Source organism: Mustelus asterias, chromosome 19 (assembly GCF_964213995.1).
Source record: "Mustelus asterias chromosome 19, sMusAst1.hap1.1, whole genome shotgun sequence".
Taxonomy (NCBI): domain Eukaryota; kingdom Metazoa; phylum Chordata; class Chondrichthyes; order Carcharhiniformes; family Triakidae; genus Mustelus; species Mustelus asterias.
Window position 1 is genome coordinate 43,351,596 of NC_135819.1, and position 288,358 is coordinate 43,639,953.

The following is a 288,358-nucleotide window of genomic DNA, read 5'->3' on the forward strand; positions in this document are numbered from 1 at the left end:
GAAGAACTGATCTGAATGGTAACCACTACATTTGTGGAAGGGATTGATTAATTTTGTAGTTTGCATATGGATATTTTCCTTTTTCCGTACCAAGGTGTAACCATTTGCCACTTGAGGCTTTGACTAACATCATGATGCGAAGATGAATAAAAAATCTTGGGAAACAATTGCAGCAGTAATGAATAAATATTCTGTACAAATTCCGCTTTTGTTTAGGGCCGACACCATTCACAGGAACTGGAAGACCTACAACTTCAGAGACTACCGTCAGTGGTGAGTATTGTTTTTAGCATCCTTGTCACCTGAAATTAATTTATTTGATTGTAAGATTAATATTGTTTCAAATTTGCTTGACTACATAGGGCCAACAGCAATGACTCCATCAGGTGTACCAACTGTTCCCGTGACAGCAATTACTGGTGAGTAGATCTCCTTACACATGAAACCTGATATTAATTTCAAGCAATTTGTAATTTAATACTCTGCAGCATTTTTCCTGATACCTTAGATCAGCACCAACTAGGACGATTGTAACTCCAATTGTTTCTGAAACGAGGAATAATGATGGGTGCCTTCATTCACATTGTCACAATAATATTTCAGAACCTTGAATAATTAGCTTTCACAAGCAAACAATATTTGAAACTTGTGAAATTTAACATTGTGTTGCTGACAGCAGGTCAATGATATTGTTATTCTTTCCAGCAACATGGCTGGGGAACTGTTCTGTAGGGAAACCTCAGAATTTGATAGGGAATTATTGCTGATCTGCGAGATAGTTTATGGGTCATGTTTGATCCTTACTGAGGTGCAAGCAATTCCTGGTTAAGAATTTGACTGAGATAATGATGCTCCTAACTTAACATTTCATTGGAAATGAATTACAGTAGTTGTGAATGAATACTCTGTCCAAATTTCTGTGCTGTTCAGGGCCAACAATAACTGCAGGAACTGGAGGACCAACAACTTCAGAGACCACCGTCCGTGGTGAGTTTTGGTATTATTGTACTCGCCATATCAAATTAATTTGTGTGCTTTGTGGGCTAATGTTGTTTCATATTATCTCTGCTCCCTAGGGCCAATGGCAATGACTGTGACAGGTACACGTCCTGTTTCTGAGAGCAGAATTACTGGTAAGCAGAGCTTCTTTCATGTTATAAGTTGGTGTTCCTTTGGTGCTATTTGTGATTTTTAACTCTCCCGTCGGGCTGCAGACACGTTGGACCTGTAGTCAGGAGCAGGGCAGTCACTCAGATAGCTTCCGAAATTGTGATTAACAATGATTGAATGTATTCTCAGTGTCATACGATGTTTGCGATGCCAAGGTGTCCCAGGCAAGGGACATGTTGTTGGTGCGTCATTGCAGTTCACTGTATTTTCAGTCCATTCAGATGGAAGGGTTTGAATGTGTACCAGTTGAGTTGTTCCATATTGCTTTTGGTAAGCATCGTCTTGTTTGAATGTGCTTGTTTTTGCTTTGTCCTGATGGTAAAATGACCAGCAGATAGGCATGAATGATTTCTTTATTTCTGTTTTTGTACACATTTGCTTCTCAGTGCAGAAACTGTAAACACATGCATGTTGGTGTTTTACTTGCCTCACTGCTAATTGATGCATATTCATATTGAGACTGAAAGAGCTTTTCATTGAACAGAAATTGGAATAGTAAATGCAACCTGATAGAGTAGATGTCTTGCATTATCAATTATAACGTTTGGAAGAGGACAATGTTATTGAATATGACTATTAATCATAATGCAGGCTGTGCGCCGTGTCCCTGAAGTCAGCTTGAGACTCATGAATGGCAGCATTTGTGAATTTAAAAAGATAGTAACAAGGAAGAGTGTCCAAACTTGAATGACCACTGGATGATCCTGGTTTTGACATTCTCCATTGCTGTTTTGGATGTGTAAATAGAAAGTTAAAATTTCATAAATTTACATTTGCATTTTGCAGAGCTAGGATTTTGGTGCTATTGATTTTAGATCGCTAAATGCATTTATTCGCACGAATGATGATAGGGAAAGCAACAGGAGATTTGAGATGTACAATAATGCATGGTTTGTCTGTGACCGAAAGGCCTACTGGAAAGCACCTCATTTGTAGACTTGTAGAATGACAGATTTTACCATTTCCATTCCAAGTGCTAAGTGTGGGCGCAATTCAGATCCGACTTGGAAATTTGCTTTCTGGCGCCCCCATTAGCACTTAGCCTGAAAAAAAAATTGCGTGTCTGAATTGCGCTGTGGGCGGTGCTGAGCGCGTCCGAAACGATCGGAGCTCTGAACTGCGCATGCGCAGTGAGGAAACAGATTTGAAAATCGTGCCGCTGTCACATCGCTCCCGGGCCCCAAAAGTGGAGATAGCATCTCAAAGCGATGGTCCTCACAGACATCATCCCCATCCCTACAACATAAATTTCCCATTATCCACCCAACCCCCCCGCTACCCAGACCAATCGCGACCCATTGCCCCTTTGCACCCCGCACCGATCGCCCGCAGAGTGACAGCAGACCCCCCTGCCCCACCTCCACCAGAGATCTATTTGGCCGCCCTTCCAGTATATTTCACATACTCAGAGCCGAGTACTTTGACAGTTTCACTAAGTGAGTGCACGTGCACTGTTATAGCTGTGGAATCCCTTCTCTCTGCTGCCTGAATGATCGGCCCTCACCCAGCCCCCCCCCAACCCCCCCCCGAAAATGATTGGGCCTCCCCCTCCTCCCCCTCAACCAGACAGCAATCTGGCCTCACCCCCTCCCCCCCACCAGACAACGATGTGGCCTCCCTCCAACCTTCCCTACCCCACCAGAAATATATCGGACCCGTCTCTCCCCCCCGCCCCCCCCCCCCCCCCGAGATTGATCGGGCCTCCCCCTCTTCCCCCCAAACAGACAACAACCTGGCCTCCCTCCCCTCCCACCCAACCCCCCCCCCCCCCCCCCCCCAGCCCTGCCCCCCCGCCCTCCACCCACAACCGATCTGAGTCAGAGAGCTGTTGGAAGCGCTGAACTTACCTCTTCAGCAGCTGGAGCGCCTGAAGCACACCTTTGCCGAGCAGGTCTGTTTCACACCCAATCTGGACGTGCGAACGCGATGGTAAATGGGGAAATGCTGATAAAGTTGGGAGGGCAGTTCATTCATTCAATTCAAATGCATGCAAATGCATTTAAATCGCCATTGCGCCCGTTTCGGGTGCGAATTGGATCACGGCCATTTTCGGGCCTTGATAAAGTGGTCATCTGCAGAGACGCGGGTGCGGATTGCGTTAATGGCCTCACGCCTGATTTCCCCTCATTTTGGTAAATCAGTAAAATTGGGCTGAGGGCCTTTTATTTTGGTTGGGCAGTGTGATAGACTTTGCCGGTGAAATTTATATGCGGACAGACAGACATCATTATTCCTTCCAACAGAATAAATTCAAAGCAGTAAATTTCAATGTCATAATGAATTCCTGATTGGGAATGCCACTTTTTCAGTGGGATTTTTGAATGACCCACTTTATTCTTTGGAAAACAAACGATTTAGTCACCGTTAAAATTTAACTTTTACTGGCAAATAACATCCAAATCATTTTGAGAAAATTTAATGCTACATTTGCTGACCCCCATGTTGAATTTTTGTAATTGCCTGAAAAGTAGCTGGATTTTGAAGGCAACTTGGTCGAGGACCTGTTCTGAATGGAAAGTGCTGCATTTGTGGAAGGGAATGATTAATTTTGTAGTTTGCGTATCGATATTTTTGTTTTCCTTCCCAATGTGGAACCATTTGCCACTTGAGGCTTTGACTGACATCATGATGCTGAGATGAATAAAAAATCTTGGGAAACAATTGCAGCAGTAATGAAGAAATATTCTGTACAAATCCGCTTTTCTTTAGGGCCGACACCACTCACAGGAACTGGAAGACCTACAACTTCAGAGACGACTGTCAGTGGTGAGTGTTGCTTTCAGTATCCTCGTCACCTGCAATGAATTGGTTTGATTGGTGGATTAATATTATTTCAAATTTGCTCGACTACATAGGGCCAACAGCAATGACTCCATCAGGTGTACCAACTGTTCCCGAGACAGCAATTACTGGTGAGTAGACCTCCTTACACATTATAACCTGAGATTCATGTTGAGCAATTTGTAATTTAATACTCTGCAGCATTTTTTTTGTTACCAATACCAAATCGGATGATCGTAACTCCCATTGTTTCTGAAACAAAGAGTAATGATGGGTGTATTCATTCGCATTGCCACAATAATATTTCAGAACCTCTAATAATTAGCTTTCACAAGCAAACAACATTTGAAACTTGTGAAAGTTAACGTTGTGTTGCTGAGAGCAGGTCAATTATATTGTTATTCCTTCAGGCAACATGGCTGAGGAATTGTTCTGAGGGGAAGCCTCAGAATTTGACTGAGGCAAATTATTGCTGATATTCTAGATTGTTTATGGATCTTGTTTGTTCCTCTGAGGTGCAAGCAATTCCTAGTTCAGAATTTGTCTGAGTTAATGATGCTTATAATTAAACATTTCCTTGGGAATGAATTGAAGTAGTAGTGAATGAATACTCTGTTCAAATTTCCATGCTGTTTAGGGCCACCAACAACTACGGGAACTGGAGGACCAACAACTTCAGTGACCACCGTCAGTGGTGAGTTTCGGTTTTATCGTACTAAACACGTCAAATTAATTTGTGTGCTTCGTGGACTAATCTTGTTTCATATTATCTCTGCTCCCTAGGGAAAATGGCAATGACTGTGACAGGTACACTTCCTGTTTCTGAGAGCAGAACTACTGGTGAGCAGAGCTTCTTCATGCTAGAAGATGCTTTTAATCTACTGCTATTTGTGATTTGTAACTCTTCCAGATGTCTGCGGTTACATTGGACCTACACCAGCTGCAGGATAGTCACTCAGATTGTTTCTGACACTTGGATTCACAATGAGTGAATGTATTCTCAGCATCATACAATGTTTGCGCTGCCAAGGTGGCCCAGCTATGGGCCATGTTTTTGGTGCATCATTTCAGTTCACTATATTTTCAGTCCATTCAGATGCAATGGTATAAATGTGTCCCAGTTGGGTTGTTCCATATTGCTTTAGGTAAACATCTTCTTGGTTGAATGTGTTTGTTTCTGCTTTGTACTGATAATAGTTTCTGATGGGAAAATGATCAAGAGATAGCAATTAGTGATTGCTTTATTTCAGTTTTTGTACACAATTACGTCTCCGTGCAGAAACTGTAAACACATGCATGTTGGTGTTTTACTTGCCTCACTGCTAATTGATACATATTCATGTTGAGACTGAAAGAGGTTTTCATTGAACAGGAATTGGAATCGTAAATGCTTCCTGATAAAGTAGACATCTTGAATGATCAATTATAACGTTTAGAAGAGGACATTTCTTTGAATATGTTGATTGATCATAATGCCGGCTGACGCGATCTTGTGAATATGAATGGCAATATATTTGTATTCAAATGGATAGTAATGAGCAAAACTGTCCAACCTGTAATGAGCAATGGAAAATCCTGGTGTTGACATTCTGAATTTGTGTTTTGGAAGCGTATATTGAAATTTAGAGTCTGTCCATTTGAATCATGCATTTGAATTTTGAAGACCTAGGAAATTGCTGCCATTCAGTTTGGAAGCTATACCCATTTATTTGCATGGATGATGATGGGTAAGGGAACTGGTACGTTGAGGAGCACAATAATGCTTGTTCATTCTGAGAGTGAAGAGTCAGGCTCAGAAGTATCCAATTTGTAGAATGCAGCAATCAATGTCGTCTTTTGTTTTGACACTGGAATATTATCATCCTTAAAAATAAAATTTCTTTACGGAAATACAGACCAAATAATTCCTTCCACACAAGTGAAAGCAAAGTGCAGGTATTCGGGAGATTTATATGTTATTGTTCTGAAATGCGATTTTTTGGGTGAGAATTTAAAACCACATTTGATTGTTTCAAAGATGAATCTTTTCTTTTACCATTAAAAATGAGCTATCATCAGCAAACAACATCTCAAACTTGTGGAGAAACCTAACGTTTTTGCTGAAAGCAGGTCAATTATATTGTTATTCCTGCAGGCAACATGTTTGAGGAACTGCTCTGAAGGGACTCCTCAGAATTTTATGTGAGGGAATTGTTGCTGATATTCTGGATTGGTTATGGATCTTGATTGTTTCTTCCTCAGGTGCAAGGAATTCCTTATCAAGAATTTGACTAACATGATGATGCTTATAACTAAACATTTCCTTGGAAATGAATTGCAGTAGTATTGAATAAATACTGTGTCCAAATTTCTGTGCTGTTTAGGGCCAACAACAACGGCAGGAACTGGAGGACCAACAACTTCAGAGACCACCGTCAGTGGTGAGTTTTGGTTTGATCATACTTGCCACATCAAATTAATCTGTGTGCTTCGTGAACTAATCTTGTTTCATATTATTTCTGCTCTCTAGGGCCAATGGCAATGACTGTGACAGGTATACTTCCTGTTTCTGAGAGCAGAATTACTGGTGAGCACAGCTTCGTCATGCTATCAGCTGCTGATAATCTTCTGCTATTTGTGATTTTTAACTCTTCGTATGTCTGTGGTTACATTGGACCTACACCAGCTGCAGGACATCACTCAGGTGGTTTCCGAAACTGGGATTAACAATGAGTGAATGTATTCTTCGTGCCATACGATGTTGGCGCTGCCAAGTTGACCTAGCTAAGGGACATGTTGTTGGTGCATCATTGCAGTTCACTGTATTTTCAGTCCATTGAGATGGAAGGTTTCAATGTGTACCAGTTGAGTTGTTCCATTTTGCTTTTGGTTAGCATCTTCTTGTTTGAATGTGCTTGTTTTTGCTCTGTCCTGATGGTAAAATGGTCAACAGATAGGAATGAGGGATTGCTTTATTTCTGTTGTTGGACACATTTACGTCTCAGTTCAGAAACTGTAAACACATGCATGTTGGTGTTTACTTGCCTCACTGCTAATTGATGCATATTCATGTTGACACTGACAGAGCTTTTCATTGAACGGGAATTGGAATATTGTGTGCTACCTGATGGAGTAGATGTCTTGCATGTTCAATTATAATGTTTGGAAGAGGACAGTGTTATTGAATATACCATAGAACCGCTGCAGTGCAGAAAGAGGCCATTCGGCCCATCGAGTCTGCACCAGCAACAATCCCACCCAGGCCCTATCCCCATATCCCTACATATTTACCTGCTAATACCCTCGAACCCTCATATTTACCTGCTAATCCCTCTAATCTACGCATCCCGGGACACTAAGGGGCAATTTAGCTTGGCCAATCACCCCAACCTGCACATCTTTGGACTGTGGGAGGAAACTGGAGCACCCGGAGGAAACCCACGCAGACACGGGGAGAATGTACAAACACCGCACAGACAGTGACCCGAGCCGGGAATCGAACCCAGGTCCCTGGAACTGTGAAGCAGCAGTGGTAACCACTATACTCCCATGCCGCCCTAATAATATGATTATTGATTATAATATAATATGCAATATATATATAAATATATATATATACAGCAATATATATATACAGCAATATATATATATATATATTGCTATATATATATATGTATATATTGCTATATATGTATATATATAATATATATTGGTATATATATAGCAATAATATGATTATTGATTATCATGTAGTTTGTGTCCGTGAAGTCCACTTGAGACCATGAATGGCAGCATTTATGAATTTATAAAGACAGTAATAAGGCAGACTGTCCAAACTTTAATAAGCACTGGAAGATCCTGGTTTTGACATTCTGCATTGCTGTTTTGGAAGAGAATATTGAAATTTAAAATTTGACATATTTGCATTTGCATTTTGAAGAGCTTGGATTTTGGTGCGATTGATTTTAGATAATTAAATGCATTTATTCGCATGAATGATGATAGATAAGGCATCAGGAGATTTGAGATGTACAATAACGCATGGTTTGTCTGTGACCGAAAGGCTTCCTGGAAAGCACTTCATTTGTTGACTTCCAGAATGACAGAGTCTTTTATTTTGATTCAGCAGTATGATAGATCTTGCTGGTGAAATTTATTTCGGAGCGGCGCTCCGAAAGCCAGTGGCTTTTGCTTCCAAATAAACCTGTTGGACTTTAACCTGGTGTTGTGAGACTTCTCATTGAAATTTATATGAAGACAAACAGACATAATTATTCTTCCACAGAATAAATTCAAAGCAGAAAATTTCAATATCATAACGAATTCCTGATCGGAATTGCCACTTGCTCAGTGAGATCTTTGAATGACACACCTAATTCATTGGGAAATCAACGATTTAGTCAGCTGTAAAATTCAACTTTTACCAGGAAATAACATCCAACTCATTTTGAGAAAACATAATGCCACATTTACTGACTCCATGTTGAATTTTTTGTAATTGCCTGAAAAGTTGCTGGTTTTTGACGGCAGCTTTGTCGAGGAACTGTTCTGAATGGTTAGCATGGCATTTGTGGACAAGAATGATTAATTTTATAGTTGTTGAAGGGTATTTTCCTTTTCCTTCGCAATGTGGAACCATTTGCCCCTTGAGACTTTGAGTGACATAATGATGCGAAGATGAACAAAAATCTTGGGAAAGAATTGCAGCAGTAATGAATAAATATTCTGTACAAATTCCGCTTTTCTTTAGGGCCGGCACCATTCACAGGAACCGGAAGACCAACAACTTCAGAGACTACCGTCAGTGGTGAGTATTGCTTTTGCATCCTCGTTCCCTGCAACTAATTTATTTGATTGATAGATGAATATTGTTTCAAATTTGCTTGACTACATAGGGCCAACAGCAATGACTCCATCAGGTGTACCAACTGTTCCCGTGACTGCAATTACTGGTGAGTAGATCTCCTTACACATGAAACCTGATATTAATTTCAAGCAATTTGGAATTTAATACTCTGCAGCATTCTTCCTGTTAACTTAGGCCAGCAACAACGAGGACGATAGTAACTCCAATTGTTTTTGAAACGAGGAATAATGTTGGGTGCATTCATTCACATTGTCACAATAATATTTCAGAACCTTGAATAATTACCTTTCACAAACAAACAACATTTGAAACTTGTGAAATTTAACATGTGTTGCTGAGAGCAGGTCAATGATATTGTTATTCCTTCAGGCAACATGGCTGGGGAACTGTTCTGAAGGGAAACCTCAGAATTTGAGTGAGGGAATTATTGCTGATCTGCAAGATAGTTTATGGGTCATGTTTGATCCTTACTGAGGTGCAAGCAATTCCTGGTTAAGAATTTGACTAAGATAATGATGCTCCTAATGATACATTTCCTTGGAAATGAATTACGGACGAGGTGAATAAATACTCTGTCCAAAATTCTGTGCTGTTTAGGGCCAACAATAACTGCAGGAACTGGAGGACCAACAACTTCAGAGACTACCGTCAGTGGTGAGTGTTGGTTTGATTGTACTCACCACATCAAATTAATTTGTGTGCTTTGTGGGCTAATGTTGTTTCATATTATTTCTGCTCTCTAGGGCCAATGGCAATGACTGTGACAGGTACACTTCCTGTTTCTGAGAGCAGAATTACTGGTGAGCAGAGCTTCTTTCATGTTATAAGTTTCTGTTACTTTGGTGCTATTTGTGATTTTTAACTCTACCATAGGGCTGCAGACACGTTGGACCTGCACCAGGTAGCAGGGCAGTCACTCAGATAGTTTCCGAATCGGTGATTAACAATGATTGAATGAATGCTCAGTGCCATATGATGTTTGCGATGCCAAAGTGTCCCAGGCAAGGGACATGTTGTTGGTGCGTCTTTGCAGTTCACTGTATTATTAGTCCATTCAGATGGAAGGGTTTGAATGTGTACCAGTTGAGTTGTTCCATATTGCTTTTGGTCAGCATCTTCTTGTTTGAATGTGCTTGTTTTTGCTTTGCGCTGATGGTAAAATGATCAACATATTGGAATGAGTGACTGCTTTATTTCGGTTTTTGTACACATTTGCTTCTGAGTGCAGAAACTGTAAACACATGCATGTTGGTGTTTTACTTGCCTCACTGCTAATTGATGTATATTCATGTTGAGACTGAAAGCGCTTTTCATTGAACAGAAATTGGTATCGTAAATGCAACCTGATAGAGTAGATGTCTTGCATTATCAATTATAACGTTTGGAAGAGGACAGTGTTATTGAATATGACTATTAATCATAATGCAGGCTGTGCGCCGTGTCCCAAAAGGCAGCTTGAGACTTATGAATGGCAGCATTTGTCAATTTAAAAAGGTAGTAATAAGGAAAAGTGTCCAAACTTTAATGACCACTGGATGATCCTGGTTTTGACATTCTACATTGCTGTTTTGGATGCGAAAATAGAAATTTAAAATTTGATAATTTTACATTTGCATTTTGAAGAGCTAGGATTTTGGTGCAATTGATTATTAGATTGCTAACTGCATTTATTCGCATGAATGATGATAGGGAAGGCAACAGGAGATTTGAGATGTACAATAATGCATGGTTTGTCTGTGACCGAAATGCCTACTGGAAAGCACTTTATTTGTGGACTTGCAGAACGACAGAGTCTTTTATTTTGGTTCGGCAGTGTGATAGACCTTGCTGGTGAAATTTGTATGCGGACAGACAGACATAATTATTCCTTCCAACAGAATCAAATCAAAGCAGTAAATTTCAATATCATAATGAATTCCTGATCGGGAATGCCACTTGTTCAGTGGGATGTTTGAAAGACACACTATATTCTTTTGAAAATAAATGATTTAGTCACTGTTAAAATTTCACTTTTACTGGCAAATAACATCCAAATAATTTTGAGAAGATTTAGTGCCACATTTGCTGACCCCATGTTGAACTTTTTGTAATTGCCTGAAAAGTAGCTAGTTTTTGAAGGCAACTTGGCGAGGAACTGTTCTGAATGGTAACTACTACATTTGTGGAAGGGAATGATAAATTTTGTAGTTTGCATATGGATATTTTCGTTTTTCCTACCAAGGTGGAACCATTTGCCACTTGAGGCTTTGACTAACATCATGATGCGAAGATGAATAAAAAATCTTGGGAAACAATTGCAGCAGTAATGAATAAATATTCTGTACAAATTCCGCTTTTGTTTAGGGCCGACACCATTCACAGGAACTGGAAGACCTACAACTTCAGAGACTACCGTCAGTGGTGAGTATTGTTTTTAGCATCCTCGTCACCTGAAATTAATTTATTTGATTGTTAGATGAATATTGTTTCAAATTTGCTTGACTATATAGGGCCAACAGCAATGACTCCATCAGGTGTACCAACTGTTCCCGTGACAGCAATTACTGGTGAGTAGATCTCCTTACGCATGAAACCTGATGTTAATTTCAAGCAATTTGTAATTTAATACTCTGCAGCATTTTTCCTGATACCTTAGACCAGCACCAACTAGGACGATAGTAACTCCAATTGTTTCTGAAACGAGGAATAATGATGGGTGCATTCATTCACATTGTCACAATAATATTTCAGAACCTTGGATAATTAGCTTTCACAAACAAACAACATTTGAAACTTGTGAAATTTAACAAGTGTTGCTGAGAGCAGGTCAATTATATTGTTATTCCTTCAGGCAACATGGCTGGGGAACTGTTCTGAAGGGAAACGTCAGAATTTGAGTGAGGAATTATTGCTGATCTGCAAGATAGTTTATGGGTCATGTTTGATCCTTATTGAGGTGCAAGAAATTCCTGGTTAAGAATTTGACTAAGATAATGATGCTCCTAACGAAACATTTCCTTGGAAATAAATTATCGTAGTTGTGAATGAATACTGTGTCCAAATTTCTGTGCTTCTATAGGGCCAAAAATAACTGCAGGAACTGGAGGACCAACAACTTCAGAGACCACCATCAGTGGTGAGTTTTGGTTTTATTGTTTTCGCCACATCAAATTAATTTGTGTGCTTCGTGGGCTAATGTTGTTTCATATTATTTCTGCTCTCTAGGGCCAATGGCAATGACTGTGACAGGTACACTTCCTGTTTCTGAGAGCAGAATTACTGGTGAGCAGAGCTTCGTCATGCTATAAGCTGCTGTTAATCTTCTGGTATTTGTGATTTTTAACTCTTCCATATGTCTGTGGTTACATTGGACCTACACCAGCTATCAGGATAGTTACTCAGGTGGTTTCCGAACCTGGGATTAACAATGAGTGAATGTATTCTTCATGTCATACGATGTTGGCGCTGCCAAGTTGACCCAGCTCAGGGACATGTGGTCTGGTGCATCATTGCAGTTCACTGTACTTTCAGTCCATTCAGATGGAAGGTTTGAACGCGTACCTGTTTAGTTGTTCCATTTTGCTTTTGGTAAGCATCTTCTTGTTTGAATGTGCTTGTTTTTGCTCTGTCCTGATGGTAAAATGGTCAACAGATAGGAATGAGTGATTGCTTTATTGCAGTTGTTGTACACATTTACGTCTCAGTTCAGAAACTGTAAACACATGCATGTTGGTGTTTGCTTGCCTCACTGCTAATTGATGCATATTCATGTTGACACTGACAGAGCTTTTCATTGAACGGAAATTGGAATATTAAGTGCTACCTGATGGAGTAGATGTCTTCCATGTTCAATTATAATGTTTGGAAGAGGACAATGTTATTGAATATGATTATTGATTATAATGTAGGTTGTGTCCGTGAAGTCCACTTGAGACCATGAATGGCAGCATTTATGAATTTATAAAGACACTAATAAGGCAGACTGTCCAAACTTTAATGAGCACTGGGAGATCCTGGTTTTGACATTCTGCATTGCTGTTTTGGAAGCGTATATTGAAATTTAAAATTTGACATATTTGCATTTTGAAGAGCTAGGATTTTGGTGCTATTGATTTTAGATCGTTAAATGGGTGGCACGGTAGCACAGTGGTTAGCACTGCTGCTTCACAGCTCCAGGGTCCCGGGTTCGATTCCCGGCTCAGATCACTGTCTGTGTGGAGTTTGCACATTCTCCTCGTGTCTGCGTGGGTTTCCTCCGGGTGCTCCGGTTTCCTCCCACAGTCCAAAGATGTGCGGGTTAGGTTGATTGGCCAGGTTAAAAATTGCCCCTTAGAGTTCTGAGATGCGTAGGTTAGCGGGATTAGCGGGTAAAATATGTGGGGGTAGGGCCTGGGTGGGATTGTGGTCGGTGCAGACTCGATGGGCCGAATGGCCTCCTTCTGCACTGTAGGGTTCCTATGATTTCTATGATTTCTAAATGCATTTATTCGCATGAATGATGATAGATAAGGCATCAGGAGATTTGAGATGTACAATAACGCATGGTTTGTCTGTGACCGAAAGGCCTCCTGGAAAGCACATCATTTGTTGACTTGCAGAATGACAGAGTCTTTTATTTTGATTCAGCAGTATGATAGATCTTGCTGGTGAAATTTATTTCGGAGCAGAGCTCCGAAAGCCAGTGGCTTTTGCTACCAAATGAACCTGTTGGACTTTAACCTGGTGTTGTGAGACTTCTTATTGAAATTTATATGTAGACAAACAGACATAATTATTCTTCCACAGAATAAATTCAAAGCGGTAAATTTCAAAATGATAATGAATTCCTGATTGGAATTGCCACTTGTTCAGTGAGATCTTTGAATGACACACTTAATTCATTGGGAAATAAACGATTTAGTCAGCTGTAAAATTCAACTTTTACAAGGAAATAGCATCCAACTCATTTTGAGAAAACCGAATGCCGCATTTGCTGACTCCATGTTGAAGTTTTTGTAATTGCCTGAAAAGTAGCTGGTTTTTGACGGCAACTTTGTCGAGCACCTGTTCTGAATGGTAAGCGCTGCATTTGTGGACGGGAATGATTAATTTTATAGTTGTTGAAGGGTATTTTCCTTTTTCCTTCGCAATGTGGAACCATTTTCCCCTTGAGACTTTGACTGACATAATGATGCTAAGATGAACAAACATATGGGAAAGAATTGCAGCAGTAATGAATAAATATTCTGTACAATTTCCACTTTTCTTTAGGGCCGACACCATTCACAGGAACCGGAAGACCAACAACTTCAGAGACTACCGTCAGTGGTGAGTATTGCTTTTGCATCCTCGTTCCCTGCAACTAATTTATTTGATTGATAGATGAATATTGTTTCAAATTTGCTTGACTACATAGGGCCAACAGCAATGACTCCATCAGGTGTACCAACTGTTCCCGTGACTGCAATTACTGGTGAGTAGATCTCCTTACACATGAAACCTGATATTAATTTCAAGCAATTTGGAATTTAATACTCTGCAGCATTCTTCCTGTTAACTTAGGCCAGCAACAACGAGGACGATAGTAACTCCAATTGTTTTTGAAACGAGGAATAATGTTGGGTGCATTCATTCACATTGTCACAATAATATTTCAGAACCTTGAATAATTACCTTTCACAAACAAACAACATTTGAAACTTGTGAAATTTAACATGTGTTGCTGAGAGCAGGTCAATGATATTGTTATTCCTTCAGGCAACATGGCTGGGGAACTGTTCTGAAGGGAAACCTCAGAATTTGAGTGAGGAATTATTGCTGATCTGCAAGATAGTTTATGGGTCATGTTTGATCCTTATTGAGGTGCAAGAAATTCCTGGTTAAGAATTTGACTAAGATAATGATGCTCCTAACGAAACATTTCCTTGGAAATAAATTATCGTAGTTGTGAATGAATACTGTGTCCAAATTTCTGTGCTTCTATAGGGCCAAAAATAACTGCAGGAACTGGAGGACCAACAACTTCAGAGACCACCATCAGTGGTGAGTTTTGGTTTTATTGTTTTCGCCACATCAAATTAATTTGTGTGCTTCGTGGGCTAATGTTGTTTCATATTATTTCTGCTCTCCAGGGCCAATGGCAATGACTGTGACAGGTACACTTCCTGTTTCTGAGAGCAGAATTACTGGTGAGCAGAGCTTCGTCATGCTATAGCTGCTGTTAATCTTCTGGTATTTGTGATTTTTAACTCTTCCATATGTCTGTGGTTACATTGGACCTACACCAGCTATCAGGATAGTTACTCAGGTGGTTTCCGAACCTGGGATTAACAATGAGTGAATGTATTCTTCATGTCATACGATGTTGGCGCTGCCAAGTTGACCCAGCTCAGGGACATGTGGTCTGGTGCATCATTGCAGTTCACTGTACTTTCAGTCCATTCAGATGGAAGGTTTGAACGCGTACCTGTTTAGTTGTTCCATTTTGCTTTTGGTAAGCATCATCTTGTTTGAATGTGCTTGTTTTTGCTCTGTCCTGATGGTAAAATGGTCAACAGATAGGAATGAGTGATTGCTTTATTGCAGTTGTTGTACACATTTACGTCTCAGTTCAGAAACTGTAAACACATGCATGTTGGTGTTTGCTTGCCTCACTGCTAATTGATGCATATTCATGTTGACACTGACAGAGCTTTTCATTGAACGGAAATTGGAATATTAAGTGCTACCTGATGGAGTAGATGTCTTCCATGTTCAATTATAATGTTTGGAAGAGGACAATGTTATTGAATATGATTATTGATTATAATGTAGGTTGCGTCCGTGAAGTCCACTTGAGACCATGAATGGCAGCATTTATGAATTTATAAAGACACTAATAAGGCAGACTGTCCAAACTTTAATGAGCACTGGGAGATCCTGGTTTTGACATTCTGCATTGCTGTTTTGGAAGCGTATATTGAAATTTAAAATTTGACATATTTGCATTTTGAAGAGCTAGGATTTTGGTGCTATTGATTTTAGATCGTTAAATGCATTTATTCACATGAGTGATGATAGATAAGGCATCAGGAGATTTGAGATGTACAATAACGCATGGTTTGTCTGTGACCGAAAGGCCTCCTGGAAAGCACATCATTTGTTGACTTGCAGAATGACAGAGTCGTTTATTTTGATTCAGCAGTATGATAGATCTTGCTGGTGAAATTTATTTTGGAGCAGAGCTCCAAAAGCCAGTGGCTTTTGCTACCAAATGAACCTGTTGGACTTTAACCTGGTGTTGTGAGACTTCTTATTGAAATTTATATGTAGACAAACAGACATAATTATTCTTCCACAGAATAAATTCAAAGCGGTAAATTTCAAAATGATAATGAATTCCTGATTGGAATTGCCACTTGTTCAGTGAGATCTTTGAATGACACACTTAATTCATTGGGAAATAAACGATTTAGTCAGCTGTAAAATTCAACTTTTACAAGGAAATAGCATCCAACTCATTTTGAGAAAACCGAATGCCGCATTTGCTGACTCCATGTTGAAGTTTTTGTAATTGCCTGAAAAGTAGCTGGTTTTTGACGGCAACTTTGTCGAGCACCTGTTCTGAATGGTAAGCGCTGCATTTGTGGACGGGAATGATTAATTTTATAGTTGTTGAAGGGTATTTTCCTTTTTCCTTCGCAATGTGGAACCATTTGCCCCTTGAGACTTTGACTGACATAATGATGCTAAGATGAACAAACATATGGGAAAGAATTGCAGCAGTAATGAATAAATATTCTGTACAATTTCCACTTTTCTTTAGGGCCGACACCATTCACAGGAACCGGAAGACCAACAACTTCAGAGACTACCGTCAGTGGTGAGTATTGCTTTTGCATCCTCGTTCCCTGCAACTAATTTATTTGATTGATAGATGAATATTGTTTCAAATTTGCTTGACTACATAGGGCCAACAGCAATGACTCCATCAGGTGTACCAACTGTTCCCGTGACTGCAATTACTGGTGAGTAGATCTCCTTACACATGAAACCTGATATTAATTTCAAGCAATTTGGAATTTAATACTCTGCAGCATTCTTCCTGTTAACTTAGGCCAGCAACAACGAGGACGATAGTAACTCCAATTGTTTTTGAAACGAGGAATAATGTTGGGTGCATTCATTCACATTGTCACAATAATATTTCAGAACCTTGAATAATTACCTTTCACAAACAAACAACATTTGAAACTTGTGAAATTTAACATGTGTTGCTGAGAGCAGGTCAATGATATTGTTATTCCTTCAGGCAACATGGCTGGGGAACTGTTCTGAAGGGAAACGTCAGAATTTGAGTGAGGAATTATTGCTGATCTGCAAGATAGTTTAGGGGTCATGTTTGATCCTTATTGAGGTGCAAGAAATTCCTGGTTAAGAATTTGACTAAGATAATGATGCTCCTAACGAAACATTTCCTTGGAAATAAATTATCGTAGTTGTGAATGAATACTGTGTCCAAATTTCTGTGCTGTTTAGGGCCAAAAATAACTGCAGGAACTGGAGGACCAACAACTTCAGAGACCACCATCAGTGGTGAGTTTTGGTTTTATTGTTTTCGCCACATCAAATTAATTTGTGTGCTTCGTGGGCTAATGTTGTTTCATATTATTTCTGCTCTCTAGGGCCAATGGCAATGACTGTGACAGGTACACTTCCTGTTTCTGAGAGCAGAATTACTGGTGAGCAGAGCTTCGTCATGCTATAGCTGCTGTTAATCTTCTGGTATTTGTGATTTTTAACTCTTCCATATGTCTGTGGTTACATTGGACCTACACCAGCTATCAGGATAGTTACTCAGGTGGTTTTCGAACCTGGGATTAACAATGAGTGAATGTATTCTTCATGTCATACGATGTTGGCGCTGCCAAGTTGACCCAGCTCAGGGACATGTGGTCTGGTGCATCATTGCAGTTCACTGTACTTTCAGTCCATTCAGATGGAAGGTTTGAACGCGTACCTGTTTAGTTGTTCCATTTTGCTTTTGGTAAGCATCTTCTTGTTTGAATGTGCTTGTTTTTGCTCTGTCCTGATGGTAAAATGGTCAACAGATAGGAATGAGTGATTGCTTTATTGCAGTTGTTGTACACATTTACGTCTCAGTTCAGAAACTGTAAACACATGCATGTTGGTGTTTGCTTGCCTCACTGCTAATTGATGCATATTCATGTTGACACTGACAGAGCTTTTCATTGAACGGAAATTGGAATATTAAGTGCTACCTGATGGAGTAGATGTCTTCCATGTTCAATTATAATGTTTGGAAGAGGACAATGTTATTGAATATGATTATTGATTATAATGTAGGTTGCGTCCGTGAAGTCCACTTGAGACCATGAATGGCAGCATTTATGAATTTATAAAGACACTAATAAGGCAGACTGTCCAAACTTTAATGAGCACTGGGAGATCCTGGTTTTGACATTCTGCATTGCTGTTTTGGAAGCGTATATTGAAATTTAAAATTTGACATATTTGCATTTTGAAGAGCTAGGATTTTGGTGCTATTGATTTTAGATCGTTAAATGCATTTATTCACATGAATGATGATAGATAAGGCATCAGGAGATTTGAGATGTACAATAACGCATGGTTTGTCTGTGACCGAAAGGCCTCCTGGAAAGCACATCATTTGTTGACTTGCAGAATGACAGAGTCGTTTATTTTGATTCAGCAGTATGATAGATCTTGCTGGTGAAATTTATTTTGGAGCAGAGCTCCAAAAGCCAGTGGCTTTTGCTACCAAATGAACCTGTTGGACTTTAACCTGGTGTTGTGAGACTTCTTATTGAAATTTATATGTAGACAAACAGACATAATTATTCTTCCACAGAATAAATTCAAAGCGGTAAATTTCAAAATGATAATGAATTCCTGATTGGAATTGCCACTTGTTCAGTGAGATCTTTGAATGACACACTTAATTCATTGGGAAATAAACGATTTAGTCAGCTGTAAAATTCAACTTTTACAAGGAAATAGCATCCAACTCATTTTGAGAAAACCGAATGCCGCATTTGCTGACTCCATGTTGAAGTTTTTGTAATTGCCTGAAAAGTAGCTGGTTTTTGACGGCAACTTTGTCGAGCACCTGTTCTGAATGGTAAGCGCTGCATTTGTGGACGGGAATGATTAATTGTATAGTTGTTGAAGGGTATTTTCCTTTTTCCTTCGCAATGTGGAACCATTTGCCCCTTGAGACTTTGACTGACATAATGATGCTAAGATGAACAAACATATGGGAAAGAATTGCAGCAGTAATGAATAAATATTCTGTACAATTTCCACTTTTCTTTAGGGCCGACACCATTCACAGGAACCGGAAGACCAACAACTTCAGAGACTACCGTCAGTGGTGAGTATTGCTTTTGCATCCTCGTTCCCTGCAACTAATTTATTTGATTGATAGATGAATATTGTTTCAAATTTGCTTGACTACATAGGGCCAACAGCAATGACTCCATCAGGTGTACCAACTGTTCCCGTGACTGCAATTACTGGTGAGTAGATCTCCTTACACATGAAACCTGATATTAATTTCAAGCAATTTGGAATTTAATACTCTGCAGCATTCTTCCTGTTAACTTAGGCCAGCAACAACGAGGACGATAGTAACTCCAATTGTTTTTGAAACGAGGAATAATGTTGGGTGCATTCATTCACATTGTCACAATAATATTTCAGAACCTTGAATAATTACCTTTCACAAACAAACAACATTTGAAACTTGTGAAATTTAACATGTGTTGCTGAGAGCAGGTCAATGATATTGTTATTCCTTCAGGCAACATGGCTGGGGAACTGTTCTGAAGGGAAACCTCAGAATTTGAGTGAGGGAATTATTGCTGATCTGCGAGATACTTTACGGGTCATGTTTGATCCTTACTGAGGTGCAAGCAATTCCTGGTTAAGAATTTGACTAAGATAATGATGCTCCTAATGATACATTTCCTTGGAAATGAATTACGGTCGTGGTGAATAAATACTCTGTCCAAAATTCTGTGCTGTTTAGGGCCAACAATAACTGCAGGAACTGGAGGACCAACAACTTCAGAGACTACCGTCAGTGGTGAGTTTTGGTTTTATTGTACTCGCCACATCAAATTAATTTGTGTGCTTTGTGGGCTAATGTTGTTTCATATTATTTCTGCTCTCTAGGGCCAATGGCAATGACTGTGACAGGTACACTTCCTGTTTCTGAGAGCAGAATTACTGGTGAGCAGAGCTTCTTTCATGTTATAAGTTTCTGTTACTTTGGTGCTATTTGTGATTTTTAACTCTACCATAGGGCTGCAGACACGTTGGACCTGCACCAGGTAGCAGCGCAGTCACTCAGATAGTTTCCGAATCGGTGATTAACAATGATTGAATGAATGCTCAGTGCCATATGATGTTTGCGATGCCAAAGTGTCCCAGGCAAGGGACTTGTTGTTGGTGCGTCTTTGCAGTTCACTGTATTTTCAGTCCATTCAGATGGAAGGGTTTGAATGTGTACCAGTTGAGTTGTTCCATATTGCTTTTGGTCAGCATCTTCTTGTTTGAATGTGCTTGTTTTTGCTTTGCGCTGATGGTAAAATGATCAACATATTGGAATGAGTGACTGCTTTATTTCGGTTTTTGTACACATTTGCTTCTGAGTGCAGAAACTGTAAACACATGCATGTTGGTGTTTTACTTGCCTCACTGCTAATTGATGTATATTCATGTTGAGACTGAAAGCGCTTTTCATTGAACAGAAATTGGTATCGTAAATGCAACCTGATAGAGTAGATGTCTTGCATTATCAATTATAACGTTTGGAAGAGGACAGTGTTATTGAATATGACTATTAATCATAATGCAGGCTGTGCGCCGTGTCCCAAAAGGCAGCTTGAGACTTATGAATGGCAGCATTTGTCAATTTAAAAAGGTAGTAATAAGGAAAAGTGTCCAAACTTTAATGATCACTGGATGATCCTGGTTTTGACATTCTACATTGCTGTTTTGGATGCGAAAATAGAAATTTAAAATTTGATAATTTTACATTTGCATTTTGAAGAGCTAGGATTTTGGTGCTATTGATTATTAGATTGCTAACTGCATTTATTCGCATGAATGATGATAGGGAAGGCAACAGGAGATTTGAGATGTACAATATGCATGGTTTGTCTGTGACCGAAATGCCTACTGGAAAGCACTTTATTTGTGGACTTGCAGAACGACAGAGTCTTTTATTTTGGTTCGGCAGTGTGATAGACCTTGCTGGTGAAATTTGTATGCGGACAGACAGACATAATTATTCCTTCCAACAGAATCAAATCAAAGCAGTAAATTTCAATATCATAATGAATTCCTGATCGGAAATGCCACTTGTTCAGTGGGATGTTTGAAAGACACACTATATTCTTTTGAAAATAAATGATTTAGTCACTGTTAAAATTTCACTTTTACTGGCAAATAACATCCAAATAATTTTGAGAAGATTTAGTGCCACATTTGCTGACCCCATGTTGAACTTTTTGTAATTGCCTGAAAAGTAGCTAGTTTTTGAAGGCAACTTGGCGAGGAACTGTTCTGAATGGTAACTACTACATTTGTGGAAGGGAATGATAAATTTTGTAGTTTGCATATGGATATTTTCGTTTTTCCTACCAAGGTGGAACCATTTGCCACTTGAGGCTTTGACTAACATCATGATGCGAAGATGAATAAAAAATCTTGGGAAACAATTGCAGCAGTAATGAATAAATATTCTGTACAAATTCCGCTTTTGTTTAGGGCCGACACCATTCACAGGAACTGGAAGACCTACAACTTCAGAGACTACCGTCAGTGGTGAGTATTGTTTTTAGCATCCTCGTCACCTGAAATTAATTTATTTGATTGTTAGATGAATATTGTTTCAAATTTGCTTGACTATATAGGGCCAACAGCAATGACTCCATCAGGTGTACCAACTGTTCCCGTGACAGCAATTACTGGTGAGTAGATCTCCTTACGCATGAAACCTGATATTAATTTCAAGCAATTTGTAATTTAATACTCTGCAGCATTTTTCCTGATACCTTAGACCAGCACCAACTAGGACGATAGTAACTCCAATTGTTTCTGAAACGAGGAATAATGATGGGTGCATTCATTCACATTGTCACAATAATATTTCAGAACCTTGGATAATTAGCTTTCACAAGCAAACAACATTTGAAACTTGTGAAATTTAACAAGTGTTGCTGAGAGCAGGTCAATTATATTGTTATTCCTTCCGACAACATGGCTGGGGAACTGTTCTGAAGGGAAACGTCAGAATTTGAGTGAGGAATTATTGCTGATCTGCAAGATAGTTTATGGGTCATGTTTGATCCTTATTGAGGTGCAAGAAATTCCTGGTTAAGAATTTGACTAAGATAATGATGCTCCTAACGAAACATTTCCTTGGAAATAAATTATCGTAGTTGTGAATGAATACTGTGTCCAAATTTCTGTGCTGTTTAGGGCCAAAAATAACTGCAGGAACTGGAGGACCAACAACTTCAGAGACCACCATCAGTGGTGAGTTTTGGTTTTATTGTTTTCGCCACATCAAATTAATTTGTGTGCTTCGTGGGCTAATGTTGTTTCATATTATTTCTGCTCTCTAGGGCCAATGGCAATGACTGTGACAGGTACACTTCCTGTTTCTGAGAGCAGAATTACTGGTGAGCAGAGCTTCGTCATGCTATAAGCTGCTGTTAATCTTCTGGTATTTGTGATTTTTAACTCTTCCATATGTCTGTGGTTACATTGGACCTACACCAGCTATCAGGATAGTTACTCAGGTGGTTTCCGAACCTGGGATTAACAATGAGTGAATGTATTCTTCATGTCATACGATGTTGGCGCTGCCAAGTTGACCCAGCTCAGGGACATGTGGTCTGGTGCATCATTGCAGTTCACTGTACTTTCAGTCCATTCAGATGGAAGGTTTGAACGCGTACCTGTTTAGTTGTTCCATTTTGCTTTTGGTAAGCATCTTCTTGTTTGAATGTGCTTGTTTTTGCTCTGTCCTGATGGTAAAATGGTCAACAGATAGGAATGAGTGATTGCTTTATTGCAGTTGTTGTACACATTTATGTCTCAGTTCAGAAACTGTAAACACATGCATGTTGGTGTTTGCTTGCCTCACTGCTAATTGATGCATATTCATGTTGACACTGACAGAGCTTTTCATTGAACGGAAATTGGAATATTAAGTGCTACCTGATGGAGTAGATGTCTTCCATGTTCAATTATAATGTTTGGAAGAGGACAATGTTATTGAATATGATTATTGATTATAATGTAGGTTGTGTCCGTGAAGTCCACTTGAGACCATGAATGGCAGCATTTATGAATTTATAAAGACACTAATAAGGCAGACTGTCCAAACTTTAATGAGCACTGGGAGATCCTGGTTTTGACATTCTGCATTGCTGTTTTGGAAGCGTATATTGAAATTTAAAATTTGACATATTTGCATTTTGAAGAGCTAGGATTTTGGTGCTATTGATTTTAGATCGTTAAATGGGTGGCACGGTAGCACAGTGGTTAGCACTGCTGCTTCACAGCTCCAGGGTCCCGGGTTCGATTCCCGGCTCAGATCACTGTCTGTGTGGAGTTTGCACATTCTCCTCGTGTCTGCGTGGGTTTCCTCCGGGTGCTCCGGTTTCCTCCCACAGTCCAAAGATGTGCGGGTTAGGTTGATTGGCCAGGTTAAAAATTGCCCCTTAGAGTTCTGAGATGCGTAGGTTAGCGGGATTAGCGGGTAAAATATGTGGGGGTAGGGCCTGGGTGGGATTGTGGTCGGTGCAGACTCGATGGGCCGAATGGCCTCCTTCTGCACTGTAGGGTTCCTATGATTTCTATGATTTCTAAATGCATTTATTCGCATGAATGATGATAGATAAGGCATCAGGAGATTTGAGATGTACAATAACGCATGGTTTGTCTGTGACCGAAAGGCCTCCTGGAAAGCACATCATTTGTTGACTTGCAGAATGACAGAGTCTTTTATTTTGATTCAGCAGTATGATAGATCTTGCTGGTGAAATTTATTTCGGAGCAGAGCTCCGAAAGCCAGTGGCTTTTGCTACCAAATGAACCTGTTGGACTTTAACCTGGTGTTGTGAGACTTCTTATTGAAATTTATATGTAGACAAACAGACATAATTATTCTTCCACAGAATAAATTCAAAGCGGTAAATTTCAAAATGATAATGAATTCCTGATTGGAATTGCCACTTGTTCAGTGAGATCTTTGAATGACACACTTAATTCATTGGGAAATAAACGATTTAGTCAGCTGTAAAATTCAACTTTTACAAGGAAATAGCATCCAACTCATTTTGAGAAAACCGAATGCCGCATTTGCTGACTCCATGTTGAAGTTTTTGTAATTGCCTGAAAAGTAGCTGGTTTTTGACGGCAACTTTGTCGAGCACCTGTTCTGAATGGTAAGCGCTGCATTTGTGGACGGGAATGATTAATTTTATAGTTGTTGAAGGGTATTTTCCTTTTTCCTTCGCAATGTGGAACCATTTTCCCCTTGAGACTTTGACTGACATAATGATGCTAAGATGAACAAACATATGGGAAAGAATTGCAGCAGTAATGAATAAATATTCTGTACAATTTCCACTTTTCTTTAGGGCCGACACCATTCACAGGAACCGGAAGACCAACAACTTCAGAGACTACCGTCAGTGGTGAGTATTGCTTTTGCATCCTCGTTCCCTGCAACTAATTTATTTGATTGATAGATGAATATTGTTTCAAATTTGCTTGACTACATAGGGCCAACAGCAATGACTCCATCAGGTGTACCAACTGTTCCCGTGACTGCAATTACTGGTGAGTAGATCTCCTTACACATGAAACCTGATATTAATTTCAAGCAATTTGGAATTTAATACTCTGCAGCATTCTTCCTGTTAACTTAGGCCAGCAACAACGAGGACGATAGTAACTCCAATTGTTTTTGAAACGAGGAATAATGTTGGGTGCATTCATTCACATTGTCACAATAATATTTCAGAACCTTGAATAATTACCTTTCACAAACAAACAACATTTGAAACTTGTGAAATTTAACATGTGTTGCTGAGAGCAGGTCAATGATATTGTTATTCCTTCAGGCAACATGGCTGGGGAACTGTTCTGAAGGGAAACGTCAGAATTTGAGTGAGGAATTATTGCTGATCTGCAAGATAGTTTATGGGTCATGTTTGATCCTTATTGAGGTGCAAGAAATTCCTGGTTAAGAATTTGACTAAGATAATGATGCTCCTAACGAAACATTTCCTTGGAAATAAATTATCGTAGTTGTGAATGAATACTGTGTCCAAATTTCTGTGCTTCTATAGGGCCAAAAATAACTGCAGGAACTGGAGGACCAACAACTTCAGAGACCACCATCAGTGGTGAGTTTTGGTTTTATTGTTTTCGCCACATCAAATTAATTTGTGTGCTTCGTGGGCTAATGTTGTTTCATATTATTTCTGCTCTCTAGGGCCAATGGCAATGACTGTGACAGGTACACTTCCTGTTTCTGAGAGCAGAATTACTGGTGAGCAGAGCTTCGTCATGCTATAAGCTGCTGTTAATCTTCTGGTATTTGTGATTTTTAACTCTTCCATATGTCTGTGGTTACATTGGACCTACACCAGCTATCAGGATAGTTACTCAGGTGGTTTCCGAACCTGGGATTAACAATGAGTGAATGTATTCTTCATGTCATACGATGTTGGCGCTGCCAAGTTGACCCAGCTCAGGGACATGTGGTCTGGTGCATCATTGCAGTTCACTGTACTTTCAGTCCATTCAGATGGAAGGTTTGAACGCGTACCTGTTTAGTTGTTCCATTTTGCTTTTGGTAAGCATCTTCTTGTTTGAATGTGCTTGTTTTTGCTCTGTCCTGATGGTAAAATGGTCAACAGATAGGAATGAGTGATTGCTTTATTGCAGTTGTTGTACACATTTACGTCTCAGTTCAGAAACTGTAAACACATGCATGTTGGTGTTTGCTTGCCTCACTGCTAATTGATGCATATTCATGTTGACACTGACAGAGCTTTTCATTGAACGGAAATTGGAATATTAAGTGCTACCTGATGGAGTAGATGTCTTCCATGTTCAATTATAATGTTTGGAAGAGGACAATGTTATTGAATATGATTATTGATTATAATGTAGGTTGCGTCCGTGAAGTCCACTTGAGACCATGAATGGCAGCATTTATGAATTTATAAAGACACTAATAAGGCAGACTGTCCAAACTTTAATGAGCACTGGGAGATCCTGGTTTTGACATTCTGCATTGCTGTTTTGGAAGCGTATATTGAAATTTAAAATTTGACATATTTGCATTTTGAAGAGCTAGGATTTTGGTGCTATTGATTTTAGATCGTTAAATGCATTTATTCACATGAGTGATGATAGATAAGGCATCAGGAGATTTGAGATGTACAATAACGCATGGTTTGTCTGTGACCGAAAGGCCTCCTGGAAAGCACATCATTTGTTGACTTGCAGAATGACAGCGTCGTTTATTTTGATTCAGCAGTATGATAGATCTTGCTGGTGAAATTTATTTTGGAGCAGAGCTCCAAAAGCCAGTGGCTTTTGCTACCAAATGAACCTGTTGGACTTTAACCTGGTGTTGTGAGACTTCTTATTGAAATTTATATGTAGACAAACAGACATAATTATTCTTCCACAGAATAAATTCAAAGCGGTAAATTTCAAAATGATAATGAATTCCTGATTGGAATTGCCACTTGTTCAGTGAGATCTTTGAATGACACACTTAATTCATTGGGAAATAAACGATTTAGTCAGCTGTAAAATTCAACTTTTACAAGGAAATAGCATCCAACTCATTTTGAGAAAACCTAATGCCGCATTTGCTGACTCCATGTTGAAGTTTTTGTAATTGCCTGAAAAGTAGCTGGTTTTTGACGGCAACTTTGTCGAGCACCTGTTCTGAATGGTAAGCGCTGCATTTGTGGACGGGAATGATTAATTTTATAGTTGTTGAAGGGTATTTTCCTTTTTCCTTTGCAATGTGGAACCATTTGCCCCTTGAGACTTTGACTGACATAATGATGCTAAGATGAACAAACATATGGGAAAGAATTGCAGCAGTAATGAATAAATATTCTGTACAATTTCCACTTTTCTTTAGGGCCGACACCATTCACAGGAACCGGAAGACCAACAACTTCAGAGACTACCGTCAGTGGTGAGTATTGCTTTTGCATCCTCGTTCCCTGCAACTAATTTATTTGATTGATAGATGAATATTGTTTCAAATTTGCTTGACTACATAGGGCCAACAGCAATGACTCCATCAGGTGTACCAACTGTTCCCGTGACTGCAATTACTGGTGAGTAGATCTCCTTACACATGAAACCTGATATTAATTTCAAGCAATTTGGAATTTAATACTCTGCAGCATTCTTCCTGTTAACTTAGGCCAGCAACAACGAGGACGATAGTAACTCCAATTGTTTTTGAAACGAGGAATAATGTTGGGTGCATTCATTCACATTGTCACAATAATATTTCAGAACCTTGAATAATTACCTTTCACAAACAAACAACATTTGAAACTTGTGAAATTTAACATGTGTTGCTGAGAGCAGGTCAATGATATTGTTATTCCTTCAGGCAACATGGCTGGGGAACTGTTCTGAAGGGAAACCTCAGAATTTGAGTGAGGGAATTATTGCTGATCTGCGAGATACTTTACGGGTCATGTTTGATCCTTACTGAGGTGCAAGCAATTCCTGGTTAAGAATTTGACTAAGATAATGATGCTCCTAATGATACATTTCCTTGGAAATGAATTACGGTCGTGGTGAATAAATACTCTGTCCAAAATTCTGTGCTGTTTAGGGCCAACAATAACTGCAGGAACTGGAGGACCAACAACTTCAGAGACTACCGTCAGTGGTGAGTTTTGGTTTTATTGTACTCGCCACATCAAATTAATTTGTGTGCTTTGTGGGCTAATGTTGTTTCATATTATTTCTGCTCTCTAGGGCCAATGGCAATGACTGTGACAGGTACACTTCCTGTTTCTGAGAGCAGAATTACTGGTGAGCAGAGCTTCTTTCATGTTATAAGTTTCTGTTACTTTGGTGCTATTTGTGATTTTTAACTCTACCATAGGGCTGCAGACACGTTGGACCTGCACCAGGTAGCAGCGCAGTCACTCAGATAGTTTCCGAATCGGTGATTAACAATGATTGAATGAATGCTCAGTGCCATATGATGTTTGCGATGCCAAAGTGTCCCAGGCAAGGGACTTGTTGTTGGTGCGTCTTTGCAGTTCACTGTATTTTCAGTCCATTCAGATGGAAGGGTTTGAATGTGTACCAGTTGAGTTGTTCCATATTGCTTTTGGTCAGCATCTTCTTGTTTGAATGTGCTTGTTTTTGCTTTGCGCTGATGGTAAAATGATCAACATATTGGAATGAGTGACTGCTTTATTTCGGTTTTTGTACACATTTGCTTCTGAGTGCAGAAACTGTAAACACATGCATGTTGGTGTTTTACTTGCCTCACTGCTAATTGATGTATATTCATGTTGAGACTGAAAGCGCTTTTCATTGAACAGAAATTGGTATCGTAAATGCAACCTGATAGAGTAGATGTCTTGCATTATCAATTATAACGTTTGGAAGAGGACAGTGTTATTGAATATGACTATTAATCATAATGCAGGCTGTGCGCCGTGTCCCAAAAGGCAGCTTGAGACTTATGAATGGCAGCATTTGTCAATTTAAAAAGGTAGTAATAAGGAAAAGTGTCCAAACTTTAATGATCACTGGATGATCCTGGTTTTGACATTCTACATTGCTGTTTTGGATGCGAAAATAGAAATTTAAAATTTGATAATTTTACATTTGCATTTTGAAGAGCTAGGATTTTGGTGCTATTGATTATTAGATTGCTAACTGCATTTATTCGCATGAATGATGATAGGGAAGGCAACAGGAGATTTGAGATGTACAATATGCATGGTTTGTCTGTGACCGAAATGCCTACTGGAAAGCACTTTATTTGTGGACTTGCAGAACGACAGAGTCTTTTATTTTGGTTCGGCAGTGTGATAGACCTTGCTGGTGAAATTTGTATGCGGACAGACAGACATAATTATTCCTTCCAACAGAATCAAATCAAAGCAGTAAATTTCAATATCATAATGAATTCCTGATCGGAAATGCCACTTGTTCATTGGGATGTTTGAAACACACACTATATTCTTTTGAAAATAAATGATTTAGTCACTGTTAAAATTTCACTTTTACTGGCAAATAACATCCAAATAATTTTGAGAAGATTTAGTGCCACATTTGCTGACCCCATGTTGAACTTTTTGTAATTGCCTGAAAAGTAGCTAGTTTTTGAAGGCAACTTGGCGAGGAACTGTTCTGAATGGTAACTACTACATTTGTGGAAGGGAATGATAAATTTTGTAGTTTGCATATGGATATTTTCGTTTTTCCTACCAAGGTGGAACCATTTGCCACTTGAGGCTTTGACTAACATCATGATGCGAAGATGAATAAAAAATCTTGGGAAACAATTGCAGCAGTAATGAATAAATATTCTGTACAAATTCCGCTTTTGTTTAGGGCCGACACCATTCACAGGAACTGGAAGACCTACAACTTCAGAGACTACCGTCAGTGGTGAGTATTGTTTTTAGCATCCTCGTCACCTGAAATTAATTTATTTGATTGTTAGATGAATATTGTTTCAAATTTGCTTGACTATATAGGGCCAACAGCAATGACTCCATCAGGTGTACCAACTGTTCCCGTGACAGCAATTACTGGTGAGTAGATCTCCTTACGCATGAAACCTGATATTAATTTCAAGCAATTTGTAATTTAATACTCTGCAGCATTTTTCCTGATACCTTAGACCAGCACCAACTAGGACGATAGTAACTCCAATTGTTTCTGAAACGAGGAATAATGATGGGTGCATTCATTCACATTGTCACAATAATATTTCAGAACCTTGGATAATTAGCTTTCACAAGCAAACAACATTTGAAACTTGTGAAATTTAACAAGTGTTGCTGAGAGCAGGTCAATTATATTGTTATTCCTTCCGACAACATGGCTGGGGAACTGTTCTGAAGGGAAACGTCAGAATTTGAGTGAGGAATTATTGCTGATCTGCAAGATAGTTTATGGGTCATGTTTGATCCTTATTGAGGTGCAAGAAATTCCTGGTTAAGAATTTGACTAAGATAATGATGCTCCTAACGAAACATTTCCTTGGAAATAAATTATCGTAGTTGTGAATGAATACTGTGTCCAAATTTCTGTGCTGTTTAGGGCCAAAAATAACTGCAGGAACTGGAGGACCAACAACTTCAGAGACCACCATCAGTGGTGAGTTTTGGTTTTATTGTTTTCGCCACATCAAATTAATTTGTGTGCTTCGTGGGCTAATGTTGTTTCATATTATTTCTGCTCTCTAGGGCCAATGGCAATGACTGTGACAGGTACACTTCCTGTTTCTGAGAGCAGAATTACTGGTGAGCAGAGCTTCGTCATGCTATAAGCTGCTGTTAATCTTCTGGTATTTGTGATTTTTAACTCTTCCATATGTCAGTGGTTACATTGGACCTACACCAGCTATCAGGATAGTTACTCAGGTGGTTTCCGAACCTGGGATTAACAATGAGTGAATGTATTCTTCATGTCATACGATGTTGGCGCTGCCAAGTTGACCCAGCTCAGGGACATGTGGTCTGGTGCATCATTGCAGTTCACTGTACTTTCAGTCCATTCAGATGGAAGGTTTGAACGCGTACCTGTTTAGTTGTTCCATTTTGCTTTTGGTAAGCATCTTCTTGTTTGAATGTGCTTGTTTTTGCTCTGTCCTGATGGTAAAATGGTCAACAGATAGGAATGAGTGATTGCTTTATTGCAGTTGTTGTACACATTTACGTCTCAGTTCAGAAACTGTAAACACATGCATGTTGGTGTTTGCTTGCCTCACTGCTAATTGATGCATATTCATGTTGACACTGACAGAGCTTTTCATTGAACGGAAATTGGAATATTAAGTGCTACCTGATGGAGTAGATGTCTTCCATGTTCAATTATAATGTTTGGAAGAGGACAATGTTATTGAATATGATTATTGATTATAATGTAGGTTGTGTCCGTGAAGTCCACTTGAGACCATGAATGGCAGCATTTATGAATTTATAAAGACACTAATAAGGCAGACTGTCCAAACTTTAATGAGCACTGGGAGATCCTGGTTTTGACATTCTGCATTGCTGTTTTGGAAGCGTATATTGAAATTTAAAATTTGACATATTTGCATTTTGAAGAGCTAGGATTTTGGTGCTATTGATTTTAGATCGTTAAATGGGTGGCACGGTAGCACAGTGGTTAGCACTGCTGCTTCACAGCTCCAGGGTCCCGGGTTCGATTCCCGGCTCAGATCACTGTCTGTGTGGAGTTTGCACATTCTCCTCGTGTCTGCGTGGGTTTCCTCCGGGTGCTCCGGTTTCCTCCCACAGTCCAAAGATGTGCGGGTTAGGTTGATTGGCCAGGTTAAAAATTGCCCCTTAGAGTTCTGAGATGCGTAGGTTAGCGGGATTAGCGGGTAAAATATGTGGGGGTAGGGCCTGGGTGGGATTGTGGTCGGTGCAGACTCGATGGGCCGAATGGCCTCCTTCTGCACTGTAGGGTTCCTATGATTTCTATGATTTCTAAATGCATTTATTCGCATGAATGATGATAGATAAGGCATCAGGAGATTTGAGATGTACAATAACGCATGGTTTGTCTGTGACCGAAAGGCCTCCTGGAAAGCACATCATTTGTTGACTTGCAGAATGACAGAGTCTTTTATTTTGATTCAGCAGTATGATAGATCTTGCTGGTGAAATTTATTTCGGAGCAGAGCTCCGAAAGCCAGTGGCTTTTGCTACCAAATGAACCTGTTGGACTTTAACCTGGTGTTGTGAGACTTCTTATTGAAATTTATATGTAGACAAACAGACATAATTATTCTTCCACAGAATAAATTCAAAGCGGTAAATTTCAAAATGATAATGAATTCCTGATTGGAATTGCCACTTGTTCAGTGAGATCTTTGAATGACACACTTAATTCATTGGGAAATAAACGATTTAGTCAGCTGTAAAATTCAACTTTTACAAGGAAATAGCATCCAACTCATTTTGAGAAAACCGAATGCCGCATTTGCTGACTCCATGTTGAAGTTTTTGTAATTGCCTGAAAAGTAGCTGGTTTTTGACGGCAACTTTGTCGAGCACCTGTTCTGAATGGTAAGCGCTGCATTTGTGGACGGGAATGATTAATTTTATAGTTGTTGAAGGGTATTTTCCTTTTTCCTTCGCAATGTGGAACCATTTGCCCCTTGAGACTTTGACTGACATAATGATGCTAAGATGAACAAACATATGGGAAAGAATTGCAGCAGTAATGAATAAATATTCTGTACAATTTCCACTTTTCTTTAGGGCCGACACCATTCACAGGAACCGGAAGACCAACAACTTCAGAGACTACCGTCAGTGGTGAGTATTGCTTTTGCATCCTCGTTCCCTGCAACTAATTTATTTGATTGATAGATGAATATTGTTTCAAATTTGCTTGACTACATAGGGCCAACAGCAATGACTCCATCAGGTGTACCAACTGTTCCCGTGACTGCAATTACTGGTGAGTAGATCTCCTTACACATGAAACCTGATATTAATTTCAAGCAATTTGGAATTTAATACTCTGCAGCATTCTTCCTGTTAACTTAGGCCAGCAACAACGAGGACGATAGTAACTCCAATTGTTTTTGAAACGAGGAATAATGTTGGGTGCATTCATTCACATTGTCACAATAATATTTCAGAACCTTGAATAATTACCTTTCACAAACAAACAACATTTGAAACTTGTGAAATTTAACATGTGTTGCTGAGAGCAGGTCAATGATATTGTTATTCCTTCAGGCAACATGGCTGGGGAACTGTTCTGAAGGGAAACCTCAGAATTTGAGTGAGGAATTATTGCTGATCTGCAAGATAGTTTATGGGTCATGTTTGATCCTTATTGAGGTGCAAGAAATTCCTGGTTAAGAATTTGACTAAGATAATGATGCTCCTAACGAAACATTTCCTTGGAAATAAATTATCGTAGTTGTGAATGAATACTGTGTCCAAATTTCTGTGCTTCTATAGGGCCAAAAATAACTGCAGGAACTGGAGGACCAACAACTTCAGAGACCACTATCAGTGGTGAGTTTTGGTTTTATTGTTTTCGCCACATCAAATTAATTTGTGTGCTTCGTGGGCTAATGTTGTTTCATATTATTTCTGCTCTCTAGGGCCAATGGCAATGACTGTGACAGGTACACTTCCTGTTTCTGAGAGCAGAATTACTGGTGAGCAGAGCTTCGTCATGCTATAGCTGCTGTTAATCTTCTGGTATTTGTGATTTTTAACTCTTCCATATGTCTGTGGTTACATTGGACCTACACCAGCTATCAGGATAGTTACTCAGGTGGTTTTCGAACCTGGGATTAACAATGAGTGAATGTATTCTTCATGTCATACGATGTTGGCGCTGCCAAGTTGACCCAGCTCAGGGACATGTGGTCTGGTGCATCATTGCAGTTCACTGTACTTTCAGTCCATTCAGATGGAAGGTTTGAACGCGTACCTGTTTAGTTGTTCCATTTTGCTTTTGGTAAGCATCTTCTTGTTTGAATGTGCTTGTTTTTGCTCTGTCCTGATGGTAAAATGGTCAACAGATAGGAATGAGTGATTGCTTTATTGCAGTTGTTGTACACATTTACGTCTCAGTTCAGAAACTGTAAACACATGCATGTTGGTGTTTGCTTGCCTCACTGCTAATTGATGCATATTCATGTTGACACTGACAGAGCTTTTCATTGAACGGAAATTGGAATATTAAGTGCTACCTGATGGAGTAGATGTCTTCCATGTTCAATTATAATGTTTGGAAGAGGACAATGTTATTGAATATGATTATTGATTATAATGTAGGTTGCGTCCGTGAAGTCCACTTGAGACCATGAATGGCAGCATTTATGAATTTATAAAGACACTAATAAGGCAGACTGTCCAAACTTTAATGAGCACTGGGAGATCCTGGTTTTGACATTCTGCATTGCTGTTTTGGAAGCGTATATTGAAATTTAAAATTTGACATATTTGCATTTTGAAGAGCTAGGATTTTGGTGCTATTGATTTTAGATCGTTAAATGCATTTATTCACATGAGTGATGATAGATAAGGCATCAGGAGATTTGAGATGTACAATAACGCATGGTTTGTCTGTGACCGAAAGGCCTCCTGGAAAGCACATCATTTGTTGACTTGCAGAATGACAGAGTCGTTTATTTTGATTCAGCAGTATGATAGATCTTGCTGGTGAAATTTATTTTGGAGCAGAGCTCCAAAAGCCAGTGGCTTTTGCTACCAAATGAACCTGTTGGACTTTAACCTGGTGTTGTGAGACTTCTTATTGAAATTTATATGTAGACAAACAGACATAATTATTCTTCCACAGAATAAATTCAAAGCGGTAAATTTCAAAATGATAATGAATTCCTGATTGGAATTGCCACTTGTTCAGTGAGATCTTTGAATGACACACTTAATTCATTGGGAAATAAACGATTTAGTCAGCTGTAAAATTCAACTTTTACAAGGAAATAGCATCCAACTCATTTTGAGAAAACCGAATGCCGCATTTGCTGACTCCATGTTGAAGTTTTTGTAATTGCCTGAAAAGTAGCTGGTTTTTGACGGCAACTTTGTCGAGCACCTGTTCTGAATGGTAAGCGCTGCATTTGTGGACGGGAATGATTAATTTTATAGTTGTTGAAGGGTATTTTCCTTTTTCCTTTGCAATGTGGAACCATTTGCCCCTTGAGACTTTGACTGACATAATGATGCTAAGATGAACAAACATATGGGAAAGAATTGCAGCAGTAATGAATAAATATTCTGTACAATTTCCACTTTTCTTTAGGGCCGACACCATTCACAGGAACCGGAAGACCAACAACTTCAGAGACTACCGTCAGTGGTGAGTATTGCTTTTGCATCCTCGTTCCCTGCAACTAATTTATTTGATTGATAGATGAATATTGTTTCAAATTTGCTTGACTACATAGGGCCAACAGCAATGACTCCATCAGGTGTACCAACTGTTCCCGTGACTGCAATTACTGGTGAGTAGATCTCCTTACACATGAAACCTGATATTAATTTCAAGCAATTTGGAATTTAATACTCTGCAGCATTCTTCCTGTTAACTTAGGCCAGCAACAACGAGGACGATAGTAACTCCAATTGTTTTTGAAACGAGGAATAATGTTGGGTGCATTCATTCACATTGTCACAATAATATTTCAGAACCTTGAATAATTACCTTTCACAAACAAACAACATTTGAAACTTGTGAAATTTAACATGTGTTGCTGAGAGCAGGTCAATGATATTGTTATTCCTTCAGGCAACATGGCTGGGGAACTGTTCTGAAGGGAAACCTCAGAATTTGAGTGAGGGAATTATTGCTGATCTGCGAGATACTTTACGGGTCATGTTTGATCCTTACTGAGGTGCAAGCAATTCCTGGTTAAGAATTTGACTAAGATAATGATGCTCCTAATGATACATTTCCTTGGAAATGAATTACGGTCGTGGTGAATAAATACTCTGTCCAAAATTCTGTGCTGTTTAGGGCCAACAATAACTGCAGGAACTGGAGGACCAACAACTTCAGAGACTACCGTCAGTGGTGAGTTTTGGTTTTATTGTACTCGCCACATCAAATTAATTTGTGTGCTTTGTGGGCTAATGTTGTTTCATATTATTTCTGCTCTCTAGGGCCAATGGCAATGACTGTGACAGGTACACTTCCTGTTTCTGAGAGCAGAATTACTGGTGAGCAGAGCTTCGTCATGCTATAAGCTGCTGTTAATCTTCTGGTATTTGTGATTTTTAACTCTTCCATATGTCAGTGGTTACATTGGACCTACACCAGCTATCAGGATAGTTACTCAGGTGGTTTCCGAACCTGGGATTAACAATGAGTGAATGTATTCTTCATGTCATACGATGTTGGCGCTGCCAAGTTGACCCAGCTCAGGGACATGTGGTCTGGTGCATCATTGCAGTTCACTGTACTTTCAGTCCATTCAGATGGAAGGTTTGAACGCGTACCTGTTTAGTTGTTCCATTTTGCTTTTGGTAAGCATCTTCTTGTTTGAATGTGCTTGTTTTTGCTCTGTCCTGATGGTAAAATGGTCAACAGATAGGAATGAGTGATTGCTTTATTGCAGTTGTTGTACACATTTACGTCTCAGTTCAGAAACTGTAAACACATGCATGTTGGTGTTTGCTTGCCTCACTGCTAATTGATGCATATTCATGTTGACACTGACAGAGCTTTTCATTGAACGGAAATTGGAATATTAAGTGCTACCTGATGGAGTAGATGTCTTCCATGTTCAATTATAATGTTTGGAAGAGGACAATGTTATTGAATATGATTATTGATTATAATGTAGGTTGTGTCCGTGAAGTCCACTTGAGACCATGAATGGCAGCATTTATGAATTTATAAAGACACTAATAAGGCAGACTGTCCAAACTTTAATGAGCACTGGGAGATCCTGGTTTTGACATTCTGCATTGCTGTTTTGGAAGCGTATATTGAAATTTAAAATTTGACATATTTGCATTTTGAAGAGCTAGGATTTTGGTGCTATTGATTTTAGATCGTTAAATGGGTGGCACGGTAGCACAGTGGTTAGCACTGCTGCTTCACAGCTCCAGGGTCCCGGGTTCGATTCCCGGCTCAGATCACTGTCTGTGTGGAGTTTGCACATTCTCCTCGTGTCTGCGTGGGTTTCCTCCGGGTGCTCCGGTTTCCTCCCACAGTCCAAAGATGTGCGGGTTAGGTTGATTGGCCAGGTTAAAAATTGCCCCTTAGAGTTCTGAGATGCGTAGGTTAGCGGGATTAGCGGGTAAAATATGTGGGGGTAGGGCCTGGGTGGGATTGTGGTCGGTGCAGACTCGATGGGCCGAATGGCCTCCTTCTGCACTGTAGGGTTCCTATGATTTCTATGATTTCTAAATGCATTTATTCGCATGAATGATGATAGATAAGGCATCAGGAGATTTGAGATGTACAATAACGCATGGTTTGTCTGTGACCGAAAGGCCTCCTGGAAAGCACATCATTTGTTGACTTGCAGAATGACAGAGTCTTTTATTTTGATTCAGCAGTATGATAGATCTTGCTGGTGAAATTTATTTCGGAGCAGAGCTCCGAAAGCCAGTGGCTTTTGCTACCAAATGAACCTGTTGGACTTTAACCTGGTGTTGTGAGACTTCTTATTGAAATTTATATGTAGACAAACAGACATAATTATTCTTCCACAGAATAAATTCAAAGCGGTAAATTTCAAAATGATAATGAATTCCTGATTGGAATTGCCACTTGTTCAGTGAGATCTTTGAATGACACACTTAATTCATTGGGAAATAAACGATTTAGTCAGCTGTAAAATTCAACTTTTACAAGGAAATAGCATCCAACTCATTTTGAGAAAACCGAATGCCGCATTTGCTGACTCCATGTTGAAGTTTTTGTAATTGCCTGAAAAGTAGCTGGTTTTTGACGGCAACTTTGTCGAGCACCTGTTCTGAATGGTAAGCGCTGCATTTGTGGACGGGAATGATTAATTTTATAGTTGTTGAAGGGTATTTTCCTTTTTCCTTCGCAATGTGGAACCATTTGCCCCTTGAGACTTTGACTGACATAATGATGCTAAGATGAACAAACATATGGGAAAGAATTGCAGCAGTAATGAATAAATATTCTGTACAATTTCCACTTTTCTTTAGGGCCGACACCATTCACAGGAACCGGAAGACCAACAACTTCAGAGACTACCGTCAGTGGTGAGTATTGCTTTTGCATCCTCGTTCCCTGCAACTAATTTATTTGATTGATAGATGAATATTGTTTCAAATTTGCTTGACTACATAGGGCCAACAGCAATGACTCCATCAGGTGTACCAACTGTTCCCGTGACTGCAATTACTGGTGAGTAGATCTCCTTACACATGAAACCTGATATTAATTTCAAGCAATTTGGAATTTAATACTCTGCAGCATTCTTCCTGTTAACTTAGGCCAGCAACAACGAGGACGATAGTAACTCCAATTGTTTTTGAAACGAGGAATAATGTTGGGTGCATTCATTCACATTGTCACAATAATATTTCAGAACCTTGAATAATTACCTTTCACAAACAAACAACATTTGAAACTTGTGAAATTTAACATGTGTTGCTGAGAGCAGGTCAATGATATTGTTATTCCTTCAGGCAACATGGCTGGGGAACTGTTCTGAAGGGAAACCTCAGAATTTGAGTGAGGAATTATTGCTGATCTGCAAGATAGTTTATGGGTCATGTTTGATCCTTATTGAGGTGCAAGAAATTCCTGGTTAAGAATTTGACTAAGATAATGATGCTCCTAACGAAACATTTCCTTGGAAATAAATTATCGTAGTTGTGAATGAATACTGTGTCCAAATTTCTGTGCTTCTATAGGGCCAAAAATAACTGCAGGAACTGGAGGACCAACAACTTCAGAGACCACTATCAGTGGTGAGTTTTGGTTTTATTGTTTTCGCCACATCAAATTAATTTGTGTGCTTCGTGGGCTAATGTTGTTTCATATTATTTCTGCTCTCTAGGGCCAATGGCAATGACTGTGACAGGTACACTTCCTGTTTCTGAGAGCAGAATTACTGGTGAGCAGAGCTTCGTCATGCTATAGCTGCTGTTAATCTTCTGGTATTTGTGATTTTTAACTCTTCCATATGTCTGTGGTTACATTGGACCTACACCAGCTATCAGGATAGTTACTCAGGTGGTTTTCGAACCTGGGATTAACAATGAGTGAATGTATTCTTCATGTCATACGATGTTGGCGCTGCCAAGTTGACCCAGCTCAGGGACATGTGGTCTGGTGCATCATTGCAGTTCACTGTACTTTCAGTCCATTCAGATGGAAGGTTTGAACGCGTACCTGTTTAGTTGTTCCATTTTGCTTTTGGTAAGCATCTTCTTGTTTGAATGTGCTTGTTTTTGCTCTGTCCTGATGGTAAAATGGTCAACAGATAGGAATGAGTGATTGCTTTATTGCAGTTGTTGTACACATTTACGTCTCAGTTCAGAAACTGTAAACACATGCATGTTGGTGTTTGCTTGCCTCACTGCTAATTGATGCATATTCATGTTGACACTGACAGAGCTTTTCATTGAACGGAAATTGGAATATTAAGTGCTACCTGATGGAGTAGATGTCTTCCATGTTCAATTATAATGTTTGGAAGAGGACAATGTTATTGAATATGATTATTGATTATAATGTAGGTTGCGTCCGTGAAGTCCACTTGAGACCATGAATGGCAGCATTTATGAATTTATAAAGACACTAATAAGGCAGACTGTCCAAACTTTAATGAGCACTGGGAGATCCTGGTTTTGACATTCTGCATTGCTGTTTTGGAAGCGTATATTGAAATTTAAAATTTGACATATTTGCATTTTGAAGAGCTAGGATTTTGGTGCTATTGATTTTAGATCGTTAAATGCATTTATTCACATGAGTGATGATAGATAAGGCATCAGGAGATTTGAGATGTACAATAACGCATGGTTTGTCTGTGACCGAAAGGCCTCCTGGAAAGCACATCATTTGTTGACTTGCAGAATGACAGAGTCGTTTATTTTGATTCAGCAGTATGATAGATCTTGCTGGTGAAATTTATTTTGGAGCAGAGCTCCAAAAGCCAGTGGCTTTTGCTACCAAATGAACCTGTTGGACTTTAACCTGGTGTTGTGAGACTTCTTATTGAAATTTATATGTAGACAAACAGACATAATTATTCTTCCACAGAATAAATTCAAAGCGGTAAATTTCAAAATGATAATGAATTCCTGATTGGAATTGCCACTTGTTCAGTGAGATCTTTGAATGACACACTTAATTCATTGGGAAATAAACGATTTAGTCAGCTGTAAAATTCAACTTTTACAAGGAAATAGCATCCAACTCATTTTGAGAAAACCGAATGCCGCATTTGCTGACTCCATGTTGAAGTTTTTGTAATTGCCTGAAAAGTAGCTGGTTTTTGACGGCAACTTTGTCGAGCACCTGTTCTGAATGGTAAGCGCTGCATTTGTGGACGGGAATGATTAATTTTATAGTTGTTGAAGGGTATTTTCCTTTTTCCTTTGCAATGTGGAACCATTTGCCCCTTGAGACTTTGACTGACATAATGATGCTAAGATGAACAAACATATGGGAAAGAATTGCAGCAGTAATGAATAAATATTCTGTACAATTTCCACTTTTCTTTAGGGCCGACACCATTCACAGGAACCGGAAGACCAACAACTTCAGAGACTACCGTCAGTGGTGAGTATTGCTTTTGCATCCTCGTTCCCTGCAACTAATTTATTTGATTGATAGATGAATATTGTTTCAAATTTGCTTGACTACATAGGGCCAACAGCAATGACTCCATCAGGTGTACCAACTGTTCCCGTGACTGCAATTACTGGTGAGTAGATCTCCTTACACATGAAACCTGATATTAATTTCAAGCAATTTGGAATTTAATACTCTGCAGCATTCTTCCTGTTAACTTAGGCCAGCAACAACGAGGACGATAGTAACTCCAATTGTTTTTGAAACGAGGAATAATGTTGGGTGCATTCATTCACATTGTCACAATAATATTTCAGAACCTTGAATAATTACCTTTCACAAACAAACAACATTTGAAACTTGTGAAATTTAACATGTGTTGCTGAGAGCAGGTCAATGATATTGTTATTCCTTCAGGCAACATGGCTGGGGAACTGTTCTGAAGGGAAACCTCAGAATTTGAGTGAGGGAATTATTGCTGATCTGCGAGATACTTTACGGGTCATGTTTGATCCTTACTGAGGTGCAAGCAATTCCTGGTTAAGAATTTGACTAAGATAATGATGCTCCTAATGATACATTTCCTTGGAAATGAATTACGGTCGTGGTGAATAAATACTCTGTCCAAAATTCTGTGCTGTTTAGGGCCAACAATAACTGCAGGAACTGGAGGACCAACAACTTCAGAGACTACCGTCAGTGGTGAGTTTTGGTTTTATTGTACTCGCCACATCAAATTAATTTGTGTGCTTTGTGGGCTAATGTTGTTTCATATTATTTCTGCTCTCTAGGGCCAATGGCAATGACTGTGACAGGTACACTTCCTGTTTCTGAGAGCAGAATTACTGGTGAGCAGAGCTTCTTTCATGTTATAAGTTTCTGTTACTTTGGTGCTATTTGTGATTTTTAACTCTACCATAGGGCTGCAGACACGTTGGACCTGCACCAGGTAGCAGGGCAGTCACTCAGATAGTTTCCGAATCGGTGATTAACAATGATTGAATGAATGCTCAGTGCCATATGATGTTTGCGATGCCAAAGTGTCCCAGGCAAGGGACTTGTTGTTGGTGCGTCTTTGCAGTTCACTGTATTTTCAGTCCATTCAGATGGAAGGGTTTGAATGTGTACCAGTTGAGTTGTTCCATATTGCTTTTGGTCAGCATCTTCTTGTTTGAATGTGCTTGTTTTTGCTTTGCGCTGATGGTAAAATGATCAACATATTGGAATGAGTGACTGCTTTATTTCGGTTTTTGTACACATTTGCTTCTGAGTGCAGAAACTGTAAACACATGCATGTTGGTGTTTTACTTGCCTCACTGCTAATTGATGTATATTCATGTTGAGACTGAAAGCGCTTTTCATTGAACAGAAATTGGTATCGTAAATGCAACCTGATAGAGTAGATGTCTTGCATTATCAATTATAACGTTTGGAAGAGGACAGTGTTATTGAATATGACTATTAATCATAATGCAGGCTGTGCGCCGTGTCCCAAAAGGCAGCTTGAGACTTATGAATGGCAGCATTTGTCAATTTAAAAAGGTAGTAATAAGGAAAAGTGTCCAAACTTTAATGATCACTGGATGATCCTGGTTTTGACATTCTACATTGCTGTTTTGGATGCGAAAATAGAAATTTAAAATTTGATAATTTTACATTTGCATTTTGAAGAGCTAGGATTTTGGTGTTATTGATTATTAGATTGCTAACTGCATTTATTCGCATGAATGATGATAGGGAAGGCAACAGGAGATTTGAGATGTACAATATGCATGGTTTGTCTGTGACCGAAATGCCTACTGGAAAGCACTTTATTTGTGGACTTGCAGAACGACAGAGTCTTTTATTTTGGTTCGGCAGTGTGATAGACCTTGCTGGTGAAATTTGTATGCGGACAGACAGACATAATTATTCCTTCCAACAGAATCAAATCAAAGCAGTAAATTTCAATATCATAATGAATTCCTGATCGGAAATGCCACTTGTTCAGTGGGATGTTTGAAAGACACACTATATTCTTTTGAAAATAAATGATTTAGTCACTGTTAAAATTTCACTTTTACTGGCAAATAACATCCAAATAATTTTGAGAAGATTTAGTGCCACATTTGCTGACCCCATGTTGAACTTTTTGTAATTGCCTGAAAAGTAGCTAGTTTTTGAAGGCAACTTGGCGAGGAACTGTTCTGAATGGTAACTACTACATTTGTGGAAGGGAATGATAAATTTTGTAGTTTGCATATGGATATTTTCGTTTTTCCTACCAAGGTGGAACCATTTGCCACTTGAGGCTTTGACTAACATCATGATGCGAAGATGAATAAAAAATCTTGGGAAACAATTGCAGCAGTAATGAATAAATATTCTGTACAAATTCCGCTTTTGTTTAGGGCCGACACCATTCACAGGAACTGGAAGACCTACAACTTCAGAGACTACCGTCAGTGGTGAGTATTGTTTTTAGCATCCTCGTCACCTGAAATTAATTTATTTGATTGTTAGATGAATATTGTTTCAAATTTGCTTGACTATATAGGGCCAACAGCAATGACTCCATCAGGTGTACCAACTGTTCCCGTGACAGCAATTACTGGTGAGTAGATCTCCTTACGCATGAAACCTGATATTAATTTCAAGCAATTTGTAATTTAATACTCTGCAGCATTTTTCCTGATACCTTAGACCAGCACCAACTAGGACGATAGTAACTCCAATTGTTTCTGAAACGAGGAATAATGATGGGTGCATTCATTCACATTGTCACAATAATATTTCAGAACCTTGGATAATTAGCTTTCACAAGCAAACAACATTTGAAACTTGTGAAATTTAACAAGTGTTGCTGAGAGCAGGTCAATTATATTGTTATTCCTTCCGACAACATGGCTGGGGAACTGTTCTGAAGGGAAACGTCAGAATTTGAGTGAGGAATTATTGCTGATCTGCAAGATAGTTTATGGGTCATGTTTGATCCTTATTGAGGTGCAAGAAATTCCTGGTTAAGAATTTGACTAAGATAATGATGCTCCTAACGAAACATTTCCTTGGAAATAAATTATCGTAGTTGTGAATGAATACTGTGTCCAAATTTCTGTGCTTCTATAGGGCCAAAAATAACTGCAGGAACTGGAGGACCAACAACTTCAGAGACCACCATCAGTGGTGAGTTTTGGTTTTATTGTTTTCGCCACATCAAATTAATTTGTGTGCTTCGTGGGCTAATGTTGTTTCATATTATTTCTGCTCTCTAGGGCCAATGGCAATGACTGTGACAGGTACACTTCCTGTTTCTGAGAGCAGAATTACTGGTGAGCAGAGCTTCGTCATGCTATAAGCTGCTGTTAATCTTCTGGTATTTGTGATTTTTAACTCTTCCATATGTCTGTGGTTACATTGGACCTACACCAGCTATCAGGATAGTTACTCAGGTGGTTTCCGAACCTGGGATTAACAATGAGTGAATGTATTCTTCATGTCATACGATGTTGGCGCTGCCAAGTTGACCCAGCTCAGGGACATGTGGTCTGGTGCATCATTGCAGTTCACTGTACTTTCAGTCCATTCAGATGGAAGGTTTGAACGCGTACCTGTTTAGTTGTTCCATTTTGCTTTTGGTAAGCATCTTCTTGTTTGAATGTGCTTGTTTTTGCTCTGTCCTGATGGTAAAATGGTCAACAGATAGGAATGAGTGATTGCTTTATTGCAGTTGTTGTACACATTTACGTCTCAGTTCAGAAACTGTAAACACATGCATGTTGGTGTTTGCTTGCCTCACTGCTAATTGATGCATATTCATGTTGACACTGACAGAGCTTTTCATTGAACGGAAATTGGAATATTAAGTGCTACCTGATGGAGTAGATGTCTTCCATGTTCAATTATAATGTTTGGAAGAGGACAATGTTATTGAATATGATTATTGATTATAATGTAGGTTGTGTCCGTGAAGTCCACTTGAGACCATGAATGGCAGCATTTATGAATTTATAAAGACACTAATAAGGCAGACTGTCCAAACTTTAATGAGCACTGGGAGATCCTGGTTTTGACATTCTGCATTGCTGTTTTGGAAGCGTATATTGAAATTTAAAATTTGACATATTTGCATTTTGAAGAGCTAGGATTTTGGTGCTATTGATTTTAGATCGTTAAATGGGTGGCACGGTAGCACAGTGGTTAGCACTGCTGCTTCACAGCTCCAGGGTCCCGGGTTCGATTCCCGGCTCAGATCACTGTCTGTGTGGAGTTTGCACATTCTCCTCGTGTCTGCGTGGGTTTCCTCCGGGTGCTCCGGTTACCTCCCACAGTCCAAAGATGTGCGGGTTAGGTTGATTGGCCAGGTTAAAAATTGCCCCTTAGAGTTCTGAGATGCGTAGGTTAGCGGGATTAGCGGGTAAAATATGTGGGGGTAGGGCCTGGGTGGGATTGTGGTCGGTGCAGACTCGATGGGCCGAATGGCCTCCTTCTGCACTGTAGGGTTCCTATGATTTCTATGATTTCTAAATGCATTTATTCGCATGAATGATGATAGATAAGGCATCAGGAGATTTGAGATGTACAATAACGCATGGTTTGTCTGTGACCGAAAGGCCTCCTGGAAAGCACATCATTTGTTGACTTGCAGAATGACAGAGTCTTGTATTTTGATTCAGCAGTATGATAGATCTTGCTGGTGAAATTTATTTCGGAGCAGAGCTCCGAAAGCCAGTGGCTTTTGCTACCAAATGAACCTGTTGGACTTTAACCTGGTGTTGTGAGACTTCTTATTGAAATTTATATGTAGACAAACAGACATAATTATTCTTCCACAGAATAAATTCAAAGCGGTAAATTTCAAAATGATAATGAATTCCTGATTGGAATTGCCACTTGTTCAGTGAGATCTTTGAATGACACACTTAATTCATTGGGAAATAAACGATTTAGTCAGCTGTAAAATTCAACTTTTATAAGGAAATAGCATCCAACTCATTTTGAGAAAACCGAATGCCGCATTTGCTGACTCCATGTTGAAGTTTTTGTAATTGCCTGAAAAGTAGCTGGTTTTTGACGGCAACTTTGTCGAGCACCTGTTCTGAATGGTAAGCGCTGCATTTGTGGACGGGAATGATTAATTTTATAGTTGTTGAAGGGTATTTTCCTTTTTCCTTCGCAATGTGGAACCATTTGCCCCTTGAGACTTTGACTGACATAATGATGCTAAGATGAACAAACATATGGGAAAGAATTGCAGCAGTAATGAATAAATATTCTGTACAATTTCCACTTTTCTTTAGGGCCGACACCATTCACAGGAACCGGAAGACCAACAACTTCAGAGACTACTGTCAGTGGTGAGTATTGCTTTTGCATCCTCGTTCCCTGCAACTAATTTATTTGATTGATAGATGAATATTGTTTCAAATTTGCTTGACTACATAGGGCCAACAGCAATGACTCCATCAGGTGTACCAACTGTTCCCGTGACTGCAATTACTGGTGAGTAGATCTCCTTACACATGAAACCTGATATTAATTTCAAGCAATTTGGAATTTAATACTCTGCAGCATTCTTCCTGTTAACTTAGGCCAGCAACAACGAGGACGATAGTAACTCCAATTGTTTTTGAAACGAGGAATAATGTTGGGTGCATTCATTCACATTGTCACAATAATATTTCAGAACCTTGAATAATTACCTTTCACAAACAAACAACATTTGAAACTTGTGAAATTTAACATGTGTTGCTGAGAGCAGGTCAATGATATTGTTATTCCTTCAGGCAACATGGCTGGGGAACTGTTCTGAAGGGAAACCTCAGAATTTGAGTGAGGGAATTATTGCTGATCTGCGAGATACTTTACGGGTCATGTTTGATCCTTACTGAGGTGCAAGCAATTCCTGGTTAAGAATTTGACTAAGATAATGATGCTCCTAATGATACATTTCCTTGGAAATGAATTACGGACGAGGTGAATAAATACTCTGTCCAAAATTCTGTGCTGTTTAGGGCCAACAATAACTGCAGGAACTGGAGGACCAACAACTTCAGAGACCACCGTCAGTGGTGAGTTTTGGTTTTATTGTACTCGCCACATCAAATTAATTTGTGTGCTTTGTGGGCTAATGTTGTTTCATATTATTTCTGCTCTCTAGGGCCAATGGCAATGACTGTGACAGGTACACTTCCTGTTTCTGAGAGCAGAATTACTGGTGAGCAGAGCTTCTTTCATGTTATAAGTTTCTGTTACTTTGGTGCTATTTGTGATTTTTAACTCTACCATAGGGCTGCAGACACGTTGGACCTGCACCAGGTAGCAGGGCAGTCACTCAGATAGTTTCCGAATCGGTGATTAACAATGATTGAATGAATGCTCAGTGCCATATGATGTTTGCGATGCCAAAGTGTCCCAGGCAAGGGACTTGTTGTTGGTGCGTCTTTGCAGTTCACTGTATTTTCAGTCCATTCAGATGGAAGGGTTTGAATGTGTACCAGTTGAGTTGTTCCATATTGCTTTTGGTCAGCATCTTCTTGTTTGAATGTGCTTGTTTTTGCTTTGCGCTGATGGTAAAATGATCAACATATTGGAATGAGTGACTGCTTTATTTCGGTTTTTGTACACATTTGCTTCTGAGTGCAGAAACTGTAAACACATGCATGTTGGTGTTTTACTTGCCTCACTGCTAATTGATGTATATTCATGTTGAGACTGAAAGCGCTTTTCATTGAACAGAAATTGGTATCGTAAATGCAACCTGATAGAGTAGATGTCTTGCATTATCAATTATAACGTTTGGAAGAGGACAGTGTTATTGAATATGACTATTAATCATAATGCAGGCTGTGCGCCGTGTCCCAAAAGGCAGCTTGAGACTTATGAATGGCAGCATTTGTCAATTTAAAAAGGTAGTAATAAGGAAAAGTGTCCAAACTTTAATGACCACTGGATGATCCTGGTTTTGACATCCTACATTGCTGTTTTGGATGCGAAAATAGAAATTTAAAATTTGATAATTTTACATTTGCATTTTGAAGAGCTAGGATTTTGGTGCTATTGATTATTAGATTGCTAACTGCATTTATTCGCATGAATGATGATAGGGAAGGCAACAGGAGATTTGAGATGTACAATAATGCATGGTTTGTCTGTGACCGAAATGCCTACTGGAAAGCATCTGATTTGTTGACTTGCAGAATGTCAGATTTTACCATTTTCATTCTAATTGCTAAGTCTTGGGCGCAATTCAGATCCGAGTTGGAAATCTGTTTTCTGGCGCCCCCATTAGCACTTAGCCTGAAAAAAAATTTGCGTGTTTGAATTGCACTGTGGGTGGTGCTGAGCGCGTCCAAAATGATCAGAGCTCTGAACTGCGCATGCGCATTGAGGAAACAAATTTGAAAATCGTGCTGCTGTCACATTGCTCCCGGGCCCCAAAAGCGGATATAGCGGCTCAAAGCGATGGTCCTCACAGACATCACCCCCACCCCTACAACATAACTTTCCCCCTTATCCACCCACCCCCCCGCTACCCAGACCAATCGCGACCCCATGCCCATTTCCCCCCCCACACCGATCGCCCGCAGAGTGACAGCAGACCCCCCTGCCTACCTCCACCAGAGACCCATTTGGCCTCCCTCCCAGTATATTTCACATACTCACAGCCAAGTTCTTTGACAGTTTCACTAAGTGAGTGCACGTACACTGTTGTAGCTGTGGAATCCCTTCTCTCTGCTGCCTGAATGATCGGCCCTCCCCCAAACCGCCCCCCCACCCCCCCGAGAATGATCGGGCATCCTCCCCCCCCAACCAGACAGCAATCTGGCCTCCCTCCACCCTTCCCTCCCCCACCAGAGATATACCTGACACGCCTCCCCCTCCCCCCCCAACCCAACGAGAATGATCGGGCCTCCCCCTCCTCCCCGCAAACAGACAACAATCTGGCCTCCCTCCCCTCCCACCCCAACCCCCCACCCCACCAGACAACGATCTGGCCTCCCTCCAACCTTCCTTTCCCCCATCAGAGATATATAGCTGTCCCGCACCCTCCCCCCTCCCCCCCACCAGAGAATGATCAGGCCTGCCTCCCCCCCATCCACCAGAGATACATCAGACACGTCTCCTCCTCGCGCCCCCCCACACCAGAAAGTGATTGGGCCTCCCTTCTCCCGCACCCCCCCACCAGAGAATGATCTGACCCGCCTCCCTCCTCTCCTCCCCCCCCCCCCCCCCCCCCCGCCCCACCATCCACCCACAACTGATCTGAGTCAAAGAGCCGTTGTTAGCGCTGAACTTACCTCTTCAGCAGCTGGAGCGCCCGAAACAGACCTTTGCCGAGCAGGTCTGTTTCACACCCAATCAAGACATGCGAATGCAATGGTTGATGGGGAAATGCTGATAAAGTTGGGAGGGCAGTTCATTAATTCAATTTAAATGCATGCAAATGCATTTAAATTGCCGTTGCGCCCGTTTTGGGTGCAAATTGGATCACTGTCATTTTCGGGCCTTGATAAAGTGGGCATCTGCATAGACGTGGGCGCGGATCGCGTTAATGGCCTCATGCCCGATTTTACCACGTTTTGGTAAATCGGTAAAATCGGGCTGAGAGCCTTTTCTTTTGGTCTGCATTTATATGCAGACAGACAGACATAATTATTTCTTCAAATAGAATAAATTCAAAGCAGTAAATTTCAATATCATAATGAATTCCTGATTGGGAATGCCACTTTTTCAGTGGGATTTTTGAATGACACACTTTATTCTTTGGAAAACAAACGATTTAGTCACCGTTAAAATTTAACTTTTACTGGCAAATAACATCCAAATCATTTTGAGAAAGTTTAATGGTACATTTGCTGACCCCCTAGTTTAATTTGTGTAATTGCCTGAAAAGTAGCTGGTTTTTGCAGGCAACTTGGTTGAGGACCTGTTCTGAATGGAAAGTGCTGCATTTGTGGAAGGGAATGATTAATTTTGTAGTTTGCGTACCAATATTTTTGTTTTTCCTTCCCAATGTGGAACCATTTGCCCCTTGAGGCTTTGACTGACATCATGATGCTGAGATGAATAAAAAATCTTGGGAAGCAATTGCAGCAGTAATGACTAAATATTCTGTACAAATTCCGCTTTTCTTTAGGACCGACACCATTCACAGGAACTGGAAGACCTACAACTTCAGAGACTACCGTCAGTGGTGAGTATTGTTTTTAGCATCCTCGTCACCTGAAATTAATTTATTTGATTGTTAGATGAATATTGTTTCAAATTTGCTTGACTACATAGGGCCAACAGCAATGACTCCATCAGGTGTACCAACTGTTCCCGAGACAGCAATTACTGGTGAGTAGATCTCCTTACACATTATAACCTGATATTCATGTTGAGCAATTTGTAATTTAATACTCTGCAGCATTTTTTTTGTTACCAATACCAAATCGGATGATAGTAACTCCTATTGTTTCTGAAATGGAGAGTAATGATGGGTGTATTCATTCACATTGTCGCAATAATATTTCAGAACCTTGAATAATTAGCTTTCACAAGTAAACAACATTTGAAACTTGTGAAATTTAACGTTGTGTTGCTGAGAGCAGGTCAATGATATTGTTGTTCCTTCAGGCAACGTGGCTGAGGAACTGTTCTGAAGGGAAACCTCAGAATTGGAGTCAGGGAATTATTGCTGATCTGCGAGATAGTTTATGGATCATGTTTGATCCTTACTGAGGTGCAAGCAATTCCTGGTTAAGAATTTGACTAAGATAATGATACTTATAACTAAACATTTTCTTTGAAATGAATTGCAGTAGTAGTGAATAAATACTCTGTCCAAATTTCTGTGCTGTTTAGGGCCAACAATAACTGCAGGAACTGGAGGACCAACAACTTCAGAGACCACTGTCCGTGGTGAGTTTCGGTTTTATCGTACTCGCCACATCAAACTAATGTGTGTACTTCGTGGACTAATATTGGTTGACATTGTCTCTGCTCCCTTGGGCCATTGGCAATGACTGTGACAGGTACACTTCCTGTTTCTGAGAGTAGAATTACTGGTGAGCAGAGCTTCTTTCATGGTATAAGCTGCTGTTAGTTTTGTGCTATTTATGATTTTTAACTCGACCACAGGTCGTTGGACCTGCATCAGGTAGCAGGGCAGTCACTCAGATAGTTTCCGAAATTGTGATTAACAATGATTGAATGTATTCTCATTGTCATTAACTCCCATTGTTTCTGAAACGAGGAATAATGATGGGTGTATTCATTCACATTGTCACAATAATATTTCAGAACCTTTAATTATTGGCTTTCACAAGCAAACAACATTTGAAACTTGTGAAATTTAACGTTGTGTTGCTGAGACCAGGTCAATGATATTGTTATTCCTTCCGGCAACATGGCTGAGGAACTTTTCTGAAGGGGAACCTCAGAATTTGAGTGAGGGAATTATTGCTGATCTGCGAGATAGTTTATGGGTCATGTTTGATCCTTACTGAGATGCAAGCAATTCCTGGTTAAGAATTTGATTAAGATAATGATACTTATAACTAAACGTTTCCTTTGAAATGAGTTGCAGCAGTAGTGAATAAATACTCTGTCCAAATTTCTGTGCTGTTTAGGGCCAACAACAACTGCAGGAACTGGAGGAACAACAACTGCAGGAACTCGAGGACCAACAACTTCAGAGACCACCGTCAGTGGTGAGTTTTGGTTTTATCGTACTCGCCACAACAAATTAACATGTGTGCTTCGTGTACGAATATTGTTTCATATTTTTTCTGCTCTCTAGGGCCAATGGCAATGACTGTGACAGCTACACTTCCTGTTTCTGAGAGCAGAACTACTGGTGAGCAGAGCTTCTTCATGCTAGAAGATGCTGTTAATCTCCTGATATTTATGATTTCTAGCTCTTCCATATGCCTGCGGTTAGATTGGACCAACTCCAGCTGCAGGACAGTCACTCAGATTGTTTCCGACACTTGGATTCACAATGAGTGAATGTATTCTCAGTGTCATACGATGTTTGCGCTGCCAAGGTGGCCCAGCGATGGGCCATGTTTGTGGTGCATCATTGTAGTTCACTATATTTTCAGTCCATTCAGATGCAATGGTATAAATGTGTCCCAGTTGAGTTGTTCCATATTGCTTTAGGTAAGCATCTGCTTGGTTGAATGTGCTTGTTTCTGCTTTGTACTGATAATAGTTTCTGATGGGAAAATGATCAAGAGATAGGAATTAGTGATTGCTTTATTTCAGTTTTTGTACACAATTACCTCTCAGTGCAGAAACTGTATACACATGCATGTTGGTGTTTCACTTGTCTCATTGCTAATTGATGCATCTTCATGTTGAGACTGAAAGAGCTTTTCATTGAACAGAACTTGGAATCGTAAATGCTACCTCATAAAGTAGACATCTTGAATTATCAATTATAATGTTTAGAAGAGGACATTGCTTTGAATGTGTTGATTGATCATAATGCCGGCTGACGTGATCTTGTGAATATGAATGGCAAAATATTTGTATTCAAATGGATAGTAATGAGCAAAACTGTCCAACCTGTAGGAGCAATGGAAAATCCTGGTGTTGACATTCTGAATTTGTGTTTTGGAAGTGTATATTGAAATTTAGAGTCTGTCCATTTGAATCATGCATTTGAATTTTGAAGACCTAGGAAATTGCTGCCATTCAGTTTGGAAGCTATACTCATTTATTTGCATGGACGATGATGGGTAAGGCAACTGGTACTTTGAGGAGCACAATAATGCTTGTTCATTCTGAGAGTGAAGAGTCAGGCTCAGAAGTATCCAATTTGTAGAATGCAGCAATGAATGTCGTCTTTTGTTTCGACACTGAAATATTATCATCCTTAAAAATAACATTTCTTTACGGAAATACAGACCAAATAATTCCTTCCACACAAGTGAAAGCAAAGTGCAGGTATTCGGGAGATTTATATGTTATTGTTCTGAAATGCGATTTTTTTTGGTGAGAATTTAAAAACACATTTGATTGTTTCGAAGACGAATCTTTTCTTTCACCATTAAAACTGAGCTATCATCAGCAAACAACATCTCAAACTTGTGGAGAAACCTAATGTTTTTGCTGACAGCAGGTCAATTATATTGTTATTCCTGCAGGCAACATGTCTGAGGAGCTGCTCTGAAGGGACTCCTCAGAATTTTATGTGAGGGAATTGTTGCTGATATTCTGGATTGGTTATGGATCTTGATTGTTTCTTACTCAGGTGCAAGGAATTCCTTATCAAGAATTTGACTAACATCATGATGCTTATGACTAAACATTTACTTGGAGATGAATTGCCATAGTAGTGAATAAATACTCTGTCCAAATTTCTGTGCTGTTTAGGGCCAACAACAACTGCAGGAACTGGAGGACCAACAACTTCAGAGACCACCGTCAGTGGTGAGTTTTGGTTTTATCGTACTTGCCACATCAAATTAATCTGTGTGCTTCATGAACTAATCTTGTTTCATATTATTTCTGCTCTCTAGGGCCAATGGCAATGACTGTGACAGGGACACTTCCTGTTTCTGAGAGCAGAATTACTGGTGAGCAGAGCTTCGTCATGCTATAAGCTGCTGTTAATCTTCTGGTATTTGTGATTTTTAACTCTTCCATATGTCTGTGGTTACATTGGACCTACACCAGCTATCAGGACAGTCACTCAGATGGTTTCCGAAACTGGGATTAACAATGAGTGAATGTATTCTTCATGTCATACGATGTTGGCGTTGCCAAGTTGACCCAGCTAAGGGACATGTTGTATGGTGCGTCATTGCAGTGCACTGTATTTTCAGTCCATTCAGATGGAAGGTTTGAATGCGTACCTGTTTAGTTGTTCCATTTTGCTTTTGGTAAGCATCTTCTTGTTTGAATGTGCTTGTTTTTGCTTTGTCCTGATGGTAAAATGGTCAACAGATAGGAATGAGTGATTGCTTTATTGCAGTTGTTGTACACATTTAAGTCTCAGTTCAGAAACTGTAAACACATGCATGTTGGTGTTTCACTTGCCTCACTGCTAATTGATGCATATTCATGTTGACACTGACAGAGCTTTTCATTGAACGGAAATTGGAATATTAAGTGCTACCTGATGGAGTAGATGTCTTGCATGTTCAATTATAATGTTTGGAAGAGGACAGTGTTATTGAATATGATTATTGATTATAATGTAGGTTGTGTCCGTGAAGTCCACTTGAGACCATGAATGGCAGCATTTATGAATTTAAAAAGATAGCAATAAGGCAGACTGACCAAACTTTAATGAGGACTGGAAGATCCTGGTTTTGACATTCTGCATTGCTGTTTTGGAAGCGTATGTTGAAATTTAAAATTTGACATATTTGCATTTGCATTTTGAAGAGCTAGGATTTTGGTGCTATTGATTTTAGATCGTTGAATGCATTTATTCGCATGAATGATGATAGATAAGGCATCAGGAGATTTGAGATGTACAATAACGCATGGTTTGTCTGTGACCGAAAGGCCTCCTGGAAAGCACATCATTTGTTGACTTGCAGAATGACAGAGTCTTGTATTTTGATTCAGCAGTATGATAGATCTTGCTGGTGAAATTTATTTCGGAGCAGCGCTCCGAAAGCCAGTGGCTTTTGCTACCAAATAAACCTGCTGGACTTTAACCTGGTGTTGTGAGACTTCTTTTGAAATTTATATGTAGACAAACAGACATAATTATTCTTCCACAGAATAAATTCAAAGCAGTAAATTTCAATATCATAATGAATTCCTGATCGGAAATACCACTTGTTCAGTGAGATCTTTGAATGACACACTTAATTCATTGGGAAATAAACGATTTAGTCAGCTGTAAAATTCAACTTTTACGAGGAAATAACATCCAACTCATTTTGAGAAAACCTAATGCCGCATTTGCTGACTCCATGTTGAATGTTTTGTAATTGCCTGAAAAGTAGCTGGTTTTTGACGGCAACTTTGTCGAGGAACTGTTCTGAATGGTAAGCGCTGCATTTGTGGACGGGAATGATTAATTTTATAGTTGTTGAAGGGTATTTTCCTTTTTCCTTCGCAATGTGGAACCATTTGCCCCTTGAGACTTTGAGTGACATAATGATGCTAAGATGAACAAAAATTTTGGGAAAGAATTGCAGCAGTAATGAATAAATATTCTGTACAATTTCCACTTTTCTTTAGCGCCTTCCCCCCCCCCCCCCCCCCCCCCCGCCCTGCTCTCCACCCACAACCGATCTGAGTCAAAGAGCCGTTGTTAGCGCTGAACTTACCTCTTCAGTAGCTGCAGCGCCCGAAACAGACCTTTGCCGAGCTGGTCTGTTTCACACCCAATCTGGACGTGCGAACGTGATGGTTGATGGGTAAATGCTGATAAAGTTGGGAGGGCAGTTCATTAATTCAATTTAAATGCATGCAAATGCATTTAAATTGCCGTTGCGCCCATTTTGGGTGCGAATCGGATCACTGCCATTTTCGGGCCTTGGTAAAGTGGGCATCTGCATAGACGTGGGCGCGGATCGCGTTAATGGCCTCATGCCCGATTTTACCACGTTTTGGTAAATCGGTAAAATTGGGCTGAGAGCCTTTTCTTTTGGTTCAGACCTTGCCGGTGAAATTTATATGCAGACAGACAGACATAATTATTCCTTCCAACAGAATAAATTCAAAGCAGTAAATTTCAATATCATAATGAATTCCTGATCGGAAATGCCACTTTTTCAGTGGGATTTTTGAATGACACACTTTATTCTTTGGAAAACAAATGATTTAGTCACCATTAAAATTTAACTTTTACTGGCAAATAACATCCAAATCATTTTGAGAAAATTTAATGGTACATTTGCTGACCCCCTTGTTTAACTTTTGTAATTGCCTGAAAAGTAGCTGGTTTTTGCAGGCAACTTGGTTGAGGACCTGTTCTGAATGGAAAGTGCTGCATTTGTGGAAGGGAATGATTAATTTTGTAGTTTACGTACCGATATTTTTGTTTTTCCTTCCCAATGTGGAACCATTTGTCCCTTGAGGCTTTGACTGACATCATGATGCTGAGATTAATAAAAAATCTTGGGAAGCAATTGCAGCAGTAATGACTAAATAAATATTCTGTACAAATTCCGCTTTTCTTTAGGACCGACACCATTCACAGGAACTGGAAGACCTACAACTTCAGAGACTACCGTCAGTGGTGAGTATTGTTTTTAGCATCCTCGTCACCTGCAATAAATTGGTTTGATTGGTGGATTAATATTATTTCAAATTTGCTCGACTACATAGGGCCAACAGCAATGACTCCATCAGGTGTACCAACTGTTCCCGAGACAGCAATTACTGGTGAGTAAATCTCCTTACACATTATAACCTGATATTAATTTCGAGCAATTTGTAATTTAATACTCTGCAACATTTTTTTTGTTGCCAATACCAAAATCGGACGATAGTAACACCAATTGTTTCTGAAACGAGGAATAATGATGGGTGTATTCATTCACATTGTCACAATAATATTTCAGAACCTTTAATAATTAGCTTTCACAAACAAACAACATTTGAAATTTGTGAAATTTAACATTGTGTTGCTGAGAGCAGGTCAATGATATTGTTATTCCTTCAGGCAACATGGCTGAGGAACTGTTCCGAAGGGAAACCTCAGAATTAGAGTGACGGAATTATTGCTGATCTGTGAGATAGTTTATGGGTCATGTTTGATCCTTACTGAGATGCAAGCAATTCCTGGTTCAGAATTTGATTAAGATAATGATACTTATAACTAAACATTTCCTTTGAAATGAGTTGCAGTAGTAGTGAATAAATACTCTGTCCACATTTCTGTGCTGTTTAGGGCCAACAACAACTGCAGGAACTGGAGGACCAACAACTGCAGGAACTGGAGGACCAACAACTTCAGAGACCACCGTCAGTGGTGAGTATTGGTTTTATCGCACTAACTGCATAAAATCAATTTGTGTGCTTCGTGTACTAATGTTGTTCCACCTTATCTCTGCTCCCTAGGGCCAATGGCAATGACTGTGACAGGTACACTTCCTGTTTCTGAGAGCAGAATTACTGGTGAGCAGAGCTTCTTTCATGTTATAAGCTGCTTTTAGTTTTGTGCTATTTATGATTACGTTGGACCTGCATCAGGTAGCAGGGCAGTCACTCAGGTAGTTTCCGAAACTGTGATTAACAATGATTGAATGTATTCTCAGTGTCATTAAATCCCATTGTTTCTGAAACGAGGAATAATGATGGGTGTATTCAGTCACATTGTCACAATAATATTTCAGAACCTTTAATAATTAGCTTTCACAAGCAAACAACATTTGCAACTTGTGAAATTTAATATTGTGTTTGCTGAGAACAGTTCAATTATACTGTTATTCCTTCAGCAACATGGCTGAGGAATTGTTCAGAAGGGAAGCCTCAGAATTTGAGTGAGGGAATTATTGCTGATAGTCTAGATTGGTTACGGATCTTGTTTGTTCCTCCTGCGGTGCAAGCAATCCCCAGTGAAGAATTTGTCTGAGATAATGATGCTTATATTTAAACATTTCCTTGGAAATGAATTACAGTAGTGGTGAATAAATACTCTGTCCAAATTTCCATGCTGTTTAGGGCCAACAACAACTGCAGGAACTGGAGGACCAGCAACTTCCGAAACCACCGTCAGTGGTGAGTTTCGGTTTTATCGTACTTGCCACATCAAATTAATTTGTGTGCTTCGTGGACTAATCTTATTTCATATTATTTCTGCTCTCTCGGGCCAATGGCATTGACTGTGACAGGTACACTTCCTATTTCTGAGAGCAGAATTACTGGTGAGCAGATCTTCTTCATGCTATAAGCTGCTGTTAATGTACTGCTCTTTGTGAATTTTAATTCTTCCATATGTCTGCGGTTACATTGGACCAACTCCAGCTTCAGGACAGTCACTCAGATTGTTTCCGACACTGGGATTCACAATGAGTGAATGTATTCTCAGTGTCATACGATGTTTGGATGCCAAGTTGTCCCAGTGAAGGGACATGTTGTTGGTGCATCATTGCAGTTCGTTGTATTTTCAGTCCATTCAGATGGAAGGGTTTGAATGTGTACCAGTTGAATTGTTCCAAATTGCTTTAGGTAAGCATCTTCTCGGTTGAATGTGCTTGTTTCTGCTTTGTTCTGATTATGGTTTCTGATGGGAAAATGGACAGAAGACAGGAATTAGTGATTGCTTTATTTCAGTTCTTGTACACATTACCTTCTCAGTGCAGAAACTGTAAACACATGCATGTTGGTGTTTTACTTGCCTCACTGCTAATTGATCCATATTCATGTAGACATTGAAAGAGCTTTTCATTGAAGGAAAATTGGAATATTAAGTGCTACCTGATAGAGTCGATGTCTTGCATTTTCAATGATAATGTTTGGAAGAGGGCAGTGTTATTGAATATGATTATTGATTATAAAGTAGGTTGTGTCCTTGAAGCCCGCATGAGACCATGAATGGCAGTATTTATGAATTTAAAAGGATAGTAATTAGGCAGAATGTCCAAACTTTAATGAGCACTGGAAGATCCTGGTTTTGACATTCTGCATTGCTGTTTTGGAAGCGTATATTGAAATTTAACATTTGACATATTTGCATTTGCATTTTGAGGAGCTAGGGTTTTGGTGCTATTGATTTTAGATTGCTAAAAGCATTTATTCGCATGAATGATGATAGGGAAGGCAACAGGAGATTTGAGATGTACAATAATGCATGGTTTGTCTGTGGCCGAAAGGCCGAATGCAAAGCACCTTATTTGTAGACTTGCAGAATGACAGTGTTTTATTTTGGTTCGGCAGTATGATAGATCTTGCTGGTGAAATTTATATGCAGACAGATAGACATAATTATTCCTTCCAACAGAATAAATTCAAAACAGTAAATTTCAATATCATAATGAATTCCGGATCGGAAATGCCACTTGTTCAGTGGGATTTAGTCAGCTGTAAAATTTAGGTTTTACTGGCAAATAACATCCAAATCATTTTTGAGAAAATTTAATGCCTCAAAAATTTCTGACCCCGTGTAGAATTTTTTGTAATTGCCTGAAAAGTAGCTGGTTTTTGAAGGCAACTTGGTCGAGGAACTGTTTTGAATGGTAAGTGCTGCATTTGTGGAAGGGAATGATTAATTTTGTAGTTTGCGTACCAATATTTTCCTTTTTCTTTCGCAATGCGGAACCATTTGCCACTTGAGTTTTTGACAGACATAATGATGCTGAGATTTTTAAAAATCTTGGGAAACAATTGCAGCAGGAATGAAAAAATATTCTGTACAAATTCCGCTTTTCTTTAGGGATGACACCAATCACAGGAACTGGAAGACCTACAACTTCAGAGACTACCGTCAGTGGTGAGTGTTGTTTTTGGCATCCTCGTCACCTGAAATTAATTTATTTGAAGGGTAGATTAATATTGTTTCAAATTTGCTCCACTACTTAGGACCCACAACAATGACTCCATCAGGTGTACCAACTCTTCCCGAGACAGCAATTACTGGTGAGTAGATCTCCTTACATATTTTAATCTGATATTAATTTTGAGCAATTTGTAATTTAATACTCTGCAGCATTTTCTCTGTTACCTTGGATGAGCACTAACTCGGATGATAGTAACTCCCATTGTTTCTGAAACTGGGAGCAATGATGGGTGTATTCGTTCACATTGTCACAATAATGTTTCAGAACCTTGAATAGTTAACTTTCATAAGCAAGGAACATTTGAAATTTGTGGAATTTAACGTTGTGTTGCTGACAGCAGGTCAATGATATTGTTATTCCTTCCGGCAACATGGCTGAGGAATTGTTCTGAAGGGAAACCTCGGAACTTGAGTGAGGGAGTTATTGCTGATCCGCGAAATAGTTTATGGGTCATGTTTGATCCTTACTGAGGTGGAAGCAATTCCTGACTAAGATAATGATGCTTATAACTAAACATTTCCTTGGAAATGAATTGCAGTAGTAGTGAATAAATACTCTGTCCAAATTTCGATGCTGTTTAGGGCCAACACCAACTGCAGGAACTGGAGGACCAACCACTTCAGAGACCACCGTCAGTGGTGAGTTTCAGTTTTATCGTACTCGGCACACGAAATTAATTTGCATGCTTTGTCAGCTAATATTGTTTGATATTATCTCTGCTCCCTCGGGCCAGAGGTAATGACTGTGACAGGTACACTTCCTGTTTCAGAGAGCAGAATTACTGGTGAGCAGAGCTTCTTTCATATTATAACCTGCTGTTAGTTTTGTGCTAATTGTGATTTTTAACTCTGCCACAGGTCTGCAGATTTGTTGGACCTGCACCAGGTAGCAGGGCAGTCACTCAGATTATTTCCGAGACTGGGATTCACAATGAGTGAATGTATTCTCAGTGTCATACGATGTTTGCGCTGCCAAGGTAACCCAGCTAAAGGACATGTTGTTGGTGCATCATTGCAGTTCTCTGTATTTTCAGTCCATTCAAATGCAATGGTATAAATGTGCACCAGCTGAATTGTTCCACATTGCTTTAGGTAAACATCGTCTTGGTTGAATGTACTTGTTTCTGCTTTGTACTGATAATAGTTTCTGATGGGAAAATGGTCAATGGATAGGAATTGGTAATTGCTTTATTTCAGTTTTTATACACATTTGCGTCTCAGTGCAGAAACTGTAAACACATGCATGTTGGTGTTTTACTTGCCTCACTGCTAATTGATGCATCTTCATGTTGAGACTGAAAGAGCTCTTCATTGAACAGGAATTGGAATAGTAAATGCTTCCTGATAAAGTAGATGTCTTGAATTTTCAATTATAAATGTTTAGAAGAGGACAGTGTCATTGAATATGATTATTGATCATCATGCAGGCTGACGCGATCTCATGAATATGAATGGCAGCATATTTGTATTCAGATGGATAGTAATGAGCAGAACTGTCCAACCTGTAATGAACAATGGAAAATCCTGGTGTTGACACTCTGAATCTGTGTTTTGGAAGCGTATATTGAAATTTAAAGTTTGTCTATTTGAATCATGCATTTGAATTTTGAAGACCTAGGAAATTGCTGCCATTCAGTTTGGAAGCTATATCCATTTATTTGCATGGATGATGATGGCTAAGGCAACTGGTACTTTGAGGAGTACAGTAATGCTTGTTCATTCTGAGAGTGAAGAGTCAGGCTCAAATGTATCCAATCTGTAGAATGCAGCGGTCAATGTAGCCTTTGTTTTGATACTGGAGTATTGTCTTCCTTAAACATGAAATTTCTGTTCAGAAAGTCAGGCCAAATAATTCCTTCCACACAAATGAAAGTAAAGTGCAGATTATTGGGAGATTTAAATGTTACTGTTCTGAAATGCGATTTGTTTAGTGAGAATTTAAAAAAAACATTTAATTGTTTCGAAGATGAATCATTTTTCATAAGCTTTAAAAATGAGCTATCATTAGCAAACAACATCTCAAACTTGTGGGGTAACTTAACATGTTTGTTGACAGCAGGTCAATTATATTGTTATTCCTGCAGGCAACATGTCTGAGGAACTGCTCTGAAGGGAAACCTCCGAATTTTATGTGAGAGAATTATTGCTGATATTCTAGATTGGTTATGGACATTGTTTGGTTCTTTCTAAGATGCAAGCAATTCCTGATCAAGAATTTGACTAACATGTTGATGCTTATAACGAAAGATTTCCTTGGAAATGAATTGCAGTAGTAGTGAATAAATACTCTCTACCAATTTCTGTGCTGTTTAGGGCCAACAACAACTGCAGGAACTGGAGGACCAACAACTTCAGAGACCACCGTCAGTGGTGAGTTTTGGTTTTATTGTACTCACCACATCAAATTAATTTGTGTGCTTCGTGGGCTAATCTTGTTCCATCTTATCTCTGCTCCCTAGGGCCAATGGCAATGACTGTGACAGGTACACTTCCTGTTTCTGAGAGCAGAATTACTGGTAAGCAGAGCTTCTTCATGCTATAAGCTGCTGTTAATCTACTGCTATTTGTGAATTTTAACTCTTCCATATGTCTGCGGTTACATTGGACCAACACCAGCTGCAGGACAGTCACTCAGATTGTTATTGGTATTCACAATGAGTGAATGTATTCTCAGTGCCATACGATGTTTGCGATGCCAAGTTGTCCCAGCGAAGGGACATGTTGTTGGTGCATCATTGCAGTTCACTGTATTTTCAGTCCATTCAGATGGAAGGGTTTGAATGTGTACCAGTTGACTTGTTCCAAATTGCTTTAGGTAAGCATCTTCTTGGTTGAACGTGCTTGTTTCTGCTTTGTTCTGATTGTAGTTTCTGATGGGAAAATGGACAGCAGATAGGAATTAGCGATTGCTTTATTTCAGTTTTTGTACACATTACCTTCTCAGTGCATAAACTGTAAACACATGCCTGTTGGTGTTTCACTTCCCTCACTGCTAATTGATGCATATTCACGTTGAGACTGACAGAGCTTTTTATTGAACGGAAATTGGAATATTAAGTGCTTCCTGATAGAGTCGATGTCTTGCATTTTCAATGATAATGTTTGGAAGAGGACAGTGTTATTGAATATAATTATTGATTATAATGTAGGTTGTGTCCTTGAAGTCCACTTGAGACCATGAATGGCAGTATTTATGAATTTAAAAAGATAATAATAAGGCAGACTGTCCAAACTTTAATGAGCACTGGTAGATCCTGGTTTTGACATTCTGTTTTGGAAGCGTATATTGAAATTTAAAATTTGACATATTTGCATTTGCATTTTGAAGAGCTAGGATTTTCGTGCTGTTGATTTTAGATCGCTAAATGCATTTATTCGCATGAATGATGATAGGTAGGGCAACAGGAGATTTGAGATGTACAATAATCCATGGTTTGTCTGCGACCGAAAGGCTGAATGGAAAATATCTCATTTGTAGACTTGCAGAATGACAGTCTTTTATTTTGGTTCGGCAGTGTGATAGATCTTGCTGGTGAAATTTATATGCAGATGGACAGACATAATTATTCCCTCCAACAAAATAAATTCAAAGCAGTAAATTTCAATATCAAAATGAATTCCTGATCGGAAATGCCACTTGTTCAGTGGGATTTTTGAATGACACACTTTATTCTTTGGGAAATAAACAATTTTGTCAGCTGTAAAATTTAAGTTTTACTGGCAAATAACATCCAAATCATTTTGTGAAAATTTAATGCCACAAAAATTTCTGACTCCGTGTTGAATTTTTTTGTCGTTGCCTGAAAAGTAGCTGGTTTTTGAAGGCAACTTGGTCGAGGAACTGTTTTGAATGGCAGGCGCTGCATTTGTGGAAGGGAATGATTAATTTTGTAGCTGGCGAATGGATATTTTCCTTTTTCTTTCGCAATGCGGAACCATTTGCCACTTGAGGCCTTGACAGACATAATGATGCTAGGATTTTAAAAAATCTTGGGAAACAATTGCAGCAGTAATGAAAAAATGCACTGTACAAATTCTGCATTTCTTTAGGGATGACACCAATCACAGGACCTGGAAGACCTACAACTTCAGAGACGACTGTCAGTGGTGAGTGTTGTTTTTGGCATCCTCGTCACCTGAAATTAATTTATTTGAAAGGTAGATTAATATTGTTTCAAATTTGCTCTACTACTTAGGGCCAACAGCAATGACTCCATCAGGTCTACCAACTGTTCCCGAGACAGCAATTACTGGTGAGTATATCTCCTTACATATTATAAACTGATATGAATATTGAGCAATTTGTAATTTAATACTCTGCAGCATTTTCTCTGTTACCTTGGACGAGCACCAACTCGGATGATAGTAACTCCCATTGTTTCTGAAACTGGGAGCAATGATGGGTGTATTCGTTCACATTGTCACACTAATGTTTCAGAACCTTGAATACTTAACTTTCATAAGCAAGCAACATTTGAAATTTGTGAAATTTAATGTTGTGTTGCTGAGAGCAGGTCAATGATACTGTTGTTCCTTCAGGCAACATGGCTGAGGAATTGTTCTGAAGGGAAACCTCAGAACTTGAGTGAGGGAGTTATTGCTGATCCGCGAGATAGTTTATGGGTCATGTTTGATACTTACTGAGGTGCAAGCAATCCCTGGTTAAGAATTTGACTGAGATAATGATGCTTATAACTGAACATTTCCTTGGCAATGAATTGCAGTAGTAGTGAATAAATACTCTGTCCAAATTTCTGTGCTGTTTAGGGATAACAGCAACTGCAGCAACTGGAGGACCAACAACTTCAGAGACCACCATCAGTGGTGAGTTTCTGTTTTATCGTACTCGCCACAGGAAATTAATATGCATGCTTTGTGAACTAATATTGTTTGATATTATCTCTGCTCCCTAGGGCCAATGGCAATGACTGTGACAGGTACAGTTCCTGTTTCAGAGAGCAGAATTACTGGTGAGCAGAGCTTCTTTCATATTATAACCTGCTGTTAGTTTTGTGCTAATTGTGATCTTTAATTCTGCCTGAGGTCTGCAGATTTGTTGGACCTGCACCAGGTAGCAGGGCAGTCACTCAGATTATTTCCGAGACTGGGGTTCACAATTTGTGAATGTATTCTCAGTGTCATATGATGTTTGCACTTCCAAGATGACCCAGCTGAGGGACATGTTGTTGGTGCATCATTGCAGTTCACTGTATTTTCAGTCCATTCAAATGCAATGGTATAAATGTGCACCAGTTGAGTTGTTCCATATTGCTTTAGGTAAACATCGTCTTGGTTGAATGTGCTTGTTTCTGCTTTGTACTGATAATAGTTTCTGATGGGAAAATGGTCAACAGATAGGAATTAGTGATTGCTTTATTTCAGTTTTTGTACACATTTACGTCTCAGTGCAAAAACTGTAACCACATGCATGTTGGTGTTTCACTCGCCTCACTGCTAATTGATGCATATTCATGTTGAGACTGAAACTGGTTTTCATTGAACAGAAGTTGAAATAGTAAATGCTACCTGATAAAGTAGATGTCTTGAATTTTCAATTATAATGTTTAGAAGAGGACAGTGTTATTGAATGTGATTATTGATCAAAATGTAGGCTGACGCAATCTTGTGAATATGGATGGCAGCATATTTGTATTCAAATGGATAGTAATGAGCAAAACTATCCAACCTGTAATGAGCACTGGAAAATCCTGGTGTTGACAATCTGAATTTGTGTTTTGGAAGCGTATATTGAAATTTAGTGTCTGTCCATTTGAATCATGCATTTGAATTTTGAAGACCTAGGTAATTTCTGCCATTCAGTTTGGAAGCTATATCCATTTATTTGCACGGATGATGATGGCTAAGACAACTGATACTTTGAGGAGCACAATAATGCTTGTTCATTCTGAGAGTGAAGCGTCAGGCTCAAAAGTATCCAATTTGTAGAATGCAGCGGTCAATGTCGTCTTTTGTTTTGACACTGGAATATTATCATCCTTGAATATAAAATTTCTTTACGGAAATACAGACCAAATAATTCCTTCCACACAAATGAAAGCAAAGTGCAGATTATCGGGAAAGTTACATGTCTCATTCTGAAATGCGATTTTTTTTTAGTGAGAATTTAAAAAGACATTTAATTGTTTCGAAGATGAATTTTTTTTAACCTTTAAAACTGAGCTATCATCAGCAAACAACATCTCAAACTTGTGGAGAAACGTAACTGACAGCAGGTCAATTATATTGTTATTCCTGCAGGCAACATGTCTGAGGAACTGCTCTGAAGGAACTCTTCAGAATTTTATGTGAGGGAATTGTTGCTGATATTCTAGATTGGTTGTTTCTTGCTCAGATGCAAGCAACTCCTTGTTGAGAATTTGACTAACATCGGGCCTGATTTTACCATTTTGATTCTAAGTGCTGAATCTGAGAATGTTCCAAATTCGACCTGTAAACCTGTTCTCAGGCATCCCCAGAGAGCGATCTGACCCACCTCCCTCCTCCCCCACCCCCCAGCACCCCCAGCACCCCCCCACTCCCCCCGCCCCCACACCAGAGAGTGATCTGGCCCGCCTTCCTCCTCCCACGCCCTCTGCCTGAAAAAAAAGCCGTGATTCTGAATCATGCTGCAGAAGCCTGTGGGTGGGGCTTATCGTGCCCGAAACACTGCAGCTCCGATCGGAGCCTTCAACTGTGTAAAGATTTTGATAAATGTTCCCCTGCCACATCACTCAATAATGGCTCCCCCCCGGGCCCCACAGACATTGTCTGACCCCCACAACATAACTGACCCCCTTATCCTCCCACCCCTCCTGCCACCCAGACCAATCACAGCCCCCTGCCCCCCTACCCCCCCCACCGATTGCCTGCAGAGTGGCAGTAGACCCCGCCTTCCACCCCCCCTCACCAGAGAGTGATCTGATCCGCATCCCTCTTCCCCCCCACCAGAGAGCGATCAGACCCACCTCCCTCCTTCCCCACCACCAGTGAATGATCTGACCTGCCTACCTCCTCCCCCCACCAGAGATCCATCTGACCCGTCTCCCCCCACCAGAGATCCATCTGACCCACCTCCCTCCTTCCCCTCCACCGGAGAGCATTCTGACCTGCCTCCCTCCTCCCCCACCAGAGATCATCTGACCCACCTCCCTCCCCCCCCCCTCCCCTCCCCCTTCCCAACTGCCGATCTCAGTTAGAGGGCCGCTGGAAGGTCTGAACTTATCTCTTCAGAAGCTGGGGCGCCCGAAACAGATCTTTGCGGTCAATGTCTGTTTCACGCTGATTCTGGATGGGCGAACGCGATGGTAAAGGGGGAAATGCCAGTAAGTTTGGGCATCCAGCCCATTAATTCAATTTAAATGCATGCAAATGCATTTCAATTGACGTCGCACCTGTTTTGGGCACGGTGCCGATCGCGGCCATTTTAGGCCGGAATGGGCACGGAGGCGGTACTCACCTCATGCCTGACTTTACCAAGTTTTCATACCCCAAAACGGGTGCAACTTGTTTGTAAAATCAGGCCGATAATGATGCTGATACTAAACATTTCCTTTGAAATGAATTGCAGTATTAGTGAATAAATACTCTGTACCAATTTCTGTGCTGTTTAGGGCCAACAACAACTGCAGGAACTGGAGGACCAACAACTTCAGAGACCACCGTCCGTGGTGAGTTTCGGTTCATCGTGCTCACCACATTAAATTAATTTGTGTGCTTCGTGGACTAATGTTGTTTCATATTATCTCTGCTCCCTAGGGCCAATGGCAATGACTGTGACAGGTACACTTCCTGTTTCTGAGAGCAGAATCACTGGTGAGCAGAGCTTCTTTCATGTTATCAGCTGCTGTTAGTTTTGTGCTATTTGTGATTTTTATCTCGACCATAGGTCTACAGTTACGTTGGACCTGCACCAGGTAGCAGGGCAGTCACTCAGATAGATTCCGAAACAGTGATTAAAAATGATTGAATTATGCTCAGCATCATACGATGCTTGTGCTGCCGAGGTGTCCCAGGCAAGGGACATGTTGTTGGTGTGTCATTGCCGTTCACTGTATTTTCAGTCCATTGAGATGGAAGGGTTTGAATGTGTCCCAGTTGAGTTGTTCTATATTGCTTTTGGTCAGCATCTTCGAGCTTGAATGTGCCTTTTCTGCTTTGTAATGATGATAATATGGTCAACAGATAGGAATTTGTGAATGCTTTATTTCTGTTATTTTGTGGTCTTTTACTTCTCAGTTCAAAAACTGTGAGCACAATCATGTTGGTGTATTACTTATATAACTGCTAAATGCTGCATATTTATGTTGAGATTGAAAGAGATTTTCATCGAACAGAAACAGGAAGATTAAATGCTTGCTGATAAAATAAATGTCTGACATTATCAATTGAAGCTTTTTAGAAGAGGACAGTGTTATTGAATAAGATTATTGATTATAACGCCATGTCCCTGTTGCCACCTTGTGAATATGAATGGCAGCATATTTGTATTCAAATGAATAGTAATAAGCAAAACTCTCCAACCTGTAATGAGCAATGGAAAATCCTGGTGTTGACATTCTGAATTTGTGTTTTGGAAGCGTATATTGAAATTTAAAGTCTGTCTGTTTGAATCATGCATTTTAATTTTGAAGACCAAGGAAACCGCTACCATTCAGTTTGGAAGCTATATCCATTTATTTGCATGGATGATGATGGGAAAGGCAACTGGTGCTTTGAGGAGCACAATAATGCTTGTTCATTCTGAGAGTGAAGAGTCAGGCTCAAAAGTATCCAATTTGTGGAATGCAGCAATCAATGTAGTCTTTTGTTTTGATGCTGGAGTATTATCGTCCTTAAACATGAAATTTCTTTAAAGAAACACAGACCAAATAATTCCTTCCACACAAATTAAAGGAAAGTGCAGATTATTGGGAGATTTATATGCTATTGTTCTGAAATTCGATTTGTTTAGTGAGAATTTAAAAGAACATTTAATTGCTTCGAAGTTTAATCATTTTTCTTAAGCTTTAAAAATGAGCTATCATCAGCAAACAACATCTCAAACTTGTGAGAAACCTAACGTGTTTGCTGACAGCAAGTCAATTATATTGTTATTCCTGCAGGCAATATGTCTGAGGAACTGCACATGAGAAGGGACTCCTCAGAATTTTATGTGAGAGAATTATTGCTGATATTCTAGATTTGTCATGGACCTTGTTTGTTTCTTTCTGAGGTGCAAGCAATTCCTTGTTAAGAATTTGACTGACACGCTGATGCTTATAATGAAGCATTTCCTTGGAAATGAATCACAGTAGCAATGAATAAATACTCTGTCCAAATTTCTGTGCTGTTTAGGGCCAACAACAACTGCAGGAACTGGAGGACCAACAACTTCAGAGACCACCGTCAGTGGTGAGTTTCGGTTTTATCGTAATTGCCACCTTAAATTAATTTGTGTGCTTCGTGGACTAATGTTGTTTCATATTATCTCTGCTCCCCAGGGCCAATGGCAATGACTGTAACAGGTACACTTCCTGTTTCTGAGAGCAGAATTACTGGTGAGCAGAGCTTCTTTCATGTTATAAACTGCGATTAGTGTTGTGCTATTTGTGATTTTTAACTCTACCATAGGTCTGCAGTTACATTGGACCTGCACCAGGTAGCAGGGCAGCCACTCAGATAGTTTCTGAAACTTTGATTAACGATGATTGAATGTATTCTCAGTGTCATACGATGTTTGCGATGCCAAGGTGTCCCAGGCAAGGGACATGTTGTTGGTGCGTCATTGCAGTTCATTGTATTTTCAGTCCATTCAGATGGAAGGGTTTCAATATGTACCAGTTGAGTTGTTCCATATTGCTTTTGGTAAGCATCTTCTTGTTTGAATGTGCTTGTTTTTGCTTTGGCCTGATGGGAAAATGGTCAACAGATAGGAATTAGTGATTGCTTTATTTCAGTTTTTGTATACATTTGATTCTCATGCAGAAACTGTAAACACATGCATGTTGGTGTTTTACTTGCCTTACTGCTAATTGATGTATATTCATTTTGAGACTGAAAGCGCTTTACATTGAACAGAAATTTGAATCGGAAATGCAACCTGATACAGTAGATGTCTTTCATTATCAATTATAATGTTTGGAAGAGGACAACGTTATTGAATATGATTATTGATCATAATGTAGGTTGTGTCCGTGAAGTCCGCTTGAGACCATGAATGGCAGCATTTATGAATTTAATAAGATAGTAATAAGGCAGACTGTCCCAACTTTAATGAGCACTGGTAGATCCTGGTTTTGACATTCTGCATTGCTGTTTTGGAAGCGGAGATTGCAATTTAAAATTTAATGTATTTACATTTGCATTTTGACGAGCTAGGATTTGGTGCTATTGATTTTAGATCGCTAAATCCATTTATTTGCATGAATGATGATAGGGAAGGCAACAGGATATTTGAGATGTACAGTAATGCATGGTTTGTCTGTGGCCGAAAGGCCGAAATGAAAGTATCTCATTTGTTGACTTGCAGAACGACAGAGTCTTTTATTTTGATTCGGCAGTGTGATAGACCTTGCTGGTGACATTTATATGCAGACCGACAGACATAATTATTCCTTCCAACAGAATAAATTCAAAGCAGTAAATTTCAATATCATAATGAATTCCTGATCGGAAATGCCTTGTTCAGTGGGATTTTTGAATGACACACTTTATTCTTTGGAAAACAAATGATGTAGTCAGCTTTAAAATTTAAGTTTTACTGGCAAATAACATCCAAATCATTTTGGGAAAATTTAATGCTACATTTGCTGACCCCATGTTGAATTTTTTGTAATTGCCTGAAAAGTAGCTGGTTATTGAAGGCAACTTGGTCGAGGACCTGTTCTAAATGGTAAGCGCTGCATTTGTGGAAGGGAATGATTAATTTCATAGTTTGCAAATGGATATCTTCCTTTTTCCTCCCCAATGTGGAACCATTTTCCCCTTGAGGCTTTGACTAACATAATGATGTTCATATGTACAAAAACTCTTGGGAAGCAATTGCAGTAGTAATGAATAAATATTCTATACAAATTCCGCTTTTCTTTAGGGCCGACACCAATCACAGGAACTGGAAGACCTACAACTTCAGAGACTACCGTCAGTGGTGAGTGTTGTTTTTGGCATCCTCGTCACCTGAAATTAATTTATTTGAAGGGTAGATTGATATTGTTTAAAATTTGCTCCACTACTTAGGGCCAACTGCAATGACTCCATCAGGTGTACCAACTGTTCCCAAGACAGCAATTACTGGTGAGTAGATTTCCTTACACATTATAACCTGATATTAATTTCGAGCAATTTGTCATTTAATATTCTGCAGCACTTTTTCTGTTACCTTGGACCAGCAACAACTCGGATGATAGTAACTCCCATTGTTTCTGACACTGGCAGTAATGATGGGCGTATTCATTCACTTTATCACAATAATAATTCAGAATCTTGAATAATTAACATTTCCAAGCAAGCACATTTCAAACTTGCGAAATTTTATGTTATGTTTGCTGAGAGCAGGTCAATGATATTGTTGTTCCTTCAGGCAACATGGTTGAGGAACATTGAAGGGAAACCTCAGAATTTGAGTGAGGGAATTATTGCTGATCTGCGAAATAGTTTATGGGTCATGTTTGATCCTTACTGCGGTGCAAGGAATTCCTGATTAAGAATTTGACTAAGATAATGATGCTTATAATTAAACATTTCCTTGGAAATGAATTGCAGTAGTAGTGAATAAATACTCTGTCCAAATTTCTGTGCTGTTTAGGGCCAACAAGAACTGCAGGAACTGGAGGACCAACAACTTCAGAGACCACCGTCAGTGGTGAGTTTCGGTTTTATCATACCTGCCACGTTAAATTCATCTTTGTGCTTCGTGGACTAATGTTGTTTCATCTTATCTCTGCTCCCTAGGGCCAATGGCAATGACTATGACAGGTACACTTCCTGTTCCTGAGAGCAGAATTACTGGTGAGCAGAGCTTCTTTCATGTTATAAGCTGCTGTTAGTATTGTGCTATTTGTGGTTTTTAACTCTTCCATAGGTCTGCAGTTACGTTGGTCCTGCACCAGGCAGCAGGGCAGTCACTCAGATAGTTTGCGAAACTGTGATTAACAATGATTGAATGTATTCTCAGTGTCATACGATGTTTGCGATGCCAAGGTATCCCAGGCAAGGGACATGTTGTTGGTGCGTCAGTGCAGTTCACTGTATTTTCAGTCCATTCAGATGGAAGGGTTTGAATGTGTATCAGTTGAGTTGTTCCATATTGCTTTTGGTCAGCATCTTCTTGTTTGAATGTGCTTGTTTTTGCTTTGTCCTGATGATAAAATGGTCAACAGATAGGAATGAGTGATTGCTTTATTTCAGTTTTTGTACACATTTGGTTCTCAGTGCAGAAACTGTAAACAGATGCATGTTGGTGATTTACTTGTCTCACTGCTAATTGATGCATATTCATGTTGATAGTGACAGAAGTTTTCACTGAACGGAAGTTGGAACATTAAGTGCTACCTCATAGAGTAGATGTCTTGCATTATCAATTGTAACGTTTGGAAGAGGGCAGTGTTATTGAATATGATTATTGATCATCATGTAGGTTGTGCGACGTGTCTCTGAAGTCAGCTTGAGACTGAATGGCAGCATTTGTGAATATAAAAGGATAGTAATAAGGAAGAGTGTCCAAACTTTAATGAGCACTGCAAGATCCTGGTTTTGGCATTCTGCATTGCTGTTTTGGAAGTGTATATTGAAATTTAAAATTTGATATATTTACATTTGCATTTTGAAGAGCAAGGATTTTGGTGCTATTGATTTTAGATCGCTAAATGCATTTATTCGCATGAATAATGATAGGGAAGGCAACAGGAGATTTGAGATGTGCAATAATGCATGATTTGTCTGTGACCGAAAGGCTGAATGGAAAGCACCTCATTTGTAGACTTGCAGAATGAAAGAGTGTTATATTTTGGTTTGGCAGTGTGATAGACCTTGCTGGTGAAATTTATATGCAGACAGACAGACATAATTAATCCTTCTAACAGAATAAATTCAAAGCAGTAAATTTCAATATCATAATGAATTCCTGATCGGAAATGCCACTTGTACAGTGGGAATTTTGAAAGACACACTTTATTCTTTTGAAAACAAATGATTTAGTCAGCTTTAAAATTTCACTTTTATCGGCAAATAACATCCGAATAATTTTGAGAATATTTAGTGCCACATTTGCTGACTCTATGTTGAATTTTTTGTAATTTCCTGAAAAGTAACTGGTTTTTGAAAGCAACTTGATCGAGGATCTGTTCTGAATGACAAGCGCCGCATTTGTGGAATTGAATGATCAATTGTAGTTTTCGTACCAATATTTTCCTTTTTCCTTCCCAATGTGGAAACATTTGCCACTTGAGGCTTTGACTAACATCATGATGCTCAGATGAATAAAAAATCTTGGGAAACAGTTGCAGCAGTAATGAATAAATATTCTATACAAATTCCGCTTTTCTTTAGGGCCAACACCAATCACAGGAACTGGAAGACCGACAACATCAGAGACTACCGTCAGTGGTGAGTATTGCTTTTAGCATCCTCGTCACCTGTAATCAATTTATTTGATTGGCATTTTAATATTGTTTCAAATTTTCTCGACTCCATAGGGACAACAGCAATGTCTCCATCAGGTGTACCAACTGTTCCCGTGACAGCAATTACTGGTGAGTAGATCTCTTTACACATTATAACCTGATATTAATGTTGAGCAATTTGTAATTTAATACTCTGCAGCATTTTTTCTGTTACCTTGGACCAGCAACAAATCGGATGATAGTAACTCCCATTGTTTCTGAAACGAGGAGTAATGATGGGTGTATTCATTCACATTGTTTCAATAATATTTCAGACCCTTTAATAATTAGCTTTCACAAGTTAGCAACATTTGAAACTTGTGAAATTTAACGTTGTGTTGCTGAGAGCAGGTCAATGATATTGTTGTTCCTTCAGGCAACATGGCTGAGGAACTGTTCTGAAGGGAAACCTCAGAATTTGAGTGAGGGAATTATTGCTGATCTGCGAGATAGTTTATGGGTCATGTTTGATCCTTACTGAAGTGCAAGGAATTCCTGGTTATGAATTTGACTGACATGTTGGTGCTTATAACTAAACATTTCCTTGGAAATGAATTGCAGTAGTAGTGAATACTCTGTCCAAATTTCTGTGCTGTTTAGGGCCAACAACAACTGCACGAACTGGAAGACCAACAACTTCAAAGACCACTGTCAGTGGTGAGTTTTGGTTTTATCGCACTGACTGCATGAAATTAATTTGTGTGCTTCGTGGACTAATGTTGTTCCATCTTATCTCTGCTCCCTAGGGCCAATGGCAATGACTGTGACAGGTACACCTCCTGTTTCTGAGAGCAGAATTACTGGTGAGCAGAGCTTCTTTCATGTTATCAGCTGCTGTTAGTTTTGTGCTATTTGTGATTTTTAACTCTTCCATCGGTCGACAGTTACGTTGGAACTGCATCAGGTAGCAGGGCAGTCACTCAGATAGTTTTCGAAACTGTGATTAACAATGATTGAATGTATGCTCAGTGTCAAATGATGTTTGCGATGCCAGTGTGTCCCAGGCAAGGGACATGTTGTTGGTGCGTCATTACAGTACAAAGAACAAAGACCAGTACAGCACAGGAAACAGGCCCTTCGGCCCTCCAAGCCTGTGCCGCTCCTTGGTCCAACTAGACCAATCGTTTGTATCCCTCCATTCCCAGGCTGCTCATGTGACTATCCAGGTAAGTCTTAAACAATGTCAGCGTGTCTGCCTCCACCACCCTACTTGGCAGCGCACTCCAGGCCCCCACCACCCTCTGTGTAAAAATCATCCCTCTAATAACTGAGTCATACTTCGCCCCTCTCACCTTGAGCCCGTGACCCCTCATGATCGTCACTTCTGATCTGGGAAAAAGCTTCCCACCGTTCACCCTATCTATCCCCTTCATAATGTTGTACATCTCTATTAGATCTCCCCCCATTCTCCGTCTTTCCAGGGAGAAGAACCCCAGTTTACCCAATCTCTCCTCATAGCTAAGACACTCCATACCAGGCAACATCCTGGTAAACCTTCTCTGCACTCTCTCTAATGCCTCCACGTCCTTCTGGTAGTGCGGCGACCAGAACTGGACGCAGTACTCCAAATGTGGCCTAATCAGCGTTTTATACAGCTGCATCATCAGACTCCAGCTTTTATACTCTATACCCCGTCCTGTAAAGGCAAGCATACCATATGCCTTCTTCACCACCTTCTCCACCTGTGTTGCCACCTTCAAGGATTTGTGGACTTGCACACCGAGGTCCCTCTGTGTTTCTATACTCTTGATGGCTCTGCCATTTATTGTATAACTCCTCCCTACATTATTTCTTCCAAAATGCATCACTTCGCATTTTTCTGGATAAAATTCCATCTGCCACCTCTCCGCCCAATTTTCCAGCCTATCTAAATCCTGCTGTATTGCCCGACAATGCTCATCGCTATCCGCAAGTTCAGCCATCTTTGTGTCATCCGCAAACTTGCTGATAACATCAGTTACACCTTCTTTCAAATCATTTATGTATATCACAAATAGCAGAGGTCCAGTACAGAGCCCTGCGGAACACCACTGGTCACAGACCTCCAGCCGGAAAAAGACCCTTCGATCGCTACCCTCTGTCTCCTATGGCCAAGCCAGTTCTCCACCCATCTAGCCACTTCTCCTTGTATCCCATGAGCCTTAACCTTCTTAACCAACCTGCCATGTGGGACTTTGTCAGATGCCTTACTGAAATCGATATAGATGACATCCACGGCCCTTCCTTCGTCAACCGTTTTTGTCACTTCCTCAAAAAACTCCACCAAATTTGTAAGGCACGACCTCCCTCTTACAAAACCATGCTGTCTGTCACTAATGAGATTGTTCCGTTCCAAATGCACATTCATCCTGTCTCTAAGAATCCTCTCCAACAACTTCCCTACCACGGACGTCAAGATCACTGGCCTATAATTTCCCGGGTTATCCCTGCTACCCTTCTTAAACAACGGGACCACATTCGCTATCCTCCAATCCTCAGGGACCTCACCTGTGTCCAAAAAAGCGACAAAGATTTCCGTCAGGGGCCCAGCAATTTCATCTCTCGTCTCGCTGAGCAGTCTAGGATAGATGCCATCAGGCCCTGGGGCTTTGTCAGTTTTAATGTTCCCTAAAAAACCTAACACTTCCTCCCTTGTAATGGAGATTTTCTCTAACGGGTCAACACCTCCCTCCGAGATACTCCCGGTTAACACGTCCCTCTCCTTTGTGAATACTGATGCAAAGTATTCATTTCGGATCTCCCCTATTCCCTTGGGTTCTAAGCATAATTCCCCTCCTTTGTCCCTGAGAGGTCCAATTTTCTCCCTGACAACTCTTTTGTTCCTAACGTATGAATAGAATGCCTTAGGATTCTCCTTAATCCTGCCTGCCAAGAACATCTCGTGACCTCTTTTTGCCCTTCTAACTCCCTGTTTGAGTTCTTTCCTACTCTCTCTGTATTCCTCCAGAGCTCCATCTGTTTTCAGTTGCCTGGACTTAACGTACGCCTCCCTTATCATTTTAATCAGATCCTCAATTTCCCTGGTTATCCACAGCTCTCGAATCCTATCTTTCCTATCTTTCCTTTTTACAGGCACATGCCTATCCTGCAGCCTTATCAATTATTCCTTAAAAGACTCCCACATGCCAGATGTGGACTTACCCTCGAACATCCTCTGTATCATTCACTGTATTTTCAGTCCATTCAGATGGAAGGTTTGAATGTGTACCAGTTGAGTTGTTCCAGATTGCTTTTGGTAAGCATCTTGTTTGAATGTGCTTGTTTTTGCTTTGTCTTGATGGGAAAATGGTCCACAGAAAGGAATGAATGATTGCTTTATTTCAGTTTTAGTTCACATTTGCTTCTCAGTGCACAAGCTGTAAAGGCATGCATGTTGGTGTTTTTACTTTCCTCACTGCTAATTGGTGCATATTCATGTTGACACTGACAGCATTTTTCATTGAAAAGAAATTGTAATAGTAAATACTACCTGATAGAGTAGATGTCTTGCATTATCAATTATAATGTTTGAAAGAGGACAGTGTTATTGAATGTGATTATTGATCATGATGGAGGTTGTGTGACGTGTCCGTGAAGTCCGCTTGAGATCATGAATGGCAGCATTTATGATTTTAAAAAGATAGTAATAAGGCAGACTGTCCAAACTTTAATGGGCACTGGAAGATCCTGGTTTTGGCATTCTGCATTGCTGTTTTGGAAGCGTCGATTGAAATTTAAAATTTGACATATTTACATTTGCAATTTGAAGAGCTAGGATTTTGGTGCTATTGATTTTAGATCGCTAAATCCATTTATTCATATGAATGATTATTGGTAAGACATCAGCAGATCTGAGATGTACAGTAATGCATGGTTTGTCTGTGACCAAAAGGCTTACTGGAAAGCACCTCGTATGTTGACTTGCAGAATGACAAGAGTCTTTTATTTTGATTCAGCAGTATGATAGACCTTGCCAGTGAAATTTATATGCAGTCAGACGTAATTATTCCTTCCAACAGAATAAATTCAAAGCAGTAAATTTCAATATCATAATGAGTTCCTGATCGGAAATGGCACTTGTTCAGTAGGATTTTAGAATAACACACTTTATCCTTTGGAAAACAAATGATTTAGTCTGTTTTAAAATTTCACTTTTACAGGCAAATAACATCCAAATCTTTTTGAGAAAATTTGGTGCCACATTTGCTGACCCTGTGTTGAATTTTTTGTAATTGCCTGAAAAGTAGCTGGTTTTTGCAGGCAACCTGGTCGGGAACTGTAAGCGCTGCATTTGTGGAAGGGAATGATAAATTTTGTAGTTTGCATATGAATATTTTCCTTTTTCCTTCGCAATGTGGAACCATTTGCCCCTTGAGGCTTTGACTGACATAATGATGCCAAGATGAACAAAAAATCTTGTGAAACACTTGCAGCAGTAATGAATAAATATTCTGTACAAATTCCGCTTTTCTTTAGGTCCGACACCATTCACAGGAACTGGAAGACCTACAACTTCAGAGACTACCGTCAGTGGTGAGTATTGTTTTTAGCATCTTCGTCACCAGAAATTAATTTATTTCATTGGTAGATTAATAGTGTTAAATTTTTGCTCCACTACATAGGGCCAACAGCAATGACTCCATCAGGTGTACCAACTGTTCCCATGACAGCAATTACTGGTGAGTAGATCTCCTTACACATTATAACCTGATATTAATGTTGAACAATTTGTAATTTAATACTCTGCAGCATTTTTTCTGTTACGTTGGACCAGCACCAACTCGGATGATCGTAACTCCCATTGTTTCTGAAACGAGGAATAATGATGGGTGTATTCATTCACATTGTCACAATAATATTTCAGATCCTTGAATAATTAACTTTCACTAACAAACAACATTTGAAACTTGTGAAATTTAACATTGTGTTGCTGAGAGCAGGTCAATGATATTGTTGTTCCTTCAGGCAACATGGCTGAGGAACTGTTCTGAAGGGAAACCTCAGAATTTGGTGAGGGAATTATTGCTGATTGTCTAGATTGTTTACAGATCTTGTTTGTTCCTCCTGAGTTGCAAGCAATTCCTAGTTCAGAATTTGTCTGAGTTAATGATGCTTGTAATTAAAGATTTCCTTGGAAATGAATTGCAGTAGTAGTGAATAAATACTCTGTTCAAATTTCTGTGTTGTTTAGGGCCAACAACAACTGCGGGAACTGGAGGACCAACCACTTCAGAGACCACCGTCAGTGGTGAGTTTCGGTTTTATCGTACTCACCACATCAAATTATTTTGTGTGCTTCGTGGACTAATGTTGTTTCATATTATCTCTGCTACCTAGGGCCAATGGCAATGACTGTGACAGGTACACTTCCTGTTTCTGAGAGCAGAATTACTGGTGAGCAGAGCTTCTTCATGCTAGAAGATGCTGTTAATCTACTGCTATTTGTGATTTTTAACTCTTCCATATGTCTGCAGTTACATTGGACCTACACTAGCTGCAGGACAGTCACTCAGATTGTTTCCGACACTTGGGGCCCGATTTTACCATTTTCATTCTAAGTGCTGAATCTGGGCATAATGCAGATCCGACATAGAAATCTGCTTTCAGGCGCCCCCATACGCACTCAGCCTGAAAAAAGCATCTCCAGTCCGATTCACATTGTGGGCGGGGCTTTGAGCGGCCGAAACGATTGGATCTCTGAACTGCGCATGCGCAGTGAGAAAAAAATTTGAAAAGGCGCGCCTGTGTCAGACCACTCCTGGGCCGCAGAAAGTGGAGAAAGCGGCCCGGGAGCGACCAGCAGGAGTGATGGCCCCCACACACATCACTGTCCCCCTTATCCAAACCCCCCACTACCTACACACATCGCTGTCCCCCTTATCTACCCCTCCCCACTACCCACACACATCACTGTCCCCCTTATCCAAACCCCCCACTACCCACACACATCGCTGTCCCCCTTATCCACCCCTCCCCACTACCCACACACATCACTGTCCCCCTTATCCACCTCCCCACTACCCACATACATCACTGTCCCCCTTATCCACCCCCCCACTACCCACACACATCACTGTCCCCCTTATCCACTCCCCCACTACCCAGACTGATCGCCACCACTACCCCCTCCCCCCCCTATCGATTGCCCGCAGAGTGGCAGCGGACCCCCCAGCCGCACCCCACCCCCCCACCAGAGATATATCTGCCCCCCTAGCAGAGATCCATCTGCCCCCCCCGCCAGAGATCCATCTGCCCCCCCCCAACTGAGATACATCTTACCTGTCTCCCTCCTCCCCCCTCCCCCGACAATGATCTGGCCCCACTCATCCCCCCCCTCCACAGAGAATGGTCTGGCCTCACTCACCCCACCCCACCGCAGACAACGATCTGGTCTCACTAATCCCCGCCCCAGAGAATGGTCTGGTCTCACTCACCACCCTCCTTCCCAGAGGAACATCTGACCCACCTCCTCCTCCCTCCCCACCAGACAACGATCAGCCCTCCCCCTCCCCCCCCACCAGAGATACATCTGACCCGCCTCCGCCTCCTCCTCCTCCACCCCCCCCCCCAACCAGACAACGATCTGGCCTCACTTCCCTCCCCCCTGCAACCAGAGAATGATCTGACACCCACCCCCCCACCCCCCTGCCCCACTGTTCTGAGTCAGAGAGCCGTTGGAAGCTCAGAACGTGCTCTTCAGCAGTTGGAGCGCCCGATTCAGACTTTTATTTAGCAGGCCCATTACGGCGCGGTTCCGCATTGGCAAACGCGGTGGTAAAGGGGAAATGCTGATAGAGTTGGGCGGGCAGTTCATTAATTCAATTTAAATGCATGCAAATACATTTAAATCGCCGTTGCGCCCGTTTTGGGCACGAATCAAATCGCTGCCATTCCCGGGTTTCGGTAAAGTGGCAATTTGCGTGGACACGAGTGCAGATCGCTTTAATGGCCTCACACCTGAATTTACCATGTTTTCGCGCCCGAAAACAGGCGCGACTCAATGGTAAAATCGGGCCCTTGGATTCACAATGAGTGAATGTATTCTCAGTGTCATATGATGTTTGTGCTGCCAAGGTGGCCCAGCCATGTGCCATGTTTGTGGTGCGTCATTGCAGTTCACTATATTTTCAGTCCATTCAGATGCAATGGTATAAATGTGTCCCAGTTGAGTTGTTCCATATTGCTTTAGGTAAACATCTTATTGGTTGAATGTGTTTGTTTCTGCTTTGTACTGATAATAGTTTCTGATGGGAAAATGATCAACAGATAGGAATTAGTGATTGCTTTATTTCAGTTTTTGTCCACATTTGCTTCTCAGTGCAGAAACTGTAAACGCATGCATGTTTGCTGTTTAACTTGCCTCACTGCTAATTGATGCATATTCATGTTGAGACTGACAGAGCTTTTCATTGAACAGAAATTGGAATCGTAAATGCTACCTGATAAAGTAGACATCTTGAATTATCAATTATAAAGTTTAGAAGAGGGCATTTCTTTGAATGTGTTTATTGATCATAATGCCGGCTGACACGATCTTGTGAATATGAATGGCAATATATTTGTATTCAAATGGATAGTAATGAGCAAAACTGTCCAACCTGTAATGAGCAATGGAAAATCCTGGTGTTGACATTCTGAATTTGTGTTTTGGAAGCGTATATTGAAATTTAGAGTCTGTCCATTTGAATCATGCATTTGAATTTTGAAGACGTAGGAAATAGCTGCCATTCAATTTGGAAGCTATACCCATTTATTTGCATGGATGATGATGGGTAAGGCAACTGGTACTTTGAGGAGCACAATAATGTTTGTTCATTCTGAGAGTGAAGAGTCAGGCTCGAAAGTATCCAATTTGTAGAATGCAGCGGTCATTGTAGTCTTTTGTTTTGACATTGGAATATTATCATCCTTAAAAATAAAATTTCTTTACGGAAATACAGACCAAGTAATTCCTTCCACACAAGTGAAATCAAAGTGCAGGTATTCGGGAGATTTATATGTTATTGTTCTGAAATGCAATTTTTTTTTGGTGAGAATTTAAAAACACATTTGATTGTTTCAAAGACAAATCTTTTCTTTTACCATTAAAAATGAGCTATCATCAGCAAACAACATCTCAAACTTGTGGAGAAACCTAACGTTTTTGCTGATAGCAGGTCAATTATATTGTTATTCCTGCAGGCAACATGTCTGAGGAACTGCTCTGAAGGGACTCCTCAGAATTTTATGTGAGGGAATTATTGCTGATATTCTGGATTGGTTATGGATCTTGATTGTTTCTTACTGAGGTGCAAGGAATTCCTGATCAAGAATTTGATTAACATGATGATGCTTATGACTAAACATTTACTTGGAGATGAATTGCCATAGTAGTGAATAAATACTCTGTCCAAATTTCTGTGCTGTTTAGGGCCAACGATCACTGCAGGAACTGGAGGACCAACAACTTCAGAGACCACCGTCAGTGGTGAGTTTTGGTTTTATCGTACTTGCCACATCAAATTAATCTGTGTGCTTCGTGAACTAATCTTGTTTCATATTATCTCTGCTCTCTAGGGCCAATGGCAATGACTGTAACAGGGACACTTCCTGTTTCTGAGAGCAGAATTACTGGTGAGCAGAGCTTCGTCATGCTATAAGCTGCTGTTAATCTTCTGCTATTTGTGATTTTTAACTCTTCCATATGTCTGTGGTTACATGGGAGCTACACCAGCTAGCAGGACAGTCACTCAAATGGTTTCTGAAACTGGGATTAACAATGAGTGAATGTGTTCTTCGTGTCATACGATGTTGGCACTGCCAAGTTGACCCAGCTAAGGGACATGTTGTTGGTGCATCACTGCAGTTCACTATATTTTCATTCCATTCAGATGGAAGGATTTGAATGTGTACCAGTTGAATTGTTCCACATTGCGTTTTGTAAGCATCTTCTTGGTTGAATGTGTTTGTTTCTGCTTTGTTCTGATTATAGTTTCTGATGGGAAAATGGACAACAGATAGGAATTAGAGATTGCTTTATTTCAGTTTTTGTCCACATTTCCTTCTCAGCACAGAAACTGTAAACACATGCATGTTGGTGTTTTACTTACCTCACTGCGAATTGATGCATATTCATGTTGACACAGACAGAGCTTTTCATTGAACGGAAATTGGAATATTGAGTGCTCCCTGATAGAGTAGATGTCTTGCATGTTCAATTATAACTTTTGGAAGAGGACAGTGTTATTGAATATCATTATTGATTATAATGAGGTTTGTGTCTGTGAAGTCCGCTTGAGACCATGAATGGCAGCATTTATGAATTTAAAAGATAGTAATAAGGCAGACTGTCCAAACTTTAATGAGCACTGGAAGATCCTGGTTTTGACATTCTGCATTGCTGTTTTGGAAGCTTATGTTGAAATTTAAAATTTGACATATTTGCATTTGCATTTTGAAGAGCTAGGATTTTGCTGCTATTGATTTTAGATCGTTAAATGCATTTATTCGCCTGAATAATCATAGGTCAGGCATCAGGAGATTTGAGATGTTCAATAATGCATGGTTTGTCTGTGACCAAAAGGCCTACGGGAAAGCACCTCATTTGTTGACTTGCAGAATGACAGAGTCTTTTATTTTGATTCAGCAGTATGATAGATCTTGCTGGTGAAATTTATATGCAGACACGTAATTATTCTTCCACAGATTAAATTCAAAGCAGTAAATTTCAATTTCATAATGAATTCCTGATCAGAAATGCCACTTGTTCAGTGGGATTTATGAATGACACACTTTATTCTTTGGGAAATAAACGATTTAGTCAGCTGTAAAATTTCACTTTTACTGGCAAATAACATCCAAATAATTTTGAGAAAACCTAATGCCACATTTGCTGACTCCATGTCGAATTTTTTGTAATTGCCTGAAAAATAGCTGGATTCTGACGGGCACCTTTGTTGAGGAATTGTTCTGAATGGTAACCACTACATTTGTGGAAGGGAATGATTAATTTTGGAGTTTGCATATGGATATTTTCCTTTTTCCTTATCAAGGTGGAACCATTTTCCACTTGAGGCTTTGACTAACATCATGATGCGAAGATGAATAAAAAATCTTGGGAAACAATTGCAGCAGTAATGAATAAATATTCTGTACAAATTCCGCTTTTCTTTAGGACCGACATCATTCACAGGAACTGGAAGACCTACAACTTCAGAAACTACCGTCAGTGGTGAGTATTGTTTTTGCATCCTCGTCCCCTGCAATTAATTTATTTGATTAATAGATTAATATTGTTTCAAATTTGTTTGACTTCATAGGGCCAACAGCAATGACTCCATCAGGTGTACCAACTGTTCCCGTGACAGCAATTACTGGTGAGTAGATCTCCTTACACATTATAACCTGATATTAATTTCAAGCAATTTGTAATTTAATACTCTGCAGCATTTTTCCTGTTACCTTAGACCAGCAACAACTAGAACGATAGTAACTCCACTTGTATCTGAAACGAGGAATAATGATGGGTGCATTCATTCACATTGTCACAATAATATTTCAGAACCTTGAATAATTAGCTTTCACAAACAAACAACATTTGAAACTTGTGAAATTTAACATGTGTTGCTGAGAGCAGGTCAATGATATTGTTGTTCCTTCCGGCAACATGGCTGGGGAACTGTTCTGAAGGGAAACCTCGGAATTTGAGTGTGGGATTTATCGCTGATCTGCGAGATAGTTTATGGATCATGTTTGATCCTTACTGAGGTGCAAGCAATTCCTGCTTAAGGAATTTGACTAAGATAATGATGCTTCTAACTACACGTTTTCTTGGAAATGAATTGCAGTAGTAGTCAATAAATAATCTGTACCAATTTCTGTGCTGTTTAGGGCCAACAAGAACTGCAGGAACTGGAGGACCAACAACTTCAGAGACCACCGTCAGTGGTGAGATTTTGTTTTATCGCACTCACCACATGAAATTAATTTGTATGCTTTCTGAACTTATGTTATTTCATATTATCTCTGCTCCCTAGGGCCAATGGCAATGACTGTGACAGGTACACTTCCTGTTTCTAAGAGCAGAATTACTGGTGAGCAGAGCTTCTTTCATGTCATAAGCTGCTGTTCGTTTTGTGGGATTTGTGATTTTTAACTTGACCATAGGTCTGCAGTTACGTTGGACCTGCACCAGGTAGCAGGGCAGTCACTCATATAGTTTCCGAAACTGTGATTAACAATGACTGAATATATTCTCAGTGTCATACGATGTTTGTGCTGCCAAGGTGTCCCAGGCGAGGGACATGTTGTTGGTGTGTCAATGCAGTTCATTGTATTTTCAGTCCATTCAGATGGAAGGGTTTGAATGTGTACCAGTTGAGTTGTTTCGTATTGCTTTTGGTAAGCATCTTCTTGTTTGAATGTGCTTGTTTTTGCTTTGTCCTGATGGTAAAATGGTCAACAGATAGGAATTAGAGATTGCTTTATTTCAGTTTTTGTACACATTTGCTTCTCAGTGCAGAAACTGTAAACACATGCATGTTGGTGTTTCACTTGCCTCACTGCTAATTGATGCATATTCATGTTGAGACTGACAGAGCATTTCATTGAACGGAAATTGGAATATTAAGTGCTACCTGGTAGAGTAGATGTCTTGCATTATCAATTATAATGTTTGGAAGGGGACAGTGTTATTGAATATCATTATTGATTATAATGAGGTTTGTGTCTGTGAAGTCCGCTTGAGACCATGAATGGCAGCATTTATGAATTAAAAAGATAGTAATAAGGCAGACTGTCCAAACTTTAATGAGCACTGGAAGATCCTGGTTTTGACATTCTGCATTGCTGTTTTGGATGTTTATGTTGAAATTTAAAATTTGACATATTGCATTGTCATTTTGAAGAGCTTGGATTTTGGTGCTGTTGATTTTAGATCGCTAAATGCATTTATTCGCATGAATGATGATAGGTAAGACAACAGGAGATTTGAGATGTACAATAATGCATGGTTTGTCTGTGACCGAAAGGCCGACTGGAAAGCACCTCATTTGTAGACTTGCAGAATGACAGTCTTTTATTTTGGTTCGGCAGTGTGATAGACCTTGCCGGTGAAATTTATATGCAGACGGACAGACATAATTATTCCTTCCAACAGAATAAATTCAAAGCAGTAAATTTCAATATCATCAAGAATTCCTGATCGGAAATGCCACTTGTTCAGTTGGATTTTTGAATGACACACTTTATTCTTCGGAAAACAAATGATTTAATCACCGTTAAAATTTCACTTTTACTGGCAAATAACATCCAAATCATTTTGAGAAAATGTAATGCTATATTTGCTGACTCCATGTTGAATTTTTTGTAATTGCCTGAAAAGTACCTGGTTTTTGAAGGCAACTTGGTCGAGGAACTGTTCTGAATGGTAAGCGCTGCATTTGTGGAAGGGAATGATTAATTTTATAGTTAGCAAATGGATATTTTCCTTTTTCCTTTCCAATGTGGAACCATTTGCCACTTGAGGCTTTGACTGACATAATGATGCTAAGATGAACAAAAAATCTTGGGAAACAATTGCAGCAGTAATGAATAAATATTCTGTGCAAATTCTACTTTTCTTTAGGGATGACACCAATCACAGGAACCGGAAGACCTACAACTTCAGAGACTACCGTCAGTGGTGAGTATTGTTTTTGGCATCCTCGTCAGCTGAAATTAATTTATTTGAATAGTAGATTAATATTGTTTCAACTTTGCTCGACTACTTAGGGCCAACAGCAATGACTCCATCAGGTGTACCAACTGTTCCCGAGACAGCAATTACTGGTGAGTAGATCTCCTTACACATTATAACCTGATATTATTATTGAGGAATTTGTCATTTAATACTCTGCACCAACTCGGATGATAGTAACTCCCATTGTTTCTGACACTGGGAGTAATGATGGGTGCATTCATTCACATTGTCACAATAATATTTCAGAACCTTGAATAATTAGCTTTCACAAGCAAGCAACATTTGAAACTTGTGAAATTTAACGTTGTGTTGCTGAGAGCAGGTTAGTGATATTATTATTCCTTCAGGCAACATGGCTGAGGAATTGTTCTGAAGGGAAACCTCAGAATTTGAGTGAGGGAATTATTGCTGATCTGCGAGATACTTTATGGGTCATGTTTGATCCTTACTGAGGTGTAAGCAATTCCTGGTTAAGAATTTGACTAAGATAATGATGCTTATAACTAAACATTTCCTTGGAAATGAATTGCAGTAGTAGTGAATAAATACTCTGTCCAAATTTCTGTGCTGTTCAGGGATAACAACAACTGCAGGAACTGGAGGACCAACCACTTCAGAGACCACTGTCCGTGGTGAGTTTCGGTTTTATCGTACACGCCAGAGGATATTAATTTGTGTGCTTTGTGAACTAATATTGTTTGATATTATCTCTGCTCCCTAGGGCCAATGGTAATGACTGTGACAGGTACACTTCCTGTTTCTGAGAGCAGAATCACTGGTGAGCAGAGCTTCTTTCATGTTATAAGCTGCTGTTAGTTTTGTGCTAATTGTGACTTTTAACTCTACCATAGGTCTGCAGATTTGTTGGACCTGCTCCAGGTAGCAGGGCAGTAACTCAGATTGTTTCCGACACTGGTATTCACAGTGAGTGAATGTATTCTCAGTGTCATACGATGTTTGCGATGCCAAGGTGACCCAGCTAAGGGACATGTTGTTGGTGCATCATTGCAGTTCACTGTATTTTCAGTCCATTCGAATGCAATGGTATAAATGTGCTCCAGTTGAGTTGTTCCATATTGCTTTAGGTAAGCATCTTATTGGTTGAATGTGCTTGTTTCTGCTTTGTACTGAACTGATAATAGTTTCTGATGGGAAAATGATCAACAGATAGGAATTAGTGATTGCTTTATTTCAGTTTTTGTACACAGTTGCTTCTCAGTGCAGAAACTGTAAACACATGCATGTTGTTGTTTTACTTGCCTCACTGCTAATTGATGCATATTTATGTTGAAACTGAAAGAGCTTTTCATTGAACAGAAATTAGAATAGTAAATGCTACCTGATACAGTGGATGTCTTGAATTTTCAATTTTAATGTTTAGAAGAGGACAGTGTTATTGAATATGATTATTGATCATAATGCAGGCTGACACGATCTTGTGGATATGGGTGGCAGCATATCTGTGTTCAAATGGATAGTAATGAGCAGAACTGTCCAACCTGTAATGAGCAATGGAAAATCCTGGTGTTAACATTCTGAATGTGTGTTTTGGAAGCATATTTTCAAATTTAAAGTCTGTCTATTTGAATCATGCATTTGAATTTTGAAGACCTAGGAAATTGCTGCCATTCAGTTTGGAAGTTACATCCATTTATTTGCATGGATGATGATGGGTCAGGCAACAGGTACTTTGAGGAGCACAATAATGCTTGTTCATTCTGAGAGTGAAGAGTCAGGTTCAAAAGTATCCAAGTTGTAGAATGCAGCAATCAATGTTGTCTTTTGTTTTGATACTGGAATATTATCATCCGTAAATATAAATTTCTTTACGGGAATACAGACCAAATAATTCCTTCCACACAAATGAAACCAAAGTGCAGATTATCGGGAGAGTTGTATGTCTTATTATGAAACGCGATTTTTTTTTGGTGAGAATTTAAAAAGACATTTAATTGTTTCAAAGATGAATTTTTTTTTAACCTTTAAAACTGAGCTATCATCAGCAAACAACATCTCAAACGTGTGGAGAAACTGAACGTGTTTGCTGACAGCAGGTCAATTATATTGTTATTCCTGCAGGCAACATGTCTGAGGAGCTGCTCTGAAGGAACTCTTCAGAATTTTACGTGAGGGAATTGTTGCTGATATTCTAGATTGATAATGGATCTTGTTTGTTTCTTACTCAGGTGCAAGCAATTCCTTGTTGAGAATTTGACTAACATAGGGCCCGATTTTACTATTTTGATTCTGAGTGCTGAATCTGGGAGTGTTCCAGATTCGACTTGTAAACCTGTTCTCAGGCATCCCCAGAGAGCGATCTGACACACCTCCCCCCACCCCAGAGAGCGATCTGACACACCTCCCCCCACCGCCACCCCCCCCCCCCCCACCCCAGAGAGCAATCTGACACACCTCCCCCCACCGCCCCCCCCCCCCCCTGCCCTCCTCCCCCCCCCCCCCCCCCCCCGACCCCAGAGAGCGATCTGACACACCTCCCCCCACCGCCCCCCCCCCCCCCCCCAGAGAGTAGACCCCCCTTCCACCCCCCCCCACCTTACCAGAGAGCGATCTGACCCACCTCCCTTCTCCCCCACCACCAGAGAGTGATCTGACCCGCCTTCCTCATCCCCCCATCAGAGATCCATCTGACCCACCTCCCTCCCCCCCACCAGAGATCCATCTGACCTGCCTACCTCCTTCCCCTCCACCAGAGATCCATCTGACCCACCTCCCTCCTTCCCCTCCACCAGAGAGCATTCTGACCCACCTCCCTCCTCCCCCACCAGAGATCCATCTGACCTGCCTACCTCCTTCCCCTCCACCAGAGATCCATCTGACCCACCTCCCTCCTTCCCCTCCACCAGAGAGCATTCTGACCCACCTCCCTCCTCCCCCACCAGAGATCCATCTGACCTACCTCCCTCCTCCCCCACCAGAGATCCATCTGACCCGCCTCCCTCCCTCCCTCCCCTCCCCCTCCCCAACCGCCTATCTCATTTAGGGAGCCGCTGGAAGCTCTGAGCTTACCTCTTCAGTAGCTGGAGCGCCCGAAACCGATCTTTGCAGTCAATGCCTGTTTCATGCTGAATCTGGATGGGTGAACACAGTGGTAAAGGGGGAAATGCCAGTAAGTTTGGACATCCAGCCCATTAAGTCAATTTAAATGCATGCAAATGCATTTCATTTGACGTCACGCCTATTTCGGGCACGGTGCCGATCGCGGCCATTTTAGGCACTTGGTAAAACGGTTATGGGCACAGAGGCGGTCGCGGATCATGCTACTCACCTCACATCCGACTTTACCGAGTTTTCACTCCCGACAACGGATGCAGCTTGCTGGTAAAATCGGGCCCATAATGATGCTTCTAACTAAACATTTCCTTGGAAATGAATCGCAGTAATAGTGAATAAATACTCTGTCCAAATTTCTGTGCTGTTTAGGGCCAACAACAACTGCAGGAACTGGAGGACCAACAACTTCAGAGACCACCGTCAGTGGTGAGGTTTGGTTTTATCGTACTCACCACATCAAGTGAATTTGTGTGATTCGTGGACTAATCTTATTTCATATTATCTCTGCTCCCTAGGGCCAATGGCAATGACTGTGACAGGTAAAATTCCTGTTTCTGAGAGCAGAATTACTGGTGAGCAGAGCTTCTTTCATGTCCTAAGTTGCTGTTAGTTTTGTGCTATTTGTGATTTTTAACTCTACCATAGGTCTGCAGTTACGTTGGACCTGCACCAGTAGCAGGACAGTCACTCAGATAATTTCCGAAACTGTGATTAACAATGATTGAATGTATTCTCAGTGTCATACGATGCTTGTGCTGCCAAGGTGTCCCAGGCAAGGGACATGTTGTTGGTGCGTCATTGCAGTTCACTGTGTTTTCAGTCCATTCAGATGGAAGGGTTTGAATGTGTTCCAGTTGAGTTGTTCCATATTGCTTTTGGTAAGCATCTTCTTGCTTGAATGTGCCTTTTTTGCTTTGTACTGATGATAATATGGTCAACAGATAGGAATTGGTGAATGCTTTATGTCTGTTATTTTGTGGACTTTTACTTCTCAGTTCAAAAACTGTGAGCACAATCATGTTGGTGTTTTACTTACAAAACTGCTAAATGCTGCACATTTATGATGAGATTGAAAGAGCTGTTCATCGAACAGAAACAGGAAGATTAAATGCTTGCTGATAAAATAAATGTCTGACATTATCAATTACAACTTTTTAGAAGAGGACAATGTTACTGAATAAGATTATTGATTATAATGCCGGCTGCCCGACGTGTCCCTGTTGCCAACTTGTGAATATGAATGGCAACATATTTGTATTCAAATGGATGGTAATGAGCAAAACTGTCCAACCTGTAATGAGCAATGGAAAATCCTGGTGTTGACGTTCTGAATTTGTGTTTTGGAAGTGTATATTGAAATTTAAAGTCTGTCTATTTGATGCGTGCATTTGAATTTTGAAGACCTTGGAAATAGCTGCCATTCAGTTTGGAAGCTACAACCATAAATTTGCATGGATGATGATGGGTAAGACACACAGAGGGACCAAGGTGAACAAGTCCACAGATCTTTAAAGGTGGCAGCACAGGTGGAGAGGGTGGTGAAGAAGGCATATGGCATTCTTGCCTTTATTGGACGGGGCATAGAATATAAAAGTTGGCATATGATGTTGCAGCTGTGTAGAACGATGGTTAGGCCACATTTGGAATACTACATCCAGTTCTGGTTGCCACACTACCAGAAGGACGTGGAGGCTTTGGAGAGAGTACAGAGAAGGTTTACCAGGATGTTGCCTGGTATGGAGGGTCTTAGCTATGAGGAGAGATTGGGTAAACTGGGGTTGTTCTCCCTGGAAAGACGGAGGATAAGAGGCAACCTAATAGAGGTGTATAAAATTATGAAGGGCATAGATAGAGTGAACAGTGGGAAGCTTTTTCCCAGGTCGGAGGTGACGAACACAAGGGGTCACGGGTTCAAGGTGAGGGGGGCAAGGTGCAACACAGATGTCAGGGGGACGTGTTTTACACAGAGGGTGGTGGGGGCCTGGAATGCACTGCCAAGCAAGGTGATTGAGGCGGACACGCTGGGATCGTTTAAGACTTATCTAGATAGCCACATGAACAGACTGGGAATAGAGGGATACAAAAGAATGGTCTAGTGCGCACATGAGTGGCGCAGGCTTGGAGGGCCGGTGGGCCTGTTCCTGTGCTGTATTGTTCTTTGTTCTTTGTAAGGCAACTAGTGCTTTGAGGAGCACAATAATGCTTGTTCATTCTTAGAGTGAAGAGTCAGGCTCAAAAGTATCCAATTTGTAGAATGCAGCAATTAATGTAGTCTTTTGTTTTGATGCTGGAGTATTATCGTCCTTAAATATGAAATTTCTTTACAGAAACACAGACCAAATAATTCCATCCACACAAATAAAAACAAACTGCAGATTATTGCGGGACTTATATGTTATTGTTCTGAAATGTGATTTGTTTAGTGAGAATTTAAAAAAACATTTAATTGTTTCGAAGATCATACTTTTTTCTTAAGCTTTAAAAATGAGCTATCATGAGCAAACAACATCTCAAACTTGTGGGGAAACTTAACGTGTTTGCTGACAGCAGGTCAATTATATTGTTATTCCTGCAGGCAACATGTCTGAGGAACTGCTCTGAAGGAACTCCTCAGAATTTTATGTGAGAGAATTATTGCTGATATTCTAGATTGGTTATGGACCTTGTTTGTTTCTTTCTGAGGTGCAAGCAATTCCTTGTTAAGAATTTGATTAACATGTTGATGCTTATAACGAAACATTATCTTGGAAATGAATTGCAGTCGTAGTGAATAAATAGTCTGTCCAAATTTCTGTGCTGTTTAGGGCCATCATCACCTGCAGGAACTGGAGGACCAACAACTTCAGAGACCACCGTCAGTGGTGAGTTTCGGTTTTATCGTACTCACCACATCAAATTAATTTGCGTGGTTCGTGGACTAATGTTGTTTCATATTATCTCTGCTCACTAGGGCCAATGGCAATGACTGTGACAGGCACACTTCCTGTTTCTGAGAGCAGAATTACTGGTGAGCAGAGCTTCTTTCATGTCTATAAAATAATGAGGGGCATAGACAAGGTAGATAGTCATTATCTTTTCCCAAAGGTAGGGGAGTCTGAAACTAGAGGGCATAGGTTTAAGGTGAGATGGGAGAGATACAAAAGTGTCCAGAAGGGCAATGTTTTCACACAGAGGGTACTGAGTGTCTGGAACAAGATGCCAGAGGTAGTAGTAAAGGCGGGTACAATTTTGTCTTTTAAAAAGCATTTCGATAGTTACATGGGTACGATGAGTATAGAGGGATATGGGCCAAATGCGGGCAATTGGGATTAGCTTAGGGGTTTAAAAAAAAAGGGCGGCATGGACAAGTTGGGCCGAAGGGCCTGTTTACATGCTGTAAACCTCTATGACTCTATGTTATAAGCTGCTGTTAGTTTTGGGCTCTTTGTGATTTTTAACTCTGCCATACGTCTGCAGTTACATTGGACCTGCACCAGGTCGCAGGGCAGTCACTCAGATAGTTTCCGAAACTTTGATTAACAATGATTGAATGTATGCTCAGTGTCATACGATGTTTGCAATGCCAAGGTGTCCCAGGCAAGGGACATGTTGTTGGTGCATCATTGCAGTTCACTGTATTTTCAGTCCATTCAGATGGAAGGGTTTGAATGTGTACCAGTTGAGTTGTTCCATATTGCTTTTGGTAAGCATCTTCTTGTTTGAATGTGCTTGTTTTTGCTTTGTCCTGATGGTAAAATGGTCAACAGATAGGAATTAGTGACTGCTTTATTTTAGTTTTTGTACATTTGCTTCTCAGTGCAGAAACTCTAAACACATGCATGTTTTACTTGTCTCACTGCTAATTGATGCATATTCATGTTGAGACTGAAAAAGCTTTTAATTGAACAGAAATTTGAATAGTAAATGCAACCTGATAGAGTAGATGTCTTGCATTATCAATTATAACGTTTGGAAGAGGACAGTGTGATTGAATATGATTATTAATCATAATGCAGGTTGTGCGACGGTCTCTCTGAAGTCAGCTTGAGACCATGAATGGCAGTATTTATGAATTTAAACAGACAGTAATAAGGCAGACTGTCCAAACTTTAATGAACACTGGAAGATCCTGGTTTTGACATTCTGCATTGCTGTTTTGGAAGCGTATATTGAAATTTAAAATGTAATGTATTTGCATTTGCAATTTGAAGAGCTAGGGTTTTGGTGCTATTGATTTTAGATCGTTAAATCCATTTATTCGCATGAATGATGATAGGGAAGGCAACAGGAGATTTGAGATGTACAATAATGCATGGTTTTCTGTGACCGAAAGGCCGAATGGAAAGCACCTCATTTGTAGACTTGCAGAATGACGGAGTCTTTTATTTTGGTTCGGCAGTGTGATAGACCTTGCTGGTGAAATTTATATGCAGACAGACAGACATAATTATTCCTTCCAACAGAATAAATTCAAAGCAGTAAATTTCAATATCATAATGAATTCCTGATCGGAAATGTCACTTGTTCAGTGGGATTTTTGAAAAACACACCTTATTCTTTGGAAAATAAATGATTTAGTCACCGTTAAACTTTCACTTTTACTGGCAAATAACATCCAAATCATTTTGAGAAAATTTAGTGCCACATTTGCTGACCCCCATGTTGCATTTTTTGTAATTGCCTGAAAAGTACCTGGGTTTTGAAGGCAACTTGGTCGAGAACCTGTTTTGAATGGTAAGCGCTGCATGTGTGGAAGGGAATGATTAATTTTGTAGTTTGTGTGCAGATATTTTCCTTTTTCCTTTCCAATGTGGAAACATTTGCCACTTGAGGCTTTGACTGACATAGTGATGCTAAGATGAATAAAAAATCTTGGGAAAGAATTGCAGCAATAATGAATAAATATTCTGTACAAATTCCGGGCTTTTAGAACATGGAACATAGAACATTACAGTGCAGTACAGGTCCTTCAGCCCTCGATGATGCGCCGACCTGTGAAACCAATCTAAAGCCCATCTAACCTACACTATTCCAATATCATCCATATGTTTATCCAATGACCATTTAAATGCCCTTAATGTTGGCGAGTCCACGACTGTTGCAGGCAGGGCATTCCACGCCCTTACTACTCTCTGAGTAAAGAACCTACCTCTGACATCTGTCCTATATCTATCACCCCTCAATTTAAAGCTATGTGCCCTTGTGCTAGCCATCACCATCTGAGGGAAAAGGCTCTCACTGTCCACCCTATCTAATCCTCTGATCATCTTGTATGCCTCTATTAAGTCACCTCTTAACCTTCTTCTCTCTGACGAAAACAGCCTCAAGTCGCTCAGCCTTTCCTCATAAGACCTTCCCACCATACCAGGCAACATCCTGGTAAATCTCCTCTGCACCCTTTCCAATGCATCCACTTCCTTCCTATAATGCGGCGACCAGAACTGTACGCAATACTCCAAGTGCGGCCGCACCAGAGTTTTGTACAGCTGCAACATGACCTCATGGCTCCGAAACTCAATCCCTCTACCAATAAAAGCTAACACACCGTACGCCTTCTTAACAACCCTATCAACCTGGGTGCCAACTTTCAGGGATCTATGCACATGGACACCGAGATCTCTCTGTTCATCCACACTACCAAGTTTCTTACCATTAGCCCAGTACTGTGTAATCCTGTTATTCCTTCCAAAGTGAATCACCTCACACTTTTCCGCATTAAACTCCATTTGCCACCTCTCAGCCCAGCTCTACAGCTTATCTATGTCCCTCTGTAACCTGCAACATCCTTCCGCACTGTCCACAATTCCACCGACTTTAGTGTCATCCGCAATTTACTAACCCATCTGTCTACGCCCTCATCCAGGTCATTTATAAAAATGACAAACAGCAGTGGCCCCAAAACAGATCCTTGCGGTACGCCACTAGTAACTGAACTCCAGGATGAACATTTCCCATCAACCACCACCCTCTGTTTTCTTACAGCTCGCTAATTTCTGATTGAAACCGCTAAATCACCCTCAATCCCATGCGTCCGTATTTTCTGCAATAGCTTACCGTGGGGAACCTTATCAAATACTTTACTGAAATCCATATACACCACATCAACTGCTTTACCCTTATCCACCTCTTTGGTCACCTTCTCAAAGAACTCAATAAGGTTTGTGAGGCATGACCTACCCTTCACAAAACCATGTTGACTATCCCTAATCAAATTATTCCTTTCTAGATGATTATAAATCCTCTCTCTTATAATCCTTTCCAAAACTTTGCCCACAACAGAAGTAAGGTTCACTGGTCCCTTTTCTTTAGGGCCGACACCATTCACAGGAACTGGAACACCTACAACTTCAGAGACTACCGTCAGTCGTGAATATTGTTTTTGCATCCTCGTCCCCTGCAATTAATTTATTTGATTGATAGTTAATATTGTTTCAAATTTGCTTGACTACATAGGGCCAACAGCAATGACTCCATCAGGTGTACCAGCTGTTCCCAAGACAGCAATTACTGGTGAGTAGATCTCCTTCCACATTATAACCTGATATTAATGTTGAGGAATTTGTAATTTAATACTCTGCAACATTTTTTCTGATATCTTGGACCAGCACCAAATCAGATGGTAGTAACTCCCGTTGTTTCTGAAACGAGGAGTAATGATGGGTGTATTTTCACGTTGTCACAATAATATTTCCGAACCTTGAATATTTAGCTTTCACAAGCTAATTAGAGAGAAGAAGGTTAAGAGGTGACTTAATAGAGGCATACAAGATGATCAGAGGATTAGATAGGGTGGACAGTGAGAGCCTTTTTCCTCGGATGGTGATGGCTAGCACAAGGGCACATAGCTTTAAATTGAGGGGTGATAGATATAGGACAGATGTCAGAGGTAGGTTCTTTACTCGGACAGTAGTAAGGGCGTGGAATGCCCTGCCTGCCACAGTAGTGGACTCGCCGCATTATAGGAAGGAAGTGGATGCATTGGAAAGGGTGCAGAGGAGATTTACCAGGATGTTGCCTGGTATGGTGGGAAGGTCTTATGAGGAAAGGCTGAGCGACTTGAGGCTGTTTTCGTTAGAGAGAAGAAGGTTAAGAGGTGACTTAATAGAGGCATACAAGATGATCAGAGGATTAGATAGGGTGGACAGTGAGAGCCTTTTTCCTCAGATGGTGATGGCTAGCACAAGGGCACATAGCTTTAAATTGAGGGGTGATAGATATAGGACAGATGTCAGAGGTAGGTTCTTTACTCAGAGAGTAGTAAGGGCATGGAATGCCCTGCCTGCAACAGTAGTGGACTCGCTAACATTAAGGGCATTTAAATGGTCATTGAAGCTTGTGCAATTTAACATTGTCTCACTGAGAGCAGGTCAATGATATTGTTATTCCTTCAGGCAACATGGCTGAGGAACTGTTCTGAAGGGAAACCTCAGAATTGGAGTGAGGGAATTATTGCTGAACTGTAAGATAGTTTATGGGTCATGTTTGATCCTTACTGAGGTGCAAGCAATTCCTGGTTAAGAATTTGACTAAGATAATGATGCTTATAACGAAACATTTCCTTGGAAATGAATTGCAGTAATAGTGAATAAATACTCTGTACCAATTTCTGTGCTGTTTAGGGCCAACAACAACTGCAAGAACTGGAGGACCAACAACTTCAGAGACCACCATCAGTGGTGAGTTTCGGTTTATTGTACTCACCACATGAAATTAATTTGTGTGCTTCGTGGGCTAATGTTGTTTCATCTTATTTCTGCTCCCTAGGGCCAATGGCAATGACTGTGACAGGTACACTTCCTGTTTCTGAGAGCAGAATTACTGGTGAGCAGAGCTTGTTTTGCTTTATAAGCTGCTGTTAGTTTTGTGCTATTTGTGATTTTTAACTCGACCATAGGTCTGCAGTTACGTTGGACCTGCACCAGGTAGCAGGGCAGTCAGTCAGATAGTTTGCGAAACTGTGATTAACAATGATTGAATGTATTCTCAGTGTCATACGCTGTTTGCGATGCCAAGGTGTCCCAGGCAAGGGACATGTTGTTGGTGCGTCATTGCAGTTCACTGTATTTTCAGTCCATTCAGATGGAAGGGTTTGAATGTGTACCAGTTGAGTTGTTCCATATTGCTTTTGGTAAGCATCTTCTTGTTTGAATGTGCTTGTTGGTTAACAGATAGGAATGAGGGATTTCTTTATTTCAGTTTTTGTACACATTTCCTTCTCAGTGCAGAAACTGTAAGCACATACATGTTGGTGTTTACTTGCCTCACTGCTAATTGATGCATATTCATGTTGAGACTGAAAGAGCTTTTCATTGAACGGAAATTGGAACAGTAAATGCTGCCTGATACAGTAGATGTCTTGCATTATTAATTATAACATTCAGAAAAGGACAATGGTATTGAATATGATTATTAATGATAATGCAGATTGTGCGGCATGCCCCTGAAGTCAACTTGAGATCATGAATTGCAGCATTTGTGAATTTAAAAAACCAGTAATACGGCAGACTGTCCTAACTTTAATGAGCAGTCGTAGATCCTGGTTTTGACATTCTGCATTGCTGTTTTGGAAGCGTATATTGAAATTTAAAATTTGATATATTTACATTTGCATTTTGAAGAGCTCGGATTTTGGTGCTATTGATTTTAGATCGCTAAATCCATTTATTCGCATGAATGATGATTGATAAGGCATCAGGAGATTTGAAATGTACAATAATGCATGGTTTATCTGTGACTGAAAGGCCGAATGGAAAGCACCTCATTTGTAGACTTGCAGAATGACAGTCTGATAGACCTTGCTGGTGAAATTTATATGCAGTCTGACTGTCAAAATTATTCCCTCCAACAGAATAAATTCAAAGCAGTAAATTTCAATATCATAATGAATTCCTGATCGGAAATGCCACTTGTTCAGTGGGATTTTTGAAAGACACACCTTATTCTTTGGAAAATAAATGACTTAGTCACTGTTAAGATTTCACTTTCACTGGCAAATAATATCCCAATAATTTTGAGAACACTTAGTGCCTACATTTGCTGACCCCATGTTAAATTTTTTGTAATTGCCTGAAAAGTAGCTGGTTTTTGAAGGCAACTTGGTCAAGGAACTGTTCTGAATGGTAAGCGCTGCATTCGTGGAAGGGAATGATTAATTTTGTCGTTTGCGTACCGATGTTTCCTTTTTCCTTCACAATTTGGAACCATTTGCCACTCGAGGCTTTGACTGACATCATGATGCTAAGATGAATAAAAAGTCTTGGGAAACAATTGCAGCAGTAATGAATTAATATCCTGTACAAATTCCGCTTTTCTTTAGGGCTGACACCATTCACAGGAACTGGAAGACCTACAACTTCAGAAACTACCGTCAGTGGTGAGTATATTGTTTTTAGCATCCTCGACACCTAAAATGAATTTATTTGATTGGTAGATTAATATTGTTTCAAATTTGCTCAACTACATAGGGCCAACAGCAATGACTGCATCAGGTGTACCAACTGTTCCCAAGACAGCAATTACTGGTGAGTAGATCTCCTTACACACTATAACCTGATATTCATGTTGAAGAATTTGTAATTTAATACTCTGCAGCATTTTTTCTGATATCTTGGACCAGCACCAACTCGGATGTTAGTAACTTCCATTGCTTCGGAAACGAAGAGTTATCATGGGTGTATTTTCTCATTGTCACAATAATATTTCAGAGCCTTGAATAATTAGCTTTCACAAGCAAACAACATTTGAAACTTGTGAAATTTAACGTTATGTTGCTGAGAGCAGGTCAATGATATTGTTATTCCTTCAGGCAACATGGCTGAGGAACTGTTCTGAAGGGAAACCTCAGAATTGGAGTGAGGGAATTATTGCTGATCTGTGAGATAGTTTATGGGTCATGTTTGACCCATACTGAGGTGCAAGGAATTCCTGGTTCAGAATTTGACTAAGATAATGATGCTTATAATTAATGATTTCCTTGTAAATGAATTGCAGTAGTAGTGAAAATATACTCTGTCCAAATTTCTGTGCTGTTTAGGGTCAACAACAACGGCAGGAACTGGAGGACCAACAACTTTTCCCGGCTCGGGTCACTGTCTGTGTGGAGTTTGCACATTCTCCTCGTGTCTGCGTGGGTTTCCTCCGGGTGCTCCGGTTTCCTCCCACAGTCCAAAGATGTGTGGGTTAGGTTGATTGGCCAGGTTTAAAAAATTGCCCCTTAGAGTCCTGGGATGCGTAGGTTAGAGGGCTTAGTGGGTAAAATATGTGGGGGTAGGGCCTGGGTGGGATTGTGGTCGGTGCAGACTCGATGGGCCGAATGGCCTCCTTCTGCACTGTAGGGTTTCTATGATTTCTATGATGAACTTCGAAGACCACCGTCAGTGGTGAGATTTGGTTTTATCGTACTTGCCACATGTAATTACTTTGTGTGCTTCATGGACTAATGTTGTTTCATATTATCTCTGCTCCCTAGGGCCAATGGCAATGACTGTGACTGGTACACTTCCTGTTTCTGAGAGCAGAATTACTGGTGAGCAGAGCTTCTTTCATGTTATAAGCTGCTGTTAGTTTTGTGGTATTTGTGATTTTTAACTATACCATAGGTCTGCAGAGACGTTGGACCTACACCAGGGCAGTCACTCAGATAGTTTTCGAAACTGTGATTAACAATGATTGAATGTATTCTCAGTGCCATACGATGTTTGTGCTGCTGAGGTGTCCCAGGCAAGGGACATGTTGTTGGTGTGTCATTGCAGTTCACTGTATTTTCAGTCCATTCAGATGGAAGGGTTTGAATGTGTACCAGTTGAGTTGTTCCATATTACTTTTGGTAAGCATCTTCATGTTTGAATGTGCTTGTTTTGCTTTGTCCTGATGGTAAAATGGTCAACAGATAGGAATTAGCGATTGCTTTATTTCAGTTTTTGTACGTATTTGCTTCTCATTGCAGAAACTGTAAAGACATGCATGTTGGTGTTTTACTTGCCTCACTGCTAATTGATGCATATTCATGTTGAGACTGAAAGAGCTTTTCATTGAACAGAAATTTGAATAGTAAATGCTACCAGTAGATGTCTTGCATTATCAATTATAATATTTAGAAGAGGACATTGTTATTGAATATGATTATTGATCATAATGCAGGCTGACGCGATCTTGTGAATATGAATGGCAGCATATTTGTGTTCGAATGGATAGTAATGAGAAAAACTGTCCAACCTGTAATGAGCAATGGAAAATCCTGATGTTGACGTTCTGAATTTGTGTTTTGGAAGCGTATATTGAAATTTAAAGTCAGTCTATTTGAATCATGCATTTGAATTTTGAAGACCTAGGAAATTGCTGCCATTCAGTTTGGAAGCTATATCCATTTATTTGCATGGATGATGATGGCTAAGGCAACTGGTACTTTGAGGAGCACAATAATGCTTGTTCATTCTGAGAGTGAAGAGTTAGGCTCAAATGTATCCAATTTGTAGAATGCAGCGGTCAATGTAGTCTTTTGTTTTGACACTGGAATATTATCATCCTTAAATATAAAATTTCTTTACGGAAATACAGACCAAATAATTCCTTCCACACAAATGAAAGCAAAGTGCAGATTATAGGGAGAGTTATGTGTCTTATTCTGAAATGCGATTTTTTTTAGTGAGAATTTAAAAAGACATTTAATTGCTTCAAAGATGAATCTTTTTTTTAACCATTAAAACTGAGCTATCATCAGCAAACAACATCTCAAACTTGTGGAGAAACTTAACCTGTTTGCTGACAGCAGGTCAATTATATTGCTATTCCTGCAGGCAACATGTCTGATGAGCTGCTATGAAGGAACTCCTCAGAATTTTATGTGAGGGAATTGTTGCTGATATTCTAGATTGATAATGGATCTTGTTTGTTTCTTACTCAGGTGCAAGCAATTCCTTGTTGAGAACTTGACTAACAATGGACCTGATTTTACCATTTTGATTCTAAGTGCTGAATCTGGAAGTGTTCCAGATCTGACTTGTAAACCTGTTCTCAGGCGTCCCCACACATCCTTGCCTGAAAAAAAAAGCAGTGATTCTGAATTGCGCTGTGGAAGCCTGTGGGCGAGGCTTGTCACGCCCAAAACATTGCAGCCCCAAATGGAGCCTTCAACTGCGCATGCGCAGTAAAAGCAATTTTGAAAATCGCTCCCCTTCCTCATCGCTCCCAGGTCCAATAATGGCTCCCCCCGGCCCCCATAGACATTGCCCGACCCCCACAACATAACTGACCCCTTATCCCCACCCCCGCTATACAGAATCATCGTGGCCCCCTACCCCCCCACTGATCGCACGCACAGTGGCAGCAGACCTCCCCTTTCACCCCCCCCCCACCAGAGATCCATCTGACCCGCCTCCCTCCTCCCCCCTCACCAGATATCCATCTGCCCCGCCTCCCTCCTTACCCGCCCCCCCCCCCCCCCCCCCCCCCGCCCCAACCGCTAATCTCAGTTAGAGAGCCTCTGGAAGCTCTGAACTTACCTCTTGCCGACAATGTCTGTTTCGCGTCGAATCTGGATGGGCGAACGCGATGGTAAAGGGGGAAATGCCAGTAAGTTTGGGCATCCTCCCATTTAATCAATTTAAACGGGTGCAACTTGTTAGTAAAAGGGGGGCCATAATGATGCTTCTAACTAAACATTTCCTTGGAAATGAATTGCAGTCGTAGTGAATAAATACTGTGTCCAAATTTCTGTGCTGTTTAGGGCCAACAACAACTGCAGGAACTGGAGGACCAACCACTTCAGAGACCACCGTCAGTGGTGAGTTTTAGTTTTATTGTACTTGCCACATCAAATTAATTTGTGTGCTTCGTGGACTAATCTTGTTTCATCTTATCTCTGCTCTCTAGGGCCAATGGCAATGACTGTGACAGGCACACTTCCCATTTCTGAGAGCAGAATTACTGGTGAGCAGAACTTCTTCATGCTAGAAGATGCTGTTAATCTTCTGGTATTTGTGATTTTTAACTCTTCCATATATCTGCGGTTACATTGGACCTGCACCAGGAAGCAGGACAGTCACTCAGATTGTTTCTGAAACTGGGATTAACAATGAGTGAATGTATTCTCAGTGTCGTACGATGTTTGCGATGCCAAGTTGACCCAGCTGAGGGACATGTTGTTGGTGCGTCATTGCAGTTCACTGTATTTTCAGTCCATTCAGATGGAAGGATTTGACTGTGTACCAGTTGAGTTGTTCCACATTGCGTTCGGTAAGCATATTCTTGATTGAATGTGCTTGTTTCTGCTTTGTTCTGATTCTAGTTTCTGATGGGAAAATGGACAGCAGGTAGGAATTAGAGATTGCTTTATTTCAGTTTTTGTACACATTTGCTTCTCAGTGCATAAACTGTAAACACATGCATGCTGGTGTTTACTTGCCTCACTGCTGATTGATGCAGATTCATGTTGACATTGACAAGACTTTTCATTGAACGGAAATTGGAATAATTTATAGAGTACTGATAGAGTAGATGTCTTGCATTTTCAATTATAACATTTGGAAGAGGACAGTGTTATTGAATATGATTATTGTTCATAATGTAGGTTGTGTCTGTGAAGTCCGCTTGAGACCATGAATGGCAGCATTTATGAATTTATAAAAACAGTAATAAGGCAGACTGTCCAAACTTTAATGAACACTGGAAGATCCTGGTTTTGACATTCTGCATTTCTGTTTTGGAAGCGTATATTGAAATTTAAAATTTGACATATTTGCATTTGTATTTTGAAGAGCTAGGATTTTGGTGCTATTGACTTCAGATCGCTAAATCCATTTATTCGCATGAATGATGTTTGGTAAGGCATCAGGAGAGTTGAGGTGTGCAATAATTCATGGTTTGTCTGTGACCAAAAGGCCTCCTGGAAAGCACCTCATTTGTTGACTTGCAGAATGACAGTCTTTTATTTTGGTTCGGCAGTATGATAGACCTTGTTGGTGAAATTTATATGCGGACAGACAGACATAATTATTCCTTCCAACAGAATAAATTCAAAGCAGTAAATTTCAATATCAAAATGGATTCCTGATCGGAAATGTCACTAGTTCAGTGGGATTTTTGAATGACACACCTTATTCTTTGAAAATAAATGATTTAGTCACTGTTAAAATTTCACTTTTACTGGGAAATAACATCCAAATCATTTTGAGAAAATTTAGTGCCACATTTACTGACCCCATATTGAGTATTTTGTAATTACCTGAAAAATAGCTGGTTTTTGAAGGCAACTTGGTCGAGGAACTGTTCTGAATGGTAAGCGCTGCATGTGTGGAAAGGAATGATTAATTTTATAGTTTGCATGTGGATATTTTCCTTTTTCCTTCGCAATGTGGAACCATTTGCCACTTGAGGCTTTGACTGATATAATGATGCTAAGATGAACAAAAAATCTTGGGAAACAATTGCAGCAGTAATGAATAAATATTCTGTACAAATTCCGCTTTTCTTTAGGGCCGACACCATTCACAGGAACTGGAAGACCTACAACTTCAGAAACTACTGTCAGTGGTGAGTATTGTTTTTAGCATCCTCGTCAACTGAAATTAATTTATTTGATGGGTAGATTAATATTGTTTCAAATTTGCTCCACTACTTAGGACCAACAGCAATGATTCCATCAGGTGTACCAACTACTCCCGAGACAGCAATTACTGGTGAGTAGATCTCCTTACACATTATGACCCGATATTAATTTTGAGCAATTTGTAATTTAATACTTTGCACGATTTTTTCTGTTACCTTGGACTAGCACCAACTCAGATGACAGTAACTCCGATTGTTTCTGAAACTGGGAGTAATGATGGGTGAAGAAAGAACAAAGAACAATACAGCACAGGAACAGGCCCTCCGGCCCTCCAAGCCTGCGCCGCTCATGTGCCCACTAGACCATTCTTTTGTATCCCTCTATTCCCAGTCTGTTCATGTGGCTATCTAGATAAGTCTTAAACGATCCCAGCGTGTCCGCCTCAATCACCTTGCTTGGCAGTGCATTCCAGGCCCCCACCACCCTCTGTGTAAAATATGTCCCCCTGACATCTGTGTTGAACCTTGCCCCCCTCACCTTGAACCCGTGACCCCTTGTGTTCGTCACCTCCGACCTGGGAAAAAGCTTCCCACTGTTCACCCTATCTGTGCCCTTCATAATTTTATACACCTCTATTAGGTCACCCCTCATCCTCCGTCTTTTCAGGGAGAACATCCCCAGTTTACCCAATCTCTCCTCATAGCTAAGACCCTCCATACCAGTCAACATCCTGGTAAACCTTCTCTGTACTCTCTTCAAAGCCTCCACGTCCTTCTGGTAGTGTGGCGACCAGAACTGGACGCAGTATTCCAAATGTGGCCTAACCATCGTTCTATACAGCTGCAACATCATATGCCAACTTTTATATTCTATGCCCCGTCCAATAAAGGCAAGCATGCCATTTGCCTTCTTCATCACCCTCTCCACCTGCGCTGCCACCTTTAAGGATCTGTGGACTTGTACACCTAGGTCCCGCTGTGTGTCTATACTCCTGATGGTTCTGCCATTTATTCATTCACTTTCATTCATTCACGTTGTCACAATAATATTTCAGAACATTGAATAATTAGCTTTCACAAGCAAAGAACATTTGAAACTTGTGAAAGTTAACGTTGTGTTTGCTGAGAGCAGGTCAATGATATTATTATCCCTTCAGGCAACATGGCTGAGGAACTGTTCTGAAGGGAAACCTCAGAATTTGAGTGAGGGAATTATTGTTGATCTGCAAGATAGTTTATGGGTCATGTTTGATCCTTACTGAGGTGCAAGGAATTCCTGGTTATGAATTTGACTGACATGTTGGTGCTTATAACGAAGCATTTCCTTGGAAATGAATTGCAGTAGTAGTGAATAAATACTCTGTCCAAATTTCTGTGCTGTTTAGGGCCAACAACAACTGCAGGAACTGGAGGACCAACAACTTCAGAGACCACCGTCAGTGGTGAGTTTTGGTTTTATCGTACTCGCCACATCAAATTAATTTTGTGCTTTGTGGACTAAACTTGTTTCATCTTATCTCTGCTCCCCAGGGCCAATGGCAATGACTGTGACAGGTACACTTCCTGTTTCTGAGAGCAGAATTACTGGTGAGCAGAGCTTCTTTCATGTTATAAGCTGCTGTTAGTATTGTGCTATTTGTGAATTTTAAGGCGACCCTAGGTCTAGTTACGTTGGACCTGCACCAGGTAGCAGCGCAGTCACTCAGATAGTTTCCAAAACTGTGATTAACAATGATTGAATGTATTCTCAGTGTCATACGATGTTTGCGATGCAAGGGACATGTTGTTGGTGCACCATTGCAGTTCACTGTATTTTCAGTCCATTCAGATGGAAGGGTTTGAATGTGTACCAGTTGAGTTGTTCATATTGCTTTTGGTCAGCATCTTCTTGTTTGAATGTGCTTGTTTTTGCTTTGTCTTGATAGTAAAATGGACAACCGATAGGAATTAGTGATTTCTTTATTTCAGTTTTTGTACACATTTGCTTCTCAGTGCAGAAACTGTAAACACATGCATGTTGGTGTTTTACTTGCCTCACTGCTAATTGATGCATATTCATGTTGAGACTGAACGCGCTTTTCATTGAACGGAAATTGGAATATTAAGTGCTACCTGGTAGAGTCGATGTCTTGCATTTTCAACGATAACGTTTGGAAGAGGACAGTGTTATTGAATATGATTATTAATCATAATGCAGGTTGTGCGACGTGTCTCTGAAGTCAGCTTGAGATTATGAATGGCAGCATTTATGAATTTAAAAAGGTAGTAATAAGGAAGAGTGTCCAAACTTTATTGAGTACTGGAAGATCCTGATTTTGACATTCTGCATGCTGTTTTGGAAGCGTCTATTGAAATTAAAAATTTGACATATTTGCATTTGCATTTTGAAGAGCTTGGATTTTGGTGCTATTGATTTTAGATCATTAAATCCATTTATTTGCATGAATGATGATAGGGAAGGCAACAGGAGATTTGAGATATACAATAATGCATGGTCTGTCTGTGACCAAAAAGCCTACTGGAAAGCACCTCATTTGTAGCCTTGCAGAACGACAGAACCTTTTATTTTGGTTCGGCAGTATGATCGACCTTGCTGGTGAATTTTATATGCAGACAGACAGACATAATTATTCCTTCCAACAGAATAAATTCAAAGCAGTAAATTTCAATATCATAATGAATTCCTGATCGGAAATGCCACTTGTTCAATGGGATTTTTGAAAGACACACTATATTCTTTGGGAAACAAATGATTTAGTCAGCTTTAAAATTTCACTTTTACTGGCAAATAACACCAAATCATTTTGGGAAAATGTAATGCCACATTTGCTGACTTCACATTGAATTTTTTGTAATTACTTGAAAAGTAGCTGGTTTTTGAAGGCAACTTGGCCGAGGAACTGTTCTGAATGGTAAGCGCTGCATTTGTGGAAGGGAATGATTAATTTTATAGTTTGCATTTGGTATTTTCCTTTTTCCTTCGCAACGCGGAACTATTTGCCCCTTGAGGATTTGACTGACATAATGATGCTAAGATGAACAAAAAATCTTGGGAAACAATTGCAGCAGTAATGAATAAATATTCTGTACCAATTCCACTTTCCTTTAGGCCCGACACCATTCACAGGAACTGGAAGACCTACAACTTCAGAGACTACCGTCAGTGGTGAGTGTTGTTTTTGGCATCTTCGTCACCTGAAATTAATTTATTTGAAGGGTAGATTAATATTGTTTCAAATTTGCTCCACTACTTAGGGCCAACAGGAATGACTCCATCAGGTGTACCAACTGTTCCCGAGACAGCAATTACTGGTGAGTAGATCTCCTTACACATTATAACCTGATATTAATATTGAGCAATTTGTAATTTAATACTCTGCAGCATTTTTTATGTTACCTTGGACCGCAACAACTTGGATGATAGTAACTCCTATTGTTTCTGTCACTGGGAGTAATGCTGGCAATATTCATTCACAAATGTCCAAATTTCTGTGCTGTTTAGGGCCAACACCAACTGCAGGAACTGGAGGACCAACCACTTCAGAGACCACCGTCAGTGGTGAGTTTCGGTTTTATCGGACTTGCCACATCAAATTAATTTGCGTGCTTCGTGGAGTAATGTTGTTTCATATTATCTCTGCTCCCTAGGGCCAATGGCAATGACTGTGACGGGTACACTTCCTGTTTCTGAGAGCAGAATTACTGGTGAGCAGAGCTTCTTTCGTGTTATAAGTTTCTGTTAGTTTTTTGCTATTTGTGATTTTTAACTCGACCGTAGGTCTACAGTTACATTGGACCTGCACCAGGTAGCAGGGCAGTCACTCAGATAGTTTCCAAAACTGTGACTGACAATGATTGAATGTATTCTCAGTGCCATACGATGTTTGTGCTGCCAAGGTGTCCCAGACGAGGGACATGTTGTTGGTGCGTCATTGCAGTTCACTGTATTTTCAGTCCATTGAGATGGAAGGGTTTGAATGTGTACCAGTTGAGTTGTTCCATATTGCTTTTGGTAAGCATCTTCTTGTTTGAATGTGCTTGTTTTTGCTTTGTGCTGATGGGAAACTGGTCAACAGATAGGAATTAGTGATTGCTTTATTTCACTTTTTGTAAACATTTGCTTCTCAGCCCAGAAACTGTAAATGTTTCCAACTGGGCATGCGCAAAAGAAAATGATAGAATGCAGCTCTCTTATCACATCGCTCCCAGGCCGGATAACTCCTCTCCCTTGCCCCCACAGTCATTGCCCCAACCCCACAACATTACTGACCCCTTTATCCCCCCATCCACCCGCCACCCAAAATGATCAAGGCCCCTCGCCCCCTTTCCCCCACCGATCTCAGGCAGAGTGGCAGTGGACCTCCATTCCTCCCAATGATCTCAGGCAGAATGGCAGTGGACTCCCCTTCCCCCTCACTGATCTCAGGCAGAGAGATCCACCCTCCCCCCTCCACCCTACAGATATCAGGCAGGGTGATTCCCCCTCACACCCAACCCGGACCCTCCCGCACAAGGACCCCATCTCCTGCAGACTCTGAAGGCTGTGTGACACACTCCTCTCTCTCTTCTGTCCCCAATCATTGAGGCACTGATTCACCACCTGATACTCCCCCCACCTGCAAGTGATCACTTGCCTTCCCCTCAATGCTAACAAGCAAACTCCATGGAACTTGCTGGAATGCTCGGCCAAACTGCCTGCAGCTGATCTGCTCTAACGAGGGGCAGCTCCATTAAAAACTCAAGAATGGACAGGCAGGCAGGCAGGCATTCCTGCACAAAATGTGCACACGACCAGCACCCCGATTTTCTGAGGGTGACCTGGGGAGGCTGCTGGATGCAGCAGAGGTGAGGCGGGACACCCTCTTTCCCCCCAGGAGGACGCAGTCTCGGGGGCTGATGGAAATGTGGCCTGGGAGGAAGTCACCGCCTTGGTCAGTGCCAGGGCACTGGCCCCCCGAACCATGAAGCAGTGCCAGAAAAAAGCCAATGACCTCATCCGTGCAGCAAGGGTGAGTGCTAAACCCCGTCTTGCATTTTCACCCAAATTTCCCCTGATCCTCGCATCCCCAGAATCCTGCAGGCTTCCAGCTCCTGACCCCCAAGCACCTCCTTCCAATCCTCCCAAGAGCCTCACTGCGCTTGCCCTCTAAGGGCCACCACCTGATATTCTGCAGGAGTCACGCCCTCATTTCTTTCATGGCTCCGTCTGTCTCTACAGAAGACTGACCATAACACCCGTGAGAGGGCGAAGACAGGGGATGGTGAGCTAGACTTCTGGGTCCTCACCCGCTTTGAGGAACAGGTGCTGGAGCTGTCAAGGGAAGGGGGGATGTGGGCTGTCAGCGACAGCATGGTCGGGCTGCCATCAAGACATGAGCACCTGGCATTCCTGCACTCACTTTAAGGCAACTTCTCGGGGGCACAGGTTTCAGGTGCGAGGGGCAAGGTTTAAAGGAGATGTACGAGACATGTTTATTTTGCACAGAGAGGGTGGTGGGAGCCTAGAACTCGCTGCCAGAGGGAGTTCACGGATGCAGATATGATAGTGACCTTTAAGGGCCATCTTCACAGCCATGTGAATGGGATGGGAATAGAGGCATATGGTCCCTGGAAGGGTAGGGGACAACAGATCAGATGGGCAGTCTGGTTGCTACAGGCTTGGAGGGCTGAAGGGCCTGTTCCTGTAATATAAATTTTTTGGTGCTTTGTTCTATGTTCAGTGGAGAAATGTGAATCATGTGTTTGGCATCCCGCATTCCCCTCCCTCCCTTGCACTTAACCTTGTGTCCTGTGTTCTGTAAAGGTCCTTTTACTCTCCACACAGACTGGTCTCGGATGCCACTGATAACTGTGGGTATCTCTCTCCTGCCGGCGTTCAACGCACAACCCGGAAGTGTCACGCTAGTTCAATTTCGCAAGAGAGAGGGAGAAAGACTCACTGTTTATTCCTGACCAGTGAGCTCACCCTTATGCCGCACATGTTACCCTGGCTGCCACCTACGACCGTGTGTCTCTCTCTCTTGTAGAAAGTAAAATACAACTGAGAAGTGCCACACTGGGACAGCTTCACAAGAGAAAGAGAGAGAGAGACCAGTGTTTATTTCTGACCAGTAGACCCCTTGAATGAGCAGTTTCGAAGTGCTCGGACCCTTTACTGTTCTGTAGCCCGGAATTATGTTCTGGCTTATTAGTGACTCACATAGGTGAACGATGAGAGAGAGAGACTAGTCAAAGTTAATTTAAAAATAAGTTATTCAAGAATAACCCCGACCAAACTCAGTCAATAAAACACAGACACTACAATACTATGCTATGGAACAGCACACAGTAAACTCTTAGCATTACACGATTTGCACAATTTTCACAAAAACAAGAAGAATCGTAGATCCCTCCTCAATCTCTACCTAATTGGGGGATTTCTGAAGGTTGAGAGGATATACTCACCACTCCTCGCATCATTTTAAAAGCAAAAGTCCTTGCTGCTGGGTCTTCCTTGTTCTTTCCTCTGCCACAAAGTCGCCGTCTGGCTGGACACCTGAATTCACTCCTTCACAACTTCACAACCCTCCTGCCCCGAACTTCACAGAGCTCCTTTCTGAGTTAACTGCTGAAAGGCCAATCGCCTGTCCTCCTTGTGTGTGTCTTGGCCAGAGTTCGATATTATTTTAAAAGGCAGTTCCTTAATCAAATTGGCTGACTCCTCCCATCGGTCAGTTTCAGAACAATGGGGTGCAAAGTGCTTACAGGGTGAAACTGATTTGACCAGTTTCAATAACAAAGAGCCCAAGCTGTTTTAGGAGGTAGCCGATGGGCTACTAAGTGTCCCAAAGTGGTTTCCTAGAACTGCTAAATGTTTTCCCATTAGTGGAGGCATTATTCTATATAGCTGGGGTAAAACTCGTTACCATTTCCATTGTCTCTCCTGTAGTTGGTCAGGGCTATTGACATCCCTCTGAATAATCTTGTCAGATAGCTTCACCATGACTCATGCCCCCATTTGTTCACTTCTTGGATGGTCTGGTGATGTTGTATATTCTGATGCCTGGTTTGCAGCCATTTTGCTTGAATGTAACCTTTTAAAATAATACTGTCTTTAAAATGTCCGTTGTTCCATTTTAAATTGGTCATGTTGTATCAGGTTTAATATAATGTCCGTGTATCCTACGGATTTGCTGCCTCTTACAGTTGCAGGGACAGATCCGGATGCCCCGGGGCCATTTGGACTTCAGGCCCCTGTTGCAGCCCCTGGTCCAGACAGCTCGGATGAGTCCTCAGAGGATATGGGTGAAGGGACCTCCGAGGGTGGCACAGTTTTGGCCTCAGCTTCCACCTCACGACTCACCATCCCAGATACTGACACGTCGGTGGGTCCAGTTAGTGGTGAGGCTTCTGGGTCACTCTCTGGTGAGCACGACACATCTGATAATGTACATCGGGTGGAGGAGGGAACGTCCGAGGCCTCTGGCATGCGGGGGCCTGCCGGAGGCGAGGATTCAGCTGGCCCCAGGCTACATGCTGGGCCTCTGAGATCACTTCTCCCTCAGCTGCTGAAGATGCAGCAACAGAGCACGGGAATGCAGGAGGGGCTGTCGGTCATACTGGACCAACTGCGAGGCTGTTGGTAGGAGTCTCAAAACTTTCAGGTGGTGCAGCTATTGCCTTTCTAGTGTGCTTCCCAGGCCAATACTGCAAAGGTGGCGTCTCCAGTGGAAAGCCTGGGGCAGGGGACTCTTACCATGAGTGGCAGGCTCCAAGTGATGGCCGAGTCACAGCAGGCCACAGCAGATTCCCAGAGGGCTGCGGCTGAGTCCCGGTGAGCCACAGCTGAGGGACTGAAAAGGCTTCTTGAGATTCTGTGGCTTATGGCTGAGAGGCTTGAGAGCTTGCAGGAGACCCAGCGGTACAGTGCCTGAGACACAGCAAGCTATGGCAGCAGCCCTTCAGAATGTGGCTTAGTCACAGAGTATCATGGCTGAGGGCTTGCAGAGCGCGGCCCAGTCTCAGAGGGCACTTGCTGCGACCATTGAGAAGTGGCCCCCGACTCAAGTGACCTTCGCAGAGGGCTCGACCACCATGGATAGGACGCAGGTGGCCCTCCAGGACTGGCAGGGCCAGGTGACGCCGAAGCTTCTGGACCTCACTACAGAAGCACCGTCGTCCCATTGAGTGACCCAGGGGCCCACAGAATCCCCAAGGGAGGAGGAAGGGCTCGAGCCTATGCCAGGGCCTTCCAGCCAGGAGACTGTGACTACACCTGACACCGGGGTATCTCAGGGGCAGCAGAATGAAGAGGATGTCATGGAAACATCCCAGACACCTGGAAGCAGACCAGGGCACTCAAGATCCAGGGTCTCTAGAGGACGTCCGCCACGCTCATCGTAGGCCACGAGGCATGATAGGCAGCTGGCCCCCTCCACCTCCGATGTACACTCTGGGGATCACTGAGACATAGTGGTAGGCCACGTAAGGTTAGGAAGTTGTAGTTGCACTGAGATGGCACGGGTGAAGGACTGCACTAGTGAGAAAGATATTTAAGCACCTTAATGTTTTCTGTTCACAAGTTTTTATGTTAGAACGTCTTATTTAAACACCTTTATTGCAATTAAATGTTTTTTCACCCACCTGTGACTAATTTGTCTCAGACTTGTCTCGAATAGGAATCCTCTTCCATTGATGATCGCCGGAGGGATGCTTCATGCTGATGTCAGTTAGAGAGGCCCCTCAATGCTGTGTCACTGAGAAAAGGAAGCCACTGGTTCCCTAGACCCCACAAGCGATTTCCTCCCGTCCCAGACCTCACCTGCCCCAGGGCCCTGTATGGGTGTTTCAGATCCCTTACTCAGTTCACAGACGTGGGCCCAGGTGCCAGCGTACATGCGGAACTCAGGTAGGAGTCAGATTAGTTTGCAGCAGGGCATCATCATAATGGCGCTTAGTGAGTCATCATCACCCTTCTGCCTGCCAAAAAACTCACTAACACAGAATACCCAGGGCCACCACTCTGGTGTGACAATGTTGCAGGATGTAGAAGGAATTTTGGGGGGCGGAGGAGAAGGGTGGGGGGATGGAACCCACAGACACAAACCCCGAGCGTGTGAATCACCTGGTGATCAGGGCCTCCCTTGCCAACCTCGCATGCCTCATTTGGGCTGCCAGTCCTCAAGCACCTGGCTGATGTTCCTCGGCGTGCTCTTCCTCTTCTTCTGCCTCCTCCACTTCCTCCTCCTCCTGCTGGTCATCCTCCCCAGTGATGCCCGGCTGGTCAGCCTCCATGTCCTCCTCCTCCAATAGACCACCTCTCTGTAAAGCCAGATTGTGCAAGGCACAGCACATAACCACCATGCGGGAAGAGATCACTGGGCTGTATTGGAGGGCCCCGCAGATCAGTCCAGGCACCGGAATCGTATTTTGAGGAGCCCAATGCACCTCTCCACTATCGCGCGGGTGGCTACATGGGCCTCAGTATAACGGGTCTGTGCCTCAGCCACAGGCCTCCGCACAGGCGCATCAGCCATGTCCGAAGCGGGAAACCCATATTACCCACAAGCCACCCCCACAGCCTGGGCTCCTTCTCAAATGCCTCCGAGATGTCTGAGCTCCTGACAATGAAACTGTCGTGCACGCTGCCTGGGTGTCTTGCGCAGACTCGCATAATGTTCATATTATGGTCACATACGAGTTGAACATTCAGGGAGTGGAACCCTTTTCTGTTGATGAATCTCCATGGATTCTGTAGGGGAGCCTTGAGGGCGACGTGTTTGCAGTCGATGGCCCCCTGTACATTAGGCATCCCCGCAATGGCTGTGAATCCTGCAGCCCGGGCTTCCTGATGGACCTGGTCCAGGTTAAATTTGATGTACTGGCCAGCCCGGGCATACAGGGCTTCTGTGACCTGCTTGGCACAGGTGTGCAAGGCTGATTGGGAGATGCCACAGACATCTCCGCTAGGGGTCTGGAAGGAGCCTGTTGCATAAAAGTTCAAGAGCGGCCGTCAATTTGACAGCCACCGAGAGTGGGTGCCCCCCCGGCCTCTAGGTGTCAGGTCCTGCAACAGGTGTTGCACTGTCTCCTTTTAGAGGCGGAGACGTCGGCAGCACACGGTGTCCGACATCTGTTCAAATGACACTCGTGCACAGAACTGCCGGGGTCTCTGTTCCTTCCTTCTCCTGCGCCCCCCCCTCTGGGTGAATGGCGGTCACCTCCTGCCTCTGGTGGTCGTCTCCCTCTACTCCTGTAAGTGGTAAGACCCAGGCCTCCTGCGCCCTCAATTCTTCCTCCAGCTTCTCCTTACTAAGATGCAAGCAATTCCTTGTTAAAAATTTCACTAACATAATGATGCTTAAAACTACACATTTCCTTGGAAATGAATTGCCATAGTAGTGAATAAATACTCTGTACCAATTTCTGTGCTGTTTAGGGCCAACAACAACTGCAGGAACTGGAGGACCAACAACTTCAGAGACCACCGTCAGTGGTGAGTTTCAGTTTTATCGTACTCACCACATGAAATCAATTTGTGTGTTTCGTGAACTAATCTTGTTTCATCTTATCTCTGCTCCCTAGGGCCAATGGCAATGACTGTGACAGGTACACTTCCTGTTTCTGAGAGCAGAATTACTGGTGAGCAGAGCTTCTTTCATGTTATAACCTGCTGTTAGTTTTGTGCTATTTGTGATTTTTAACTCGACCGTAGGTCTGCAGTTACGTTGGACCTGCACCAGGTAACAGGGCAGTCACTCAGATAGTTTCCGAAACAGTGATTCACAATGATTGAATGTATTCTCAGTGCCATACGATGTTTGTGCTGCCAAGGTGTCCCAGGCAAGGGACATGTTGTTGGTGCGTCATTGCAGTTCACTGTATTTTCAGTCCCTTCAGATGGAAGGGTTTGAATGTGTACCAGCTGACTTGTTCCATATTGCTTTTGCTAAACATCTTCTTGTGCCTCTTTCTGTTTTGTACTGATAATGTTTTCTGATGAGAAAAGAGTCAACAGATAGGATTGACACTCAATACATAATTTAAGCTTTTGCACACTTTTAAATCTCAGTTCAGAAACTGTGAGCACCAGCATGTTGTTGATTTACTATAACTGCCATTTGATGCATGTTTATGTTGAGACTGAAAGAGCTTTTCAGAGAACAGGAGCTGGAATATTAACTGCTGCGTGATTTAGTTTAAATTAATTAAAACGTTTAAAATAGGACAATGTTATTGAATAAGATTATTGATTATAATGCCGGCTGCCCAACGTGTCCCTGTTGGCAGCTTGAAAGTATGAATGGCAGCATACTTGTATTTAAAAAGATAGTAACAAGCAAAACTGTCCAACCAGTAATGAGCAATGGAAAACACTGGTTGTGAAATTCCGCATTTGCTTTTTGTAGCGTATATTGACATTTGAAGTCCGTTTATTTGATCCTTGCATTTGAATTTTGAAATTGCTGCCATTCAGTTTGGAAGCTGTGTCCATTTATTTGCATGGATGATGATGGCTGAGGCAACTGGTGCTTTGAGGAGCACAAGAACGTCTGTTAATTCTGAGAGTGAAGGGTCAGTCTTGAAAGTATCTAATTTAGAGTGTAGAAATCAATGTAGTCCTTTGTTTTGATTCTGATATATATGATAAAATATATGATATATGACAAAAACAGACAAAATATTTCCTTCAAAGGAGATGAATGCCAAATGCAGATTATCAAGAAATTGATACGTTATTGTTCTGAAATGTGACTTTTGCAGGGAGAAATTTGACAACACATTTTATTGTTTCGAAAATTAATCACTTTTAGGAAATTTTAAAAATGAGCTTTCACAAGCAAACAAGATCTCAAACTTGTTGAGAAATTTATCGTTCAGTTTGCTGACAGCAGGTCCATTCTATTGAGAATTTGTCTAAGATAATGATGCTTATAATGAAGCATTTCCTTGGAAATGAATTGCAGTAGTAGTGAATAAATACTCTGTACCAATTTCTGTGCTGTTTAGGGCCAACAACAACTGCAGGAACTGGAGGACCAACAACTTCAGAGACCACCGTCAGTGGTGAGTTTCGGTTTTATCGTACTCAACACATCAAATTAATGCGTGTACTTCGTGGACTAATCTTGTTTCATCTTATCTCTGCTCCCTAGGGCCAACAGCAATGACTGTGACAGGTAGATTTGCTGTTTCTGAGATCAGAATTACTGGTGAGCAGAGCTTCTTTCATGTTATAAGCTGCTGTTAGTTTTGTGCTATTTGTGATTTTTAACTCTACCATAGGTCTGCAGAGCCGTTGGACCTGTACCAAGAAGCAGGGCAGTCACTCAGATTGTTAATCTCAGTTTCGGAAACTATGAGTGAATGTATTCTCAGTGTCATACGATGTTTGTGCTGCCAAGGTGTCCCAGGCGAGGGACATGTTGTTGGTGTGTCATTGCAGTTCACTGTATTTTCAGTCCATTCAGATGGAAGGGTTTGAATGTGTACCAGCTGAGTTGTTCCATATTGCTTTTGGTAAGCATCTTCTTGTTTGAATGTGCTTGTTTCTGCTTTGTTCTGATTATAGTTTCTGATGGGAAAATGGACAACAGATAGGAATATTAAGTGCTACCTGATAGAGTAGATGTCTTGCATTTTCAATTATAATGTTTGGAAGAGGACAGTGTTATTGAATATGATTATTGATCATAATGTAGGCTGTGTCTGTGAATTTCGCTTGAGACCATGAATGGTCTCATTTATAGCAGCATTTATGAATTAAAAAAGACAGTAATAAGACAGACTGTCCAAACTTTAACGAGCACTGGAAGATCCTGTTTTTGACATTCTGCATTGCTGTTTTGGAAGCGTATATTGAAATTTAAAATTTAACATATTTGCATTTGCATTTTGAAGAGCTAAGATTTTGGTGCTATTGATTATTAGATCGCTAAATGCATTTATTCGCATGAATGATGATAGGGAAGGCAACAGGAGATTTGAGATGTTCAATAATGCATGGTTTGTCTGTGACCGAAAGACCTACTGAAAAGCACCTCATTGCAGAATGACAGAGTGTTTTATTTTGGTTCGGCAGTGTGATAGACCTTGCTGGTGAAATTTATATGCAGACAGACAGACATAATTATTCCTGCCAACAGAATAAATTCAAAGCAGTAAATTTCAATATCATAATGAATTCCTGATCGGAAATGCCACTTGTTCAGTGGGATTTCTGAAAGACACACTTTATGGGAAATAAATGATGTAATCACCATTAAAATTTAACTTTTACTGACAAATAACATCCAAATAATTTTGAGAAAATCTAATGCCACATTTGCTGAGACCATGTTGAACTTTTTGCAATTGCCTGAAAAGTAGCTGGATTTTGCAGGCAACTTTGTCAAGCAACTGTTCTGAATGGTAAGCACTGCATTTGTGGAAAGGAATGATTAATTTTGTAGTTTGCATATGAATATTTTCCTTTTTCCTTCCCAATGTGGAATCATTTGCCACTTGAGGCTTCGACTGACAGAATGATAATGTCTAAAAAACATCTTGGGAAACAATTGCAGCAGTGACTAATAAATATTCTGTACAAATTCCTCTCCTCTTTAGGGCCGACACTAATGGCAGGAGTTGGAAGACCTACAACTTCAGAGACTACCGTCAGTGGTGAGTATTGTTTCTAGCCGCCTGAAATTAATTTATTTGCTTAGTTGATTAATATTGTTTCAAATTTGCTCCGCTACATAGGACCAACAGCAATGACTCCATCAGGTGTACCAACTGTTCCTGAGACAGCAATTACTGGTGAGTAGAGCTGCTTACACATTATAACCTGATATTCATGTCGAGCAATTTGCGATTTAATACTCTGCAGCATTTTTTCTGTTACCTTGGACCAGCACCAACTCGGATGATAGTCACTCCCATTGTTTCTGAAACTGGGAGTAATGATGGGTGTATTTATTTGCATTGTTTAATGTAATTTGTTCTGCGATGGTGTCCCAGTCAGTGGTCTTATTGTTGGCCTGATTGAAGTTGACAATGTTTTCAGTCCATTGACATGAAAGTGTCCAAATGAGTCTCACTTGTGTTGTATGACTTTGCTTTTGCAAGTGCTTTCTTGGTTGAATGTGATTCTTTGTCTTTTTGTGTTGATAATGCTTTTTGATAGGAACTTGCTCAACTGATAGCAATTAGTGAATGCTTGTTGTCTCTTGTTTACAATATAATTGCCTATGTAGAAAACATTGAGCACAACCTTGTTGGTGTTTAAAATATTTCACTGTGCGTTGATGAAACTTTATGTTGAGATTGATAGAGGTTTTAATTGAAGAAGTATTTGGAAAGTGAACATTAGCTGAAATAGAACAAGCCTGGCATTATCAATTGAACATGCAGGTGAAGATGGTGCTGTTGAATAAATTTGTTGATTATAATGGAAACCGCTTCATGTGCCACTGTTTCCTGTTTTGACAGAATTGTTGGCAAAATCTTAAAATTAAAGGAAGATGCTGATAGGAAAGGCAGTCCTAAACGTATTGAACAATCGAGAATCGGGGATTTGAATGTCTGTATATCTGTTTTGGAAGGACATATTGAAATTGAAAGTCTGTTTATTTGAATCGTGCGTTTGCATTTTGGAGACCTTGGAAATTGCTGCCATTCATTTTAGAATTTATATCCATTTATTTGCATGAATGATGATAGGTAAGGCAACCGGCGCTTTGAGGAGTACGATAATGCTTCTTCCTACTGAAGGGTCAGGATCAAACGTATCTAAGTTATAGAATGCCGAAATTAATATAGGGCCCGATTTTACCATTGCATTGCATCCATTTTCGGGCATGAATACTTGGTAAAGTCGGGTGTGAGGCAAGTAGCGCAATCCGCACCCACCTCCATGACAGTTCCCCCTTCACCAAGGCCCGAACATGGTTGTGATCAGGACCGCGCCCAAAAGGGACGCGATTGCCATTTAAATGCATTTGCATGCATTTAAATTGACTTAATGGGCTGCATGCCCAACTTTACCGGCAGTTCCCCCTTTACCACCACGTTCGCCCATCCGGAACTTGCGCGAAACAGACATGCTCCATTTAAGTCCGATTCGGGCGCCTCAGCATTGAGGGTTGGTGAGGAGGTAAGTGCCTAGCGTCCAACGGTTCTCGGCTTGAGATCAGTGGAGGGGGAAGGCGGTCCACTGCCACTATGCCTGCGATCAGTGGGGGTAACATGGGGTCTGCTGCCACTCTGCCCGAGTTCAGTGGGGGGGGAAGGAGAGTCCGCTGTCACTCTGCTTGAGATCGGTGATGGGGCAGGGGAGAAGGGGGGGGGGGCGTTGATGGGGAGAGGCCCGTGATCGGTCTGGATGGTGAAGGGGGTGGGGGGGTTAAGGGGGTCAGTAATGTTGTGGGGGCAGGGCAGTGTCTGTGGGGGATGGGGGAGGCATTATCCGGCCCAGGAGGGATGTGGCAGTGGAGCAGCATTCTTTTTTTTCTAAGCATGCGCAGTTGGAGGCACTGAACAGAGCTGCAGGATTTTAATCACATTAAGCACTGCCCACAGGCTTCTGCAGCACGATTCGGACTCACTGATATTTTTGCAGGAAGTGTGCGTATGGGGGTGCCTCAGAACGGGTCTAAAAGTTGGATCTGAAATACTTCCAGTTTCAAGTCCCTTCTTCAAGTCTCTTCTAAGTACCCGGCACTTGGAATCAAAATGATAAAATAGGGCCCATAGCCTTTTGTCTTGATTCTGGAATATTATGGTTCTTAAATATGAAGTTCTTTACGGAAAGACCGACAACATAATTGCTTCAAAGGGAATGAAAGCAAAGTGCAGATTATCGAGTAATTGAGGCATTATTGTTCTGAAATGCGACTTTTTGAGTGAGAATTTGAAAAAACATTTTACTGTTTCAATGATGGATCATTTTTTGGAACCTTTAAAAATTAGCTTTCATCAGCAAACAACATCTCAAACTTGTTGAAATTTAACGTTGTGTTGCTGACAGCAGGTCAATGATATTGTTATTCCTTCCGGCGACATGGCTGAGGAACTGTTCTGATGGGAAACCTCAGAATTTAAGAGAGGGAATTATTGCTGATATTCTAGATTGGTTTGGGATCCTTTTTGTTCTTTCTATTGTGCAAGCAATTCCTTGTTCAGAATTTGACTAAAATTATGGTGCTTATAAATAAACATTTCCTTGGAAATGAATTGCAGTATTAGTGAATAAATACTCTGTTCAAATTTCTGTGCTGTTTAGGGTCAACAACAACTGCAGGAACTAGAGGACCAACAACTTCAGAGACCACCGTCAGTGGTGAGTTTCGGTTTTATTGTACTCACCAGATCAAATTAATTTGTGTGCTTCGTGGAGTAATCTTGTTTCATCTTATCTCTGCTCCCTAGGGCCAACGGCAATGACTGTGACAGGTACACTTCCTGTTTCTGAGAGCAGAATTACTGGTGAGCAGAGCTTCTTCATGCTATAAAATGCTGTTAGTGTTGTGCTATTTATGGCTTTTAACTCTTCCATGTGTCTGCAGTTAAACCGGATCCACACCAGATAGCAGGGCAGTCACTCAGTTTCTGAAACTGTGATTAACAACGATTGAATGTATTCTCAGTGTCATAGGATGATTGCACTGCCAAGGTGTCCCAGGCAAGGGGCATGTTGTTGTTGCATCATTGCAGTTCACTGTATGTTCAGTGCATTCGAATGGAAGGGTATAAATGTGTAGCAGTTGATTGTTCCATATTGCTTTTGGTAAGCATCTTCTTGTGCTTCTTTCTACTTTGTACGGGTAGTGTTTCAACAGAAAGTTTCAACAGATAGGATTGACACTCAATACGTAATTTAAGCTTTTGTACAGTCTTACATCTCAGTTCAGAAACTGTGAGCACCAGCATGTTGTTGATTTACTTGTATAACTGCTATTTGATGCATGTTTATGTTGAGACTGAAAGAACTTTTCAGAGAACAGGAGCTGGAATATTAACTGTTGCTTGATTTAGTAGATGTCTGACATTATCAATTAAAACATTTAAAAGAGGACGGTGTTATTGAATAAGATTATTGATTATAATGCCGGCTGCCTGAGGTGTCCCTGTTGGCAGCTTGAAAGTATGAATGGCAGCATATTTGTACTTAAAAAGATAGTAACAAGCAAAACTGTCCAACCTGTAACGAGCAATGGAAAATCCTGATTGTGAAATTCCGCATTTGTTTTTTGTAGCGTATATTGACACTTGAAGTTTGTTTATTTGTATCTTGCGTTTGAATTCTGAGACCTAGGAAATTGCTGCCATTCATTTTAGAAGCTATATCCATTTATTTGCATGAATGATGATGGGTGAGACAACTGGCTTTTGATGAGTATAAGAATGTCTGTTAATTCTGAGAGTGAAACGTCAGTCTTGAAAGTACCTAATTTGTATAGTGCAGAAATCAATGTAGTCTTTTGTTTTGATTCTGGTATATTATGGTCCTGAAATCTGAAATTTCTTCATGGAAAAACACACAAAATATTTCCTTCAAAAGAGATGAATGCAAAGTGCAGGTTATCAAGAAATTAATACATTATTGTTCTGAAATGTGACTTTTTCAGGGAGAAATTTGAGAACACATTTTATTGTTTCGAACATTAATCATTTTGAGGAAACTTTAAAATGAGCTTTCACAAGCAAACAACATCTCAAACTGGCTGAGAAATTTATCGTTCTGTTTGCTGACAGCAGTTCAATTCTATTGCGAATTTGACGAACATAATGATGCTTAAAACTAAACATTTGCTTGGAAATGAGTTGCAGTAGTAGTGAATAAATACTCTGTCCAAATTTCTGTGCTGTTTAGGGCCAACAACAACTGGAGGACCAACAACTTCAGAGACCACCATCAGTGGTGAGTATTGGTTTTATCGTACTCGCCACATCAAACTAATGTGTGTACTTCGTGGACTAATATTGGTTGATATTATCTCTGCTCCCTAGGGCCAACAGCAATGACTGTGACAGGTACACTTCCTGTTTCTGAGAGCAGAATTACTGGTGAGCAGAGCTTCTTTCACGTTAAAAGCTGCTGTTAATTTTGTGCTCTTCGTGATTTTTAACTCTACCATTTGTCTGCGGTTACCTTGTGTTTTGGAGTAGAAAGGCGTAGGACGGGGGTGGGCATAGTAAGAGGTCTCACAACACGCTTTTGGAGCACTGCTCCTTCACCTCAAAATAAAGGTGTCTTTTATATTGATTCGGCAGTATGATAGACCTTGCTGGTGAAATTTATATGCAGACAGACGTACATAATTATTCCTTCCAGCAGAATAAGTTCAAAACTGTAACTTTCAATATCATAATGAATTCCTGATTGGAAATGCCACTTATTCAGTGGAATTTTTGAATGGCACACTGTATTCTTCGGAAATAAATGATTTAGTCACCTTTAAAATTTAACTTTTACTGGCAAGTAACATCAAAATCATTTTGAGAAAAGTTAATGCCACATTTGCTGACAGCATGGGCCCGATTTTGCCATCAAGTTGGGCCCATTTTCAGGTGCAAAAACTTGGTAAAGTCGGACATAACGCGATCCACGACCGCCTCCGCACCCATCCCCCCTTTAGCAAGGCCTAAAATGGCCACCGTTGGCAACACGCCCGAAACGGGTGCGACATCAATTTAAATGCATTTGCATTTATTTAAATTGACTTAATGGACTGGACGCCAAACTTACTGGCATTTCCCCCTTTACCACCGCATTCACCCACTCAGATTTGGCACAAAACAGACATGGTCCGCAAAGGTCCGATTCGGGCACTCCAGCTTCTGAGGAGGTTAGTTCAGGGCTTCCGGCAGATCTCTAACTTAGATCGGTGGTGGGGGGCCGGGGGGGGGGGGGGGTAGGTAGGTAGGTCAGATTGCTCCCTGGTTGGGGGGGGGGGGGATGGAGGCAGGTCAGATTGCTCTCTGGTGGGGGGGAGGAGGGAGGCGGGTCAGATGGCTCTCTGGTGATAGGTGAGGGCACTGGGTGTCCACTTGCACTCTGCGTATGCTCGGTGGGGGAGAAGGGGGTCTGCTGCCACTCTGCGTGCAATCAGTGGGGAGGTGAAGGAGGGTCTGCTGCCACACTGCGTGTGCTCGATTGGGGGGGGGGGAAGGAGGGCAGGGGGCCACAATCATTCTGGGTAGCGGGAGGAGGGTTGGGGGATAAGGGGGTGGGGAAAAGTCTGTGGGGGCTGGGTGAAGCATTATTGGGCTTGAAAGCAATGTGGCAGGGGAGCGTTTTTCTATTTTCTTTACTGCGCATGTGCAGTTGAAGGCTCCGATCGGAGCAGCAGTGTTTCAGGCGCGTTAAGCCCTGCCCACAGGCTTCTGCAGCGCAATTCAGAATCGCTGCTTTTTTTTTCAGGCAGAGTGCATATGGGGGCGCCGGAGAATGGTCTAAAAGTCGGATCTGAAACACTCCAGATTCAGCACTTAGAATCAAAATGATAAAATCGGGCCCCATGTTGAATTTTTTGTAATTGCCTGAAAAGTAGCTGGTTTTTGAAGGCAACTTGGTCGAGGAACTGTTCTAAATGGTAAGCGCTGCATTTGTGGAAGGGAATGATTCATTTTGTAGTTTGCGGATAAATATTTTCCTTTATCCTTCCCAATGTGGAACCATTTGCCACTTGAGGCTTTGACTGACATAATGATGCTAAGATGAACAAAAAATCTTGGGAAAGAATTGCAGCAGTAATGAATAAATATTCTGTACAAATTCCACTTTTCTTTAGGGTCGACACCATTCACAGGAACCGGAAGACCAACAACTTCAGAGACTACCGTCAGTGGTGAGTATTACTTTTAGCATCCTCGTCACCTGAAATTAATTAATTTGATTGGTAGATTAATATTATTTCAAATTTGCTCCACTACATAGGGCCAACGGCAATGACTCCATCAGGTGTACCAACTGTTCCCGAGACAGCAATTACTGGTGAGTAGATCTCCTTACACATGAAACCTGATATTCATGTCGAGCAATTTGTGATTTAATACTTTACAGCATTTTTTCTGTGCCTTGGACCAGCACCAACTCGGATGATAGTAATTCCCACTGTTTCTGATACTTGGATTTTTTTGGATGTATTTATTCACATTTTATCATGTAATTTGTTCTGCCATGGTGTCCCAGGCAATTGTTTTATTCTTCACATGATTGAGGTTGATTATATTTTCAGTCCACTGACATGGAAGTGTCCAAAAGAGTCCCACTTATGTTGTATGAGTTTGCTTTAGCAAGTGCTTTCTTGGTTGAAAATGGTTCTTTCTCCTTTTGTGCTGATAATGCTTTCTAATAGGAGATTGTTCAACTGATAGCAATTATTGAATGCTTGTTGCCTCTTGTTTACAATTTTAGTTGCCTAGATTGAAAACTTTGAGTACAACCCTGTTGGTGTTTGAAATGTCTCTCTGCTCATCGATAAATCTTCATTTTGAGATTGATAGAGCTTTTCATTGAAGTATTTGAAAAGTGAACATTAGCTGCGATAGAAGAAGTCTGGTGTTATCAATTGAACTTTCAGGTGAAGATGGTGCTGTTGAAGAAATTTATTGATTATAATGGACACTGTCTCATGCGCCACTGTTTCCTGCTTTGACATAATTGTTGGCAAAATCTTAAAATTAAAGGAAGGTGCTGATAGGAAAGGCAGTCCTAAACATATTGAACAATCGAGAATCGGGGATTTGAATGTCTGTATATCTGTTTTGGAAGCAGATATTGAAATTGAAAGTCTGTTTATTTGAATCGTGATTTTGCATTTTGAAGACCTAGGAAATTGCTGCCTTTCATTTTAGAATTTATATCCATTTATTTGCATGAATGATGATAGGTAAGGCAACCAGCGCTTTGAGGAGTACAATAATGCTTCTTACTTCTGAAAGTGAAGGGTGAGGATCGAACGCATCTAATTTGTAGAATGCAGAAATGAGTGTAGTCTTTTGTTTTGATTCTGAAATATTATGGTCCTGAAATATGGAAGACCTTTACGGGAATAAAGACAACATCATTCCTTCAAAAGGAATGAAAGCAAAGTACAGATTATTGAGCAATTGAAACATTATTGTTCTGAAATGCGACTTTTTGAGTGAGAATTTGAATACACATTTTATAGTTTCGAAGATTTTTAGGAACCTTTAAAAATTAGCTTTCAACAGCAAACAACATCTCAAACTTGGTGAAATTTAACATTGTGTTTGCTGACGGCATTTCAATTATATTGTTATTCCTTCAGACAACATGACTGAGGAACTTTTCTGAAGGGAAACCTCAGAATTTGAATAAGGGAATTATTGCTGATATTCCAGATGGATTAGGGATGCATTTTGTTCTTACTAATGTGCAAGCAATATCCTGTTCAGAATTTGACTAACATTATGATGCTTATAAATAAATATTTCCTTGGAAATGAAGTGCAGTAGTACTGAATAAATACTCTGTCCAAATTTCTGCGCTGTTTAGGGCCTGCAACAACTGCGGGAACTGGAGGACCGACAACTTCAGAGACCACCGTCACTGGTGAGTTTCGGTTTTATCGCACTCACCACATCAAATTAATCTGTGTGCTTTGTGGACTAATCTTGTTTCATATTATCTCTGCTTCCTAGGGCCAACAGCAATGACTGTGATAGGTACACTTCCTGTTTCTGAGATCAGAATTACTGGTGAGCAGAGCTTCTTTATGTTAGCTGTTTGTGTTGTGCTATTTGTGACTTTTAACTATTCCATGTGTCTGCACTTAAACTGAATCTGCAGCGGATAGCAGAACAGTCAGTCAGTCTGAAACTGAGTTTAACAATGATTGAATGAATTCTCGCTCTCATACGATGTTTGTGCTGCCATGGCGTCCCAACTAAGGGACATGTTGTTGATGCATCATTGCAGTTCACTGTATTTTCACTCCATTCAGATGGAAGGGTATAAATGTTACATAGAACATAGAACAGTACAGCACAGAACAGGCCCTTCGGCCCACGATGTTGTGCCGAGCTTTATCTGAAACCAAGATCAAGCTATCCCACTCCCTATCATCCTGGTTTGCTCCATGTGCCTATCCAATAACCGCTTAAATGTTCCTAAAGTGTCTGACTCCACTATCACTGCAGGCAGTCCATTCCACCCCAACCACTCTCTGCGTAAAGAACCTACCTCTGATATCCTTCCTATATCTCCCACCACGAACCCTATAGTTATGCCTCCTTGTAATAACTCCATCCACCCGAGGAAATAGTCTTTGAACGTTCACTCTATCTATCCCCTTCATCATTTTATAAACCTCTATTAAGTCTCCCCTCAGCCTCCTCCGCTCCAGAGAGAACAGCCCTAGCTCCCTCAACCTTTCCTCATAAGACCTACCCTCCAAACCAGGCAGCATCCTGGTAAATCTCCTCTGCACTCTTTCCAGCGCTTCCACATCCTTCTTATAGTGAGGTGACCAGAACTGCACACAATATTCCAAATATGGTCTCACCAAGGTCCTGTACAGTTGCAGCATAACCCCACAGCTCTTAAACTCCAACCCCCTGTTAATAAAAGCTAACACACGATAGGCCTTCTTCACAGCTCTATCCACTTGAGTGGCAACCTTTCGAGATCTGTGGATATGGACCCCAAGATCTCTCTGTTCCTCCACAGTCTTCAGAACCCTACCTTTGACCCTGTAATCCACATTTAAATTAGTCCTACCAAAATGAATCACCTCACATTTATCAGGGTTAAACTCCATTTGCCATTTTTCAGCCCAGCTTTGCATCCTATCTATGTCTCTTTGCAGCCTACAACAGCCCTCCACCTCACCCACTCCTCCACCAATCTTGGTGTCATCAGCAAATTTACTGATCCACCCTTCAGCCCCCCTCCTCTAAGTCATTAATAAAAATCACAAAGAGCAGAGGACCAAGCACTGATCCCTGTGGCACTCCGCTGGCAACCTGCCTCCAATCCGAAAATTTTCCATCCACCACCACCCTCTGTCTTCGATCAGACAGCCAGTTACCTATCCAATCGGCCAACTTTCCCTCTATCCCACACCTCCTCACTTTCATCATAAGTTCCATTTTGCTTTTGGGAAGCATCTTCTTGTGCTTCTTTCTGCTTTGAACTGATAATGTTTTCTGATGGGAAAAGGGTCTACAGAAAGGTTTCAGTCAATACTTAATTTAAGCTTTTGTGCACTTTTACATCTCAGTTCAGAAACTATGAGTACCAGCATGTTGTTGATTTACTATAACTGCTATTTGATGCATGTTTATGTTGAGACTGAAAGAGCTTTTCAGCGAACAGGAGCTAGAATATTAACTGCTGCGTGATTTAGTAGGTGTCTGACGTTATCAATTCTAACTTTTTAGAAGAGGACAATATTATTGGATAAGATTATTGATTATAATGCCAGCTGCCCGACATGTCCCAGTTGCCAGCTTGAAAGTATGAATGGGAATATATTTGAATTTTAAAAGATATGAATAAACAAAACTATCCAACCTGTAATGAGCAATGGAAAACCCTGGTTTAGAAATTCCACATTTGTAGCCTATATTGACATTTGAAGTCTATTCATTTGAATCATGCGTTTGCATTTTGAGACCTAAGAAATTGCTGCCAATGATTTTAGAAGCTATATCCATTTATTTGCATGAATGATGATGGGTGAGACAACTGGTGCTTTGAGGAGTCCAAGAATGTCTGTTAATTCTGAGAGTGAAGAGTCAATCTTTAAAGTACCTAATTTGTAGAATGCAGAAATCAATGTACTCCTTTGTTTTGATTCTGGTGTATTGTGATCCTTAAATTTGAAATTTCTTCATGGAAAAACAAACAAAATATTCCCTTCAAAAGAGATGAATGCAAAGTGCAGGTTATCAAGAAATTAATGCATTATTGTTCTGAAATCCGACTTTTGTAGAGAGAAATTTGAGATCACATTTTATTGTTTCGCAGATTAATCCATTTTAGGAAACTTTAAAAATGAGATTTCACAAGCAAACAACATCTCAAATTTGTTGAGAAATTTATCATTCAGTTTGCTGACAGCAGGTCAATTCTATTGAGAATTTGTCTAAGATAATGATGCTCACATATAAATATTTCCTTGGATTTGAATTGCAGTGGTAGTGAATAAATACTCTGTCCAAATTTCTGTGCTGTTTAGGGCCAACAAAAACTGCAGGAACTGGAGGACCAACCACTTCAGAGACCACCGTCAGTGGTGAGTTTTGGTTTTATCGTACTTGCCACATCAAATTAATTTGTGTCCTTCGTGACCTAATCTTGTTTCATATTATCTCTGCTCCATAGGGCCATTGGCAATGACTGTGACAGGTACACTTCCTGTTTCTGAGAGCAGAATTACTGGTGAGCAGAGCTTCCACCACGTGAATGGCTGCTGTTAATTTTGTGCTATTTGTGATTTTTAACTCTTCGATTTGTCTGCGGTTACATTGTATTTTAGAAGACTTGGTTGAAACTTAAAATTTGACGTATTTGCATTTTCAAGAGCTCGGATTTTGATGCTATTGATTTTAGATCACTAGATCCATTTATTCGCATGAATGATGATAGTCAGAGCATCAGGAAATTTGAATGTACAAGAATGCATGGTTTGTCTGTGACTGAAAGGCCTCCTGGAAAGCACCTCATTTGTAGACTTGCAGAATGACAGAGTCTTTTATTTTGAGTCGGCAGTGTGATAGACCTTGCTGGTGAAATTTATATGCAGTCAGACTGTCAAAATTATTCCTTCCAACAGAATAAATTCAAAGCAGTAAATTTCAATATCATAATGAATTCCTGATCGGAAATGGCACTTGTTCAGTGGGATTTTTGAAATGCACACCTTAGCCTTTGGAAAATAAATGATTTAGTCAGCTTTAAAATTTGACTTTCACTGGCAGATAACATCCAAATCACTTTGAGAAAGGTTAATGCCACATTTGCTGGCCCCATGTTGAATTTTTTGTAATTGCCTGAAAAATAGCTGGTTTTTGCAGGCAACTTGGTTGAGGAACTGTTTTGAATGATAAGGGAATGATTAACTTTGTAGTTCGCGAATGGATATTTTCCTTTTTCCTTACCAATGTGGAACCATTTGCCACTTGAGGCTTTGACTGACATCATGATGCTAAGATGAACAAAACATCTTGGAAATTGCAGCAGTAATGAATAAATATTCTGTACAAATTCTTTAGGGCCGACACCATTCACAGGAACTGGAAGACCTACAACTTCAGAGACTACCGTCAGTGGTGAGTATTGTTTTTAGCATCCTCGTCACCTAAAATTAATTTATTTGATTGGTAGATTAATATTGTTTCAAATTTGTTTTACTGCATAGGGCCAACAGCAATGACTCCATCAGGTCTACCAACTGTTCCTCAGACAGCAATTACTGGTGAGTAGAGCTTCTTGCACATTATAACCTGATATTCATGTCGAGCAATTTGTAAATTTAACACTCTGCAACATTTTTTCTGTTGCCTTGGACCAGCACCAACTCGGATGATGGTGGCAAAATCTTAAAATTAAAGGAAGATGCAGATATTGGAATATTGGAAGCAGATATTGGAATTTAAGTCTGTTTATTTGAATCATGCATTTGCATTTTGAAGACCTAGGAAATTGCTGCCATTCATTTTAGAATTTATATCCATTTATTTGCATGAATGATGATCGGTAAGGCAATCGGAGCTTTAGTAGTATGACAATGCTTCTTAATTCTGAAAGTGAAGGGTCAGGATCGAACGTATTTAATTTGTAGAATGCAGCAATGAGTGTAGTCTTTTGTCTTGATTCTGGAATATTATGGTCCTTAAATATAAAGTTGTTTACGGGAAGACAGATAACATAATTCCTTCAAAAAGAATGAAAGCAAAGTGCAGATTATCAAGTAATTGATACACTGTTCTCAAATGTGACTTTTGCAGGGAGAAATTCAAGAACACATTTTATTGTTTCGAAGATTAATCATTTTTAGGAAACTTTAAAAATGAGATTTCACAAGCAAACAATGGGCCCTATTTTAGCATTTTGATTCCAAGTGCTGAGTGGACCTGAAACTGGGCGTGTTTCAGATTTGACTTTTAGACCCTTTCAGAGGTGCCCCCATACGCACTCAGCCTGCAGAAATATCAGCAATTCCGAATTGCGCTGCACAAGCCTGTGGGCGGGACTTAACGCGCCCGAAATCCTGCAGCTCCGATCGGTGCCTCCAACTGCGCATACACAAAAAAGAATGATAGAATGTGGCTGGCTCCCTTGCCACAAGGCTCCTGGGCCGGATAATGCCTCTCCCTGGTTCCCACAGACATTGCCCCACCTCTCCAACATTACTGACCCCCTTATCACACCACACCCCACCACCAAGACCTATCACAGGCCCCTCCCCCCTTCCCCTACACCAATTTCAGGCAGAGTGGCAGCAGAACCCCCCTTCCTCCTCACTGATCACGGGCAGAGTGGCGGCGGACCCCCTTTCCTCCTCACTGATCTCAGGCAGAGTGGCGGCGGACCCCCTTTCCTCCTCACTGATCACAGGCAGAGTGGCGGCGGACCCCCTTTCCTCCTCACTGATCTCAGGCAGAGTGGCAGCAGACACCCCCCCCCCCCCCCCCCCCCCGCCTCACTGATCTCAGGCAGAGTGGCAGCGGACCCCCCTTCCCTTCACTAATCTCAGGGAGAGCGGCAGCGGACCCCTCCTTCGCCCTCACTGATCACAGGCAGAGTGGCAGCGGACCTACCTCCCGCCCCGCCACCGATCTCAAGCAGAGAGCCATCGGACACTCGGCACTTACCTCCTCACTAACTGGAGCACACGAGTCAGACATTTGTGGAACATGTCTGTTTCGCGCCGATTCTGGATGGGCGAACACGGTGGCAAAGGGGGAAGTGCCGGTAAGGTTGGACGTGCAGCCCATTAAGTCAATTTAAATGCATGCAAACGCCCATTGTTTTTGAAACTGGGAGTAATGATGGGTGTGTTTATTCACATTGTTGCATATAATTTGTTCTGCCACGGTGTCTCAGTCAGTGGTCTTATTGTTGGCATGATTGAAGTTGATTATATTTTCAATCCATTGACACGAAAGTGTCCAAATGAGTGCCACTTGTGTTGTACGATTTTGTTTTTGCAAGTGCTTTCTTGACTGAATGTGATTCTTTCTCCTTTTGTGTTGATAATGCTTTCTGATGGGAACTTGTTTAACTGATAGCAATTAGTGAAAGTTGCTGTCTCTTGTTTACAATTTTAGTTGCCTACATAGAAAACTTTGAGCACAACCCTGTTGGTGTTTGAAATGTCTCTCTGCACATTGATGAATCTTTATGTTGAGATTGAGATTGATAGAGCTTTTCATTGAAGAAGTATTTGAAAAGTGAACATTAGCTGCGATAGAAGAAGTCTGGTGTTATCAATTAAACATGCAGGTGAAGATGGTGCTGTTGAATAAATTTGTTGATTCGAATGGAAACCGCCTCATGTGCCACTGTTTCCTGTTTTGACAGAATTGTTGGCAAAATCTTAAAATTAAAGGAAGATACTGATAGGAAAGGCAGTCCTAAACGTATTGAACAATCGAGAATCGGTTATTTGAATCTTGTCTTTGCTTTTTGAAGTCCAAGGAAATTGCTGCCATTCATTTTAAAAGCTATATCCCTTTATTTGCATGGGTGATGATGGGTAAGGCAACTGGTGCTTTGAGGAGCACAATAATGCTTGTTGATTCTGAGAGTGAAGGGTCAGGCTGGGAAGTATCTAATTTGTAGAATGTAGAAATCAGTGTAAGGGCTGATTCTCCTCGCCTGATGCGCTGCTCAAGTAGCGCACTGGGCCTGGAGACATTAGCGGCGGCCATTTCGCGGACTTCCTCTCGAGCCTATGCCTCCGCAACTGAATTCCTCCCCCTCCCCCCTCTAGCGTTTCCCCCCTCTCCGGCTTGACGTCACGCTGGCAGCATTTATAACTGCTCTATTAATTCGGGACCTGGTGTGGCAGCACTGAAGAGGAGCATGATGGTAAATGTTATGGAGCTGCAGCAGCCAGTGTGCAGAGACGACTGGAGGCAGTGGCTGGAAACATTCTGGGTGTGGTGGGGGAGATTTTTGAGTGCTGGAGTTGATGTCCCCAGCCCCAGGGATATTCCGTTGTTCTCTCTGCGGGGTGGGGTGGTCTGGGGGACTTTACTGAGTGCTGATGGGGTTGCTGTTTCCAGACCCAGGGATGCTCCATTGTTCTGGTTATGGGGTGTGGTGAGGGACTTTACTGAGTACTGTGGTTTTAGCCAGGCGGGGGAAGGGCACCATGTGCTGCTTCCAGGCTTATCACGTCAAGCAACTGGTGCTCCACTCAGGGGCACTCATGTTAACACAGACACTCAAACTGCATGTACTCTGCAGTGAATGGGAATCCATATTGTGATAATCAGGAGGCTGTCCCTGCCCCACGTGCCTTACCTGCAACACATGCCTGGAAAAGAGTGCTGTAGTGGCACCCATGGCAATGGCTCAAGGGTGTGCAATGGCCTCGCCCTCACACCTACCTGTATGCTCTCCCTGCCTGTCGTGGCCATGATGCCTATGGCAGGCAACCTAATCAGGTGATGTGTGGCACTCCAGATTGTGTTGTGTTGCCAGTGTCCACAAGTGGTACACTGGTCCAAGTGAGGGAGTGGGGAGTGCCGGGATAGTAAAAACCAAAGACATGTATCTATCTGTCTCTCTCTTTCTCTCTCTCTCTTTGTAACTCCCACCGTGCAGATTGGTTTTGGACTGATAGGTTTGGAACTGGCTAACATGGTGGCAGCTCTTGAGGAGGAGCTCAGGAGGTGGAGGGAGTCGTCTGGCCACTGCAAAACCAGCCAGTGGCAGAACCTGCTGAAGGAGGACAGGGGGCTGCCAGTGAGGTCCAAGAAATGGCAGCGCAGCCTCCCGCAGGGGTGGGGGCAGGGGAAGGAAGATGTGGAGACAGAGGCTGCACAGCACAGGAGACAGTGCAACACCTGTGTCAGACCCTCGCAGACCTGGCACCTCAGGGGAGGGCACTCGCTCCCAGTGAAGGTGATGGGGCCCTAAATTTCTGTGCCACTGGATATTTCCAGACACCCAGTGGGGACATCTGGCATATCTGTGCACAGATGTGTGCACCAGGTTATGAATGCGTTGTAACATAGAAACAGAAACATAGAAATAAAGAAGTTAGGAGCAGGAGGAGGCCATTTGGCCCTTCGAGCCTGCTCCGCCATTCATTACGATCATGGCTGATCATCCAACTCAATAGCCTAATCCTGCTTTCTCCCCATCACCTTTGATCCCATTCACCCCAAGTGCTATATCCAGCTGCCTCTTGAATACATTCAATGTTTTGGCATCAACTACTTCCTGTGGTAATGAATTCCATAGGCTCATCACTCTTTGGGTGAAGAAATGTCTCCTCACCTCTGTCCTAAATGGTCTACCCTGAACCCTCAGACTGTGACCCCTCATTCTGGACTCCCCCCTCCAACGGGAATATCCTCTCTGAATCAACCCTGTCTAGTCCTGTTAGAATTTTATAAGTCTCTATGAGATCCCCCCTTATTTGTCTGAGCTCCAGCGAAAACAATCCTAACCTAGTCAATCTCTCCTCATTCAGTCCCGTCATCCCCGGAAGCAGCCTGGTAGACTTTTGCTGCACCCCCTCGAGAGCAAGAACATCCTTCCTCAGAAAAGGAGACTAAAACTGCACACAATACTCTAGGTGTGGCCACACCAAGGCCCTGTATAATTGCAACAACACATCCATGCTCTTGTACTCGAAACTCGTCCTCCTTGTATGCCCTGCCAGGCCAGTAAATCAACTTTGATTTTGGCCAGGCTCAGCAGGAGACCCAGGCTGCTGGATTAGCCACCATTGCTGGCATGTCCATGTGCAAGGGGCAGAGGATGGGATACACACCATCCTGCGGTCCCCGCGATGTGAGGGACAAATGTTTATAAACAAGAAGGGCTTCCACTCACTGAACGTGCAGACAGTCTGTGACCACAGACTGATCATTATGCAGGTGTGTGCATGGCAACCAGCGAGTGTCCATGACAGCTATGCCCTGAGTTGTTTGGACATCCATGGGCTATTTGAAGACCAGTCCAGGCTGCCAGATGGCTACTGGGACACAATGTTTACCCACTAAGGTCATGGCTGATGATGCCGATGCGGAGCACTGAGACCGAGGCGGAGACCCATTATAATGAGGCCCACGCTGCCTTCCGGTCCATAGTGGAGTGGTGCATAGGCTTGCTGAAAATGCGGTTCCAGTGCCTGGACCACTCTGGACCGCTCTCCAATACAGCCCTGTGTGGACATCCCTCATCATCATTGTGTGGACATCCCACATCATCATTGTGTGCTACATGCTCCACAAGATAGCATAGCAGTGGAGAGACCACCTAGAGGAGGAGGAGGAGATCACCAAACTGCAGGATGTGGAGGAGGTGCCCTATGAGGAGCTGGAGGATGAAGGCAGGCGGTGATGGTAAGGGCATGGAGGCAAGGAATGCTTTAATTGAAGCCAGGTTTTCCTCGTTGCTGCCGTGCGGTGTGGCGGACCACCATCCTCCCACCACGCCCCAGGACTGCAGCTCACCTCCCACCCCAAGCTGCCCCCTCAACCTCCCCGACCTTTCCCCTCCCCTACTCTTTCACCCCCCCTCCCCACTCCCAGTTCTCAGTCACATTACAACAGGGTAATGGGCCTGGGCTGGCAGTGCTAGCAAGTCTTTGGTCAAGGCTGGAGGGTGATGACGACTCGCTATATGGCACACTGGGAGCATGCCCTGGCGCCACACAAGTCTGAATCCTACCTGTTCTCCGATTGCACACTGGCACCTGGGCTCACTTAAGAGTAAGGATTTAGACCACAACCGTGTGGACCAATGGGCCGTGGAGTTAGGGTGGGGTGGAGGGGTGGTGCAGAAGCCAGGAGGTGGTGTTTGACACTGGATCTGGTGGATGCTGGGGAAAGCAGGACAGCACTCTGTAACTTTTGGCCGAGGGGCCGGTATCGTGCAACACAGCGATCTGCGCCTCGATGCGTGGGATTGGGGTACACTCAGCCCTGTGGGGGTAGAATCAGATTAGTCTCAGCTGTGAGATGCAAAAAACATTTAACGGCGATCTTTTATAAAAACCTTAACCCTGATTATTGCTGACTTTCACCCGTGCCCTCTTAGTGACCCTACAACTTTCTAATCTTAAGTGTCCTACAGCTTCATCAAGGTGCTCCCCCAGGATGCGCATCGGAGGTGGAGGTGTCCAGCTGTGATCCCATGCCTGTGATGCCCTTGGCGGGTGTCCCCTGAGGGGCCGAGGCCTGGAGGGACCTGACCAACATCCGGATGACACTGATGTTTCTGTGCCGCCCTGTTCATCCAGCTGGCCCTGAGATGCACCGGTGTGAGGCAAGGGGGATTCGGAATGTCTGGCGACATTTTCCTGGGTGGAAGGGCTTGGGCCTTTCCTCCTCCCTTTGGGTGACCATAGACCCCGGGGACATCCCATGCGACACCAGGGCAGCTAGATGGAACTCCATAAGCCTTGGCGTCACCTGTCTCTGCCAATCCCAGAAGCCCAGATGTGTCTGCCCCGTGGTCTGTGATCCCTCAGCACTGGCCCTCCGACACTGAGCCAAGTGCTGGAGCCCCTCAGCATTAGTCTTGTGAGACTGGGCTAAGTTGTCGAGGCCCACAGCCAGGGCCAGCTCTGTCTCCAGAATCCCTCTGAGAGCCCCAGCCATGGCCAGCTGTGTCTCCAACATGCCTCCAACGCCCGTGGTCATGTCCTCCAGAACGCCAACGGCATCCTCGGCCATGGCCCGCTGTGTCTTCAGGATGGCCTGCACCCTGTCACCCATGAGGTCAAATCCCTGACCCAGACTTGACTGCGGATGCCATCCTTGCAGTGTTGGCGTGGTTACCACGCTGTGCCGGAACCACCTACTGCGACAGCACTCTGTTTGACTCCTCAAAACACCCCTGCAGTCACAGCATGGATGCTGACAGCCCATCCCCAATTACCCGGGTTTGCTGATGCATCTCTACCAGCTTTGGGATGACTGACCCCTGAGGCCTGGCACCAGGCTCGGGGCCAGCTGAATCCTCACCTCCAGCAGATTTCGGCGTGCCCGAGCCCTCGGATGTTCCCGCCTCCACCCGATGTGTGTCAGCAGCTGTGAAGTGCTCACCAGCAAGTGACCCAGAAGGCTCACCACTAACATGCCCCACCGCCATGATAGTTTCTGTGTTGTTGGTTTGTGTTGTTGATGCATGTGCCGTTTCACTGGTGCAGTACTGGGAGAATTCCTCTGGCCTCCCACCGAGTTGTTGTCTGAGGTGTCCTGGGGAAGCTAAGCAAGAGTAGCGGGGGGGAGGTGGTGGTGACACCAGAAAGGCCTGGAGCACCAGCATCATTGCCTGTTAGAAAGGACACATTGTTAGTGGAAGGAAGGGAAAACAGTCTGGCAGAAGGGCACTTACTTCAAAGAAGAACTTGGGAATCGGATTCAGCTGATGTTCACTTGCATGCTGGATGCCGACCTGGCTGTTGGTGACCATTCTCAGCTCCCCTTCCCCTGCCAGCTCCAGGGTGCACTGCTCAAACCCTGTGAGCAGGCGCAGCTCAGGTACCCCACCGCCAGATTTCTCTCTGCGCGGTGATGTGTGGTTTTCTCCTGGCTGGGCATAAAAGCATGATGTGTGGAAGTGCATGGGGTCTAATGTGTATCGGGGGTGGGGGCGGTTGGGTGGGCCATTTCAGGGCAATGCCTCCCCATTGTGAGGTGCTGATTGGGTGGGTGTCACAGGTGTTGGAGGCAGTGCTGGGCGGCGGGCGGTTGGTGGATGCCCTTGGGGTGTCTGGGGATGGTTTCACATTGTAAGTGCAGCAATGAGAGGCCAACAACTTCAATGCAGGGAGAAAATAATTCCTTCAAACAGATGAAAGCAAAGTGCAGATTATCGAGAAATTGATATAATATTGTTCTGAAATGCAACTTTTTCAGGGAGAAATTTGAAAACACAGTTTATTGTTTTGACGATGAATTATTTTTAGGAACCTTTAATAATTAGCTTTCGCAAGCAAACAACATTTCAAACTTGTTGAAATTTATCGTTCTGTTTACTGAGAGCAGGTCAATGATATTGATATTCCTTCAGGCAACATGGCTGAGGAACTGTTCTGAAGGGAAACCTCAGAATTTGAGTGAGGGAATTATTGCTGATCTGCAAGATAGTTTATGGGTCATGTTTGATCCTTACTGAGGTGCAAGCAATTCCTGGTTAAGAATTTGACTAAGATAATGATGCTTACAATTAAACATTTCCTTGGAAATGAATTGCAGTAGTGGTGGATAAATGCTCTGTCCAAATTTCTGTGCTGTTTAGGGCCAACAATAACTGCAGGAACTGGAGGACCAACAACTTCAGAGACCACCATCAGTGGTGAGTTTCGGTTTAATCATACCTGCCACATTAAATTAATTTGTGTGCTTCGTGGACTAATGTTATTTCATATTATCTCTGCTCCCTAGGGCCAATGGCAATGACTGTGACAGGTACACTTCCTGTTTCTGAGAGCATAATTACTGGTGAGCAGAGCTTCTTTCATGTTATGAGCTGCTGTTAGTTTTGTGCTATTTGTGATTTTTAACTCTGCCATAGGTCTTTAGATTTGTTGGACCTGCACCAGGTAACAGGGCAGTCACTCAGACTATTTCCGACACTGGTATTCACAATGAGTGAATGTATTCTCAGTGTCATACGATGTTTGCGCTGCCGAGGCGACCCAGGCAAGGGACATGTTGTTGGTGCATGATTGCAGTTCACTGTATTTTCAGTCCATTCAGATGGAAGGATTTGAATGTGCACCAGTTGAGTTGTTCCATATTGTTTTAGGTAAGCATCTTATTGGGTGAATGTGCTTCTTTCTCCTTTGTATTGATAATATTTTCAGATGGGAAAATAGTCAAGGGATAGGAATTAGTAATTGCTTTATTTAAGCATTTGTCCACATTTCCTTCTCAGTTCAGGAACTGTAAAGAACAAAGAAAATTTCAGGACAGGAACAGGTCCTTCGGCCCTCCAAGTCTGCACCGACCATGCTGCCTGACTTAACTAAAACCCCCTACCCTTCCGGGGACCATAGCCCTCTATTCCCATCCTATTCATGTATTTGTCAAGACGCCCCTTAAAAGTCACTACCATATCCGCTTCCACTACCTCCCCCGCCAACGGGTTCCAGGCACCCACCACCTTCTGTGTAAAGAATCTGCCTCGTACATCTCCTTTAAACCTTGCCCCTCACACCTTAAACCTGTGTCCCCTAGTAATTGACTCTTCCACCCTGGGACAAAGCTTCTGACTATCCACTCATAATCCGTGCCTCTCATAATCTTGTAGACATCCATCAGCTCGCCCCTCAACCTCCATCGTTGCATGCATGTTGGTGTTTTACTTGCCTCAGTATTAATTGATACAAATTTTGGTTGAGACTGAAGAGCTTTTCATTGAATAGAAATTGGAATAGTAAATGTTACCTGAAATAGCAGAGGTCTGACATCATCAATTATAAATTTTAGAAGAGTTTGGTGTAATTGAATAAGATTATTGATTATAATGCCAGCTGCCCACCTTGTCCCTATTGCCAGCTTGAGAGTATGAATGGCAACATATTTGAATTTAGAAAGAAGGTATTAAGGAAGACTGTCTAACCTGTAATGAGCAATGGAAAATCCTGGTTTTGACAATCTGCATTTCTGTTTTGGAAGCGTGTATTGAAATTTAAAATTTGATATATGTGTATTTGCATTTCTGATGGGAAATTGGTCCACTGATAGTCAAAGAGAAAAAGAAAGCATTTGTCAAAGCTTGGAGGCTGGGAACACACGAAGCAAGCATGGAATACAAGGAAAGTAGAAATAAACCTAAGCAAGCAGTAAGGAGGGCTAAAAAGGATCACGAAAAAGCATTGGCCAGCAAGATTAAGGAAAATCCCAAGGCTTTTTATACATATGTAAAGAGCAAGAGGGTAGCCAGGGAGAGGGTTGGCCCACTCAAGGATAAGGGAGGGAATCTATGTGTGGAGCCAGAGGAAATGAGCAAGGTATTAAATGAATACTTTGCGTCAATATTCACCAAAGAGAAGGACTTGGTGGATGATGAGTCTGGGAAAGGATGTGTAGATAGTTTGAGTCATGTTGAAATCAAAAAGGAGGAGGTATTGGGGTTCTTGAGAAACATTAAGGTAGACAAGTCCCCAGGGCCTGATGGGATATACCCCAGAATACTGAGAGAGGCAAGGGAGGAAATTGCTGGGGCCTTGAGAGAAATCTTTGTATCCTCACTGACGACAGGGGAGGTCCCAGAGGATTGGAGAATAGCCAATGTTGCTCCTTTGTTTAAGAAGGGTAGCAAGAATAATCCAGGTAATTACAGGCCAGTGAGCCTTATGTCAGTGGTAGGGAAATTATTGGAGAGGCTTCTTCGAGACAGGATTTATTCCCACTTGGAAATAAGTAGATGGATTAGTGAGAGGCAACATGGTTTTTTGAAGGGGAGGTTGTGTCTCACAAACTTGATCGAGTTTTTCGAGGAAGTGACAAAGATGATTGATGAGGATAGGGCAGTGGATGTTGTCTACATGGACTTCAGTAAGGCCTTTGACAAGGTCCCTCATGGCAGATTGGCGCAGAAGGTGAAGTCGCATGGGATCAGAGGTGAGCTGGCAAGGTGGATACAAAACTGGCTCGATCAAAGAAGTCATGATGTGGAGATGCCGGCGTTGGACTGGGGTGAACACAGTAAGAGTTTTAACAACACCAGGTTAAAGTCCAACAGGTTTATTTGGTAGCAAATACCATTAGCTTTCGGAGCGCTGCTCCTTCGTCAGATGGAGTGGAAATGTGGAAATTTCCACTCCATCTGACGAAGGAGCAGCGCTCCAAAAGCTAATGGTATTTGCTACCAAATAAACCTGTTGGACTTTAACCTGATGAAAGAGCAGCGCTCCGAAAGCTCGTGCTACCAAATAAACCTGTTGGACATTAACCTGATGTTGTGAGACTTCTTACTGGACTTTCCTTTAGCAAGCGCTTTCTTGGTTAAATGTCGTTCTTTTTTCTTTTGTGCTGATAATGCTCTCTGATGGGATATTGGTCCACTGATAGCAATTAGTGAGTGCTTGTTGTCTCTTGTTGACAATTTTAGTTCTCTATATTGAAAACTTGAACACAACCTTGTTGGCTTTTGAATTGCCTCATTGCGCATTGATGCATATTTGCGTCGGGTTTGATGGAGCTTTTCCTTGAAGAGGTGTTGTAAAAGTGAATATTAGCTGAGGTGGTGGCCGGGATTTTACGACCTCGCTCTGGCGAGCTAACGTCCAAGCAATTCCTTGTTAAGAATTTAACTGATATAATGATGCTTATATCCAAACATTTCCTTGGAAATGAATTGCAGTAGTAGTGAATAAATACTCTGTACCAATTTCTGTGCTGTTTAGGGCCAACAACAACTGCAGGAACTGGAGGACCAAGAACTTCAGAGACCACCGTCAGTGGTGAGTGCTGGTTTTATCGTACTCGCCACATCAAATTAATTTGTATTCTTCATTAACTGGTATTGTTTGATATTATATTTGCTCCCTAGGGCCAACAGCAATGACTGTGACAGGTGTACTTCCTGTTTCTGAGAGCAGAATTACTGGTGAGCAGAGCTTCTCTAATATTATAAGCTGTTGTTAGTGTTGTGCTATTTGTGATTTCTATCTCTTCGATTTATCTGCAGTTAAATTGGACCTACACCAGCTGCAGGACATTCACTCAGATTGTTTCCGAAACTGGGATTAACAATGATTGAATGTATTCTCAGTGTCATACGATTTTCGTGCTGCCAAGGTGACCCCGCCAAGGGACATCTTGTCGGTGCATCATTGCAGTTCACTGTATTTCAGTCCATTCAGATGGAAGGGTATCAATGTGTACCAGTTGAGTTGTTCCATAATACTTGAAGTAAGCATCTTCTTGGTTGAATGTGCTTCTTTCTCCTTTATATTGATAATAATTTCTGATGGGAAAATGGTCAAGGGATGAACATAAGAACATAAGATCATAAGAACATAAGAAATAGGACCAGGAGTAGGCCATCGAGCCTCTCGAGCCTGCCCCGCCATTCAATAAGATCATGGCTGATCTGAAGTGGATCAGTTCCACTTACCTGCCTGATCCCTGTAACCCCTAATTCCCTTACCGATCAGGAATCCATCTATCCGTGATTTAAACATATTCAACGAGGTAGCCTCCACCACTTCAGTGGGCAGAGAATTCCAGAGATTCACCACCCTCTGAGAGAAGTAGTTCCTCCTCAACTCTGTCCTAAACTGACCCCCCTTTATTTTGAGGCTGTGCCCTCTAGTTCTAGTTTCCTTTCTAAGTGGAAAGAATCTCTCCACCTCTACCCTATCCAGCCCCTTCATTATCTTATAGGTCTCTATACAATCTCCCCTCAGCCTTCTAAATTCCAACAAGTACAAACTGAATCTGCTCAGTCTCTCCTCATAATCAACACCCCTCATCTCTGGTATCAACCTGGTGAACCTTCTCTGCACTCCCTCCAAGGCCAATATATCCTTCCGCAAATAAGGGGACCAATACTGCACACAGAATTCCAGCTGCGGCCTCACCAATGTCCTGTACAGATGCAGCAAGCCATCTCTGCTTTTATATTCTATCCCCCTTGCGATATAGGCCAACATCCCATTTGCCTTCTTGATCACCTGTTGCACCTGCAGACTGGGTTTTTGCATCTCATGCACAAGGACCCCCAGGTCCCTCTGCACAGCAGCATGTTGTAATTTCTTTCCATTTAGATAATAATCCAATTTGCTATTATTTCTTCCAAAGTGAATAACCTCGCATTTGTTAACGTTATACTCCATCTGCCAGATCCTCGCCCACTCACTCAGCCTGTCCAAATCTCTCTGCAGACCTTCTACGCCCTCCACACGATTCACTTTTCCATGGAAGATTAGTGGAATTAGATGGAATTAGTGAATGCTTTATTTTAGCAGTTGTACACTTTTACTTCTCAGTTCAGGAACTGTGAGCCCAAGAATGGTGGTGTTTTACTTGCCTCACTGCTAATTGGAATAGTAAATGCTACCTGATATAGCAGATGTCTGACATTATCAATTATAAATTTTAGAAGAGTTTGGTGTAATTGAATAAGATTATTGATTATAATGCCAGCTGCCCGCCTTGTCCCTATTGCTAGCTTAAGAGTATGAAAGGCAATATATTTGAATTTAGAAAGAAGAGAATAAGGAAGACTGTCCAATCTGTAATGGGCAATGGAAAATCCTGGTTTTTTACAATCCGCATTTCTGTTTTGGAAGCGTGTATTGAAATTTAAAATTTGATATATGTGTATTTGCATTTCTGATGGGAAATTGGGCCGCTGGTAGTAATTAACGAATCCATTATTTCCACTCGTTTACAATTTTAGTTCCCGACATTGAAAACTTTGAGTGCAATCTTGTTGGTGTTTGAATTGCCTCACTGCGCATTGATGCATATTTATGGTGAGATTGATAGAGTTTCTTATTGAAGAGGTATTTGAAAAGTGAACATTAGCTGAGAAAGAAGAAGTCTGGCATTTTCAATTGAACATTCAGGTGAAGATGGCAGTATTGAATAAAGTTGTTGATTTTCATGCACACTGCCTCATGTGTCACTCTTGCCCGTTTTGAGTGAAGTATTGGCAAAATCTTTAAATTTAAGTAAGATGCTGATTGGAAATTCAACCCTAAACCTATTGAGCAATGGAGATTGGAGTTTGAATGTTTGTATATAAGTTTTGGAAGCGTATATTGAAATTTAGTCTGTTTATTTGAATCTTGCGTTTGCATTATCAAGACCTACGAAATTGCTGCTATTCATTTTAGAAGCTATATCCCTTTATTTGCATGAATGATGATGGGTAAGGTGGTTTGAGGAGTACAATAATGCTTGTTCATTCTGAGAATGACGGGTCAGTCTTGAAAGAATCTAATTTGTAAATGCAGAAATCAGTGTAGTCTTCTGCTTTGTTTCTGGAATATTATGGTCCTTAAATATTAAATTTCTTTATTGAAAGGAGACAAAATAATTCCTTCAAAACTGATGAAAGCAAAGTGCATATTAACGAGAAATTGATATATTATTGACCAGAATTGTGAGTTTTCAGTGAGAATTTTGAAAATACATTTGATTGTTTTGAAGATTAATCATTTTTGGAACTTGTAAAGATTAGCTTTTAACAGCAAACAACATCTCAAACTTGTTAAGAAATTTAACATTGTGTTTGCTGAGAGCAGATCAATTGTATTGTTGTTCCTTCAGGCAACATGGCTGAGAAACTGTTCTGAAGGGAAACCTCAGAATTTGAGCGAGGGAATAATTCCTGATATTTTAGATTGTTTATGGATCTTCTTTGTTCCTTACGAATGTGCAAGCAATTCCTGGTTAAGAATTTGACTGACCAAATGATGCTTATAACATCTGAACATTTCCTTGGAAATGAATTGCAGTATTAGTGAATAAATACTCTGTACCGATTTTTGTGCTGTTTAGGGCCAATAACAACTTCTGGAACTGGAGGACCAACAACTTCAGAGACCACCGTCAGTGGTGGGTATCAGTTTTAGTGTACTTGCCGAGTCAAATTAATTTGTGTGCTCCATGAACTAATCTTGTTTCATCTTATCTCTGCTCTCTAGGGCCAACAGCAATGACAGTGACAGGTACACTTCCTGTTTCTGAGAGCAGAATTACTGGTGAGCAGAGCTTCTTTCATGCTGTCAGATGCTGTTAATCTCCTGCAATTTGTGATTTTTAACTCTACCATTTGTCTGTGGTTATATTGGACCTACACCAGGTAGCAGGACAGTCACTCAAAACCCTTCCGAATCTGTAATTAACAATGAGTGAATGTATTCTCAGTGTCATACGACGTTTGCGCTGCCAAGGTGACCCAGCTAAGGGACATGTTGTTGGTGCATCGTTGCAGTTCAGTGCATTTTCAGTCCATTCAGATGGAAGGGTGTGAATGTGTACCAGTTGAGTTGTTCCATACTGTTTTTGGTAAGCGTCTTCTTGGTTGGATGTGCTTGTTTCTCCTTTGTACTGATAATATTTTCTGAAGGGAAAATGGTCAATGGATAGAAATTAGTGAATGCTTTATTTCAGCTTTTGTACACTTTTACTTCTCAGTTCAGGAACTGCGAGCCCAAGAATGTTGGTGTTTTACTTGCCTCACTGCTAATTGATACCTATTTATGTTGAAACTGAAGAGCTTTTCATTGAACAGAAATTGGAATAATAAATGCTGCCTGATCTAGCAGATGTCTGACATTATCAATAATAACTGTTAGAAGAGGATGGTGTTATTGAATAAGATTATTGATTATAATGTCAGCTGACTGCCGTGTCCCTATTGCCTGCTTGAGAGTGTGAATGGCAACATATTTGAATTTAGAAAGAAGGTAATAAGGAAGTCTGTCCAACCTGTAATGGGCAATGGAAAATCCTGGTTTTGACAATCCGCATTTCTATTTTGGAAGCGTGTATTGAAATTTAAAATTTGATATATGTGCATTTGCATTTTGAAGAGCCAGCATTTTGATGCCATTTATCATAGAAATCTCAGTCCATTGATTTGCATGAATGATAATAGTTGAGGTAACAGCCAATTTCAGATATAAGATGATGCTTGGTTTGGCTGTGACTGAAAGAATCTACTTGAAAGCATCTCATTCAAAGAGTCTTTTATTTTGATTCGGCAGTATGATAGACCTTGCTGGTGAAATTTATATTCAGACAGACAGATAAAATTATTCCTTCAAACAGAATAAATCTGAACAATGGTCTTGTTGTTGGCATGATTGAAGTTGACCATATTTTCAGTCCATTGACATGGAAGTGTCCAAATAAGTCCCACTTGTGTTGTACGACTTTCCTTTATGTGGAGATGCCGGCGTTGGACTGGGGTGGGCACATTAAGAAGTCTCACAACACCAGGTTAAAGTCCAACAGGTTTATTTAGTAGCACAAGCTTTCGGAGCACTGCTCCTTCATCAGATGAGTCATCATCATCTGATGAAAGAGCAGCGCTCCGAAAGCTCGTGCTACCAAATAAACCTGTTGGACTTTAACCTGGTGTTGTGAGACTTCTTACTGGACTTTCCTTTAGCAAGCGCTTTCTTGATTGAATGTCGTTCTTTTTCCTTTTGTGCTGATAATGCTCTCTGATGGGATATTGGTCCACTGATAGCAATTAGTGAGCGCTTGTTGTCTCTTGTTGACAATTTTAGTTCTCTATATTGAAAACTTGAACACAGCCTTGTTGGCTTTTGAATTGGCTCATTGCGCATTGATGTATATTTACGTCGAGTTTGATGGAGCTTTTCCTTGAAGGGGTGTTGTAAAAGTAAATATTAGCTGAGGTGGTGGCTGGGATTTTACGACCTCGCTCTGGCGAGCTAACGTCCAAGCAATTCCTTGTTAAGAATTTAACTGACATAATGATGCTTATATCCAAACATTTCCTTGGAAATGAATTGCAGTAGTAATGAATAAATACTCTGTCCAAATTTCTGTGCTGTTTAGGGCCAACAACAACTGTAGGAACTGGAGGACCAACAACTTCAGAGACCACCATTAGCGGTGAGTTTCTGTTTTATCGCACTCGCCACATCAAATTAATTTGTATTCTTCATTAACTGGTATTGTTTGATATTATCTCTGTTCCCTAGGGCCAACAGCAATGACTGTGACAGGTACACTTCCTGTTTCTGAGAGCAGAATTACTGGTGAGCAGAGCTTCTTTTATATTATAAACTACTGTTTGTTTTGTGCTATCTGTGATTTTTAACTCTTCGATTTGTCTGCGGTTACATTGGACCTATACCAGGTAGCAAGACATTCAGTCAGACTGTTTCCGAAACTGGGATTACCAATGATTGAATGTATTCTCATGTCATGTGATGTTTGTGCTGCCAAGGCGCCCCCGCCAAGGGACATGTTGTTGGTGTATCATTGCAGTTCACTGTATTTTCAGTCCATTCAGATGGAAGGGTATCAATGTGTACCAGTTGAGTTGTTCCATAATGCTTTAAGAAAGCATCTTCTTGGTTGAATGTACTTCTTTCTCCTTTGTATTGATAATATTTTCTAATGGGAAAATGGTCAAGGGATGGAATTAGTGAATGCTCTATTTAAGCATTTGTACACTTTTACTTCTCAGTTCAGGAACTGTGAGCCCAAGAATGTTGGTGTTTTACTTGCCTCACTGCTGATTGATTCAAATTGTGTTGAGACTGAAGGGCTTTTCATTGAACAGAAATTGGAATAGTAAATGCTACCTGATATAGCAGATGTCTGACATTATCAATAATAACTGTTAGAAGAGTTTGGTGTAATTGAATAAGATTATTGGTTATGCCGGCTGCCCGCCTTGTCCCTATTGCCACATTGAGAGTATGAATGGCAACAGATTTGAATTTAGAAAGAAGGTAAGAAGGAAGATTGTCCAACCTGTAATGGGCAATGTGAAATCCTGGTTTTGACAATCCGCATTTCTGTTTTGGAAGCGTGTATTGAAATTTAAAATTTGATATCTGTGTATTTGCATTTCTGATGGGAAATTGGGCCGCTGGTAGTAATTAGCGAATCCATTATTTCTACTCGTTTACAATTTTAGTTCCCAACATTGAAAACTTTGAGTGCAATCTTGTTGGTGTTTGGATTGCCTCACTGCGCATTGACACATATTTATGGTGAGATTGATAGAGTCATAGAGGTTTACAGCATGGAAACAGGCCCTTCGGCCCAACTTGTCCATGCCGCACTTTTTTTTAAACCCCTAAACTGATCCCAATTGCCCGCATTTGGCCCATATCCCTCTATACCCATCTTACCCATGTAACTGTTTAAATGCTTTTTAAAAGAGCTTGTCATTGAAGAGGTATTTGAAAAGTGAACTTTAGCTGAGAAAGAAGAAGTCTGGTATTATCAATTGAACATTCAGGTGAAGATGGTGATATTGCTGATCATAATGCACACTGCCATGTGTCACTGCGGCTTGTTTTGAGTGAAGTATTGGCAAAATCTTTAAATTAAAGTAAGATTCTGATAGGAAAGTCAATCCTAAACCCATTGAGCAATGGAGAATCGGGGTTTGAATGTCTGTATATACGTTTTAGAAGCATATATTGAAATTTAAAGTCTGTTTATTTGAATCTTTCCTTCGCATTTTGAAGACCTAGGAAATTGCTGCTATTCATTTTAGAAGCTATATTCCTTTATTTGCATGAATGATGATGGGTAAGGTGGTTTGAGGAGTACAATAATGCTTGTTCATTCTGAGAGTGACGGGTCAGTCTTGAAAGAATCTAATTTGTAAATGCAGAAATCAGTGTAGTCTTCTGCTTTGTTTCTGGAATATTATGGTCCTTAAATATTAAATTTCTTTATGGAAAGCAGACAAAATAATTCCTTCAAAACTGATGAAAGCAAAGTGCATATTAACGAGAAATTGATATATTATTGATCAGAATTGCGGGTTTTCAGTGAGAATTTTGAAAATACATTTCATTGTTTTGAAGATTAATCATTTTTGGAACTTGTAAAGATTAACCTTTAGCAGCAAACAACATGTCAAACTTGTTGAGACATTTAACGTTGTGTTTGCTGGCAACAGATCAATTGTATTGTTAATCCTTCAGGCAACATGGCTGAGGAACTGTTCTGAAGGGAAACCTCAGAATTTGAGTGAGGGAATTATTCCTGATATTTTAGATTGTTTATGGATCTTCTTTGTTCCTTACGAATGTGCAAGCAATTCCTGGTTAAGAATTTGACTGACCAAATGATGCTTATAACATCTAAACATTTCCTTGGCAATGAATTGCCCTGGTATTGAATAAATATCCTGTACCAATTTTTGTGCTGTTCAGGGCCAACAACAACTGCTGGAACTGGAGGATCAACAACTTCAGAGACCACCGTCAGTGGTGAGTATCGGTTTTATTGTACTTGCCGAGTCAAATTAATTTGTGTGCTTCATGAACTAATCTTGTTTCATCTTATCTCTATCTCTGTCTAGGGCCAACAGCAATGACAGTGACAGGTACACTACCCGTTTCTGAGAGCAGAATTACTGGTGAGCAGAGTTTGTTTCATGCTATAAGATGCTGCTAATCTCCTGCTATTTGTGATTTTTAACTCTACCATATGTCTGTGGTTATATTGGACATACACCAGGTAGCAGGACAGTCGCTCAGAATCCTTCCGAATCTGTAATTAACAATGAGTGAATGTATTCTCAGTGTCATACGATGTTTGTGCTGCCAAGGTGACCCAGCTAAGGGACATGTTGTTGGTGCATCATTGCAGTTCACTGTATTTTCAGTCCATTCAGATGGAAGGGTGTGAATGTGTACCAGTTGAGTTGTTCCATACTGTTTTTGGTAAGCGTCTTCTTGGTTGGATGTGCTTGTTTCTCCTTTGTACTGATAATATTTTCTGAAGGGAAAATGGTCAATGGATAGAAATCAGTGAATGCTTTATTTCAGCTTTTGTACACTTTTACTCCTCAGTTCAGGAACTGCGAGCCCAAGAATGTTGGTGTTTTACTTGCCTCACTGCTAATTGATGCCTATTTATGAAAGAGCTTTTCATTGAACAGAAATTGGAATAATAAATGCTGCCTGATCTAGCAGATGTCTGACATTATCAATAATAACTGTTAGAAGAGGATGATGTTATTGAATACGATTATTTAATTATAATGTCAGCTGACTGCCGTGTCCCTATTGCCTGCTTGAGAGTGTGAATGGCAACATATTTGAATTTAGAAAGAAGGTAATAAGGAAGTCTGTCCAACCTGTAATGGGCAATGGAAAATCCTGGTTTTGACAATCCGCATTTCTATTTTGGAAGCGTGTATTGAAATTTAAAATTTGAGATATGTGCATTTGCATTTTGAAGAGCCAGCATTTTGATGCCATTTATTATAGAAATCTCAATCCATTGATTTGCATGAATGATGATAGCTGAGGCAACAGCCAATTTCAGATATAAGATAATGCTTGGTTTGGTTGTGACTGAAAGGATCTACTTGAAAGCATCTCATTTGTAGACTTGCAAATCAAAGAGTCTTTTATTTTGATTTGGCAGTATGATAGACCTTGCTGGTGAAATTTATATTCAGACAGACAGATAAAATTAGTCCTGCAAACAGAATAAATCTGAACAATGGTCTTGTTGTTGGCATGATTGAAGTTGACCATATTTTCAGTCCATTGGCATGGAAGTGTCCAACTAAGTCCCACTTGTGTTGTACGACTTTCTTTTATGAGGAGATGCCGGCATTGGACTGGGGTGGGCACATTAAGAAGTCTCACGACACCAGGTTAAAGTCCAACAGGTTTATTTAGAAGCACGTGCTTTTGGAGCGCTACTCCTTCATCAGATGAGTCATCATCACCTGATGAAGGAGCAGCGCTCCGAAAGTTCGTGCTACCAAATAAACCTGTTGGACTTTAACCTGATGTTGTGAGACTTCTTACTGGACTTTCCTTTAGCAAGCGCTTTCTTGATTGAATGTCATTCTTTTTCCTTTTGTGCTGATAATGCTCTCTGATGGGATATTGGTCCACTGACAGCAATTAGTGAGCGCTTGTTGTCTCTTGTTGACAATTTTAGTTCTCTATATTGAAAACTTGAACACAACCTTGTTGGCTTTTGAATTGGCTCATTGTGCATTGATGTATATTTACGTCGAGTTTGATGGAGCTTTTCCTTGAAGAGGTGTTGTAAAAGTGAATATTAGCTGAGGTGGTGGCCGGGATTTTATGACCTCGCTCTGGCGAGCTAACGTCCAAGCAATTCCTTGTTAAGAATTTAACTGACATAATGATGCTTATATCCAATCATTTCCTTGGAAATGAATTGAAGTAGTAATGAATAAATACCCTGTACCAATTTCTGTGCTGTTTAGGGCCAACAACAACTGCAGGAACTGGAGGACCAACAACTTCAGAGACCACCATCAGCGGTGAGTTTCTGTTTTATCGCACTCGCCACATCAAATTAATTTGTATTCTTCATTAACTGGTATTGTTTGATATTATCTCTGTTCCCTAGGGCCAATAGCAATGACTGTAACAGGTGTACTTCCTGTTTCTGAGAGCAGAATTACTGGTGAGCAGAGCTTCTTTCATATTACAAGCTGCTGTTAGTGTTGTGCTATTTGTGACTTTTAACTCTTCAATTTGTCTACGGTTACATTGGACCTACACCAGGTGGCAGGACATTCACTTAGATTGTTTCCGAAACTGGGATTAACAATGATTGGAAGCTATTCTCAGTGTCATACGATGTGTGTGCTGCCAGGGCGACCCTGCCAAGGGATATGTTGTTGGTGCATCATTGCAGTTCACTGTATTTTCAGTCCATTCAGATGGAAGGGTATCAATGTGTACCAGTTGAGTTGTTCCATAATGCTTTAAGAAAGCATCTTCTTGGTTGAATGTACTTCTTTCTCCTTTGTATTGATAATATTTTCTGATGGGAAAATGGTCATGTGATGGAATTAGTGAATGTTTTATTTAAGCATTTGTACACTTTTACTTCTCAGTTCAGGAACTGTGAGCCCAAGAATATTGGTGTTTTACTTGCCTCACTCTAATTGATGCAAATTTTGTTGAGACTGGAGGGCTTTTCATTGAACAGAAATTGGAATAGTAAATGCTACCTGATATAGCAGATGTCGGACATTATCAATAATAACTGTTAGAAGAGTTTGGTGTAATTGAATAAGGTTATTGATTATAATGCCAGCTGCCCACCTTGTCCCTATTGCTAGCTTAAGAGTATGAAAGGCAATATATTTGAATTTAGAAAGCAGGTAATAAGGAAGACTGTCCAATCTGTAATGGGCAATGTGAAATCCTGGTTTTGACGATCCGCATTTCTGTTTTGGAAGCGTGTATTGAAATTTAAAATTTGATGTATGTGTATTTGCATTTCTGATGGGAAATTGGGCCGCTGGTAGTAATTAATGAATCCATTATTTCCACTTGTTTGTAATTTTAATTCCCAATGTTGAAAACTTTGAGTGCAATCTTGTTGGTGTTTGAATTGCCTCACTGTGCATTGATGCATATTTATGGTGAGATTGATAGAGCTTCTCGTTGAAGAGGTATTTGAAAAGTGAATATTAGCTGAGAAAGAAGTCTGGCATTAAGTCTGGCATTATCAATTGAACATTCAGGTGAAGATGGTGGTATTGAATAAATTTGTTGATTTTCATGCACACTGCCTCATGTGTCACTTGCCCGTTTTGAGTGAAGTATTGGCAAAATCTTTAAATTTAAGTAAGATACTGATTGGAAAGTCAGTCCTAAACCTATTGAGCAATGGAGAATTGGGGTTTGAATGTTTGTATATAAGTTTTGGAAGCATATATTGAAATTTAAAGTCTGATTATTGAATCTTGCCGTTGCATTTTCAAGACCTCGGAAATTGATGCTATTCATTTTAGAAGTTACCTCCCTCTATTTACATGAATGATGATGGGTAAGGCAACTGAGGAGTACAATAATGCTTGTTCATTCTTAGAGTGAAAGGTCAGTCTTGAAAGTATCTAATTTTGTAAATGCAGAAATCAGTGTGGTCTTCTGTTTTGTTTCTGGAATATTGTGGTCCTTAAATATTAAATTTCTTTATGGAAAGCAGACAAAATAATTCCTTCAAAACTGATGAAAGCAAAGTGCATATTAACGAGAAATTGATATATTATTGATCAGAATTGTGAGTTTTCAGTGAGAATTTTGAAAATACATTTGATTGTTTTGAAGATTAATCATTTTTGGAACTTGTAAAGATTAGCCTTTAGCAGCAAACAACATGTCAAACTTGTTGAGAAATTTAACGTTGTGTTTGCTGAGAGCAGATCAGTTATATTGTTACTTATTCAGGCAACATGGCTGAGGAACTGTTCTGAAGGGAAACTCAGAATTTGAGTGAGGGAATTATTCCTGATATTTTAGATTGTTTACGGATCTTCTTTGTTCCTTACGAATGTGCAAGTAATTCCTTCTTGATAATTTGACTGACCAAATGATGCTCATAACTTCTAAACATTTCCTTGGAAATGAATTGCCGTCGTATTGAATAAATACCCTGTACCAATTTCTGTGCTGTTCAGGGCCAACAACAACTGCAGGAACTGGAGGACCAACAACTTCAGAGACCACCGTCAGTGGTGAGTTTTGGTTTTATCGTACTTGCCACATCAAATTAATTTGTGTGCTTCGTGGACTAATCTTGTTTCATATTATCTCTGCTCTCCAGGGCCAATGGCAATGACTATGACAGGCACACTTCCTGTTTCTGAGAGCAGAATTACTGGTGAGCAGAGCTTCTTCATGCTATAAGGTTCTGTTAATCTCCTGCAATTTGTGATTTTTAACTCTACCATATCTCTGCGATTATATTGGACCTGCACAAGGTAGCAGGGCAGTCACTCAGAATGTTTCCGAAACTGTGATTAACATTGAGTGAATATATTCTCAGTGTAATATGATGTTTGCGCTGCCAAGGTGTCCCAGCTAAGGGACATGTTGTTTGGTGAATCATTGCAGTTCACTGTAGTTTCAGTGCATTCAGATGGAAGGGTGTGAATGCATACCGGTTGAGTTATTCCATACTGTTTTTGGTAGGCATCTTCTTGGTTGGATGTGCTTGTTTCTCCTTTGTACTGATAATATTTTCTGAAGGGAAAATGGTCATGGATAGAAATTATTGAATGCTTTATTTCAGCTTTTGTACACTTTTACTTCTCAGTTCAGGAACTGCGAGCCCAAGAATGTTGGTGTTTTACTTGCCTCACTGCTAATTGATGCCTATTTATGTTGCAACTGAAAGAGCTTTTCATTGAACAGAAATTGGAATAGTAAATGCTACCTGATCTAGCAGATGTCTGACATTATTAATAATAACTGTTAGAAGAGGACGGTGTTATTGAATAAGATTATTGTCTATAATGCCGGCTACCCACCGTGTCCCTATTGTCACATTAAGAGTATAAATATCAACATATTTGAATTTAGAAAGAAGGTAATAAGGAAGTCTGTCCAACGTGTAATGGGCAATGGAAAATTCTGGTTTTGACAATCCACATTTCTATTTTGGAAGCATGTATTGAAATTTATAATTTGATATATGTGCATTTGCATTTTGAAGAGCCAGCATTTTGATGCCATTTATCATAGAAATCTCAATCCATTGATCCGCATGAATGATAATAGTTGAGGTAACAGCCAATTTCAGATGCAAGATAATGCTTGGTTTGGCTGTGACTGAAAGGATCTACTAGAAAGCATCTCATTCAAAGAATCTTTTATTTTGATTCGGCAGTATGATAGACCTTGCTGGTGAAACCTGTACTCAGACAGACAGATAAAATTATTCCTTCAAACAGAAGGAATCTGAACAATGGTCTTATTGTTGGCATGATTGAAGTTGATCATATTTTCAGTCCATTGACATGGAAATGTCCAAATAAGTCCCACTTGTGTTGTACGACTTTCCTTTATGTGGAGATGCCGGCGTTGGACTGGGATGGGCACATTAAGAAGTCTCACGACACCAGGTTAAAGTCCAACAGGTTTATTTTAGTAGCAGAAGCTTTTGGAGTGTTGCTCCTTCATCAGACGAGTCATCACCTGGATATTGGTCCACTGACAGCAATTAGTGAGCGCTTGTTGTCTCTTGTTGACAATTTTAGTTCTCTATCTTGAAAACTTGAACACAACCTTGTTGGCTTTTGAATTGTCTCATTGCGCATTGATGTATATTTACGTCAGATTTGATGGAGCTTTTCCTTGAAGAGGTGTTGTAAAAGTTAATATTAGCTGAGGTGGTGGCTGGGATTTTACGACCTCGCTCTGGTGAGCTAACGTCCAAGCAATTCCTTGTTAATTTAACTGACATAATGATGCTTATATCCAATCATTTCCTTGGAAATGAATTGCAGCAGTAGTGAATAAATACTCTGTACCAATTTCCATGCTGTTTAGGGCCAACAACAACTGCAGGAACTGGAGGACCAACAACTTCAGGGACCACCATCAGTGGTATCGGTTTTATCGCACTCGCCACATCAAATTAATTTGTATTGTTCATTAACTAGTATTGTTTGATATTATCTCTGCTCCCTAGGGCCAACAGCAATGACTGTGACAGGTGTACTTCCTGTTTCTGAGAGCAGAATTACTGGTGAGCAGAGCTTCTCTCACGTTATAAGCTGCTGTTAATTTTCTGGTATTTGTGATTTTTAACTCTTCTATATGTCTGTGGTTACGTTGGACCTGCACCAGCTGTGTTGTTGGAGCATCATGGCACCCTGCCACTGCTCAAGAGGTACACTGCAACTGTCAAGTGGGTGGTGCCAGAGGGATAATAGCATGCTTGAGGCAGGGCCTATTGGGGCCAGTGGTTTTGGGGGCATACTAGTGTGCATACACCGATTTCCCCACTGATAGATTGGTGAATGCATAGTTGCCAGCTCAGCACTATGCTGCTGACCTCTCAGGTGGGCTGAGGCCCCACCCCATATTTTAGCGTGAATCACTCTATGGCACTCTATGATTGTTGGCAATTCATTCAGATAAATACGCCCAAAGAACGGGCGAGAAATTTGCCCGTTTTCCCACCCATTGGGAAATCTGGCCAATATGTTTCATTTTTGTTCTTCCCGCCTAAATGGATAATTTCACATTTTCTTCCATTATATTCCATTTGCCAGAACTTTGCCAACTCATTTAAACTATCATGTCCCCGTGTGACCTCCTTATGTCCACTTCACAATTTACTTTCCTGATTTGCTTCCATTTCCTGATTTACGGCTATTTCTGGAATTTTATTCTGTCTTCTCTGCTGAAGACGAATTTAAAATACCTGTTTAATTGATCCACCATTGCTCTACTTTCCATTACCAATTCTCTGGATGCATGTTCTGCCAGGCTAGCACTCACTTTGTTAACATTTCCCAGGGGACGCAATCTTAAAATCAAGGTCTCCCATTTTTCATTGTGATGTGAAGATTTTTTTTTTCTCAAATGGTTGTTATTGTGTGTGGAATGCTCTGCTACAGAGAGTAGCGAAGACAGGGTCATTGAATATTTTTAATGTTGAATTTGATAGATTGATAGACCAGGAAGTCAAAGATTATGGGGGTAGACTCAAAAGTTAGTTAAGGTCACAATAAAATCAGTTGTGATTTTATGAAACTACAGAACAGGCGAGAGGGGCAGAATGGCCTACCCCTACATCTAGTTCTTAAGTTCTAAATTTGTGATTTAATACTCTGTAATATGTTCTTAGGACCAACACCAACAGGCATTCCTTTGGTTTCTGGAACACCAATTACTGGTAACTAATAGTTTTCTCTTTATCACGTATTTGCTCTGCTAACGATAGCCAGCAAAGTGTCTTAGTGTTGGCACATAATTGAAGTTCTTCACATATTCTACTCATTCACCTGTTGTTGTTGTTTGTCTTCCTGAACCTAGTGGTGTGCATGGCAGACTTTCATCTGTTTCCATTGCGAGTTTTATCTGGAACAGGTTGCTAACCTGCCACCAGAGGCTGATAGCTTGAGGGGCACCACTGCACATCAAGCATGGCTGACCAGCACTCTCTCCTGCTCTTCCCATCTGCCATTGGTGTGTGTTGGAAGGATTAATTTGCTAAATAGGCTTTTTCATCCTCCAAATTAGCATTGGTTTCAAAAAAGGAAAGTGTTAAAATGGAGAAATTAATGAGGTAATAATGAGTGAAATGTATTGCATAATTCTTTTGAATTGCACTCTTTATTCTTTGCAAAGTAAATTTTAATTTTAATTGAAAACATTTTATTATTGTTGATGAAAGCCAATGACTTATTTTCTAACACTTTGTCACTGTTCAAAAAATAACTTGTGTTTTCAGGCAACCTGGACCAAGAGCTGTTGTTCTCAATGATGGTCATTACATTTCTTGAAGGGAGTTAATTAATTATTGACCTGATCATTGTGTCTATAGAAACGTTTGTATCTTGCTCTTTCGATTCTGACCAAGTAAGAATAATATCTAAAATATTGCTCAGTTAAACAGCCATAGCAAAACTCGCTCCTCCAGCATTCCTGACCTGCAGGTCCCATCATTTGTGGCACAGGCTATTAGTTTAAAATTCTGTCTTTTTTGTTGAAGAATTGGGAAATTGCTATCAATGATGGCTGCAACCTAAATCTACCTTTGACTATGAAAGATTATAGCAAATGATGGTAGTTCAGTTTTTACAGTAATGGTTGTTGTGTCTGAGAACAAGAGGAATTGTTTAAAAGCACTTATCTGAAATGTTCTTGACCAAAGGCTTTTCTTTTATTAATTCTGGACAATGATATTGACTCTATTATCAAATGTTATTATCTATTATCAAATTTTCCATTTAGAAAGATATGAGGAATTGTGCCAGCCGTGGCTGTCTCGATAGCACTCTCATTTCTAAACTACCTCGATGATTCAACTCCCACTCAGAGATATGGACACACAAATCTGGGCTCACACTCCAGCGCAGTGCTGAGGGAGTATGCATTCTTATATCAGCTAGCCCCCTATCTGTAGGAACCAGTTCAGAGTCAAGTATTTCAGAAAATAACCATCAATGGATCTACTATTTCCAGTAAATAGATTTACTATTTCTCCTTAAGTACTCTGGGGCAAATATTATCAGGAGCTGGAGATTTATCCTCCTTCAATCCCATCAATTTCGCCAAAACCATTTCTCTACTATTGCTAATTTCCTTCAGCTCCTCACTCAAACTTGTTTCTTTCAGAACTTCTGTTACATTATTCATGTCCTCCTTTGCGAAGACTGAAGCAAAGTACAAATTTAATTATTTGCCCATTTCTTTTTTCCCCGTTATGAATTCTCCTGTTTCTGACTGTAAGGGGCCTATATTTGTTTTTGTCAATCTGTTTCTCTATAGAAGCTTTTACTGTCAGTTTTTATGTTCCCCGCTAGCTTACTTTCATACTCCATTTTTCCCTTCTTAATCAATCCATTGGCCATCCTTTGCCGAATTTTAAACTGCTCCCAATCCTCGGGCCTATTGCTTTTACATGCTAATTTTTATGCTTATTCTTTGAATCTGATGCTATCTCTAATTTTCCTTGTAAGCCATGGTTTGGTCACAATTCCCTTACCACTCTTGCACCAAACAGGAATGAACAAACATTCCTGAACAACTTCTGGAGTTCACATCTTCGTTCTTTAAATGCCTGTCATTGCCTGTCCACTGTCTTTCCTTTCAGTAATGTTTCCCGTCCATCATGGCCAATTAATGCCTCATACCATCATTGTTACTTTCATTGAGATACAAGACCCTGGTCTCAGAATCAACTACATCATTATCCACCTTGACAAAGAATTCTACTGTATTATGGTCACTTGTCCTCAAGGGTTTTCTTACAACTAGATTGCCAACTAATCCTTTCTCATTGCACAACACCCAGTCCAAGATGGCCTGTTCCCTTGTTGGTTCCTCAACGTATTGCTGCAGAAAACCATCTCATATACATTCTAGAAATTCCTCCTTGATTGTACTGTGACTAATTTGACTCTCCCAAACTAAATGCAGATTAAAGTCTTCAATATCGTATCAGTATCATCTTTGATCAACAATGCAGCTCCACTACATTTGCCTTTCTGTCTGTCCTTCCTAAACACTGAATAGCCCTCAATGTTTAGTTCCCATCCTTGGTCACCTTAGAGCCATGTCTCTGTAATGCCTACTGTGAAGGTACACCCCTTTACATCTATCTGTGCAACTAATTCATCCATTTTGTTTCAAATGTCATTCAGGTACAAAACCCTGAGTGAATATTTTTAACATTTCTTTTCCTTTTCCTACTATTTTTACTCAGTCCTTATCTGACTCTGGCCCTTGATTTCTCTGCCTATCACTTTCCTTATTCTCCTTACTGTCTTTTTACTCTTGTCTTTAATTCTCCTTGCTCTGAATCCTTGCAAAGGTTCCCATCCCCCTGCCATTTAGTTTAAACCCTGCCCAACCACTCTAGCAAGTGTCCCCCAAGGACATCTGTCCCGGTCCTGCCCAGATGTAACCCGTCCAGTTTGTACAAGTCGTACCTCCCCCAGAACCAGTCCCAATGCCTGAGGAATCTGAAACCCTCCCACTTATACCATCTTTTCAGCCACATATTCATCCTATATATCCTGCTGTTTCTACTATGCCTAGCAGGTGTCACTAGTAGTAATCCTGAGATCACTACGTTAGAGGTCTGACTTCTCAGCTTGCTTCCTAGCTCCCTATATTCTACTTTTAGGACCTCATCCCTTTTTATACCTATGTCGTTTGTACCAAAGTGTACTACAACTACTGGCTGTTCGCCCTCCCCCTTCAGAATGTCCTGCAACCGCTCCAAGATATCCTTGACCCTAGCACCAAAGAACCGCTCCTTGACTTCTTCTGCTACCCACTTCTTAGTTGAGGTGACTGTGCCAACTTCTCCCAGAATACTCCTCTGCCACTCTGCTGGATCTATTGAAGAAGATCCATGGAGATACCTGCAATGATGGCAAAGTGGCACAGTGGTTAGCACTGGTGCCGCACAATACCAGGAACCCGGGATGTGTAGGTTAGGGGCAATTAATGGGATATAAACGTGGGGTATGAGTCCAGATACTGTGGTAGCTGGAAATCTGTGAGCAGTTCTGAATCTCAGGCGGTGCTGCCTCTTGATTCTGATTTCCAAGTCAGTGGAATATAAAGTTGGTCTTTGTTGTATAATTGGGAATTGATTTGATACCTTTGATTAAGCAGATGAGTCTTAGACCCTACCCTACATCTAGCAGAACATGGAGCTTAAATTCATCCCTCTCTCCTCCCTGAATTCTGTTCAAGATCTGTTGGGTTTATTTCCTACCGAGCATCTGAATTTTGGATAGTTGGTTTCTCTCTCAATGTTTATTTCTTTTTCTTAAGGCACTACTTCCCAGTCAACACTTATAATTACCATGCCTAAAATTGCAGCATGTAAGGTATGTCATATTTAATGCTTTAAATCAAGACTTGCTGTGTCTGAACCATTTATAAAATATATAAATATCTTGTTAACTTTACTCAGAATACGATGGTAGAGTTTCTACTTTGTATTTGCAAACTTTACTGCGGTCATAGTAGGAACATTCCGTGTGTTAATTGTTCCATAAATTTGCTTCTAATACACAGCTAAGGTGAAGCCCAAGTGATATGAGACTACTTCTTCCACATAGACTCCCACCACGACAGAATCTCTGCATCACTCCCAGATTATTTCTGTGTACTGTGCTGACATTCTTTTAAAAAAAAATCTTTCTCATTAAATAGCTACTAGCAAGTATAATCCATGAAATTATGTCATCATTTTAGTGAAAGTCCAGTATCTTGACGAATTCTTTCCGTACTCATACAAAATTTAGTCCACTCTGTTTGCTTCCTCTGTTAAGTACTTTAAATCCAAAATGTGAAATTCCTACCAGTTCATTGTGTTCATTAAATTCCACCCTTTTATATTGTTGACATTTTCACATGATCACAGCTTTTTTTGGTATATTTTTCATTTCTAGGTTGGACGCGATCCTAATAACACATGCATTTCTTACCTCTGTGTAAATAACACGCAAGTTATTCATGAAAAAATCTGCGATGAAACCCCGGACTGTGCTGAGGTTTGTACTATGGAAAGGGGACATGCTGTGATGCACTGGTCTTGCAAAATTTAAGGTTGAATAGTTGAGTTTGATTTGCAGGTCCAGCATTGCCTATTTACCAGGTTTTTCTGTTCTTTGACCAATTTTCGATCCATTCTGAATCATTTCCTTACTTTTGCACTTGAGTTTTTCTAAGAAGTACCCCCAAACACATAACTTGAAAGACACCGAATTGAATACCTTCTGAAACTCTGGGCATGGTCTTACAATCTTGTCCTGCCCGACTTTCAGTGAGGCCAGATGGTAAGATCGGGGAGGAAGGCACAAAATGAGAAATGTGCCCGGTTTTTTGCCTTCCCCTACTATACCAGCCCTCAGGGCTGGAAGCCGATTTAAATACTAATGACATACTTAGCATGTCATTATTGTCCAGGCTCACTTACGTTAACCACCTCTCCGGTCGAGTTCTCCCTGGTGAGAATCACAGATGGTCTCCACCAGCGGAGACTAGATTCAATGGCCTCACCGGGGGATCAGAGGTCATTAAAGCCCCTTGGTGAAACTATGACAGAGGAGGGAATGGGAACTCCGAGGGGTAGGAGGGAGAGAACTCTGCTGTGGGGAACTCCACTGGGGTGGGAGGGAAGGAGGGATCTCATCTTGGGGGCGGGGGGGGGCATCAGTGGGACAGGATGGGGTGGTGATATCCATGGGGCGAGAGTCTGGCATAGGGGGTAATCAACAGTGATGTCCGGGAAGGGGGTAAACCGGCACAGGACACAAGAGGCAACGGCCGGAGGGGGGCAGGGTGCAGATATCCTTGGGGCGGGTTGGTGAAGTGGCAGCAGGAGATCTCCAAGTATGCTAGGAGATCAGGGCGCCTATACAATGGAGCCCCTAGAACACAGCAGTCAGCCTCATCAGCAAGCTCAGGCTGTTGTGTTTTATACTTAATCTGTTTTAAATCCTTATGTGTGAGATGTTTCATTTTTGGGAAAGATAAATGCCTGCAATTCACTTATGAATCTTTCTGCGTAGTTCTTTCTGATGTTTTGACTGATAAGTTATCCACACGGACTCTTCAATGGTTCAAAAGTTATATGCACCAAGTAGTGTGTTAATTAGGTTCCAGTTTTGATTGTTTATTCATGCTGAAAATGTTTACCTCATGGTCATGATGGGATAATTGACCTCAATGTGAAAGGAAAATTCTCCAGGGTTCCCATTCCTTGCCATCATCTCGGCATTCCTACTGTGGCAAACACACAGAGGAACATCAGATCAGTGTGGGCAAAGACATCCTCTGTCAAGTAGCTTATTAAACTTATTACCTACTCTCACATGTTATGTGACTGAGCTACCAAATGGGTGGTAGAGAGGGAGGAAAAATGGGAAAAATAATGGTATACATTTGAGTAGCATGCGTATTAATTCTTCAATTTTTTTTCTGTTGCTAGTCTGAAAAAATCTGGGATGAAATTCATTGCTGCTATACCTGTCCAAAAGAAGGTAATTATCTAATATTTGTGTATTAAAATTGTATTGCCTTTTTTCACTAAAGATGCAACATCAGTATAGGTCAAATTTAAAGAAGACATTTTAAAACATAACCATCTTGTAAAGTCACACGTTCATAATGGAGACAAGGGGGCAAAGATCCAACTTTACGAAGTTCTTTTTCCTAATAGTGCGTAGAAGTATACTGCTACAGAAGGTGCCTGTGGTTTCTTTCTCAAAGGATGAACCCAGATGGCCTGAATTACCTTTCTCACCCCTTCCTTTGTCTAATGAAGGCATCTATAGCAATGTTATGACAAAATTCAGAAGAAATAGTTCTTCCTCTGAACAAACATCAGAGAAGTAAGCTTCTACTTCGAGTGCAGTTGGGAAATTGGGTACAAATTGCATTGGAAATTGTACTGGTTACATTTCAGGTTTCCCCAATAATTTACTTGTTTAATCACAAAACATAAAATTGTCCATAAGCAAATACAAGCGCATATTTCAGTGAATTGACACATTAGTGTTTTTCCTCTTTGCATGAAGAAGTATTCACTGATGTATTTATGAATGATAACCTGGCAATTTTATTAATACTGGAATCATAAACAATAAATATTTTTAATCGAATTGCCTAGTCTACCATCTGTGAGGAACTTACTTTTAAGTCACTTAACAATCTATTCTGAACTATTTACTTGCTTCATTGGTGTACACAAGTCAGTTACTTAGTTAAAAATAAAACTAGTGCAGGTGAGCCTAAAAACAAGTTTAATGGAAGAACCTCTTGCTAAGGCCAGAAATGGGTGCAATTGACAGAAACTCAGCCTGCTGATTAATTTAATCTGTGGTCTGTTTAGTGGATGGGCCGACTTCCCAAAGATGTCTTTTGGATCAGTAAAGATCGTGGAAAATTGATGTGCACTGGTTGTTTTTTATGCCTAAAATTCCTCCATCTTTTACACTGGTTTGGACAATTTTGTGCAAATCTCCCAGGCTGACAAAACCAGCATAACATAATGACAACTCTAAGCCATTATTTTGACCTGAAGGTTAGGTCTGTTTTCCAGTGACAGCGAGCATCAGGTGAATAGATATTTAAACCATCACTAAAGCCTTCCTCTGAGTTGCTAAAATCTGTTGATAATATATTGTTGGTACCTTCACGGTTACATGACTACCAGGAGCAGCCTTTTAACAATTTTAGCTAGTTCTTGTTCACCCACTTGCAAACTCCTTATGATTCTTTTACAAAATTTCTTTGCACCTTGTCTACTCTGATGCTGTAATTATATTGGAAGAATGGCTGGAATCTTGTGCCCTGCCCCATCGGTAAATTTCATGTTGGGGCATTTAATCAGGTGGGAAGATGGTGGGGGCAACTGCCACCTTTCTGCCCCCACCCTGATTAAGTAATGTGGTTGGAAAATTTGTGGATGATTTTCCGGCAGGCCTTCACAACAGAAACTGTAGCTCTGAAGTGGGCAATTAATGCTCACTTAAGGGCCTCATCTCACTCTTTCTGGTACAAACCCAGCTGTGGACAGGGGCGGGGTGGGGATGCTTGCCATATGGGAAGCTTGATCAACAATTCATGCAAAATTGCAGATGGGCTCCCAGCGGTCAGGGTCCCCTCATTCAAAGGCACAGTGCCGCCAATTGAGGGCTGCAGCATCGGGAGTGGGGGTCGCGGGGGTGGGGGGGGGGAGGAGGTGGAGGAGGGTATTGACAGTCACCCCGTTGACTTCACAGCCACAACCCCACCCTCTGAAGCCCATTTTTACCATTTTTGACATCACTTGGCTCTGGCATGAGATCCAGTGACATTCTTAGGCCTCGGTTGAGGTTCACACTGGCAGCAGCACTACGGTGCCAGCCTCTGATGGGCCTGCAACTCTTAGCAGATTGGACCTCCACCCCAGGATGTTTATTTCAAGGAGAAGGCTTGCTGATGGCCTAATAAGTGCCTGAAAGTGGAACAAGATACTTGTGTGGGCCTTCCCACAAAAATGCCCCATTGCCAGAAGAGAGACTCCGTCACCTTCGCAATATTCCGACCAATGTTTTACTTTCCATCCATTTCAATCATAGAATCCCTACAGTGCAGAAAGAGGCCATCTGGCCCATCAAGTTTGCACCGACCACAATCCAACCCAGGCCCTACCCCCATATCCCTACACATTTACCTGCTAATCCCTCTAACCTACGCATCTCAGGACACTAAGGGGCAATTTTTTAGCATGACCAATCAACCTAACCCGCACATTTTTGGACTGTGGGAGGAATTAAGGGCTATGGGGAGAGAGCGGGTAAATGGAGTTGAAATCAACCATGATTGAATGGTGGAGTGGACTCGATGGGCCGAATGGCCTTACTTCCGCTCCTATGTCTTATGGTCTTATGGTCTTAAACCAGAGCTCCCGGAGGAAACCCACGCAGACACGAGGAGAATGTGCAAACTCCACACAGACAGTGACCCAAGCCAGGAATCGAACCCAGGTCCCTGGAACTGTGAAGCAGCAGTGCTAACCACTGTGCTACCGTGCCGCCCTAACCACTGTGTTACCGTGCCGCCCCATTGCTGTACTTGATTTCAGTTTTCTCTTTCTACCTTTTTTGTTGCACTTTGTTTTTGTTGCCACTCTTCTGAAGAAGAGACACTTGTAATTTAAATGTGCATCTGTTTCTCCCTCCATGGATGCTGCCAGACCTGCTTAGTTTTTCCAGCATTTTCTGTTTTACTTGAAAAGCGATGGATGTAGTTGTGCTAGGGCCCTTCCATTTTTTCCATCTTTGGGAATATCTGATTTGCCATATCAGAAGTGGTGCCTCTGCCTCCACTCCCCCCCCCCCCCCCCCCCCCCCCCACCCCACCACCCCCACCCCCCAATGGAAAAAGTAGCAGTGAGTGTTGTGGGATCAGCAGGGGCAGTGGGGGCGGGGGGAGTGAATCACCTGTGTGTGAGAGAGAGATTGGGGAGCGTCTTGAACAGGGCATACAATCTTCCTGTTCAATTCTTTCTTGTGATTACTATTTATTTTACTGTTTATTTTCATAGACAAACTCTGCAAGGCCCGACGTTTTACAGAAACTGTCAAGATTAAATCCTGTGAGGAAGTTGATGTTGAACTCCAAAAATGTGATGGATATTGTGAAGGATCAGCTGAGTAAGTAGTATTTTCCCAAGCTATGCCATTTAAATAGGAAATATTATCAACTGCTGAGAAGTGAATAATTCAAAGAATGTTAATATAACTAGAAAATTAATGAGTGCCTATGTTCCTTAACTGTGAAAAAATGGAAAGGGCTATTCTGGTGAACCAGCATTCACCAGATTTTGATTGATTTTGTGTTGATTATCCCAGTATTATGGCCTCAGATGTTGCTTTCAACCTAATCAAAAGACCACATTAAGGACCTTTCTTAGAACTTAAGTCCTGGCCTATAAAACCCAGAATTTCCTATTTGTTGTCAATTGAGTTGTCATCTCTTTGTTGCTTCTTGTCCTCTTTCACCCATTGAGAGGGGGAAAGAAAGCCTGCTGAAGCCAATAATGAGGGTCGAATAAAAATTAACAATCGGAATATGAATTCAAGCAAAACCAAATGAAGAAGTTTTGTTATGAGGGAGGGTAAAGAATTGTTTAACTTATATATCTAAAGCTGATGATGGCCTTTCCATCACCTTGCATGTATTTACTGTTGTTTAGTAGCCCTATGCATCCATTTCACCTGAACCGAATTTACATCTGATGCTCTGAATGGCAAAAAATTAGTGCTTGATCTATTTTTCCCTTGTTTGAGGCAATTTCCCTCTCTGTCAAAAATTATGGCAAAAAATGAGCAAATACTAAAGTGGATATAATTATGAACCCAAAATTGTATTGATTAAAGAACACAATTTGCATTAATTGGATTATCCAGCCCCTCCATGGCATGTCTTCCAGCAGCAAAAGCGCCTCATCATCGGATGCTGGCAGAATCTTCCAGTCCTGCCGGTCTTTGCGTTGCTCACCTGTCCTGTTGCTGGGGAACCCGTTACAGGAGGTTGCCTCTGACAGGACCAGAAAATCCCATTGGCAGGAAGGACTGGAAAATCACACACACGGCATATTTAATGTAACTAACATTCCAAGTTGTTTCACAAGTAAATATATGGAAACAACTGTCCAATCAGGAATTGAGAATGTGGAAGGATAGTCTTAGTCAATGAGATGGGTCACTAGGAATTTATTAAAGGTGGAGTTGGGAAAAGCCATGATGTGGAGATGTCGATGTTGGACTGGGGTGGGCACAGTAAGAAGTCTCACAACACCTGATGAAGGAGCAGCATTCCGAAAGCTCGTGCTATTAAATAAACCCGTTGGACTTTAACCTGGTGTTGTGAGACTCCTTACTGAGTTGGGAAAAGAAAGGCTTTCATTTATATAGCACTGTTCATGACCTCAGGATGTCCCAAAGCGCTTGGCAACCCGGTTAAACATTTCTGAAGTGGAGTGACTGTTGCGAAGTTGAGTCGAGCAATTGTAGATTGGGAAGGTAGGAAGTTAGAATTTGGTGTTTGTAAGAATGGTAAAATTGTAAAATGGTAGGGGGGAATGCATTGTATGGTCCCTGTAAAAGGTGGTGCTTTTTCTGTGTTTAGAGAGTTAAAAATAACGCAAGTACATAGGGAGCCCCAAACTGAAACATTAGTATCGAAAGGCCAAGCAGCAGTTTCTACCAAAACAACAAACTTTTGAATTTGAATCAGGCATTTAGACATCAAGAACCTATTAAATTTAAATCTGATGGTTTTGACAACTAGAACCAATCCTATTGTGGGAAATACTGATATGTCATCACGGGTATAAAGAAGGGAGCAGTGGGAGAAAAAGAGAGAGCAACTGCAACCTGCCAGAGCGAACAGCTCTCAGCTCTCAACTTTCGAGAGAAAGAGAATTGTTGGCTCTCATAGCTTCGTCTATGTCTCAGAGAAAGCACTATCTAGGCAGCCAAAGGTACCAAAGAAGAAAGAAGTTCCAGACAGAAGAATCAGCAGAGAAGGCCCAGAATAGTCCGGAAGACACAAAACCTGGTTGTAATTTAGAGAGTGACTAAATTCTATTTTTGTTAATGAGGGAATTTTATTTATTTGAACAGCATACCATTAGAATCTTGTTTTATTCAGGAATAGTTAATAGCTAGAAGGGATTTATTTGGTTTGTTAATAGTTTGGTTTGTTTGTTCACTTTTAGTTTGATAAATTGTTACGTCTTGATTTTAGAGAGAGTGTCAGGGATTTATTTTGTAATTAACCACTAGAAGCTGCTGAAGAGCTGGTCACACCACCTCACACACACTTACAGATTATGAGGTGAGATACTCCTCTTTGGGTGTTTCGGTGTTAGTTCTCAGAGGGGGGGATCAACCTCTGCTTTATAACAGTCACTGTTGGAATGTAAAGATGGAAAGGATAAGATCTAAAGAGTACAATTATCCTAACAAATATATAGCGCAAAGGGAGGGGATTGGTATAAGTGTCAGGGAGAGGAAATTGATTTACAAAAGATAACAGAGATTGGGTGGCATAAAGCCATTGAGGAATTTATGGATGGTGATTTTTAAAGATCTTAAATATAATAAGTTGGAGGACCCTCAGCATGAGTATGCAAAAATGAAGGTGTTTGGTGAATAGGATTTTGTGTAGAACATGTTTTTTTGTCTGGCAGAGTTTTGGACAATGTGGAGTCTTTTGAGATCAAGAATTAGTGTGTTAGAGTAGCCATTTCCAGAGTTGGTGAAGGCATGGATAAGGGTTCAAATGATGTGGAGATGATGTGGAGTATTCTGTAACTTGATTTCTGTGTCTCTGTGCACTGTTGGAGAACAGATATCCACTCCATCTGACGAAGGAGCTGTGCTCCGAAAGCTTATGGTATTTGCTACCAAATAAACCTGTTGGACTTTAACCTGGTGTTGTGAGACTTCTTACTAAGGGTTCAAAAGCAGAGGAGCTCACATGGAATCAAAGAAAGAGGGTTGCAGCCTTATCTCTGAATGTTGCTTCCTTTAGGAATAGCTCCCTGCTAACTTCCATTCATTGATTCAATTGAAATTATATTTTCAAACATTCAATATATCGCTAATGGTAGCGCATGAAAAATATACAACAATTTAAATAAAAGTTTTAAATTTTTAGTACAATGATCTGATGCTTGTGGCTGCTTCCCTGTGACGGGTGGTTTTATCATCTTTCAGATATGATATTGTCTTAGGCAGAATGAAACACAAGTGTACATGCTGTCATGAAGCTGAAACAGAAGAAAGACAATTAGAACTTCAATGTGACGTTTTACCTCAGACTCTCAAATATATTTACATCAAGTCATGTACATGCAATGAATGTAAATATGAAGACTAATTAATGTTGTGGCAATGGGTTCACTTATCGAATGCAACCTGTGTAGATGATTTGGAAATATGGAATTAATCCAAATGGGGAAAATTGTTCTTGCATTGTAGTTGCTAACTTGATCTTAATAATATGATGCATGGCAAGAATGTGAAAAACTAGTTTCAAGTGAAATATTCCTCTGTTATCTGAGGTTTGGGGGAATCTTTCTTTTCCGTTGCAAACCTGTTGATTTTAATGTAATTATAAATGATAATAAATTCCTTTACAAACAATAGAATCTATCTGGTATTTTTCTTATTACAAGTTTTGATGTGTTTTAGCCCAAAATTTACAGAAAGTACTTAGTTGCGAGGCTGTGGGTTTAAGTTGAACTCCAGAGACTTGAACAAATAGTTAAGGCAAAAGCAAAAAATTTGGGACCTGCATTTCTAACAACATTCTGTGACAATCCCTCTCACTGCTGTATATAAAAATCAAGAGGTGTGCTGTTACAATGACCCACTAAAGTGGCATCTTGACTGGAAGAAAATCAGGGCCACCCAGTGAAAACCATTGGCTTCTTACAGTTCAGGACTCATGTGCCAGTGGTATCTGACAGCTTCTTCTCTGAGCATCATTTTGGTCACCCAAACACCATTAGTACTTTGAACTTCTCTCTATCCCTTTTCCCAACTAAGCTCTGTTACTTTGGCAAAACCCTCCCCACTCAACATAGCTTATAAACTTCCCCCCTCTTTATTTTTATTTCCCTCTCCTCCTTAGCCCTCCCGCTCCATTATTTCTTTCGCTTTTCTCTACTTCTGCCACAATTTTCACCTTTGTCCTCTGATTCAGGTCTCTCACACACCAATTCAATTATCTCTCCACCCTCCAATTGCCCTGCATGACATTTGATCGTAACTTTCTGTGTTCAAGGTGCTCCCATAATCCAGGCCCAGGGAGCAATCGCTCTGACTGAACAGGTAGTCCTGAGGTTTGTTCCAAAGCAAAGATGTGTCATGCAATAAAACATGGAAATGAAGGGTACCAGCAAAACTTGTCCAAACTAGTCTGTAACCTAAAATGGAATTCCAGTATTACTTGTGCCAGTATTACTGTTCTTTACTGGCACTTGAAAATTTTGGACTGGTTTTTGTTTCATTGCTGGCAACAGCCTTCAGATAACTGCTTAAAGGGAAAGCAAATAGTGGGTCTGGGTGTGGGAGATGGCAACCAGTAGTGGAAGTTGGGGGGGGGTGGGGGGGGGGGTGGATGGGGGTGGTGGGGCGAGGGATGGGGGGGTGGGGGAGTGCACGGGGCGGCAGCATCATCTGGAAGAGGAAACCTAATCAGAAGGATGGCAACCAGAGGAGTGTCAACTGGTGAAAGGAAGAACTGGAAAGGGAGGTAGGCAACTGGAAAACTTCGCAAGAAGCCAAATGACCTACCCTGGTTCCTAGTTCATATGTTCATAGAAATGCATAGAGGTTTATGCTTGAATTGTATAAAAGGAAAATACTGTGGATGCTGGAAATATTCAGCAGTTCAGGCAACACCTATGGTGAGAAACAAAGGGGGCAATTCTCCCAAAAGTGCTGAATTGGTGGGAAAACTGTTCTAGATCTCGACTGTTTATTCAGTGCAGCTTCAGACCTGAATCTCCGCACTGTGTGCAATGCAGAGGTCCCAATTGTGAATCTCATTAGAAACCCGGCGAGGAGGGGGGGGAGGGGGGCCTATTCACGCCGGAGTCTGACAGTTCTGGAACTCTGCGCATGCGCAGTGACCCCGATCTGTCAGTCTCCCCATTTGCTAGCCAACCCGGGACCACCCACAGTGCTGCCTGTCCATCCCCTCCCCCACGGCCCGATCGCAGCCCCCACAACAATTCCCAGGCCAACCCTGACCCCTCCCTCCCCGGAGCGCCTGATGTCCAGCCCACCCCTCCCCAGCAGAGGCGATCCACCCATCCCCCTCACCCCAGCAGACCCCCACACCCTGCTGACCCGTCCCAGGGTCAGACCCCTCTGGAGGCAGACCGCTCCCTGGGAGGCAGGCCCCCCAGCAGACCCCCCCTGCCCTCAGCCCACCCCGAATGCTGGCCAACCTCCAGCCCAGACCAATTCCAATGCAAAGTGGCAGCGGGACCCCCACCCCCACTGATCAGCCATAGGCCCTACAATAGGCCCCGCCCCTTTGGCATTGCCCGATGCCTGGTGGGCAATGCCAAAGTGCCTCCTGGGCATGGGCACTTTGCCCCTGGGACAGTGCCAGGGGGCACAGGCTGGCACTGCCAGGGTACCCATGCCCAGCAGGCACCACCCCTCCTGCCGCCCGACCCCCTTGGGGGGCCCGATTGCCCCCCTTCATTCCGCCGGGGTCTCCCGCTAGTTCCCTGAACATGGGGAGCTAGTCTGAATCCCACCAGAATGAAGTACTCCTGGCGGGGTGGGAGATTCTATCGGGACCAGCAAGTTCCTGATAATGACATGCAAAACATATTTAAACTGCATTAAAAAAAGATTCAAATGACTTTACTCCCTTCCCGTCGGTTTCCAGCGTGGTCTGGACTGCGACTGTTCTCTGGCTCTAGAAGATGCGCATGCATTCCCAGCTCATGCGCAAATCCCAGAAAAAGGCCGAAGACGCTATTGTCCTGACCGGACCTGCCAAAAAGGTTACGGGTCACGATGGAAGAATTGGACCCAAAGTGTCTGTCAATGACCTTTCATCAGACTAGTTAGGCCACACTAGAGTGCAGCGTACGGTTATGGTCCTCACATTCCAGGAGATATATAATTGCACTAGAGAGATTTATGAGGAAGTTTCCTGCAATGGAGAATTTAACTCTTGCAAAAGACTGTATTGGGCTGGGTTATTTTCTTTGGCAACACCAGGTTAAAGTCCAACAGGTTTATTTGGTAGCAAATGCTATTATCATGTCGTGAAGGCCGCACACACGACAGCGCAGAGTGGCTGAACAGAAACTGATAGCCAAGTTCCGCACACATGAGGACGGCCTAAACCGGGATGTTGGGTTTATGTCACATTATCAGTAACCCCCACGGCTTGCCTCCTGGACTTGCAGAATCTCACTGGCTGTCCTGTCTGGAGACAATGCACATCTCTTTAACCTGTGCTTAATGCTCCCTCCACTCACATTGTCTGTATCTTTAAGACCTGGTTGGCTGTAGAGATTCGCATTCTAATCAGCATTCTGTAACTTGATTTTGTGTCTCTGTGCCCTGTTTGAGAGCAGATTTCCACTCCAGCTGACGAAGGAGCAGCGCTCCGAAAGCTAATGGCATTTGCTACCAAATAAACCTGTTGGACTTTAACCTGGTGTTGTTAAAACTCTTACTCCAATGCTGGCAGCTCCACATTATTTTCTTTGGAACAGAGGAGGCTGAGGGGAAATATAATTATTCCTGGCAAAAGAAGCAGTGATACGGAATTGGTTTAAGGTGTGGCATGGTTTTGCGTGAAATGTTTGGGAAAGAGGTAGTGCCCATGGTCTCAGATGGATCACAAGCCTTGGCAGCCGAGCTGAAGAAAGGCCTTCCTGCTGACCATACCTCACTGAAGGTTCCTCATTTCAGCCTCTTTGTCCTCGTCACCTGCCTGCCCGAGCTCTGCTAGATTCTTCTTTCGAGGCAGATGTACTCTGCCTCAGTCTATTCTACTCCAGTGGTTCCCCAGCAGAGAGAACAAGATTACTACAATGAATGACACTTGCTCTCGCAGATATTGTAGGACCCTCCTGCAGCAATCCAGGCATTGGAAGCTAATTTTCAGCAGACCTATTATCCTCTCCACCACTGCCCTTGTTGCTACATGGCAGCGATTCATTCTTTTCTCTGCCTCTGTCCTCAGCTGCATGAGAAGCATCATCAGCCACCTTTTCAAGAGCTATCCCTTGTCACCCAGTCGTGAACTGCCTTGGCACTTGCGAGTGTCTCAGTATGTAGGCATTGTGGGAGCTGCCAGCGTACCTCTCACAGTACGATAAAATCTGGGTTCTTTGGTCACAAACAAGTTGAGTGAAACCCCTTCTGTAAGGAATTTTCTGGGGTGTCCCACTGGGGGGTCTTATACTCTGCTGATCTCAACCAATACAGAGACCATGATAGACAGCATGTAGTTAAAGAGCGAAATGAAGTTTATTGCCAATGCATGCATCAGGAGAAAAGATAGTCTGCAAGCACTGGCTACCCTTTCTACTGTAACAATACAAGTGTGAGATTGATACACTCTTCTGAACACTTAGATTTCCCAACCAGCTTGTCACCCAAACTGGTGGGTCCAATTGCAATATTACACATTATTATTATGTGACGAGACAGAGTACAGGACTGAGATAGAGAATCTGGTGAATTGGTGCGGCAACAATAATCTCTCCCTCAATGTCAACAAAATGAAGGAGATTGTCATCAACTTCAGGAAGCGTAAAGCAGAACATGCTCCTGTCTACATCAACGGGGACAAAGCAGAAAGGGTTGAGAGCTTCAAGTTTTTAGGTGTCCAGATCACCAACATCCTGTCCTCATCCCCCCATGCCGATACTATAGTTAAGAAAGCCCACCAACGCCTCTACTTTCTCAGAAGACTAAGGAAATTTGGCATGTCAGCTACGACTCTCACCAACTTTTACAGATGCACCATAGAAAGCATTCTTTCTGGTTGTATCACAGCTTGGTATGGTTCCTGCTCTGCCCAAGACCGCAAGGAACTACAAAAGGTCATGAATGTAGCCCAATCCATCACGCAAACCAGCCTCCCATCCATTGACTCTGTCTATACTTCCCACTGCCTCGGCAAAGCAGCCAACATAATTAAGGACCCCACGCACCCCGGACATTCTCTCTTCCACCTTCTTCCGTCAGGAAAAAGATACAAAAGTCTGAGGTCACGTACCAACCGACTCAAGAACAGTTCCTTCCCTGCTGCTGTCAGAGTTTTGAATGGACTTACCTTGCATTAAGTTGATCTTTCTCTACACTCGAACTATGACTGTAACACTACATTCTGCACTCTCTCGTTTCCTCCTTTATGAACGGTATGTTTTGTCTGTATAGCGTGCAAGAAACAATAATTTTCACTGTATGTTAATACATGTGACAATAATAAATCAAATCAAATCTTAGCCGATAACAATCTACTTATAGAGTCATAGAGGTTTACAGCATGGAAACAGGCCCTTTGGCCCAACTTGTCCATGCCGCACTTTTTTTTGAAAACCCCTAAGCTAATCCCAATTGCCCGCATTTGGCCCATATCCCTCTATACCCATCGTACCCATGTAACTATCTAAATGCTTTTTAAAAGACAAAATTGTACCCGCCTCTACTGCTACCTCTGGCAGCTTGTTCCAGACACTCACCACCCTCTGTGTGAAAAAATTGCCCCTCTGGACACTTTTGTATCTCTCCCCTCTCACCTTAAACCTATGCCCTCTAGTTTTAGACTTGCCTACCTTTGGGAAAAGATATTGACTATCTAGCTGATCTGTGCCCCTCATTATTTTATAGACTTCTATAAGATCACCCCTCAGCCTCCTACGCTCCAGAGAAAAAAGTCCCAGTCTATCCAGCCTCTCCTTATAACTCAATCCATCAAGTCCCGGTAGCATCCGAGTAAATCTTTTCTGCACTCTTTCTAGTTTAAGAATATCCTTTTTATAATAGGGTGACCAGAATTGCACACAGTATTCCAAGTGTGGCCTTACCAATGTCTTGTACAGCTTCAACAGGACATTCCAACTCCTGTATTCAATATTCTGACCGATGAAACCAAGCATGCCGAATGTCTTCTTCACCACTCTGTCTACTTGTAACTCCACTTTCAAGGACCTATGAACTTGTACCCCCAGATCTCTTTGTTCTGAAACTCTGCCCAACGCCCTACCATTAACTGAGTAAGTCCTGCCCTGGTTCAATCTACCAAAATGCATCACCTCGCATTTCATAGAAAATCATAGATTTGTCGAAATTAAACTCCACCTGCCATTCGTCAGCCCACTGGCCCAATTGATCAAGGTCCCGTTGCAATTGGAGATAACTTTCTTCACTGTCCACTATGCCACCAACCTTGGTGTCATCTGCAAACTTACTAATCATGCCTCCTATATTCTCATCCAAATCATTAACATAAATGACAAATAACAGTGGACCCAGCACTGATCCCTATACTTGCATATAGTAATTATAGTAATTTTAAAACAAAGGGCTTTTATACTATAATATTAGCCTCCTTCACCTTCCTATTGACAATAGCACCCTGCTAGCTGGTTGGCACCTCAATGACCACATGAGTGCAAAAGAAAACAGTGAAAACAGTCACAATACTCTTGTCTAAGCCCACACCAAACTCTCAATAGTTCCTACCAACTCAGCCTGTCTTTGCTTCTGCCCCCTTTTACCCTGCTCTTGGATGACTAAGTGCCATTGAGCCGGCATATAAGACGCACGGCAACATAAAATCCAGGCCAATTGAAATTGTAATCCTTCAATTGAGCGTCTTGCACATATGATTAACGTTCTATCTTGTGAAATATTGTGTGAATGCTCAATGACATCGGAACGCGGACCTGATGTCTTCTCGTGCAATTTCATTCAATTCAGGTTGGGTGTGTGCCCGCCCGAGCAATGTTAAGTTCTGCCCTCTGTTTTCTAATTCCCCTGCTGCCTTAATTCTTCTTCTGATGAGTTTGACAATTGTTTTCATGTATTTTTTCAAAAACTTTCCTCCATTATTGTTTCTCGCTAACAGAAATTTCTAATATTCAAAGTCAGACATTATTTTTTAACTGTTATAACTCACACTTAAGACTCCTGTTTTCATTGAATGATGATTTCTGTTGATGTTTTCATTCGAGTTTTCCCTTGAAAGCTTGGGACTTGTGGTGGACCTCAGTTGTGCCTTTGTCCTATATGGACCACCGTTGTGTGTGCTTGTCATACCTGGACACATCCCCTTCCAGTTTGGGTCCTCCCCTCTCAGCACCTAGTATAAAGGTGGCTGTCTCCTCCCCCTTGTTCAGTCCAGGTTGGTTATATGTTGGGATCTGCTCCTGATTCTGTTGTGAATAAAAGCCTACACTTATATTGGCATATCGGTAGTCTTTCGCCTTATTGATAGCGCATCAATTTTATTCACAACAGTTACTAGTATGGAGCAGTTTCTAAAACCCGACAAGTTAGCATTAATCCCTCAAGAGGTTGGAGCCTCTGATAAATTTGATCATTGCTTGGACTGCTTCGAAGCATTCGTCGACACCGCTACGGCCATCGACACCGACGCTGCTAAACTCCACGTGCTCTGTGCCTCGGTCAGCGAAACTGTCTATGGAATCTTCCGGGACGCTGCTACTTACGCGGACGCTATCGAACTTCTAAAAGGGCAGTTCCGAAAGAGCCCTAACGTAGTTTACGCCAGACACCTCCTAACTACCCGCAAGCGGCAGCCAGAAGAATCGTGCGCCCAATTTCTGCGCGCCCTGCGGGTCCTCGCTCGAGCTTGTGACTGTAAGGCTGTTTTAGCAGCCCAGAACATGGAGGATCTGATCCGCGATGCCTACGTTGCGGGCATTGAGTCTACATACATCCAGCAGCGTCTGCTGGAACAAGATGACCTAAATCTCCGGAAAACGGCCACGATGGCTGAAACGTTAGAAGCGGCCTCCCATAATCTCAGGTCTTACCTTGCATCCCATTCCACCGACGGCTCCACCGCGACGGCTGTTCTGGCGGGGCCCAAATGTTACTTTTGTGGCCTACCTAAGCACCCTCGGCGTCGCTGCCCAGCAAAGGACGCGATTTGCTCCGGATGCGGTAAGCTAGGCCACTTCGTTAAAGTCTGCCGAGCAAAGCCGCTTCCGAAGCCTCGTGGAGCCATGTGTGCTCAGTGGGCGCAGCCATCTTTAATGCAGGCGGCGGCTGCGCGCGAATCGCCATCTTTGATGCGGTCACCGGAAGTGCGGGAATCGCCATCTTTGATGCGGTCACCGGAAGCGCAGGAATCGCCATCTTTGATGCGGTCACCGGAAGTGCGGGAGTCGCCATCTTTGAGACTGGCATCAAGGTGAGCTGAGCAGGAAGCTTCATCCGTGACGTCATCAGACGGCGACGAAGATGGATTCTTCTTTAATTCAACAGTGGCATCGATTTGCCTGGACCAGTCGCAGCCTCATCAACTCTCCAAGTCCATAATGGAGATCAAGGTAAATGGTCATGCAGAAAACTGCCTGTTTGACTGTGGGAGCACGGAAAGTTTTATACACCCTCGCACAGTGCGTCAATACGCCCTTCCCGTGCGACCCTGGAGCCAGACCATCTCCATGGCCTCGAATTCCCACTCGGTGGAGGTCCTCGGGTGCTGTTTGGTGACGCTGACGGTACAGGGCACAGTCTACGAGCGTTTTTGGCTCCTCATGCTGCCGTGACTATGCGCAGCTGTACTGCTGGGGTTAGATTTCCTCAGCCATCATAGGAGCGTCACCCTGCAGTATGATGGCCCTTATCCCCCGCTCTCCGTCTGCCAGGCGCCGTCACGGCAGCGCCCCTCGCGCACCACCTGCAGTCTCTCGACCCTCAAGATCACCCCCCCCCCCCCCCCTTATTTGATAACCTCACCCCGGATTGTAGGCCTATAGCCACCAAGAGTAGGGGCTATAGTGTGGATGACCGGGCCTTCATTCGGTCCGAGGTACAGCGGTTGCTCCGGGAAAGGATTATCCAGGCCAGCACCAGCCCCTGGAGGGCGCAAGTGGTCGTAGTTAAATCGGGGGAGAAACACCACATAGTGATTGACTACAGCCAGACTATAAATAGGTATACTCAACTAGATGCGTATCCTCTTCCCCGTATCGCGGACATAGTCAACCGCATCGCGCACTATAGGGTTTTCTCGACGATCGATTTGAAATCGGCTTACCACCAGCTCCCTATCCGCTCGGAGGATCGCCCATATACTGCCTTTGAGGCGGATGGCCGCCTCTACCAGTTCCTCCGAGTCCCCTTTGGTGTCACCAATGGGGTCTCAGATTTCCAGCGGGCCATGGATCAAATGGTAGACCAGCACGGGCTACGGGCCACTTTCCCGTATCTGGATAACGTCACCATCTGCGGCCATGACCTGCAGGATCATGATGCCAACCTACAAAAATTCCTTCGTACGGCCACTCTCCTGAACCTCACATATAATGAGGCGAAGTGTGTTTTTCGGACACGCCGCCTCGCCATCCTTGGGTACGTGATAGAAAATGGTGTCCTTGGCCCTGACCCAGCCCGTATGCATCCCCTTATGCAGCTTCCCCTCCCTACTACCCTCAAAGCACTGAGGAGATGCCTGGGCTTCTTCTCCTATTATGCCCAGTGGGTTCCCCGTTACGCAGATAAAGCCCGTCCGCTCCTAAAATCGACCTCTTTTCCCCTGGCGGAGGAGGCCCGTCGGGCCTTCGACGACATCAAAGCGGACATCGCGAAGGCCGCGATGCACGCTGTGGATGAATCCATCCCATTCCAAGTGGAAAGTGATGCGTCTGACTTTGCCCTAGCCGCCACCCTTAACCAGAGGGGCCGTCCGGTGGCCTTCTTTTCCCGGACCTTACAAGGCCCTGAGATTCGACACGCCTCGGTCGAGAAGGAGGCCCAGGCCATCGTGGAAGCCGTCCGGTACTGGCGCCATTATCTCGCGGGCCAACGATTCACCTTAATTACGGACCAGCGGTCAGTTGCCTTCCTGTTTAACACCAGGCAAAAGGGCAAGATTAAGAATGACAAGATCTTGCGGTGGAGGATTGAGCTCTCCACCTACAGATATGACATCATGTACCGGCCCGGGAAGCTCAATGAGCCCCCAGACGCCCTGTCCCGTGGATCATGTGCCAGCACCCAACTAGACCAGCTACAGTCCCTCCATAACGACCTCTGTCACCCGGGTGTCACCAGATTTTTCCATTTTGTCCAGTCCCGTAACCTGCCCTTCTCCCTTAAGGAAGTCCGGACGATTACCAGGCAATGCAGGGTCTGCGCTGAGTGCAAACCGCAGTTCTACCGGACAGGTAGGGCGCACCTTGTAAAGGCCACTCGCGCGTTCGAGCGCCTTAGCGTTGATTTTAAAGGCCCCCTCCCCTCCTCGAACCGCAATGTTTATTTCCTGAATATCATTGACGAATACTCACGTTTCCCTTTTGCCTTCCCCTGCTCGGACATGACCACGGCTACAGTGATTCGGACCCTGAACAAGCTCTTCACCCTGTTCGGCTTCCCAGCCTATATTCATAGTGACCGTGGGTCCTCTTTCATGAGTGACGAGCTGAGGCAGTACCTGCTCGCCAAAGGCGTTGCCTCCAGCCGCACCACTAGCTATAACCCCAGAGGCAATGGTCAAGTAGAGCGGGAGAACGCAACCGTCTGGAAGGCCATTCTATTAGCGTTACGGTCTAGGGGCCTTCCAGTCAGCCGTTGGCAAGACGTCCTTCCGGACGCATTACATTCCATTAGGTCACTCTTGTGCACAGCGACCAATACGACCCCTCACGAGCGGATGTTTTCGTTTCCCAGGAAGTCCTCCTCGGGTACTTCGCTCCCCGATTGGCTGATGTCCCCGGGACCCGTCCTGCTTCGGAAGCATGTCCGGACCCATAAGGCAGATTCCTTGGTCGAGGAGGTCCAACTGCTCCACGCTAATCCCCAATATGCTTACGTAGCGTACCCTGATGGGCGGGAGGACACGGTTTCTGTCCGTGACTTGGCACCCGCGGGTGCCCCGGAGGTCACCACGTCCTTCCGCCCCACGGTCCCTGGTGTCGTCGATTCGGAGACTGCTACGCCTCTTCCTCCCTCAGTCCCTGTCCCCAATATAGTGCGACCTGAGCCTGTTGCGGCCCCCCACCCCCCAGCTCCGGTTTCCACTGTTCCCCATACACCACCAGGGCCACTGCTCGCTCCTCTTGCCCCTGTGTACAGCTCGCTTGAGTCGCCGGAGCCATCGCCACGCAGTACCCGATGACTGGACGGGACGACGGATCGGTCCGCTTCACACCACCTCGCGCCTTCTCTCGATGCTCACTGTACGGAGCCTGGGCCGACATCGCTCCCTGCTCGGCCGACTCTGCGACCTGCACTACGACGATCGCGACGGCGGATCAAGCCACCGGTTCGTCTGGACTTGTAGTATTGTTTCCGCTTCACCCCCGTGTTGTTTTTTTAAAGGAAGGGGTGAATGTGGTGGACCTCAGTTGTGCCTTTGTCCTATATGGACCACTGTTGTGTGCGCTTGTCATACCTGGACACATCCCCTTCCAGTTTGGGTCCTCCCCTCAGCATCTAGTATAAAGGTGGCTGTCTCCTCCCCCTTGTTCAGTCCAGGTTGGTTATATGTTGGGATCTGCTCCCGATTCTGTTGTGAATAAAAGCCTACACTTATACTGGCATATCGGTAGTCTTTCACCTTATTGATAGCGCATCAGGACTCTCAAAAACCTCACCACAATTGTTCAACACTTCTAATCACACTGTGCATTCTGAATTCAGTAAAAATCTGGAATTAAGAGTCTAATAAAACCATTGCAGTAAAAATCCATCTGGTTCACTCATGTCCCTTTAGGGAAGGAAATCTGCCATCATTACTGGGTCTGGCCTACACATGACTCCAAGTCCACAACAATGTAGTTGACTCTTAGGGCCTGGTTTTACCATTTTGATTCTAAGTGCTGAATTTGGGCACAATTCAGATCCGACTTGGAAAACTGTTCCCAGGTGCCCCCATACGCACTCAGCCCGAAAAAGAAATCGCGGATCTGAATTGTGCTGTGGGCGGGGCTTATCATGCCCGAAACGCTGCAGCTCCGATTGGAGCTTTGAACTGCGCATGCGCAGTAAGAAAAAAAATTTGAAAAACGCGTCCCTATCACATGGTTCCCAAGCCACAAAAAGCGGATAAAGCAGCCCGGGAGCGATGGCCCCCACAGACATCGCCCCACCCCCACAACATAACTGAACCCGTTATCCACCACCCGCTACCCAGACCGATCGTGACCCTCTGCCCCCCCTTTCCCCCCAACTGATCGCCCGCAGAGTGGCAGTGGTCTCCCTGCACCTGCGCCCCCCCCCCCCCCACCAGAGATCCATCTGGCCTCCCCTCCCCCCACCAGAGAATGATTGGGCCTCTCCCCACCGCCCCCCAGAGAATGATTGGGTCTCCACACCCCCCCTCCCAGAAAATGATCTGGCCTCCCCCCCACCACCTCTACCAGAGAATGATCGGGCCTCCCTCCTCCCTCCTTCCCCCACCGGACATACATCTGACCTGCCTCCTCCTCCCTCCCCCCCTCACCAGAGAATGATCTGGCCCACCTCCCTCCCCCCACCCCACCACCGATCTGAGTCAGAGAGCCGTTGGAAGCTCTGAACTTACCTCTTCAGAAGCTGGAGCGCCCGAAACAGACCTTTGCCGAGCATGCCTGTTTCGCGCCGAATCTGGAGGGGCGAACGCTATGGTAATGGGGGAAATGCTGGTAAAGCTGGGCGGGCAGCCCATTAATTCAATTGAAACGCATGCAAATGTATTTAAATCGCTGTTGTGCCCGTTTCGGGCGCGATTCGGATCGCAGCCATTTTCGGGCCTTGGTAAAGTATGCCTCTGCATGGACGATGGCACGGATCACATTAATGACCTCACGCCCGACTTTACCAAGTTTCTGCGCCTGAAAACAGGCATGCGCCCTCTGCGGCTACCCAGTTCAAGAGCAACTTGAGATGGGCAATAATAAATGGCGGCTCAGCCAACAGTAGCCACATCCCATGAATGAATTTTTAAAAATAGTCAGAAGTTAGCTGGATGTTGTTCAGTTTAAATTTTGCATTGAATACTCTTGTGTGGTGCTTTCAGAGATTTTATGACATTAAGGGCACTATGCAAATGCAGGCTGATTTAGGATTTATTTTTCTTTTGCTTTCCCCAAGAAACTGGTGCCCCAATTCTCACCAATCTATTAAACTGTGGGGCACGTGTTTGTCTTTTGAAGAGAATGTTTGGATAACATTTATAATGAGCACACCTGTGAACAGCTCTGCTGATCAGCAGCTGTTGCTTTCCTGGGTTCCTTTGCAGCAGAGCACAGAGGCTGTTCATCAGGAATGGATTTCTTTTTCTGTTATTGAAAATTCGGTAAAGTATTACGCTGAATGTTTTGTTTTTGGTGGTTATAAGATTTTTTTTCATGTGTAACTGGGGTGTAGCTGGGGTGATCAGTAAGTTTGCGGACGACACGAAATTGGCAGGACTTGCAGATAGTGAGGAGCATTGTCAGAGGCTACAGAAGGATATAGATAGGCTGGAAATTTGGGCAAAGAAATGGCAGATGGAGTTCAATCCTGATGAATGCGAAGTGATGCATTTTGGTAGAAATAATGTAGGGAGGAGCTATACGATAAACGGCAGAAACATAAAGGGTGTAGATACACAGAGGGACCTGGGTGTGCAAGTCCACAGATCCTTGAAGGTGACGTCACAGGTGGAGAAGGTGGTGAAGAAGGCACATGGCATGCTTGCCTTTATAGGATGGGGCATAGAGTATAAAAGTTGGGGTCTGATGTTGCAGTTGTATAGAATGTTGGTTCGGCCGCATTTGGAATACTGCGTCCAGTTCTGGTCGCCACACTACCAGAAGGACGTGGAGGCTTTGGAGAGAGTACAGAGGAGGTTTACCAGGATGTTGCCTGGTATGGAGGGGCTTAGTTATGAGGAGAGATTGGGTAAACTGGGGTTGTTCTCCCTGGAAAGACGGAGGATGAGGGGAGACTTAATAGAGGTGTATAAAATTATGAAAGGCATAGATAGGATGAACGGTGGGAAGCTTTTCCCCAGGTCGGTGGTGATGTTCACGAGGGGTCATAGGTTCAAGGTGAAGGGGGGGAGGTTTAACACAGATATCAGGCGGACATATTTTACACAGGGGGTGGTGGGGGCCTGGAATGCGCTGCCAGGCAAGGTGGTGGAGGCGGACACACTGGGAACGTTTAAGACTTATGTAGACAGCCATATAAACGGAGTGGGAATGGAGGGATACAAAAGAATGGTCTAATTTGGACCAGGGAGCGGCGCGGGCTTGGAGGGCCGAAGGGCCTGTTCCTGTGCTGTATTGTTCTTTGTTCTTTGTTTGTTCTATGTGGAACGATGTGAATTCCTGGCCATGCAAATTTCTCGGCTATTTTATAATTATTTATGGAAATATAGGCTAATTAGAGGTTTGATTTGATTTATTATTGTCACATGTATTAGTATACAGTGAAAAGTATTGTTTCTTATGCACTATACAGACAAAGCATACCATTCATAGAGAAGGAAAGGAGAGGGTGCAGAATGTACTGTTACAGTCATAGCTAGGGTGTAGAGAAAGAGCAGCTTAATATAAGATAGGTCCATTTAAAAGTCTGATGGCAGCAGCGAAGAAGCTGTTCTTGAGTCAGTTGGTACGTGACTGGAGACGTTTGTATCTTTTTCCTGATGGAAGAAGGTGGAAGAGAGAATGTCCAGGGTGTGTGGGGTCCTTAATTATGCTGGCTGCTTTGCCGAGGCAGCGGGAAGTGTAGACAGAGTCAATGGATGGGAGGCTGGTTTGTGTGATGGATTGAGCTACATTCACAACATTTTGTAGTTTCTTACGGTCTTGGACAAAGCAGGAGCCACACCAAGCTGTGATACAACCAGAAAGGATGCTTTCTATGGTGCATCTGTAAAAGATTGTAATTTATATGAAAGGATGTAAAGGCAAAAACCAACTGCTAATTGCATAGTCTAAGAGTAAACGAGCAATCACATAAAGCTGAGATATGAAGGAATTTCTTCACTCAGGCAGTTGTCAATCTTCCTAATTCTCTACCTCGGGCCTGTTGATACTCTGTGACTGAATACATTTGTGACTGATATTGATCATTTTTTGATCTCTGGAGGAATCACAGATATTGCATAATCACTTGAGGAAGTGAAGTTGAAACCAAAGATCAAGGGAGAAGCTGATGATATTCTTTCATATGCACTCCAATTTAAAGAAGATCTGACATTGGAAAAAATTATCCAAATTTTCAGATAATCGGAAGTCCACCAGCAAAACTGAATGATTTTGCATGGTGAAGTTAAACCATGATACAGAGCAACCCCAACAGTCCAGCTCAGAAATCCAATCAAAGGCTAGGAGACTACAGGGCAGGGAAAGCAATATCCAAGCAAAACAGAAGATGGCAGACTATCTCTGTGGCGCCAGCAGACTTCAGAGGCACAAGCAGATTGTAGCTATCACTGTGCAATGCTTTTACTGCAACCATATGGGACACTTTGGGATATTCTGTATCTCTCCAGCTTTTGGACTTATACATATTGCCAAATAAATGTACACAATAAATGAACCACACCTAGAACAAGTCTGACAATGCTTCTCGGAAGAAATTAAGATTGTTAGATTCACATTTTGTCATGTTGACATAGCTCTAAATGGTCACCTCATGAATGTCAATTTAGAAACAAGAGCCAGTGTGATGGTCCTGTCAGATCAGTAACTATGACTAAAAAAAGTAAAGTAAAGTTAAAGTAAGGCTTACACTGCAATGAAGTTACTGTGAAATTCCCCAAGTCACCACACTCCGGCGCCTGTTCAGGTCAATGTACCTAACCAGCACATGTTTTAGACTGTGGGAGAAAACCGGAGCACCCAGAGGAAACCTATGCAGACATGGGGAGAACGTGCAAACTCCACACAGACAGTGACCCAAGCCGGGAATCGAACCCAGGTCCCTGGCGCTGTGATGCAGCAGTGCTAACCACAAGGTGTCTGGCTATGGACAACAGGCACACCACTGTACATCCTGGAGAAATCCAACTACCGGTCATAGCATGATTCCAAGAGCTGCTCCTGTATGGCAAAAAACATGTAATCAAAATTCTGTATGTCATGGATAAAGAATCCTTTTCTCTCATGAGCAGAGTTGCCCTCAACCTCCACAAAATGGTGGAAGATGTCAAAATAACCTCTCTGGTCAGGTCCACTAAATTGGAGAATCCTGAGAAGTTCACCAGTGCTGATTATCTCAACTTGAAACTTAATTCAGAATTGTCCTCACTTTTTGCAGAGGCAGTTACTCCGGCTCCTTTGCGGGTGGCAGAAAATACTCTGGTCAAACCTGCCAAACCTCCAGAAGAGCACCAACTTGCTTAAAGCAGAAGATACTGAGAATAAAGAACAGCAGCAAGTTGAGCCCAAACTTCAGAGTCGAACTGGGAGAAACTATAGTAATGAAGCTGGAGCTTCAAGTTCACTTCAATAACATGAGGTCGATCTTGGAGCAAGGCAGAAGTGGCCACCAAATCACCGAGACAAGATTTAGTGAGTGCACATGAGAAAACAGAGTGCCGCATTAGAAACCAAACTGCAGGCTAAGCTCAATGATGAGGAACATACAAAAGTAAAGGAGCTCAACCTTCAACTTCGAGGAAGAATATAGTAGACCTCAGTGATAAAGAAATCCCAAGTTCGCTCAATGAATAACCAGAATGAACATTTCCTTGGAAGGAGAGAGATAAGCCCACCAGTTGCCAGAGGCAGTGCCAAGGGCCTATTTACACCATAAATGCTTGTTTTTAAGTATAACTAATAAATGACCCGGGGATCTTGAAGGGGTACCACATTGATTACATACTCATCCAACAGAGATATCAAAACAGCATTAAACATTAGTGTGCCTACCCAGGTGCAGACATGGACACAACCATGTTGTGATAACCACTATGATTTTCAAGGCAAATCACTAATTGATCTCCCTGTGGGGCTTGTTGAATACGAGTTCCCTTGGTTACAGGCAATGGCCTGCCCAGGTGGAACTCGTCACCCGAGCCCTATATAAGGCAGGTATTGGGAAGAGTCTGTAGAACTATTGTCCCTCTGTTGGATCTGTGTATTCCACACTACAGTGTTGGTGGGTTTCTGGAGTGATTCCATTGCTGATTTGCTTCTTTTTTTGGAGAAAAGGAAAGAACAGTTGCTGCAGAGAGACAGCTCCATATTGCCTTTCTGCAGCTTACACTGCAGGGCCCAGTGCACAGTGACTTACACCTGGATCAGAGGGTATGTATTACTGCTGCCTTTGGAGCTATTGCTGTGAGCTGGTGGCTGGCTGGCTGGTGGAGAGAGAGAAGACTGAGAATTCAAAGGCCTGAGGCCTCACAACCTTCATGGAGGGAGAGGAGCTGAACATCCACAGAGACTGAACAGTGGCAGAAAGGTTAGTGCATTTTGGAGAAGGGGTGAAGGTTTTCCTTCTATAACTGGACCGGAACCTTTACCCCATTGTCTGCATTGCTGCAGGGAGATTGGATTTCCTCATTTATGTTTAACTACATTTTTTAGAGACCTGTTTATTTCTTGCTGTCAATATCCTCATCCACTTCATTCTTTTCTATGCTGTCCTGTCTTTCATTTCCGTTTAGGCTGCTTACATTGCTTGTTGATCCATCTTACTGGCTTAAACCTTTTGCCACCAAACTATTTATCATTGAAAACAAACACCATTTTTTCACACTCTTATCCATGTGTTAATCTTCCTGGTCCGTCTGTTCCTATGCCAATTTGCATGTGGCTCAGGCAACAATCCAGAGATTATTACCCTTGAGGTTCAATTTTCAAATTTACAACCTAACTCTTGATACTCATTCAAAAGGAGCTTCTTCCCACCTGTCACTTGTTCCAGCATATGCCATGACAACTGGACTTACCTTTTCTCTTTCCAAGTTCCTCCCAGGTGCTGTGAGAAAGTTCTTGCCTTGGCTCTGGGTCAACAAAACGCATTCAAACTCCTCATAAATAAAAGCAAATTACTGCGGATGCTGGAATCTGAAACCAAAAGATAAAATGCTGGAAAATCCCAGCACGTCCGGCAGCATCTGTCAGGAGAGAAAAGAGCTGATGTTTCCAGTCCAGATGACCCTTTGTCAAAGCTGAGTTGAGCTTTGACACAGAGTCATCTGGACTCAACACAGCTCTTTTCTCTCCTTACAGATGCTGCCAGACCCGCTGAGATTTTCCAGCATTTTATCTTTTGGTTTCAAAGTCCTCATTTTTGGCTGCAAATGATGCTATCTATCCTCCTAATTATAGAGTTCCCCGTTACTACCACATTTCTTTTCTGCTCTTTCCCCCACTAGAAAGCTTCTGAATCTTGGTTTGTATAATGGCTGTCCTCCCTGCAGTCATTTTGTCTTGACCTCACCGGTAGCAAGTATACGCACCTGTTGGCCGGCAGCAGTGTTTGTTGGAGCTCCTTTTAAACCAATTCTAAATCCCAGTTGCCTGGCTCCCTATCAGTCACACTCTCCCGTTCCTGAACCTGTGTTTTTCCTCTGAGTGTGACTTTATTCTGGACAAAACTAACCAGCAATTCATCCCCATTCGCATTTTGTGCAACACGCACCCCAGCTCAATGACTCTGAGCCACTATCTGACACACTGCAAAAAATCCAGGCGCACAGTCAGCATTGCCTGAAACAGTCCCAGGGTTGAAGGGGTTGTTTGTTCTCTACAACATGTACTTTCAAGTCTTTCCAAAAAAAAATTCCAGACCGTCAAACTGTTTCTCTAGCAGGGTAAGTGGAGACATTTTGTCTAACAGGTCCCCGTATGACCTCGACTCCCTTTGCTTTCTCTGGGTGTGGTCATTCACTTGCACGCAAACACACACACAAGCCCTGGGGGCAAGCCATTAGATGAAGCTACTAATTCACTCCAAGCTTAATCATCATTTCAAGTGCAGCCATCTTATCAAATTACATTCCTTCACAATCTCCACTTTACCAATATATTAGCATTCTCTTCTTTTGTAAACACTGAAACGAAGTGTTTCATTTTGTATTCACGTCTTGCCCTTCACCTCTAAGTATATCATAGAAATCATAGAAACCCTACAGTACAGAAAGAGGCCATTGGGCCCATCGAGTCTGCACCGACCACAATCCCACCCAGGCCCTACCCCCATATCCCTACATATTTATCCACTAATCCTTCTAACGTACGCATCTCAGGATACTAAGGGGCAATTTTAGCATAGCCAATCAACCTAATCCGCACATCTTTGGACTGTGGGAGGAAACCGGAGCACCCGGAGGAAACCCATGCAGACGCGACGAGAATGTGCAAACTCCACACAGACGGTGACCCAAGCCGGGAATCGAACCCAGGTCCCTGGAGCTGTGAAGCAGCATTGCTAACCACTGTGCTACTGTGCCGCCCATATATATGTAACATTCTTTGTTCTGAATAGACCCCACTCCGCATCGTACAACCCCCTTCCTTTTACATGCCGATGGAACATTTTTGGTTATCTTTTATCCTAACTACCATTCCATTTTCATAGAATCATACCATGCAGAAGAGGCCCCTCGGCTCATCGAGTCTTCACCGTCACATTAGAAACACCCAAAATCCCACCTAATCCTATTCACCAGCACTCGGCCCATAGCCCTGAATATTATGATGTACCAAGTGCTCCACCAGGAACTTTTTAAAGGATGTGAGGCAACCCGCCTTGACCACCCCTCCAGGCAGTACATTCCAGACCATCACCACCCACTGGGTAAAAAAGATCCCCACATCCCTCCCTAAACCTCCTGGCCCTCACCTTGAACTTGTATCCCCTCATAACTGACCCTTCAATTAAGGGGAACAGCTGCTCTTTATCCACTCTGTCCATGTCCCTCATAATCTTATACACCTCGATCAGGTCACCCCTCGGTCTTCTCTGCTCCAATGAAAACAATCCAAGTCTACCCAACCTCTCTTTATAACTTATGTACCATCCCAGGCAGCATCCTGATAAATCTTCTCTGCACCCCGTCCAGTGCAATCACATCCTTCCTATAATGAGGTGACCAAAATTTCATATTTTTTCTTTGCTGGACCCATTTTCCTCTTCACTCCACTTCGCAACTCACTGGATTTAGCTTGACTCCAACTTGAGAGATTCAGCTGTCATGCATCTTTTTTGGTTCATCATATGCTATATCTCTCTTGTCCTGGCTTTCCCTCTGGTTGGAATGTACGTAGCCGGTACCTGAAACATCTTTCTTAATGATCACTCAGTGTTCTGCTGCAGCTTTCCTGTCAAGCTTTGGTTCCATTTTACTTTGGCTGAATCCTTTAATCCCATGGAACTTATTTTGATTTGATTTATTATTGTCACATGTATTAACATAGTGAAAAGTATTGTTTCTTGCGCGCTATACAGACAAAACATACCGTTCATAGAGAAGAAAACAAGAGAGTGCAGAATGTAGTGTTACAGTCATAGCTAGGGTGCAGAGAATGATCAACTTAATGGAAGGTAAGCCCATTCAAAAGTCTGACAGCATCAGGGAAGAAGCTGTTCTTGAGTCGGTTGGTACGTGACCTCAGACTTTTGTATCTTTTTCCTGAAGGAAGAAGATGGAAGAGATAGTGTCCAGGGTGCGTGGGGTCATTAATTATGCTGGCTGCTTTGCCGAGGCAGCGGGATGTGTGTAGACAGACTCAATGGATGGGAGGCTGGTTTGCGTGATGGATTGGGCTGCATTCACGACCTTTTGTAGTTCCTTGCGGTCTTGAGCAGAGCAGGAGCCACACCAAGCTGTGATACAACCAGAAAGAATGCTTTCTATTTTTGTTTTGTTCCTTGCTATTCTCCATTATTAATCTCAAACTTGTATAATGATCACTATAGCCAAGTATTCTCCCACAGACACTTAGTCTATTTGGTCCATGTCATTTCCCCACACCAGATCCAGCAATGCTCTCTTCCCAGTTGGACTGATAATGTACTGGTCAATGAAGTTCCCCCACATTTCAGGAATTTCTTCCCCTCCTTACCCTTGACTCTACCATTTTTCCAATCAAATGTGGGTAATTAAGATCCCTCAATATAATCATTTTATGAGGTCCAAGCAGCAATTGTCCGAACCAACTGTCTTCCCCTCTACTGCGGTTACATTCACGGCTGGGAGGGGGAGCACACAGTGTCTACCAGCACACTTCATGCCTTCCACTCACCCTTGCTGCTTGAAGAAGGTTGTACAGTTTTTTCTGAAACTGCCGGCCAGAACGCAATGTCGGGCTCTGGCATTCACCACTTCTGCCACCTCCTCCCACAATGCCATGGCGGATGCACCCCTTGGGCAAGGGCCCTGGCCAGGGAAGATCCGCTCACGCCTCTCCTCCACGGTATCTGGCAGGTGCTCCTGGTCGGCCTCTGTGAATCTGGGTGGAGGTTTGCGCGCAGACATCTTTATGGCGTGACTGGCTGTGTCCATTCCTGCAGCTTATATACAACTCTGGCTTATTAGGGGATGCAGGTGCAGTGAGTGTGGCCAATCAGGGGAGTGCAGGTGCAGTGAGTGCGGCCAGTCAAGGGCCCGTTGGCAACAAATACTTGAGAAATTTTGAAGGCTGCCTTCAATTGAGTGTCGTGCATCCCTCAGGGTGCTAATTGGCTGCCATTCAATAAGCTGTTGTGTGCAGGGGGAGGGGAGTGGGGGGGCAGCGATGTCTGTATGGCGAGTTCTGGGGGCCAGCGATGAGGCCTGCACTGTTTGTGGGGGCCAGCGATGTCTGTGAGGGTTGAAGGGCAGTGATCTGGATGCTGGGAGGTTTCTTCAGCGATGTGCGCATGCGCGGGTTCCTGCTCATCCCGCCAATATCAGGCTCTTTGGCATGAATAGGCCCCGCGCCCTGAGCATTTAATGATAGTCACGATTGTGACTTCTGCATTGCACAGAGTGTGGGAGATTCGAGTCTGAACTCCCACTGAAAAAACAATCGTGGTCTCGACCAGTTTTCTCGCCAATTCAGCACTTTTGGGGGAATCACCCCCATGAAGAGCATTGATGGCAAAGCTGAGAAGAAATTTGGAAGCTTCAGAGATAGCATGATAAAAGATGATGATACAAATAGGTATAAAATCAAGGAAATAATCACTTAAAAAACATTTCGCCATCGTTTTTACAGAGGAAGTACAAGTGGGATTGCAAGAATACCAGTGGAAGGTGTGGAAAAGTAATTGCTGCTGATAAATAATGAAAAGAAAATGGCCTCAAACAGGTTATTGGGGAATTGAAAGTAATCAGGATAAGCCAACCAGATCACAGAGGGAAGTTAGGGAAAAAAATATAATTTGGCAGCAGCAATAATTTTGCAAAGGTTTAAATTATAAACCAGTTTGCCCTGCCATGGGATGTCCCTGCTTAACATAAACAGTCATGATGTGGAGATGCCGGCGTTGGACTGGGGTAAACACAGTAAGAAGTCTCTCAACACCAGGTTAAAGTCCAACAGGTTCATTTGGTAGCAAAAGCCACAAGCTTTCGGAGCACTGCCCCTTCGTCAGGTAAGTGGGAGTTCTGTTCACAAACAGGGCATATAAAGACACAAACTCAATTTACAAAATAATGGTTGGAATGCGAGTCTTTACAGGTAATCAAGTCTTAAAGGTACAGACAATGTGAGTGGAGAGAGTGTTAAGCACAGGTTAAAGAGATGTGTATTGTCGCCAAACAGGACAGTTAGTGAGATTTTGCAAGTCGTGGCAGTTACAGATAGTGTGACATGAACCCAAGATCCCGGTTGAGGCCGTCCTCATGTGTGCGGAACTTGGCTATCAGTCTCTGCATTGTCTGCAAAAGATTGGCGGGTGGAGTTCAATTCACCTGCCATGCTGTGACCTGACTGCCACCTCGCCCTGGGCATCATATTTACAGCAGAATCATGATCACCAGGACTGATGAGCAGCAAGGAGATGGCCCCCTAAGCCAAAGAAACTGCCACCCCCAAAGTTCAGCAGTGCCTCCCTGGAACACCTGCTCGGGGTTGAGGCATGGCGCAATATCCTTTACCACAGCTCTGGTTGCAGGTTCACCAACCTCATCACTCTGGCTTGGGTGGCAGTGGTAATGAGTGCCACCTCACCACAAAATTGGTCTGCCACCGAGTGCAGGAAGAAGGTGAATGATCATCTGTGCCACCATTTCGTTCACAAACTCACCAGCCATCACACTTTTTTGTATTGATCTCATACACTGTCAGCTCAAGGTGTCATGATATTAGAGGGATTATAGTATTGGACACCAGTATTAGAGATAATACGATACATTTTGTACTCAATTATGAGGTGGAGATGCTGGTGTTGGACTGGGGTGGGCAGAGAAAGAAATCTCACAACGCCAGGTTAAAGTCCAACAAGTTTGTTTGGAATCACAAGCTTTGGGAGCGCTGCTTCTTCATCACTCACCTGATGAAGGAACAGCACTCCAAAAGCTCATGATTCCAAATAAACCTGTTGGACTTTAACCTGGTGTTGAGAGACTTCTTATTGTACTTAATTGGGTTGACTGATCCAGGGGTCAAAGGTCAGATAATACTTGTAAATGTAAGCTGTAGGCCTGCAAATATGCATATATTCTGTTCTTGCTGAAGTAAGTTTACAATAATATTTGTTATCCTGTAACATAAAAAAGAAGACACAAGGGATATCACCACACACACTCTCACACACCTTCACAACTCCACCAGCCTCATATCCTCTCACGTCCTCATCCTGTTCATGACTCCACTTACCACACACATGTGCCAAACATCTTTATCATGTGTCCTGGCATGCATTCTGATCATACTCTTTCTCTCTGTCTTTATGCAGGACAAGCGGCATGGTGGTACAGCGGTTAGCACTGCTGCCTCACAGCGTCAGGGACCCAGATTCGATTTCCAGTTGGGTCACTGTCTATGCGCAGTCTGTACGTTCTCCCCATGTCTGCGTGGGTTTCATCCGGGTGCTGCAGTTTCCTTCCACAGTCTGAAAGATGTGCTGGTTAGGTGCATTGGCCATGCTAAATTTTCCTTCAGTGTACCCGAACAGGGGCCGGAGTTACTTTCACAGTAACTTCATTGCAGTGTTGATGTAAGCCTACTTGTGACTAATAAATAAACTTTAAAAACTTTAAGCTCTGCCACAACAACAAGAAGATCCAAAACCAAAAGTGGAATGGTTGACATGAGGTTCCTCACTCTCTTTGAGGAGCGAACTATCGTACTGGCTGGTGAATATGTGTGACCATGCTCGTGGTGACGAGCAAATGGGTGTACATCCAAGTGAGGATCCCGTTCACCTCACTGACAGTAACCACTGAGTGTTTTCTCTTCTGCCAAGCACTCATTTTCTCTGCTCTCCTTTATCAGTTTATCTGCAAAGCACCTGAGGACACCCTTCAGCTGACCCCTCAGCTCCAGCTCCGAGGACAATGTGGATGAGTAGATTGAAATTAGCAGTCTTGAACGCCTGTCAGAGTGCTCACCCACTGCCTCCGCCAGCACACACTTACACAACTCCTAGATCTAAAACAGGTCCAGGCTCACACTCTGGTTAGCATACCACAGATTCTCAGCCACAGCAGGCGAAGGCAGGGACATCAGAGATCATTGGTGCTTAGAGGACTGATGCCGGCAAGGATATTTGCTCAGTTTGAGTCAGATGATGAGTCTCCAGAGCCAGTTCAAGCTGAGTTGTGTGGTTGGGGTGACTGTCAAGGGAACATCAGGAAGGGAAGTCAGCTACGCTCCTCAGATTGCAACGAACAATGGACGAGTCTGTCTGTTTTCATTCTGAAGTGTTGGTGCCGAAATGCCAATGCACCGAGGTCAACACTGGCAGGTTGGTGACCACTGTGCAGACCTTCATCCAGGACATGGGTTATGCACTGTTGCAGGAGCAGCACTCCATTGCTGCAAGTGGCAGCTCCTAGTGGCATCCATCAGTGGATATGCAATGAGGGGGGGAGCAGGCCAGCTTGATCTCACCCACCAGGAAGAGAATTAGCAGGTGCACACCCCAAAGCCATCCTCCCAGGTGACTCTGGCAGTGACCTGCCCATCCAAATCCCATGCTTCCTGTGCCTCCTGTCAGCTGCAGACCCACAGGCCGACGTGGGTGCACCTGTCCTCCAGCTCCCGGCCCTCCAAAGGACACCCACCAAAGTCACTGCAAACAGCAGGGCGTTGTGGTCAGCAGGCTGCCTCCTCCACTGTTGTGGATGTGGAGGAATCACCAAGACATAGCGGTAGGGTTAGATAGAAACATAGAAACATAGAAAAACTACAGCACAAACAGGACCTTCAGCCCCACAAGTTGTGCCGAACATATCCCGACCTTCTAGGCCTACCTATAACCCTCCATCCTATTAAGTCCCATGTACTCATCCAGGAGTCTCTTAAAAGTCCCTATTGAGTTTGCCTCCACCACCACTGACGGCAGCCGATTCCACTCGCTCACCATCCTCTGTGTGAAAAACTTCCCCCTAACATCTCCCCTGTACCTACCCCCCAGCACCTTAAACCTGTGTCCTCTCATAGCAGCCATTTCCACCCTGGGAAAAAGCCTCTGAGAGTCCACCCGATCTATGCCTCTCAACATCTTATATACCTCTATTAGGTCTCCTCTCATCCTACGTCTCTCCAAGGAAAAAAGACCGAGCTCCTTCAGCCTGTCCTCATAAGGCATGCCACTCAATCCAGGCAACATCCTTCTAAATCTCCTCTGCACCCTTTCAATCATTTCCACATCCTTCCTGTAATGAGGTGACCAGAACTGAGCACAGTACTCCAAGTGGGGTCTGACGAGGGTCTTATATAGCTGCATCATTATCCCCGGACACCTAAACTCAATCCCTCGATTGATAAAGGCCAGCACACCATACACCTTCTTAACCACCTCCTCCACCTGCGGGGCCGATTTTAGAGTCCTATGGACCCGGACCCCAAGGTCCTTCTGATTCTCTACAGTACTAAGAGTCTTTCCCTTAATATTGTACTCCTTCATCCCATTTGACCTGCCAAAATGGACCACTACACATTTATCTGGGTTGAAGTCCATCTGCCACTTCTCCGCCCAGTCTTGCATCCTATCTATGTCCCTCTGTAACCTCTGACATCCCTCCAGACTATCCACAACCCCACCAACCTTCGTGTCGTCGGCAAACTTACCAACCCATCCCTCCACTTCCTCATCCAGGTCATTTATGAAAATGACAAACTGCAAGGGTCCCAGAACAGATCCCTGGGGCACACCACTGGTGACCGTCCTCCATTTAGAAAAAGACCCATCTATACACACTCTCTGTCTCCTTTGGGCAAGCCAGTTCTGGATCCACAGGGCAGCAGCACCTTGGATCCCATGCCCTCTCACTTTTTCTAGAAGCCTTGCATGGGGGACCTTATCGAACACCTTGCTAAAATCCATATAAACCACATCTACCGCTTTCCCTTCGTCAATGTGTTTAGTCACATTTTCGAAGAACTCCACCAGGCTCGTAAGGCACGATCTGCCTTTGACAAAGCCGTGCTGAGTATTCTTGAGCATACTAAACCTCTAAATGCTCATAAATCCTGTCCCTCAGGATCTTCTCCATCAGCTTACCAACCACTGAGGTTAGACTCACCAGTCGGTAATTTCCTGGGCTATCCCTATTCCCCTTCTTGAAAATAGGAACCACATCCCCAATCCTCCGGCACCTCTCCCATAGTAACCTGGTGTACATCCCATCCAGACCCGGCGACTTATCTATCTAGATGCCATTCAAAGATTCCAACGCAACCTCTTTCTTAAAGTCCACATACTCAATCTTTTCAATCCACCGCAAGCCCGCAGTATATCCACCCAGGTCCTTTTCCTCTGATAACCGAGGCAAAATACTCATTAAGCACCTCTGCCATTTCTACTGGTTCCGTACAGACTTTCCCGCCTTCACCTTTTATAGGCCCTATTCCTTCATGTCTCATCCTTTTACTTTTCACATATTTATAGAACTAGCTAAGATAACTTTTCACATATTTATAGAACCAGCTAGATAGCTGAGAAACATTACAAACACAATGGTGGCAGAGGTTTTGATCACATGCTTATAATGTCTACCAACGCACAGAGTACAACACATTTCACATCTACCCTTGTGTATGTCTCTTCTTTCTCAGGAGCTGTGTCACTGTTAAACAAATGTGTACCTCCCTGCACTTATCACAAATGTCACTATCATGTGCTTCTCAGTCTGCTTCCATCACACAACAGTGTGTGCCCATTCACAGATCATCCTCAACATCAGTGCTGCATTATCCTTCATGGAAGAGGTCCTTGTAGGAGAACCTGATTCACATGTTTTGCTAGGTTATGCTTTGCTGTTTTGTGACTGTGCAACACCTGAGGCTGATGAGTACTCTGAGCTCCTCCCAATGTCCTGCCGGATTGTGATTTTGAAATCACTCTCACTCTATGACTTCTGAATACTTCCACTTCAACCCCATTACGATCACGCATGTGCCCATGAACAGTGGTCCGTGCACCCTCCCCTTCTGGCACACTGAGACCTTACAACGCTCACACTACCACAACCCCCTCCCTGCCAAACCCCTTGAGAGTGAAATCCTGCGGCCAGCCTACCCTTCCAAAGAATCCTCCATGCTGGGAGGTTGGCCAACTCTGAAAGCGGAATGCAGCTCACCAGATACCCGATGCTTCGGTACTGTTGTGAAAAATGTTGGCGTGATGGCATGCCAACGTGGCCTGTTGATTCACTGTATGTGTGTGTGTGTGTGTGTGTGTGGAGGATCCAGACAAGGAAGCCTTTTCATGAGTTTTAATGATATTCAGAATATGCTCAATATGTTTTTGATGTTGTGAGTTGGGAAACATGGCCTGCCGTTGGAGTCTTTACAGCACAATCACAAACTGGTTCTACAATGTTATAAAACTGGTTTTTCTCCCCTCAATATTTTCCACTCCCGCTTGCCATGACGCTCACCTCAGGGAGGAGCGGAAAGTTTCGCCATGGGAATTCGGCCTGCCAGCTTTCCTGATTTCCACACGGTTATCTATTTGGAAGGTGCTAGAGATGGTCTGTAATGGCACCCTTGTGTGTTATATGTCTGGCACCCTCTTTTGTCAGTCAGAGAATTTTACAATTTTTAATTTAGAAAGCTGCATCACATCCTCTTTGTGGTTTTATTTCATTAAAGTATTGTAAGTACTACAAAATCTAAATGCTTCTGCCAGTGCTCAGGGCAATGCGGAACATTGGATCGGAGTCAGTGCTCCATGCATTCAATGTTGTTTTTGTCCAAATGGTAGAGAATACATTGGGTGACTGATTTCTACCTCTTTCTTGTTTATGTAAGGGTGGGTGATTGATTTAAAAGGAAAATCTAATGGAATTCTGGATTTTCCTTGTAGAGCCATCAAATATTTTAAAAAGGACCTGATGTTGATTTTTTTAGCCATCTGTAAATTTTCAGGAGTGACAAACTACTCATCCAATTGGAAGGTTGGATCTTGGGGCACAACTGGCATCTTATAGAGTGAATATATCTCTTAAAATGAGGAATCATTCAAAGGAACATTGGGACAGGACTGGTCATTCAGTATCTTCTGTAATGATCTTTTTCTCAGTTCCATTTTACTTTTCTTGGTTCCAGAGGCCTAATGTACTTATCAAACAAAAATCTGTGAATCTCAATTTTGAAAGTTTCATTTAACCTGACATCAAAAGCTCTTTGGGGAGAGAATTCTGGTCTTTCACTAAAATTTAATACTTTTTTACAGTAGCTTCCTCGTTAATGTAGAGGTTAGTATCCCCGCCTGTCAAGTGGGTGACTGGGGTTCACTTACCCAACAGGGTGCTGTCAAGTTCCATGACTGCCACCATACTGTGGTGCTAAGTGGTTAGCACTGCTGTCTCACAGCACCAGGGACCTGAGTTCGATTCCCGGCTTGGGTCACTGTTTGTGCGGAATCTGCACATTCTTCCCGTGTCAGCGTGGGTTTCCTCCGGGTGCTCCAGTTTCCTCCCACAGTTCAAAGACATGCTGGTTAGATGCATTGGCCATGCTAAATTCTCTCTCTCTGTGTACCCGAGCAGGCACCAGAGTGTGGTGACGAGGGGATTTTCACAGTAACTTCATTGTCGTGTTAATGCAAACCTACTTGTGACAGTAATAATAAATAAACTTAAAACCTTTATCCTTCTAAATTCCATCGAGCATAGACCCGGTATATGCAAGGTAGGTCCACTCAAAGGTCTGGTGGCAGCAGGGAAGAAGCTGTTCTTGAGGCAGTTGGTTCGTGTCTTCAGACACGTACCTGCGGCGATAGGTGAATTGGAATGGATCCAGGCAATCTGGGAGGACAGAATTGATTCATGCCGTGACTAAACCTTTGAAGCACTCCATGATGATGGATGTCAGAGCCACCGGACAATAGTCATTAAGGCACGCAGCTTGACTTTTCTTTGGTACCGGGATGATAGTCGTCTTCTTGAAGCAGATATGGACCTCAGATTGGTGTAAAGAGAGGTTGAAGATGTCTGCGAATACCCCCGCCAGCTGGTCTGCGCAGGATCTGGGCGCTCGTCCGGATACCCCATCCGGGCCAGTCGTTTTCCATGGGTTGACCTTCGAGAAAGTTGCTCCGACATTTGCAATGGTGACCTAGGATACAGGTTCATCCGAGGTTTCCAGGGGGGTGGATGGAGAGCATGCTCTTGCTGATCTCTTGCTCAAAACAGGCATAGAATGCATTGAGTTCATCAGGGAGAGGTGCTCTGGTGTCAGTGATTTCACATGCCTTCATCTTGTAGCCTGTTATGTCTTGCAGACCTTGCCATAGTCAGTGGGGGTCCGTGTGGCTAGCCTGGGACTCTAGCTTGGTCCGGTATTGTCTTTTGACATCTTTGATGGATCTCCTTAGATCATATCTGGCTTTCTTGTATAGGTCAGTGTCGCCTGACTTGAACACCTGGGCTTCAGCAAGCAGTGGATGTTCCTGTTTATCCATGGTTTCTGGTTGGGAAACATGGATTTTCTTTAATCAATGGAGCATAAACCTTTCCTGTGCAACCTGCACTTATGATTTAGTACTTTTTGCCTAGGTATCATTTTGGTGAAACTCCACTGTAACCTTTTCCAAGGCCAATAGATTCTTCCTGAGGTCTGGTGGTCAGAACTTAACTGTCCTCCAGATGGACTCTATAACATAATTGCTGATCTGTGTCTTAACTCCATCCCAATGCTTTACTTATGTAATTGTTCCCTTAGCATAACAGAGGTGTGTTAATCTCAGTTTGCCTCAGCCCTTCTCGATTTCTTGAGTTAAAGGTCAATATTCATTTCACTTAATTAATTATTAAAGATTAAGTATGTCACATGTATTTTGTGACTTCCCCATTCCGCTTGCAACTTGCTGCTTCTCCCTCCAAGTACATGCAATATTTGAGATTGGCTTCCTCATTTGTAGAACCCATTATTGCAACTGCAAAGAAATTCTCTCTCCATAAGAAACTGGCACTCGACACAAGGAGAGGACAAGAATGGAGAGAGGATCCGCGTCCATCCAAATCTTCACTCAGATGGAAGAGAAGGCCTTGGACATCATTTGAATAGGCAAATCAAGGAGATTTGCAGATTGCAAGTCCGCCTATTGCCTATACCATTCCTCTTTCCTAAATCAATCACACACAGACATAGTATGACAACTCAGTGCTGCATAGCTGTGCCATACCATGATGATCTTTGGCCTGATCCCCCATTTTTCTAGGGCCACATTAAGACCTTGGCCTAGATTTTCATTCCTGGGTCAGAAGCGAAGAGTTGGGAAAATGTGCGAATCTGTAAACCAGACATTTAAAAATCATTATCCGCAGTTCCTGCTTCTTGGGCACTTTGTTGAATTTAATTAAAAAGTAAAAACATAAAACAGCCCTCACACACTATCTGCGCCCCACCCATGCCAATCAATGCCACTTCATGCCTCCACCCATTGCCATGGCACCACATGCCCCTCTACCCACCCCACATGGCACCTCATACCTGTTATGCCAGCACATGTCCCCCACCAAACTCCATGGCCTCTCATAGCCCTGTGCCACCCTATTTCCCCCAATTTATTCACATGACTTTTTATAGCTGCAAAGTCAATATATGCCCCATACTTATTCACATGGTTCTTTATAGCTAATTCATGCAAACTCATGACACCACCCACTACCATTTTTCTCTTACTCTCCTCCCATCACCCAGTATCTACCATGGGCAGACCTCGGGATCCATGCTAATAAAATAAAATAATGTGTCTGTAGATGTTTTGGGTCCTCTAAATCACTGACAACAAAGACTTTCAACAAGGTAGTTTATTCACTAACTCTGCAACTGTTTAAACAATTGTACTCTGCCCTTGCTCCTGGGCATAACTCCCACGCACCCACCCCGTGACCTCCTTTGGAGCCAGATCATCACATTCTTACATGATCAGTCTGTCTACATCTTTAGTTAGGACCTCCTGTGGCATGAGATGTAACATTGTGACCATAGGACACATGTCATGTGACATGCAATTAAACAAACAATATTTACATGTATATCGAAGCATGAATTAAGCTGTAGCAACTGGTGCATAACCCATCATGTTTCCTTCTTCCCCCTTTTCTGTTGGAAAGAAAACTAAAATTCAAAAATCAGTTCTAGGCTAAGTGGTAATAAACACAGAAGATAGGAGCAGGAAGAGACCATTTGGTCCTTCGAACCTGCTCCGCCATTCATCACGATCATGGCTGATCATCCAACTCAATAGCCTAATCCTGCTTTCTCCCCATAACCTTTGATCACATTCGCCTCACATGCTATATCCAGCCACCTCTTGAATACCTTCAATGTTTTGGCATCAACTACTTCCTGTGGTAATGAATTCCAACAGGCTCACCACTCTTTGGATGAAGAAATATCTTTTCATCTCTGTCCTAAATGGTCTACCCCTGTAGTAGGGCAGAATCCAGTATTGGGGCAAATACAGGGTGTGCATGTAACAGCAGGAAAAGGGTTAAAACACAGGGTCCACCGTAACTGCGGGCAGACATACCCAATTAACATAGACTGCCAACACAGTTACTTTACAGGTAAGATCATTTCAAGGCCTTGGCGAACAATACTGATACTGATTAGCAAGGCTCCACTGAGTCTAGAGAAGCCATTGTTCCTAGAAATTGATGTGGAGATGCGGCGTTGGACTGAGGTAGGCACAGTCTGACTCTCACCTGATGAAGGGGCAGCACTCCAAAAGCTTGTGCTGTCAAATAAACCTGTTGGACTTTAACCTGGTGTTGTGAGTCTTCTTACTGTGCCTAGAAATTGGGGAGATAGGATGGTTATCACACTATTGAAACCTATTTATTACACATGTCGCTTTTGTATCACAAAACAGATAGACAAGGATTGCCAGACACAACCGATTAACGTGAAGTACCCAGAAAATAGACCCGCCTAATATGATCAACTATAATCAATTCAAGCTCTTTGTATCAATGATACCTGTATTACAATACTCTGTTCTCCAGAGAACTGTGTAAGTAATGTGTACAGCCTTTGTATCTTCAGAATCAGCCTAGATACAGACTGGACTTCACTGGGTACAGGCTGCTTCTCCCTCATGCATGTAACCATTTATTTCCTTGTTTATTTCCTCCTACAACCCCGAATCCTCAGACTGTGACTCCTGGTTCTGGACACTCCCACCATCGGGAGCATCCTCCCTGCATCTACGCTGTCCAGTCCTGTTAGAATTGTATAAGTCTCTATGAGAATGCACCAGTTGCTAGTGTTGTAGTCTCTCTTTGACCAGTGGCCAAACTGTTGGCAACACAGGACGTTTCATCTGTGTGTTTGTCAGATGCAGGATTCACTGCGTTGGCCTCTGTAGGAGTCTGCAAGTCTATTGGTGCACGTGGTTGGTGCCAAAGACCGGTGACTGAAGTGCTGTGTTATCTGTTGGTGATGTTCTGATACTTGCAGAAGGTGACAGCAATTGCGTACATAGTGGGCACCATCTGAGGTTCACCACTGTTGTACCTGTAAAACCTCAGATAATTTCGACCAGTTTACTTACTCAAAAGTTTTGCCCCAGTGCCCTTATCTGCAAGATGGACAAAGGACAAACACAAAGGTTCAATAAGTTTATTAATAATAACACTATTAACCCTTCAATTACCCACATAAAACAACAGGATACCTCAGATTCAAGTATACTACCTGCAAAGATGGTCTGGTTAAACTGCAGGCCTGATTCTCTGAGTCCCTCTGGTCTGTCGTCATGAAGGTGGGTCTCGATGGCAGCTTCTTCCTTCCTTCCTTTCTTCTCTGATCAGTCTTCCGGATGGTCAAGGTCACCTCCCTCGTCGAGTCTTCGCTGCTAATGTGTCTGAGATGTGTACCTTTATCCCCCTCCCTCCCCGCCTTTCCAGAAACTTCTCTGGCTTCCAGCCAATGAGGTCTCAGGAGGGGGTCCCAATACCCAGTGGGTTTTTTGATGTCTGCCTGACAGGACATCGGGGCCCGCCCCCGGGTGTCCATCTCCATGCTGTTGCTTACATGTAACCTGTTGCCAGATAAGGTAACTGCAGGAACTCTAGGTGACAGAAAGTTAGGCCCAACCTGGGCATCTAACAATAGGCTGGTGTATTTCAAAGGGGTGCGGTGCTCTCCTGCTGGGTCTCAGTAGAGTGCGAGATCTTTGATGGGTGATTGATGGAACAGGCCCAGACATGTTTCTGTGTATTTGTATATTTGACCTGAGTTAAGTCTGGTCTGCCCGAGGTTTGACTGTTTGATTTTAATATGCCCAATTCTTTAATTTAGGATATCTAATTTAATTGGCCTTAAAAATAGGCCCTGATTATATCACCACACCACTTAACTGTTCAGTTGTGGGACATTACTATGTACCACCTCCAACAGTTCATGGCCACGTGCAGTCTGAATCCTGACCATTTGACCTGGTGTTAGAGGGCTGAGTCTGTGGGTATCTTGATTATAGTGCCTTTTACTTCTAAATTTGCATTGCAAGGGGGCATCATTCATGTTGGTTTCAAGTTTAGACTACAGCAAAGCTTTAGCAGGAGGAATGATAGTCCTGTCATACCTGGAAAAAGTCATGCTGATATTGGCAGGCCCTGTCATGGTATATCTCGCAGGTGGAGGAGTGCAGCATAGAAATCTGTGTGATCCATGTACATTCCTCGAGAAGACTGTGGAGCCAGGGATCGGCTTGTGATATACTCACAGTCCCACGTGTATGTCAAGGTGTGAAATTCATTGGTGACGAGTTGGTGAGCGTTATCTGTATTGAATCTCTGTGGGATGCCATGTTATCCTAGTACACCATGGACAGACCTCAGGACCCATGCTGACAAAATAAGATTATGGCCGGAATTTTACCGGCCCACCGGTAGTGGGGAATCGGAGTGGGTGAGGGGCAGAGCACGGGAAAGATATTTGACCTTGGGCGGGATTTTTCAGGAAGAGCGAGGCTATAAAATCCTGCCCATATGTGTCTGCAGATGTTATGAGTTCCCTGAACCACTGACACCAAGGACTTTCAACAAGGTATTTATTCACTAGCTCTGCAGCTGCAAAATTAACTGTTTGTGAAGTGTAGTCACTGTTGTGATGCAGAGTAAGACAAAGACATCCATCTTCACAAAGGAAGGTATACAAAGATAAGTCTTTGACTCTAATCCTGAATACCAATGACTATCTGTTGACCTGCAAGTTGCCAAGTATAGCAAAGCACAAAATACCATTTCAGATACACAGATTCACAGACAAGAAATAGAAACAGCAGTCAGCCACCAGGCCCCTCAAGCCTTCCCCGCCATTCAATACAATCGTGGCTGATCTATGCCAGCCTCAACTTCTCTTCTGTGCCATTTTTCCATAGCCCTCTATTCCTTGATCTATCGAATATTAATCCACTTCCACTTTGAATACTTCTAATGATCCAGCCTCCACTCCCCTTTGGGGCAGAGGATTCCAGAGCTTCATCGCCCACTGCAAAAATAAATTTCCTCACACCTCAGTTTTAAGTGACCGGCCCTTTCTCTTGAAGCTATGTTCCCTTGTTTGAAACTGTCCCACTGGTGAAAACATCTCACCATCTACCCTGTCAAGCCCTCTCAGGATCTTATATGTTTGAATAAAGTCGCCCCTCCCTCTTCTGAGCTCCAAGGAATACAGACCCGACTATTTAGTCTCTCTCGAAAGGACAACCCTCTTATCCCAGGAATTAGTCTGGCGAATCTCCTTTGCACTGTCTCCTATGTTACTACAATACTTTTCAAGGTAAGTGTCCAAAACTGTATGCAGTATTCCAGGTGAGGCCTCACCAACAGGACATACAATTCCAACAAAGCCTCCCTATTATTAAACTCTAACCTCTTCGTAATCAAGGCCAAAATGCCATTTGCCATCTTAACTACTTGTTGGACCTGCTTGCCAGCTTTTTGTGTAATACACAATTGTTGACACTAAAGCTGAAATTTCTAAAATGAGACCCACTGCAAATGTTTTTCAAAATAAACTCAATTATTATCTGTCATTTTCACTTGAACTCTCTGAATCAGCGTTTGAATATCTAAAATATTAATTCAAATTACACAGCTGGTTACTTCAGAACAGATAAAAAATACATTGTTTTGGCTGTGACTCTCTGATCAGAATTTGCACATACAGCAAGAATTGGACTGTGTCCAAGAAAATGACAGATAGAACCTGATGAGTAAAGTTTAGAATGATTTGCCTGGTGATTCTCCTGCCGCTTGACAATCACTAGGCAAGACTGTTCTCTTCCTGTTGGGGAGCACTTCAGCGGTCACGGGCATTCGGCCTCTGATATTCGGGTAAGCGTTCTCCAAGGCGGCCTTTGCGACACACGACAGCGCAGAGTCGCTGAGCAGAAACTGATAGCCAAGTTCCGCACACACGAGAACGGCCTCAACCGGGATATTGGGTTCATGTCACACTATTTGTAACTCCCACAGTTGCGTGGACCTGCAGAGTTTCACTGGCTGTCTTGTCTGGAGACAATACACATCTTTTTAGCCTGTCTTGATGCTCTCTCCACTCACATTGTTTCGTTTCTTAAAGACTTGATTAGTTGTAAGTATTTGCATTCCAACCATTATTCATGTAAATTGAGTCTGTGTCTTTATAAGCTCTGTTTGTGAACAGAATTCCCACTCACCTGAAGAAGGGGCTAAGAGCTCCGAAAGCTTGTGTGGCTTTTGCTACCAAATAAACCTGTTGGACTTTAACCTGGTGTTGTTAAACTTCTTACCTGATAGGCTACAGGAAAGGATGTCCCGAGGCATGGTACATTGGCGAGACCATGCAGACACTACAACAACGGATGAATGAACACTGCTCGACAATCACTAGGCAGGAGTGTTTTCTTCCTGTTGGGGAACACTTCAGCAGTCAAAGGCATTCAGCCTCTGATCTTCGGATAAGCGTTCTCCAAGGCAGCCTTCAAGACACACGACAACGCAGAATCACTGAGCAGAAACTGATAGCCAAGTTCCGCACATATGAGGACGGGATCTTGGGTTCATGTCACAATATCTGTAACCCCCACAACTTGCCTGGGCTTGCAAAATCTCACTAACTGTCCTGGTTTGAGACAACTCGCACCTCTTTAACCTGTGCTTAACCCTCTCTCCACTCACATTGTCTGCACCTGTAAAGACATGATTACCTGTTAAGACTCGCATTCCAACCATTACCTTGTAATTGAGTTTGTGTCTATACATGCCCTGTTTGTGAAACAAATCCTGCACTCACTTGATGAAGGGGCAGCGCTCCGAAAGCTTGTGCTACCAAATAAACCAGTTGGACTTTAACCTGGTGTTGTGAGACTACTTACTGTGCTATCCCAGTCCAACGCCGGAATCTCCACATTTTAAATTCTAAATAGAATGCCTACAGTACAGAAGGAGGCCATTTGGCCCATCAAGTCTGTACCGACCACAATCCCACCCGGGTCTTACTCCCGTAACCCCACGCATTTAATTTGCTAATCCCACTGACACTATGGTCATCTTTGGACTGTGGGAGGAGACTGGAGCACCCAGAGGAAAGCATACTGGGAGAACATGCAAATTCCACATAGACAGTGACCTGAGGCCAGAATTGGACCTGGGACCCTGGAGCTGTGAAGCAGCAGTGCTAACCACTGTGCCACCATGCCGCACTGGTTGGATGGAAAAGGAAGTGTCAGAATTGCGGTGGTTCTGTAAAGTGCTTTGGCAGATCGGATCTACCAAAATCTTTGTTGAATCACAACTCTGTCTCATTCTTATGCAAATTAATACATCATTCAAAACAAAATGAATCTGTTTGTTTAACAAAATACTGTTTGGAATGAACTTGCTACAAGTTTCCGATTTGTGTGTGCAATCCCCACTCATTTTGACAAATAGATTAATGAGCAGGATTCTATGACTGTATATCCTGTCACTGGGAACTTTGAGAGTATGAAGTGGTTGGCACACATTCAATGCACAAGCTCTGTCTGCTGCCGAATTAGGTGGATTGGCCATGCTAAACTGTCCCTTAAGTGTCCCAAGACGTGCAGGTTAGGGGGGTGATACAGGACAAATACGTGGGACGATGGGGATAGGACCTGGGTGGGACACTCTGTTGAAAAGTTGCTGCAGACTTGATGGGCCAAATGGCCGCCTCCTACACTGGAGGGATTCGATTCTGTGATCATTCGTGGAAATCAAACTAAAACAGTTAGCCCCCAAAAAGAAACAATGCCATTCCTGTTAGACTGTTAACGGTGATAACATTGGATCTGTTGTAATGTGACCAATGATAGCAAGCTGTAAGGATCAGCTGAGCCAGTAAACAATGTAACCAATGACAGAACGATGTGATGATCAGCTGATCACTGACTCAGTATAAATTAGAACATGTTGGGGGCATTGTGGAAAACTTGGAATGGCCTAGAGTGAGGCCTCAAGTTTGGAGTAATGAAGTTTCTTTATTTATAAATTGGAGTAAGTTTTGTTATGTTTTTATTGTCTGCATTTAAAGAGTTCCTTCTGGATCAACAATTCCAACAGAATATCCTTTGTCTGACATGTTTAGAGATCTATTGTGACAGCCTGTGATAGAATAATTGAAAGGAAACCGGCTGCAGACAAACATCAGGCCAGGAATGCAAGCACAGCAAAATAACATAAAAACTGTTAGAGAAATTGGCATAAAAGCAAGGTATGTTCGGATGACCTCAGTCCAAAACAATCTACCTGGAGACAGTCCTTTGTAAGATTCTAGTTTGGACAATTTAAAACCAAAGATTCACCAGGACACATTAGCTTGCGTAAAAGGACACTTGCACATTTCCTGAAAAACATATCACTGCTATATACAAGGAACACACATGCATCAGTGAAACAAAAGATTTGATGCATATTAGAAGCTGAAACTAGACACCCAGGACACAAACACAAAGGACCCACCATTGCAACTCATTAACACCCATTAAAACCCATCAACAATGATGTGAAACTAATCAGACCTGAGCACTGATCGGCCAAATCCTCGGGAGATTCCAGAAGGTAGCCAAACAGGTATAAGAAACCTATTCTAGCAGCATTTGAGAGAAGCCACCTTTCTAACTTCCCCCAGAAGCGCTTCAGGACACAACAGCGACAATAGCAGTTCGCCTTCAAACTGGAGAGAGAGAGAGAGAGAGACAGACTTGAATCATAGAATCACTGCAGTGCAGAAGGAGGCCACTTGGCCTATTGAGCCTGCACCAACCACAATCCCACCCAAACCCTATTCCTGTAATCCCTCATATTTACGGGTGGCATGGTGGCACAGTGGTTAGCACTACCTCACAGCGCCCGGGACCCAGGTTCAATTCCAGCCTCGGGTCACTGCCTGTGTGGAGTTTGCACATTCTCCCCATGTCTGCGTGGGTTTCCTCTGGATGCTCTGGTTTCCTTCCACAGTAGAAAGATGTGCGGGTTAGGTGGATTGGCCATGCTAAATTAACCTTGTCAGGTGGATTAGCAGGGTAAATATGAGGGGTTACAGGAATAGGGTCTGGGTGGGATTGTGGTCGTTGCAGACTCGATGGGCCGAATGGCTTCCTTCTGCACTGTAGGGATTGTATGATAGTTGCGACTTTGTTATTTACCATTGGTTCATGTGCGTAGTACGTTTGCCTGATATATGCAGAGGTGTTTGAGTAGCATACATTATACACAGTGCTGGCTGAGAGAGTCTGCAGGATATTAGAAATACCCCAGACAGTACAATCCCTATATAACAGTAATCTGTAACAGGTTAATTATTTTCATCAAGGCCAATTGCCTTTGATTTTACAATTTTACACCTTGGCACAAAAGCTTGTAAGGTACTCGGGTGCCAATCAATGCAACACATGAAAAGGCTTGAGGCAGACTAAAGTGTAGTCCAACAGCTCCAAAGCACAGGAAACAGAATTAGAGAATAAAACTCCTTGCAGAAGATGTCCTTTTGGTTGGTCCTATATCGTGCATTTTCCTCTAAATGTTTTCAACCTGATAAATATTTCACCCAGTACAGTAATCTGAAACTGATATGGCTTTGATGCGCGACAATCAAGCACGTGGAACAAGGCTTCAGCTATTGAAGGCTTTTATTCGCAAACAATGGAACTAACTAACACGAGTACACCAGTTCAGACTGGAGGGGTCCTGCCGGAGCAGAGGGTCTTATACCTCTCCCCCGGAGGCGGGGCCCCACCGGGATGTGCCATAATAACATTTACCACAGGTAAACACCCTAACCCAACAACATTATACAACCCCCACAGTGACAACACCCTAACCCAACAGTAACATAAGAACAACCCCCAGTGGTAACCAACGATGGTTCACCACATTCACCCCTCCTTTAAAAACAAAGGCCGGCGGGGTGCAAAAACAGGTCATATATGTACAAAATTCACAAGTCCAGACGGTCTGGAGGACCGCACCGTCGCTGTGATCTCCTCAACACCGGTTGCGACACCGGAGCAGGTGCTTGCGGTGGCGTTCTCTCCAAAACAGCGTCCGGCTGTCCCCTCAAGGACTCCCGGGCCGGTTGACCCTGGTGAGGTGATGGTGCAGGGGATCCTGGAACCTTCTGTGGTGGCGCCAATCTCCGAGTCTCAGGCAAGCTGTACATGGGAGTATAACTGTTATGCACTGGTCCCGGTGCTGACCGCGCCACGTCTGGGGAAGAAATAAGTAATAGGGGATTCGTGACAGGGGGTATGGGAGCGACAGGAGTTGCTACGTCCCCTGCGGGCGCCAGGTCTCGAATGGAGACTGTGTCCTCTCGCCCGTCAGGATATGCCACATAGGCATACTGAGGGTTGGCGTGGAGGAGTTGGACCGGTTCGACCAAGGGGTCGGACCTGCGGGCCCTCACATGTCGCCGCAGAAGGACGGGTCCTGGGTACGTCAACCAGGCTGGTAATGAGATCCCCGAGGACGACTTCCGAGGGAATGAGAACATCCTCTCGTGGGGAGTAGCATTGGTTGCCGTACACAGGAGGGAGCGGATAGAATGGAGCGCATTTGGAAGGACCTCCTGACAACGGGAGACTGGAAGGCCCCTGGATTTCAGCGCCAGTAGGACAGCCTTCCAGACTGTAGCATTCTCCCTTTCCACCTGTCCGTTACCCCTAGGGTTGTAGCTCGTGGTTCTACTAGAGGCAATCCCGTATGAGAGCAGGAATTGCCTCAAGTCGTTGCTCATGAACGACGAGCCCCTGTTGCTATGTATGTAGCTGGGGTATCCGAACAGGGTAAAAAGCTCACTGAATGCCTTAATCACGGTGGCAGTCGACGTGTCCGCACAGGGGACAACAAACGGGAACCGGGAGTACTCATCTATTATATTGAGGAAATAGACGTTCCGGTCCGTTGAGGGAAGGGGGCCCTTAAAATCCACACTCAGCCTCTCGAAAGGGCGAGTGGCCTTGACCAATTGTGCCCGGTCCGGTCGATAAAAGTGCGGTTTGCATTCCGCGCAAATCCGACAGCTTCTCGTCACTGACCTGACATCCTCCACCGAGTAGGGCAGGTTGCGGGCTTTTACGAAGTGGTAGAGTCGGGTGACTCCAGGATGACACAGGTCATTGTGGAGGGCCTTCAAGCGGTCCTCCTGCATGATGGCGCATGTTCCGCGCGAGAGGGCATCCGAGGGCTCATTGAGCTTCCCTGGACGATACATAATATCGTAATTATAGGTGGAGAGCTCAATTCTCCACCGCAAGATCTTATCGTTCTTGATCTTGCCCCTCTGCGTGTTACTGAACATAAACGCCACGGATCGTTGATCCGTGATCAGAGTGAACCGCTTCCCCGCCAGGTAATGGCGCCAGTGTCTGACTGCCTCCACAATGGCCTGAGCCTCCTTCTCCACCGCTGAGTGCCGAATTTCGGGGCCTTGAAGGGTGCGGGAAAAAAACGCGACGGGCCTGCCTGCCTGGTTTAGTGTGGCGGCTAGGGCAAAATCAGATGCATCACTCTCCACCTGGAAAGGGATGGATTCATCCACCGCGTGCATCGTGGCTTTCACAATGTCGCTTTTCAAAGCCTTGAAGGCCAATTGGGCCTCCGGCGTGAGTGGGAAGGTCGTGGACTTGATGAGCGGACGGGCTTTGTCCGCGTAGTTGGGGACCCACTGCGCATAATATGAAAAGAACCCGAGGCATCTCCTCAGTGCTTTTGTGCTAGCGGGCAAGGGAAGTTCTGTAAGGGGGCGCATACGGTCTGGATCAGGGCCAATGACCCCGTTTTCCACCACGTATCCAAGGATAGCTAACCTGCGCGTACGGAATACGCACTTCTCCCTGTTATAGGTCAGATTCAGGTGAGATGCAGTGCGCAGAAAGTGTTGGAGATTCGTGTCATGGTCCTGCTGGTCATGGCCGCAGATGGTGACGTTATCCAGGTACGGGAAGGTAGCCCGCAACCCGTTCTGGTCCACCATTCGGTCCATAGCACGCTGGAAGACCGAGACCCCATTGGTGACACCAAATGGAACCCTGAGAAAATGGTATAGACGACCATCCGCCTCAAAAGCCGTGTATTGTCGGTCCTCTGGGCGGATGGGGAGTTGATGGTAGGCGTACTTAAGGTCTATGGTAGAGAACACTCGGTACTGCGCAATCTGATTGACCATATCAGAAATGCGCGGGAGAGGATACGCATCCAGCTGCGTATAACGGTTAATGGTCTGACTGTAGTCGATGACCATCCGAGGTTTGTTCCCGCTTTTGACTACCACGACCTGCGCTCTCCACGGACTAGCACTGGCCTGTATGATCCCTTCCTTGAGGAGCCGCTGAACCTCAGATCTAATAAAGATCCGGTCTTCAGCGCTGTAACGCCTACTCTTAGTAGCGATGGGCTTGCAGCCTGGTACCAGATTCTTAAATAAAGAAGGTGTGGTGATTTTCAGAGTGGAAAGATTGCATGCGGGGCGCTTTGGGCAATTTGGAGGCTGCGGCTGATTCCCTACTGCCAGTGAAGGGAGTGGCCCACCGTACTGTAGGATCACACTCTTCATGTGGACCATAAAATTTAGTCCGAGGAGAATTGGCGCACAAAGGTGAGGTAACACAAGGAGCCTGTATTGCTCGTAAATTGTGCCCTGTACCTCTAGGGTTACCATACACCGTCCTTGGATCGGTACAGACCGGGACCGTGATGCCATGGAAATTGTCTGCTTGGCAGGTAGAACCCGGAGTCCACACCTTTTTGCAGTGTCAGGGTGTATGAAACTCTCGGTGCTCCCACTGTCAAACAGACAATGCACAGTACGACCATTTACCTTGATGTTCATCATGGAATTCTCAAGCCTGTGGTGCTTTGTCTGGTCCAGGGAGATCGACGCCACCGTTGGCCCCTGGGCGTCACTGCATGCAGCCGATGTTGATGCTGAGGACCCCTGCTGGTCGCTCCTAGTCGTCGTGGACCATGATGGCCGCCCCCATGAATCGCACGTGGGTGAGGGCGCCAAACGTAGCGACTCCTGGTGGTCTTCCTCCTCCTCCGTCAGCCACGATGGCGCCGTCCTGGATTCGCACGTGGTCGGACCTCGTGGGTACTGCGACGCCGAAGGAGATTGTCTCCGCTCTGGAGGGTTACAAGCTGCACTGCCGTTTTTAGACTTCGACCTGCAAACTTTAGCATAGTGGCCCTTTTTACCACACTGGCTGCAGATTGCCGTTTTTGCAGGACACTGTTGCCGTGGATGCTTGGCCCCACTGCAAAAATAGCATCGCTGGCCGCCTGGAGCTGCCGCCGTCGTCGGATCGATATGGGAGCGCGAGCCCGCGGGGCGAGGAGGGATTTGAGCTTGCTCTTGCCACGTTGTCTCCACGTGGTCCTCGGGGTACAGAGCCAAGCTTTTCGACGCTGCTTCCAGCATCTCAGCCATCTCCATCGCTTGGGTCAAGTTGAGGTTCCCTTTCTCCAGTAACTTAAGCCGGATGTACGAGGACCCTACCCCTGCTACGAACGCGTCTTGGGCGAGGTCGTACATATATTGTTCGGCTGATACGTCTTTACAATCGCAACCCCTGGCAAGCTGCAGGAGCTCATTGGCGTAGTCCTCCATGGTTTCGCCCGACAGCCGCGTCGTGTAGCGAGGAGGTAACGAGCGTGTATCTCGTTGGGTGGTCTCGTGTATCGTTTCTTCAAGAGCTCGATGGCCCTCGGGTAAGTGGTGGCCGCACGAATCGCAAGATAAATCGTGTCGCTTACCCTTGCGTGGAGGACCTGGAGTTTGTCGTTGTCTGTAGTAACAGCTACAGAGGCTGCCAGGTAGTCTTCGAAACACTTCCACCAGTGGCCGAAGGTGTTAGCGGCACCGACCGCACGTGGGTCCAACGCCAGACGTTCTGGTTTTAAAATTTGTTCCATACTCCCTTTTTACTGTTGAGAGTTTTATGTTTGCGAATAAAATTGATGCGCGACAATCAAGCACGTGGAACAAGGCTTCAGCTATTGAAGACTTTTATTCGCAAACAATGGAACGAACTAACACGAGTACACCAGTTCAGACTGGAGGGGTCCTGCCGGAGCAGAGGGTCTTATACCTCTCCCCCGGAGGCGGGGCCCCACTGGGATGTGCCATAATAACATTTACCACAGGTAAACACCCTAACCCAACAACATTATACAACCCCCACAGTGACAACACCCTAACCCAACAGTAACATAAGAACAACCCCCAGTGGTAACCAACGATGGTTCACCACAGGCTTCAATCAATTTTCATCATTTTTCTATGTTTTTGTTAAAGATGCAAGTATTTGTTGCAATCAGGTGTACGTACGGTGCCATGAAAATGATTCTGCAGCTACTTCCTGGTTCATTGAGCAATGTGCCAAGGATTTCCTAACCTTACTTCCTTGTTTGCAAACAAACATTAATTGTTGATGCAAATCTAATTCCACTGGAATGTGAGTTAAAGCCAGCACCAAGATCATAACAATGATCTGTTGGATAGATAAAGAGCTGAACCGCGGTGTTTGCATGATAGAAGCAAGTGCAATGATATTTAGGGCGATTTTTGAGCCCGCACTCTTCCTCTGCAGAAATGGCAGTGCGTGCTCAAAATCCGGAGAGCGGATTTGCTCCGGCGAGTTTGAGTTCTAATCTTTCCGGCCCCTCTCTGGCGGAGTGACATGGAACGCGTAGCGAGACAGCAGAAAGCTCATTTTAATACATTCATATGTCATTAGTGAGCACTCTTTCTGGGACCCCCACCCCCACCGGATATTCAGCAGACGCCGGCGTGATGTCATGCAGATGCCTTTTACAACAGCTCTACCCAAGCGTGAACCTCCGAGGGGAATTTTGGAGATGAGCATTCAGGCAGCCATTGTTGGAGTGTAACCAGTGACAAATTTGCTTTGTTTTCAAAAAAAATTTTTTTTTTTCAAAATAATTTGAGACAATCATCCCCCAGTATTCTTAATAACTTTCCAGTACCTGCACACCTTTTTGTAAAACAGTCTGATACCTGTAGATTAGCACCGACCCCGTTAAGTTTAGAAACGTTCTTGTTTTTCAGCATTTGCTTAATGCTGGCCAGATCAATTCTTAATCTTTTTTCCACTACACTTTTTGTTGAGTGAACATTGTCCCATAAAGACCGATTGTCCACATAACAGTCAGCACCCTCCAGAGTGTACACTGCTCAGGGAGGCACCGGGAAGGAATTGGGAGACACAACCCGGAGCTGTGGTGGAGCTTCCAGAATTGCCATTTCTGGGAGAGGGGTCAGGAGGGGTCACTTGCATTGGGAATCTGGAAGGAGCTCTTCAGCCACAGGGAGGAGGTGATTAAGGAGGACCCTGTGGCCAACAGCAGGCAAATTTCTCTGTAGTTACTCCAGTCGCCCTTGTCACTTTCTTGAAGATGGTCATGATTACAGTGTCTGAAATCTCCTGGTATGTCCTCCTCCTTCCAAATAAGGAAAGTGAGACTCCATCTGTGCTTCTGTATTATGCTTCTTTGTCATGTTTTAGTGTCTTGGCAGGGATTCCACCTACTCCAGCTGCCTTGTTGTTCTTTAGCTGTCAGATAGTCTTTTCTATTTCATGCAGGTTGGGGTTGTGCTGAGATGGTGACGAGTAGCATGTTGCAGGATGGAGTTGAGGATTCTCTCATTGAAGAAAGAGTCCCTGTTAAGGATGTCTTTGAAGCGCTCCTCCCAGAAGGTCCTGACAGCCTCTCTGTTCTTGGCCAGTAGTCGAATGGAGCTCTCGGTGCTCGGGTCGTAGCTGTTCTTGACTGCACTAAAGAAACCATGTGTCATGATTGTTGGCTAACTGCTGGATCTCCGGCGCTTTCTCTACTCACATCTGTTCATTAGGTCACAGGTCTATTGCTGAACCTCAGCCGTCAGCTGTCGATGGAGTTGAGTTTTTTTGCTCTTGATTTGCAGTTGCTGTTTATGAATTTAAATGATCTACACTACAGCAAAACCTAAGCTCAAGAGCTGCAATCAATGGGATGAAAGCTTCACTGAAACTCGCACCCTCATGCATTTCTTTCTTACCTATTGAGGAGCAGAGTCTAAAGGCTCAAATTTACCTTGATTTAAATCAATTGGCAAACTTTTATCCACCTTGTCCGTGTCATTCAAATAGGCTTCATTGGCATGCAAAAGGGAATGGGTTTGGGCTATAAGTCTGCTGGTTATGTTTGGAATAGTTGGTGCGAGATTGTGGTGTGGTGTGGATTTGGCGTGGTGTGGATGTGAAATGGATGTGGTGTGGAGTGGATGTGGAGTGGTGTGGCATGGTGTGGATGTGGAGTGGCGTGGATGTGGAGTGGCGTGGATGTGGAGTGGCGTGGATGTGGAGTGACGTGGATGTGGCGTGGATGTGGAGTGGCTTGGATGTGGAGTGAGGCCCAATGCAGTAGGTCTGTGTTTGAACATTTTCTGATGAGGTCAAAGGCTCCATGAAGGATCTTTTGGTCTGCTTCCAACAATCCAGGCAACATGGAGTCACAACCACGAAAGAGCCATGAACATTTTTCACTGTTAATAAGGTTGGGTTGATTGGCCATGCAAATTGCCCCTGAGTGTCAAGGGGATTAGCAGGGTAAATATGTGGGGTTATGGGGGTAGGGCTTGGGTGGGATTGTTGTCGGTGTTGTCTATGAATTGCAGGGGAAACATTTTGACATTATCAACATTTCCGCTCTCCAAATGGACAAGTAACAACCTGGGCAAGTATACTGGGATTAAAAGCTATAACATAACATTAGTAGATTGAACAAGGCATCCACAATATTTGATTTGATTTATTATTGTCACATGTCTCAACATACAATGAAAAGTATTATTTCTTGCACGCTATACAGACAAAACATACCGTTCATAGAGAAGGAAATGAGAGAGTGCAGAATGTAGTGTTACAGTCATAGCTCGGATGTAGATAAGTTTTATAACTGGCTGATTTCATTTGATCTCTTTTAAACCCTTTGTTATCTCTGCCCATTTAAAAGCACAGTGCAGAGACTAGTTTACTAGGTACTGGGAATAAACTTGTCTCTAATTTCAGACATCTCCAAGCTCCAAAACTGTTAGTCAAAAAGTCCATTAAGTTCCTTGGGTGCAACAGTGAGGTGAATTCGAAATGTATCTATTTTCGGTGGTCTCGGTGGAGGGAAGAATTTTAGTTGTGGAAAATTGAGAACTGTTTTGCTCTCCAAATTCTGCCACAGATGGTTAATACTTAGATGAACGATTAGAATGACCGGATCTCTTTGCAAGGTCAGACCATCTGATGTTGAAACGCTCATTGGTGCACTGAGGTATCAGCTTGGTTTATCAATTCAAAACTTTCAATAAAGGGCTCAGAGATATATTCGTTTGGATTCTACCAAGTAACTCGTGGGGCGGCACAGTGGAAAGTGGTTAGCACTGCTGTCTCACAGTGCCTGGGACCCGGACTCAATTCCAGTCTGTGTTTGAGGAGTTTGCACATTCTCCTCATGTCTGCATGGGTCTCCTCCCACACTCCAAAAATGTGCAGGTCAGGTTGATTGGCCATGCTAAATTCCCCATAGTGTCAGGGGGACCAGCAGGGTAAATGTGTGGGATTACAGGGATAGGGGCTTGGTGGGATTGTTGTCGGTGCAGGCTCAATGGGCCAAAAGGCCTCTTTTTGCACTGTAGGGATTCTATGAGGCTCAATGAAGAAATATAGGCCGCGATTCTCCCTTTGCGACCAGCAATATTTCTGGCAGGTCGCGGTGGGAGATGGGTGTCTGCGGCCTTGTACCGGGATTTGCGCATGCGCCGGGAATGCATGTGCATCTCCCAGAGCCGGGGAACAGTCGCCAGTCAGATCACGCTGGAAGCCGGCGGGAAGACAGGTAAGTAATTTGAATCTGTTTTTAATCTGTTTTACATATGTATATGAGTTAATTATCAGGACCCTTCAGGCCCTGATTGAATCTCCTACCCCGCCAGGAGTATTTCATTCGGCGGGGTTCAGACTAGCTCCCCACGTTCGGGGAACTAGCGGGAGACCCCGCCAGAATGAAGGGGGGGGACAATTGGGACCCCCAGGGCGTCGTGCAGTGGGAGGGGGGGGGGTGGTGGTGACCAGTGGGCAGGGGCATCCTAGCAGTGCCAGCCTGTGCCCCTGGCACTGCCCAAGGGGCAAAGTGCCCATGCCTGGGGGCACCTTGGTACTGCCCCCCTGGGCATCAGGCAGTACCAAGGGGCAGGGCCTATTGTGGGTGGGGCCTAGGTGGGGGTGGACGGTCCTGCTGCCACTCTGCAGACAGGATCGGTCTGGGATGGAGGGAGGGCAGTGGTTCGAGCGGGCTGGGGGGGGGGTAGTGGTGATCTGCCGGGGGAAGGGAGCCTTCCTCCAAGGAGGAATCAGCTGGGGGGTGGGGGGGGGTCTGCCGGGGTGAGGGGGTGGGATGGTGGGTGGGCTGAACATCGTGGCGCTCTGGGGCCGGGGGGAGGTCAGGGCTGGCCCGGGAATTGTTGTGGGGGCCGCGATCGGGCAGTGGGAGGGGGGGCTGGAGGGGCAGCACTGCGGGGATCCCAGGCTGGCCAGCGATCAAGCTGGCCAGCAAACAGGAGTTTGGTAGTTTGGGGCCACGGCGCACGCACAGATTTCCAGAGCTGTCAGAATCTGGCGCGAATAGGCCCCGTCCCCCTTAGTTTTTAATGAGATTCACGACTGGGACCTCCTCAGTGCACAGAGTGTGGAGATTCAGGTGAGAAGCTGAACTGACAGAACAGTCGGGATTTGGAACAATTCTCCCATCAATTCAGCACTTTTGGGAGAATTGCGGCCATAATTTGCAATGAAAATATCGTGTTCAAACTATATTGTCTCTACTTTCAACTAAATACCTTTTATCTTTGTTTTAGTGGCATGGTGGCACGGTGGTTAGTATTGCTGCCTCACAGCGCCAGGGACCCAGGTTCAATTTCAGTCTTGGGTGACAGTCTGTGTGTAGTTCACACATTCTTCCCGTGTCTGCTTGAGTTTCCTCTGGGTGCTCCAGTTTCCTCCCAAACTCCACAGGTATGTGGGTTTGGTGGATTAACTATGCTAAATTGCCCCTTAGTGTCAGGGGGATAACAGGGTAAATATATGGGGCTAGGGCCTGGATGGGATTGTTGGCGGTGCAGGCTCGATGGGCCGAATGGCTTCCTTCTGCACTATGGCGATTCCATGATATGCCTGCTGATATAACCTGTCCTTTATACAATTTTCTTGCTTTATTTTAATTCATTCGTGGGATAGCGGCGTCGCTGGCTGGCTAGCATTTATTGCCCATCCCTAGTTGCCCTTGGAGGGCAGTTGAGAGTCAACCACACTGCTGTGACCCTGGAGTCACATATAGGCCAGACCAGGTAAGGACAGCATATTTCCTTCCCTAAAGGACATTAGTGAACTAGATAGGTTTTTCCGACAATCGACAATGGTTTCATGGTCATCAGTAGATTCTTAATTCCAAATATTTTTCATTGAATTCAAATTCCACCATCTGCCGTGATGGGATTTGAACCCGGATTTCCATAACATTAGCTGACTTTCTGGATGAATAGCCTAGCGCTAATAGCACCTCCCCTTTCTTTTATCAAGGAAATGGAGAGATTATCTCACCATCTGCGATTGTGAACCAAAGTATTACAAATGAGGCTGAATCAAAGGTGCCATATAGCTGTCAAAACATTCAGGAACTATCTGTAGAACCCTCCAGGCATACAACGAGTACAAACACATTGATACACAAGCAACCAAAATGTGGTTACTCAAATTGTCCAATTTTAATCTCCTTTTGAGTAGCTACTTCAATTCTTCTCTCATCCACAGTCTGTGTATAAAGTTAAAATTAAATGCACAGATTTAAAGAATAAATATTTCTGGGCTATGCCCTCAGTCTGCATTTAAAATGAACCTTTATTATTTTAAAAGTGCAATTTAGAGTTTGCTCTAAATAGACTTACTCCTTTGAGGCATTAGGCTGCTTCTATGCACAATTCCTGGAATTTTGTATCTTAGTTTTATGATATTTTGATGCATCTACACAGTTTGGGGCCATTTTAATTAATCTGTTTTTTATTGAAGTCGGGAATGGGTTAATGAACTTTGTCACACTTAAGCATTAAGACCCGAACTCTGTGATTTTGTTGAGAACACTGCAGAGTTCATGTTTTCGTCAGAGTTCGGTGTTTTTCATGTCTGTGCCAGATAATTTGCTACCAAATAAACCTGTTGGACTTTAACCTGGTGTTGTGAGACTTCTTACTGTGCTTACCCCAGTCCAACGCCGGCATCTCCACATCCAGATACGAGGAACAGCTATTCTTGCTGTCTCCACTTGTTATTCAGAAATGCGGTTAACCCAGCTCGAAGTAAGCTAAACAGTCTCCATTTTCATGTACCTTTGTTTAACACGATGGAGTTGACATGTATGCCTTCTGTGATCGTATAACCATAGATTCATATATATATATTCATCATATGTTATTCATCTTATCCTGATATAAAGTATTATTATACTTGTATGTATATCAGTAAACTTGTTTGTGCAAAACCTGTGATGTTTCAAGGCTATAAATGACGAACAATCGTGGCCTTGGAGATCGAACAAACTACGCAGAGGAAGATACTGCTGATGCAACAAGAATCTCACCATGAACAATGACAGACATCTTAGAGAATTGCAATGTAATGAGGGCGGGAACAGGGACATATATAAACTCTGTTCTTACTTGTGTTCGATGAGAAGGCTGGGGGTCCACTGTTAGGAACCTCACTTCTCCCACAATTGTGAAAATAAACCTGCACTTTGATCCACTAATAGTGTCAGAGGTTTTTTTTACCTACGACAGATGCAGCATCTCTGCTATAGGAATCAGTGTACTGTTGCTGTACGTGTGTGTGGAAAATACTTCTGTCTTCCGGATATATTTTCATATTTGCCTGCTTTGAACTTCACGTGTGACACCTCTTTCTGTTATTTTTCTCCTTTTTCTTGCTTCTCTTTTCCTTCTCTCTCTTTCTCCAACCGGTCACCACAATCTTTTCACAACCTCCCCCTGGGTATCATCTCTTTATCAACCAATTAAATTCCTTTGACCTTGTTATTTAACTGCAACCAACTCTCTTCCCCAACAATCTTACTCCCCCGAACAGCATCTGCTCTTGCCACCCACTCCCAAGACCAAAATGGTGACAGGTGAAGACTACCTGTTAAGTTCCAGACCCAGGCATGTTGACTTGCTACCTGTTTTCTTATTACCTTCTCTGTGCACTCCAATAAGGTCAGGGGGAGAAATTTGGGGCTTCCCCTGTTCTCAGGTTCCTTATAACCCCCTCCCCTCAATTTTGCATGATATTTTATCCCCTGTCAAGATTCCCCAATCAATTCACCAAACAATTTGCTTGGGATTTGTTTACAAATCTCGTCCGATAAATATGCAGCGTGTTTCTTTTTCATTCATAGGATGTGGGTGTGATGACTTCGGCCAGGCTAATGAGGTTGGCTTGCTAGAGTATGAACTCCCTGATGAGTCCTAATTGATGGTTAAATCAGGGACCCTCATTCTCCCTGTTTAAAGCAGGTGTGCCGGACTCCCAGCCTGCATTCAGCAGGGAGCAACTGGAGAACTGGCTGTGTACGGATGTATGGTGTAAATAAAGTAACTTGGTGACGGGACTTTCAGCTCTGTGGAGTTATTACAGTGGTGACAAGAAAAAAGGAGTGACCTGAAGGAACTTGCTAAATCACTGCACATATTGAGGGTAAACCATTGTTCAGAAAACATGCCGCTGTTCGGGAAGTTGGACTCTTTTTTACCCCGCAGTGGAGGACTGGGCCCAATATGTGGAAAGGATGAAGTATTTCTTCAGAGCAAACAACATAACCTCAGATGAGAAGCAAAGGGTTATCCTGCTGACTGCGTGTGGACCAGCAGCTTTTGCGATTATGCGCAGTTTAACTTTCCCGGAGGCACCGGACACAAAGTCCTTCCAAGGGTGATCAAACTTAGTTCAAGAATATTATGACCCTAAGCCATCCCTGATCCTGTGGAGGGACTGCTTTTACTCCACATTTAGAGAAACGGGGGAGTCAATCACTAGTTTTCTAACAAGGCTAAGACGTTTGGTGGAGGCTTGCGAATTTGGGGGGGACACTAAATGAGATGCTCCGAGACCAATTGGTGTGCAGAATTAATGATATGACTATACAGAAACGCCTGTTGGTGGAGGCCCAGTTAGACTGTAAACAGGCATTACAGCTGGCCTTGTCATTAGAAAAAGCGGCAAGCGGAACGCATGAGTTCCAAGGTATCCCGATGGAGGTAGAGGCCAACACCAGGGAGACTGGGTTAGGGGACTACCACTACGGGCCCTCCGGAAGGATTCGGATACGAGGGAGCCCAAGTCCGCCTATAGAACCGCACCTAGACAAGGTCAGGTTAAGCCCAGAGTGACAGCAGTTCCTGTAGAGCTCCGCCCGAAATGACATTGCGATGGTTGCCAGTGTCAGGGTGCACAGAGGAAAAGCAAGTCTCCGAAACCAACATGGCCGAAAAGAATACGTAGGCCGAGGGACAGGAGAATGCACAACCTGGAAGCTCCCCCTACCTCTGACGAGGAACAGCTACTGTGCGTAGTGATGACAAAATCAGAACCCATCAAATTGTCAGTGAGACTGAATGCACGTCCAATTTTAATGGAGGTCGACACAGGCGCAACCAAATCGGTTATAGGGAGACAGTGTTTAACAAGATACGCACTGGACTCCAACCTTAGCCCTGACCAAAACTTCAGCAAGGCTGAGGACCTATACGGGGGAACCACTGAAAGTGATGGGTACAACCCATGTGCCAATTGCTTATGGGAAACAATTAGTTAGGCTCCCATTAATGGTAGTGGAAGGTTCGGGACCGAGCCTATTAGGGTGAAATTGACTAAAAGAGATCCAGGTAGATTGGACAAATATCTTCCAGCTGGAAAATGGTCACCTGAGTGAAGCCCTGAGCAAATATCCGGAGGTTTGTCCGGAAGGCCTCGGGACAAAAAAGGTGTCAAGGCAAAATTGCACTTCGGCCCGGAGGCTGCCCCAAAGTTTTGCAAAGCCCAACTGGCACCATTTGCGTTAAGGGAAAAGGTCGATGCTGAAATCTAAAGATTACTGCACGAAGGAATAATAAAACCAGTCTAGTTCGCGGAATGGGCAGCACCCATGGTTCCTATCTTAAAGCCGGATGGCACGATGCGTCTTTGTGGCGATTTCAAACAGACGATAAATTGTTACTCTCAGCTAGACAAATATCCAATTCCCAGGATTGAGGACCTGTACGCAAAGTTGGCAGGAGGACTCCTATTCACAAAACTGGACATGAGCCACGCAAACCTGCAACTACAGCTGGACGAGGATTCGCAAAGATTCACCACAATAAATGCACTGAAAGGCCTCTTCTAGTATAAAAGATTGCCCTTCGGGGTTTGGTCAGCTTGTGCCATATTCCAAAGGACCATGGAGAGCATCCAACAGGGGTTACCACAGGTTGCAACTTAGGTGATGATATCCTCATTACGGGTAAAACCAAGAGTGGAACATCTGAAGAACCTGGAAGAAGTTCTCAGGAGATTTGCAGCAGTGGGAGTGCATTTGAAAAGGGAGAAATGCGTCTTTTTAGCACCAGAAGTAACCTACCTTGGGTACAAAGTGGATAAGTCGGGCTTACATCCTCTGGAGGATCGGGTGCGAGCAATAACAGACGCCCCGACTCCCACAACCATCCAGGAGCTACGGTCATTTTTAGGACTGGTAATATACTACGGGAAATTCATACAGAATAGGGCCTCCATTCTGGATCCCCTCCACCAGTTGCTAAAAAAGGGACAAACTTGGGAATGGTCGGCCCACCAGAACAGGGCCTTCAAGAAAATTAAACAGCAATTCTCATCCGAAAATGTATTGGTTCATTATGACCCCAAGAAGGAATTGATACTCACCTGTGACATGTCCCCATATGGAGTGGGCGCACAGGTGGCAGAATGGACAAGAGCGGCCAATAGCGTATGCCTCCAGGACCCTGGCAATGGCAGAGCGAAGATATGCCCAGATTGAAAAGGGAGGACTGGCAGTAATCTTCGCAGTTTAAAAAAAATTTCACCACTATTTATATGGACGAAAATTTACGATTGTAACAGATCATAAACCCTTGCTGGGCCTACTGAAGGAAGACAAAGCAGTGGCGCCGATAGCGTCAGCCCAGATCCAGCGTTGGGCATCATTGCTGGCGGCATATCAGTATCGATTGGAGCACCGACAAGGGACTGGAGTGGCAAATGCTGGTACCCAAAATGGAGGAGACCGTGATGACATTAACTTTTTGGATACCCTTCTGGTGGACGCACACAATATACACCAGTGGACGCAGAAAGACCCTGCATTGGTGAAGGTAAAGCACCTGGTGCCAACAGGGCAGCTGGAAAGACCGGTCCATCCACAGTTCCACCCATACTGGAGCAGAAGGGAACAGATCACGGTGGAAGACAGGATACTACTGTGGGGAGCACGGGTCATCGTCCCAAGGCAGGGCCGTCGGGACATAGAATATAGAACATAGAACATTACAGCACAGAACAGGCCCTTCGGCCCATGATGTTGTGCCGAGCTTTATCTGAAACCAAGATCAAGCTATCCCACTCCCTATCATCCTGGTGTGCTCCATGTGCCTTTCCAATAACCGCTTAAATGTTCCTAAAGTGTCTGACTCCACTATCACTGCAGGCAGTCCATTCCACACCCCAACCACTCTCTGCGTAAAGAACCTACCTCTGATATCCTTCCTATATCTCCCACCATGAACCCTATAGTTATGCCCCCTTGTAATAGCTCCATCCACCCGAGGAAATAGTCTTTGAACGTTCACTCTATCTATCCCCTTCATCATTTTATAAACTTCTATTAAGTCTCCCCTCAGCCTCCTCCGCTCCAGAGAGAACAGCCCTAGCTCCCTCAACCTTTCCTCATAAGACCTACCCTCCAAACCAGGCAGCATCCTGGTAAATCTCCTCTGCACTCTTTCCTTCTTATAGTGAGGTGACCAGAACTGCACACAATATTCCAAATGTGGTCTCACCAAGGTCCTGTACAGTTGCAGCATAACCCCACGGCTCTTAAACTCCAACCCCCTGTTAATAAAAGCTAACACACTATCGGCCTTCTTCACAGCTCTATCCACTTGAGTGGCAACCTTTAGAGATCTGTGGATATGGACCCCAAGATCTCTTTGTTCCTCCACAGTCCTCAGAACCCTACCTTTGACCCTGTAATCCACATTTAAATTAGTCCTACCAAAATGAATCACCTCACATTTATCAGGGTTAAACTCCATTTGCCATTTTTCAGTCCAGCTTTGCATCCTATCTATGTCTCTTTGCAGCCGACAACAGCCCTCCACCTCACCCACTACTCCACCAATCTTGGTGTCATTAGCAAATTTACTGATCCACCCTTCAGCCCCCTCCTCTAAGTCATTAATAAAAATCACAAAGAGCAGAGGACCAAGCACTGATCCCTGTGGCACTCCGCTAGCAACCTGCCTCCAATCCGAAAAATTTCCATCCACCGCCACCCTCTGTCTTCGATCAGATAGCCAGTTACCTATCCAATCGGCCAACTTTCCCTCTATCCCACACCTCCTTACTTTCATCATAAGCCGACCATGGGGGACCTTATCATACGCCTTACTAAAATCCATGTATGTGACATCAACTGCCCTACCTTCATCAACACACTTAGTTACCTCCTCAAAAAATTCAATCAAATTTGTGAGGCACGACTTGCCCTTCACGAATCCATGCTGACTATCCCGGATTAATCCGCATCTTTCTAAATGGTCGTAAATCCCATCCCTAAGGACCTTTTCCATCAATTTACCCACCACCGGAGTAAGACTAACCGGTCTATAATTACCAGGATCATTTCTATTCCTTTTCTTAAACAGAGGAACAACATTCGCCACTCTCCAGTCCTCTGGCACCATCCCCGTGGACAGTGAGGACCCAAAGATCAAAGCCAAAGGCTCTGCAATCTCATCCCTTGCCTCCCAAAGAATCCGAGGATATATTTCATCAGGCCCAGGGGACTTATCAACCTTCAGTTTATTCAAAACTGTCAGTACATCCCCCCTCCGAACATCTATTTCCTCCAGCCTATTAGCCTGTAACACCTTCTCTTCCTCAAAAACATGGCCCCTCTCCTTGGTGAACACTGAAGAAAAGTATTCATTCATCACCTCGCCTATCTTTACTGACTCCATACAAAAGTTCCCACTACTGTCCTTGACCGGCCCTAACCTCATCTTGGTTATTCTTTTATTCCTCACATAAGAGTAAAAAGCCTTGGGGTTTTCCTTGATCCGACCCGCCAAGGACTTCTCGTGTCCCCTCCTAGCTCTCCTAAGCCCCTTTTTCAGCTCATTCCTTGCTAACTTGTAACCCTCAATCGAGCCATCTGAACCTTGTTTCGTCATCCCTACATAAGCTTCCCTCTCCCTTTTCACAAGACATTCCACCTCTTTCGTGAACCATGGTTCCCTCACTCGGCCATTTCCTCCCTGCCTGACAGGGACATACCTATCAAGGACACCCAGCATTTGTTCCTTGGAAAAGTTCCACTTTTCATTAGTGCCTTTCCCTGACAGTTTCTGTTCCCATCTTATGCCCCCTAATTCTTGACATACTGGCCGAACTACACCATGGGCACCCTGGAGCATCAAAAATGAAGATGCTGGCCAGGAGCTTCGTCTGGTGGCCTGGTCTGGACGCAGACATAGCAAAACTGGTAGGACAGTGCCAGAAGTGCCAACAGAGGCAGAAGGCACCACCGGCAGCCCTGCTGCACCTGTGGGAATGGCCAGGTAGAGCATGGTCGTGACTCCATGTCGATTTTGCAGGCCCATTTATGGGGTCCATGTTTCTGATGATAATAGATGTCCATTCCAAGTGGTTAGATGTCCATAAACTAAGCTCGGCAAACATGACGGCAACCGTTCGCAACGCACGGGATCCCAGAGGTATTAGTTTCCGATAATGGTTCAGCGTTCACCAGCCTAGAGTTCACAACATTTATGAAATCAAATGGGATCCGGCACATCAAGACGGCACCTTATCACCCGGCATCAAACGGGCCAGCGGAGAGAGCAGTCCAGACGTTAAAGGCCGGGTTGAAAAAACAGCCAGCGGCCTCATGAGAGACGAAACTCTCAAGGTGGTTATTTGACTATAGGACCACTCCACACGCCACCACGGGAACTGTGCCAGCAGAGTTACTGATGGGCACACGGCCCCGCACCAGACTGAGCCTGTTGTTGCCAAACGTGGGAGGAAAGGTGGAAAGACACCAGGAAGCACAATGCCGGGGCCATAACAACACTCGCCGAGAGAGGCACTTTGTAGTGGGGGAGAGAGTTTGGGTCAGAAATTATGCAAATGGACCCATCTTGGTAACCGGAAAAGTCGAGTCCAGGACCGGTATCCTACCGAGTACGCGTAGGCAAGGCAGTGGTAAGGAAACACCTGGACCAGGTCCGGGCCTCAAGCTCTCCACCCGTCCCGGAGCCAAGTCCGCCCTGCAGCCCTGGGGATGAGCAAAGTTCCCCTCGACAAGCCAGTACCGCCTCCTCTGCACCCTTGATGGGGACCTCAGGGTCCAACATGGACACGGGACGAAGCTGCAGCGATTCCCCTGCTAGCTGAAGTGGACAAGGAACCAGACCTCTGGCATTTGCTGTGGAAGAGACAGGTGCCCAACCATTACACACCGCCGACATCAAAGGATGAGTTGGAGGACCGTGACCCGGCGCTCAAGCGGAGGAAAAGACCCTTGAGGGACGCAAACCAAGGGGATTCCTCAGACTGTGGGGGAAGGAGTGTGATAACTTCAGCCAGGCTAATGAGGTTGGTTTGTTAGAGTATGAACTACCTGATGAGTCCTAATTGATGGCTACATCAGACGTGTCAGTCTCCCAGCCTGCATTCAGCAGGGAGCAACTGGAGAGCTGGCTGTGTACAGATGTATGGTGTAAATAAAATAACTTGGTGATGAGATTTTCACCTCCATGGAGTTATTACAGTGGGCATCACTGGCTGGGCCAGCATTCATTGCCCATCCTAATTGCCCTTGAGAAGGTGGTGGTGAGCTGCCTTTTTGAGCCGCTGCAGTCCATGTGGTGTAGGTACACCCACAGTGCTGTCAGGGAGGGAGTTCCAGGATTTTGACCCAGTGACAAGGAAGGAACGGTGATTTATTTTCAAGTCAGGATGACGTGTGGCGTGGAGGGGAACTTCCATGTGTTGGTGCTCCCATTTGTCTGCTGCCCTTGTCCTTTTGGATGATAGGGGTTGTAGGTTGGGAAGGTGCTATATAAGGAGTCTTAGGAGTTGCTGCAGTGCATCTTGTAAATGATACACACTGTTGTTACTGAGGGAGTGAATGTTTGTGGATGGGATGTCAATCAAGCAGGCTGATTTGTCCTGGAAGATGTCAAGCTTCTTGAGTATTGTTGGAGCTGCACTTATCCAGGTAAGGGTACCCAGGGGGAGGTTGTGAAAAGATTGTGGTGACTGGTTGGAGAAAGACCAAGAGAGGTATTAGATAAAGAGAGAGAAGAAAAAGAGAAGCATGGGTGGAACGATGGCACAGTGGTTAGCACTGCTGCCTCACAGCGCCAGGGATCTAGGTTCAATTCCTGGCCTTGGGCCACTCTCTGTGTGGAGTTTGCATGTTCTCCCTGTGTCTGCGTCGGTTTCCTCCGGGTACACTGGTTTCCTCCCACAGTCCAAAGATGTGCAGGCTATGTTGATTGGCCATGCTAAATTGACCATTGGTGTCAGGAAGGTTAGCAAGGTAAATATGTGGGGTTACGGGGATAGGGCCTGGGTGGGATTGTTGTTGGTGCAGGCCCGATGGGCCGAATGGCTTTCTTCTGCACTGTAGGGATTCTATGATTCTATGAGGGTATTCCATTACATTCCTGACTTTTGCCTTGTCAGTTGTGGACAGGTTTTGGGGAATCAGGAGGTGAGTTACTCAATGCAGGATTCCTAGCCTCTGTCCTGCTCTTGTAGTCACAGTATTTCAAAGGTAGTGCGATTCCATTTGTGGTCAATGGTAATCCCCAGGATATTTATGGTGAGGGTTCTATGGTAGTAGTGCCACTGAATGTTAAGAGGCGATGGTTAGATTCTCTCTTGTTGGAGATAGTCACTTCCTGGTACATGTGTGGCACAAATGTTACTTGCCACCTGTCAATCCAAGCCTGGATATTGTTCAGTCTTGCTTCATTTGTACTTGGACTGCTGCAGTAACTGAGGAGTCAGGAATGGTATTGAACATTGTGTAACATCAGCGAACATCCCCACTTCTGACCTTATGATGGAAGGAAGGTCTTTGATGAAGCAGCTGAAGGTGATTGGACCTAGGATACTAACCCTGAAGAACGCCTGCAGCAATTTCCTGGAGTTAAGATGGCCAACCTCCAACAACAATGACCATCTTCTCTCGTGCAAGGTGTGGCTCCAATCAGTGGCAGATTTTCGTCATAATTCCCACTGACTCCAATTTTGCTTGGGTTTGTTGCCTTGACACAGCCTTGATATCAAGGGTTGTCACTCTCACTTTACCACTGGAGTTCAGCCCTTTTGTGCATATTTGAACCAAGGTTGTAATGAGGATAGGAGCTGAGTGGTCCTGGCAGAATGCAAACCGAGTGTCAGTGAACAGGTTATTGCTAAGCAAGTGCTGCTTGATTGCACTGTTGATGGGTCATTAGTATTAAGGGCAGCAATCATGCAGCGTGACGTATCAGTTTTTGTGTGAGCCCTCCAGTGATCCCAATGTGATGATTAAGCAAACCAGAAAGTACAAATGTTCCTTTTACAGCATTGTGCAATACTGTTAATTTGACAGGAAAATATCCCATTCGTTATTTCTGCTGGTAATAACATTGATTTTGGTGATTTTCTCAGCCTTTATTAACTGTTCTGCATATTGCACCAAATAGGTCAGGGTGAGGGTAAATTCATATTTGGGGGAATGATTCAATATTTGCAACTCAGATAAACTGGTCAAGATCTTTTCTGTTTTTTCAGAGAAGTAGAAGACCTCCTCTTACCTGGGTGCTTGATATTATTCAGTATAATTATTTCAAGGGGTGTATTTAAATTCTATTTTACCAGTAACCTCACAGTGTAGAAAGATCAAATCACCTCTGAGCAACAATGATCAAACATTATAGGTCTCCGTATCAGAAAGATCAATGGGACGCACAGGTGTATCTATGCGATACAACTTTTAAGAGGGAAAAGCACAAAGACTGAATGATTCACAGTTTCATCTCTGCTTACTTGATCAGCAAGTCTGAAGACTCTGCTAATTGTTGCTTCTTCCTACAATACATTCAAAATATCTACTATGCAACACAACTTTATCAGCAAGCAATCTCCTCGTGAAAAATGAGGATTTAACTTCCAGACTTTTAAAAAGTAATAAATTGGGTAATAGTGAGGCGACACCATGTTTTGCATCAATCTCCTATTTAGTTTCTTACATTTATTTTGAGACCCAAGATTTTCAAGCCTTTGGTACATCAACACAACATGCCATCATAGTTGTGTCTCGTTGAAAGGGAACTCGTTTAACCAGTTTAATACAGTTCTCTGAAGGAATCACATGTGCAGTGAATAAAGGGAAACCGGATGATATACTGAACTTAGATTTCCAGAAGGCAATTGGTAAGTTGACACATCAAATGTTCTTGCAAAAACTAAAAGCCTGTGCTATATGTGGTAACACATTGGCATGGATTGCAGGTTGACTAGTGAACTGGAAACAGAGTTGGTATAAATGGCAGGCAGGGTGTGTCGAGTGTTGTGCTGCAGGGATCATTGCTCAACTTTTTACAACTTAAATAAATGACCTGGATGAAGGGACTGAAAGTACAGTTACTCAATTTGCTGATGACACAAAGATAGGTAGGAATGTAAATTGTGAAGGGGACGCAAGGAAACTACAAAGTGACACAGGTTAAGTGAGCGGGCAAAAATCTGGCAAATGGAGTACAATGTGGGCAAACATGAAATTGTCCATTTTGGCAGAAATAATACGCTCTTTTTTTATTATCTAAATGCTGAGAGATTGCAGAGCTCTGAGATGCAGAGATCTGGGTGGCCTAGTGCATGTATCACAAAAGGCTAGTATACAGGTACAGTAAGTAATTAGGAAAGCTAATAGAATGTTACAGTTTATTGAGAGGAATTGATTACAAAGGGGAGGAGGTTTTATTTCAGTCATACAGGGCATTATTGAGACCATCACTGGAATTCTACCGCCTCGCCCGCCATGGAATCGAAGCGGGCAAGTGGTGGACAACGGAAATGTCTGTTGACGTCGGGCAGAAATTTCCGGGCTCGCTTGAAGAAGGCCATAGAATCCTGCCCCACACCTGGAGTACTGTGTATGTGTTGGTCTCCTTATTTAAGGAAAGATGTAAATGCGGCAGAAGCATTTCAGAGAAGTTTTGCTGGATTAATACCAGGAATGAGCAGGTTATCTAATGAGGAAAAGTTAGGGAGGGAACTGGAGTTCAGAAAAGTAAGAGGTGACCGAATCAAAGCCTTTAAAATCCTGGGGGTATTGACAGGGTGAATATGGCGAGGGTGCTCCCTTTTGTTGAAGAATCTAGAACTAGAGGTTACTGTTTAAAAATAAGGAGTCATTTATTTAAGGCAGAGATGAGGAGAACTTTTTTCTGGCAAAGGGTCGTGAGTCTCTGCAACTCCTTTCTTCAAAAGGCGGTGGAAGCAGAGTCTTTGGATGTTTTTGAGAGAAAGTTAGATAGATTCTTGATTAACAAGAGGGTGAAAGTTTATTATGGGTAAAAAGTAAAGTTGATTTATTAGTCACAAGTAGGCTTACATTCACACTGGAATGAAATTACTGTGAAAATCCCCCAGTCGCCACACTCCGGCACCTGTTCGGGTACACTGAGGGTACACTGAGGGAGAATTTAGCATGGCCAATTCACCTTTTTCTCAGATTGGAATAGTCAATTACTCTTTTTCCCAGGATGGAAGAGTCAATTACTAGGGGGCACAGGTTTAAGGTGCGAGGGGCAAAGTTTAAAGGAGATGTACGAGGCAGATTTTTTACACAGAGAGTAGTAGGTGCCTGGAACTCATTGCCGGGGGAGGTAGTGGAAGCGGATACGGTAGTGACTTTTAAGGGGCGCCTTGACAAATACATGAATAGGATGGGAATAGAGGGATATGGTCCCTGGAAGGGTAGGGGGTTTTAGTTCAGTCTGGCAGCATAGTCGGTGCAGGCTTGGAGGGCTGAAGGGCCTGTTCCTGTGCTGTAATTTTCTTTGTCCTCTGTTCTTTGTTCTTAACCTGCACATCTTTGGACTGTGGGAGGAAACCCGAGTATCCGGAGGAAACCCACGCAGACACAGGGAGAACGTGCAAACTCCACACTGACAGTGACCCATGCCAGGAATCAAACCTGGGTCCCTAGCGCTGTGAGGCAGCAATGCTAACCACTGTGCCGCAGTAGTGCTAACCACTGTGCCACCATGCCGTCCAGCAGGAATGTGGGGTTGAAGTTACAATCAGATCAGCCATGATCTTATTGAATGGTGGAGCAGGCTCGAGGGGCTATTGGCCTACTCCTGCTCCTATTTGTATGTAGTTAAGCATAATGAAAATTGTAGTTTGCTTTTTATATGCCGGTTTAAATTTGTTGTACTAAATCTTGTACTAGATCTTCGCAAACCCACCCAATTCTCCATCTTAGCCCCCAACCTACCACCCACTTCTAACCTTCCCCATCCCCCACAACACACAGTTAATAGTAGGACGTTGGGGAGAGTTATAGAACAAAGAGATCTTGGAGTATAGGTTCATAGCTCCTTGAAAGTGGAGACACAGGTGGACAGAGTGGTGACGAAGGCATTCAGCATGCTTGGTTTTCAGAACATTGAATACAGGAATTGTACAAGACATTGGTAAGGCCACATTTGGAATACTGTGTGCAATTCTGCTCACCCTATTATAGAAAGGATATTATTAGACGAGAAACAGTACAGAAAAGATTTACCAGGATGCTACTGGGACTTGATGGTTTGAGTTGTAAGGAGAGGCTGGATAGACTGGGACTTTTTTCTCTGGCACGTAGGAGGCTGAGGGGTGATCTTATCGAGTTCTATGAAATAATGAGGGGCACAGATCAGCTAGATAGTCAATATCTTTTCCCAAAGGTAGGGGAGTCTAAAACTAGAGGGCATAAGTTTAAGGGGAGAGATACAGAAGTGTCCAGAGGGGCAATTTTTTCACACAGAGGGTGGTGAGTGTCTGGAACAAGCTACCAGAGGTAGTCGTAGAGGCGGGTACAATTTTGTCTTTTATAAAGCATTTAGATAGTTACATGGGTACGATGGGTATAGAGGGATATGGGCCAAATGCGGGCAATTGGGATTAGCTTAGGGGTTTTCAAAAAAAAAAGGGCGGCATGGACAAGTTGGGCCGAAGATTAAACAAGTCTTTAGGTTAACTTGGTATCACATTTGATCCAGAGATTGGAATAGCTGGCAGCCCTCAGTAGCTGGAAATACGACATAAAGGAAGATGGTTGTGGTTTCTGGAGGTGAGTCATCTCAGCTCCTTGGCATCACTGCAATAGTTCCTCAGGGTTGTGTCCTAGGCCCAATAATCTTCAGCTATTTTATCAATGACCTTCCTTCCATCATAATGTTACAACCGATGACAGCACAATTTCAGCATCATTTGCAACTCCTCAGATACTGAAACAGTCCATGTCTAAATTCAACAAGATCTAGACAATAGCCAGGCTTGGACTGACAAGTAACATTCATGCCACATAAGCGGCAGACAATGACCATCTCCAACAAGGCCGATGGCCTGTCAAGTGCCTGAGTGGATCAAGAAGTGGCTGGTCTTCTCTAAAAGAGGTGATATGGGGATGGACGTGGTGGGGGGTTGCTCTTGCCAGATCTCCAGTTGGTGGCCTATACCCTTGCCTCCACAAGATTCTGTCCTCTGATTTGATTTGATTTATTTGATTTATTATTGTCACATGTATTAACATACAGTGAAAAGTATTTCTTGCGCGCTATACAGACAAACATACTGTTCGTAGAGAAGGAAACAAGAGAGTGCAGAATGTAGTGTTACAGTCATCGCTAGGGTGTAGAGAAAGATCAACTTAATGCAAGGTAAGTCCATTCAAAAGTCTGACAGCAGCAGGGAAGAAGCTGTTCTTGAGTCGGTTGGTACGTGACCTCAGACTTTTGTATCTTTTTCCCCACAGAAGAAAGTGGAAGAGAGAATGTCCAGGGTGCGTGGGATCCTTAATTATGCTGGCTGCTTTGCCGAGTCATCGGGAAATCTAGACAGAGTCAATGGACGGGAGGCTGGTTTGCGTGATCGATTGGGCTACATTCACAACCTTTTGTAGTTTCCTGCGGTCTTGGGCAGCGCAGGAGCCATACCAAGCTGTGATACAACCAGAAAGAATGCTTTCTATGGTGCATCTGTAAAAGCTGATGGGAGTCGCAGCTGACAAGGCAAATTTCCTTAGTCTTCTGAGAAAGTAGAGGCGTTGGTGGGCTTTCTTAACTATAGTGTCGGCATGGGGGGGACCAGGACAGGTTGTTGGTGATCTGGACACCTAAAAACTTTTTATTATGTCTTCGAAGTGACACAATGGCTAGGATTTTCAGGCCCTGCCCACTGCTGTGATTTTCCGATCCTGCCGACTGTCCATGGACTTTAAACTGGCCTGCTGCATCTACTGCATCTGCTGCAGAGGGTCTCACCGTGGCGTGACTGAAAAATCTCAGCCAATGTTTCTGTGTTGTACCATAAGTTATTTCACTCCACTGCAGTTCCTCCAGTTCCTGCCAAATGACAGAGGTAATGATCTTGATTCTTTGGAAATTAATCATAAATACTGGAAAACATACGTATCAGGAAACATACCTAATATTTCTCTCACCTGTCCCAGCCATTAAGTTATTTATAACTTGATTGTTGACAGAATAATAAGCTTGCCAGTACAGAAAGCTAATTTACTGGCAAAACATTCTGAACAGGAAGTTTAAATTGGGCTTTGACAAGCATTTATGGTATTTGGCATAAGGTCCAGAACCAGTATGAGAAAAATAAAAGCTTTTAGATGGAAAGTTATGATCTGGAACGCACTGCGTGAAAGAATGGTGAAAGCCTGCTGAATAATGAAGTTTAAAAGGTGATCAGGTAAATACTTGAAGAGGAAAGATGGCAAGGTGATAGGGAAAGAGCAGAGAAGTGGAGGTAATTTCAAAAAGCTAGCATAAACATGATGGGACAATGATTCCCTTTTGCGCTGCATCATTCTTTGAGTCAGATAGCATTTGTAGCCCATTCCTAATTGCCCTTGAGAAGGTGATGGTGAGCCACCTTTTTAAACTGCAACAGTTTATGTGGTGTTGGTACACCCATAGTTCCGTAAGGAAGGGAGTTCCAGGTTTTTGACCCAGCGACATTGAAGGAATGGTAACATATTTCCAAGTCAGGATGGTGTGTGACTTGGAGGGGAATATGAAGGCGATGGTGTTCCCATGTCACTGATGCTCTTTATCCTTTTAGGTGGTGGAAGTTGTAGGTTTGGAAGGTGCTATCAAAGATGTCTTGGTGAGTTGCTGTGATGCATCTTGTAGAGGTACACACTGCTGCCACTATGCATTGGTGATAGATGGAGTGCTATCAGAATGGGCATTCAGCCTCTGATCTTCGGGTAAGCGTTCTCCAAGGCGGCCTTCACGACACACGACACCGCAGGATCGCTGAGCAGAAACTGATAGCCAAGTTCCGCACACATGAGGACGGCCTCAATCGGGATCCTGGGTTCATGTCACACTATCTGTAATCCCCACAACTTGCCTGGACTTGCAAAATCTCACCAGCTGTCCTGTCTGGAAACAATACACACCTCATTAACCTGTGCTTAATGCTCTCTCCACTCACATTGTCTGTACCTTTAAGACTTGATTAGCTGTATTAGCATTGATTAGCTTGATTAGCATTCCAATCATTATTCTGCAAATTGAGTTTGTGTCGCTGTATGCCCTGTTTGTGAGCGCATCTCCCACTCCACCTAACGAAGGAGCAGCGCTCCGAAAGCTAGTGGCATTTGCTACCAAATAAACCTGTTGGACTTTAACCTGGTGTTGTTAGACTTCTTACTGTGAACACCACTTGTCACAGCCCTCCATTCTGAAACGCATCCTTCCACTGCTACCCTCTGTCTTCTTTGAATGAGCCAGTTTTGTATCCACCTTGCCAGCTCACCTCTGATCCCATGCGACTTCACCTTCTGCACCAGTCTGCCATGAGGGACCTTGTCAAAGGCCTGACTGAAGTCCATGTAGACAACATCCACTGCCCTACCCTCATCAATCATCTTCGTCACTTCCTCGAAAAACTCGATCAAGTTCGTGAGACACGATCTCCCCTTTGCAAAATCATGTTGCCTCTCACTAATACGTCCACTTAGTTCCAAGTGGGAATAAAGCCTGTCTCGAAGAATCCTCTCCAATAATTTCCCTCCCACTGATGTAAGGCTCACCGGCCTGTAATTACCTGGATTATTCTTGCTACCCTTCTTAAACAAAGGAACAACATTGGCTATTCTCCAATCCTCTGGGACCTCCCCTGTAGCCAGCGAGGTTACAAAGATTTCTCTCAAGGCCACAGCAATTTCCTCTCTTGCCTTTCTCAGTATTCTGGGGTGTATCCCATCAGGCCCTGGAGACTTGTCTACCTTGATGTTTCTCAAGAACCCCAATACCTCCTCCTATTGTTGGAACTGCCCTCATCTAGGCACGTGGAGAGTATTCTATCACACTCCTGACTTATGTCTTGTAGATAGTGGACGAACTTTGGAAAGTCAAGAGTTGACTTACTTTCCACAATGTTCTAGCTTCTAACTTGTTGTTATAGGCACATTGTTGATATGGTTGATCCAATTCCATTTCTTGTCAATAGTTGTTGATGGTGGGAGTTCGGCAATGGAGATGTTTTTGGATGCAAGGGAGGTGGTTATATCTTTCTTTTCAGAGATAGTTATTGCCTGACACTTGTGTGGCACAAATGTTACTTGCCACTTATGAACTCAATCCTCACTGCTGTCCAGATCTTTTAGTATGCGGATAAAGACTTCTTCAGTACTTGATGAGCTGTGAACAATACTGATCACTGGACACTCAACAGTACTCTACCAGCCACCTCCACTTTGTTTCACCGCCAAAAGCCACAAGACAATTGTGCAGTCTTTACCCTTGGGAAACTTTCAACTGGGATTGAGATTTGGTGTGACGCACATGGGTAACATTTGATAAATGTTATGGATGTGTGGATTTTGAGGTCAGGTGACAAAACAGAAGCATGGATAAGCATTATGGAAAGTTGTTCGGTCTGGCAGAATTTTATAAGATGTGTCCTGCTGAGACCGCTGTTGTTCACTGCATTTATATCACGTTTTGAAAACAAAACGTGGCAATATGTGTTAAACTTTGCAGAATGTGGATATAACTGGTGATTAAGGAGCTGCACCAAAACAGAAAAAGATGTAAACAGGCATGTGGTGTAGACGGCATAAACGGCAAATTAAATTTGTATGAAGTGGCTCATTTTGGGAGGAAGGACATTTTTTTGGAAGGTAAGAAATGAATGAGATGGAGTACATCTGGAAATGCAGATTCTCAACACACTGAAAGCCACAGCACATGATGATGTGGCCTAAGGATCATACAAAAATAAAGGGATGCAACATTGAATTTATAGGGAATCTTAGTTAAAACACAATTTGAATACTCTACACCAGTCCGCTCTCCATACGGTAATAAAGGCTCACAGAGGCTCTGATACTGAGGCCAGAAATCCCCCACAGCTTTCTGGCCGGAGGGCACAATTCAGTTTCATGCCGGCATGAATTTCCTATGGAATCTTCCGCTGCTGCCTGCCATGGCGGATTGGGAAACCCATTGAAAGTCGATGTGAAACTGATTTGCATTCCACTATTTGGCGGCAGTTGAAGGCTTGATCAGAATTATCCCCCCCATTCCCTATTTTCCGTGTTATCAGTGGGGAAACATGTTGGTCCAGATCACGTTCAGAACGATGTGGCATGCAGAGGTTGGAACTCACCTGAACAATGCCTGGTGCTGCCTGCAGAGTTCAGCTTGGAGGCCCTGTAACACCACAGCAATGGGTGGGAAAAGCATCTATCAGGTGGATCTTCCAGTTTCAGTGTGCTCCTGGAGGACCAAAGAACAAAGAACAAAGAACAGTACAGCACAGGAAACAGGCCCTTCGGCCCTCCAAGCCGGTGCCGCTCCTTGGTCCAACTAGACCAATCGTTTGTATCCCGCCATTCCCAGGCTGCTCATGTGACTATCCAGGTAAGTCTTATACGATGTCAGCATGCCTGCCTCCACCACCCTACTTGGCAGCGCATTCCAGGCCCCCACCACCCTCTGTGTAAAAAACGTCCCTCTGATATCTGAGTTATACTTCGCCCCTCTCACCTTGAGCCCGTGACCCCTCGTAATCGTTACCTCCGACCTGGGAAAAAGCTTCCCACTGTTCACCCTATCTATACCCTTCATAATCTTGTACACCTCTATTAGATCTCCCCTCATTCTCCGTCTTTCCAGGGAGAACAACCCCAGTTTACCCAATCTCTCCTCATAGCTAAGACCCTCCATACCAGGCAACATCCTGGTAAACCTTCTCTGCACTCTCTCTAACGCCTCCACATCCTTCTGGTAGTGCGGCGACCAGAACTGGACGCAGTACTCCAAATGTGGCCTAACCAGCGTTCTATACAGCTGCATCATCAGACTCCAGCTTTTATACTCTATACCCCGTCCTATAAAGGCAAGCATACCATATGCCTTCTTCACCACCTTCTCCACCTGTGTTGCCACCTTCAAGGATTTGTGGACTTGCACACCTAGGTCCCTCTGTGTTTCTATACTCCTGATGACTCTGCCATTTATTGTATAACTCCTCCCTACATTATTTCTTCCAAAATGCATCACTTCGCATTTATCCGGATTAAACTCCATCTGCCACCTCGCCACCCAATTTTCCAGCCTATCTCTATCCTGCTGTAGGAAGACCAGCTTCAGGAAGTCCGTCTTCTTTCTTCAACAGTGGGTCAGTGATGTTGGGCACCTTCTCAATATGGTATCCAGAATTGATGGCAGGAACAATCAATAGGCTACCGCGGAATGTGGCGCAAAACCCCTAGCTGCATAATGAATGAGGTTGAGGCCAGAAGATATGGCATGCTTTTCTGTCGGTCTTTGCACTCCACGTACCCACCATGAGACTTGGTCTGAAATGGAAGAATTCTACCTACACTCTTCCCCTTACTGACTCTTTCGGTGAGGGGTGGTGCAGGAGAGGTGGTGAGATGGCGGGGGGGGGGGGGGGGGGGGGGGGGCGGGGGGGGGTGGTGGTTGATGGGCTCTGTGCATTAAACCTTAGGAGCAATGCTGAAAGAAAACAGCACAAGTCACAGTGAAAATAATTATATTTACAGAAGGACAGGATTGGCAGCTTAACATTCCAGGATACAGATGTTTCAGGTGGGATAGAGGGGGATGTAAAAGGGGTGGGGGAGTTACACTACTGGTTAAGGAGAATATCACAGCTGTACTCCGAGAGGACATCTCGGAGGGCTCATACAGCGAGGCAATATGGGTAGAGCTCAGGAATAGGAAAGGTGTAGTCACAATGTTGGGGGTTTACTATAGGCCACCCAACTGCCAGCGGGAGATTGAGGAACAGATATGTAGCAGATTTTGGCAAAGTGTAAAAGTAACAGGGTTGTTGTGGTGGGAGATTTTAATTTCCCCTATATTGACTGGGACTCACTTAGTGCTAGGGGCGGGATGGGGCAGAGTTTGTAAGGAACATTCAGGAGGGCTTCCTGAAACCGTATGTAGATAGTCCAACTAGGGAAGGCGCCATACTGGACCTGGGATTGGGGAATGAGCCCGGCCAGGTGGTTGATGTTTCAGTAGGGGAGCAGTTCGGGAACAGTGATCACAATTCAGTAAGCTTTAAGGTCCTGATGGATAAAGATAAGTGTAGTCCTCAAGTTAAGGTGCTAAACTAGGGGAAGGCTAATTACAACAATATTAGACAGGAACCGAAGAATGGAGATTGGGGTCAGATGTTTGAGGGCAAATCAACATCTGGCATGTGGGAGGCTTTGAAGTGTAAGTTGATAAGGACTCAGGACCGGCACATTCCTGTAAGGATGAAGGATAAGTATGGCAAGTTTTGGGAACCTTGGATAATGAGAGGTATTGTGAGCCTAGTCAAAGAGAAAAAGGAAGCATTTGTCAAAGCTAGGAAGCTGGGAACATACGAAGCAAGTGTGGAATTCAAGGAAAGTAGAAAGAAATTTAAGCAAGGAGTAAGAAGGGCCAAAAGGGGTCATGAAAAAGCATTGGCTAGCAGGATTAAGGAAATTCCCAAGGCTTTTTATGCATATATAAAGAGCAAGAGGGTAGCCAGGGAGAGGGTTGGCCCACTCAAGGACAAGGGAGGGAATCTATGTGTGGAGCCAGAGGATATGGGTGAGGTATTAAATGAATACTTTGCATCAGTATTCACCAAAGAGAACGACTTGATGGATGATGAGTCTGGGAAAGGATGTGTCGATAGTTTGAGTCATGTTGAGATCAAAAAGGAGGAGGTATTGGGGTTCTTGAGAAACATTAAGGTCGACAAGTCCCCAGGGCCTGATGGGATAAACCCCAGAATACAGAGAGAGGCAAGAGAGGAAATTGTTGGGGCCTTGAGAGAAATCTTTGTATCCTCACCAGCTACAGGGGAGGTCCTAGAGGATTGGAGAAGAGCCAATGTTGTTCCGTTGTTCAGAAGGGTAGCAAGAATAATCCAGGTAATTACAGGCCGGTGAGCCTTACATCAGTGTAGGGAAATTATTGGAGAGGATTCTTCGAGACAGGCTTTATTCCCACTTGGAACTAAGTGGACGTATTAGTGAGAGGCAACATGGTTTTGTGAAGGGGAGGTCGTGTCTCATGAACTTGATCGAGTTTCTCGAGGAAGTGACTGATGATTGATGAGGGTAGGGCAGTGGATGTTGTCTACATGGACTTCAGTAAGGCCTTTGACAAGGTCCCTCATGGCAGACTGGTGCAGAAGGTGAAGTCGCATGGGATCAGAGGTGAGCTGGCAAGGTGGATACAAAACTGGCTCATTCAAAGAAGACAGAGGGTAGCAGTGGAAGGGTGCATTTCTGAATGGAGGGCGGTGACAAGTGGTGTTCCCCAGGGATCAGTGCTGGGACCTTTGCTGTTTGTAATATATATAAATGATTTGGAGGAAAATGTAACTGGATTGATGAGTAAGTTTGCAGACGACACATAGTTGGTGGATTTTCGGATAGCGATGAGGACCATCAGAGGATACAGCAGGATATAGGCTTGGGCGGAGAGATGGCAGATGGAGTTTAATCCGGACAAATGTGAGATAATGCATTTTGGAAGGTCTAATACAGATAGGAAATATGCAGTAAATGGCAGAACCCTGAAGAGTATTGATAGTCAAAGGGATCTGGGTGTACAGGTACACAGGTCACTGAAAGTGGCAATGCAGGTGGAGAAGGTAGCCCAGAAGACATATGGCATGCTTGCCTTCATCAGCCGTGTTGTGCGAAAAATGCCACTTCGGAGTCAGACTGGAGGTTTCAACAATACAGTTTTATTTTAACGAAGCTTCGTGGAGAAAAGGCACTGGCACTCCGCAGTGCTTCTAGACAGCTACCTCCTCTCAATGAGACAATAGGAGCAGTCCATCTTTATACCCTTTGCACAATAGATGGACCGGACATCTAGCCATTATCACATCGTTGTAATCAAGTAGGTGATCGATCGTTAACACATCATTATAGACAAATACAGACATAAGCATGTTAACATCGCATTGTTCTATGAATTGATACATTTCCTACGTCAGTGACTATCAATGGTTTGGTTTTGATCTATTCATACAGTAATTGGTTTTCCTGCATTTATGTATTCCCATTCCCATTCCCATTTGTGGCTAATCTCTTTAACAAACCCTTTTGTCCCGGGACTATCCTTTATCGAAAAGTGCCTCAAGCCCTGGCTTCCTGCAGCATTTGTTCCCTGCATGTTTTAACTTTAAATAACTGCCTGCACTAAAAGTCAGTGCCTGTTTAATGTCTCTTTTCCCAGGTGACCGTTTATGGGCCAGGCAGCCATGTTGTGTACCCCTCTCCATGTTTTCCCCACTTCACTCCCCACTTTTGGTTGGATTATGACTTTAATAATCCCTAGACCAACAATTTTACCTATATAAATCTTCGTTCTTCTTTTTTCTTTCTTCGTTCCTTCTGATGTCTTCGGGGATCTTCATTAAGGGTTCTTCTTCAATGGATACACTGGCTCCTGGCACAATTCTTGTCATCATCACCTTGCAACAGACTTTTAGGCATCCAACAATTAGACAACAGACAATTACAATGGAAATGAGTATGACCAATCCATGTAATAAGTAAGATTCCCAGGACCGCCCCCCCGAGCCATTCCAGCCAGTTACTTCCTTTCTTGGGTCCCTGTCTGGAGCTATCAAGTTGTTCTCTGATGCTATTGATGACCTGTGTAATGTTATAGGACTCGTCTGTGACATGGGTTATGCCTTTATTGCCTATAATTGTACCTCTCCCCCTTGTGCTAACTGATAGTCCACTGCGTATCGTGTCTGTTGTGCATATAATCTCAGTTCAGCCATTTCTTGGTTGACAGCCTCCAGTGCTTTTGAAGTGCTGTTTCCCAGGACTGTTAGTCCACAAACAATATGATTCCTATTCTTTGCACTAATCACTCCTGCTGCGCCCCCGCCCCCCCCCCCCCCCCCCCAGAGATAATGGAACCCATATCCCAGTGAGGATCCCATTGTACCCGGGGCTTCCCAGTCAGCGCAGAATTCCTTGCTGATAGCCCGAGTTACTATTCTCCTCCGAATATGCCCCTTCTGGGGGCATGGAACAGTCAGTGGCCCTATTGTTCCTACTGCAAAACGGTTTGGGAGGTTTGGTGTTTCTGTCATGTAAGTACCATTGAAGAGGAACACATATCCCTTCTTAGCCCGGTAACATTTAGTGTCTTGATTATGAGTTTGTTCATATTGCCAATTGTTCGGTTTACTTGACTCCCCGTTTGATCCCACCACTTGGTAAGTATCAAATGGGTGTGTCCATTTGGCTGAGCTTATGTGAGTTCCATTGCATTGTCCACAAATGAGCTGTCTTCCGGTTATTTTTAGACATTTCTGTCATCACAAGTGCAAGTAAACTGTTCCTTGTTAACCCGACAATGTTGACGGACACACTGCGTCTGTACGCAGGAATCATTCTTAGGGACCAAGGCATAGGCACATCCCCATCCCTGCCCCGTAAAACAAAGCGGATAGCTTGCAGTATCTGAACAAGCTTTTCCTCCCACCTGTTGGAACCCCCTGCACACAGGATCTGTGGGGTTTACAAGTCCCACACATCTCCCCTGTATACCTCTTTTATATTTGCCAATTTGCCCCTTACAGGGTGCATCTGATGTACCTACAGTATATAAATCATGAGGGGTCCACCCAGGGGTGGCTACAAATAGGGCTTCTACCGATTGTGCTAACGGGTAACATACAGTTCGATTCCCGTGTAAATGTATGTGCGCTTTGTAAAACAAGTTATCCTCCAATCCCGTCAAATTTACAGTCGCGTCAACGCAAAGTAGTACAGTTACATACGCGATTACATACATATTCGCAATGATCAAATATCAAACCTAACACTATAATTCATATAATCTTTACAAGTTATATTGTCTATCAATCCACGCACGCCAGTCGTTCTTGCTTGCAGTCTTTGCCTGTGTTGAGGAAAGCAGTTCTGTTAGTTCATCAATTTAATGACTTATTTGTTCCCTTGTGTAATTTTAGCTGTGTCCAGTGTTTCCAGACACCTTTCCCTCTTATGTCTATACAGGCACAGGTGTCCCCACTAATTATAACTTCATATGGACCATTCCATTTTGGCGCAAACCCTGGTTTGTCAGGTAATGTTTTCACTAGGACGCGACTTCCCTCTATTGGGACGTCAGGGAGCATTTCAAGCTCTCTCTTTTTGTCTTTTATTTCCTGATTGTCTTTTACCAATTTGCGCATCCCTTTTAGTTGGGTGCTCAGTTCCAAAACATATCTCCTGATTTTATCTTTTAGTGGACCTACATCGGTCCCACCTGCTATGATGCTTTCTGGTAATTGCATCGCCCGTCCTGTCATTAACTCATAAGGGGTTAATCCGGCTGTCCGGTTTGTGGTAGCTCTTAATCTCCTTAGTATAGTGGGCAATACCTCTGTCCACATTTTTCCCGATGTTTGTATGGCTTTAGCTAGTGCATTATACATTTAACTATATATCCCCCTTCCATAGAAAGCTAAGTGTGAATTAAATAACACTTTGTACTGGCCTTTTTTGGCTGCAGCTGGACATCCATTCATTTGTATGTAATCTTATCAAAAGACATCGCTTTCCCCATTAAAATCACATGCCATACTGCTCCGATCTTTATATGATGTCCTCTTACACTATATCTAATTTGATCATTTGTTTGCGCGCAACTGCCGCACCACAGTACTTCACAAAATAATTATGTTTTTATCAACACACAATATATAGCATATAAATATATCATACAAAGTTGGTTAAGGCTCTTCAGGATTTGATTTTATTCTCGGGTCTATATGGCAATGCTATACTGAATAATAAAAATAATCAAGCGGCAGTTGTATACCATTTTACACATCGTAACCATGATATCCAAACCCTTTTTGATTCAAGCCATTTCCATTTTTAAACTGAGCTCCAGATCAAAACCCCCGCACTCTAGGAAAATAACAGGCGCCGAATCAGAATCAAAGTAGGTACAATACATACTAGTTATTTGATTAGAAATGTTTTGGTTTGGTTCTTAACTGGCTAGATTTTAAGCTTTGCAGTGCTTTTATATTTGGCAAACCTTGAACAATAGATGGCACATGAAATTCCGACAGCAGTACATAATTTTAACTGGTTACAGAATACTAAACTATCCGATGTTCGTAAATCGCGATATCCTGCGGACCTTAACACTGCATTTCACTGACTTGATATACTTTAAACTGACTCATAGACAATATATTTATCTCATTCTTTTGTTCCTGCTTTTCTACCTTTCCACAAAATTACTTATTTTATTCTCTTAACTTCTCAACTAACTCTTACAATTTCTACTTCAAGACAATGGAAAGAGCACATGTTTCCTTCCAAGGTTTAAATCCTTTCTTAAATTTCAATTTACTTTCCATTTTTTATTTACACTCTTTATCAAACCCACTGTTGTAAGATTACAATTAGGGTAAGAACATTAAAACATTAAAGCAAACAACAACAAAACATCCATGCAACCACTTTGTTTAAACACACACAGACACACATGGAAGCTTCCAACAGTCATTCCACAGCACATTCTTTTTCATTCAAACTGGGATGTAAGTAAACCATTTAAAGAGAATACAGAACGTTGATTAAGACAGTCGCTTTTATTCTTCTTTCTTCCAAACTGTAATTAACTCAAAACAGAAGTAAATTCAAGAAATCTTATCACTTTAATCTTTAACAGTTTTAACACTCCCCCAGCCCCCCTGAGGCTAAACGAAGGTGCAACAAACTGCACCCGCTGCCTGCAACAAACACTCCACAGGAACAAACAGGCTTCAGCTCCTGCTCTCAACCTAATACAACAACAACCACCTACATTTGACAAGCTACCAGATCACACAAACACACTGAAATACAAAAACTAAGATCTCTCCTATCCACCTCCAGGTATGCCACTAGCCCATTCTACCAATTCATCGTAATCTTGGGACATAATCACTCCCATTTTTAGGATGACCTGGTGAGCGCTGGAGAGTCCATCCTTAAAAGCCTGGATGAACACTCGATCCCCTCGACCTGGGTCCCATTGTCCTGAGCACTCTTGATATACCTGGAACAACCGTTCCCCGTATTCAGAAGCTCCTTCCCCTTTTAACTGTTTTGTTGTGGTAATTCTGCTCCAGTTAGTGAGATCATTCCCTAATACCCTCTGGATCTCTGCTTTAAACTGGTTGAAGGGTGCCTGTTGGGCATCTATCTCTGATGTTAGGGCGACTGCATGTGTCCACCGCCCCCCACTATAATCCTGTGCTGGAGGAGCGGCGGGTCCACCTGCTACCTGCCTCCACTTATCCGCTGGACAGGCTACCCTGACCAGCTGGTGTACGTCTCTCAGGTGTAATTGGTGTCTTACCCAGATTGTGTCTAATTCTTCCCAGAATTTAGTGTTTGCGCTTCTAGGTTTTAATTTACCCAGGGAAGCCATTATCTGCTGTCTCTCACCTGGGGTGAAGGGTTTATAATTTGCCTTTGGCTGCGCATCTGTTCCCCCCCCCCCCCCCCCGGGTTACTGGTGCTAAGTTGTCTTCTAGCGCTTCCCACTCCTCTGGAGGGGCGGTTGGTCCCTGTTGTGTGGACTCATAAGGAGGTAGAGGAACAGTTACCCCTCTCCATTGCTTTTCTTCTCAAACCTGGTTTTGCTTCTCCAGTTCCCTCACTCGGGATTCTAATTCTCTAATCCTTTCTTTATCTTCATTCCACTTCTTAGTAGTGGCGACTACTTGCTCAATTAGACCAGCTAACTGATGTATTAGCAATACTCCTATCTTCTTTGTCTTGTTTCTCTTTTCCTTATCTATCCACTTTCTCTGCTGCTCTAAGGTCTGAGAAGTATCCCAGCCATCCTTTTGCATTCTCTTTATTAACTCTTTCCTGTCTGTCATGTAAACTTCAATGAGAGAACCTGCAGGTCTTCTTTTAACTTCATTAGCTGCCATTTGGCAGACTTCACTAACCCCGGCCATGATTACTCCCTAGTAAAGTGTGCTCTCTACCGTAGGGACTTCACTACCCCCGGCCACTATTACTACTCTAGCACCGTGTTTCACTACCATTACAGGGTTTCAAGTTATACTCACGGCTTCCATAAGACCATAAGACCATAAGACATAGGAGCGGAAGTAAGGCCATTCGGCCCATCGAGTCCACTCCACCATTCAATCATGGTTGATTTCAACTCCATTTACCCGCTCTCTCCCCATAGCCCTTAATTCCTCGAGAAATCAAGAATTTATCAATTTCTGTCTTGAAGACGCTCAACGTCTCGGCCTCCACAGCCCTCTGTGGCAATGAATTCCACAGACCCACCACTCTCTGGCTGAAGAAATTTCTCCTCATCTCTGTTCTAAAGTGACTCCCTTTTATTCTAAGGCTGTGCCCCCGCGTCCTAGTCTCCCCTGTTAATGGAAACAACTTCCCTACGTCCATCCTATCTAAGCCGTTCATTATCTTGTAAGTTTCTATCAGATCTCCCCTCAACCTCCTAAACTCCAATGAATATAATCCCACGATCCTCAGACGTTCATCGTATGTCAGGCCTACCATTCCTGGGATCATCCGTGTGAATCTCCGCTGGACCCGCTCCAGTGCCAGTATGTCCTTCCTGAGGTGTGGGGCCCAAAATTGCTCACAGTACTCCAAATGGGGCCTAACCAGTGCTTTATAAAGCCTCAGAAGTACATCCCTGCTTTTGTATTCCAAGCCTCTTGAGATAAATGACAACATTACATTTGCTTTCTTAATTACGGACTCAACCTGCAAGTTTACCTTTAGAGAATCCTGGACTAGGACTCCCAAGTCCCTTTGCACTTTAGCATTATGAATTTTGTCACCGTTTAGAAAATAGTCCATGCCTCTATTCTTTTTTCCAAAGTGTACGACCTCGCACTTGCCCACGTTGAATTTCATCAGCCACTTCTTGGACCACTCTCCTAAACTGTCTAAATCTTTCTGCAGCCTCCCCACCTCCTCAATACTACCTGCCCCTCCACCTATCTTTGTATCATCGGCAAACTTGGCCAGAATGCTCCCAGTCCCGTCATCTAGATCGTTAATATATAAAGAGAACAGCTGTGGCCCCAACACTGAACCCTGCGGGACACCACTTGTCACCGGTTGCCATTCTGAGAAAGAACCTTTTATCCCAACTCTCTGCCTTCTGTCTGACAGCCAATCGTCAATCCATGTTAGTACCTTGCCTCGAATACCATGGGCCCTTATTTTACTCAGCAGTCTCCCGTGAGGCACCTTGTCAAAGGCCTTTTGGAAGTCAAGATAGATAACATCCATTGGCTCTCCTTGGTCTAACCTATTTGTTATCTCTTCAAAGAACTCTAACAGGTTTGTCAGGCACGACCTCCCCTTACTAAATCCATGCTGACTTGTCTTAATCCGACCCTGCACTTCCAAGAATTTAGAAATCTCATCCTTAACGATGGATTCTAGAATTTTGCCAACAACTGAGGTTAGGCTAATTGGCCTATAATTTTCCATCTTTTTTCTTGTTCCCTTCTTGAACAGTGGGGTTACAACAGCGATTTTCCAATCCTCTGGGACTTTCCCTGACTCCAGTGACTTTTGAAAGATCATAACTAACGCCTCCACTATTTCTTCAGCTATCTCCTTTAGAACTCTAGGATGTAGCCCATCTGGGCCCGGAGATTTATCAATTTTCAGACCTTTTAGTTTCTCTAGCACTTTCTCCTTTGTGATGGCAACCATATTCAACTCTGCCCCCTGACTTTCCTGAATTGTTGGGATATTACTCACTATTACCACCTCGGCAATGTGCTTCCCCACCGGAGTCCGGTTTAGGTCAGAGTTGATCAAGCTCCTTTTCCGCCCCGCTTTTCACAACATTCACAGTACAGTTCCCAACTTTTCAAACTTTCATGCAATCAGATGGCAACTCTGCGTTTGTTCGCCACTACAGAGTTTGATGTTAACCGACCTCTGCCACTTGTGCTTCACAATCCTAAGTGCCCTTGGTGTCTCTTTACCCACTTCAATTCCTGACCATCGCGTGGGAGATTTCTCATCTTAACAGCCGGTCTAAGGCTGGGTGTTTGAGACAGGCACTATCTTGTCCTCTTGTCGGTCAGCACAAGCAACAGTTACTTATTACTATCAGCAGTTAGTACTCATCACTATATCATATACAACAATACTTATCACTACAAATACCCCTTAAGTTTAATCCCTTTCAAACTGAATTCTTGACCTTGTCTGACTCCCACAGATTCAGTGATCTCTACCCCGGCTTTCCGATTGTGGCCAATCGATCGGAGCTTTACCAGCTTACCAGTAATAGGATCCTAGCCGACTACGCCAATTGTTGTGGGAAAAATGCCACTTCGGAGTCAGACTGGAGGTTTCAACAATACAGTTTTATTTTAACGAAGCTTCGTGGAGAAAAGGCACTGGCACTCCACAGTGCTTCTAGACAGCGACCTTCTCTCAATGAGACAATAGGAGCAGTCCATCTTTATACCCTTTACACAATAGATGGACCGGACATCTAGCCATTATCACATCATTGTAATCAAGTAGGTGATCGATCGTTAACACATCGTTATAGACAAATACAGACATAAGCATGTTAATATCGCATTGTTCTATGAATGGATACATTTCCTACGTCAGTGACTATCAATGGTTTGGTTTTGGTCTATTCATATAGTAATTGGTTTTCCTGCATTTATGTATTCCCATTCCCATTTGTGGCTAATCTCTTTAACAAACCCTTTTGGCTCGGGACTGTCCTTTATCTAAAAGTGCCTCAAGCCCTGGCTTCCTGCAGCATTTGTTCCCTGCATGTTATAACTTTAAATAACTGCCTACACTAAACGTCAGTGCCTGTTTAATGTCTCTTTTCCCAGGTGACCGTTTATGGGCCAGGCAACCATGTTGTGTACCCCTCTCCATGTTTTCCCCACTTCAGGCTGGGACATTGAATTTAAAAATTGGCAAGTCATGTTGCAGCTTTATAGAACCTTAGTTAGGCCGCACTTGGAATATAGTGTTCAATTCTGGTCGCCACACTACCAGAAGGATGTGGAGGCTTTGGAGAGGGTACAGAAAAAATTTACCAGGATGTTGCCTGGTATGGAGGGCATTAGCTATGAGGAGAGGTTGGAGAAACTTGGTTTGTTCTCACTGGAGCGACGGAGGTTGAAAGGAGACCTGATAGAAGTCTACAAGATTATGAGGGGCATGGACAGAGTGGATAGTCAGACGCTTTTTCCCAGGGTGGAAGAGTCAATTACTAGGAGGCATAGGTTTAAGGTGCGAAGGGCAAGATTTAAAGGAGATGTACGAGGCAGATCTTTTACACATAGAGTAGTGGGTGCCTGGAACTCGTTGCCGGGGGAGGTAGTGGAAGCGGATACGGTAGTGACTTTTAAGGGTCGTCTTGACAAGTACATGAATAGGATGGGAATAGAGGAATATGGTTCCCGGAAGGGTAGGGGGTATTAGTTAAATCGGGCAGCATGGTCGGTGCAGGCTTGGAGGGCTGAAGGGCCTGTTCCTGTACTGTAATTTTCTTTGTTCTTTGTTTATCTTTGTAAAACTAGGACAATCATGTGATCAATGATCAATATGAGAGAGGGGGATGGCAGAAGGGATAAGTTTTATTTGGTATCATATTTGGCACAACATTGTGGGCTGAAGGGCCTGTTCCTGTGTTCTGTGTTCTGGTTCAATGCATTTGCCTTTGAGGTGAATTATTTTTCTTCTGTGATTTAATTTCTGTTCGTCCACAGGTGGCCATTTCTTGCTGAGATGTGCTTTCCGTCTCTCCAGTCACTTGGAGTTTTCCGATGGTGGACAGTTGCAACAAGAGTGTAGAATCTGGACAGGCAAAATCTTTAATTTCTATTCTAGAATAGTTCCTTTTTTAAAAAACCGCCAATGTTTTGGGAATAATTCTGAAGTCAGGACCCAAAATATGAACTATACCAGAAACATTTCTATTTATGCTCCATTGTGAATAGTGCAATGGTCTGAATAGTGTAAGACTTCCTTTTCAACTGTTGTTTTTCATGTGCTTTAACAAGAAAGGTCAGTTAGAAGATTAAACTAAAAATTTCTGACTCCAAGAATGGCAGTCCTGTTTATCTGATATCCTGAGCATTGATTTTTAAAAGATAATTATAACTTCAGTGTTTCACATGAAGCCTTTTGTTAGCATATTGATCAACCTGAGCGTGAAGGTGATTCGTATGTTCAAATGTCCTGGAACATTTGAGATTCTCCTTGCAGCTTCACAAATGAAATCGGACTGTTTCGTGTTTGCTTTAATTGTCGATATCTGAAACCTTTTATCAGGAGAATTTGACGAACATCAACCTCCACCCTACGCGTAACCTTTCCAGTGAAAGGCTAGGATAAAAGAAGCAAGTAACTGGCCTGCATAATGACATATAAACAATCTCAGTGGGGGGTAGGTTTGTAATATTGTCGTAGAAAATCTATTGAAGTTGAATAAAGGGGTATTGCAATGATACTTAGCGAGAATTTTGTTTTTATTTTTCACTACTGTTCTTGAAGGTAAGGGTTAATGTGATTGAGAAGAGCCAATGTATAATGGTTCTGCTGAAGTGTCTCAAATTTTGAACAGCCACTAATTGGACCAAAGCAGGATTACTGTCAGAAAATGTGATCAACTGCAATCCTAAATGATGTGTTGCGTTTTATTAAAAGAGTAATGGATTGCCAGCCTGATTAATACTGTCATTTGATAGTAATCATGCATGCTTTCATTTGTTCTTGGATTAGGGAGAGGCTGGTAAGGCTGTGATTGTCACACCTTCCTTGGTCCTTTGGCATTGCAGTGCTGGGACTTCTCTTTGGATTGTTATAGTCCTTGAGGTGACGCTATTCCCATTCTTGTTTTAGGTAGGAAATTCCAGGATTTTGGGCCAGTGGTGATGAAGGAACAGCAACGTATTTCCAAGTCACAATGCTGGCAAAGTGGTTAGTAACTGCTGCCTCGCAGCTCCAGGGACCTGTCAGCTTGGATTTTGTTTGACCGAGCCCAAGATGGGATGCAATGTCTCATCTTGTCAGCTTGGATGTGGTTTGTCCCTCACATGGGGATCAGGATTGGACTTCATTGGAATTGCCATTTTTGATTAGAATTAAAGAACCAAAAGGGACCAAACAAAAAAAAAGTGCAGGTGCCAATCACAGCCTTTTCTGCTCTATGGAAAACACTATGTAGTCTAGAGGACTGGAGAAATGTCTTTGTGCAGAAAGTTGACACTGTGGAATTCTCCTTCAGATTTAGTGACTATGGCGGAAAGGATGACAGTGTTCAAGGTTGGAGTAAATTGTTGAATGAAGGAAAACAGGCTGGTAAATGCCATTAGAATGATTTGCTTACAAAGTGAATTGTAAACATCGATATGGATTTTCTGGGCCAAATGCTGCCTATTTGCTGCGTTGTCATTTTTAGAGGTTTCACTCTATTTGAATTGAACAGCTGTTATTGGCCAAATCTGTGAGACAATTTACAGAAGCCACTACCCATATTGTGAGATGTGCCCACTCCAACTCTCCTGTCCCAGTTAAAAACAAGATTGGACTTATCAAAGCTTTCACTTGGAACTGTTTAGGGAAAAGATATGGGGCTTTTATAGGAAACAGCTGTTTTTTAAGGGTTCTGTTCTTTCAGTTTTATTTTTGGTCTTTCTGCATACGTGTCTTGCATTAAATTATGTCTACAGGATATTATGTACTACCAGAAGATATAACCATCCCCATAATTGTTTCATAACCTGAACTATGCAACTTGATTTTTCTATCCTGATTGCATTGATATTAAAGAATTGGTGGAAACTTAGCTGAGGGGTGAGAACACCTTCCCCTTAAGTTAAGCCTTTTTGCCTGTATATATATTCCTCCGCCTGCTATTAGAGTTTTTCGAGGAGGTTACCAGGAAAGTGGATGAAGGGAAGGCAGTGGATGTTGTCTACCTGGATTTCAGCAAGGCCTTTGACAAGGTCCCTCATGGAAGGTTAGTTAGGAAGGTTCAGTCACTAGGTATACATGGGGAGGTAGTAAATTGGATTAGACACTGGCTCAATGGAAGAAGCCAGAGAGTGGTTGTGGAGGATTGCTTCTCTGAGTGGAGGCCTGTGACTAGTGGTATGCCGCAGGGATCGGTGTTGGGTCCATTGTTGTTTGTCATCTATATCAATGATCTGGATGATAATGTGGTAAATTGGATCAGCAAGTTTGCTGATGATACAAAGATTGGAGGTGTAGTGGACAGTGAGGAAGGTTTTCAAAGCTTGCAGAGGGATTTGGACCAACTAGAAAAATGGCCTGAAAAATGGAAAATGGAATTTAACGCAGACAAGTGTGAGATATTGCACATTGGAAGGACAAACCAAAGTAGAACGTACAGGGTAAATGGTAGGACTCTGAAGAGTGCAGTTGAACAGAGGGATCTGGGAATACAGGTACAGAATTCCCTAAAAGTGACGTCACAGGTGGATAGGGTCGTAAAGAGTGCCTTTGGTACATTGGCCTTTATAAACCGGAGTATCGAGTCTAAAAGTTGGAGTGTTATGGTAAGGTTATATAAGGCATTGGTGAGGCCGAATTTGAAGTATTGGGTACAGTTTTGGTCACCTAGTTACAGGAAGGATGTAAATAAGGTTGAAAGAGTGCAGAGAAGGTTCACAAGGATGTTGCTGGGACTTGAGAAGCTGAGTTACAGAGAGAGATTGAATAGGTTGGGACTTTATTCCCTGGAGCGTGGAAGATTGAGGGGAGATTTGATAGAGGTGTATAAGATTTTGATGGGTATAGATAGAGTGAATGCAAGCAGGCTTTTTCCGCTGAGGCTAGGGGAGAAAAAAACCAGAGGGCATGGGTTAAGGGTGAAAGGAGAAAGGTTTAAAGGGAATATTAGGGGGGGGCTTCTTCACGCAGAGAGTGGTGGGAGTGTGGAATGAGCTGCTGGATAAAGTGGTAAATGCGGGGTCACTTTTAACATTTAAGAAAACCTTGGACGGGTTCATGGATGAGAGGGGTGTGGAGGGATATGGTCCAAGTGCAGGTCAGTGGGACTAGGCATAAAATGGTTCGGCACAGACAAGAAGGGCCAAAAAGCCTGTTTCTGAGCTGTAATTTTTTATGGTTCTATGGTTCTATGCTCTGTCCAGGCTGTCATGATGGCAGTGTGGCTCTAATCACAAACCATACCTTGGTCCCTCCTCTATTCCTTGGCACCTTCTCTTCCTTTGATTACCTCGTCTTGTTCCATCACTTCTCTTTTCCATCATTTCCATTTCCACTACCTTTTTCCACCTGCCTTATTACTTTTCTCTTTACCCAGCCTCGACCATTCTCCTGTGTTGTCATGTCTCATTTCATTCCTCTTATCTCAGATTTTCCTCCTCCCACATCTCTACCTCCAACCCTCAGCACTCCTTGCTCTGCCTTCTTTCCTGCCATAGAATCATAGAATCCCTACTGTACAGAAGGAGGCCATTTGGCCCGTCAAATCTGTACTGACCACAATCCCACCCAGGCCCTATTCCCGCAACCCCACACATTTACCCAGCTAATCCCTCTTCCATTAGGGTCAATTTAGCATGGCCAATCAACCTAACCCACACATCTTTGGGAGGAAACCGGAGCACAGGGAGGAAACCCACGCAGATACAGGGAGAACGTGCAAACTCCACACAGACTGCCACTGTTCGAGGCTTGACTCTTAGATGTGGACATATTAGTGAGAGGCAACATGGTTTTATGAAGGGGAGGTCGTGTCTCACGAACCTGATCGAGTTTTTCGAGGAAGTGACGAAGATGATTGATGAGGGTAGGGCAGTGGATGTTGTCTACATGCTCTTCAGTAAGGCCTTTGACAAGGTCCCTCATGGCAGACTGGTGCAGAAGGTGAAGTTGCATGGGGTCAGAGGTGAGCTGGCAAGGTGGATACAAAACTGGCTCGGTCAAAGACGACAGAGGGTAGCAGTGGAAGGATGCGTTTCTGAATGGAGGGCTGTGACAAGTGGTGTTCCTCAGGGATCTGTGCTGGGACCTTTGCTGTTTGTAATATATATAGATGATTTGGAGGAAAATGTAACTGGTTTGATTCGTAAGTTTGCGGACGACACAAAGGTTGGTGGATTTGCGAATAGCGATGAGGACCATCAGAGGATACAGCAGGATATAGATCAGTTGGAGACTTGGGCGGAGAGATGGCAGATGGAGTTTAATCTGGACAAATGTGAGGTAATGCATTTTGGAAGGTCTAATACAGATAGGAAATATACAGTAAATGGCAGAACCCTTAAGAGTATTGATAGGCAAAGGGATCTGGGTGTACAGGTACACAGTTCACTGAAAGTGGCAATGCAGGTGGAGAAGATAGTCAAGAAGGTGTATGGCATGCTTGTCTTCATTGGTCTGGGTATTGAGTTTAAAAATTGGCAAGTTATGTTGTAGCTTCATAGAACCTTAGTTAGGCCGCACTTGGAATATAGGGCCCGATTTTACCAACAATTTGCACCCGTTTTCGGGCACGAAATCATGGTAAAGTCGGATGTGAGGCCTTTATCGTGATCTGCACCCGCGCCCGTGCAGATCGCCACTTTACCGAGACCCGCGAATGGCAGGGATCCGTTCCGCACCCAAATCGGGCGCAACAGTGATTTAAATGCATTTGCATGCATTTAAATTGAATTAATGAACTGCCCGCCCAACTCTATCAGCATTTCCCCCTTTACCACCGTGTTTGCCGATCCGGAACTGTGCTTTTAGGGACCTGCTGAATAAAAGTCTGAATCAGGTGCATGGCGTCCGAAAGCTCTCCGCTACTCACAGGCCATGTTGAGGCCATTTCGCTGTCTCGGGTCGGTGGCGGCTCTGCGAGTGTGTGGAGGGGAGGGGGGGCTGCTGCTGTGCACGATTTCCGATGTTTTTCTGGCAGCACGGACCCGGGTCTCAGCACTGACCTCGGGTCCTGCAGTGCTGCTGGGTCCTAGCACCGCAGCTCACTTCAGGCTGAAGGATGTGCACAAAGCCCTTGCAGGTAGCACTGCTGCAGCCTCTCAACGTTACCAGGGGCTGTGAGTGTGTGGAGCATGTGGCTGGGGGGATTGGGGGGCATGGGGGGGCTGTGATTGTGTGGAGCATGTGGCTGGGGGGATTGGGGGGCATGGGGGGACTGTGACTGTGTGGAGCATGTGGCTGGGGGGATTGGGGGGCATGGGGGAGCTGTGATTGTCGGTGTGCTAGGGACAAGCAACGTTGCATGACTCCAACATTTGTTCATCTCCACCTCCCCCCAATCCACCCCCCCCTCCCCCGTGACGAGATGGCTTTTGCAATGCAACCAATTGATCTTGCTGTTCTTCTGGTTGCTGCTGGAGCTGAGGAGGAGGACATGGAGGAAGAACTGCAGGCCCAGGAGTCCCGGGCCGTACCACTTGCAGGACCGGAGGGAGACGACCATCAGAGGGAGGAGGTGTCCACCATTCACCCAGAGCGGGGACTTCGGAGAAGGAGGGAGCAGAGACCCCGGCAGTTCCGTGCACGAGTGTCCTTCGAGGAGATGTTGGACACTGTGTGCCGCCAACGTCTCCCACTCCGAAAGGATACCGTGCGACACCTGTGCGACCTGTTGCAGGACCTGGCGCCTAGGGGCAGGGAGGGGCACCCACTCTCAGTGGCTGTCAGATTGACGGCTGCTCTGAACTTCTATGCGACTGGCACCTTCCAGAGCCCGAGCAGAGATGTCTGTGGCAACTCCCAGTCTTCAGCCCATACATGTGTCAAGCAGGTCACTGAAGCCCTGTATGCCTGGGCTGGGCAGTACATTAAATTCAACCTGGACCAGGCCCATCAGGAAGCCTGGGCTGCGGGGTTCGTTGCAATTGCAGGCATGCCGAATGTGCAGGGGGCAGTCGACTGCACCCATGTCGCCCTCAGGGCCCCCCTACAGAATCCACGACGATTTGTCAATAGGAAGGGGTTCCACTCCCTGAATGTACAAATCGTGTGTGATCACAATAAGACCATCATGCACGTCTGCGCCAGACATCCAGGCAGCGTGCATGACAGCTTCATTCTGAGGAGGTCGGACATCCCGCAAGCATTTGAGGAGGAGCCCAGGCTGCGGGGGTGGCTCCTGGGTGATATGGGTCATGGCTGATGACGCCTGTGCGGAGGCCTGTCACTAAGGCGGAGACCCGCTATAATGAGGCCCATGTAGCCACCCGCGCGACAGTAGAGAGCTGCATTGGGCTCCTCAAGATGCGATTCCGGTGCCTGGACCGATCCGGAGGGGCCCTTCAGTACAGCCCCCTGATCTCCTCCTGCATAGTGGTGGTGTGCTGTGTCTTGCACAATCTGGCTGTGCAGTGAGGTGACCTCTTGGAGGAGGAAGAGGACGTGGAGGATGACTAGCCGGCCATCACTGGAGAGGATGACCAGCAGGAGGAGGAGGAAGGGGAGGAGGAGGAAGAGGAGGAGGAGAGCACCTTGGAACACCTGCCAGGTGGTGCAGGGCTGGCATCTCAGCTGAGGCATGCGAGGGTGGCTAGGGTGGCTCTGATAACCAGGCGGTTCAGTCACTAGCGGATGGTGATTGTGGGTTCCATTCCCGCATCCGTCGCCCCCCCACCCCCCCCCCCCCCCCCCCCCCCCCCACCCCTCCCCCCCCCCGAAAAATGCCTTCCATTTATCCTGCACATTGTCACACCAGAGTGGTGGGCCTGGGTACTCTGTGTTTGTTATTTTTTTTCCAGGCAGGAGGGTGGTGACAACTCGCTAAGCACCATTCTGATGATGCCCTGGTGCAAACCAGTCTGACTGCTGCCTGAGATCCACATGCACGCTGGCACCTGGGCCCACGCCTGTCTAGTGGGTAAGGGATCCGAAACCCCCATACAGGGCCCTGGGGCGGGTGGGTTGGGGGACGGGAGGTCATCGCTCGCGGGGTATGAGAGACCAATGACTTCCTTTTCTCAGTGACACCGCATTGAGGGGCCGCCCCAACTGATATCACCATGAGGCATCCATCGGGTGATCGTCAATGGGGCAGGAATCCTGTTCGAAACAACCTATTCACAGGTGGTTGAGGAGAAAAAACATTTATTCACAATAAAGGCGTTCAGATAAGCTGGTGAAACACAGAAACTTGCGAAAAGAAAACACTAAGGTGCCGACAGTCCTTTCTAACTAGTGCAGCCCTTCACCCGTGCCATCTCAGTGCAACTACAACTTCCTAATCTTATGCTGCCTCGCACGCGCCTCAGTGACTCCCCAGAATGTACATCGGAGGTGGAGGGGGCCAGCTGCCGACCTCGCCCCGTGGCCTGTGATGCGCGTCATGGGCGTCCTCAGGAGGCCCTGGACCTTGAGGGCTCTGGCTGGCTTCCAGATGTCTGGGATGTTTCCATGACACCCTCTTCATCCTGCTGCCCCTGAGATGCCCCAGTGTCAGGAAGGGGGGAGTCGGAAGGTGTTGCCATAGCCACAGTCTCCTGGCGGGAAGGCCCCGGCGTGGGCTCATGCCCTTCCTCGTCCGTTGGGGTCCCTTTTGGCCACTGGGTCACTCCATGGGACACTGGTGCTTCTGCAGTGAGCTCCAGAAGCTCCGGCGTCACCTGGCACTGCCAGTCCTGGAGGACCACCTGCGTCCTACCCATGGTGGTCGACCCCTCCGCGATGGCCACTTGAGTCATGGGCCATCTCTCAATGGCCGCAGCAAGTGCCCTGTGAGACTGGGCCATGCTCTGCAAGCCCTCAGTCGTGGCCCTCTGAGACTGAGCCACCTTCTCAAGGGTTGCTGCCATTACCCGCTGTGTCTCAGTGCTGTCCCCCTGGGTCTCCTGCAAGTTCTCGAGCCTCTCAGCCGTGTGCCACAGAATCTCAAGAAGCCTGCTCAGTCCCTCCCCTGTGGCTTGCTGTGACTCGGCCATTGCTTGGAGCTTGCCACCCATGGTGAGGATCCCCTGCCCCAGGCTTTCCACTGCAGACGCCACCCTTGCAGTGTTGGCATTGGAAGCACAGGCAATAGCTGGTCCGCCTGAAAGCCTTGAGACTCCTCCTAGCAGCCTCGCAGTTGGTCCAGTGTGGCCGTCAGCCCCTCCTGCATTCCCTGGCTCTGTTGTTGCATCTCCAACAGCTGAGGGAGAAGTGATCTCAGAGGCCCAGCATGTAGCCTGGGGCCAGCTGTGTCCTCGCCTCCAGCAAGCCCCCGCATGCCAGAGGCCTCAGACGTTTCCTCCTCCACCTGATGTACATCAGCAGATGTGTCGTGCTCACCAGAGAGTGACCCAGAAGCCTCAACACTAACTGGACCCACCGACGTGTCTGTTTCTGCGATGGTGATTTGTGACGTAGAAGCTGACGGATAAACGGTGCTACCCTCGGAGGTCCCTTCACCCATATCCTCCGGGGACTCGTCCGAGCTGTCGTTCCCAGGATGGATGGGAGCTGGAGCCGGGGCTTGCGGTCCAGAAGGCCCTGGGGCATCAGGATCTGTCCCTGAAACACAGGACAGGAGGTTAAGTGCAAGGGAGGGAGAGGAATCCGGGATGCCAAACACATGAATCACATGGCTCCCTTGAACATAGAACACTGAACCCAGACAATTACATCACAGGGACAGGCCCTTCGGACATCCAACCCTGTAGTGACCAGGCTGCCCATCTGATTTGTTTGCCCCCATATGCCTCTGTTCCCATCCCATTCAGATAGCTGTAGAGATGCCCCTTAAATGTCCCTATAGTTTCCGCTTCCACGACCTCCCCGGGCAGTGAGTTCCAGGCACCCACTATCCTCTCAATGCAAATAAAATGCCTCATACATCTCCTTTACACCTTGCCCCTTGTACCCGAAACTCATGCCCCCAAGAAGTTGCCTCAAAGTGAGTCTAGGAATGACAGGTGCTCACGTCTGGATGGCAGACCGACCATGCTGTCTCTGACAGCCTGCGTCTCCCCTTCTCTGGTGAGCTCCAGCGCCTGCTCCTCAGACGGGGTGAGGACCTGGAGGTCTGGCTCACCACCCCCTGTCTTCACCCTCTCACGGGTGTTGTGCTCAGTCTTCTTCTGTGGAGACAGAAGGAACCATGAAATAAATGGTGGCGTTACTCATGCAGAGAATCAGGTGGTGACCCTTAGAGGGCAAACACAGTGGGGCTCATTGGGGGGGAAAGGAAGGAGGTGCTTTGGGGGTCAGGAGCTGGAAGCATGCAGGGTGCTGGGAATGGGAGGATTTGGGGGAGATATGGGGGAGCATGCTGAATGGGGTTCAGCACTCACCCTTGCTGCACGGATGAGGTCATTGATTTTTTTCTGGCACTGCTTCGTGGTTCGGGGGGGGCCAGTGCCCTGGCACTGACCGAGGCAGCGACTGCCTCCCAGGCCGCATGGCCATCAGCCCCCCTGGGTCTGCGTCCTCCTGGGAGGAAGAGGGTGGCCCGCCTCGCCTCTGCTGCATCCAGCAGCCTCCCCAAGTCATCCTCAGAGAATCGGGGGGCTGGTCGTGCGCACATTGTCCTGTACTGCCTGCCTGTCCACTCTGGAGTTTTTTATGGAGCTGCCCTTCGTTAGGGCAGATCAGCTGCAGGCGGTTTGACAGAGCATTCCAGCAAGTTCCATGCAGTTTGCTTGTTAGCACTGGGGGAAAGCAAGTGAGCACTTGCAGGTGTGCTGCTGGGGAGGGGGGGCGGGGGGGGGGGGGGGTGCGGGGGCGGTGATGGTGGATGAGTGCCTCAATGATTAGTGACAGGGGAGAGAGAGGGGGTGTCACACAGCCATCGGGGTGTAAGTAGGATGGGGCCTTGTACGGGATTATCCGGCCCGGCAGTGATGTTTTTCGATGTTTTTTCCAACTGCGCATGCGCAGTTCAGAGCTCCGATCGTTTCGGCCGCGCTAAGCCCCGCCCACAGCGCGAATCGGACTGGAGATGGCTGAGAGCGTATGGGGGCGCCTGAAAGCGGATTCTAAGTCGGATCTGTACTACGCCCAGATTCGGCACTTAGAATGAAAATGGTAAAATCGGGCCCATAGCGTTCAATTCTGGTCGCCACACTACCAGAAGGATGTGGAGGCTTTGGAGAGGGTACAGAAAAGATTTATCAGGATGTTGCCTGGTATGAAGGGCATTAGCTATGAGGAGAGGTTGGAGAAACGTGGTTTGTTCTCACTGGAGCGACGGAGGTTGAGGAGAGACCTGATAGAGGTCTACAAGATTATGAGGGGCATGGACAGAGTGGATAGTCGGAAGTTTTATCCCAGGGTGGAAGAGTCAATTACTAGGGGGCATAGGTTTAAGGTGCAAGGGGCAAGGTTTAAAGGAGATGTACGAGGCAAATTTTTTACACATAGAGTAGTGGGTGCCTGGAACTCATTGCCGGGGGAGGTAGTGGAAGTGGATACGCTAGTGACTTTTAAGGGTCGTCTTGACAAGTACATGAATAGAACATAGAACATAGAACATTACAGCGCAGAACAGGCCCTTCGGCCCACGATGTTGCACCGACCAGTTAAAAAAAAAAAAAAAAAATAGGATGGCAATAGAGGGATATGGTCTCCGGAAGGGTAGGGGGTATTAGTTAAGTCGGGCAGCATGGTCAGTGCAGGTGTGGAGGGCCGAAGGGCCTGTTCTTATGCTGTAATTTTCTTTGTTCTTTGTTCTTTATAAGCCTGCAACCTTCCTGGCGACCTTCAAAGAACCAATGTCCAACCAAAGTCCAACGACCTTCAAAGAACCCAGTGACAATCTTCGTGCATATAACAGTTTCTCTGTATCTCTCAAATCCCTTCACTCTTCCAAACTAAAGGCAATACAGGAGGAAGTGATGCAAAATTGAATGCAGTACCCCAAACAGAATTTGACTAAGGATCTGTAAAACTGAAGCAGAACCTAACTCATGATTTGCTACTGCTTGAAATAAAGGTTAAAATTCTGATAGACTTTTTGATTTACCTGATGTAACTTTGCATTAGTTTGTGTACATGTGGACATAAACCACTTGGCTACCTACAAGTCTCCTATCATTAAGACATTATGCTGATTTTGTTTGTCTCAAATTCAAATTGCATAACTTCACATTTCCCTCATATAACTTCATGTGCAGTAGTTTTGCCCTCTCTTGTAGTCTGTGAATGCCCCTTCATAACTTCCACCTCCCCTCAACATAACTTGTAGTGTCTTCCAACCCTTGGTTACACAACACTACATTCCTTCATCCAAGTTCCTAATACAAATTGTGAAAATCTGAGAGCTTGCTAAAGAATGCTGGGTATCACCAGTTGTCACACTTTACCTGTCAGAAAACAAATTCTTTATCCCTAGTCTTTGTTCCTATCTCCCAACAAAATATCAATCCATATCACAAGGTTTCTTTCAATTCCACGTTCTTTCTGTTTTGCTAATGTTCTCCGATGTGAATCTGAATAAAATGCAGCTGGAAGCATATATACATGGCATCTAATAATATTCTCCATTTCATCATACAAATGACTTATGAACAGCTGAAAATAAGATTTAAAAAGACCTGCCCATACTCATGATGTTCGACCATCATGAATAGATACCAATTGGTATCTAACTAGTCACTAGAAGCTAACAAGTAGTGGAGAACATGCCCCTGTCTACATCTATGGGGATGAAGTTGAAATGGTCAAGAGATTTAAGTTTTTAGGTGTCCAGATCACCAACAACCTGTCCTGGCCCCCCCATGCCGAAACTATAGTTAAGAAAGCCCACCAACGCCTCTACTTTCTCAGGAGTTGAAGGAAATTTGGCATGTCCATTACAACTCTCACCAACTTTTACAGATGCACCACCATAGAAAGCATTCTTTCTGGTTGTATCACAGCTTAGTATGGTTCCTGCTCTACCCAAGACCGCAAGAAACTACAAAGGGCCATGAATGAAGCCCAGTCCATCGCTCAAACCGGCCTCCCATCCATTGATGCTGTCTACACTTCCTGCTGCCTTGGAAAAGCAGCCAGCATAATCAAGGACTCCACGCACCCCGGACATTCTCTCTTCCACCTTCTTCCGTCGGGAAGAAGATACAAAAGTCTGAGATCATATACCAACTGACTCAAGAACAGCTTCTTCCCTGCTGCCACCAGACTTTTGAATGGACCTACCCTGCATTAAGTTATCTTTCTCCACACCCTAGCTATGACTGTAACACTACATTCTGCACTTTCTACTTTCCTTCTCTATGAACAGTGTGCTTTGTCTATATAGCGCACAAGAAGCGATACTTTTCATTGTATACTAATACATGTGGCAATAATAAATCAAATCAAATCAAATCAAATAACCTCACCTGCTCCACAGTCATTTAATCTCCTGGGAAAGGAAGAGCAATTACAAATAAAGAATGGGTCACTGAGGGGGAAAATGCTCTGGAAAAATCTTCTCCCATCCCCACTGACAAGTGAAACACAAACAATGAGGTTCCAATGACCATTCATATCTTGAACTTTTATTTGATGTAATCTCTGTCTCAGCCAAGAACCGGTTCAGCCACCTCCTGAAGTCACCTCTTCAAACAGTTCATCTAGATTATACAGGCAGGATTCACCCATTAAAAATCTCTGCTGACAATCTGTGACCAGTTGATACTTTTCCAAGGTGAGAATTTTCCAAGCGGTGTACATGCATGGTGGGCAGGAAAGGAAGCGGCCATGGTTCCCTGAGCTGCACGAGATCCATCAACAATATTACGCTGGCTGGCCACTCAAGTGCCAGGAGGGATATCCTGATGCTGAGGGATGGAAGCAGAAGGCCAATTCACCTCATCAAGGAGGCCAGGCCAGAGGTGGCAGCTGAGTTTAACGGGCATGACCTGGTCCGGCGCACATGGATACAATGTCAGAAAAGGTTCAATGACCTTCTGCACTCAGCAAGGGTGAGCTGTGAGTTGGCATTGTACAGTGTGGGGGACTGAAGAAAGGTGCCTGTCCCTAGTTGTACTCACAGGCGTAGGAATCAGGGGGCCTCAGAACACACTCAGCCCATGTGTGTTAAAGCTGGAGCGAAGATCAGAAGCCCTGGGCCTATCAGAGAGTTAGGTGTGCAAAGAGGTTGGGATGTCCACATGCTTTGTGGGGGTGAAGGGGTATGGGGGACAGCATGGTCTGGTGCTGGAGGTGGAAGGTTGAGTACTGATTGGAGCTTTGCACTTACGAGAATAAACATAGCCATAACAACACAGAGCTCTGCTACTGATGGCAGCTTGGCAAACCTGAGAATTCATACCAGCCATGAGCTGGGAGCCCTGGAGCTCGAGTGTGAGGTCATGGAGAGAGACTCGTGTCTCTGAGGATGGTAAGAACCCAGTGGACAGAAGCAACATAAATGGAGAGTGAAAATAATGTATGGGCATCTTGTTCCTTATTAAAACTTCAGTGCTTCACCAAACACTAAGCCACTGTGAGACCATTGATACTAATCACATCCAGCCATACATCATGAACATTGAACTATTAGTTGCTTCACAGAGTCAATGTCAACAAAACGAAGGAGATTGTCATCGACTTCAGGAAGTGTAAAGGAGAACATGCCCCTGTCTACATCAATGGGGACGAAGTAGAAAAGGTCGAGAGCTTCAAAGTTTTAGGTGTCCAGATCACCAACAACCTGTCCTGGTCCCCCCATGCCGACATTATAGTTAAGAAAGCCCACCAACACCTCTACTTTCTCAGAAGACTAAAGAAATTTGGCATGTCAGCTACGTGTCTCACCAACTTTTACAGATGCACCATAGAAAGCATTCTTTCTGGTTGTATCACAGCTTGGTGTGGTTCCTGCTCTGTCCAAGACCACAAGGAACTACAAAAGGTCGTGAATGTAGCCCAGTCCATCACGCAAACCAGTCTCCCATCCATTGTCTCTGTCTACACTTCCCACTGCCTCGGCAAAGCAGCCAGCATAATTAAGGACCCCATACACCCCGGACATTCTCTCTTCCACCTTCTTCTGTGGGGAAAAAGATACAAAAGTCTGAGGTCACGTACCAACCGACTCAAAAACAGCTTCTTCCCTGCTGCTGTCAGACTTTTGAATGGACTTACCTTGCATTAAGTTGATCTTTCTCTACACTCTAGCTATGACTGTAACACTACATTCTGCACTCTCTCGTTTCCTTGTCTATGAACAGTATGTTTTTTCTGTATAGTGCGCAAGAAACAATACTTTTCACTGTATGTTAATACGCGTGACAATAATAAATCAAATCAAAAGATTATTTTCATTTCTCAGCTTAAGCAGAGGCTGGAGGCAGGGCATACCAAGGGGCACTGGCTGTTGGGGGACAGCTGGAGACCAGGACCATGCTGAGTCTGAGGCAGATGATGAGCCTCTGGATCATCAATCAGCAGATGCTGGATGTCCAGTGGGGTGAGTGTGAAAATCTGGTGGAGATTCCTGAGGTTCTGCATACCATGGTCTCCATCACAGAGGAATCTATGTTCATTGACCCTGAGCACCAAGTGCATAGCCTCATCAGTTGAGAGAGTGATGACTCTGGTGGAGATGCAGCTCCAGGGACAGAATGAGGGATTCCAGGGGTTTTGTTATGACCTGCAGGCCCACACAGACAGGTGGTCACTGCCAGTGTGGGAGAAGGATACAACATCCAAAGGGTGACCACAAAGGTCATCTGACCCAACAAGACACCATAGTCAGCAACCCGCCTCTAATGTCAGTCAGTGAGAGGGGGGCCTGCAAACATAAGACTCAGTGAGCACAACAATGGGTTTGCACAGGTGGCTTATGTTCAGGTGATTGGGAGACTCCGCAAAGATCACCCACTGACCCTTGAAAAGATCCTGAGGCATAAAAATTAAGGATGACAGTGACCATGAGAGGTCAAGTGACCTTGAGAGATAGCACAAGAGTTATGTTAACAAACATCTTTTTAAACACAGACTTTTTTTTCAGCTCACTTTATTCAGACACTTTATTCCCAATATTTAAAGGGCAGGGATATAACTAACCTGACAACACAACAGTCTCACAGACCTTATTCACCCTTTACAAACATTTACCTCTACTCTAAAAATTCGTAACCCGCACATGGCCCTCCCTCCGGTGAAAATGACATCTATTTGAATTCAAATCTGAGTTCAGATGGTCCTGCTAAATTTGAGCTCCCCCACTTGTGTGAGTTACATCCTGCCTCTGTTCCCCAACTGGTGTAAATAGGATCTGTCAGAAAAAGGACCTGAACTTCAGGTCCACGTACCCAGCATCGCAAAAACCAAGGCTATTGTTTCTTTACGTGGCTCGGTACCATACTTTGTCGTATCCTGCCTAGTGAAGTGCCTTGGGCACTTTTCTTACATCAAAGTTACTAAATAAATACAAGCAGTAATGGTTGTTGCCAGGAAATTATCTTTATTTTAAGGTTTGGATGTTTCCCTGATGTCTCAAGACTCAAAGTGAAACATGATCTGGGAAGGCAAATATACAAATTTGGCATGTCTTCTCCAAATTCACACTGGATTAATTAGTAATACAACTTGCCTTTCTGGTCACTTTGCTGTGCCATTATATGGACATTATGTGCATTGCTCTTTACTTAGGTATATTCTTTAGTCTATAGTTAGTGCTCAGTATTTGTTGATTGAACTTGCAGGATATCAAACTGTAATCTAAGTCCCGAGTCCTAATTTATTCAAAAGCATTGCACTAACAATGGAAAACAAAACTGCTTTGTGTCACTTCTCAGATTTGTGATGTAAACATGCCATCAGTGTTTGATTTGTTGGTCGTTCCTCGGTATTTGTTTTGCTGGCTGTTCAGAAGAACAAATACTACTCAATCACAATGAATTAACATCTGAAGGATTGAATATCAAACTCTGCATCCCCCATTGAGGCTATTACGCTAGTACAAAATTGAAGGGCCCAAATGGGGGGGAGGGGAGGCAGATTTTGAAACATTTAAAATTGTTCAGATATTGGAAGAACAGCTTATTTTAAATCATTTCTCTAATTACTTTAGCGGGGCTATTGTGTTCAACTCTAAATTTAATTCGACAGGCAGGCAGAGGCCACAGTTTTAAGCTCCTGGAGGCTGGATAGCCAGGGACTTTTTTCTCTGGAGCATAGGAGGGCTAGGGGTGATCTTTTTGAGCTCTATAAAATAATGAGGGGCTAGATCAGCTAGATAGTCAATATCTTTTCCCAAAGATAGGGGAGTCTAAAATTAAAGGGCATAGGTTTAAGGTGAGAATAGAGAGATACAAAAAGGGTCCAGATGGGTAATTTTTTTACACAGAAGGTAGTGAGTGTCTGCAATAAGCTGCCAGAGGTACTAGTAGAGGCAGGTACAATTTGTCTTTTAAAAAGTGTTTAGACAGTTACATGGGTAAAATGGGTATAGAGGGATATGGGCCAAACATGGGCAATTGGGACTAGCTTAGGGGTTAAAAAAAGGGGCGGCATGGACAAGTTGGGCTGAAGGGCCTGTTTCCATGCTGTAAACCTCTATGACTCTATGACTCTTTGACAATAGAACAAGAGGAGCCATGAAAATGTTTTACTTAATGAGTTGTTGTGATCTGAAGTGCAGTGCATGAAAGGTTGGGAGCAAATGGAATAAGTGCCTGAAGAACGAAAATTGTACCGGACACTAAGAAACAGAAGATGAATAGGACTATTTGGATAGCTCATTCAAGGAGTTGGCAGCAGCACAGTGGACTGAACGGCCTCATTTCTGTGCTGCATCATTCCATAGTTCTATAAGAATTTTAGTGATTATCTGGAGTGCCCAGACAGAAGTAGGAATATCAAGCCTCCAGTAATTGCAGATTAATCTCCTGGATATGACTGCTTTCAACTAAAGAGGAAAAAATTCATAGTGGTATTTTTAAAAAATGCTTTCCTTCTCGTTTTCTTTGGACAACTTTGTTTAATTGTCACTTAGATGTTGCAAATGCGGAAAAAGACTGCTCGACTCTGCAGAATGGTTGGCAGTGGAAAGTCATAGGATGAAACACTAGACTGAAAACTGATGCAGGGAGGCAATCCTGTTTCAGGCTAATAGGCTGGAGGAAATAGATGTTCGGAGGGAAGATGTATTGGCAGTTTTGAATAAACTGAAGGTCGATAAGTCCCCTGGGCCTGATGAAATGTATCCTAGGATTCTTTGGGAGGCGAGGGATGAGATTGCAGAGCCTTTGGCTTTGATCTTTGGGTCCTCGCTGTCCACGGGGATGGTGCCAGAGGACTGGAGAGTGGCGAATGTTGTTCCTCTGTTTAAGAAAGGGAATAGAAATGACCCTGGTAATTATAGACCGGTTAGTCTGACTTCGGTGGTTGGTAAATTGATGGAAAAGGTCCTTAGGGATGGGATTTACGACCATTTAGAAAGATGCGGATTAATCCGGGATAGTCAGCACGGATTTGTGAAGGGCAAATCGTGCCTCACAAATTTGATAGAATTTTTTGAGGAGGTAACTAGGTGTGTTGATGAAGGTAGGGCGGTTGATGTCATATACATGGATTTTAGTAAGGCGTTTGATAAGGTCCCCCATGGTCGGCTTATGATGAAAGTAAGGAGGTGTGGGATAGAGGGAAAGTTGGCCGATTGGATAGGTAACTGGCTATCTGATCGAAGACAGAGGGTGGTGGTGGATGGAAAATTTTCGGACTGGAGGCAGGTTGCTAGCGGAGTGCCGCAGGGATCGGTGCTTGGTCCTCTGCTCTTTGTGATTTTTATTAATGACTTAGAGGAGGGGGCTGAAGGGTGGATCAGTAAATTTGCTGATGACACCAAGATTGGTGGAGTAGTGGATGAGGTGGAGGGCTGTTGTAGGCTGCAAAGAGACATAGATAGGATGCAAAGCTGGGCTGAAAAATGGCAAATGGAGTTTAACCCTGATAAATGTGAGGTGATTCATTTTGGTAGGACTAATTTAAATGTGGATTACAGGGTCAAAGGTAGGGTTCTGAAGACTGTGAAGGAACAGAGAGATCTTGGGGTCCATATCCACAGATCTCTAAAGGTTGCCACTCAAGTGGATAGAGCTGTGAAGAAGGCATATAGTGTGTTAGCTTTTATTAACAGGGGGTTGGAGTTTAAGAGCCGTGGGGTTATGCTGCAACTGTACAGGACCTTGGTGAGACCGCATTTGGAATATTGCGTGCAGTTCTGGTCACCTCACTATAAGAAGGATGTGGAAGCGCTGGAAAGAGTGCAGAGGAGATTTACCAGGATGCTGCCTGGTTTGGAGTGTCGGTCTTATGAGGAAAGGTTGAGGGAGCTGGGGCTGTTCTCTCTGGAGCGGAGGAGATTGAGGGGAGACTTAATAGAGGTTTATAAAATGATGAAGGGGATAGATCGAGTGAACGTTCAAAGACTATTTCCTCGGGTGGATGGAGCTATTACAAGGGGGCATAACTATAGGGTTCATGGTGGGAGATATAGGAAGGATATCAGAGGTAGGTTCTTCACGCAGAGAGTGGTTGGGGTGTGGAATGGACTGCCTGCAGTGATAGTGGAGTCAGACACTTTAGGAACATTTAAGCGGTTATTGGATAGGCACATGGAGCACACCAGGATGGTAGGGAGTGGGATAGCTTGATCTTGGTTTCAGATGAAGGTCGGCACAACATCGTGGGCCGAAGGGCCTGTTCTGTGCTGTAATGTTCTATGTCTATGTCTATGTCTATGTTTCAGGAACTATAATTATGAAAAGCTCCATAACATAGCAAAAGCTTCAGATAGCACAGGTTGTTTGATTGGAGTGTAGTGCGCCAGAAGTTTGCATCTGTTCTGAGATCATCAGAGTTCAAGGCATCCTAGTTTTAAAACCAGTAAAATGATTTGAAAAAGCATCACATGTCTACCAGTATTCAGTTCTGGATTTTCGATCCTATGTACGGTTTACAACAAAACAATTTGGTAATGAGTCAGTTTATTGAGGCATTTTAAAATAAATTTGGGGAAGGATTCTATTTTCACTGCAATTCCTCAATGTAACAGAACTACAACACGAAATAGTCTTCCAGATAAAAGCACTGAAGGCAGTGCTACAATATAAGAACATAAGAACAAGGCAGGAGTAGGCCATGTGGCCCCTCAAGCCTGCTCCTCCATTCAATAAGATCATGGCTGATCTTTTTGTGGACTCAGCTCCACTTACCCGCCTGCTCACCATAACCCTTAATTCTTTTACTGTTCAAAAAATTATCTATCCTTGCCTTAAAAACATTCAATGAAGCAGCCTCAACTGCTTCACTGGGCAGGGAATTCCACGGATTCACAACCCTTTGTGTGAAGAAGTTCCTCCTCAACTCAGTCCTAAATCTGCTTCCCCTTATTTTGAGGCTATGCCCCCTAGTTCTAGTTTCACCCGCCAGTGGAAATCACTTCCCTGCTTCTATCTTATCTATTCCCTTCATAATCTTATATGTTTCGATAAGATCTCCCCTCATTCTTCTGAATTCCAATGAGTATAGCTCCAGTCTACTCAGTCTCGCCTCATAAGCCAACCCTCTCGACTCCGGAATCAACCTAGTGAATCTCCTCTGCACCCCCTCCAGTGCCAGTATATCCATTCTCAAGTAAGGAGACCACAACTATGCACAGTACTCCAGGTGTGGCCTCACCAGCACCTTATACAGTTGCAAAATAACCTCGCTGTTTTTAAACTCCATCGCTCTAGCAATAAAGGACAAAATTCCATTTGCCTTCTTAATTACTGCTGCACCTGCAAACCAACTCCTTGAGATTCTTGCACAAGGACACCCAGGTCCCTCTGCACAGCAGCATGCTGCAATTTTTTACCATTTAAATAATAGTCCATTTTGCTGTTATTCCGACCAAAATGGATGACCTCACATTTACCAACATTGTACTCCATCTATCAGACCCTCGCCCACTCACTTAGACTATACTATCTATATCCGTTTGCAGACTTTTCAGTGTCCTCTGCACACTGCTCTGCCACCCATCTTAGTGTCATCTGCGAATTTTGACATGCTACACTTGGCCCCCAACTCCAAATCATCAATGTAAATCATAAACAATTGCGGTCCCAACACTGATCCCTGAGGCACACCACTAGTCACTGATCGCCAACCAGAAAAACACCCATTTACCCCCACTCTTTGCTTTCTGTTAGTTAACCAATCCTCTATCCATGTTAATACATTACCTGTAACACCGTGTACCTTTATCTTATGTAGCAGTCTTTGGTGCGGCACCTTGTCAAATGCCTTCTGGAAATGAGATACACCACATCCACAGGTTCCCCAATGTCCACTGCACACGTAACGTTCTCAAAGAATTTCACCAAATTAGTCAAACATGACCTTTCCTTCATGAACCCATGCTCCGTCTTACCAATGGGACAATTTATATCCAGATGTCTCGCTATTTCTTCCTTGATGATAGATTCAAGCTGGTTCAATAACACCATTGTCTCCATGGCTCTAACTTCTTTTGAGAGAAGCAGTGCATCATGGAATCCTGATTATTGATTTGCAACAATAGAATATAGAACAAAAGAAATTATATCCACCTTAAGTGAGCAGACTTGTGTTTGCTGTAAGACAGCATTCTTGAATCACGTTCATTTCCATTACGGGTGCAGTGAGAAATTATATTTGGCCTGGTGATCCTGATAAGTTTGATCATTAAGACGGGTTCACTGTAACAAGAGCATTATAGAAACCCAAACTTTAGTTAGGAACAGACATTGCTTGAGGAATGGAATGATCAAGGCTACTTGTGCTCAGGGACTGCAAGGTAGATTTATTCTGACAAAGTCCTTGGGAAGGTTCCCAGGATTCTGTGGTAAGAAGTGTAGGGAAAAGATGTGTGATCACTGAGGCCTGTTAGAAGAGCTTATCTATCACACTTGATGGAAATATGCAGCACTAGTTCAATGTAGTGGAAATTTTCACATTTTATATAGCTTGTGTTTAGTAGCTTAGGTATTTATTGAGCAAATACCTCCAGGAGTGCAACATTGAGAAAGCGAAGCCCAAATAATTAATGTAAACATAGAACATAGAACAGTACAGCACAGAACAGGCTCTTCAGCCCACGATGTTGTGCCGAGCTTTATCTGAAACCAAGATCAAGCAATCCCACTCCCTATCATCCTGGTGTGCTCCATGTGCCTATCCAATAACCGCTTAAATGTTCCTAAAGTGTCTGACTCCACTATCACTGCAGGCAGTCCATTCCACACCCCAACCACTCTCTGCGTAAAGAACCTACCTCTGATATCCTTCCTGTATCTCCCACCACGAACCCTATAATTATGCCCCCTTGTAATAGCTCCATCCACCCGAGGAAATAGTCTTTGAACGTTCACTCTATCTATCCCCTTCATCATTTTATAAACCTCTATTAAGTCTCCCCTCAGCCTCCTCCACTCCAGAGAGAACAGCCCTAGCTCCCTCAACCTTTCCTCATAAGACCTACCCTCCAAACCAGGCAGCATCCTGGTAAGTCTCCTCTGCACTCTTTCCAGCGCTTCCACATCCTTCTTATAGTGAGGTGACCAGAACTGCACACAATATTCCAAATGTGGTCTCACCAAGGTCCTGTACAGTTGCAGCATAACCCCACGGCTCTTAAGAACATAAGAACATAAGAAATAGGAGCAGGAGTAGGCCATCTGGCCCTTCGAGCCTGCCCCGCCATTCAACAAGATCATGGCTGATCTGAAGCGAATCAGTTCCACTTACCCGCCTGCTCCCCATATCCCCTAATTCCCTTATCGATCAGAAAACTATCTACCCGTGATTTAAACATATTCAACGAGGAAGCCTCCACCACTTCAATGGGCAGAGAATTCCAGAGATTCACTACCCTCTGAGAGAAGAAGTTCCCCCTCAACTCTGTTCTGAACTGGCCCCCCCTTATTTTGAGGCTGTGCCCTCTAGTTCTGGTTTCCCTTCTAAGTGGAAAGAATCTCTCCACCTCTACCCTATCCAGCCCCTTCATTATCTTATATGTCTCTATAAGATCACCCCTCATCCTTCTAAACTCCAACGAGTACAGACCCAATCTGTTTAATCTCTCCTCATAAGCTACACCCCTCATCTCCGGTATCAACCTGGTGAACCTTCTCTGCACTCCCTCCAAGGCCAATATATCCTTTCGCAAATAAGGGGACCAAAACTGCACACAGTACTCCAGTTGCGGCCTCACCAGTGCCTTGTACAGTTGCAGCAAGACCTCCCTGCTTTTATATTCTATCCCCCTCGCGATAAAGGCCAACATTCCATTCGCCTCCTTGATCACCTGCTGCACCTGCAGACTGAGTTTTTGCGATTCGTGCACAAGGACCCCCAGGTCCCTCTGCACAGTCGCACGATGTAATTTTTCTCCATTTAAATAATATTCCAATTTACTATTATTTCTTCCAAAGTGGATAACCTCACATTTGCTAACGTTATATTCCATCTGCCAGATCCTCGCCCACTCGCTCAGCCTATCCAAATCTCTCTGCAGACTTTCCGCGTCCTCCATGCAATTCGCTTTCCCACTCACCTTCGTGTCATCAGCAAACTTGAATACCCTAGATTCAGTCCCCTCCTCCAGATCATCTATGTAAATGGTAAACAATTGAGGCCCCAGCACCGATCCCTGCGGCACGCCACTGGTCACCAACTGCCAACTAGAAAAGCACCCATTTATCCCAACTCTCTGCTTCCTGTTAGATAGCCAATCCCCAATCCACGCCAACACCTTACCCCTAACTCCGTGTACCCCAATCTTCTGCAGCAACCTTTTGTGAGGCACCTTATCAAACGCCTTCTGGAAATCTAAAAACACCACATCCACCGGTTCCCCTCTGTCAACCGCACTAGTGACATCTTCATAAAAGTCCAGTAGATCCGTCAAACACGACTTTCCCTTCATGAATCCATGCTGCGTCTGCTTGATCGAACCATTCTTATTCAGGTGCTCTGTTATTTCCTCTTTAATAATGGACTCTAACATCTCCCCAACTACGGACGTTAAGCTAACCGGCCTGTAGTTACCCGCCTTTTGTCTACTTCCTTTTTTAAACAACGGCGTAACAGTAGCTGTTTTCCAGTCAGCCGGCACTACCCCAGAGTCCAGCGAATTTTGATAAATTACTACTAACGCATCTGCTATTACCTCAGCCATTTCTTTCAGTACCCTGGGATGCATTCCATCCGGACCCGGGGACTTGTCTACCTTCAGTCCTATTAGTCTACCAAGCACCACCTCCTTAGTAACAGTAATTGTATTAAGGACCTCCCCTCCCACCAACTCTCGATCTCTAATATTCGGCAAACTATTTGTGTCTTCCACCGTGAAGACCGACACAAAGAACTTATTTAAAGTCTCAGCCATTTCCTCATTTTCCACTATTAAATCCCCCCTCTCATCTTCCAAGGGCCCAACATTCACTCTAGCCACTCTATTCCTTTTTATATGGGGCGGCACGGTAGCACAGTGGTTAGCACTGCTGCTTCACAGCTCCAGGGTCCCGGGTTCGATTCCCGGCTCGGGTCACTGTCTGTGTGGAGTTTGCACATTCTCCTTGTGTCTGCGTGGGTTTCCTCCGGGTGCTCCGGTTTCCTCCCACAGTCCAAAGATGTGCGGGTTAGGTTGATTGGCCAGGTTAAAAATTGCCCCTTAGAGTCTTGAGATGCGTAGGTTAGCGGGATTAGCGGGTAAAATATGTGGGGGTAGGGCCTGGGTGGGATTGTGGTCGGTGCAGACTCGACGGGCCGAATGACCTCCTTCTGCACTGTAGGGTTTCTATGATTTCTATGATATACTTGTAAAAACTTTTACTTTCATTTTTTATATTTTGAGCTCGTTTAGTTTCATAATCTATCTTTCCTTTCTTAATCGCTTTCTTAGTCGTTCTTTGTTTTTCTTTAAAGCTTTCCCAATCCACTAATTCTCCACTATTTTTGCCCACTCTGTACGCATCTGATTTTATTTTAATACTCTCCTTTATTTCCTTCGTTATCCACGTCCGGTTATCCTTTTTCTTACAGTCCTTCTTTATCACCCGAATATATTTTTGCTGAGTACTTAAAAAAATCTCCTTAAAAATCCTCCACTGTTCCTCAGCTGTCCTACCTACCAGTCTGCTTGCCCAGTCTTAAACTCCAACCCCCTGTTAATAAAAGCTAACACACTATCGGCCTTCTTCACAGCTCTATCCACTTGAGTGGCAACCTTTAGAGATCTGTGGATATGGACCCCAAGGTCTCTCTGTTCCTCCACAGTCTTCAGAACCCTACCTTTGACCCTGTAATCCACATTTAAATTAGTCCTACCAAAATGAATCACCTCACATTTATCAGGGTTAAACTCCATTTGCCATTTTTCAGCCCAGCTTTGCATCCTATCTATGTCTCTTTGCAGCCTACAACAGCCCTCCACCTCATCCACTACTCCACCAATCTTGGTGTCATCAGCAAATTTACTGATCCACCCTTCAGCCCCCTCCTCTAAGTCATTAATAAAAATCACAAAGAGCAGAGGACCAAGCACTGATCCCTGTGGCATTCCGCTAGCAACCTGCCTCCAATCCGAAAATTTTCCATCGACCACCACCCTCTGTCTTCGATCAGACAGCCAGTTACCTATCCAATCGGCCAACTTTTCCTCTATCCCACACCTCCTCAGTTTCATCATAAGCCGACCATGGTGGACTTATCAAACGCCTTACTAAAATCCATGTATATGACATCAACTGCCCTACCTTCATCAACACACTTAGTAACCTCCTCAAAAAATTCTATCAAATTTGTGAGGCACGACTTGCCCTTCACGAATCCGTGCTGACTATCCCGGATTAATCCGCATAAAGAGCATACCTACCAATACAAGAAGTGTTTCTGTGGGAACAGATGACAAAAGGGATTGGTTTCAAATTTCCATGCTGTGTTAAACTTTAAAACTTTTTTTTCAATAAGGTGATATAAATCCCTTGAGAGAATTATACAATGGTTGACATGAAATCCTTTTCTGTATCTAGTTGGCAAGATTAACCAAAATAATGTTTTAACTTCATGTTTATTTAATCACTCATCCTTAAAAAGACAGCTTAAAAAGCTGAAAATATTCCCAACATACTGGAACACATTTTGAAAGATGTTCTAATCTTAGTCTAGATATCCATTCCCCTAATATTGTATCATCTGGGCCAAGGAAACTATCCCATTTTTCCCAAATTCCTTGATTGTTTTAAATGATCTTAATGCTGACATTAAAGATGATAACTGGACACATTTTTTCATTACTTCCTTAAGTTTTGGAGAGCCTGTGGTTTTTGATAAGCTGACTTCTTTCATGTGCCCACATGTCTCCTCCAATCTTTCAATTGGCAAGCCAGAAAACACTGTTAAGGTGAGGCCTGCTGTGAATCAATAACTTGCTTTATCTTACAGATAGCTATTTGGTTCTTTGTTTGCCCCACCCTTGGTTGTGGCTGCAATTCTCATACATTCCCTTCTGACCCCCAAACCTTTAATCATTGAAACATAAGTTTTTACCCTTCCTTGATTTTGAGAATGTGGGCAACTGACATTATTAAGGCTCAACTCATGATTACCAATTATTTTGATGTTCATGACTCTCAGGAATGTTAGAGAGCACAATTACTCTCTGAGGCAGGGATTGGCAACATTAATAGGCACTGTTCATACTGTTCACTGTTTGACATCCTGAGATCTCATTGCTGTCAAGCCTTCACACTTTAGACTCCAAGGCAGACACTGTATAATCTCTAAATGCCTGTCCACCAGCCACCTGCCTCCCACTCAGCTCATTTCCATCCCTCCTTTGCTTTCGGGGTCTCATCCAGCTCGCCCCCTTCAGCCTCAACACTCACTTCCCGCCAGCTTAGGAGCCCTGCTCCCAAAGATGGCCCATATCACCCATGCCACTGACAGCTGTAAACTAAGCACTCATTCTCACTGCTTTTAGCCACACGCAGAAGAATTATTCAGGGTAGTGAACAGCTGTTAAAACAGAAAGCCTCTATATTCATTCCAGGCTGTGAAGGGGTTTTAATAGAACCATAGAACCATAGAAAATTACAGCTCAGAAACAGGCCTTTTGGCCCTTCTTGTCTGTGCCGAACCTTTTTTTGCCTAGTCCCACTGACCTGCACTTGGACCATATCCCTCCACACCCCTCTCATCCATGAACCTGTCCAAGTTTTTCTTAAAGTTAAAAGTGACCCCGCATTTACCACTTTATCCAGCAGCTCATTCCACACTCCCACCACTCTCTGCGTGAAGAAGCCCCCCCTAATATTCCCTTTAAACTTTTCTCCTTTCACCCTTAACCCATGCCCTCTGGTTTTTTTCTCCCCTAGCCTCAGCGGAAAAAGCCTGCTTGCATTCACTCTATCTATACCCATCAAAATCTTATACACCTCTATCAAATCTCCCCTCAATCTTCCACGCTCCAGGGAATAAAGTCCCAACCTATTCAATCTCTCTCTGTAACTCAGCTTCTCAAGTCCCGGCAACATCCTTGTGAACCTTCTCTGCACTCTTTCAACCTTATTTACATCCTTCCTGTAACTAGGTGACCAAAACTGTACCCAATACTTCAAATTCGGCCTCACCAATGCCTTATATAACCTTACCATAACACTCCAACTTTTATACTCGATACTCCGATTTATAAAGGCCAATGTACCAAAGGCACTCTTTACGACCCTATCCACCTGTGACGTCACTTTTAGGGAATTCTGTACCTGTATTCCCAGATCCCTCTGTTCAACTGCACTCTTCAGAGTCCTACCATTTACCCTGTACGTTCTACTTTGGTTTGTCCTTCCAATGTGCAATATCTCACACTTGTCTGCGTTAAATTCCATTTGCCATTTTTCAGGCCATTTTTCTAGTTGGTCCAAATCCCTCTGCAAGCTTTGAAAACCTTCCTCACTGTCCACTACACCTCCAATCTTTGTATCATCAGCAAACTTGCTGATCCAATTTACCACATTATCATCCAGATCATTGATATAGATGACAAACAACAATGGACCCAACACCGATCCCTGCGGCACACCACTAGTCACAGGTCTCCACTCAGAGAAGCAATCCTCCACAACCACTCTCTGGCTTCTTCCATTGATGTGGAGATGCCGGCATTGGACTGGGGTAAACACAGTAAGAAGTCTTACAACACCAAGTTAAAGTCCAACAGGTTTATTTGGTAGCAAATACCATAAGCTTTCGGAGCACTGCTCCTTCGTCAGATGGAGTGGAAATGTGCTCTCAAACAGTGCACAGACACAGAAATCAAGCTACAGAATACTAATTAGAATGCGAATCACTACAGCCAGCCAGGTCTTAAAGGTACAGACAATGTGGGTGGATCCGTATTGTCTGCACCCACATTGTCTGTACCTTTAAGACCTGGCTGGCTGTAGAGATTCGCATTCTAATTAGTATTCTGTAACTTGATTTCTGTGTCTGTGCACTGTTTGAGAGCACATTTCCACTCCATCTGACAAAGGAGCAGTGCTCCGAAAGCTTATGGTATTTGCTACCAAATAAACCTGTTGGACTTTAACCTGGTGTTGTGAGACTTCTTACTGTGTTCTTCCATTGAGCCAGTGTCTAATCCAATTTACTACCTCCCCATGTATACCTAGCGACTGAATCTTCCTAAATAACCTCCCATGAGGGACCTTGTCAAAGGCCTTGCTGAAATCCAGGAAGACAACATCCACCGCCTTCCCTTCATCCACTTTCCTGGTAACCTCCTCGAAAAGCTCTAATAGATTGGTCAAACATGACCTACCACGCACAAAGCCATGTTGACTCTCCCTAATAAGTCCCTGTCTATCCAAATATTTGTAGATCCTATCCCTTATCACACCTTCCAATAACTTGCCCACCACCGACGTCAAACTTACTGGCCTATAATTTCCCAGATTTCTTTTGGAACCTTTTTTAAACAACAGAACAACATGAGCCACCCTCCAATCATCCGGCACCTCCCCCGTGAATACTGACATTTTAAATATGTCTGCTAGGACCCCTGTAAGTTCAATACTAGCTTCCCTCAAGGTCCGTGGGAATACCCTGTCTGGTCCTGGGGATTTATCCACTCTGATTTGCCTCAAGACAGCGAGCACCTCCTCCCCTTTAATCTGTAAAGGTTCCATGACCTCCCTACCTGTTTGCTCTATTTCCGTAGACTCCATGCCCGTTTCCTCAGTAAATAGGGATGCAAAAAACCATTTAGTATCTCCCCCATCTCTTTTGGTTCCATACACAGTCTACCACTCTGGTCTTCAAGAGGACCAATTTTATCCCTCACTATCCTTTTGCTCCTAACATACCTATAGAAGCTCTTTGGATTTTCCTTCACTCTGTCTGCCAAAGCAACCTCATGTCTTTTTTGAGCCCTCCTGATTTCCCTCTTAAGTAGCTTCTTGCACTTTTTATACTCCTCGAGCATCTGATCTGTTCCTTGCTGCCTGTACATTTCATACAACTCTCTCTTCCTCTTAATCAGTGTTACAATCTCCCTCGAGAACCAAGGTTCCTTATTCCTATTTGCTTTGCCTTTAATCCTGACAGGAACATACAAACTCTGCACTCTCAAAATTTCTCCTTTGAAGGCCTCCCACTTTCCATTTACATCCTTACCAGAGAACAGCCTGTGCCAATCCACACTTCCCAGATCCCTTCTCATTTAATCAAATTTGGCCTTTTTCCAGTTCAGAACTTCAACCCGAGGACCAGATCTATCCTTATCCATGATCAGGTTGAAACGAATGGTATTATGATCACTGGATCCAAAGTGTTCCCTCACACTCATCCATCATCTGCCCTAACTAATTTCCCAATAGGAGATCCAATATCGCATCCTCTCTAGTTGGCACCTCTATATACTGATGTAGAAAATTCTCCTGAACACATTTTACAAACTCTACCCCGTCTAAACCTTTAACAGTATGCGAGTCCCAATCTATATGTGGAAAATTAAAATCCCCTACTATCACAACTTTGTGTTTCTTGCAGTTGTCAGCAATCTCTCCGCTGATTTGCTCCTCCAATTCTCGCTGACTATTGGGTGGTCTATAATACAACCCCATTAATATGGTCATACATTTCTTGTTTCTCAGCTCCACCCATAGGGCCTCTGTAGACAAGCTCCCTAATCTATCCTGCCTGAGTACCGCTGTAACATTTTCCCTGACCAGCAATGCCACCCCCCCACCTTTTATCCCTCTGCCTCTATCCCACCTGAAACATTGGAACCCTGGAACATTGAGCTGCCAGTCCTGCCCCTCCTGTAGCCAAGTTTCACTAATGGCTATAATGTCATATTTCCATGTGTCTATCCACGTTTAGTTAATGTCATTGTGTCTATCCACGTTTAGTTAATGTCATTGGTTCTTTAATTGCCCCACCCTTGGTTGTGGCTGCAATTCTCATACATGCCCTTCTGACTCCCAAACCTTTAATCATTGAAACATAAGTTTAACATTACTATAAACATAACTATTAACATTTTAGTTAATAGTTTAATGTTTAATCTTTAGGTAAGCGTTGTCCAAGGCGGCCTTCACGACACACGACAGCGCAGAGCCGCTGAGCAGAAACTGATGGCCAAGTTCCGCACACATGAGGACGGCCTAAACCGGGATGTTGGATTTATGTCACATTATCAGTAACCCCCACAGCTTGCCCCCTGGACTTGCAGGCTGTCCTGTCTGGAGACAATACACATCTCTTTAACCTGTGCTTAATGCTCCCTCCACCCACATTGTCTGTATCTTTAAGATCTGGTTGGTTGTAGGGATTTGCATTCTAATCAGTGTTCTGTAACTTGATTTCTGTGTCTCTGTGCCCTGTTTGAGAGCACATTTCCACTCCATCTGACGAAGGAGCAGCACTCTGAAAGCTAATAGTATTTGCTATCAAATAAACCTGTTGGACTTTAACCTGGTGTTGTTAAAACTCTAAGGGGTTTTAAGACAGACAGGCTGATGGCTTCTGGACAACACACAACAGCCGCACCCTTATCCTGGAGGAGATGCCAAACACTCCACCCCACCCCAAATCCCCTCCCCCTTGCCCCATCCCACGACCCTGAACCTCCCCATCTCTACAGAAGATACTGTACACCCTGATACTCCAGCCTCCTTCCTCCCTCTTGGAGGCAATTGCCCCAGTTCCCGCTTTTAAAAAGCAGTAGTAATTCACGCCTGTGTGACATCACGCTAGCTGGTGGGAAGATTCAAGGAGGTCTGAAGATTCGACTATAATCTCGCTAATGACATTGAAATGCATTCAAATCATTGATCGCGTCATTGGGGAGGGCCAGGGAACATCACGATCGGAAATGTTACCAGCCTCTCACGAGATTTTGTGGCCACGACAGGATTTGCACCTGTGGTTAACAGATGGTTCACAGCGGAATGCAATTGTTCAGGGGAACTTCGCCCTTCTGGGTAATTGCAGTGCAACTCCTTATCTGGGAACATCCAAGGGGGATTCCCCAGTGCGTCTTTGGGGTACCCCCCTGCCCTCCCCCAAATTTGAAGTAGGGGAGTCCAGATGTGATGGCTGCTGCCTGTCCCAGGTACCCCTCCATTACCCTCACCTCATCTCCATTTCACATCACTCAACTCTGACAGAAAACGTCACTTAACTGTTTAAGCAAGGTATTTATCTTCAAATCCCTCAGAGCTTGAAATCCAAGAGATCCATGAGTTACAGCATGAATGCAGCCCCCATTGCTTGTGTGAAAAAATCCACCTCACCATGTTAGAGAGTAAACCCTCCCACCAATAGTGTGTGAATTAAGCAGCTGGGTGACAGATACCAGATGGAAATCATGATGTCAAGCATCTGCCTATAATAGGAAAACAACCAAGCTTCTCTGGATTTCATCTCAGTCTTCTGTTACGCGTTAAACAATAAGTCAGCAGCATATGTCTCTCATGGCCCTGTGATGTCTCTGCAGTGCTGCATCGGGCACATGGACATCAGCTGCAGTTACTTCTTGCAGCAGCAGCATAACAAGCAGCAGGCTCCGACTTTTAATTTCCAATTTCCACAGAACAGATTTTCAGCAAACAATAAATAAGACATATCCATTTCACTGCCTCAACATTGGGTGAAGCAAGAGGAGGCATGAGTGACTGCTGGAAACTGCACTGCTGAGGGCTCCTTGCAAAATTAGAATGGTGGCTTGGAGGGAGGTGGTGGAGATTTTCAAATTCTAGTCAATTCTAGACTCATTATTCTTTTATTTAAGTGGGAGGTAGTGAGCTTGGGAGGAGACTGACCAGGAGACATTTTCACCTTGCCATGCCAATATGCCATCATTCTCTGTGTGGTCCACACTCACCTCACTTGGAGTTGCATGGATCTATCCTCATGCTCGGAGAGATCCTAATGTTGGGGGTGGATTTTTTGGGCGGAGAGATTATCCCCTTTCAGGCTGCAGGTGACCTTCAATATTATGTGCCAACTTGCCCCGTGGGGAGAAAGCAAAGAGCATGAGGTGGATTGGTTATAGTGCAAAGTTTCTTTTCAGAGACCAGAATCAGCCAAATAAAAGTTGGTGGATTCGTCAATGTGGAATGGCTTCCATAGCATTACTGTAGACTAGCTGTTAGGTTCTGTCTTAAGCAAACAAACTATACACCAGTAATCGAGTCTGCACCGACAACAATCCCACCCAGGCTCTATCCCTTATAACCCCGTAAATAAAAGCAAGCAACATATGTACTCTGAACAGAGTTCAGAAATATCCGCCACCTCTCTCCAGGCCATTTTGCAAGGAACTCTCACCAGTGCAGTCCCAGCAGTCACACATACCTCCTCTTCACTTGATCCAGGAAGGGTCTGAAGTTTCTCCTCTTTAAAATTCTGGGCTCTCTTTTTGGCTACTTCTTGAGATATTCTGTGAAAAAGTACATATGCAAAACATTCTTCATTTGTTTGCATTGCGTAAAAAAAAGCTGAAATTGCACCTGAAAAGCAGGTTGTACACAGTGCAACACCTCAGTCTGAATCACACCTCAGTCTGAATCACGACATTTTATGAGTATGACAATTCACATAATAGAATTCAACTCTAATCCTCCAATTCCACAATTGCAGAATCAATAATTGCGCAAAACTACTCGAGGCGTTTCTTTGGAAATACGCAAATTGACTGAGCAAACTGCAAAATCTTTGCTGATGCCGGAAACATACAGAATTCTATTCTATGGAAGGAAATAAAAAACTGGCTTAACATCATGGGTAAGAATTATATTAAAACATTTAGCTTATCAGAATATTTTCATTATAATCCTAATAATAAATATTAAAAACATATATATATAATGTAACCAATTTTTCATTCATACATTCAACTTTGAGCACATACCAGATTCCTACATCAAAACTAATTGGATAAGTTGTTAGGAATTGTTAGGATCTTTGATGGTGCTACATACTAATGTAATATTGTTGCATTTGATGTTTGCTCAGTCTTGGAAATGTCAATATTATATTGAATCACTTGCACTTGCACCTGTTGTAATATAGCTAAAACTTTGTATGACAATTCCATTTCATACTTCTGGAAAAATGTGTCTGCCCTTTGAAGTCAATGGCAAAACATTGACAGAACATGAGACTTTTTATTTGTAATTCTTGTCCTGCAGCCCTCCATGATCTCTGTATTTCTCCAAATTTGACTTCTTGTGTATCCTAACCTCTTTCACCTGGTGACTGTGCCTTTAGACATGTAGATGTTAGGCTCTGAAATGGTCTCCACTTGCACTGCACACTCCTACTATAAGACACTATTTAAAACCTATATTTGTCCAAACCAGTTGAAGGAACCTGTTCTTTCTTGGCACATCAGTTTTTCCCTGATATTGCTCTGTGAAGCACCTTGCAATTTTACAATGGATCCTCACGATGTTAGACGAAGGATTTTGTTCTTGGGTGTATGTGTGTTGACGATGAATAGATAGGGTTTAATCATTCTACTGGTAAAGGTGTAAGCAGTCACGATGGAAACTTCTGTCATTCTGTACAAGGGCATAAAGTCTATTTTGCTCCTTCCTCTGCCTCTCAGCCTTGCCTATGGCTCCTGTCCTGAGTGTTGTTGGGAGCAGGGAGGCAGAGAGGTTCAGAGGGAAGGGTCTGTGGTGTCAACTGCTGAGTCCTGGAGTGCAAACCTATGAAATTGGTTATCTGAAAGGATGGTGACCATCTAAGGAGGCAGTGGCATCTTGTAGAATATGAGTGTGATGATTCGCAGATGTTGGGTGAAGGGTAACGAGGGTTGTTGAGGGTAGATGAAAGGAGAGGTGGACTTTGGGCATGCAAGGGACAAGGATGGGCATTTCTCCAGTGGGCTCCACGGGAAGGGGGCGCATGTGTTTGTTAACCAGTATTTGCTACTGGGGAATGTGGAGGGAGGAGGTGCTGAAGGGTCACTGTGGGGTTAGTGGGGGGAGGGTGTGGATAATGGGGGATAGGTTAAAATGTTTTGAGTGGGTCACCATGGCTTCTCAGAACCTTAAGGTGGTGAAATCGAGAGGCTGGTTGAAATTCGGTCAAACACATGGGTGGATCTGCAGGTCAACTCAGCTGGATAACTGAAAGAGAACCCCAACATGTAATTCTTACAACGCAAAGGCATTTGAACCAATGAGCGTATGAAGAGTAATGGATCAGCAGGCATGGGGAACTTGTAGAACATGGCTCGCAAGGGCCCAGCCTGGGTTATCCCCCTGAAAAAGGGCAGGGGAGGGGTGGGTGTATCTGTCTTAATGACTAAGAATCGCAATGGAACCACGTCACATCAAATATAGTATATCAACATTGAGCAATGAAAATGCACTCATGCAACTAAAAGTGCAAATCAGAACTCAATTTTTTTGAGATAAATCAAGGACCAGAGTCAGATAAGATCTTAGGAAAAGGATAATAGGAAAGGGAATATAGATGTTAAAAGTGCTCACCTTAAGGTATTGTATCTGAATGCTCAGTGCATTCGAAACAAAATGGATGAATTCGTTGCACAGACAGATATAAAGGGTGATGATATAGTTGGCATTACAGAGACATGGCTCCAAGGTGAGCAAGGATAGGAACTAAACATTGAGGGTTATTCAGTGTTTAGGAGCGACAGATGGAAAGGAAAAGGTGGTGGAGTTGCATTGTTGATTATGATGATGTTGATACAATATTGAGTAAAGATATTGGCATAGATGATGTGGAATCTGTATGGGTCAAGTTAAGAAACCACAAGGGGCAAAAAAACATTGGTGGGGATGGTATACAGAACCCCAAACTGCAGTGTAATATTGGGAAAAGTATTAGATAGGAAATCAGAGATGCATGTGTTAAAGGAACATCTGTGATTATGGGTGACTTTAATCTGCATTTAGATTGGGAGAGTAAAATTAATCACAATACAATAGAGGAGGAATTTTTGGAGTCCATGCAGGATGGTTTTCTGAAGCAATACATTGAGGAACCAACAAGAGAGCAGGTTATATCAGACTGGGTGTTGTGCAATGAGAAAGGATTATTTGGCAATCCAGTTGAGAAAGAACCCTTGGGGATGAGTGATCATAATATGGTAGAATTCTTTATCATGGTGGATAATGATGCAGTTGATTCTGAGACCAGGGTCCTGAATCTCAATGAAAGGTAACTATGATGGTATGAGACATGAATTGGCCACGATAGATTGGGAAACATTACTGAAAGGAAAGACAGTTGACAGGCAGTGGCCTTCAGGTTTCTGATGGCTGGGTCATGTGTGTTAAATGCCTGCTGGCTGCATCCTCCATACATGCTCTCTGGCCACCTTGCTATTGGTTTGAGCCCAACAGGTCACCCATATCATAAAAGTCCTTGCTGCTGACAAGGAGTCAAGAAGACTGTGGTAAAAGCAGAGGATAAAACAAATGACCAGTTGGTGGAAAGCCTACTGGAAGAAAAATAAAATGAATTGACCTTTGGCCAACACTATTCATCTGTGTCAGCTGCAAAGGGATTGCCACAAATCAATCTCTACAGCCACCGCAGATGATGTTCAAGCCAGAAATAACATTCATCTGGGCAGAGATGTGCACATTCTGCTTAAGCATTTGTCAAATTGTAGTGGCTCTTTCCTTACCAAATGATCCATGGAAACATAGAGAATAGGAGCAGGAGGAGGCCATTAGGCCCTTTGAACCTGCTCTGCCATTCATTATGAGTATGGCTGATCATCCAACTCAATAGCCTGATGCTGCTTTTCCCCCACACATACAACGCTTTGGCCTCAACTACTTTCTGTGGTAGCGAATTCCATAGGCTTACTACTCTCTGGGTGAAGAAATTTCTCCTCGTCTCTGTTCTATACGTCTATCCTGTATCCTCAGGCTGTGACCCCCGGTTCTGGACACCCTGCATCGGGAACATTCTTCTTGCATCTATCCTGTCTAGTCCTGATAGAATTTTATAGGTTCCTATAAGATTCCCTCCTCATTCTTCTGAACTCCAGTGAATACAAGTCTAACTGACTTACTCTCTCCCCATGCATCAGTCTTGCCATCCCAGAAATCAGTCTGGTAAACCCTCTTTGCACTTCCTCTGTAGCAAGGACAACATTGCTCAGATAAGGAGATCAAAACTGCGTACAATATTCAAGATTCGATTTATTATTGTCACATGTATTAGCATACAGTGCAAAGTATTGTTTCTTGTGCGCTATACAGACAGAGCATACTGTTCATAGAGAAGGAAAGGAGAGAGTGCAGAATGTAGTGTTACAGCCATAGCTAGGTTGTAGAGAAAGATCAACTTAATGCAACGTAGGTCCATTCAAAAGTCTGACAGCAGCAGGGAAGGAGCTGTTCTTGAGTCGATTGGTACGTGACCTCAGACTTTTGTATCTTTTTCCTGACAAATGGAGGTGAGGCACAAGGGCACTTAGGATTGTGAAGCACAAGTGGCAAAGGTCATTTAACATCAAACTCTGTAGTGGCGAACAAACGCAGAGTTTGCCACCTGTTTGCATGAACATTTGTGTAGTTTGTGTACTTGTCTGTCTCATTGTAAAGCGATGTGGAAAAGGAACTGATCACTCTGACCTAGAGCCGGACTCAGGTGGAGAAAACACGTTGCCGAGGAGGTAATCGTGGCCGTGAGTATAAATAGAAACCCTAAACGGTGGAGAAAACACATTGCTAGGAAGTAATCATAGCCGGGGGTAGTGACGTCTGCGAGATGGCAGATGGAGAAACTAAGTGGGGACCTGCAGGTTCTCTCATTGAGAAATACATGACAGACAGACACACATTAATTAAGAAGATGCAAAGGGATGGCTGGGATGTTTCTTAGACCTTAGAACAACAGAGAAAGTGGGTAGATGGAGAAAAGAGAGACAAAACAAAAAAGGCAGGGGTATTATTAGTACATCAGTTAGCTGGACTAATTGAACAAGTAGTCGTTTCCACTAAAAAGTGGAACGAGGATAAGGATAAGATTAGAAATTTAGAATCAGAGTAAGGGAATTGGAGAAAAAGAATTGAGTATTAGAGGAGAATCAATGGGGAGAGGAAACTGTTCCTCTGCCCTCTTATGAGTCCATACAACAGGGACCAACCGCCCCTCCAGAGGAAGGGGAAGCGTTAGAACATAACTTGGCGCCAGTAACCCAAGGGGAAACAGATGCGCAGCCAAAAGCAAATTACAAACCATTTACCCCGGGTGAAAGACAACAGATAATGGCCTCCCTGGGTAAACTACAACCGAGAAGCGCTAACACTAAATTTTGGGAAGAATTAGATACGATTTGGGTAGGACACCAACTGCGCCTAAGGGATATATACCAATTGGTCAGAGCCGCATGTCCAGCGGATAAATGGAGGCAGGTAGCCGGAGGGCCCACCAGTCCCCCAGCACAAGACTACAGTGGGGGGCAGTGGACACACACAGTAGCCCTAATAGCAGAAATAGATGCCCAACAGGCACCCTTTGCCCCGTTTAAAACAGAAATCCAGAGAGTTTTAGGAAATGCTCCTACTAATTGGAGTAAAATCACAACAACCAAGCAACAAAAGGGGGAAGGAGCTTCTGAATATGGGGAACGGTTGTTCCAAGTATACCAGGAATGCTCAGGGCAAGGAAACCCAGACCGTGGGGATCGAGCCTTCATCCAGGCTTTCAAGGATGGGCTCTCCAGCGCTCACCAAACCATCTTAAAGATGGGAGTGATCATGTCCCAGGATTATGATGAACTAGTGGAATGGGCTAGTGGCGTACTTGGAGGCGGGGAGGAGAAATTTCAGACAAGGATAAAACCAGAGAGAATAGCCACCTACGGTAGCGGGAGTGGAACTAAGTCCAAACTGACCTGTCACAATTGTGGCCGACAAGGACATTTTGCAAAGGAGTGCTTGGGTCTCAAGGAAAGGGAATAAAATTGGAAACAGTGGAAAACATTGTAATCACTGTAATAAAAAGGGACACACGGAAGCAATATGTTGGGACAAACATGGGAGACCCCTACCCCGATCCATGACCACAGCAGAATCGGAGGAACTAAGGAACCTCCAAGGTCAGCAAGACTGACGGCCTGCAGCCCCCATTCATAAGGGTAAGAAGGAGGGAAGGATTTATGTGTCTGCACTAGTAGGGGGCAGGCAATGTGAGATGCTGGTGGACACAGGAGCATCCATATCTGTCACCAACCTACCCTTACCCACTACAAGTAGGATGATGTATCTAACAGGGATAGGAGGGAACAAAACACCCGCCTACCTGAGCGAGACCACGTTAGTAGAAATAAATAATTTGTATATACCTATGAGATTCTGTGTATTGTAAAAATAACGAGGGTACAATAATGGGAAATGATTTAATGAAGGAGTATGAGATTTTGATTGACTGTGGAAGGGAGAATTAATCTGGCCAAAACGGGATGGCCGAAAAACCGGAGTAGGAAAACTCACAAGTCACCTCGAGACTATCAAGGTGGCCACAGCCACCACCAGAGATTGGCGACTAGAAACAGAGGGATTCGGAGCCATCTGTGCCTCCGTCCCCGGAGTATGAGCTGAAATGAAATTAGACAGTGGCTTAACTAAAACTGACCTGATAAAGGTGCCCGGACAAGCCCCACCGACAATACCCGATAAAACCAGAAGCAAAGGCAGCTGTAGTAGAGATAGTTAAAGGGTCAGTGGAGAAAGGAATCCTGAGGGAAACTACGGGTACCACTAACTCCCCAACCTGGCCGGTGAGCAAACCCGACGGAAGCTGCAGGCTCACCATAGACTCCACCGGCCTCAATAAAGTCACGTCCAAATTGCACCCCATTGTAGCAAGCCCCTCGACAATCCTGAATGGATTGTCACCGGAGCATAAAATCTTTACTGTATTGGATATAGCCAATGGATTCTGGTCCCAAGCCAAATTCGCCTTTACAGTGGGAGACAAACAGTACACTTGGACTCGCCAACCGCAGGGATTCCACAATAGCCCCGCTATCTTCCATCGAGTAATGAGTAACATCCTGAACAGGGTAGAACTACCAGAGGGTAGCACAATTCTACAATATGTGGATGATATACTAATAGCTTCAGAATCTAAGTCAGGACACCAGGGAGCACTATACCTAGTGTTAAATGAACTAAAAACCGCAGGGTTAAAGGTGAGCCCCAAAAAAGGCACAAATCGGGAAAGCACAAGTCTTGTACCTAGTTCACTTAATATTACAAGGGCTTAAAGAAATGCCAACAGACCAAAAGAAGGCGGTACAACAAATGCCATTCATCATAAGAGGAGTCAGGAAGGTGCTGGGACTGTTTAACTACAGCCGAAGTTTTATCCCGGAATTCGCAAAATTGGCAGAGCCTATACAGAGACTAATTAAAGGGGGAAAGCCAGCTTTAAACTCTGTAGAATGGGGACCTGAGCAAGGAGAGGCTTATAATAAACTAAAGGCAGAACTGATATCAGCTCCCGGACTGGAACTACCAGATTCCAATAAAGATTTCCACATATACTCTCATAATGAAGGGGGGTTCTACTCTGCAGTGGTAATGCAAGATCATGGTGATAAACGGAGACCCATAGGTTACTATTCAACAGCAGAAGGGCCGGTCGTTACCGGACTGCCAAGGTGCATAGCCGCCTTAGATTGCGCCGCCTGGGCCGTAAAGGTTAGCGAACCGATAGTAATGACAGGAAATATAATCCTCCACACCAAACACACCTTGGTGGAAATGCTAAATACAGGAAAGTTAAGGTCCGTCTTGAACATGAGAAGGGCTAAATGGGAAGCCGTCCTCCTACCTCCCAGCAAATCAGTTCTAATAGTAAGGGACACAGGAGATAACCCAGCAGAAGGAATTTTGGGTACAGGAGAACCACATAACTGTGGAGATGTAGATATGGATGTCAAGGAAGGTAGGGTAAAGGATGTACCTTTAGCAACAGCTGAGGAGACCCTTTTTGTAGATGGCTCACGTAAATATGTGGAAGGATCACCCCGAATAGGGGTGAATGACAGAGCAGTAGTAAATGACAAATTAGAAACAGTAAGGTCAGAAAGAATTGACGGAGGTCTATCCGCGCAAGTGGCAGAACGAGTGGCACTCACACAGGCACTAGAAATGTCTGAAGGAAAAATGGTAAACATATATACCGATAGTAGGTACGCATTCGGGGTAATACATGATTATATGACGGCATGGGGTAGAAGGGGGTTTGTAACCATTGGAGGAACTCCTATTAAACACCAACAAAGGATCGAGGCATGACTAAAAGCCAGCGAGAAACCCCAAAAAGCGGCAGTGATAAAAATTAAAGCGCACCAGAAAGAACCAGAAAGGGATAACCCAGATTGGTTAAATTACAAAGGGAATCAAGCCGCAGATAGAGCGGCACAACTAGCGTTAGAGCAGGAGGCAGTTGGCGAGCTGCCAATAGCAGTAACGAGCCAGACAGGAGATGAAATAGATATTCGGGACTTACACGAGGATACCTCGAAAGAGGAAAAGGGGAAGTGGGAAGCACAGGGAGCGAGCAGAGGGACTGATAACGTTTGGAGATGAAATGACAAGGTAATGGCACCGGAGTGCATACAAAACACCCACTTGGAACTATATCATGGACTCTCACATACGGGAAGAGAGGCCATGGCAACTAGTATAGGAAAGGAATGGTGGTGGAAAGGGATGGGGAGGGACATTGCCCGACATTGTCACCGATGCGTGACAATGACCTGGATGAGGAAGTGGAGGGATGGGTTGGTAAGTTTGCTGACGACACCAAGGTAGGTGGTGTTGTGGATAGTTTGGAGGGATGTCAGAAGTTGCAGCGAGACATAGATAGAATGCAAGACTGGGCGGAGAAGTGGCAGATGGACTTCAACCCGGATAAGTGTGTAGTGATCCATTTTGGCAGATCCAATGGGATGAAGCAGCAGTATAATATGAAGGGTACCATTCTTAGCAGTGTAGAGGATCAGAAGGACCTTGGGGTCCGGGTCCATAGGACTCTTAAATCGGCCTCGCAGGTGGAGGATGCGGTCAAGAAGGCGTACGGCGTACTAGCCTTCATTAATCGAGGGATTGAGTTTAGGAGTCGGGAGATAATGCTGCAGCTTTATAGGACCCTGGTTAGACCCCACTTGGAGTACTGCGTGCAGTTCTGGTCACCTCATTACAGGAAAGATGTTGAAGCCATTGAAAGGGTGCAGAGGAGATTTACAAGGATGTTGCCTGGATTGGGGGGCATGCCTTATGAGGATAGGTTGAGGGAGCTTGGTCTCTTCTCCCTGGAGAGACGAAGGATGAGAGGTGACCTGATAGAGGTTTACAAGATGTTGAGAGGTCTGGATAGGGTAGA